The sequence below is a fragment of the Osmerus eperlanus genome, chromosome 14 (genome assembly GCF_963692335.1).
Source record: "Osmerus eperlanus chromosome 14, fOsmEpe2.1, whole genome shotgun sequence".
In the NCBI taxonomy this organism is placed as follows: Eukaryota; Metazoa; Chordata; class Actinopteri; order Osmeriformes; family Osmeridae; genus Osmerus; species Osmerus eperlanus.
In genome coordinates this window covers 780,891-1,069,248 of record NC_085031.1, presented here as the reverse complement: position 1 = coordinate 1,069,248, position 288,358 = coordinate 780,891, and the positions used below count along the sequence as shown (strand labels likewise).

The 288,358-nt window shown below is 41.5% G+C and overlaps 3 protein-coding genes and 1 pseudogene across 10 annotated transcripts; all 4 read left to right on the top strand.

Annotated features, from left to right (window-relative positions):
- The first annotated feature begins 75,833 nt into the window (after positions 1–75,833).
- hspa5 (heat shock protein 5) lies at positions 75,834–81,463 on the top strand. The gene is made up of 9 exons (XM_062478650.1): positions 75,834–75,983; positions 76,422–76,572; positions 78,479–78,710; positions 78,824–78,961; positions 79,053–79,165; positions 79,252–79,642; positions 79,762–79,999; positions 80,212–80,379; positions 80,497–81,463. Exons 2-9 carry the CDS (start codon positions 76,460–76,462, stop codon positions 81,057–81,059), a joined length of 1,956 nt encoding a protein of 651 aa, XP_062334634.1. The 5' UTR covers positions 75,834–75,983; positions 76,422–76,459; the 3' UTR covers positions 81,060–81,463.
- A 63,649-nt stretch (positions 81,464–145,112) lies between these two features.
- On the top strand, positions 145,113–145,976 carry LOC134033610 (elongation factor 1-alpha, oocyte form-like; annotated as a pseudogene).
- A 734-nt stretch (positions 145,977–146,710) lies between these two features.
- On the top strand, positions 146,711–149,656 carry haus4 (HAUS augmin-like complex, subunit 4). Of its 4 annotated transcripts, none has more exons than XM_062478493.1 (9): positions 146,711–147,055; positions 147,284–147,423; positions 147,546–147,677; positions 147,909–148,049; positions 148,155–148,248; positions 148,358–148,500; positions 148,650–148,780; positions 148,876–148,939; positions 149,051–149,656. In XM_062478493.1, exons 1-9 carry the CDS (start codon positions 146,986–146,988, stop codon positions 149,123–149,125), a joined length of 990 nt encoding a protein of 329 aa, XP_062334477.1. In that variant the 5' UTR covers positions 146,711–146,985; the 3' UTR covers positions 149,126–149,656. The 4 variants fall into 4 exon arrangements, with proteins under 4 accessions (XP_062334477.1, XP_062334476.1, XP_062334475.1 ...); XM_062478492.1 differs by having other exon boundaries at positions 148,355–148,500; XM_062478491.1 differs by having other exon boundaries at positions 146,712–147,055; positions 148,871–148,939.
- A 609-nt stretch (positions 149,657–150,265) lies between these two features.
- On the top strand, positions 150,266–284,665 carry golga2 (golgin A2). 5 transcript variants are annotated; one of them, XM_062478458.1, is made up of 27 exons: positions 150,266–150,536; positions 152,147–152,263; positions 170,252–170,410; positions 170,689–170,738; positions 171,212–171,275; positions 171,397–171,459; positions 178,394–178,474; positions 186,209–186,247; positions 186,610–186,672; positions 193,376–193,469; positions 193,607–193,713; positions 195,454–195,512; positions 195,597–195,738; positions 195,834–195,923; positions 204,532–204,639; positions 204,747–204,834; positions 206,777–206,913; positions 208,087–208,305; positions 219,138–219,251; positions 226,853–227,077; positions 232,093–232,189; positions 232,360–232,451; positions 232,926–233,118; positions 239,734–239,901; positions 267,509–267,615; positions 267,790–267,982; positions 282,785–284,665. In XM_062478458.1, the coding sequence occupies exons 1-27, from the start codon at positions 150,489–150,491 to the stop codon at positions 283,066–283,068; spliced, it is 3,201 nt and encodes a 1,066-aa protein (XP_062334442.1). In that variant the 5' UTR covers positions 150,266–150,488; the 3' UTR covers positions 283,069–284,665. The 5 variants fall into 5 exon arrangements, with proteins under 5 accessions (XP_062334442.1, XP_062334441.1, XP_062334440.1 ...); XM_062478457.1 differs by having other exon boundaries at positions 232,920–233,118; positions 282,788–284,665; XM_062478456.1 differs by having other exon boundaries at positions 232,920–233,118.
- Positions 284,666–288,358: the final 3,693 nt, after the last annotated feature.

The following is a 288,358-nucleotide window of genomic DNA, read 5'->3' as shown; positions in this document are numbered from 1 at the left end:
CTCAAAAGCTAACAACCACTTCACACCTATATGCGAATCTCAGGATGACGCCCAGGTGGGGAGTAACTGACCAATCAAGAATTCACCTTCACAAGGATACCCCCCTTTTCCCTTGGGAGTATAAAAAACCCAAACATACAATCACCCCCGCTTGTTCGTCTGAGTTAAACTGAAGTGAATGCGTCATTTCTAACCTATTCCTCACATTAAGCAACCTCACTGGACCGCCCGGAACTTTGACGAGAGATTCCGTTGTTCTATTTCATTGTACGATAACAAAACTATTTGACTCGACCTTTCTTCAAACCGCCCAAAGTAACTGCAATTTGCTACATTTCTTACTTGTGACATTGGCATGTTGTGATTTAATTGGGTGTGCTTTGCCTTCGGCAAGGGCACAACCTTTGTTCTCTCACATATATATTATTGGGTGTGCTTTGCCTTCGGCAAGGGCACAACCTTTGTTCTCTCACATATATATTATTTTTATTTTTATTATTTTTATTATTCTTTTTGCCCCCCTAAAACTCAGTCAATATTTGGCCTACATAGACAACCTAGGTGTCAAAAGTTTCGTCTTGGTAGCGATTGAGTTGCTTCTATTGGGATTTACGTTCCGTTGCATGGTTTAAGTGGAAATTAAGTTTTTGTGGCGAAAAGTGAAGCTAACGGTGGCTAACTTGCTAGCCAGATTCAATGACGCTACTTACGTCACTAACGTCACGAAAACTCGCGTGACTACCTCTAGCAGAACATTAGTTTAGCAGCTCGTTAACTTCTGGGAGATAGCTAAGCTAACTGCTTTACTGCAAGGCAGCTGCAGAAATGCCACAAGCAAAGAGGCCAGGGTGATAACTATTTACTAATTTTACTTTGTGATATGACACACAATTGTGACGTGTAATGTACAATATAAGCTGATTTTATTAAGGAAGTACATCTACTTTCGGAAACAGTAGTCTACTATGTCACTGAAGTATTAGCATCATGACATTAGCCTCTGTTGCCCGGGCAACACATACTACAGTGGTCTATGACATAGACATATATACAATGTACCGGTATACATGTCTATGGTCTATGATGCATCTGTTTGCAATCGTTAAAATAAACATTCCTCACAAATACATTTTCGTTGTAGGATTTATTATGACATTACATTACAAGTAAACGATTTGTGGGTGAAATTATCATTACCTGTGGTTTCAAACCAGTGTTGCTCACTGAAACGCTGTAGCCTACGCGAGACACAGCTGTTTAGGAAGTCAAACGGCGACAGAACATGTTCGGCACTCTCCTTACTGAAATCAAAAATCTATCTAACTACTAACCTTAACTTCATTGCCACAGCCTAAACTTTGTCAATCTGTTCATGAAAATAATTAATTTCAGCCTAAACCGTACAACGGAACGTTAAATCGAATTCAACCAACGCAATCGCTACCAAGACGAACACAGCAGTAGTCTAGTACTGTACTGTAGTAGTAGAATTTACCGGGGCAGCTTCTCCACACAGGGCTATATCGCATTTTGCGTTGTTACTGACTGGTCGCTACCAGTGAGCTTTTTATGAATGAGCGATTTTCCACTAAATAAACGTCAAGCTTATTTACGTTTTTGGGGGCATATTTTCAGTTAGCAGATGGTACTGTTTGAATCACGATTCCATCTTCTACTGCCGGTAACGTCGTAGAATAATCTTCAAAGGGGGTTCTTTATTAATGAATGCAATATGAGTAGGCTAAATGCCTGAAAATTTCACGAGAAGGGAAAACTTAAAAGGACGTTTAAGTCATAGAGATTAGGTCCATTTTTACACCGGTCTGCCAAATTTATTCGTTTTGATTCAGCTATGAGGCTGCCTCTTGCAGGGGAAATGAGAAGACATCATATTTAATTCTACACTTCACTCGTATTTTCAGTTGTAAACGAGCAGCACAAAAAAATGCTTTTAAATCTATGTAATCTTTATAAATAATAAGTATGCATTTTTATATAAAATATACAGAAATATCAGTTGTAAAAATGTCATTCAAAACGGACCCCTGTGCAACCGACGCAAGCAAGCACACCCTACAATTTCCCCAGAAATTGTACCCTCTCTAGTTATTGGGTGTGCTCAAGCCTTCGGCGAGAGCACAACCTTTGTTCTCTCACATATATATTATTATTATTTTTATTTCTTTTTGCCCCCCTAAAACTGAGTCAATATTTGGCCTACATAGACAACGTAGGTGTCAAAAGTTTCGTCTTGGTAGCGATTGAGTTGCTTGTATTGGGATTTACGTTCCGTTGCACGGTTTAAGTGGAAATTACGTTTTTGTGTCGAAAAGTGAAGCTAACGGTGGCTAACTTGCTAACCACAGTCAATGACGCTACTTACGTCACTAACGTCACGAAAACTCGCGTGACTACCTCTAGCAGAATATTAGTTTAGCAGCTCGTTAACTTCTGGGAGATAGCTAGGCTAACTATAGCTTTACTGCAAGGCAGCTGCAGAAACGCCACAAGCAAAGAGGCCAGGTGATAACTATTTACTAATTTTACTTTGTGATATGACACACAATTGTGATGTGTAATGTACAATATAAGCTGATATTATCAAGGAAGTACATCTACTTTCGGAAACAGTAGTCTACTATTTCACTGAAGTATTAGCATCATGACATTAGCCTGTGTTGCCCGGGCAACACATACTACAGTGGTCTATGATGTAGCGTTATCTGTTTTCAATCGTTAAAATAAACATTCCTCACATATACATTTTCGTTGTAGGGTTTATTCTGACATTAGTAAACGATTTGTTGGTGAAAAAACCATTACCTGTGGTTTCAAACCAGTGTAGCTCACTGCAACGCTGTAGCTTACGTGAGACACACTACAAAAACATCTAGCTTACACAACTGTAGGAAGTCAAACGGCGACAGAACATGTTCGGCACTCCCCTTACTTAAATCAAAAGTCTATCTAACTACTAACCTGAACTTCATTGCCACAGCCTAAACGTTGTCAATCTGTTCGTGAAAATAATTACTTTCAGCCTAAACCGTACAACGGAACGTTAAATCCAATTCAACCAACGCAATCGCTACCAAGACGAACACAGCAGTAGTCTAGTACTGTACCGTAGTAGTACAATTTACCGGGGCAGCTTCTCCACACAGGGCTATATTGCATTTTGCGTTGTTACTGACAATGATCGCTACCAGTGAGCTTTTTATCAATGAGCGATTTTCCACTAAATAAATGTCAAGCTTATTTACGTTTTGGGGGGCATATATTCAGTTAGCAGATGGTACTGTTTGAATCGCGATTCCATCTTCTACTGCCGGGTAACGTCGTAGAATAATCTTCAAAGGGGGTTCTTTATTAATGAATGAATGCAATGAGTAGGCTAAATGCCTGAAAATATCATGAGAAGGGAAAAACTTAAAATGACGTTTAAGTCATAGAGATTAGGTCAATTTTTACACCGGTCTGCCCAATTTATTCGTTTTGTTTCAACGATGAGGCTGCCTCTTGCAGGGGAAATGAGAAGACATCTATTTCATTCTACACTTCACTCGTATTTTCAGTTGTAAATGAGCAGCAAAAAAAAAATGCTTTTAAATCTATGTCATCTTTATAAATAATAAGTATGCATTTTTATATAAAATATACAGAAATATCAGTTGTAAAAATGTCATTCAAAAACAGACCCCTGTGCAACCGACGCAAGCAAGCACACCCTACAATTTCCCCAGAAATTGTACCCTCTCTAGTTTGTTATGTTTGATTTAATTTGCAAATGATTCAACCTAACTCTCGTTAGGATTACCATAGCATAGACTGTCCACTATTGTCTCTTGGTATTCCGCTACCATTACGGTATAGGACCTACTGTACTGTTTTACCCAAACTAACCCATAACTTATCTGGTATTTGTTCATCTTAATGAAATGTTCTTAAAATAAATCATTGTGTATAATACTCGCGTTATCTCTCACGTTATTTGATCTGCTCTACTTTCATAGAATTCACTACCTAAGATTATAGACTGATTATTACGAAGGCTAGATTAAATATGATTAAATAAGGTTTCCTCAGTCCCTTTTAAACAAATTATGAGGTGGTGCCCCCAAGAACTAGATACTTTATTATAGATTAAGTATTCCCAATCTTAAACGTGTAAACCCCGCTACATACTGGAGCCCTTTTGCGAGGCTGAAACAGATTGAATTGAGCGATCGATAACTGCTACATTTTCCATCTGAAATAGACCCACCGAGGGGCGGATCTAGAAAAATATTCATGGGGTGGCAAGAGGGTGGTAGGAGATTTTGAGAGGTGGCACCCCCTTGGCAGAAGTATATAGCTGATTTAATCACAGTCATATTAATCAATGTTTATTTGAAATCAATGTTTATTTGGAATCAATGTTTATTTGGAATCAATGTTTATTTGGAATGCCCCCAAATGAAGACATTTTAACTCAAAAACATTGGGCTACATTATTATGGCACATTATTAAAGCCTTAAATCAAAGATATTGAGGAAACACTGAACAAAAATTTCAAATGTGTTTTAATTGATTTATTGGCTATTGGTTAATCAATAATAAACTGTATCACCAAACTGAAGGTTGGACAACTTGGTCAGCTAGTAGTAGAAGAATATGCAACAAGTTTGAAGTTTGTATGGTCGATTTTGACAAAGATATTGAAAAAACATTGAAAATTGTGTGTATTCAAATGTCTGCTAGGTTTTTCGGCATTCAGGCTGTCTACTCTTTTAAAAGTGGAGTTCTGAACTCCATGTAGGTTTGAAGGAGGTCTTTCTTTTTGGCATCTGAAAGCCTACGCGAGTGGTAAATTGCGAAGGTGGGCAGGAAGGGTCAAAAAGGAGGACAAAAGGGTGAAAAGAAGGACACGCAACAGCGGTCCGGACAAAGGGCTGGAAAACCGGACTGTCCGGACGAAATCCGGATGTCTGGTCACCCTAGTCAACCCTGAAACTGATACAGTCAAGTTCACGTTAGACTGTAGCCAATATTAAAACGTTAATCAAAAACGCCCAGATTCATCCCTGAAGAATTGACAGGAAACACATCAACCAAAATTACAGGAATAGACAGGGCGAGGGAGTTTTCAAGTGATCTTTAACCTCTTGAAACCTCAATTTGCCTGAAAACGCCTAAACACCATACCCAAAGTAAATTGAAAGCTGTTCTTGAACATTTACATGCATGAGTACATGCATGTAAATGATCTCTTTTAAAAGGTGACACTCTGAAGTTATTTCCCCTGTTCCCAGGACCCCTGTCAGTCCTACTGGTGTTGAGTAATAGAAGCTTGAACACAAGGAAAGTGAAAGTTTCTACTTCCGCCTAGATTTTGTTTTGAAAACAGAGGCCTGAAGAGGCCTAGAGGTGGTAGGTATTAGCTGGAAGACAGAATTGGACCAAGGCTTGAAGCCTTACCCAATTCAAATCAAAAGTCAAACATAATACCACAATATATTCATATTTGACACGTCTTTATAAGAGTATCCAGGCGTTTTCTAAAAGGGCCTTTTGGTAGTTAGAACTATCATATATTATAGCTAAATCCCCCATTAGTATTGCTGAAACACAAAAACTGAAGCATGAACACATTGGAGTGCTTTATCTGATTCAGCAGTTTTGACGCACAAAGAACTGCTTCTGGGACGCACAGACCTAGTTGGCTTTAGAAGGTCGTCACCAGGGCATGGAAGCTCCTATAGAGCTCCGGACATCAAGTGACTTTACTGTTTACGTCGCCATTTTGGCAGGAAAGTAGTGGCTAAAATGAACGGCGCCAGCACGGATTTCAACCTGTCCGAGTTCACTGCGCACTTTAATTCAAAACACATAGGCAAAGCAAAACTTGATCGATTAAACATTAGTGATCCATATAATGCTCCCAGAGTTACTTTTACGACCTTTACGAGTGAAACGGAAGGCTTCCCTGACCTTCTGTATCCAGATATTTACAACTCTCTATCAACTTTCATTCGTCCTACTCTGGAGAGTCTTTGAAAGCCTACAAAAGCCTGGAGGGATATAAATGGACGCAATCAGCTGGATTAGTGATGAATATTCAGCTTTGAAGTCTACCGGCTACAAATTGCTATGTGTAGCTAACGTTAATGCAGTCAGTTTTATCACTTGTATAGCTAGCTAGCGTTAGCAACGTTCATCAACGGTTAGCTACTAACGTTGGCTAACGTACATTATATCAGTGCACTTTTCATCACAAAAATTCCATTACATATTTATTACAGATAAGTCATTCCAAGAGACTGAATGATCCTCAGTTGAAGCCATGGGTGGTTGTCAGGAATTATAGGGTTCTTCTCTCTGGATCTTAGGAATCCTATAAAATGCTCTCCCTTTATCTTTTCCCCGATGGTTCAGGCATCCCGGTGCACAGCAGCTATCCACCATGTTGAATCAACGTTTATTGAAATAGGCAGCAAATTAAACTATGTATAATATGTATGTAAGAATATATGTATGTACACTCTGGCGCTTCACTTGGCTCTCCACTTTCCTGCCAAAATGGCGATGACCGGTGCATGCTGGGATTGCATGACGTCAACTCCCGGAGCTCTATTGGGTCAAACAAGGTGTCAATCGAAAGGGCAGAGTGTAGCAGCCATTTTGACACTCTCCAATCGTAAATACTCGAAGCACATCTCCTATGAGCAATAGTGCGTGAGAGACTGAAACAAAATAATTGGCAAAGGCAGAATGAAGCAACAAGATTGTGGCTATCGTGTGGATATAATTCATTGTTTGGACAACTACTTGACATGGTTAGACAGTTTGGACCTTTGTCACCAGACAATTTTTGTTGGGATCTTTTGCATACCTGGACCACTGTAAACCTTTTAGGGCAGGGGTGGCTAACCAGTCCAGCATAAAGAGCCAAAAAAAAAAACTCACCATAGCAAAGAGCCACACATGCACGCCTGCACTACAACAGAGGCTTACAGATCTAATGACAGTCATAATACAAAGCATAACCGTTTTTATACGATGGGATTTTAAACTGGCCTTTTACCAATTATCCTACCCAAAAACTAAATTTCCAGCGCGTTATTCAATAACGAATCAAGCTCATAATATAGAAAATCGGTCTGTACATAATTTCCAAATCAAGAGTATGGCAACTCACAATATTTTCTTAAGTTTGACAAAGAAACAGAAACACACATCTGTTTTCCAACCAATATACTTCTCAATTCAACGTCAAATTCTCTATAAAATGAGTGATTTTTTTGTTTTTTAGTTTTTTGCACTCATGTTTGGGCCACTGCACGCAGAATGAGCTTCACTGAAAGAATCAACTTCCGCTAGGCTCAAGCGCATGCGCCTCTTTTCAAGTGGAGAATTCAGTCAAAGAATTAACATTAGCATTTTCAAAACAGAATGTCTCCGTCTTCAAAAACAAATGCCTTCTGGCGGTAATCAGACCGATGTAAAGTCTAACATCAAATATATAACGGTTAACACAGAGTTGTAAAACAATATAACAAGTCAATCGTCTCTCCTCTACCAACAGTGTCATAACCGATAAACATTGTACGCCACCATTTCGGAACTCAACTTCCGGTCACGAACCCCTCTGATTTTGCGAGTTCGCTCACAATTTCCAGAAAACTTTCAACAAAGATGACACATCTCCGGACATTCACGTACATTCTGCTCAAATTCCCACAACTAAAGCATGCATTTTGGATTGACCATACCTAGCAATTCATGTTGGCCTACATGTTTTTCAACAGCATGTCAACACGCTCTGCATCAGCTTTGACCATAGCCCACAACACCACTTATTCCAAACACAACAGGGACTCAAACCCTTTGTTCCGGAGAGGACTTTAACCTTTCCTTCTTTGAAACACAATTGCAAGTCAAGGCACAAGCTTCAATCTTTGCGGGAATCCAAAGCAAATCTATAAACAAATTCCAGGATCCTGCTTTCTTGACTTTTCCTAGATATAACCGGCTGTCAGAAGACATCGGAGTCATAGAGAAATGGCAAATGTCTGACCTCATGTTCATATTCTGTTCTCGCATTCCCGCAAAACCTCATGCGCCTGCGCATCCTGCCGCAACACCCCTGGCTGCGGATGAGGCGAAATTTGTTTGCGGAACAGCCAGAAAATCTCAATCGTGAATCTGTGGGGAAATAGATGAAAAATTCCCCACACTATTCTGTCTTAATATTTCTTTATCTCTCTACCTATCTCCATCCAATCAGAAAAAGCTCTCCAATCAGGCTAAAATCTATTCTTTTCTCCACCTAAAAGAATCGTGTATCTATTTCTCCCCACGAACCTATTTCGCAATACAATAAGGTCCTTAAAACAAAACGACCCCACAATCGAAAATCCACATTTATCAATCCATATTTGCATTTGCAATAAACTATCGTTACCATACTTTTGTTTCATGTAATCGATGTTTGGACAGGTCAATTCTGCCTCCAGACCATTCATTTTCAGAATTACAATCCATAAACGATAACCAACGACGGAAAATAAAGACACAATTACTCCTTTTCGTTTCTAAAAACAATTAAATTCCGACTTCACAACTTTCAATGAAAATAACTGCACAATCATAAATTACAAATATTCAAACCGAAAATTAATTAAAATTTTGATTTTTGTCATTTGTATATAGCTTGAATAGTAGACACCATTAGTTACTCATACTTCTTTTAACTTCAAAAAACATATAAAACAAAAATGAACACGTGTGTAAAAAACTCAAACCTTCGTTTTGAAAATCCCTCAGGATACATCCTAACTTTTCTTTTTTTGTTCTCCACCTTCAGGGACTCAAACCCTTTGTAAACACTCTCACTCACACAGCTGATTTCCTCACAAGTATACTTTTCTCTCGGGACTTAGAATCACGTTTAGGCCGTTAATAAATAAGAACTGCACCAATGCCAATACAATTTCTCAAACTATCACTAACCCAACATATTCTAATCCTTAGGGTCTCAAAAAGACACATAACACGATATAACATGTGTATTTATCTCCCTCTATGTGTTTGTTTGTCAACAACACTACCTCTATGTGTGTCCGTCGACACACTTCTGCAGACATTTTTTTTACGACTTTCACGTACAAGGTAGGTTCAACAACCTTACCTTATTAATTCGTACAACTTTACACGTACAGGACAGTTTTACCTCTGCCCAATTACTTACTTAACCGAATTATTGACAATAGCCTAAAAAAAACCCACACATTTAGACAATTCAATATCACACAGTAACCAAAAGAATATCTCACCGGTTCTTTTGAAGATCCCGCGTCAGCCACAAAACGTCCAACGGGCGCCCCCCCTGGCCCTGCTGTCTCACGCATGGCGGAAGGAAAGGCGGCTTTTTGCCGGAAGATCAATTCGCCGAGGGGAGCCGCCTGCTGAACGCCGTAGACCAACGAGGATCCCCTTACGGGCCACCAAGTGTAATGGTGGAAATTCAAGTGGCACTGTGTAGATCTGAGTAGTCAAGAGATGTGGGTTTAATACAATTTATTTAGATTATACAATTACGTAATATTAAACAAAGCTTTGCTGATCAGTCATAACGAAGGAGGTGATAGCCACAGGTCGTTCGTCAGAGTGATGAAGAACAATCATAAAACCCTGCCTTATATAAACTTTAGATCAAATGATTCCTCTGAACTCTGTTGATTGGTCAGCACTGCTCAGTGACAGTTTGACTTATCAAGTTCCTACGGTTCTTTAATGTGGCCTCTCTCCCCAAACCAGTAGATAGTAAAACCACAGGAGTTCACCAGTCAAATGGTCAACTGTCCTTTGTGTGGGCCACTTCAAACAAGTCTACAGGAAGGGTCAGAGCAGTTTGATCAGTTAACAATACAATTGAATCCACATTGTCTCCAGACCAGCTGTCTCTTCCTCCCCAGGTGTCATAAACTGCAAATGGCATCTCTACCAAATGGAGTTGACTCTTAATCAACTTTAGACTTCCGTTAAAACACATTCCTCATATATGAAACACACACATTATAACTGTATTCCAAAATTTCCACGACAGTAGGAAAAGTGTGGTAGCATCGTGTGCTCCTCTCACATCGTACTTCTCATCATCTGATTGAGCGCACGTGGCCTGTTCAGCACCATCGCTGTCAATCAGCTGTCGTTGTCTGTGGTGTTGAAACATTTTTACTTGACTGGCAAACTGTTTTCTGTGTTCGTAAATACAAATTTGTACAAAAATTTGGCTTTTCTTTGTGTTTTATTTGACATATAGGCTTACTTGGCTCAACAAGTGACACGTTATAACATGTGCATTCATCAGATATTTAACAGTTTTTTTTTACGGTTTTAATTTGAAAATGACTTGGTAGCAGAGGGTCCCGTGATAAAGCTCCGCCCCCACTGTACTGAGAGTCTACCTCCGCCCCTGGCAAGACCGATTTTGCAAACATGAGTCGGGTGCTGAGAAAAGGAATAAAACTAAAAAGAAGCAAGAATTTCACAAGTCGATTCGAGGATCACTGGATAAATTTGTCAGCATGTCTTGCAGAAATGGTGTGGCTCCACGTGCGCGCAGGATAATGGCTGTCGGAATTATGGACAGTCTCCGTGCGGGTTCAAAGTGATTCTTGCGCGTGCATCACGTGTATGTCAATAAGCAGTGCCTCGCATGTTAAGTTCGCACAGGGCCCCCCCTGCGACAGCTCTGTGTGGTTTGTTCAAGTCTTAAACAATGATGTAATACACGATACGAAATGCGAAAGGGTCCATATATACGTATACATACCCTTACAAAAAATAAGTATACTTCAAGTTTATTTTGTAAGTATACTTAGTATAAAAAGTATACTATTATCATGTTACTTAAAGTATACTAGCAGTGTACTTATTTATATATTATTTTTGTACTAAGTAAACTGAATTGGCCCACTTTTTAGGTCACATAGTACACTTTAAAGTACACTTATAGTGTATTTCAAGGTTTACTTTTGAATACTGTAAAGTAGCCTGTGTAGTGCACTTTCAGTTCATCAAGTATACTTCCTAAAGTACTTAAAAGTATACCTTGGAATACTCTAAAGTAACCTGTGTTGTGCACTTTCAGTTCATAAAGTATACTTCCCAAAGTACTTAAGAGTATACCTTGGAATACTCTAAAGTAACCTGTGTAGTGCACTTTCAGTTCATGAAGTATACTTCCTAAAGAGCCTCAAAGTATACTTTGCAATACTTTCAAGTGCACTTTCAATTAATGTAAGTACTTCAAGAAGTAAACTTAATAAATTAAATTTTACTATTGCTTACTTATTGCTTATTATTATATTAATATATAATACTTTTTAGGAGCCCCTTAAACGCCCCTTAAAGTCACTTAGCGAGAACGGGGGCCCTTCAAAGTTACACTGCAGTTTCTTAGCTGAAAGTAGCTATTAACTCCGCACGCGTTGACATTTTAAGAATCCAGCTCTTCTTATGAAATGTAACAGTAATTTAACTCATGGTTACAATGGTAAACCACCACAACAATGACCACGCAACAAAACACTAAATTCTAAGCAGACACATTTAAAAAACGAAATTCGTGAAGTTACATTTGTATTTCGAACAAACGGCAAACTTATCAGCAAATTTTAACACTATTTACCGCCTTGCATCATGGGAATTGACCAGCCAATGAGCCACGCTATCTTCATTTTTTCACGTCGTTATTTCGTTCATCAGTCTGACAGTTTGACAGTATAACCTTCAAATTCATAATGCAACCATTCTGTCTGCTTCTTTCTCAAGTAGCTTTTTCTTTTTTTCCATTAATACTCAAATTGATAATTATTAGTATAAGATTATAGGGCTTCAGAATGTTTTGGCAGTAATTAAAGATCCTGTAAAGTGGACCTGGAAACGAGTTTTAAGTTCGCCACACCACAGAATAATGTGTTATTAACTACCTATCCAAATTCGAATGAAAAAATAACACCGACAAGTATGTTAAATTAGGCTTTGAAATCGTGAAAAAATCAGCAGTCTTCTCTGCTTGGGACTGGGGGGGCGTGTTGCCTGAAGGAGCTGAAGCTCCGCCCCTCGCTGCCTAGTGCCTACCTCCGACCCAGATAATGGACGTTATGTCAAGCCGAACAAAACCATATATAATTAGAATTTATTTGTTCAATGAGTGAAACATACAGATGCATATAAATGAAATGTTACCCTGAGCTGTAACAGTAAAAATGGACACCAGAGACAGCGGACAGTGAGCTCTCCAAATAGGCTACTTCTAACACATTAGCTACCATTTCACCAAAATACAATCATTCTACACCGAGTAGCCTAATATCAATTTAGCGGTTTGTACTAACTCATAGCAGAGATACCTCTGGAAAACTGCTGGCGGTGGTGGATGGTCCAGGTGCGACCGGGGGATGAACGGCCGGAGGGGCGATGCTCGGTACGGCTCCGCGCTGCAAGAGAAGCCGTGTGTTCGTGAACCCCGTCTGTCTTTGGTCCATGTTAAAACTGTCCACCGTGAAATGGTCAGTGCAGAGGCGGCTGTTAAATTTTATCCGAAGCTTTCCATGAGCGAGGCTCTTCACAAAATCTATCCACCTATTTTTCCTTTCATTATCAATAGGGAACATCAGCCTACATCAGCTAGCTAGCTAGCTGATGTAGGCTACAATAACAGTACAGCAGGAGGAGCCATTCAGTGATCTGACATAGATAGGGCGAAATGACGTAGATAGGGCATTTTTTGGCTCCGCCCATTAAAACCTGATCTGAAAACGGAAGAGAAACTGTTCTTCGGGTTAACTCCACATTTCAGTGTGACAAAGTTTTAGCGCTTTGCACATGATTTCAGGAACTCATTTCACACGTGTATAATGTACTTAGAAGCAAAACATGGAATTTACTTTACAGGATCTTTAAGGTTACAGCTTCAGTACCAAAAAAGATTCAATGTGCAATGCATAATAGATTTTCAGAGACATGAATAATTAGAATGAGATGGATCTAAAAAATGTAACCTGTAATGTACTTTAAAATTATTTTGACTGTTTTTGCTGTAAAATAATAGAAAACGTACATCCTACTCCAGAAGAAATGTATACCATTTTCTGTTTCTAAGCATACTCCTTAAAAGTATATCAAAAGTGAACTATTTTCAAAGCATACTTATAAGTATATCAAAGTGAACTAAAAGTGTACTATCCATATTTTAGTATACTTATGGTATAGTTTAATATACTTCTTTTTTGTAAGGGTATATACAGTATACATTTTTTGTATTCCTTTTATTCCCCCAGCCTCTCAGTAAGAGCCTCACAGCAGGTTCGCCACCCCTGTTTTAGGGTGAGTAGAGTCGTTTGCTTTTGCTTTGTTTACATATTTGTGACTGGACAAAGACGTTGGTAATACTTGCTGTTGCGACTTGATCTTGAAATGGTTTCCATTAGCACAAGCGCAAGAATCGTAGCTTTCCAACGATGTATCATATCAGGGTTTTTCCTGCATAGAGAAAAAAAAATCCCGAGCGCCAATGACAAATCCCGAGCGCAAAAGGCCAAAAAAAGTCAGCGATGAAGAAAAAAAAAAAAGCTGTGTTCATCACGCGTGCAATGCATGTCATCGAATATGTTCTCAATAGTATGTTTCAAGTAGGCTACAGCCGAACCCTTGTTCAGTTTTGATCAATAGTAATCGAGTTGATAAGCGTGTCTTCTTGTCTGATCAATACACAACTGTGAGGTGCGCGAATGGACAGAGCGGCCAGTAAACTGTTGTTCCTCTGCGAGGGCCAGCCCGACGTGCACGAATGCAAATTACATTTCCACTCAAAATGCTGACAAAAGTTTGATTTACGATTTCCAACGAAGCCTCCATTGGTATTCTTAACCTGGAATGATAATATATAGTGCAGTGTTTCCCAGGGGCGATTCTAGGATCAGCCCCCAATGAGAATGTGACATGGATACAGTGCCTTGCAAAAGTGTTAAATCCCCTTGCTAATAAATCACAAATTTCACTGGATAACAATAAATGTATTTATTATGCAACATATTTAATGAATGAAAAAACTATGTCCCACAAAACTTAATAAAAATAAATACATGTTTTAAAAAAAAAAGAGCTGAAAACTACCAGCATCAAATGAAACGATAATGATGTGTCAACAATAAATTAACTTTGTTTTAACAATGGCTCAACTCACCCAAAAACCCAACCCAGCTTACCCTAAGGAACAATGTCATTCAACTCTCTACCCTTTCAGTTTAAAACATCTCTGCAGATCATTCCTTCTACTTAGGGAGAATTAAGCTATGTCGCCTCACCTTGAGGGTGTCAAATCTATCCATCACTTTTTCGCGTTTGGCTCTCTCAAGCACATCCTTCTCAATTGACATGACAGCTAGGTGCTGGTGTCTGCTTTGCCCCATGGTACTCCTGAGCCAGGTATGAAGCCGACGCAAGGCACTAAAAGACCTTTCACAGCTGCAGCTGCTAACTGGTATGGTCAAGGCAACCTGAATAATAGCTTTCAGCGAAGGGAACATATCAGAGTCCAGTAGGTTGTACACTGTGAGCATGTCTTTTAGTTGCTTACGTTTCAACTTGTTCTTGATCTGCGCCATGAGATTAACTTCTCCTTTGGTTTTACTGGCACTGGCAGACTACCAACGTTAAAGGTGCATGACGACACTGGATATTAAAGGGCGATTGACTGCAAAACCGATTTTACCTTGTCATAGTTGAAAAATGACAGTTTGGTTTGGTGTGTTGGGACGTCCCCGCTGTGACGTCCCAACGGGGCTCCTCCTTTTTTGGCTCTTTGTCACACCTCAACATTTACCTTCAGACCAGCCCACCGGTGTTCTGGTCCAGGAACATTACTCGAGCTCACGTAGATCTCAGACACAAGTTTATCAGCGCGCTGCTCTGTAGCCTACTTCCACCGGATTTGAAAGAAGAAACTTTTTCTAAGGATATTGAAAATGGACCACGGTCGTAAATGCAGTGTTCCAGGCTGTACAGGGAATGCTGACAGTCATAGTCTTCCCACGGAACCAAACTCTCGACGGGCATGGCTGATGTTTGTCTACGAGAAGATCCCTGTGAAGTTCAACCCTTGGTTCTTAATTTGCTCTAACCATTTCACCAACGACAGTTTTGAAAACCTAGGACAATTTAAAGAAGGATTTGCTAAGCCGCTGTTGCTGAAAAGAGGTGCTGTTCCAACCGTATGCTCATCACAAACGCAAGCTGTAAGTATGATTTTGTCGCTAACAGTTAGCCTGCAATGCTAACGTCTCCTGTATCTAGCATAGGTAGAATGCTAAATACGTTTCTAAACACATCAACATACCTTACTTAGCAAATGACTCTAGCTAGACTAACTGTAGTCGGCATTGGAAGGGAAGCTTCCGAAAACGAATAGCCAGAAAACTAATAGCAGTCTAGCCTATTGCTAACGCTTGTCTAGATTATCTATTCGAAAGAACTGAAGAAAGGCAGGTGCTAGATACAGGATACGTTAGTATTGCTAATAACTGTTACCCGACAAAATCATACTACAGCTTGCGGTTGTGATGAAGATAAGGTCGGAACGCATCTCTTTTCAGCAACAGCTTCATAGCAAATCCTGCTTTACATTGTCCCAGGTTTTCAAAACCGTCCTTGGTGAAATGGTTCGCGCAAATGTGTCCAGGGTCGAACTGCACAGAGATCTTCTACGCTACGGTATAGACAAACATCAGCCATGCCCGTCTAGTCAATGTTAACTATAGACTCTAGCTCATCTGCTTTTTATTAACAGTGATTTGCAAGGAATGCAAGAACAGCTAGATAGCGAAAACACCTAGACTGTAGGCATGTAAACTAGTTTAGCTTGCTAACGCAAGAGCATAGGTTGAATGTGTGATGATTTAGCCTAGTTTATTGGCAATGGGGCTAACGTTATTTCATGTTCCTGACTGTGTTTCATTCAAATAAATAATACCCGTGTTGTCATGTAAAACTACAATTCAACATGTTTGTCCAGATCTATTTTTCAGCAAGATAGCTAGAGCTAACTGAAGCTGAGTTGAATCACGAAAGTTTGTTTGCTAAGCTGTAGTGCTAACGTTACCCACCTAAGTCGATCCTGTTTGCTTCGACAACAGAAGTGGAAACAACTAACGTAATCATTTCAAATGATATCTAGTCAATCTGTTGAAAACAGTGTTGTGTAGACAAAATAGATTTATTTGTACGTTTTTATTTCAAGTCTCCACTTTCGATGTTTCAGTGAGTGTTGGCCATGTTGCGCCTTTGCTCCGCAGGCAGCTTCACTCGTTGTAGACCAACCAATCAGCGCACAGCTCATCCATATATTCATGAGCATACCATAAAAGGAGAAAACCTAGCGTTTTTTCCCGGGAAAATTTCGCTGGGTGTATAAGGGGGCATAGAACAGCACCCGGGCCATTTTTAGCCCAACCAATGTTGCATACCTTATTCGGAGACCTTAAGGAACAGTGTGAAATACCCCCAAAAAACAGTCAACCGCCCCTTTAAACCTGATTAAAACCCTTTGAACCTGTAATTGTTTGTCATCTGTCACTAACAGACACGTTTGCAAACTCTTACAGTAGAGCACTAAAACTTATTTAAGATAATAATAATTCATAATGATAAAAAAAATATATAAATATAGCTGCAAGCAACGATGCTGGTTCCTCCGCAAGATGGGAAAATATTAGTGCTGTCAAACGATTAAAATATTTAATCGCGATTAATCACATTAATGTCATAGTTAACTCGAGATTAATCGCAATTAATCGCACATGTAAATGTCCATTGATTTCTTTTTGTCCCATTATTTTCTCATTTTAAATTGAAAACAACATTGCAATCGCCTGGCTTTGACGAGGGGCCGAGAATTCGCATCAGCGGTGTGCTTGGCAATCAAGTGGTATTTCAGACTGGACGTGCTGCGATAATAGCTCAGTTCACAACGACAAAACACACAGATTACTTTGGTCTTGTCAATGGAACCATTTGCCAACTTTTTAAAAGTAAACTTTCCATTCAGAATCTTATTGGCATCCATTTCGGCGTCTCGCACTCGCCATCCACTCAAAACGTAACGTTAGCCTACTACTCATTAGCCGGCTCGCAAGTCCAAACAAGTGTGTGCGGCGTGCCTGTTGTTTTGTTTCCGGTCTAGCTAGATCCGGTGTGATGTTGTAGTTTTTCTAACGTCAGTAGTTGCTGCAGCAGCATGTGAAAAAACTACAAAGTTTGCTTGGCCAAAAAGAACGTTAATCGTGCGATTAAAAAATTGACGCCGTTAAAATGGGTTTGCGTTTACGCCGTTAATAACGCGTTAAACTGACAGCACTAGAAAATATTGTAAAAATGTACATTGTAGAAGATCGAGAGTTGGACAACAAGAGAGCAAAACTGCTTCATGTTTGGCCAACAACAATAGGCTGAATGGGGATTTGAACTCATGAGCATAAGGTCACAAGTCAGTCTCTCTATCCTCTCTGCTACACACCAACTGTTACATTTACATTTATTCATTTAGCAGACGCTTTTATCCAAAGCAACTTCCAAGAGAGAGCTTTACAAAGTGCATAGGTCACTGTTGAGATTGCATGAGTAGAATATAGAGTATTAGCTTTGGTCAGCTTTGGGACAAAGGTTAAGAAACGGTTGACATTTCAAGGTAAAATTGCATAGAATTGCGCATGGTACATCAGAATGATGTCACCTTGAAGCCAATAAGGTTTGAAAAACCATCAGTCAAAATTATATTTGATTTATTGACACAAAGATATGGAGGCAATTTGGACACTTACATAAATACACCCCTTTCAGACATTTTGTATTGCATTTCTCATTCCATTTCTCCCTATTTAAAGACACATCTGCCCGCACACTATCCCCATCCATGCTGTTTCCCTCTCTCCCAGCGCAAGTCATGCCAAAGCAGAAATGCTGCAGCAGCCGCATGACGTTTAGATATACAAAAATTACCTTCCACAATCAATACATATCAACCGCAACAGTGTTTTCAACTTTCTCAAAAATGGCTTGAAAACCACAGATATTCACTTTCTTCTTGTGTAGATCTCAAGAATAGCCTCATAGACAACTGGCTAGGGTACAGCCCATGTCCAGTGCCTTGCGAGTGTAGCCTCTGATAGTATAACGGCCGACTCTCTTTTCCTATTAAAATACACGACATGCACACTCAGGGTGACCAACAAGATTATATTAACTAACAAACAATAACATTACAAACTAACTAACTGAACGAAGACAACAACTGAAATCCCTCGCATGGCCGTTTTAACCAAACTATTTTCCACAAGTCTTTGCGTTTTTTGACAGCCGCACTGCATGCTGGGTACTCAAGAGCGCTGACAGCTGATTATCTAGCTGTGCTCCGACTGCGTGATATGACGAGATGCTAGTGACGCGCTAAGGTCTCTGAGTCTCCTGCATTAACAAGTTCTGCTCGATTAGCAAGCTATTTTTACTAATGTTTTGTTAGCTATTGAATGGTAATGCAAGCTAGCTAAAAACAATGTTAGTTAGCTTGGCTAAACTGGTTTTCATAGCAACAGAAATCAACAAATCAGATCAGTCGAACTTTATTCAGAAAGGGGGGGATCTGTATTTTTTACTCTACTCTTAACGCATGACTATGTTTAACTTAATGTCTGCACCTCTCTGTCACCAACTGTCTCTGGAGTGGAGGGTGGGGGCTTCATATTAAACAAATTACACCCCTAAACTTTTAAAACAGATCTAATGGCCTACTACAATTGTAAATATCCTATGGCTTCTTCTCCAATTGGGCCTCAATACAATGTCATCTAATATTTTCTGCCCATTCTGCACAGTTTTTGGGGACTTTCCACACCAGCACCCTTTGCCCAGTCCCTCTATTCTGCCCTACTACATGTGTTTTCCAACACCAGTTACATCAACCCTGGGCAGGGACGGCGCCAGAGAATTTTTAATACAGGTGCTGAGGAGGGGCTAGATCATTGACAGGGGGAGCTGTGCAATTATATATACATAAATACAATTAATAAAGAAGCAGTACTTCTCTTGAGTGGTTTTTATTCAGATGAATAATCATTGGATTCAGGTCAAAAGTCTATCACTTGAACTGGTTTCATCACTTAAGACACTCAAAGTCAGCAGCTTGGCATACTGGGACATGGAAAGGATTAAACATTTAGACTTTAATCAAAGTAAAAAATGCTGGTTTGTCCTTTTTCATCAGTCCTTAAAAAAGCAGTCTGCAGAGCTATTGTGTCTGTGGGGTGACTGTCTGTCTCTGGAGGGCTGGCAGGCAGGGGCAAGCAGGGCCTGCAGGCAGGCAAGCAGGGCCTGCAGGCAGGCAGGCAGGCAGGCAGGCAGGGCAGGCCAGCTGAATGAAGCTGTCCAGTTAGAGGGATAGTCCAGAAAGGGGTCTGTGATGCTCTCAGCATTCTCTGTTGTTGCTCTCAGCATCCTCTATTGAACTCGGTTGAGCAGGCCTCTGCATGACCCTCCAGACCTGTAAAAGTGAAGAAAGGATCCATGTCAGTTCAGTTGTGAAAAACGCAGCTTTTTCCATCTACACTTGACATAAACTACAGTTTTGACTGTGAAATGCAGTGGCATTACTTGAACTTGAATCCAAATGTGTTGACCTGATGGAGACCCATGCAAAGTCACTCAAAACACAGGTTCGATTCCAGGCTCTGGCAAGAGTATTTAGCTCTAAACTGGTCAATATATACACATCTGACAAAAGACCAGCTCGACCTTGGCCCGTAAACAGTGATTCTGACTGTCAGAGACCTTTAAATAGCCTGACTTACTGAAATTGGCAAAACTAGCCTGGCTAACGTAGGTCGCTTTCTCAGGGCATATGACGAATGAAACAGGCTCCCCTTGAAAAATCAGATATACTGGCTATCTTTAGCAGGCCCTTGTCTACAATAAGCAGTCCTCCTTGACGTTTTTGGAGTAGAATTGAGTGAAATACAAAATTGTTTACACACTGCCAGTGGGCGAGCCAAGTCTGACTCTGAGGCTAACGTCAAAACAATGTACCCCCGGGACGCAGTATCACTCCAATTGTAAGTCCACAAATCACAAAAATAATCGGAGCAGCTGGCTAAAAGCACAATTCCCACATCTCCTAAAGGCTGCCCTCCTCGACCTTTTTCGTGTAGACCTAACTGTAAAATGGTGAAATTATGAACATGACGCGACAAAACATTGCTGCCGCCTAAGCCTATGCGGTCTCCCTGGCGCATAGGCTTATTACAAAGACTTTCACGCCCCAAATCAAAATTCTGAGCCGACAGGTCTGTGGGGAATTGCTTTTTCTCCTAAAGGCTGCCATCCTCGACCTTTTTGATGAACAATTCGCCGAGATGCAAAATGACTCACTGATTAAAAACACAGAGGAAAAAAAACTGGAGCTACAGTAGCTATTTTTCGAGTTCGGTTTTCCGTCACTTCAGACTCACGAAGGTCTAAAAGTGCTAAAACCTTCACCATAATTCAAGAGTAATGTACTTTCACGAACCCAATCATTGATTCTAGCTTAAAATGCGTGAAAACAGGACTTACCGAACGTGGCTGCCTCCAACACTATCAGGCGATTCCAGTTGAAAACAACAATGGCCGCCGAAAAATAATTTATATTCGTAACGGCGAGCTGCGATTGGAAGCGAGATGAAACAGGAGCTAAAAACAGAGGGTGGGGGCTTGGTCAGCACACAATTTCCAGAAAGGATGTGTGTGCATCTCGCCAAGCTCGCGCGTGTGTCAAGTAGGGTGACCACCTGCCCCGCTTTGCGCTGTATCGCACAGCATTTTCAATATGGAACGTGCGGGACAAGGGGTGAAAATGCTGTGCGACACAACGCAAAGCGCGACAGGTGGTCACCCTAGTGTCAAGGGGCAGGATGAGTCTGAGAATTTGGAGCATGCGCGCTGTGGAGCAATTCAATTGAATTCAATCATATATTGACATATCAAGGTGAAATTGCGTATGGTACTTCAGAATGATGTCATCTTGAAGGCACAAAGGTTTGAAAAACCATCAGTCAAAATTATATTTGATTTATTAACACAAAGATATTGTGGCAATGTGGACATTTACATAAATACACTTCTTTCAGCCATTTTGTATGCATTCCTAAATTTCACCCTATAGAAAGACATGTATTCTACAAATCTGTAACAATTTTCAAGTCGATTGGATCTATGGTTCATGAGGAGAAGGGTTTTGAAGGTTGTACCAAATTTGGACAGTACAGCAAAATCTATCATGGCGGACCTTATGTGTTCTTGAGGCTTTTTTGTTCCCCATGAGAAATAAGGCATGTATACCAATTTTCAGGCATTTTGGAATAATGGGGCGCTGGGGAAATCACGTAGACTTTGGGCGTGGCTTATAGCGCCACCTATGGGCGTACATGGGCCATTAGCGGTCTGGGAGTAGTGAGTGACCTGGTGTATCATTGGGCCAAATTTGAAAAAATCGGGTCAAGGACTTTTTGAGCTATTGAGCCATTTAACGGAGAAATATAATAATAATGGGAATACTAACAAAAACAATAGGTTCCCTCCTACCGGAGGAACCCTAATAATAACAATTCACGGTGTTGGGCCGGTCTGCGTTTCAAAGTCCCGGGCCGTTTTTCAGTCCCTGTCCAGACCTGCAGAGACGTATCAAACTAGACTGGATGTGCAGACACACATACGATACGTTTCTCCTCCATCTTGAAACTGAGAAACCTAGAAAATGTTTACCATGACCAACGGTTGCTAAATTACAAGAAACCAATCCGATTGGCCAACGCCAGCGTCTAACGCTCCTCATTTACTATTCGCTAAGTTAAACGCTATTGACTTAAGCTAAAACCGTTCAACATAAATTATAAATATAAATGCAATACATGCTCTAACCAGCAGTGACGGTAACACCTAGGCTACACCTGAAATAGGCAAGAGGGTCCAACTGCAGCCAACTTTCAGAGAAGGAGACAATGCTGTCAGCTGATGGGCAGCTGTCTTTGAAACGGGAAGGTACCCAGGTCTCAGCATGGCAGTAAAGGCAGCATTGTCGGTGTTCCATGGGCCACTTGTGGAGTCTTCATTCAAGTCTTATGTCTGAAATCATTGACTCGAGAAGTGGCAGCATGAACATTTCCACTCTGAGTGCCATCCAAACTGTGAAACACACCTTGCTGACCCGGAAGCAGACGGCATTGCAGATGTTTAAAAGAGAAGACCTGAAGTATGGGCCAGTGGACCAAAGGAAAACTTTGTCGGCCGGAACCAAGGACAAAGCTCTGAGGAAGCAGGCAACCCTAAAGGAAATGGAACGAAGGAGGGAGAAGAGGAGGCGCTGGCCAGAAGGCGACATGCAGCCAGGTGCAAGAGAGCTTGTGAAACACTCGTCCAAGCTAAGAGACAAAAAATGTTTTTTCATGTCTGTCAGTTTTTTATTTTTTATTTGTCCTTTGGATTGCACTTAGGTCGACGCGCTTTACAAGACTCAGACTCACTCCACAGATTCCTTTTCTTTGCTGTATTTATTTACCTTCAGTCTTCACAATCAGATACGTTTCCACAATTCAGGAATTAACGACAGCAGAGCAAAGTAAAGATATAACAAAAAAAACAACTTCGACTCACGTATCTGTTCTGAGCGGGTCTTGAAACAGCGGTCAAAAAACCGTATGACTACCAAACCAAAGGCCACAAACTGGAATGACAGCCAGCTGTTTTATACCCCAGCTGATGCAATTACCGCATTGCTCAGCTGACTGACAAAATGCCATGCCTCAAAATCGACTAACGTGCGCAATTCATAACAATTTTGTAAAGGCAAAAGTTTAACATTGAAATCATAATAAACATAATTTTGGCTCCAACATTCCGGCCCCTAATAGTACATCACATGACTATTACAATAAACAACAAACGGAGCCAATACACATGAAACAATAAAGCATACAACTTATCAGGGTCCTCTTCTTCTTGTCCCTCTTTTTTGCCTTGCATGTGAGCATACAGTCCATAGTGTGTGTGTGTGTAGTGAAAAGAAAAAGGGGAAGTTATAGTCCGTTTTGGGCCTCAACCAGCAGGACCAACTTAGCGATGGGTCTGCGGAGTGTGCTACGTTTTGTCCGCACTTGCACCTGCCTATGAAACCCTTTGGCAAGACTTGAGTGATTTTCCCCATGATCCACAAGCCTCTTGGAGCAGTGTCGTCGATGATGAGGACAACGTCTCCTGTGGCGAAATTGCTCCTTTTCTTGGCCCACTTTTGTCGTTCTTGGAGTTCGGGTAAGTACTCTTTTGTCCACCGCTTCCAAAATAAGTCGGCCAAGTATTGCACCTGGCACCATCTTCTTCCGTAACAGTCACTTGGATTGAACACGCCAGGCGGTAGGTAAGGCTTGGATTTCAGCAGCAACAGATGGTTAGGTGTAAGTGGCTCCAAGTCCCCAGCATCGTTCGAAACCGTAGTGATGGGCCTGTCATTTACGATGGCCTCCACTTCACAGAAAAGCGTGGTGAGCCCCTCTTCATCCAGCACTTGTTGGTGTACCAGGGCGCTCAGAATGCGACGGACAGTCCTTATTTGTCTTTTGCAGATTCCTCCATGGTGTGATCCTGTTGGTGGGTTAAATCTGGGGCATCAGGTGGCTGAGCGGTGAGGGAAGCGGGCTAGTAATCTGAAGGTTGCCAGTTCGATTCCCGGCCATGCCAAATGACGTTGTGTCCTTGGGCAAGGCACTTCACCCTACTTGCCTCGGGGAGAATGTCCCTGTACTTACTGTAAGTCACTCTGGATAAGAGCGTCTGCTAAATGACAAAATGTAAATATCCAGCGTATTTCCTTGTTCAGAAGATCGTTGTGAATTTGAGTGTGGTTTAAACTTTGTATGGCTTCCTTTAATTCACGCACGGCTCTAACCAGGTTGGTTCCGTTGTCGGATCTCATGACCTTGACGGTGCCTCTTCTTGCAATGAACCTTCTAATAGCGTTAACGCAGGAGTCAGTGTTGAGACTGTGTGCGAGTTCCAGGTGAACTGCTCTGATGTTTAAACAGGTAAAGATCACACCATATCGCTTAACTGTGGTTCTTTTCTGTTTCATCTGGAATGGGCCAAAGAAGTCCACACCCACATTTGTGAATGGTGGATCGTCAGGGATGACCCTTTCTTCTGGCAAGTGCCATGAATTGTTCACCTTTCAGTCCACTGAGTCTCTTGCAGGTCACACACTTGGATATGACCTTTCTGATGGCTGCATTTCCTGCCGGTACCCAGTACTTTTGCCTCAAACGGGAGAGAGTGTAGTTCCTTCCACTGTGCCCTACGTTCTCGTGAACATGCCTGATAAGGAGTAAGGTCACATGATGGTTCGTGGGTAAGATGACTGGGTGTTTAGCTTCAGATGGCATAGCGGATTTCGACAACCTACCGCCGACTCTTATCAAGTTGTTCTGAATAACGGGGGAGAGCTTGTAAAGATGGCTGCTCTTTTTTACTGATAGTCCTTTTTTCAGTGCAGTCATCTCCTCCATAAACGACACAGACTGACAAGAGTGAATGATTGCTGCTTCCGCTTCCTGCAGGTTTGTAACCGAGAGAGGTCCTTTGTTATTTCTGGTCTCCTTGTTAGTCAGACCTGCATTTGTGCGAGCTTTCAGCAAGGCTTTGACACGTAGGATCCATGCAACAGCTCTTTTGAGGCGATGCCACTGTGAGTGATACGTGAATAACCTGTTGACTGTGTCAATGCAGTCTTCCTTGGTGGCAACACTTACTACAAGTACTTTCACGTCAGGGTTGCTGGCTGTGAGGCGCAAATCCGGTGTTTTGGGCCATTGAGGCTCAGGGAGACAGAGGAACTCTGGCCCTGACAACCAGACTTCATCTCTCAGGAAGCGACTTGTGGGGAGGCCTCTTGATACACAATCGGCTGGATTCATGTAACCATTTACGTACCTCCACTGGGAAGCCTCCGAAGCGGATCGAATAACTGTGACCCTGTTGGTAACAAAAGGTTGTGAATCTTGATGTTTCATTGTTTATGTATTTTAGGACTGATGTGCTGTCAGTCCAAAACACGGATGGTTCAAGTGGGAGTTCGATCTCTTCCTGCATCATCCGGTCCATCCGTACAGCTACAGTGGCAACTTTCCTCCTACGTTTTTGTTCCCTTTTTTGTCCTTTGTAAAGCGCGTCGACCTAAGCGCAATCCAAAGGACAAAAAAGGGAACAAAAACGTAGGAGGAAAATTGCTCCCACAATTCGTCAAAAAACCCGGCTGTTTGTTGATCACCGGTTGACTGTGCTGTGGGTTTCTACGTGGACAAAACGCCGAGCAGCATAACACTGCTGGAAACAAACAATCACTGGAGCATTAACACGGCTCACGCTTCTGCCTCTGTAATCTCAACGCACAATTTTCACCGGACAAAAAAACAATGGAACAACGGCAAGTCAATGAAAGTTTGACAACCATAAAGTGAAACTCAAAAAGGAAAAATGGAGAGTGATACCGATTCTGTGTTTGAGGAAAAGCTCAAGCAGCGCAAGACTGGGTGCATTAACCAGAAAGAAGAACGAAATCAGGCAATTAATGGAAAATGTTTGCAACGTGGTACTAGTGAAATGGAAATTGGAATCAGAGTTTGTTCCACAATGCAAAGAGGTGGATGATTGGAATTACACAGTTCAAGCTTTTCTTTCCACTAAAGATAAAGAGGAGATGGAAAAGGATAAAGCGGAATGGTATGTACCCAAAGCGGCTGCTTTACAGGAATTCATTGAGGAAGTGGCAAGTTGGGTGGATAAAGCCCCAGCATCCATCCCAAAAAACTCACAAGGCTCACAAAGGTCCTCACAAGTCTTGCGATCTTCTATTGCCTCTGTGAAGCTCCAGTTGGAAAGTAGAAGGGCTGAATTGTTGGCACGAGCTTCCAGGCTGACACAGAAACAAGCTCTGGAACAGGAGGAAGCTATTCTAACAGCCAAGAAGGAACAGCTCGAAATGGAAACAGAAATGGCAGCAAACGCTGCGAAACTGTTGATTGTTGAGGGATATGAGGATCCACATGCTGTTTTACCCCCGTCAGGAGATGGGATGAATAAATATCTGGAAAGTGGATTTAATGGCACATACAATGAAATGAGAGGTGTGTATACCCAAGGCAAAGCACTGCTTGCTAGCACAACCATGGCAACAGGACACAGTCATTCAAACATGGACGTTGACAAACACATGTCAAAGAACAGTGAATAAACGTGGCAAACCAGATGCCAAAAAGGCTGCTTCAAAGGGATGTAGCTGGTCTTTGGCAGCTATCCGTTCTGCTGATGGTATGACCAACGCCGCCACTGATGAGAACCAGTTTACACCACAAGGTACAGGGACTCAACGTCACCATAGTCCTTCGGGTAGCCTGTCTTTCAGCCCTGGAGAGGATAACATAAGCAACTTGATAAACATCATGGGAAAGCAGAATGTGATCACAGATACACTTGTAAAACAACAGAAACTTTCTTCATTGCCACCGCTCAGCATTCCTATTTTTAATGGGAATCCTTTGGACTACCAGTTCTTCCTAAGAGCATTTGAGCATGGTATTGAGGAAAAAACTGAAAACAGTAAGGACAGGCTTTACTTCCTGGAGCAATACACCGTTGGCCAACCAAGGGAGCTTGTGCGCAGCTGTCAATTCATGCAATCAGACAGGGGATATACAGAAGCAAAAAGATTGTTAAAGCATCACTTTGGAGACAGATACCGGATCGCCACGGCCTATATCGACAAAGCCCTCAACTGGCCGTCCATCAGAGTGGAGGACGCAGAAGCTTTAAAGGCATTTACAGTGTTCTTAAACGGCTGCCTCAACGCTATAGATAGTGTTGAATACATGGAAGAGATGGATCACCCAGCCAACATGAGAGCCATTCTCATGGTTTAAGGCTTGCGACCTACAGGAAGGAGAGAACAGAAGAGCCAGGTTTAAAGATCTTGTGCTGCTTTTGGATAAGCAGGCAAGAATCCTGTCTCACCCTGTGTTTGGAAACCTGAAGGAACAACAACTTACAACAACTAAACCAAGTCACACAGGTGTGTCTGCAACTTCTGTCATGAGGAACAAACAAAGTAGGAGCGGGTTTGTCACAAGTGTATCACCAGCACCTCAAGTAGCTTTAACAAAGCATACAGACACAGCACCATCCAAAAGATGCATGTACTGTCAAGGAGAACACAATCTTGCTGCTTGCTTTCAGATCCTCAAGAAAACCCACAAGGAGAAACTGGAATATCTGAAGACCAAAGGGTTGTGTTTTGGTTGTCTGGAAAAAGGACACATGAGTAAAGGGTGTACGCAAAGGCTTATCAGCAAAGAGTGCAACCTTAAACACCCTACCGTTTTACACATTGTAATGATCGAACTCAGGAGACGTGGTAGCGATCCAAGTGCGGGCTTTAATGAGAGTACAGAGTAGTCAGACAGGCACAGGTCGGCAACAGGCAAACAGCAAGGCAGGCAAATCCAAAGGGTGGTCGGGTCACAGGCTTGGGTCGAGCAGGGGCTGACAGGAATTGCAGAGACGAGGCACAGAGCAGGTACGATATCAAGCAGGGGTCGTTATCTCCGTTTCTAGGAATCCAAGGGGAAGAGCAGAAGAATGGTCGAGGCAAAAACAAGGGTTCGGTACACATAAATCTCTGAGAAAGTAACGCTCGGTATTGCAGGTAAGAAATAACTAACAAGACTTCGCAAAGAAGAAACAAGCTAAGCTGGTATATATAGATTGACATCTAATCAGGCAAACAAGATGCAGGTGTATGTGTCGAGGAACTTCAAAACTCTGGTGACAGTGATCTGGGAAGGGGAGCCACCACTGTCACAGTACCCCCCTCCCCAGGGGCGGCAACCGACGCCCCAGAACCACGGCGGGGAGGCCGACCACGGGGGCGGGGGGCGGGGTCGTCAGGGTGTTCCCTATGGAAGTCCGAGATAAGAGAGGGGTCAAGCACGTCCGCAGCCGGGACCCAGGACAGCTCCTCAGGCCCGTAACCCTCCCAATCCACCAGATATTGAAGGCGACCCCTACGCCGTCGGGATTGGAGCAGAGTCCGTACGGCGTACACAGGTCCGTCATCCAGCAACAGCGGAGGCGGCGGAGCAGGAGCCGAGAGAGGGGCATGGACGGGCACACCTTCACCACCAACCACCAGTTTGAACAGGGAGACATGAAACGTGGGTGAGATGCGGTACTGAGGGGGGAGTTGCAGACGGTAGGCCACAGGATTGACCTGACGGAGGATCTTGAAGGGACCGATGTACCTCGGGCTGAGCTTTCGACACGGGAGTCTGAGCCTGATGTCTCTCGTTGACAGCCACACTTCTTGCCCGGCAGCATATCGTGGCGCAGGACGCCGATGTCGGTCAGCGTGGATCTTTTGTCGACGGACAGCCCCTTGCAGCCGGACCTGGGCCGCTTGCCAGACCCCCTCGCTGCGTTGCATCCAGGAGTCAACCGAAGGCAGATTGACAGTCTCCCCGGTCCATGGGAACAACGGAGGCTGATATCCCAGGATGCAATGAAAGGGTGTAAGTCCCGTGGAGGCACTCACTAGAGAGTTTTGGGCATACTCCACCCAGACCAGATATCGACACCAGTCCTGTTGCTGCTGGCTGCAGTATGATCTTAGAAAACGTCCTATTTCCTGGTTCAGCCTTTCCGTTTGTCCGTTAGACTGGGGATGGTATCCTGAGCTGAGGCTCACCCCGATGTTCAGGAGGCGGAAGAAGGAAGACCACACTCTGGAGGTAAATTGTGATCCCCTATCTGACACGATGTCCTCGGGCAGCCCGTAATACCTGAACACATAGGTGAACAGTGCCATGGCAGTTTCCCAAGCCGTTGGCAGCCCCTTTAAGGGCACTAGTCTACAGGCCTTGGAAAACCTGTCCACTGCGACTAGGATGGTGGTGTGACCCTGGGAACTTGGCAGGTCAGTCACGAAATCCAGGGCAATGTGTGATGTGGAAGAAATTGGGATTTCCTGTGTGCTTACATTAATCACTAATCAATAGAACTAGTCATTGGATACTAGTTAGTACGTTTATCATGTAAGCTTGCTATTAATAACAGTATATTGTGTCTATGTGTCAAGTTAATAGATGTTCGGGGTCAGGAGAAAGTACTGGCTAAACGGTCCTTGTCATGACTACAAGGAGAGCTCCAACTATGAACTCTCTAGTGTGAGAGTTGTCATGTGTTGGGAGCAGTGAATCTCTTTCTCTGAGACTGTTGTAACGTCATTCCTGCCTGACTGTCACAATCTATGTTTACATTCTTGTGCCCTATTAAAGATGGTCCTTCGGCTTTCGGAGCAGAGAGAGACCTGGTTGAGACCTAAGCTTGGTGTTGTGTTGTCATTTATGGTCAGAAGACTGGTTTTCTCTCCCAATCTGCAGATTGATAAATACTTATTAAAATCCAGAACTCAACTGAAGAGACGGACAAACACTTTCTTCATCAATTGGCGTTGTCGAGCAGCAGGATTGCAGAACCAGATCCAGGAGAGACCCACGGCAGCACCAGTGTAAAGCAGAACCCGTGACGCGCAAAACCAAAAGGTAAGGGGATCCTTTTTCTAAAACCCCATTCACGGACTGCTTTATGCTTGGTGCGCCTGCTGTCCCTCTGCGATGCTGGTAACGTAAAACATTTAAGAACCTTTTTTTATTGTGACATTCAGTTGGGAGCCTGGTCTTAGCAGACCCGAGTCTGCTAGGCCTCAACAGGAGGAAGATAATATTTGAGTTTTGGTTTAGTAAATTTGGGTCATTAATTGGCTTGCTATTTTTACTTTGTCTAGGTCAGAGTTGGCGAACTCTGATAGCGTACAAGAACTCTGGTCGCGTGAATTATTTAAAGAAATATGTAAAACAATCTGTATTCTTGATCTGAGGCAAAGGATCTGTTGACAGAGAATACGGCCCATACTCTTGACCTGGGGAAAGGATCTGTTAACAGAGTGTATGGTTTTATATATACAAACCAGGGGTGAACCAAATGTATGTGTGTTACTTGTAAAAATAAAAAATAAAATAATTATAATATATTAGAATCTTGGTTTAGTAAATTTGGGTCATTATTTGACTTGCTATTTTTACTTTGTCTAGGTCAGAGTTGGCGAACTCTGATAGCGTACAAGAACTCTGGTCGCGTGAAGTATTTAAAGAAATATGTAAAACAATCTGTATTCTTGATCTGAGGCAAAGGATCTGTTGACAGAGAATACGGCCCATACTCTTGACCTGGGGAAAGGGTCTGTTAACAGAGTGTATGGTTTTATATATACAGACCAGGGGTGAACCAAATGTATATGTTACTTTTAAGATGCATGTTTAAAGTTGTTTTTTTCTCTTTTGAACAGAGATCTTGTTGGGCTTTTTATTTTTTTGTTTGAATTGTAACTGTATTAAGTGTTGTTTTGAGTTTTTTTTCTTAAAGACCAAGCACAGTAGGTGGGCGGTCATAATGTAGTAGGGTCAAAGGCTTTATGCGAGAGACCGACTTTTAAGGGTAAAGTGTTTTAAACAAGTTAGGGATACTTTGACAATGTAAAGGGACAGTTAGGATTGTTAACTGACAAACTTGGCATTAAATGATCAGCGAGGGACACAATCAAATACTGAGGGAAAGATAGACTGGCAGTTTATTGATTAGACCGTCTCTCAAGCACGAATTGTGGTTATTTTGTTACTCATGACGTAACGGAGTTGTGGAAATTATTGTAGGCGCGTTCCCAAGTTGAGGTTTTGTGTATGCGCGTCCCATGATTGAGCGCCCGGAAGACGAGGATAGTTTGGCTTGAAAAGGCCATATTTGTAGTTCACTAACGAGTTATATAGTAGTTCTTTTATTCTTCAATAGTGCTATGTGACCGTTTTACAGTGCTATGTGATTTTGTGACTGTTCTAAAAGTGCTGTGTGATTCTTGCTGCAGTAAATCAATAGAGTTGGCTTCATACCGTTAGGAGATTTGTTACAGATAGCCTACATTGTAATTCAGTATGGGTAATTCAGCTTCCACTACGAGAACGATAGAGACGTTGTTACCTGCGAACAGTCCAGCCAGATATATGTTTGAGCTACATGGAATTCAAGCAGTGTCAAGCATTGAGAAATGGCATGCGTGGACAAATCATGACCCGACACATTGTTTTCCGTTGGAGGGAACGTTTGACGTAAAAATATTGGAGAGTCTAAAAGCGGTTTTGAAAGACAAGGAAACAAGTCGGAAGTGTAAACAATTTGTCAGCTGGCCAATGTTTATGATATGGTTAACTGAAGCTACGAGACGACGTGGCATTGGCTATCTTGAGAAAATACGGTCAGATCAAGCTAAAACTGATTCTGATAGAGAAGCTAGGAGTGAGCTGGAGCGTCTTGAGAAACAGAGACAAGATGCACAGAAAAGTGAGTTAGAACGTTTCGAGCGAGACAAACAAGAGGCTGCTAGAATTGAACTAGAGCAGTTTGAGAAAGAGAAGGTCGGGGAGTCATCGTTAAAACGTGATCAGACTGAACAAAGTCATAAAGTGAGGGAACTCGAGACATTGCTTGCACATGCTAACGGTGCCAAAACAAATTGTGAGGAGTCAGTAGTTGTGAAACAGGCTGAAGGTAGCGCTCAAGGGAAACTACTACCTAAGATTTGTAGCCTATTTACCGACGATGAAGATGATGTTGTTGCTATGGCTGTGGCTATGCAGAGGAGAGCCAGAGACAGGGAAAATGCATTGTTAGGTGAAGCAGCGGGCCAGGTGCAGCCAGCGCAGAATCTACCAGAAAGGGTTGAAGGGTTACTTGCTGCTACAAGCACTACTGCAGATGTGATGGATCTGGTAGACCTAAGTACAGAGGAAGCTCTACTGCTGATGAAATTGAGACAGTTGAGCAAAGACCCACTGCGACACACAGAGAGAGCAATCTCTAGAGGTCGGGGTTTGCGATCAGCTCGGGGTTCACGTCAATCAAGCAAAGAAAGAGAGCCCCATACACATCAAACACGAAAGGTGTGTAACACAGACCAGTTGGACCCACCATTTCCCATGTACCCTATGCAAGCTTATCCAGGTCCTGATGCAGTACAGCCTATATACCTTTATTGCCCACGCGTGGTCAGTGACTGAGCTGAGGGAGCTAGGAAAGGGTTTCCCTGACATAAGAGAAGACCAAGCAAAATGTATAAGAGAGCTGCAAATAACATAGATGCTCCCCATTGAATCCAGCTTCATTGTTGCCCACCCCTGATGATGGTGAACCACATGACTGTGATATGGTTGTCGATAAAGTGCTAACACCCAGACCTGATTTGTTTGACAAACCTATGGATAATGCTGTATGAGAGGCCGTATAGGCCTTAATTCATACTTGATCTCACATACACTCCATGACCTCACATATATACCATCATACTCTCACATATATACCATTATACTCTCACGTATATACCATTATACTCTCACATATACACCATTATACTCTCACATACACGCCATGACCTCACATATATACCATTATACTCTCACATATATACCATTATACTCTCACGTATATACCATTATACTTTCACATATATACCATTATACTCTCACATATACACCATTATACTCTCACATATATACCATTATACTCTCACATATATACCATTATACTCTCACATATATACCATTATACTCTCACATATACACCATTATACTCTCACATATACACCATTATACTCTCACATATACATCATTATACTCTCACATATACACCATTATACTCTTGCACATAAACTGGCATACTCTCTTACACACACAAAAATACCGTCTTATATGCACCATCATACTAAAGTATGACAATATATGTAAGAGACAAATAGTTTGTGTGAAACAGAATGTTACTATATGCAAGAGAATAACAGGATGTGTAAGAGAGAATACTTATCTATGTGAGAGAGAATACTTGTCTATGTGAGAGAGAATACTTGTTTATGTGAGAGAGAATACTTGTCTATGTGAGAGAGAATACTTGTCTATGTGAGAGAGAATACTTGTCTATGTGAGAGAGAATACTTGTCTATGTGAGAGAGAATACTTGTCTATATGAGAGAGAATACTTGTCTATGTGAGAGAGTTTGATTGAAACGGAAGGCAGTTTGATTGAAAAGGAAGTAGTACTGAATTCTCAGTTCCTGATTGGCTTACACATGAAGAAGGATTTGGGGTAGATGTAGCTAACGCCCACCTTCCCTATCAAGACGAGACTGAGTGACATGACAAGATGGATTCATCAATAACATTTTGCATACTCCAAATCCTAAGGCGTCATTGTCAGAAATGTTGTATCAAGGACGACAGCCATACGCGGGGGCTGTTTCTAACGCTAACGTTGACAATGAAATGCGCCGGCTCTTCAGACCTGGATCAGGTGCATCAAGGAGTGGCAGCAGCACTCTGTCAGGAGCTCGTCTTAATGCCAGCCAATGGTGGCGCAATCCCAATATCAAACTCCGCAGTATTTCGGTTAAGACTCCTGACAGAGTGCTGCTGCCGCTCCGTGATGCACCTGATCCAGGTCTGAAGAGCCGGCGCATTTCATCGTTAGCGTTAGAAATAGCCACTGTGGATGGCTGTCGTCTTTGATTCCAACATTTCTGACAACGATTCAAGCAAATCCACTAAAAAACTCAAATGTAGAATTCCATAGTTGTTTAGGAAGCTATACCGACCCCCACTACTTGAGTCAAAAGTCCTAGATCAGTTTTTCAATTGATGAAACAAACTATCATTTAAATTAAAGCCAATGCCTGTGTGAATACCGTCCCGTGGCACTGGGGTTTTAACCGTTGACGTCTTTAATTAGCCGAGTGGTCTTTACACCCTTGGCTACTAACCTAAACTTCAATGCCACAAACTGAACTTGATGTCAATCTGTTCACAACATTTTCCAGTTGGGACTTTTAAGATCCTATTTGAGTGTAGGCCCCTTTGCCCGATGAGTGCCCGCACCCATTCACTGCAACGAAAGCTTCATGGATCCGACTCGGAATCTGAGTTTAGAGACGCTTGACAAAAAAAATTGTTTGGCGTGTGGTGCGTTTTGGAATTGTTAATGTGATGTGTTCCCATCGTATTTAAGTTTACAAAGAAGAGGTTTGTTAATGTGACTGTATACATATCTCACTCGTACTGGCTAATCAGCTAACATGTTAAAGTAGCCTAGTATACATCCAAAGTCGCTGTCGTGAAACTAGCCTCATTTTCACAAAAGGCTTCGAGGTCAAATTAAAAACCTTTAAAAACGTCTACATTTAGCAAATATTATTGTGCACAAGTATTTTAGTATAGTTAATATGTAATTTAATTCCATAATTTCCCCAGGAATAACTGTAAAAACGTAATTCAGGAACGGGTCTGTCCTCCCTACAATAACGCCGCAGCATTTGGAGTATAAAATGTTAATAAAATGTTAATAAAATGTTATTAATGAGTCCAATGGCTTCATTAAGCCCGCCCACTCTCTGCCATCTTATCATGTCACTCAGTCTCGTCTTGATAGGGAAGGTGGGCGTTAGCTACATCTACCCCAAATCCTTCTTCATGTGTAAGCCAATCAGGAACTGAGAATTCAGTACTACTTCCTTTTCAATCAAACTGCCTTCCGTTTCAATCAAACTCTCTCACATAGACAAGTATTCTCTCTCATATAGACAAGTATTCTCTCTCACATAGACAAGTATTCTCTCTCATATAGACAAGTATTCTCTCTCACATAGACAAGTATTCTCTCTCACATAGACAAGTATTCTCTCTCACATAGACAAGTATTCTCTCTCACATACACAAGTATTCTCTCTCACATAGACAAGTATTCTCTCTCACATAGATAAGTATTCTCTCTTACACATCCTGTTATTCTCTTACATATAATAACTTTCTGTTTCACACATACTATTTGTCTCTTACATATATTGTCATACTTTATTATGATGGTGCATATAAGACGGTATTTTTGTGTGTGTAAGAGAGTATGCCAGTTTATGTGCAAGAGTATAATGGTGTATATGTGAGAGTATAATGGTGTATATGTGAGAGTATAATGGTGTATATGTGAGAGTATAATGGTGTATATGTGAGAGTATAATGGTGTATATGTGAGTGTATAATAGTGTATATGTGAGAGTATAATGGTATGTATGTGAGAGTATAATGGTATATATGTGAGAGTATAATGGTATATATGTGAGAGTATAATGGTGTACATGTGAGAGAATAATGGTATATATGTGAAAGTATAATGGTATATATGTGAGGTCATGGCGTGTATGTGAGAGTATAATGGTGTATATGTGAGAGTATAATGGTATATACGTGAGAGTATAATGGTATATATGTGAGAGTATAATGGTATATATGTGAGGTCATGGCATGTATGTGAGACCAAGTATGAATTATGGCCTATACGGCCTCTCATAATGCTGAACTTGTGTTATACGTAGATGGATCTTCGTCCCGAGCATGGGATGGCTCCCTAAACTCCGGATATGCGGTCTGCACGGACAGTGAGACATTCAAATCTGGTAAACTATCTCCACAATGCACTGCACAGCAGGCAGAGTTGTTTGCGTTGACAAGGGCATGTTGTTTGTCAGAAGGCAAGGTTGTAAATATTTACACTGACTCGAGGTATGGATTTGGAGTTACTCATGATTTTGGTGCCATATGGCGAGAAAGAGGTTTCCTTAACTCCTCAGGTGGAGCAATCAAGAATGGAAAGATTATTGATAATTTGTTATCTGCAATACTACTACCGACAAAGCTAGCTATTGTTAAGTGTGAGGCTCATACTAACAATACAGATGATGTTTCAAGAGGAAATGCTAGAGCTGATTTAGCAGCAAAGGCTGCGGCCAAATCCTCTGATGTGTCCCAGGTCTCCATTTTTTCTGTGTCTCAGCAACCGGAAACACACACTCCCTCTCTTCATGATGTGGCGGACCTTCAAGCCGCTGCTGATAACACTGAGAGGGATGGTTGGTTATCCGTTGGCTGTGTGAAAGATCCAACTTCGGCAGTGTGGAGCCACCCCGACGGCCGCGTGGTGGCGCCACGTGCATTGTTCCCTTGGTTAGCTCGCATGGCGCACGGCTGTGCCCATACGAGCAAGGGGGGTATGGTCTCAATAGTAAATACTGATTGGTTTGCACCTGGTTTTTCCACAAAGGCTGAGCAACATTGTGCTCAGTGCCATACCTGCCAGCAGCATAATCCCGGAAAGGGACCAAAGAGAAAAGACGCAGCCCACCCGCCACCAAGTGGTCCTTTTATGCATTTACAAATTGATTTTATTCAGATGAACAAGTGTTGTAATTTTGAGTATGTGCTTGTAATTGTTGACATGATCTCGAAATGGGTAGAAGGCTATCCATGTCGGAAAGCTGATAATACCACGGTAGCCAAGATTGTCATGAGAGATGTGATCTGTAGATCCCCACAAGACTGTCCAGTGATAGAGGTTCACATTTCACAGGTCAAATTGTTCAGGAACTTTGTAAAGCGCTCCAGATCAACCAGCATTTCCACTGTCCCTACCACCCACAGTCTGCGGGGGCAGTGGAGAGGCAAAATGGAACTTTGAAAAACAAACTAGCCAAGATATGTGAAGAGACTGGCCTAAAATGGCCTGATGCACTCCCACTAGCTCTTATGGCCATGAGATCTACTCCCCAGCGGAGGAATGGACTTTCTCCACACAAGATAGTTTTAGGGAGACCAATGAAATTGCCTGTCTCTCCCCCACTATCATTGAAACAGATGGATATCCACCAGATGGATGATACAATGTTAAACTTTTGTTATGCCCTAACTAGAGCAGCAAGGGTTGTGCATTCACAGGTGAAAGCTGCCCTGCCTGAACCCGCTGGGGAGCCATGTCATCCCTATCAACCGGGAGACTATGTGTACGTGAAAGTGCACAAACGGAGGACTACCCTCTCACCGAGATGGACCGGTCCATACCTGGTTCTCTTGGTGACTCACACAGCGGTGAAAGTGGAGGGTCGTCCGACATGGATCCATGCGACACACTGCAAAACGGCCCCTCCACCGAACAACACGGTGGAGGGTCCCAACGGAGAGCCAGGGGCCAGTGGAGGAGCAAGTGCACCTCTAAATGGAACCTTCTCCAACTTGCCATTTGTCTCATCCCCACTGGGTTACTCCTTCGGGAGTACACCAAGGGGGGTGGAGACCCGTTCGCAGCGGCTGATCCGGGAGCAGGTTCCAGTCCAGCGGACCGATTTGAGCCAGAACCAGGACCCCGCCATCCAGCACTCCAATCCAGGGGCGCCGAGAAGGAGGTCCCAAAGAGCACCCACCCGGAGGTGTTGAAGACGTCGAAAGGTGAGTCACATGTGGAGAAAGCCAGAGAGGGGCTGCTGTTGCTACCATGCCTCTCTCCCCCATGTGTGATTCATGAAGCAGATGACAGCACCCAGAACGGGGACGAGAGGATACTGTGGCGGAGGCCCTCGGTTGTTTCAAGGAAACCGAGGCCGCTGCCTGAGCTACGACGAGAGATGACATCCACAGATAAACTGACGCACACACCTGACAGACATTTACTGATACCGGACGCACGAGTCCACAGATATCGCAGACATGAGCCACTACCAGAGTCATTATTACATGCTCCCAAAGAAACTGATTTGAACATTGACACCCATCACCTTGGAGTACACATGAAGACTGAATACTTCGCCAACACCTTCCTAAAAAACGCCAAAATGACTGTGTGGAAAATGAGAGGAAATGGTTCTTGTTGGGTGTGTGGTATGATTCCCCAACACGCAGGAACCTATCCTTGGATAGCGGTCCCACTCTCTAAGGCAGATATGTGTGAGATATGGAGGTGGCCTTGTATTGGGTTGAATGTGAAAAATGTTACTGTACACAAGCGACATATTCCTAAAGGAGTTACCTATTCACCCCCATTGTGGTTAGCCTATGCTCCACCTGCTTGGTTATGTCTGACTCATGGATTATCTGTTGTCAGCTCAGGGAGGTACATGTGCTGTGATAGGTCATGACTGTTGTACTTTTATCCCAGATGAATCTACTAATATCACAAATATGGCTGCGCACATTAAAGAGATCATTTCAGATTTGGGGGAACCTGAAGCTTGGAATTTTGCTGACTGGCTGACCTCCTCTGTGGGGGGTTTCTTTTCGACTATCATTCAAATGGGAATCACTGGATTGGGCATGTTAATCGTTGTTGTGCTGATTGTGGTTTGTGCTTGGAAGATGTGTACTGCCTGCTGTGTACAGAGCTGTGCAGTAGGCTCTCAGAAGGCTGCCAGTAAGATTATGGTAGCCCAAATCAAGCCACAGACAAAAGCAAGCAAGACTGATGATTACTTTATTGCCCTGGGAATGATTGATATGTCGGATATGTAATCTCAAGTACCAAGTGACTATTTTGCCAATGTAATAAAGATGGCCATTTGCCTCCTTCTATTTTCCAACTGATATACAATGCTGTGTGCAATCTGAATAGATCTGTCCTTAACCACAGATCGGTGAACAATAATTAAAGATAGTGGTTACTTTATTACTTTTATACTGTTTGAAATAATCTGAATTTATGAACAGTGTTTGATCTATACCATGCTGTGTTGAGCTCATGAGAGCATGACCCTTGGTTATGTCCAGGAGAGAAATATGCCTATGTTTCTGGTATCATTGATAAACTGTCATAATGCTGTTTGCTCATGAAGTGAATAGCTATAAGCTAGTTCTTTTGTAGAGTCCTAGGGGGTGCCTGTGTTACTAGGACGAATCGGAGGTCATAATATCACAAAAGTGTATAATACCATGCAACTTTGAACAAGGAAAATAGAAGGAGCGTTAAGGTCATTTCTGGGAGCCCTAGCTAGAGAGCTAAACATTATGCTATTCACTTCATTGACTTTGTACTTTTCACCTGATGGGGTACTACCTAATACTTCTTCAAATCCTATAATCATCTATGCTGTGCTGAGTAGTAGCAGATAAAGTATTGTTTGATTGTTAAGGTTTTGAAATGTTATGAAACTTGTTTGTTGTGTTGACGTTAAACGTCAAAAGGGGGGACTGTGGAAGAAATTGGGATTTCCTGTGTGCTTACATTAATCACTAATCAATAGAACTAGTCATTGGATACTAGTTAGTACGTTTATCATGTAAGCTTGCTATTAATAACAGTATATTGTGTCTATGTGTCAGGTTAATAGATGTTCGGGGTCAGGAGAAAGTACTGGCTAAACGGTCAAGGACTACAAGGAGAGCTCCAACTATGAACTCTCTAGTGTGAGGGTTGTCATGTGTTGGGAGCAGTGAATCTCTTTCTCTGAGACTGTTGTAACGTCATTCCTGCCTGACTGTCACAATGTATGTTTACATTCTTGTGCCCTATTAAAGATGGTCCTTCGGCTTTCGGAGCGGAGAGAGACCTGGTTGAGACCTAAGCTTGGTGTTGTGTTGTCATTTATGGTCAGAAGACTGGTTCTCTCCCAATCTGCAGATTGATAAATACTTATTAAAATCCAGAACTCAACTGAACTTACTCACTCCGTTTATGAAGAGACGGACAAACACTTTCTTCATCAGTGACCATGGGTGTTGTGGGACAGGAAGGGGTTCCAGAAGTCCCGCAGGGAGTTGATGTGACGCCTTAGCCTGAGCGCAGACTCTGCAGGCCCGGACCGAGTTGGTTACATCTGATACTAGTGTCGGCCACCAGTACCTCTCCCTGGCCAGCGTGACTGAGCGTTGAATCCCCGGATGCCCAGATGCTGGAGAGGAGTGAAGCCAGAGCATCAGTTGTTGCCTCAAAGCGGCGGGAACATAGGTGCGTCCTTCTGGACAGTCCGGTGGCGTTGGCTACTGATGGAGAGCTTGTTGGATCTTGCCATCGAGGTCCCATCGGATGGGGGAAACAATGAAGGCCGGCGGAACAATGGGTCCTGTGGTGTGGGGCTCCGATGCACCGTCGAACTGGCGAGACAGGGCGTCAGCCTTGACGTTCTTGGAACCTGGTCGGTATGACATTGTGAAGTGGAACCGCGTGAAATACAGGGCCCACCGAGCTTGACGTGGATTGAGGCGCTTAGCCGTCCTGATGTATTCGAGGTTCTTGTGGTCAGTCAGCACGAGAAACGGGTGTCTGGCCCCCTCCAACCAGTGGCGCCACTCCTCAAACGCCAACTTGACAGCCAGCAGCTCCCGGTTCCCGATGTCGTAATTCCTCTCTGCGGGGGACAGCTTCTTGGAGAAGAAGGCACAGGGAAACAACTTGGCCGGTTGACCCTGACGCTGAGAGAGGACAGCCCCAACCCCTGATTCTGAGGCATCAACCTCCACCACAAAAGGTCTGGTGGGATCAGGGTGTCTCAGGACAGGGGCAGTGGTGAAGAGCGCCTTAAGCTTGTCGAACGCCGTTGAGGCAGCGTCGGTCCAGCACAACTTTCTTGCGGCTGCCTTCAGGAGTGATGTCAGCGGTGCGGCGACTGCACTGAAGTTGCGGATAAACCTCCTGTAGAAATTGGCGAAGCCCAGGAAACGCTGCAGTTCCTTGATTGACTTCGGACAAGGCCATTCAGTCACCGTCTTGACCTTGCTTTGATCCATGCTACAGCCCTGTGCGTCTAGGATGTAGCCCAGGAAACCCACTCGTGTTTTATGGAACTCGCACTTTTCTGCCTTGACGTATAGTTGGTGTTGGAGTAAGAGCTGCAGCACCTGTCGAACATGGGAGACGTGTGCACACAAGGTTGGTGAATAGATAAGGATGTCGTCAATGTAGACAACAACAAACTGATTCAAACATGGCCGCAGGACCTCATTGACAAAGGCTTGGAATACTGAAGGGGCGTTGGCCAACCCGTATGGCATCACCTTGTATTCGTAGTGACCGTTGGTAGTGACAAAAGCGGTCTTCCACTCGTCGCCTTCTCGAATGCGGACCAAGTTGTAGGCGCTACGCAGGTCTAACTTGGTGAAGTACTGAGAACCCCTCACCTGTTCCAGAGAGGCCGGTACCAAGGGTAGGGGATAATGGAATTTAACTGTGACCTCATTCAGGCCCCGATAATCCACACAAGGCCTCAAACCCCCATCCTTCTTCCCCACAAAAAAGAAACTGGCTGCGGCGGAGGAAACGGAAGGACGAATGAAATCCATGGCTAAAGCCTCCTGTATATACTCCTCCATGGCCTCGGTCTCCTCCACTGATAAAGGATAGATCCGACCTTTTGGAGGTGTTGCTCCCTGTAAAAGGTCGATAGCACAATCCCATTGGCGATGCGGGGGCAGACCGAAAATAACATCAGTACCAGGTGAATTTATGACCAGCAGTGATATGGTTTCTCTATGAAGGACTCCAATGCGCAGAGATATGAACACTGTTCTATGTGTAATGTGTCCCTTCCCAATGGGCTTATTGTCTATGGCACGTATGTGCAACGGGGGTTCACATGGTATGAGGGGTATACCCAAACGTTCTGCTGTATGTGCATCAATGAAATTACCAGCTGAACCTGAGTCTAACAAGGCCGAAATGGCCACTGTCTGATTCTTATGCTTAATCTCTCCTGGGACTGTCATCTGTTTGCTGACTAACAAAGGGCAGTGGTTTTCACTCACCGAAAACGAGGTGGTAGATGTTTGGGGCCCTGGTCGGAGTCTGCACTGGTCGCGGTAGTGTTCCGGATTTCCACAGTACATACACAAGTTCTGCGCCCTCCTCCGATCCCTCTCCTCCATGGTAAGTTGCGCACGAGCAATCTGCATAGGTTCAGGTGGCGCCGTAGGATTGGGAGGGTTATAGGTTTGCACAGACGTCCTGGTTGGTCTTCTCGTCCGTAATAGATTATCCAGGCGGACAGCCAATTGAAGGAACTGTTCTAGATCAGCTGTCCCCTCTCGACAGGCCAATTCCGACTTCAGGTCAGCGTTCAGTCCTTGGTGGAAGACAGCAAGTAGGGCCGCATCGTTCCATCCACTGGCCGCGGCCAGGGTGCGGAAGTGAAGATCGTAGTCGGCGGCTGATTGTGACCCTTGTCGTAGTGCCAACAACTGATCCCCGGCAGATCTTCCATCGTCCTTGTGGTCGAATACCTCTCGGAAATGGCGTGTGAACTCCCGACATGATTGAGTAAGCGTCCCTCCGCGAGACCAGACTGCTGCCGCCCACTGTAGAGCTCTTCCTGTGAGTAGCGTTATCAAGAATGCTATGCGTGCGCTGTCATCTGCGAAGGCTGTGGGCTGGTGGGCAAAGTACAGCAAACACTGCACCAGGAATCCATCACAGCGGTCCGGAGCGCCGTCATACTTCTCCGATAGGGCTAGCTTTACGCTTCTCACCGGTACGGCTGGAAGGGCCGGTGGATCTCTGATAAGTTTGGCAAGTTCCTCCAAGGAGCGAGCTAGATGTCGGATCTGTGTGTCATGATCCCCAAGCAGCGTACCATGGGAAGACAGGGCGTTGGTTAGCTCCGCTGGATCCATTTTTTGAGGCGAAGTCTTCTGTAATGATCGAACTCAGGAGACGTGGTAGCGATCCAAGTGCGGGCTTTAATGAGAGTACAGAGTAGTCAGACTGAGACTCTGAGAAAGTAACGCTCGGTATTGCAGGTAAAAAATAACTTAACAAGACTTCGCAAAGAAGAAACAATCAGAATCAGAATGGGATTTATTTGCCATGAAAGTTTGCACAGACAAGGAATTTGCTTTGGCAGGAAGGTGCATACAATAAACATACCTAAAATTTAAATATGTGGACTATCTATACTAAGGGCACATAAACTAGCAGTACTAAGTGGGATTAGAATAGAATTAAATATACAATAAAATAAAATATAAGTTGCCGTAAATTACAATATAAAAATACAAAAATACAAATATTACAAAAACTACAAATGTACAAGATACCATTTTGTAATGCAGTGCAAAAAGCAGTGTGTTTTAAGCAAGAAGTCATTAGAGTCAGTGTGGTCCCTTGGCCTTGTTGAAGAGGCCAACAGCGGAAGGGAAGAAACTGTTTTTGTGGCGTGAGGTATTGGTCCTGATGGACCGCAGCCTTCTGCCGGAGGGGAGTGACTGAAACAGGGAGTGTCCAGGGTGGGAGGAGTCGGCCACAATCTTCCTTGCTCGCCTCAGGGTCCTCGAGGTGTGCAGGTCCTCGAGGGTAGGCAGATTGCAGCCAATCACCTTCTCAGCAGTGCGGATGATACGCTGCAGCCTGCTCTTGTCCTTGGCAGTGGCAGCAGCGTACCAGACGGTGATGGAGGAGGTGAGGATGGACTCCATGATGGCTGAGTAGAAGTGCACCATCATTGTCTTTGGCAGGTAGTGTCTTTGGCAGGCAACTGTTGTTGTACAGGGAGAAGAGCAGAGGAGAAAGGACGCAGCCCTGAGGTGATCCGGTGCTGATGGACCGGGAGTCAGAGACTTGTGTTCCCAGCTTAACGCACTGCTTCCTGTCAGACAGGAAGTCTGTGATCCACCTGCAGGTGGAATCAGGCACGTTCAGCTGGGAGAGCTTGTCCTGAAGCAGGGCGGGGATGATGGTATTGAAAGCAGAGCTGAAGTCCACAAACAGGATCCTGGCATAGGATGCTGGGGAGTCCAGGTGCTGTAGGGTGAAGTGGAGGGCCATGTTAACTGCATCGTCCACAGACCTGTTGGCTCTATAGGCAAACTGCAGGGGGTCCAGTAGAGGGTCAGTGATGGATTTAAGGTGTGCCAGCACCAGGCGCTCAAAAGACTTCATTACCACAGAGGTCAGGGCGACGGGTCTGTAGTCATTATGTCCTGTTGGCCTTGGCTTTTTTGGCACAGTGGAGGATGATGGTGGAGGACTTGAGACAGGCTGGCACATGGCATGTCTCAAGGGAGGTGTTAAAGATGTAGGTAAACACCGGAGACAGCTGGTCAGCGCAGTTCTTGAGGGTGGCTGGAGAGACAGAGTCCGGCCCAGCTGCTTTGCGGGGATTCTGCCTCTTGAAAAGTCTGTTAACTTCACCCTCCTGAATGGAGAGAGTCGTCACTGTAGAGGGGGGGAGGTGGGAGGCCTCCTGGGTGGGAAGGGGTAGTTCAGGACTGTCCAATTGTCTTTCAAATCTGCAGTAGAACTCATTCAGGTCGTTGGCCAGGCGGGAGTCGTTAGTGGAGTGGGGGGCTCTGGGCTTGTAGTTGGTAATCTGCCTGAGCCCTCTCCAGACAGAAGCAGAGTCGTTTGCAGAGAATTGGTGTTTTAGTCTCTCTGAGTACAGTCGTTTAGCCTCCCTCACCGCCTTGCTAAACCTGTTCTTCGACTCCTTGAAACTGTCTTTGTCCCCACTCCTAAACGCGGCCTCTTTCTCTGACCTCAACCTTCTGAGTTTAGCTGTAAACCAGGGTTTGTCGTTGTTGTAGCTTACCCTGGTGCGTGTTGGTATACAGCAGTCCTCACAGAAGCTGATGTATGATGTCACAGCCTCTGTGAGCTCATCCAGACTATTGGTAGCAGTCGTGAACATGTCCCAGTCAGTGCAGTCCATGCACGCCCGCAGATCCTCCATAGCTTCACTGGTCCACTGTTTTGATGTCCTCACAGCAGGCTTACAGCGCTTTAGCTTCTGCCTGTATGCAGGAATCAGGTGGACCATGGCGTGGTCAGAGTGACCCAGTGCTGCTCGGGGGACCGCATGGTATGCTTTGCTGATTGTAGAGTAGCAGTGATCCAAGGTGTTTCCTTCTCTGGTAGGGCATTTGATGAATTGTCTATATTTTGGGAGTTCTTGAGTGAGATTGCCTTTGTTAAAGTCGCCTAGCACAATAACCAAGGAATCCGGATTTTCATGCTCCACACTCAGTATCTGGCTGGCGAGCACACGTTGAGCCTCGTTGACGCTAGCCTGTGGAGGCATGTAGACGCCAACCAGAATGAATGATGCAAACTCTCGTGGCGAGTAAAAAGATCTACAGTTAATAAAAAATGATTCCAGATCAGGAGAACAGTGCTGCAGAATCACTGTCACATCTTCACACCAGCCACTGTTAATGTAAAAACAAATACCACCGCCTTTCGTTTTGCCAGAGAGCACAGGGTCACGATCCGCTCTCAGCAGTTTGAAACCTGCTAGCTGTAGCGCAGAGTCTGGGATCAGTTCACTCAGCCATGTCTCCGTAAAGCACAAAACGGAAGATGAATGAAAGTCTCTGTTTTTCCACACCAGTAGTTGAAGTTCATCCAGTTTGTTGCTCAGTGAACGCAAGTTGGAGAGAAATATCCCCCAAGCTAAGCTGGTATATATAGATTGACATCTAATCAGGCAAACAAGATGCAGGTGTGTGTGTCGAGGAACTTCAAAACTCTGGTGACAGTGATCTGGGAAGGGGAGCCACCACTGTCACACACATTCACAACAAAGAGCCCTACAAAGAAAAAGAAAGAGCTGTTGCAAATGCTTCCAGTGCTTTAGTGGACATGGATGACAATAACGGGTGGAAAGAAACTGGGGCCGGGGAGCCTGAAGGCACCCTGGCTGTTGTTCCTGTCAAAGTCAAATTGTAAAAGGGTACCAACACTATAACAACGTATGCCTTCCTGGACCCAGGCAGTACCGCCACCTTCTGCACAGAATCAATTCTACAGCAGCTCAGGGTGACCGGACGGAATGCGGAAATAATTCTGCGAACAATGAATAAGGAGGAGTCAACTAAAACATCTGTTGTACGTGACTTCGAGATTTGCGGCCTAGAGAGTGAAGAGTATGTGGACCTTCCACCCGTGTTCACACAAAACAATATTCCAGTGCAAAAAGAGAATATTCCCTCACAGGATGACGTGACACAATGGACATATCTGAGGGAAGTTAGGATCCCACAGATCGAAGCAGAAGTTGGCTTGCTAATTGGATGCAATGTGCCAAAAGCCTTAGAGCCATGGAAGGTCATTAACAGCCAAGGGAATGGCCCGTACGCTGTTAAAACCGTTTTGGGATGGACGATAAACGGACCGCTAAAAAGACTGGACACAGCACGTTCTGGAAAACCTGTTGTTATAGCGAATAGAATCTCCGTAACCAAAGTGGAGGACTTGTTACACAAACAACTGAAGCTTGACTTCCCAGAACATCTGCATGAGGAACGTTTGGAAATGTCGAAAGAGTCCAGTTAGTGTTTGTAGGATTTGCCTTGCAGGGAGAATGACAGGAGCCAGCATACCCAGTGAGTCGTAAATGGAGCTAACAGTAGATAAAATACCTCTCCGGGTAAGTGGCTTGTCCTGTAGATTAAGTTTAAACTGGAAGGAGTCCGTCTCAGTACACCATTGTACACCCAGAGCTCTTTCGACAGGCAGGACGTCCTGCTCAAAATCCAGATCCTTGATTTCTTTTGATCTACTTTCAACTACAGTGCGCCCAAAATATGTGTGCAAGCGTGGTAAAATATTTGGCCGCATGGGTGCGCAAGTTTTAACCATAGATACAGTCTATGGTTTTAAGTTAACCTATTGCAGCTGTCAGTTACGTGAAAAGAGAGGGGGTGGAACTCAAACCATTATTTGCAATGGGAAACGTTTATTCCTTTCAACTAGCAATAATCGTGACTTGGATAAACCTCATAGGCTGCATCCTGCGATAGCCTACTGCATCTGCACCGCTGTAACAGCCAGTCTAGTGATCTAGCTAGCTAAGCTTCACCCTCAGTGTGAACAATCGAACTAAGCAAACTAACATCCAACACTACACATATCAAAATAAACACAAGAGTTCAACAATAGAAACTTAAACAATGCTTCCGTGAACAAAATGAACCCCCCAACTAAGTCCCCTTCTGTCTGCTGCAAGGCATGCTGAAAACCAAGAGCGCCGACCGTCCCGAATACAACATAAAAACTAGCTACATTTTCCATTTACCCAGAATTCAACGTGGTGTGACGTCAACCTCGCATTCTCTATACTGTATCTGAAGTCTCTTTCCCGAAATTCAGCCTTTGTGCAGAATTACAGCCACTACGAGCAGTTGTCGCGTGTATGTCCTGATGTGGGAGGACTGGATGGAGAAGCGCTAATTTACATTTACATTTAGTCATTAAGCAGACGCTCTTATCCAGAGCGACTTACAGTAAGTACAGGGACATTCCCCCGAGGCAAGTAGGGTGAAGTGCCTTGCCCAAGGACACAACGTCAGTTGGCATGACCGGGAATCGAACTGGCAACCTTTGGATTACTAGCCCGATTCCCTCACCGCTCAGCCACCTGACTCCCTATTAATTACTTAATAGGCGCAGCTGCCGCTCCTGTCATGATTGGATCCTCAGCGGCGTGGGAATGCGGCCGCGGAGAGGAGAAAAGGGCCGACATGTCGGCAAGAGGGCTAAACGGAATACGGAGAAGAGTAGACCGGACGCGACCGGTCGACGAGGTGCAGTTAAGGACGTTTGGGATTACGTGCTGTCTACAATCGGAGAGAGCCGGGACGAAGGACGTTTGCTAACTGTTCTGTGCACGACCAGGAGGACCTATGGACACAGGAGCACAAATCATGGATAGACATTTCGGACGTTCGAAGAGTGGGTGAGCGCTGATAGCGGCTGTAGTGACATTGAGACTTTGATTTCGGTCGGGCCACTGCCAACCGAACGGACCGCCTATTACTTGTTGTTTGTCTGTCAACTAGCCTGCTTCAACTCCGTTCGTTGCCAGCACTGTGTGGGCGAGCCACTCGCACTCGGGGCCAGCCCTGCAACATCCCAGAACTCGGACCCCTGAGTACCATAAACTGTTATTTTGCTCCCGGTGTTGGAGCTGTGGCTGGTTGTTTTAAACGTGCGGTGTGCCACAAGTTGTGCCTTTATAAACTATTGCAGTGACGTGTTTTTAGTGTACAGTGGACTTCACCCCTACAGTACGGAAGGGGCAGAGGGTAGGGAGCTGCTTGGGCCTGGTTGTGCCTTTTCGGTGGGGAGTGTGCACAGCAGTAATGGACCGTGACAGTTGGGCAGTGCCTTTTAAATGAATTTAAATAAAGTTTTTGTATTATAAACTTCTTGTGTGTGCGTGTTTTGGGGATCAACATTGGTGCCGCCACAGATAGTCATACAGGGCTAATTAGTAGTGGCGACACAGTCCCACAATGAGCTTTCCTCAGGACGTGCCATTTCTGTGTCTGTAGCTTTAAATGCTATGAGGAAGAAAGAGGCGGAGCTAACTGCCATGCTTCGGTCGTTTGCAAGCCATGATATCTTGAGGAAAAACCAATGTCGCGCTCGCACGGTCATAGCTCATTTTTTCCTTGGTGGGCCAAATTCTCTGTGCAGGCAAAGCAGAGAAAGGGGAGGTAACCCCCTATTGTGACGTCACAATAGGGGAATTTTCAAAAACAAGCTTAAATTTTAAGGCCCATTTAGGGCTGCGGATATCCATTGTTTCAGACAGTTCATAGGTTCAATCAGAAAGAGTGTGATTTTGCTCTGTAGTTTTGCTTGCATTCAGTATATGATAACACAAGAGACAGAATGTCAGGGTCATAGTGAAATTTGACAACACAAATATGAACTTTTCTCAAATAAAGAGAGAAATAATTTTCTCTGATTTTAGAGATTTCAGACAATTGGGACGGTGGTGCTATGGAATCAGAGGTTAATGATTATTTAGTGGTTGGAAGCATCAAAGAATGCCTTCTGTTTTTAAGGGTGGCAAATCGGTCTATCAGTGTGTTGTGACTCAGTCCCCCTAGTATGTCACTTTCAATTGACATGGCTGCAAGACTGTGAAGCCTTTTCTGCCCATTGTTTTACGCAGCCAGGAGTGCAGCCGACGCAGTGCACTAAAGGACCTAAGAGCATAAGAGCAGCTGCTCACAGGCACTGTTAAGGCAACTTGAACGATTGCCTTTAGAGAGGGAAACATTTCTGAATCTAGGAGGTTGTGCACAGCTAGCATATCTCGGGGTGGACATCCAGCCTCTGTTTTGCGAGCAAGGAAGTTTCTGGCCACCAGAACCTCCTCTGTTTTCATATCAATGCTGTAGTGCTTGGCAAGCTCATTCAAGTGTGATTCACTCAAGAAGTTCTGAGATTTAGGGCTGCATGCCTGGATGCCTTTTAGAAGGCCTGCATCTACACTACAAAATCGTAGTTCAAGCTCACTAACCATCCTGTCCACACAGGGGGAAAGCAACTCTGTTTTCAAGGTTTGTGAGCTGATCAACTCTGTGCCTGAACCCAAGGTTGTCTCCAACACAAAACCCTAAATTTTTCTTTGTTTATGCTTTTTTTTGCATCTGGTTCTGGGATACTGTGGGTGTGGCACAGGGCCTTGGTTCTCTCATACAGCTCTGTGGCAAATACATCTGTGCGTTTGCCCCTCAGTGTGTCACATACAGCTTGTTTGCAGATAAAAGCTTCTGCCAGGTCTAAAGTCTCTTTCTGAAGGAACTTGTGTAGTCCTTCAGTTGCAGACAGAAGTGTCTGAAACATCAGTAGTGAATAGACTGTTGAGAACTTGTAGATCTTCGCTCTGAGACCAACAGCTATGGGGGATCCAATGGCAGAGAGACACTCAAAAATGTCAGGTAATGTCTCAAGAATTGCATTGATTGATCGCAGCTGGCATGCCCAGCGAGTGTTTGAAAGTTGTACGAGCTCAACTGCTGTCAAGCCAAGCTTGGACTGAGCCTCTTGGAACTTGTGATGATTGACTAGGGAGGTGCTGAAAAAAGAATACACACACTCCAACAAGTTGAAAAGCTCCACAGCCTCTGAAACAGCCCTTCAAGTATGGCACAACACTAGGTTTAGCTCATGAGCATAACATGCACATATATAGCCTCAGGATGGAGCCTTATAAAATGTACTTGCACAACTCCATTGGACCCACTCATAACAGCTGCACCATCATATGTCTGTGCTACACACTTAAGCTCTGCAAGACCATTGTTCTGGATATGCTGCTGCAGCTTGTTTGCAATGGACTGGGCATCAAATGACATTATCTCTCTAAGTGCAAGAAAACGTTCCTTCACTGCCCCCTCTGACACGTACCTAACACAAACAGCCTGCTGCTCTGACCGTGCATCCCTTGCCTCATCTGCCATAATGGCATACATTTTGGACTTTGTCATCTCAGATACAATGACACTGGTTACTTCTTGAGCACAACACTCCATCATCTCATTCTGAGATGTTAGATATAGGTAGCATTTGAGGGAGGGTTATATTTTTGAAGGAAAGGATCAAACTCCTTCAAAAGTTCCATGCAAGCAAGAAAGTTGCCTCTGTTTGTGCAATCTTGGCCTTCATCACTGCCACGAAAAGGGAGTCCCTGTTGCCCTAACATGGAGGTGACTGCAACGATTCATCTAAGATACTCCCTTCTCTCTACTATCTCACTTGCATGTGCAGATGCTATCATCTGTACAACGTTTCCCTGTCGGCTAGTTGCCTGGTAGCTTTGCCATGCAACGACACTGTCCCTGTGCCATCTCGTGCTTCCCAAAGATAAACAATGCTTTCTTCCATTTCTTGCAACCACTACTGACCAAAGCATCATGTTTGATGTTTTTGCTAAACAATCTACATGGAAAGCAGAAAGCTGCATTATGGTTGACTGAATATTCCAACCAACTGTGCTTCTCACACCAGCTGTGGTGAAATTACCTGTTCTGATCACCAAAGCTGTCCTGTGGGTAGCTCTTCAGCTTAACCTGTCTGGGCCCTGTGTCTTTTTCACCTAAATCATTAGTTGCTGCAGCTGCTTGGTCTGTCTTTTCCTCTCTCTGACTTGAACAGCTTCCCTTTTCTGCCTTGATCAGACAACGTGAATTGGAGGGTTGGAGGCGTACTATCCCTATGGTGACAAGTGCTGGTTGGTTGTCTTGTGGTGGTGAGTCGCTTTGTTGGTCCTTTGTCATGGCGTGACAAATTGCTGCTGTGCTGTGATCTTGCGTTGATTTGGAAGGCTGTTGAGTGGCTGGTAGGTTGCTGTGGCGTGATATGATTCTGAGTTGGTTTTGAAGGCTGGAGATGATGGTGGGTTCTTGTGGCGTAGTTAAGTCTGTCAGTGCCGCACAGGCCCACTTGATCGGACAAAAAAAAAAAAAAGCGTCTGCTAAATGAATAAATGTAAATGTTGTGGCGTAGAGTTAGGTCTGTCAGTGCCGCACAGGCCCACTTGATCAGACAACGTGAATTGGAGGGTTGGAGGCGTACTATCCCTATGGTGACAAGTGCTGGTTGGTTGTCGTGTGGTGGTGAGTCGCTTTGTTGGTCCTTTGTCATGGCGTGACAAATTGCTGCTGTGCTGTGATCTTGCGTTGATTTGGAAGGCTGTTGAGTAGCTGGTAGGTTGCTGTGGCGTGACATGATTCTGAGTTGGTTTTGAAGGCTGGAGATGATGGTGGGTTATTGTGGCGTAGAGTTAGGTCTGTCAGTGCCGCACAGGCCCACTTGATCAGACAAAAAAAAAAAGCGTCTGCTAAATGAATAACTGTCAATGTTGTGGCGTAGAGTTAGGTCTGTCAGTGCCGCACAGGCCCACTTGATCAGACAACGTGAATTGGAGGGTTGGAGGCGTACTATCCATATGATTTCAAATGCTGGAAGACTTCGGAGGCGCTGACTGTTTTGAGAGTCATGTTTTTTCTTTGGTCTAGATGTTAGATGTTAGAATACAATATACAGGATCATGATAGCTGTAGTAAGTTTGCAATAATCCTGATTGGAGACAGTCTTGTGCTTTGGAGATGTAAACATGATCCAACAGTGTGTTCTTCTCAGTGGTGGCTTCTCTGACCAGTTGTGTATATCCTCTTGACTGAAGAAGGTTGGATATTGGCATTTTTCCACTGGACAGTAAATCTTCGTTGAAATCTCCACAAAGTACGATAGGCTGGCAATCCATAACGTCTAAAGATTCCAAGAGGCTTTGCAGGTTTGAAAGGAAGTGGCCAATATTGTAATCCGGTGGTCTGTACACAACAGCAATCAAAGCTTTGACAGGGGACTCCAGTTTGACAACCAAAAACTCCAAGTCGGTCACATTTTGAAGATACTGCTTTTCATAGGCATGGTAATGTTTTCTGACATACACAGCGACACCACCTCCCCTTTTACTCGCAATGTGAGGATGGTTGGTGTAAGAGAGGTGTCTGTTGCGTTTGAACATGTTGTAGCCCTCCAGCTGTAGACTTTCAGCAACAAAAGATCCTGATAGATGAGTTTCGGTAAAACATAAAACATCTCCAAGTGTTAACTGATGATGAGACTTGATATCTTCAATGTGAGCTTGTAATCCTTCCGTGTTGTGGTGGATTATCGTCAATGTTTGCACCTCGTTTGTGGTCTGTTGATACTTGATAAGTGGCATAGTGCTGTCCAACGATGCTCTTGTCATTGAGTCCAGTGATGCTGTGATTGCAGGATCACAAAATATCTTCTTCTCATCAAAGTCCGTCATTTTCAGTCCTTGCAGTGAAGTTGTTCTACTCAGAGCCACGTAGGCCATTCCGGGTTGGAAGACACGTTTTAACGAAACCACTGCAGATTGTGTTGTCATTCCTTGGACTTTGTGAATTGTACATGCAAAAGCCAACCTGACGGGAAACTGCCTGCGAACCACTCCTTTTTGTTTGAGGTTTTCCTCTACCCTCTCTATGTACACCAAGTTTCCAGCTTCACCTGATGAATTGTCCCGATACCTTTGTCCTGCATTTGGATTGTCCAGCACAAGTCCCAGCGAGTTAATAGCTGTAGCACCATTCTCTGTGTGGGTGACTATTCTCGCAATCTTTCCAAATGTTCCGTTAACAAGCCCGTCTTCCACATCTATGTTTCTGGTGATCATGATTCGGGCACCTTCAGCTGCTTGTAGCATGTCAAGCAGATTGTCCTTTTGTCCTTTAAAAGGATGGTGTTGCTTCTTCATCACTCCAGTTTTAGGGTCTCTTCTATAGTCCTCTGCATCTATGTTGATGACGTTGGAATGGAGAACAGACACGGTTGCAGCATTATGTCTATCAACTTCTTTGTTGGTGGAAAAGGTGTGTAGCACGTCATTAGGGCAGCGGGTGGGGTCAGTCACAGCCTGATGAAGCAGAGCTTTGTCATCATTGCTCAAGGCGTCCGTCTTCTGCTTCACTCTGATTCTATTCAAAAGCTCAGCGAATGCAACATCATCTCTCTGACGCATAATGTCTGTGAGTGTGATCATTTGAAAGTAGTCTTTCCAGAAGTCATCTGTATCTTCTTCAAACACGCAGAGCGGTTTACTTCTTCCCAGTGGGGGGAGCTGATAAAAGTCTCCTACTGCCAGAACCGACATGCCACCAAACGGTTTCTTACTGCCTTTGATTTGCTGTAATCTCCAGTTGACGTAGGCAAACAAGGGCTTTGAAATCATTGACACCTCGTCAATAATGATGATCTCGGCGTTTGACAGCTGGGCCCTCACTTCATCTATGAGATTTCCAAGTCCTTGGTACGGTGGCTTTAAGAATCGTGGCAACTTTAGGACATAATGCAAAGTGTTGCCTGAAATGTTGAAAGCAGCGGTTCCTGTAAATGCAGTCAGTAAAACGGTTGGCATGGATATGTCTGTTTCCTCGCATAGTCTAGGCAGTTTACTGAGTATTTTTGTTGCCTCAGCATGAACACACTTTATGAGGTGAGATTTTCCTGTGCCTGCGCCACCAGTGACAAAGTAAAAGAAAGGGTCAGGATTTAGGCCACGCACACGGTTAACGCACCAATCACGAACCAAGTAGAATGTGCCAGCTTGTGTCCGGTTAAGGTTTCGATACATTTTTCGAACAAAATCTGGGCACATTTGTGGGGCCTTTACAGTAAATGCAATCCCCCCAGTTTGCTTCTCACGTGTAAACTCCGGAACATCATCTTGTTCATTCTCGTGAAGTGGTTCTGCTTGTTTTCGTTCTTCTATACATTCCAACTTATCCAACTCAGCTTCCGGGGCGAAGGTGTTCCAAGCATCTTCCACAGGGCCGTTCTGCATGTAGTCGTTTAAGACTTGTTCCACTATCTTACTGTGTTGTTCAAAATTCTGTTGGTTTATTTGAACAATTGCAGTCACTGCGCATATCTCGTGTGTTCCTGGTAATCTCACATAGGCATGTTTGTAAAACTCCTGGTGTGTGGGGAACATTTCCGTTTTCAGCGATGACTCTGACCGATGGGGGAGGTAGAGTTTGAGCAATGTTCCGTAGAAGTTCTCTGGGTCCTTCTTTTCTGAAAAGCGAGCATATCTGATGACTGCAGGCTTCCCTTTGGTGCGCTTCTGGATCATTCCCATGTTGTTTAATAGACTGACACGCTTGCCGTCTTCTGTTTTCTTTCCGTAGACAATCCTGTAATGTGATGCAAAGTCTGCTAGACACATGTTTTCAAACTCTGGCGTTTCAGGCCTGGCTCTGTATTTGTCGGGTATACCCGTCATCCACACATTCTCACTTTCTTCTGGTTTCTTCTGCAACGCGCTAAGCGGGAGACTCATTCTCAGTGCGTTGTCACTCGTTTGTAGAAATAAAACCTCGCGTGAGCAAGATTTTATTTTCAGGCTGCACGTACGGGCCACAGACTCCTGGGCGCTGACCTCTCTGTGTTTTGAATAGGCCTGAAGAACACCTTTCATTTCTTCTCGTTCCGTCTGATTTTCTGGGCTCATGTCTTTGACTATCGTAGTCACTCATCTCACGCTCTGGCTTGGATATGTAGGAGAGCATGTACATGATGCAACCATACTCATCTGGATGTCCATGTTTGTGTTCCACGCCATTAGCAAATTTGGATTGCAGTTGTTCACCCAGCAGTCCTTGACATCACGCTTCATTAAAATGACGCTTGCGGAGGTCAACGACTCAACATACGTGTCATACTCATCAAATGTCATATTACACTGCACCAATAGCTGTGACATGTCTTCAACCTGTGCTTTTGGGTCATTTAGCAAGTCCCAGACCGGTTTCAGTTTGTTCTTGGCTGCTTGTGGTGCCATTGCATGTTCTTGGGGTGGTCCTTCCTCTTCTTGTGGCATAGGGTAAGTTACGCGCGTTTTTTTTATAGGTGGTTTTGGAAATCCAAATCTGCATACTTTGTTACCTTTCCTGCATGAGTTGGAATGACTTCTGCTGTGCATTTGAACGTCCGTGACATATCTGTGAAGTAAGGGTTGTTTGTCTTCATCAGGCAGCTGGCATGAAATGTAGCGATCCACAAAGTCACATACCTCGTCATCCCGGTCTTCTCCGACGATAGGAGCTCCTGCTACCCAACAGAGACATGTATATGGGGGCTTCCTCTCGCCTGAAATTCTACCCGGTAAAAGTAATCGATAACTTCACCGATTGGCTGCGCAGGACCCAACAGCAACTGTCTCATCAGAGCATCAACCCTCTTGTGAAACATGCGCATGGTGGTTACAGGGTTACTTCTGAGAATGTCACATTTCTCAGCCCAGTCTAGCTCAGAAAAATCCACTCGTTGACCTTGTTGTGCTTTGATGGCTGTGATTACCTCTGGCCATCTGAATTCTGCAGCAGAGAAGGTCAGGAAGAAATTTGGCTTTCCTAATTGTCTGACCATGGCTAGCAAATCCTTCAGAGTTCGATCCCAGTAAGCTGGAGTCCCTCTCAGTGGTTGCATGAATCTTGTAGCATCTCTGTTTCTCACCAACCTCTCAACCTCACGTTTGTCCTGTAGCAACTTGTTGGATATTTTCCGTCCGTACTTGGTCTTGGATTTTCCTTTCCTTAACTGAATTGACATGCTGCTTTTTGCCAGGTGAGTCTCTGTGACAAACTGCGCAAAAAACAGGTAGCTTTGGTCTCTTGCAAAACGAGTGTCAACACAGAAAAGCCTTGCATTGAAATACATGCTCGGGGATAGTTTGACTTGTCTTGTCTCGTCTAATGTATTTCTTCCAGTAGGGAACTGAACAGGGAAAGCCATTGCCTCAAGCCTTGGGACTTGGGAAAAGCTAACAGGCGTGTTTCCTTGTGCTGGGGCGATGCTGAAAATCCCATCCCCGTAGGTCAGTGTTTCTTCTCCAAGGTCAGGTGGCTGTAAACAACTGTCCAAGCCAACTCCAGGTCTTAGTGCAGCTTTCTCAGTCTCTGCATTGGGAGGTTGTTGGTCATGGCCTTCCTGTTGCTCATAGGCAGGCTGTAAAGCTGCAGACTTTACCTCTGATAGATCAGCACTTTCTATGCGATTAAGCACCTCCATCATTTCAGTTTAATCACCGCTATCAAGGTCCATCTCATCATCATCATCCGTTCTCTCATCAGCTCTGATTGTAACGTTTCTGTAGTCAGGGTGTGTGTCAATGAGCTTTGATAGTCCTGCTACTACATTTCTCATGTTTACAGTGTGAAACAGCTGGTGGCCTTTGTAAACCAGACGTCTTTTCAGCTTCACTCTGTATAACTGGGATGAGCTGCATGGTCTTGGTAAAGTATTTACCGTTGTTTCCACCTCGGATGGCACACACACCACAGCGCCATGTATAGCTGCTTGTCGACCTTTAGGAAGTGTGACAATCTTGGCAAATGGCAGTATTTTAGCCAAAAGTTGTCTTTCCAGCACGTTCAAATCACAGAGCTCTGGGGGAATGGGCTCCAGCTCCAGGTTGTTAGCCACAGCAATGGATGATTTGTTTCCTGCCTTCAAATGGGAATGACAGCTGTGACAAATCCACTCTTTTTTCCTTTCTTCTGGTACAGTGCATTGTTCAGGACCTTGACATTGATCATCGCACACATGGACATATTGCCCTGTCAAACAGATAGCAACAACGTGTGGATTCTTCTTGTAATTGCTGCGATTGCAACACTTTACTTGGTTGGGGAAAAGGGTGCGATGGCACATTGTGCACACAAAAGTTGGTCCAGCTTTAATGCATTCCTTGAAAGTGGATATAGCTGTCTGCATTAGGCTGTTGTCCACTGGTTGATTGTATTCACGTGTAGAATGAGTCCATTGCCTGTCTGTAACAGGGTCATTGTGGTACTTGTGGCGCAAAGCTTCTTTTTGTTTTCTTCTGAAAGCAGGATTGTTGTGGTACTTGTGGCACAAAGCTTCTTTTTCCTTTCTTCTGAAGGCAGGATCCTCATGATACTTGTGGCGCTTTGTTTCTTTTTGCTTATTTAAGTGATGTTTTTTGAAGACAGGATCATTATGGTACTTTAGGCGCAAAGTTTCTTTTTGCTTTTCTCTGAAATCTGCATCTGTTCTGTATCTGCTGGTGTTGTGTGCACCATGCATTATTTGCGTTCTTTGTCTTCTCTTTTCTCTTTGTCGCTGTTCTACATTTAACTCGGGAAATGCATTACTGTCCTTTGACATGCCTTGTGTGGATGGTGCATTGAATGACTGCAGATGTTTGTTGGGTGGGAATCCAGTTTGTGTTACATCTTTGGTCTGTGTCACCTTCTCCACATGCTTTTCACTTTGCGGCTTTTCAGATTGCACTGATAGGTATGGCGAACCACCGGATGTCTTGGACGTTGAAAGATGTCTTGCATGTTGAAATGCGACTGGCATGAAGTCATAATGTAGTCCATCAATAGGGCCTCTGCAATCTGTCAGTAGCAATTCATACAAAGTATGAATCCTTGCAACCATCTCATTCAAATGTGTGAAAGTAAGCATAACCGCGTTTCCATTTCTGTCAGGTAGTCCATCTGCATTTCGACAATGAGAATCAAACAGTCCATATCTTCCAGACTTGTCTCTGAACACAGCAATGCAATATGGTGATATGATAAGGAGGGCATGAGTAACACCCGCAGAGAGACACTGAAGTCTTGTGGAGAGATCAAGAAACCAAGCCTGGTTGTGACCGTCTCCCCTGGCTCTCACGCATCCCATCTCCACCGGAGATTTAAGTACATTGTACTCATGTTGGTCAGTGTTGATTCTGTGTGGTAGTTCCTCCATGGTCAAGTGTTGGCTTTTATATTTTTTTCCTCGCTTTAGCTGTTTTATAGTTTTGTCATACAATCTACTGCCCGTGTCCAGTATCTTGTCAAGATCAGCCTTCCTCAGGTCATCAACCTCATTGTGATATGCCAAAAATGTCAGAGCCATGCATGTACACTGCTTGTTCCTTGACTTTACATAGCCAATACGGCCCTGATGAGTTGACGCCTGCACTGATATCTGACTTTGTAGGATGCATTGTTCTTGAATATTGTAATTTTCAGAAGTGGAAATCACACTTCCATTGGGCTCTTGAACTGGAAACTGAGCTGTGCATGAGGATGACACCACAGGTTGACTACACACTTGTCCACATTCACCATCACTTCTGTGTGGCTCTGCACTCTGCAAGCGTGGGTCTGAAAGGTCCAATTTAGACCAGCCCAGCTTTGCAGACTGAGATTTCTTTCCCTTACGTGGCATGACTGTATTGACACTGCTGAAATTCTGATTAATGTGTAATAGTTATTACAAACCTGTAAGCTTTGTCTGGGATGAAAAAGTGGAGTAGAATCGGAAGATCTTTATACAGAGTAAATAAGCTAGTTTACATACCTCAAATGCTGGCTACTGTAGCCTGTACTTGTTATTACCAACCTTTAACCAGAAGCAGTCCAAACTGTAGAGAAAAGAACCTTGGAGATGTGGGCACAGATCTGGAACGACTAGAAAATAAAAACACAATTTCAAACACAAAAGTGTTATTGGAAATACATTTATGACTGATTATGTGATACCTTGAAGTATATGGCATGTAAATATACAGCGTCTTATGAGGGTCGATTTAATGGGACTATTTAAGTTAATTAATATAACAAGATATAAGCTTATATAATTATTAATACTTATGTGATTCTACAATAATTAACATTTTGAACACAATTATAGTTTGTTTATTAAGTCAGAATTGTAAGAACATTAAAAACAGATGCAGTTGTGTGTTGGTTACACAACTTCACTTTGGCCAGGCGCTTCATTCTCAGTACAGACATGAAAGGTGAAGCATTTCGTCTTGTGTGCTTACTGGTAAAAAATAGTCTCTCCCTAACAGGTATTCAACACACACAGTGGCACATACAATAATTGGTGTTCCTAAATTAGTTGGGGTAAATATTGTGTAAAATAAGTCAGATAAAAAAACTGTAGTCTGCGATATAAAGCAATCTGCTAACATGACCATGCAGGTGTCTAGTGTATTGGAAACCGCACGTGTATGTGGGACGATTGGATGTAGTACGATGGGATTTATACTAATTTACCTTCACAAATGTCACTGGGCAACAGGGCTCAGTCTGGCCTTCTGGAGATGCAGAACACAGATCAGGAACTATTCGAAATAAATAAGAACATAATTTGCAGAGACCAAAAAATGCAATGGAAAGTCATCAGAACGTTTTATGACCAGGTATACTGAAAAAATATGAGAAGCTTACATTTAAGATGGCAAAGCACACTCAACACGACAATGACCAGAATTCTTACTGTAGCCTACTGGCTAGAATTGCCACAAGTACTGGATAACTTAAATATTACAGTCTTGACATATAATTCAGGTTATATTTGTTTTTCTATTCAACTCCTGTACTGATAAACCAATTAAATCTAATCATTTGTATTTGTAAGCAAATTACCAGAAGCACTGAGACCGCTAGCAACGTTTCTTTGACATACACAATGATAGGCCTACTGTAGTCCAACCACTCGACATATTTACAATATAAATTCTGTGCAATCAATATTAGAATGTATGGCCGGAATAGGTCACTGTGATATTTGATTTCACTTTGTCATTTATATACATTATTTCATTGAAAATACACGTATGAAAAAAGTCAGTTACCGTTAGCAGTTTATTGCACATTCCAAAACGGCCGTTCTAGTGATTACCTAGCAATTTTTCAAGCCAAACTAATGTAGCTATTGTTCTTGCATTTTAACTGTTCCTTTACTAGCTAGCTTAATATTAAAAATCCCAACTAGCCAATATGAGTGGCTACAGGTTAACTGCTGGCTCTAGATATAAGCGAACAATGCAAACTGTCTGAGGCAAATTACTGTAGCTAGAGCTAGCTCTAACTAGAAAAATCGAAAAATGCTAGCTAGCGTTACCCAGTTATATTTTCCTGTCAGATTATTTTTTGACGCTAGAATATATATATTTTAATGTCTTACCTCTGTGATTGACGATTGAACAGCAAATTGTTGGCAAAATATGTCACTATCAGTGGCACTGAAGATCAGGATCGTGAAGATGAAAGCGTTGGGGAAATCTCAATTGACAAGTCAAGGTTTGCAATGTAGGTAGCCTAGCTCGAAAGCCAAGAGATCGTGTGATACCTCAGTATATAGGCATGGTCAGGGTGAATACTCGATTCTTATTGGCTGCAGGGCTGTCCGTAATCAGGTGATAACAGCGACTAGTTACAGTAAAACTGTCTGTTCACCATTTTAAATTATTGCGCTGGCTACATAGAGCCTGTACAAAGTGTCTGAAAAAAATAACCATAACCAAATGGACGCAGTCAAAGCCTCCGTCTACAATGTTGAAATACTTTAACAAGCTAACATGTAATTACAACAATGTGACTTCAATATTTCTTTTAACCAATATTTGGAAAATGTTACTTTTCTGAATTTACTGTGTCAGTGTCACGTAACCGCTCACATCCCATTCGCTATTCACCTCGCTAATCCATGTAGCCTACTATGTATTTAATGAGAAACAATTGGGTTAATGTTGGGTCAGAGGTTGGCCTGTGGATGAGAGGAAGGTAGGATAGACAAACCACACAAACATAGGATTAAGAAAACTCTTTAATGTGACACATTATTTACATAAAGTCTTAAATTGATTAAATGGTATGGTGTAGCTACTTTTCCCAGACAATTGTCAATAAAAATCCATCCATTAAGTTTGTCTTACACTGATGTTGGCCGGGTTTCCCAGATTCGTTAAGAAGCTCTTAACGCTATGAGCTTCTTAGGAGCGTTCTAAGAGTGTTCAAGAGCGTTCTAAGAACGCTCTTAAGACATTAAGGCTTGTCCGAGACGAGTGGATTTTTTTTGTAGGGCAAGTCTAGAATAGAAATTTAGGCTACTTTAGGCACAACAAAGTGGCTTCCTCCCAAGATCTCTACAGACCGTGCAGCTAATTTAATGTCAAGCTTATTTATGTTATTGGGGGCATATTTCAGTGACAGTACCAGATGGTAGGCTACTGTTTGAATCGCGATTCCATCTGAGATAGCTACTGCCGGTAACGTCGTTGTTAGAATAATCTTCAAAGGGGGTTATTTATTAATGAATGAGTAGGCTAAATGCCTGAAGATATCACTGGTAATTTGCATTACAAATGGATACGGACAACGGCATGTCTTTAGCCTGCTGGCATATACTGAACTGCTTCCATGACAACCCACTGATAACCTACATTTATACAGCCCCAGGTACGGGGCATCCAGAGGGTCATACTACAATCACGAGAAGGGAAAAACTTGTCATAGAGATTAGGACCATTTTAGAAAAAATACAAAGTTAACATCAACATTTAGTAACGAAATCCATTGTTATGTCTACAAAATTACGTTAGATATAGTATAGGCTAAGTTTAGCTAGCTTGCAAATACTGAGGATGGCCTACCGAAGTTGAGTAAGCCAATGCTAGCTGTAGGATATACATTTCACTGGGTCTTGCAGCGCTGCTTGATTTACTGAAATTATTATGAAATGTTATGTTCTACTAGCCATTTGCCTACTTTAGCAAATCACAGTATTTCCCACCCCTGATAGTGTAACTAAGACGACACAGTAAATAATTCATCTTTCAAGTAATAAGCCCCCGTTGAAGTGTTGAGCATTTATTTAGGGGGAAATCGCTCATTCATAAAAAGCTCACTGGTAGCGATCATTGGCCGGGTTTCCCAGATTCGTTAAGAAGCTCTTAACGCTAAGAGCTTCTTAAGAGCGTTCTAAGAACACTCTAGAACGCTCTTAGAACGCTCCTAAGAAGCTCTTAGCGTTAAGAGCTTCTTAACGAATCTAGGAAACCCGGCCATTGTCAGTAACAAAGCAAAATGCGACGTAGCCCTGTGTGGAGAAGCTTCCCAGGTAAATTGTACTAGGCCCCTACTACAAGACTACTGCTGTGTTCGTCTTGGTAGCGATTGCGTTGGATTTAACGTTCCGTTGTATGGTTTAGGCTGAAATTAATTATGATCATGAACAGATTGACAAAGTTTAGGCTGTGGCAATGAAGTTCAGGTTAGTAGTCAGATAGTTTCACCTATTGAAAGACTTTTGATTTAAGTAAGGGGAGTGCCGAACATGTTCTGTCGCCGTTTGACTTCCTAAACAGCTGTGTAAGTTAGATGTTTTTGTCGTGTGTCTCGCGTAGGCTACAGCGTTGCAATGAGCAACACTGGTTTGAAACCACAGGTAATGATAATTTCACCAACAAATCGTTTACTTGTAATGTAATGTCATAATAAATCCTACAAAGAAAATGTATTTGTGAGGAATGTTTATTTTAACGATTGAAAACAGATGCATCATAGACCACTGTGGTATGTGTTGTCCGGGCAACAGAGGCTAATGTCATGCTAATGCTTCAGTGAAATAGTAGAGTACCGTTTCCGAAAGTAGATGTGGGCCTACTTCCTTAATAATATCAGCTAATATTGTACATTACATTTCATAATTGTGTTTCACATCACAAAGTAAAATGAGTAAATAGTTATCACCCTGGCCTCTTTGCTTGTGGCGTTTCTGCAGCTGCCTTGCAGTAAAGCTATAGTTAGCCTAGCTATCCCCCAAGTTAACAGATGCGAAACGAATGTTCTGCTACAGGTAGTCACGCGTGTTTTCGTGACGTTAGTGACGTTAGTAACGTCAGTGACTGTGGCTAGCAAATTAGCCACCGTTAGCTTCACTTTTCACCACAAAAACGCAATTTCTACTTAAACCATGCAACGGAACGTAAATAAAAATACAACCAACGCAATTGCTAACAAGACGAACCTTTTGACACCGCCGTTGTGTATGTAGTCCAAATATTGACTGATCCTTAGGGGGGCGAAAATAAACAATAATAAATAAATAAATATATATGTGAGAGAACAAAGGTTGTGCCCTTGCCGAAGGCAAAGCACACCCAATAATCTAGTTTAGGCTATGCCTTGGAGTAGCCTAGGCCTGACAACAAATGCCTATACATTTCTACCACAGTAGAAGAAAATTAAAAAACTCCAATCATGTCCTTCTAGACCTGTAGACCACTAACCTCCATCACACCGGCTCCTTCAGCCCTGTCAATCTCCTGCTTCTCTCTCTCATCTGACTGGGCAGAGCTGCCACCTCTCCTAAAGAATATTTGATATTCTTATATCCATCTGGTCAATGAATTGGATGATATACCAGTACAATAGCATTATGAGGGACACTATAACATTTAGGCCCCGTTTACACGGAGTAAAAATGCATATTTTCATGTGGTTTGGCCTTTCATTTACACGAAAACGGAGTTATTATGTTATTTTTGAAAACGGAGGGGCAGAAATATTTGTTTCTGTAAATACCCGGCTATGTGTAAATGTGGCCTTAGTTTTCACTAGCATTAACGGATTATAAACAACAACATTCTATAGGGACTGATAATATTGTTTCAAAATACTAAAGAGATATATTAATGCAAAGAATAGAGAGATGTCGATAGTTATTTCTTGTATTTCGAATTCGCTCGTTCACACTCTTGCTAACTGGGGACAGTTTCTAACAAAATAGCTAGCTAGCTTAGTTTTAACATAGCCCACTACAATATTCGCTTTCATTTGCCTCATATCAAGTAAACATAAATTTAAGCAGGTAACACTCGTTAACAACTACAGATAGCCACATTCTGTAACTTCCTGTACTTACAATTTCACTCCGTGCATCATTTACTTTGAACTCCTTGGCTATAATACTGGCTGTCGTTGACGAGAGACGTTGTGCCCGGGGTTTATATCGTAAAGTATGATGATAGGCTACTGGATTATAATTTGAAGGGGGAGGAAACATACAAACCAGAACGTACGCACATATGTAGCATGTTAGAGTTATAAATAACTTGTCCATGTGAGAATCATTAGTTTAATTTAAGTTTTATTTTTTTTAAAGCCAATAATGCCAAATTATTTTGGGGGGCTGAAAAACATTTTAGGGGGTCTTCAGCCCCCCTAAAATAGGCCTAACTACGCCCCTGAGAATACCCAGGGCTTGGTTTACACCTATCGAAATGTCTAGCCACTGGGGGACCAAAGGCAGGCTAGGGGAACTCATATTAATGTTAAATAACCTCCTAAAGTGAAGTTTTCATGTCATGGGACCTTTAAAGGAATATATTGTCGAGGAGATGGGAATAATTGAGTCTGGACAACTTTTCTCTTTTGGCAAACAAACTTGTGTGTCGTTTAATACCGAACAACTACAACAAACGGTCTGTCACCGTTGTTTAAAACCGACTACACAAAACGAAAAATGTCCAACCTCATCGGTCCGTGTACTTTGCGGCCAATGGATTTTCGTTTTGAAATTAGAAAACCAAAATCGGGAAAAGATCTGTTTCCCGACTACCATTTAGAAATAGGAAAACAAAAAACAGAAAACTACCCATTTTCCGTTTTTTGTTTCGATAATAGAAAACGGAAAACGAAAAAACAACCCGTTATCTGATTTTCTTTGATGTGCTTAAACATGGAAATCGGGAATTAAAATAGTGTGTGGAAATCTCCTTTCTCAATTTTGCATAGATTTTAGTATTGTGACCCGGAAGTTGCTCCCACGAGCTTGACAGTCACATATTCAAGATGTCAGCAGAGGGCGCTCTGCCATTTGTATGGAAGCAAATCAGTGACATAATGTTTTGAATTTTAAAAGGCATTGAATACTTTGAATAATTTTAACAACACCGAATTCACATATTTCAATGAAAAAAAAAAAATGTGACCCAAAAATTCAAGACTCGGAAATTCAGGTTGCTCAAATTCGAGCCCCCCCAAAAATTCGAGCTTAAAAATTTCGAGCCTATTAACTTCGAGCCTAAAAATTTCTATCTTAACAAATTTGTCAATAGGAATCAATAGGAAATCATTGTTTAAATATGATTGTTATGAAAAGGGCATTGTGTTTGTGAATGATGTTATAGATGTCTGGTAACCTTTTGTAATATATAGCTTTCTTCAACAAATATAATTAGGTTCCTCCGGTAGGAGGGAACCTATTGTTATTGTTGGTATTCTTATTATTATTTTTCTTCTCCTTGCGCCCCAATATCTCAAAAAGTCCCTGGTCATAAATTTTCTAATTTGGCACATTGATACTACATCCAAGTGGGTACCCCCACACCAAATATGGGCCACATCGGACCATAGGGGGCGCCACAGGCCACGCCCAAAAGTCCGATTTTCAAAGTGATGGCATTTCCACCCCATTGCTCCAATTCTTCTGAAACGTGGTGGGCATGCCTCATTTTTCATGAGGAACAAAAAATCCTCAAGGACCCATAAGGTCCGCCATGATGGATTTTCCTGTACTGTGATCATTTGGGAAAACCTTCAAAATTCCTCTTCTCTTGAACCAAAGGTGAAATTGACTTGAAATTTGGTACATATATGTATCATTGACGTATTTAAAAACGTTAATTAAGGCAATTGAATCAAGTACAAAATGGCTGAAATGGGTGTATTTATGTAAATGTCCACATTGCCTCAATATGTTTGTGTCACTAAATCAAATGTATTTTTGAAGGATAGTTCAAACCTAATAAGCTTTAAGGTGACATGCCTCTGAAGTACCATGCAAAGTTTCACCTTGATATGTCAACATATGACTGAATTACAGCTGTTTGAACTTGGACCAAATCTGACAATGCTCGCCATTGGAGAAACAGCTTTTTTTAATTATCCAGTTATTGAACTTTGTGTATTCCATGCCTGGGAATGGCTCAATTGGCTGAGATGTTGTGCTGGTAATCAAGGTTCAATACCAGTCAGAGGCATAGTTTTTAATTTTTTATTCTGACCAAACGGTTTCTAGTCTCCCGATAAATCCTCCGGTTGTAAAACATAGCAATGCGTGTTTATTTGAGCCCATCACAACACATCTGTTTAGCGAGACTGTGTAAACCACTGCAACACAAGCCAGGTTCACCACAGTAGCTAGCTACTTGTAGTCTACGCATGGTAGAGATAACTCTAATGGTTTTCTCTAATGAAGTCAATTGATTGTTCAGGTGGATCCCTTGCCTGTTGCACAAATTCATTTCAGTAACCTAAGCCAGGACACATTCCCACTGATGCTAGGCATGATTTAAAATTCCCTTCCATGACAAGTTATGGCACTCCAAACAACCTGTTTAAAAAAACGATGAGAAAGTTATTCTTTACAGCAGCAACCCAGTCATCCTGTTGTCCCGTTTTTATAGGAAATGTACAAGCAGTTTCAACTTAGGCTGAATCTATCAACACTTACCACAGGAGAAACAGCTTACTTTTTTATACAGTAACTGAACATGACAATATTCAACACTGAGAATGGTGACCTGTAAAGTATAAGTTTGTAGGTTGGAATCCAGCCATAGTCTTTTGGCCTGTCATAATTTTGATTATCTGTTTAGTTCAACAGGATGACATCATTCTGAAATACGATGCACAATTTCATGCAATTTCACCTTGAATTGTCAACCGTTTCTTAACCTTTGTCCAAAAGCTGACCAAAGCTAATACTCTGCCCTTTCTATTCATACAATCTCAACAGTTGGTATGTAGCAGAGAGGATAGAGAGACTGACTTGTAACCTTATGCTCATGAGTTCAAATCCCCATTCAGCCTGTTGTTGGCCAAACATGAAGTAGTTTTGCTCCCTTGTTGTCCAACTCTCGATCTTCTGCAGTGTACATGTTTATAATAATTTGCCATTTTGCGGAGGAACCCGCATCGCTGCTTGCAGCTATATTTTAAACTGTACTTATAGAGAATACAACAAGTTCTGTAAAGCAATACCGATACCATTATTACAGTTAGTTCAAAGCACATTGTTATATGTAAGAATAAGACCCTTACCAACTTTACCAAATGTTTTTATTAATGATTGTACTTTATTTGACAGTAAATGTAATAATACATATATTAGTGATGCTTTGAAATCTAAATATTTTTTTGATAACAGAGGATTGTTTGTACAGGTTCCGAATATGGTTGCATTGTCCATAAAAAAACTAACATTTAAAATTCATTAAATGGCCTATTTCCCCAAAAGTCAAAGAGACTCACTTTAAAATAATTTATAAAATATATCCGGTCGCTGACTTTGTTAGAAAAATATTCAAATTTGGTGTAGAACCTTCTTTATTTTGTGAGGTGGCTGATGAGACTCTGGAACCATGCTTCAGTCCGATGTAATCCAATTTTGCATTGAGGCTCGATTGCTCTGCGAGCAATTTTATCGTTCATCTGCTATGCGCCCTCTGCTGACATCCTGAATATGTGACTGTCAAGCTCGTGGGAGCAACTTCGGGGTCACAACACAAAAATCTACGCAAAATTGAGAAAGAAGATTTCCACACACTATTTTAATTCCCGATTTCCATGTTTAAGCACATCAAAGAAAATCAGATAACAGGTCGTTTTTTTGTTTTCCGTTTTCTATTATCAAAACAGAAAATGGAAAATGGGTCGTTTTCCGTTTTTTGTTTTCCTATTTCTAAATGGTAGTCGGGAAACAGCTCGTTTCCCGATTTTGGTTTTCTTATTATTTTAATTAATTATACTTCTCCGACTCCGTTACGGACAGACGGACGGACGGAGTCAGACGGATTGGTTGAATTTATAGTACTCCGAAGGCTGTGGGTGCTGAAAACACTTCACTGCCAGAAGAGTAGGTGGCGCTGCACTGCGATGCTAGCTAGGTTATCGAAAAGTCGGAGCAAATGTACAAATTAGCCGTTTCGTCAATAAAATAAGCACATTTTCAGCAAGTACACTGCCCATTTCTCATCACATTTTAATTCAGATGTTGATTTACATGTACTGTTTAGCTGAAATATGAATTGTAAACTTACAGCAATGGCGGTCAAAGGATTCTGTTCCGTCTTGTTGGTCACGGCAACCCCACCCCCGCCCCTGACCCAAGCGGTTCTTAATATGGACCAATCACAGCCAAGGGGTATCCGTAAAATGACGGACGGACGGATAGTCAGGAAAATCAGGAGGTGCACGTAGAGCTCTCCGAGGGGCTCGGAGAGGGCACGGAGAGGGAGTTCCTCGTCGGAGAGGGCGTTCCCTGTGTCCGTCTCCGTAAAAACGGAGAAGTATAAATCGACCTTAACAGGGCACGAGCACTAAAGTTCACATTGGCCGATAGCCGATTTACCTGGAGCTGAAAGAAATGGCTAGAGTTGCCTGCCCTGTTGTAGCAAGTTTAGCAAATGGTTGTCACACATACATGAAATGTTGTTAATATAGTTTATTCCCGTTATTGGGTGTGCTTTGCCTTCGGCAAGGGCACAACCTTTGTTCTCTCACATATATATATTTTTTATTATTATTATTTTTTTTTTCTTTTTGCCACCCTAAAACTCAGTCAATATTTGGCCTACATAGACAACCTAGGTGTCAAAAGTTTCGTCTTGGTAGCGATTGAGTTGCTTCTATTGGGATTTACGTTCCGTTGCATGGTTTAGGCTCAAGTTAAGTTTTTGTGGCGAAAAGTGAAGCTAACGGTGGCTAATTGGCTAGCCACAGTCACTGACATTACTAACGTCACTAACGTCACGAAAACACGCGTGACTACCTTTGGCAGAACATTCGTTTCGCATCTGTTAACTTGGGGGATAGCTAGGCTAACTATAGCTTTACTGCAAGGCAGCTAATTTGCTAGCCACAGTCACTGACGTTACTAACGTCACGAAAACATGCGTGACTATCTTTGGCAGAACATTCGTTTCGCATTTGTTAACTTGGGGGATAGCTAGGCTAACTATAGCTTTACTGCAAGGCAGCTGCAGAAACGCCACAAGCAAAGAGGCCAGGGTGATAACTATTTACTCATTTTACTTTGTGATATGACACACAATTGTGATGTGTAATGTACAATATAAGATGATATTATTAAGGAAGTACATCTACTTTCGGAAACAGTAGTCTACTATTTCACTGAAGTATTAGCATCATGACATTAGCCTGTGTTGCCCGGGCAACACATACTACAGTGGTCTATGATGTATCTGTTTTCAATCGTTAAAATAAACATTCCTCACATATACATTTTCGTTGTAGGATTTATTATGACATTAGATTACAAGTAAACGATTTGTGGGTTAAATTATCATTACCTGTGGTTTCAATCCAGTGTATCACTGCAACGCTGTAGCCTACGCGAGACACTACAAGCTACACAGCTGTTTAGGAAGTCAAACGGCGACAGAACATGTTCGGCACTCCCCTTACTTAAATCAAAAGTCTATCTAACTACTAACCTGAACTTCATTGCCACAGCCTAAACTTTGTCAATCTGTTCATGAAAATAATTAATTTCAGCCTAAACCGTACAACGGAACGTTAAATCCAATTCAACCAACGCAATCGCTACCAAGACGAACACAGCAGTAGTCTAGTACTGTACCGTAGTACTAGTACAATTTACCGGGGCAGCTTCTCCACACAGGACTATATCGCATTTTGCGTTGTTACTGACAATGATCGCTACCAGCGAGCTTTTTCTGAATGAGCGATTTTCCACTAAATAAATGTGAAGCTTATTTACGTTTTGGGGGGCATATTTTCAGTTAGCAGATGGTACTGTTTGAATCGCGATTCCATCTTCTACTGCCGGTAACGTTGTAGAATAATCTTCAAAGGGGGTTTTTTATTAATGAATGAATGCAATGAGTAGGCTAAATGCATGAAAATATCATGAGAATGGAAAAACTTAAAATGACGTTTAAGTCATAGAGATTAGGTCAATTTTTACACCGGTCTGCCAAATGTATTCGTTTTGATTCAACGATGAGGCTGCCTCTTGCAGGGGAAATGAGAAGACATCTATTTCATTCTACACTTCACTCGTATTTTCAGTTGTAAATGAGCAGCAAAAAAAAAATGCTTTTAAATCTATGTAATCTTTATAAATAATAAGTATGCATTTTTATATAAAATACAGAAATATCAGTTGTAAAAATGTCATTAAAAAACGGACCCCTGTGCAACCGACGCAAGCAAGCACACCCTACAATTTCCCCAGAAATTGTACCCTCTCTAGTTTTAAAATAGATTTGATTTTTCGTAAAAACGTTCATGACATGATGGCAAATATTATATTATGTTAAGCGTGAGCATAGATTGTTGACATGTCTATCTGGAGCAAAGACGAAGATTAATAGTACTTTAACTGATAACCACAATAGGAAATGATATATAGGCCTATATTTAAATAATATTAGTCTTGCCTTCAGAAGCTTTTGTTAAACACGCTCATTATTCTTTTTTTGATCGTGTCAAAGCCAGACTGATTTCACCCCCACTTATATCTGATGGAAACGTCTATATAGTTCTGTTAATATGCCCCTTTCAAAGGCACGTTCAATAAAGTAGATTATATTTTAGACACAATTTATTACATTATTACCAAGTCTTGTTAGATCACGTTATATCCATTAATAGGCGTTTGGGTTAGGGCAGTGTGAAATTCGTGGCATTTTGTTTGAATATAAAGTCGACAGTAAGCTATGGTAAGTCTGCATTATGGAAGATTTCTGTTACAAAATTAACTATTAAGCTTTCTTTGCCTGGCGAGAACAACGACGGAGCTAAGTGTTCATGTTAACAGTTTATTTAATCCGATACAATGCGTTGGAAATCATACTCATATCACAAAGAAAAAAAGCAACATATGTGATGAGTTCCATCTAGAATAGCCCTATATTTAGCCCTATAGCCTATTTCTAAAAAACAAGTGAAAGGAATACTATACAGTGACAGCATACATTTCCGTAAAGTTTGCATCATGTTTCTGATTCTTATCGGACTTGTACCCCATTCTGCCACTGCAATGCCTTAGCTCACACGCTCGCAACCATATAAATCTATGCTCGCGACTGGTTGTCGCAAAGTATGACGTGTACAGCTAGTTGCAAGCGTGCACAAGGTCTCGGAGCTAGGGAAAAAAAGAGCCACTGTTTAAAGCTAGACCGGAAGAGTCGGAAGTGGAAAGATGGCGCGGTCCAGTTTCGTACTCTCGCTTGCCTCACTGCGCCACTGAGCACTTTTCATAGAAATGAATGGGGACGCCATCTTGGAAGACAAAAGTTGCTTCCTCTAGTTATATTAACTCTATGCATCCAATGCATCCTTGATAAAAGGGGCGGATCAGGAACATTTCCGGGTATTTTTGGCGTTCTTGGTGACTTGTGTTCTTTGGATTGAAACTGTACTTGGGCAATGAAAGATGACGTCAAACGAGTTCGCAAGAACACAAGAACGGAAAAAGACGTGGATTGATAAACAGCCTTTATGTCAAAAGAAACGTTCTCATTTCCGGTGCTTTCAAACAATCAGTGAAATGTGGAGCAACAGCAGCTAGCTTGCCTCTAGCAAACTTATTTTGAATTAGCCATTTCCCCCTACATTAATGTCAAACTTATTTACGTTTTGGGGGGCATATTTTCAGTTAGCAGACGGTACTGTTTGAATCGCGATTCCACACTGCCAGTGACAACGTTGTTACAGTAGCTTGTGGTTCGCAGCTGTTTCAAAGGGTGTTCTTAATGAAATATGCAATATGAGTAGGCTAAATGCTTGAAAATATCACTAGAAGGGAAAAACTTAGAGGACGGAACCGACGCAAGCAAGCACACCCTACAATTTCCCCAGAAATTGTACCCTCTCTAGTCAATTCACTCATATAACAAGCATATTATAGCTAGTTGGTGTCAGTTAACTATCAGATCACACATCGTACCATTGCGCATGATTGCAAACTTCACTTAGCCTAAGTTTTAAACCAAGCAGTCTAATAAAAAAGGTATTGTAATAAAGCATTATATAACAATTCATTATTTTATTTATTATTTTTAAGGATCATCATATCAACTCAGACAATATAAAGTATCCACTTTATATTCAATCTCAATCTGTTAGCTTGCCAGCATTTCATCCATATGATAGGCTACCCTTTGAAAGCAGCACTGCAAACTAATTGTAGCTAACCTTCCAACTATACCTGCTTCCATACCAACTATACCATCCACTTTAACCCTCGTGCTGCCTTCGGGTCACATGACCCAAAGGTTCATAACGAACCATCGTTGTGTTTACCCAATTTTACCCAATACAAAAACAAATAAAAATAATTTTCTTTTAACCTTCGCAATGTGGGGGGTCTGAGACAGCCCAACGGTTAAAAGAAAATGCTTCACTTTGTTTTTGTATGCGGTAAAGTTGTCGCAATACGACGGTGGGTCACAATGACTGATGGGTCAGAACGACCCGAAGATAACACAAGGGTTAAATAGAGTATTTTCATAGTTAGCTAGCCAGTATTCCATCTGTAAAATAGTCTTGGATTTTCTGTATTGCACTGACTTACATAATATTGTTTCTGTTGGATGCCTGTTTTCGGCTCGCTATATATCCATATTGTTTCGATTTGCGAGAGCTAGCTTAGTGCAGCTCAGTCAACTCAACATGGCCGAGAGTTGAGAGCGAGGCAAGCAAAATAGGCTGCGATTAGTTTTTATAATGTTGAAATGCTTATCCAAACAACGCCAATCGCGGCACTGCTCTACGTTGGATTATAAAAAAGACACCTGCAAAATATGAATTTTGCAGAGTGCCTGGTTCTCCGGATACTAGTTGGAAACAAGACCCATTCTAATTCGTACACAGACAGATATACACAGATACACACACAGATTCCTTGCATTATTAGAGAGATGAACCCTGATTGATTGTAAGAGGTTGACAATGAAGCTGTATACAATTTTTTGTAGAATTTAGAACAAAATGCAGAAATGTGTTTAGGGATATCACATACTATTGCCAATACTAAATTGTTGAATAGAATTGGGTTTAGAGTGAAATTGTTCTCATGTAAATAAATACAAAGTGTTCCCCGTTCTATGGAGGACCAAACCTGCCATATTTACAAATGAATGCATTTAGACAGAAATAAACGAATATATGTATTAATTAATGCACAATTGTCAATCAATAGTTACATATATTTTACATTTATGTATGTATTTATTCATTTATTTATTCATTTATTGATTGATTTATTCATGTATTCATTCATTCATTCATTGTTCCCAATATGATAATGAGAGGAGGCCAGTAGGCGGGGAAACTGACGTTCAGACATTGCAATCAATCCAGAGCCATAGATTCAATCTAGCTAACGCCTGGGACACACTGGCTGCGAAGCGGATATCGTTTTTATGGACAACATAGCCTACATGGCCAGGCGGGCCGACCTCGTTGAAAACAAAGATTTAATTCACCATATGATATTTGGATAAACAAACATGTTATAAAGAATTGACTACGTTAGTTGTGGGCTATCACTTAACACCCAACTTTACTACGCTGACCGGCCAACCATGTGTTTACCCCGATAAAAACGATATCCGATCAATTCTCAAAATGTAAACATTCTGAAAATCCTGATTGTTGATTGTCAAACCAACTTTTTTGTCCTGTGTGTAAGAGCGAGATAGACGATCTGTCATAGCCCCCAATCAAGCAGAAGAGAAATTTGTGAAGATTGACGACACAAAGTAAATCATCGAAGATGAAATGTAGCTAGTCCTACATGGAGCTGTATGTCCCACAGCACGTATTTTACAAAGACTACGGCAACAAAAGCCAAACATTGCCACGTTATGTTGGGAATGGGATGCTGTTGCGACGGTTGTTGGAGCAACAAGTTGCCTAATTAACCTGTAGCCTATGCCATGTTTATGTACCATGTCAGCTTTACATGTATTAAAGGAAAGCTCAGGGAAGGTGAAAGGCTTGGTGACCGGCGTGGAGAAATGTGCGTCTAGTGTGAACAGCATCGCGTCATTCGTAGCAGATTGTGGTGCTTCAGGGCGCTTCGCAGCCAGTGTGTCCCAGGCGTTAGCTAGATTGCTAGACTATGGCTCTGGATTGATTGCAATGTCTGAACGTCAGTTTCCACGCCTACTGGCCTCCTCTCATTATCATATTGGGAACAATGAATGAATGAATACATAAATAAATAAATGAATAAATAAATGACTCAATCAATAAATGAATAAATAAATACATACATAAATGTAAAATATATGTAACTATTGATTGACAATTGTGCATTAATTAATACATATATTCATTTATTTATGTCTAAATGCATGGATGTGGACATTTATTTATTCATTCATTCATTTGTAAATATGGCAGATTTGGTCCTCCATACCATTCTAGCTACTTTTATAAAACAAAAAGGGTTATGCTTGCTTCATACAGTACAGACACTGGGGGTCATTTAATTCTGCCTGCATTTATACACTTTCTATAGCCCCTGACTGTATCAATCATATTTGAACTAACAGAGGTTTTCTATTTTCCTTTATCATCTGAGTTTATGACTCTCCAAGAACACAGAAACCAAGAACACAATGACACAGTGTCCATATCATCTGTTCTGGACGAGCAGTACGCCAAGGTACAAATGCAAAATATGTTAGTTACCTTGACAAACAAGAGAGTACATTGTTCTACACTTGTGGCTCAGGTGAATGAGAGCTGTGTGTCTGCGTTCTATAAGTCATCTAGTGTGCAAAATTTCATGTAGACTTCATTTTATTTTTCAATTCAAGTGTCAAGTTCAAGTTCAATTGTTTTATTATCAGATGCAAAGAAAAACACAAGGTCAGACTGGGCACTGAAATTCTTAGGACAAGACAATGCAAAGCAACCTGGCATAACATAACATATAAGTACTCAGAACATCTATGATAAGCTAAAATATAATAAACCTCCTAAATATACAAAATAATATACAATATACACTACAGTATACTAAACCTGTAATACACATAATAACCCATACTAACTCAAGTCAAGTGGGGTACAATTAGTGCATTATTGATGATAGTGCAACCAGTAACTGACAGAGACAGTGTGTAAAGTGGCTAATGAGAAAGTGTTGAGAGTGTATCAATGTCCATATCACTGTTGTTATAATTGATGAGAGATTTAAATCTATGCATCTTATTGAATATGTATTTGTTATAAACTTGACCTATGGAATGAGGTGGCCTTGCAGCAAAAGGCCACTGGGCTGGGTTTGCTGTCTTTCTCCTCTTTCTTTCTCTTTCCTTTCCTTCAGGATGTAGTTCATGTTATGCTGGTAGAGTATAAACATAAAATGCGAACGCTGCTACAAGCAAACAAACACACACGCACAAACTCACACACACACACACAATCAGATGTATATTGTCTGTTCATTTTCTTTCAATAGGTTTTGATTGAAAAACTCTCTTTCAATGGCTCTGGTCATGACGTTTACTTGGCCAAACGTGTGCAAATCAGCGCTGGCCAGCATGTCTGCTGGCACCAATTAAATCCTTCCAACAAACTGCCGCTTGACCAATAGTAAGGCTCCACGATGGGGAAGAAGTGACGGCTTATATACGGCGCACACCGTTCATTCAAGATCATTTTACAGATTTGCAAATTCAGGAAAGACGTCTCTCTTTTGACATTTTACAGTAAAACACCAACCGTGAAACGAAGTAGGAAGTGGGATACAATCTCCAATAAGATTGTCCATAAAGGTATGTGACATAACTCTAATGTAATAGTTTTCTCAGCTGGATTTTTTTTCCAGCTACAGTAGGCTACTTAGTGTAGATAAGCTAGGTAGTTGTACTCTACTATTACAGGCTATTTTGCTTGGTACAATAGTCTTCTGTAGTCAAATACGGAGTACCGGCTTGCAACATTTGCTAGCTAGTTGGCTAGCGTAATAAGTACATTTAACGTGGTCTAGGGTTACAGAGATTGCCTATGTAATGTCTGAGCTTGACTTGCACCAGTGTAATGCTAAATGAATGCACGCATGTTAGCTTGCTAGTTAGCTAGTCCCACCGTCTCCACCCATTGGGTTTCTTTGACGTTGGTCTAACCAGGACTAGTGAGGGGGCGGACTGTTTGGCTAATTGAATTAGCCACTATAGTGTAAGATTCATTAAAAACAATTCGTTGTTTCCTAAATCATAACAGATTTGCTGTGTTGAGTGAAGAGTTGAACATGAGGCTACTGTGCGTGGTACTTTTGGTTACCGGCACTGCGTTTGCCGACGACGACAAGAGGGAAAGCGTTGGGACAGTGGTAGGAATCGACCTCGGCACTACTTATTCCTGGTAAGCATCTATTACCGGCCTATTCAATTACTTTGAATAGGGCCTTACATTTTTTTTAAATAAAATAAGTATTTCTGTGTTTGAAAACACTTATGAACTAGTGTATGGGCTGTCCTATTAATACAATTTTTATTTTTAATTATTACATTTTTCATCTTGTAGTCAAACTATGTACACACCCATAACTTTGAAGAGAGAATAATAACGTATTTAAATGAGAACACAAGGATAATGCTTTTAACAGTCCATAAATTCAGTTAAATTTCTTGCCTGTCTTTGTTTGTGCAGTAATTTGCTTGTTTTAAATATGAAACAATGAAATATGAAATAAAGTCTCACTACTGCACCTAATTGGCATTTATTAAACTTAAACAACATTTCTGTCAGAAATGACACTTTTTGGATTGTACAAGAGCTGAAAAGTTTGGTTCGTAAGTGGTCGGAGCAATCGCAGACAGTGAAGGTGATCATTTGTCAAAGGATTGATTGTTCGTTTTAATGACATTGTGTGAGAAACCACGTCTACGCTGATCCTAACGGGGTAAGCAGGATAACTGCGAACCTTCTTGAATTTGGGATTTTCTCTTCAACAATGTGCTCTGTCCAGAACGCAACACTTCCAACAGACTGAAGCGCCTCCCTTAGAGCAGAGGATGCTCGCATGCCAATCGGGCTATCCCGATAGCTCATTAGCTGTGTATGGCTCTGTCAAATGGCGAGAATGGTAAGATTGATGAACGTGAACTGACGTCAGCACTCTGTTACTAGCATTAGTGACGTTGATAAACCGGAATACATCTTTCAAAAAATCTTTCATATTTATAAATGATCAAAGGGCAGGTTTGAGGTTGTTAAAGGGCCAGATTCGGCCCGCGGGCCACCAATTGAAGAGGTCTGATCTGTTGGAAATGCTCCGTTACTGTTTGTAGAGGTGTACCAATATCTTTTTGTTAAGACCAATACTTCAGACAAACTTGAGAAGCTTTGCTGAAAAGTTTGCTCTCAACTAGTGCATGGTGCTGATAGAAAGTTCCAAGCTGTGGAAGCCAAAATGCTTTATCAGATGTCTTGCTGTAGTCCTTTGTGCCTCCCCTTGAAATGGTTGTTACAGATATTACAATAAGCCGTTTTCAAGTTTAAAGAAATTCCAAATAGCTGACATGATTCCACGTTGTAATACTTGGGCTCGACTGTTGTGTTAAATTTACCGGCTACGTCAGTGTACTTGTAACTGGACATTCAATTATGATTTGGATACAGGGCTTGAAATTCAGGCATTCAAACTCCTCACCTTTAGGTGAAACTCACCTTTTTGAAACCAAAATGTGGGGAGGGGGGGGGTCGTGGCCAACACAGCATTTTACCTGTGCTTCGCAACTTTATATCTGGCTCTGGAACCCATCGTCACTCCTAATGCCTAAACCTCACAGCCAATCAGAGGCAGAATGGGGAGAGGTTTTCAAAAGTCTGCAACACTGAGCAGTCCGTCGACAAGTGAACTGAACCGAACTGAAGTTGAACACTGCCCAACTGCAGAACAAAATGCAGGTCGGAAAACAAGCTTAAGGTTTTGCTCTCAAAGTGCACCAGATTGATGCGTTTAACTTTAAAATTTAATACATTTCCTTCCGGGGAAGCATGCCCCCGGACCCCCCTAGAGGGTCGGGGGTTCGACCTATCCTTCTCACCTTTTTTACCCCTGACCTGTTTGCATGCCTGGAAATTGCAACCGTTTTGGTTGCATATGCTACCGAAATTGTCTGTGCAACCTCAAAATATATTTTGGAGCATTTGTGCGAGTGCAAATAATCGTTATGGTGCAACCTGTAAATAGCATATATAACAGTACATTTATTAGTATTTTTCTGGTGGTTATTACATTTAGTTTTGTGCCCCTTTTTTTCAGTGTTGGAGTTTTCAAGAATGGTCGTGTTGAGATCATTGCGAACGATCAGGGAAACCGTATCACCCCATCCTATGTGGCTTTCACAGCCGAGGGCGAGCGTCTGATCGGTGATGCTGCCAAGAACCAGCTGACCTCCAATCCTGAAAACACAGTCTTTGACGCTAAAAGGCTTATTGGTCGTGCATGGGCTGACTCTTCTGTTCAACAGGACCTCAAGTTCCTGCCCTTCAAGGTGCACCTTAAAAACATGTTTCACAGCAGTAGGAAATGATTGACGTCCCTCATAAGTAGTCCATGGAATGGTTTCTTATGGTGAATGGTTATTAACTCATTCAATGTTTCTAGATTATTGAGAAGAAGACAAAACCCCATATTCAGGTGGACATCGGTGGTGGTCAGATGAAGACGTTTGCTCCTGAGGAAATCTCAGCTATGGTGCTCACCAAAATGAAGGAAACTGCCGAGGCCTACCTGGGAAAGAAGGTATCACAAGTTTAAACCTTTTTAATATATAACTGAGAGACTAAACATTTGTTCCCAATGTCTTGATGTCACACCCGGTTTTGTTTTCCAGGTTACCCATGCTGTAGTGACTGTCCCTGCCTATTTCAATGATGCCCAGCGTCAAGCCACCAAGGATGCTGGCGTCATTGCAGGTCTGAACGTGATGAGAATCATCAATGAGCCGTAAGTTTAAGTTCAATAAATGGTCTGCATTCATGACAGGGTTAGAACCTACCAATGATTTGATCATTTACTCCTGTTTGCCTTAGAACCGCTGCTGCCATTGCCTATGGTCTGGACAAGAAGGATGGCGAGAAAAACATCCTTGTCTTTGATCTTGGTGGCGGCACTTTTGATGTGTCCCTCCTGACCATTGACAATGGCGTGTTTGAGGTTGTAGCCACCAATGGAGACACTCACCTGGGAGGTGAAGACTTTGACCAGCGTGTCATGGAGCACTTCATCAAGCTTTACAAGAAGAAGACTGGCAAGGATGTGCGCAAAGACAATCGTGCTGTGCAGAAACTGCGACGTGAGGTAGAAAAGGCCAAGAGAGGCCTATCTGCCCAGCATCAGGCCCGCATCGAGATTGAGTCCTTCTTCGAGGGAGAAGATTTCTCTGAGTCTCTGACTCGTGCCAAGTTTGAAGAGCTCAACATGGTATGTTAGTCTTCAAGAATCATCAAAATGCATTACGTAAAAACCGCAATTACACTTACACTTCTCAATTGATGACCTGAATCAACTGCACCTCATTGAATAGCTTTCTCATCATCCAGGACCTGTTCCGTTCCACCATGAAGCCTGTCCAGAAGGTGCTGGAAGACTCTGACCTTAAGAAGCCTGACATTGATGAGATTGTTCTAGTTGGAGGTTCTACTCGTATCCCAAAGATTCAGCAGCTGGTGAAGGAGTTCTTCAATGGCAAGGAGCCCTCCAGGGGCATCAACCCTGACGAGGCTGTGGCCTATGGAGCCGCTGTACAGGCGGGTGTCCTATCTGGAGAGGAGGATACAGGTAGCCCAAAGAAACCATGTTTGGATGGTTATCAATGGTTAAAAAACCTGTTAACTAGACAATGCTAGGTTAAAGGTTGTACATGCAGTGTAGCGAGACTTAACATTTATATGTTACTTGAACTCTGACTGCAAGACATAAGTAGTTTTAAATTAAAAGGAAACACGTTTTCCCTTTTCAGAAATATGCTAACTTGATGTGTCTTTGTGTAGGTGACCTGGTTCTTCTGGATGTGTGCCCTCTGACCTTGGGTATTGAGACTGTTGGAGGAGTCATGACCAAGTTGATCCCTAGGAACACTGTGGTGCCCACCAAGAAATCTCAGATTTTTTCCACTGCCTCTGACAACCAGCCCACTGTCACCATCAAAGTCTATGAAGGTAAGCTTTAACCACTTATAATATTATTTTAATACTATTTAACAAAATTATGCAGGGCATCAGTGGTGAGTTAGTGATGTTTTTCACAACTATGCCTTGTAATACTTTCTTGTTCAGGTGAGCGTCCTCTGACAAAGGATAACCATCTGCTTGGTACTTTTGACCTGACTGGAATTCCCCCTGCCCCACGTGGAGTGCCCCAAATCGAAGTCACCTTTGAGATAGACGTTAATGGCATCTTGCGCGTGACTGCCGAGGACAAGGGCACAGGCAACAAGAACAAGATTACTATCACCAACGATCAAAACCGCTTGACACCGGAGGACATTGAGCGCATGGTCAATGATGCTGAGCGCTTTGCTGATGAAGACAAGAAGCTGAAGGATCGCATTGATGCCCGTAATGAGCTGGAGAGCTACGCCTATTCTCTGAAGAATCAGATTGGCGACAAGGAGAAGCTGGGTGGCAAGTTGTCTGACGACGATAAAGAGACTATTGAAAAGGCTGTGGAGGAGAAGATTGAGTGGATGGAGTCCCACCAAGATGCTGAGCTAGAGGACTTCCAGGCTAAGAAGAAAGAGTTGGAGGAGGTGGTCCAGCCTATTATCAGTAAGCTGTATGGAAGTGCTGGTGGACCTCCACCCGAGGGAGAAGCGCAGGATGAGAAAGACGAGTTGTAAGGTAGTCAGGAAGGGTGAATAATTAAATGCACATCTCTGTTCCTGTTGGCCATTGCCTCTCTGGTAGCGGCACAGATGTACATATTGGACGTAAAGAGTGGAACGGGTTGGCGAGTTGACAAACGCAACCTGTTTGAGTCTTGCCAGAAGATTAACCATGAAGAGTGTGTGTGTGTATTTGACAGATTTATTTTCTCTTCGTTGTGAGGCGGAGATGTCAGCCCATATACAAGGCTCCATACTGCTGTTCTTAAGCAGTCCAAAAGGTTTTCTAGTGGGGTGGTGTTCTACATAGGCGGGGATGTTGGGGTGATGTTAAATGCTCAATTATTTATTGAATCTGATCATTGTAGAAAAGCCTTTCTACTGTAAAGACATTGAAATAAATGTTTGATAAAACACAATTTTGCTTACATATTTGCTAAACAATCATTTTTGATTCCGAATTGGTTTTATCCATTCATTAATGCAGATGACAATTCAAGATGCTTTTCTTTTGGTAGGACTTTCATTTTCAACATTTCAGGCAAATCATACCATTTGTAAAGCTCTCATGGTCAGGAGAGCAGTATTACAACAGTCACTGCATATGACACCCTGGGTGTCCATACCAGTGAACACATGGGCCATATGGACAGTGTCTGGTTCTGCCAAACTCTGAGCCTGGCCAACATCTCTACTTTGGCCTTCAGTTTCCAGGGTACCATGCACATGAAGTGGTCAAGCCTGTTGTGTGGAAGGTCGCTCTTGAATTTCATGAGAATCCATTGCCTCTGATTTCAAAAGGAGAGTTTGCAAGCATTTGTCATGTTGGGAGTGGGACTGAAGGGCATGCTTGTCATTTAATGTCAATGAACAGCATTCATTTAGAATAGATGTTTATGTACCAGTCATACCGGTGCACGGGATTGCTTGCCCCCTCTGATGTCCTTCCTCCAAAAATGTAGATGTTCCTCTCCAGGGCTACAAGAGTGGGCAGCCACTCCTGGAGGTCTCCATTTGCCAGTAGCTTTTCCCATTTTGTCCTAACTGCATGAATAAATCATGCCTTTTTAACTTTCCTTGTAATCTTCAAAAGGGATTGCACAAAATTAACCTCAAATCTTGTTTCTTGAGGACTAAACTACGTTAGAAGCCTTACATGGTCTTAGTGTTGTAAGTGTATATTAGTGGTGTCCAGTGAATACATTTCACTTTAGAACATCTTTTGCCATGCCTCAATCGATGCAGTTTGGAACCCACTGCTACCACTACATGTCCATGCCTGTGTGGGACACCTGTGTAGGGGGTTTCATATTTTCCAAACAACCAAAACTATTCCCCTATTTAACCCTTGTGTTATCTTCGGGTCATTCTGATCCATCAGTCATTGTGACCTACCGTCATATTGCGACGGCTTTACCTCATACAAAAACCGTGAAGCATTTTCTTTTAACCGTCGGGTAAACACAACGATGGTTCATTGTGAACCTTGGGGGTCGTGTGACCCGAAGGCAGCACAAGGGTTAAGGCATCCCTAGCTGTCTGCTTTATTTCACTGTTGCAGTCAACAGATAATTGATTGGCTACATATTGAAACATTCAATAAGTACTCATCAAGCCACCAAGTTCTGTGAAAGATTCATTGTAAAAAGTTATGCACAGTTGTGCATCTGTTTTGTTTTTTGAATGCATGCACTTTATGCTGAGGCTATTGTACACACATACATCTCCACTGAGCCATGCATAAGCCTGATAGTATAGAAATGTAGGCTATATGATCTTGAGCTATATGATCTCGACCAAACAATCGCAAAGTTGCCATCGTCGGAGGGGGGGGGGGGGGGGGGGGGGGGGCCTTGAGCCTTGTTGACCAGGGCACAGAAAATTGTTAATCCGGCCCTGCAGGGCTCTAGTCTAAGATCAAATGGTCGTATTTGGCATTGTTACTGACAATGATCGCTTCCAGCAAACTTCTTTTGAATTAGCCATTTCCCCCTAAATAAATGTCAAGCTTATTTACGTTTTTTGGTGGCATATTTTCAGTTACCAGATGGTACTGTACTGTTTCAATCGATATTCTATCTATCTCTGCCGGTGACAACGTTGTTATAATAGCTTGTTTCAAGGGGGTTCAGCTTGTTTCAAAGGTGGTTCTTAATGAAGGAATTCAATATCAGTGGGCTAAATGCTTGAAAATATCACTACTGTAGAAGGGAAACACTTACGGTGACGTTTAAGTCATATAGGTTAGGTTCATTCTATATAACATTTAGTCATTTAGCAGACGCCCGTATCCAGAGCGACTTACAGTAAAGTACAGGGACATGCTACACTTCACTTTTTGTATTTTGAATTGTATATGAGCAGCAACAAATGTAGGCTATGCTTTTAAATCTATGCAATCTTCATAAATAATAGGTACGCATTTTTATATAAAATATACAGAAATATCAGTTGTAAAAATCACAGTTAATAAACGGACCCATCTGTAACCGATGCAAGCAAGCACACCCTACAATTTCCCCATAAATTGTACCCTCTCTAGTTAACGCTGATTTGCAAGAACAGCTAGATAGCGAAAACACCTAGACTAAACTAGTTTAGCTAACGCAAGAGTATAGGTAGAACGTGTGTGATGATTTAGCCTAGTTTATTGGCAATGGGGCTAACGTTATTTCATGTTCCTGACTGTTTCATTCAAATAAATAACCCGTGTTGTCATGTAAATCTACAATTCAAGATGCATCTTTGTCCAGATCTATTTTTCAGCAAGATGGCTAGAGCTGAAGCCGAGTTGAATCACGATAGTTTGTTTGCTAAGCTGTAGTGCTAACGTTACTCACGTAAGGCGACCCTGTTTGCTTCGACAACAGAAGTGGAAACAACTAACGTAATCGTTTTCAACCGAGGTGAAATCAGTTTCATATTCGAGATTCAACAGACATTCATATTCGTACCTCCGTTAAGGCTCCGCGTCATATTTAGGGACCGGGGTAAAAGAGTAGACAGTCAGAATGTTTCTTCAATATATTTGTAAAAAATGAACATAGAAAATTAAAACTTGTTGCACATTCTTCTACTACTAGCTGACCAAGTTGTCCAAGCTTTGGTTTGGTGATAAAGTTGATTATTGATTAACCCATAGCCAATAATTCAATAAAAACACCAATATTTCAGTGTTTCCTCAATATCTTTGTCAAAAATGAACATAGAAACTTCAGACCTGTTTCACATTATTCTACTCCTAGCTGACCAAGTTGTCCAAGCTTTGGTTTGGTGATAAATTGATTATTGATTAACACATAGCCGATAAATCAACAAAAACACCAATATTTCAGTATTTCCTCAATAACTTTGTCAAAAATGAACATAGAAACTTCAGACCTGTTTCACAGTCTTCTACTCCTAGCTGACCAAGTTGTCCAAGCTTTGGTTTGGTGATAAAGTTGATTATTGATTAATCCATAGCCAATAAATCAACAAAAACACCAATATTTCTGTATTTCCTCAATATCTTTGTACAAAATGAACATAGAAACTTTAAACTTGTTGCACATTCTTCTAATACTAGCAGAACAAGTTGTCCAAGCTTTGGTTTGGTGACCAAGTTGATTATTGATTAATCCATAGTCAATAAAAACACAAATATTTCTGTATTTCCTCAAAGTTATTGAGGAAATACTGAAATATTGGTGTTTTTGTTGATTTATCGGCTATGTGTCAACTTTATCACCAAACCAAAGCTTGGACAACTTGTTCTGCTAGTATTAGAAGAATGTGAAACAGGTCTGAAGTTTCTATGTTCATTTTTGACAAAGTTATTGAGGAAATACTGAAATATTGGTGTTTTTGTTGATTTATCGGCTATGTGTTAATCAATAATCAACTTTATCACCAAACCAAAGCTTGGACAACTTGGTCAGCTAGTAGTAGAAGAATGTGCAACAAGTTTTAATTTTCTATGTTGATTTTTTACAAAGATATTGAAGAAACATTCTGACTGTCTACTCTTTTACCCCGGTCCCTAAATATGACGCGGAGCCTGAACGGAGGTACGAATATGAATGTCTGTTGAATCTCGAATATGAAACTGATTTCACCTCGGTATCATTTCAAATGATATCTAGTCAATCTGTTGAAAATAGTGTTGTGTAGACACAATAGATTTATTTGTACGTTTTTATTTCAAGTCTCCACCTTCATGTTTCAGTGAGTGTTTGTAGTTTTGCGTCTTTGCTCCCCAGCTTCACTTTTTTGTTTACAGACAAATTTTTTCATTTTGAGATTTGCATAGGAAAGAGGTGTCAATGGACTTTGAGGTTCACTGTATGTTCATTTTACCCACCGAACTGTCGTTATTCAACTATGACAAGGTAAAATCGGTTTTGCAATCAATCACCCCTTTAACTTAAAACCAGAGAACATTTTAAAAATGCAAAAATGTGAAATTATCAGGTCCGTGTACCTTGTAGCCATTGGTTTTTCTAATTTGCAACCCGTGTTGACAAACGCAAAATAGGGCCGTAATATCGTTTTGTCACTTTAGTAAATCGAAAACACATTTAAGTATAACGGCTTGTTTTTGGTTGTTTCGTTTTTTTTGGAATAATGAAATAACCATATAACACAAATGGTATAAAGAGCCATTAATCGTTGTTTTGATTATTCCATATCCTTTATGCTGATATCTGCAAAAGATGAAAAATAGGCTCGTAATATCGATTTGTCCATTTCGGAAGTCAGAACCAGATGACGGGGAAATGCGTGGTTTCCGTTGTTTTGTTTTATTTTGGAATAACGGAATAACCATATAACACAAATGGTATTACGAGCCATTTACTCGTTTGTTTGATTATTCCATATCCTTTATGCTGGTATCTGCAAAAAAATTAAAAATAGCCTCGTAATATCGTTTTGTCCATTTTGGATGTCAGAACCAGATTATGGGGAAAGGCTTGGTTTCCGTTGTTTTGTTTCATTTTGGAATTACGGAATATCCATATAACACAAACGGTATAACGAGCCATTTACTCATTTGTTTGATCGGCCGTATTATGCATACTGGCACAAGTGAAAAAGAGAGAGAGGCGGAGAAATGTGAAACTATTGGGGGTGTTATTACTTGCGGACACCAGAGGGCAGCAACGACTAGCTTTAAAAAAAATGTTCCTGTGATCTGCAGGCCTACAATCTTGACGACATGGCAGCAGGTTCTTTAGTAGAAGACACACACACCAAACTGAAGGCACATGTTGACCGCGTTTGCTAGTTGCTACTTAGTTAATAAATCTTTGATGAACCCAAGTTTCTTTAATATATATTAAGTTTCTTTAATATATATTAGAAACATTACAAGACGGGGCTCCAGTGTGTTCAAACAAGGCCAAAAGTGCCAGACGGTATCAATCACACCCGTGCAAGTAACACTCCACGCCCCAACCCTCCCTCCCCCCACCTAAATGACGCTTTCAGTTCTGTTGTACGTCTTAATTAAGTGCATTGAGGCAATCATAGTAAGAAAGTTGAGGTCATGTGGGCTACCTTTGCAGTTTATATAGACACACAACTGACAGAGGCACTGTTGTGGATACTTTTTTTTAAAAGGTCTGATCATATTCCAAATTCAACTTCTTCAAAGTCCAAAAACAGCACGGAGCAGCAACGAGAGGGTTCCCAGGAAAATCTGATTTCCCTTTGTCTGTGCTTCACCTTTTATATCCAACAAATTACACCCCTGAACTTTTAAAACAGATCTATTGGCCTACTACAATTGTAAATATCCTATGACTTCTGCTCAAATTGGGCCTTGATGCAATGCCATCGAATAGTTTCTGCTGTTTCTGCCACGTTTTTGGGGACTAACCAGGGACCAAACCAGTAACTTGTGCCCAGTTCCTCTATTCTGCCCTACTACATGTGTTTTCCAACACCAGTTGCAATCAACCCTGGGTTATAGCCCTTCACCATTGCATGGTGCCATTCATTCTTTACAGGTCACACCCATCAAGTCAAAGTGAAAAGTAACTGGTCCAACTCCATGTCCGAGCCCATGGTATCTGTGGAGGAATACAGTCATCACACTTGTCAAACCCTCCCCACACAAGTCCAATGACTGCATGTTTGCAGACATACAACACAGATGAGACTCAGGAGAGTGAATTAGAGATAATGGTAATGGGAGGGTGTTGCACTTTTCTGCTTCCCTTTTCTCCACTCACTTCTTTACCTTCTCACGCTTTCCAATTGTTTAAACAAGTCTCTATATTCTATTCTCTCTGTATCCTGCACAAAAGATGACTGTGTACTGTATATAAAACATTCCGGCATATAAATCCACGTATCTCCACACTCAGATCCTGTCACCCTTCCCCAGTCCGCTGATGTTTTCAACTAACCTATATACTACAACAGCATAATACAATTGCTGAAATTCAGTTATGACTTGTGATTTTGGAAAGCCACCCCAGGATTTCAGTGGCCCCATCTGGCCACTCCTATAAAACATTTCTGGGGGTGCCACTGCTTTTGCCTGTTAATGCCTGCACTGCAGTGAAGACAACTATATGACAACAATAATGTTTAATGTAACTGGCCCCTCTAACAGAACCTCTGGCCCCAATGTAACTGCTGCCCCCCCCCCCCCCCCCCCTAAAGCTAGTATACTAACTTTAAGCACAGAAGTGTAGGCTGATACTCAAATCGTCACAAGCAGAACAGAAATTTTCTTTCAAAGGACATTTTTAAATTGTGTGTCACAGGGTATGAATGCATTGATGTAGGCTAAAACGTGTTGTACATTGATGGATGTAAGGACAACAATTGTATTGTCCCTACAATGGCCTTTTGCAAAATTGAATAGATGTAAATGTCATGTTTTGGGTCAAGTTAACTCTACATTTAATCCAAACTGAATAAAAGTTGCATGAGAATAATATTATGTTTTTTTTTAAATAAAAAGGGAAGATTTGCTCAATGATTGCCTCGATGCACTTCATTAAAGTTCAGGGGTGTAATTTGTTGGATATAAAAGATGCAACACAGACAAAGGAAATCAGATTTTCCTGGGAACCCTCTCGTTGCTGCTCCGTGCTGTTTTTGGATTTTGAAAAAGTTGAATCTGGACATAGAATATGATCAGAACAGAAAAGTATCCACAACAGTGCCTCTGTCAGTTGTGTGTCTATGTAAACTGCAAAGGTATCCCACATGACCTCAACTTTCTTACTATGATTGCCTCAATGCACTTAATTAAGACGTACAACAGAACTGAAAGCGTCATTTAGGTGGGGGGAGGGAGGGTTGGGGCGTGGAGTGTTACTTGCACGGGTGTGATTGATACCGTCTGGCACTTTTGGCCTTGTTTGAACACACACTGGAGCCCCGTCTTGTAATGTTTCTAATATATATTAAAGAAACTTAATATATATTAAAGAAACTTGGGTTCATCAAAGATTTATTAACTAAGTAGCAACTAGAAAACGCGGTCAACATGTGCCTTCAGTTTGGTGTGTGTGTCTTCTACTAAAGAACCTGCTGCCATGTCGTCAAGATTGTAGGCCTGCAGATCACAGGAACATTTTTTTAAAAGCTAGTCGTTGCTGCCCTCTGGTGTTCGCAAGTAATAACACCCCCAATAGTTTCACATTTCTCCCCCTCTCTCTCTTTTTCACTTGTGCCAGTATGCATAATACGGCCGATCAAACAAATGAGTAAATGGCTCGTTATACCGTTTGTGTTATATGGATATTCCGTAATTCCAAAATGAAACAAAACAACGGAAACCAAGCCTTTCCCCATAATCTGGTTCTGACATCCAAAATGGACAAAACGATATTACGAGGCTATTTTTCATTTTTTTTGCAGATACCAGCATAAAGGATATGGAATAATCAAACAAACGAGTAAATGGCTCGTAATACCATTTGTGTTATATGGTTATTCCGTTATTCCAAAATAAAACAAAACAACGGAAACCACGCATTTCCCCGTCATCTGGTTCTGACTTCCGAAATGGACAAATCGATATTACGAGCCTATTTTTCATCTTTTGCAGATATCAGCATAAAGGATATGGAATAATCAAAACAACGATTAATGGCTCGCTATACCATTTGTGTTATATGGTTATTTCATTATTCCCAAAAAAACGAAACAACCAAAAACAAGCCGTTATACTTAAATGTGTGTTCGACTTACTAAAGTGACAAAACGATATTACGGCCCTATTTTGCGTTTGTCAACACGGATTGCAAAATAGAAAAACCAATGGCCACAAGGTACACGGACCTTATCACCAGCCATGAAGCAGCCAATTAGTGTGTATTGAGTAAAAGTAAACCATTGGCTACACTGTTGCATGTAAAGTCAAGATCATGTTTATTGTATCACAATTCACCATTTGATGTTGATCACATCACTACTATATATCCTCATTATTTTACAAACAAATGGACCTTACAACTGGCCTCCCTTAAAGACTGAACTCATGACTACACAATTATGAGGCCTAATGACCTATCTTTACTTTTAAAACATATATTAATTCCAGTAACCATTCCAACCAATAACCAATTCCAGCAGTAACAATTAACACACTAGAATTTATATACACATATAATATCAATTCATATACACATATGAATTATTTTCTCACATTAAACACTGAACTCATGAAGAAACAAACAATTCAATTATTAGGCCTAATGACCTATCATAGCTTTTAAAACTTCTCACATCAACACATACAGTTAATTATGTTCTCCATAGAAGATTACTCAGTGGCCTTCCTTCTAGACTTCAAATATGCAAACTGGTGCACAATATCTTCAAAATCCATTCCCTCAACAACTTAATTTTCTATGGACAGTAAAGAAATAGCAGAAAGTCTTGCCTGTGTCATAGTGGTTCTTAATGCATTTTTTACTTGTTTTAAAACAGAAAACTACCTATCACCCTCACAATTTGAGACGGGCAGAGTTAAAAACATTTTAAGTGCAACATATATATTTGGGAATGTTGTTTTAAGGCCATTAGTTTCAAGAATCTGCAACATTTTAACAGGGGATGTCTCACTCAACACAAAGTGTGTGAACTGCATGAGCTCGTCTGCTAGGGACGAGGCTGTCAGCCTATAGCAGCTTGTTCGCGTACATCACGCTCATCATAGTCCCTGTCAAATAAAACGCCAAAGAGCTCACACACATCTGTGTAGGCACTGATCCGTTTTGATAGGCAAGAAGTGAGTTTGTCAATAATCACATATGTTTCCACTTTGAATCTTAGACTGCCATTAGTAAAGACGACCTCCTCATCGTTGTCACTCTCGTCAGCAAAGCTCTTTCTTTTTCTCTTACGTGAAATGTCATACTGATAGTCCTGTGTTGCACTGACAGATCGTGCTGATTCTTCCAGCTCTGCAAACTGGTCTCGTAACTTGCCAACATAGGAGAGCAGTGACTGTAAAAGCCGCACAGCAGTTGCTAAATCTATGTCTCTAGTTTGTCACTGGTTGCTTTAAATCTGCCTAGTATTAGGTCCCACAATATGGTCATCATAACACTTTCAAGTGTATCAAGTTTCGCAACCAACGCAGAAGCCTCACGTTTGCATCGTTCTTTTTCGTCACTGTCCGAGGCTATTTTGGCAAATGAATCTCGAATTGCCCTGTAATTTCTGCATAGAGTTTTCGCTTAGTCTGCTTTACAGCTCCACCTCGTAGCACAGAGGGATTTTAATGTATGGCCAATGCTAAAGTCGCTGTTTTTGAAAACTGTATTCCAGCGATGAGTTGAAGCACTGCAAAATGTATAAAGAGACTAGAAGTAAAAAAAAAAGAAATTACATCTGCACAACAGTCTTCAATGGTATTAACACCAACAAGGTTTAAGGAGTGGGCGGCACATGGTGTATAGTGGATTAACCCTTGTGTTATCTTCGGGTCATTCTGACCCATCAGTCATTGTGACCCACCGTCGTATTGCGACAGATTTACCGCATACAAAGACAAAGTGAAGCATTTTCTTTTAACCGTTGGGCTGTCTCAGACCCCCCACATTGCAAAGGTTAAAAGAAAATTATTTTAATTTGTTTTTGTATTGGGTAAAATTGGGTAAACACAACGATGGTTCGTTATGAACCTTTGGGTCATGTGACCCGAAGGCAGCACGAGGGTTAAAGGGTTTACTTTTTTTAAACTGAGCTTGGAGTCCGTTATACTTGCCAGACATGTTGCTAGCATTATCATAACTTTGACCACGACAGTTCGCCATGTCCAGGCCAAGGTTTTGCACCATGCTAATGACAGATTCCGCTAAACTAAGGCCTGTGTGGCTGTGGATGGGCTCAAATCCTATGAACCTTTCAACTACTTTCCCACTTGCATTAACAAGTCGGAATACAAATGTCAGCTGATCCACATGCGAAAGATCTGTGGTGGAATCGACGATAACAGAGAAATATTTCGCCTGCTTAATTTCTTCTGCAATGACTTGTTTTGTTTTGTCACCCATTAACCCTCGTGCTGCCTTCGGGTCACATGACCCAAAGGTTCATAACGAACCATCGTTGTGTTTACCCAATTTTACCCAATACAAAAACAAATTAAAATAATTTTCTTTTAACCTTTGCAATGTGGGGGGTCTGAGACAGCCCAACGGTTAAAAGAAAATGCTTCACTTTGTCTTTGTATGCGGTAAATCTGTCGCAATACGACGGTGGGTCACAATGACTGATGGGTCAGAATGACCCGAAGATAACACAAGGGTTAATGCAATAAATTCATCACACACAGTGGAAGAGATGTATGAGGGCTTGCCTTTCCCCTTTTTGCCATGCTTTACAAGGTGTTCTTTAAAAAATTGATCGAAATGTGCAATGACCTCCAATATCCCAAGATAATTCCCATTATGCACTGAGCCCAACAGTTCGTTGTCCCCTCTGAAAGCTAACCCCCTACAGTAGCTGCCAAAAAACTTGACAGTAACCACACGCCTGAGTACCCCTGTCCAGTACCGTTGTTCTGCCTCACATTGTCGGACAAGTGCAGCATCCACTCGGCAAACAATTTGGGATCTCTGTATTAGAGACAACATATTCCGTCTATGTTCCAAACTTTTTTCATGGACCCTGATCCTCTCCGAGTGTTTCCAATCGCTAAATCCACTGATGAAGGCATGTTGTTGGGTTTGGTGTGACAGGAGTTTGCAGGCATGACAATAAACAGAGCCAGTAGATGGTGAATAAAGCAACCATTCCCTCGGGACGACTTCGTTGTTTTGAAGACAGCAATTAAATAGGTCATTTGTGAGAGAGCGGGTTCGACACCCAAGCCCAGACTCCCTCACTGATGCTGGGTACCTGCTAGCCCGGTTGTGGAAGGCAGCGGGCCCCTCTGTGGATGGCCTCCTCCCTCAGCGTCTCTGTCAGGGGTCCCCATAGTGCCGGATCTGACAGGAGTGTGAAGGTGCTGCAGGGGCTGGAGCTACCTGCTGTCTCAGCTCCTTCAGTTGGGCTTGCATCATGTTCGTTGTGATGATGTGGAGGCTGTTCATCCTTGTCGTCCTCTTGCTCTTGGCTCAGTTGGCTGTCGTCCAATGTCTTACTGCTAGCTTCCACACTGGTGGTAGCATCACTGCTAGCACCACTAACTTTAACGTTAGCTGTTTCCACAGCCACAACAGGTGAAGAAGGGATTTCACCGTTTCCATCGCCTTTTCTAAGAGGGCACTGATTTTGAGTTTTAAAAAAAATCTATTTTTGGTATATGTTTCAAATTGTTGACTAATTTCAATTAATTTTTTCTTTTCAATTTTCTTTTAGCACTCCCGCTTAACTGTTTCTCCATCTTGCTACACTGCTTCTCCCGCTTCAAGTGACATGACTCTCGCTCACAGTGTTCGCGGCGTAGAGCTGACAAGCCACAAGCGGCATTTGTGCAGGCAGCTACTAAAACTACACAAACACTGTTTTTGATCTGATTTAACATAATATTTTGATCAAACGAGTTGCAATAAAGTGCTCACATTAAGGAAAGGAAAGACTGCGTTCATAACGTGATATAGGCCTAAAATTTTGTCCAGGGCCCCTTAAATGTCATGTGCCCCTGGGCAAGTGCCCAGTTGCCCTAATGGTTAATCCGGCCTTGGAGCCCTGCACGGTGGAGAAGCAAGCCCCCACCCCTTGCCCCTCGGCTTGAAGCAACGGCCCCGGTGGATGTAGGTGGTATTGCATTTCTTGTTAGACTTCCGGCTCTTCCGGTCGTTTTTATTCTATTAACTCCAGTCAACATTTACAAAACTATCTCCCCCAATAATTTTTGTTCGATTCTCAAACCTGGCTCATACTACTAGCTTTTTCATAGAATAATTTTTCCTGATTTTTGCTAAGTTTGAAACCAATCCGAAATGGGTAAAGTAGCACCCCATTTATTTGCTTACGTCAATAAAAGTTTCCTGAAAATGTGCTTGCGGATACTAACAGGGCACGAGCACAAAAGTTCACATTGGCCGATAGCCGATTTACCTGGAGCTGAAAGAAATGGCTTGAGTTGCCTGCCCTGTTGAAGCAAGTTTAGCAAATGGTTGTCACACATACATGAAATGTTGTTAATATAGTTTATTCTTGTTATTTTAAAACAGATTTGATTTTTCGTAAAAACGTTCATGACATGATGGCAAATATTATATTATGTTAAGCGTGAGCATAGATTGTTGACATGTCTATCTGGAGCAAAGACGAAGATTAATACTTTAACTGATAACCACAATAGGAAATGATATGTATTTAAATAATATTAGTCTTGCCTTCAGAATCTTTTGTTAAACACACATTATTCTTTTTTTGATCGTGTCATCAAGCCAGACTGCTTTTGTGGGACAATGAAGGTCCTCAGTGACTCTGTTTCACCCCCACTTATATCTGATGGAAACGTCTTGTATATAGTTCTGTTAATATGCCCCTTTCGAAGGCACGTTCAATAAAGTAGACTATATTTTAGACACACTTTTCAATTTATTACATTATTACCAAGTCTTGTTAGATCACGTTATATCCCTTAATAGGCGTTTGGTTTTGTAGGTTGAACATATAAAACACAGGCCACATTTCTACACTGATGTTAAATTGAAGGCAGTGTGAAATTCGTGGCATTTTGTTTGAATATAAAGTCGACAGTAAGCTATGGTAAGTCTGCATTATGGAAGATTTCTGTTACAAAATTAACTATTAAGCTTTCTTTGAATGGCGAGAACAACGACGGAGCTAAGTGTTCATGTTAACAGTTTATTTAATCCGATACAATGCGTTGGAAATCATACTCATATCACAAAGAAAAAAAGCAACATATGTGATGAGTTCCATCTAGAATAGCCCTATATTTAGCCCTATAGCCTATTTCTAAAAAACAAGTGAAAGGAATACTATACAGTGACAGCATACATTTCCGTAAAGTTTGCATCATGTCTTTGATTCTTATCGGACTTGTACCCCATTATGCCACTGCAATGCCTTAGCTCACACGCTCGCAACCATATAAATCTATGCTCGCGACTGGTTGTCGCGAAGTATGACGTGTACAGCTAGTTGCAAGCGTGCACAAGGTCTCGGAGCTAGGGAAAAAAAGAGCCACTGTTTAAAGCTAGACCGGAAGAGTCGGAAGTGGAAAGATGGCGCGGTCCAGTTTCGTGCTCTCACTTGTCTCACTGCGCCACTGAGCACTTTTCATAGAAATGAATGGGGACGCTATGGAAGAAATTGGGATTTCCTGTGTGCTTACATTATTCACTAATCAATAGAACTAGTCATTGGAAACTAGTTAGTACGTTCTCATGTAAGCTTTCTATTAATAAGAGTATATTGTGTCACGGGTTCTGCTTTACACTGGTGCCTAAGCCTGGTCACCAAGCAAGCTTACATGAGAACGTACTAACTAGTTTCCAATGACGCGCAAAACTAAGAGGTAAGGGGGATCCTTTTCCAAAACCCCATTCACGGACTGCTTTATGCTTGGTGCTCCTGCTGTCCCTCTGTGATGCTGGTAACGTAAACAATTTAAGAACCTTTTATTGTGACGTTCAGTTGGGAGCCTGGTCTTAGCAGACCAGAGTCTGCTAGGCCTCAACAGGAGGAAGATAATATTAGAATCTTGGTTTAGTAAATTTGGGTCATTATTTGACTTGCTATCTTTACTTTGTCTAGGTCAGAGTTGGCGAACTCTGATAGCGTACAAGAACTCTGGTCGCATGAAGTATTTAAACAAATATGTAAAACAATCTGTATTCTTGATCTGAGGCAAAGGATCTGTTAACAGAGAATACGGCCCATACTCTTGACCTGGGGAAAGGATCTGTTAACAGAGTGTATGGTTTTATATATACAGACCAGGGGTGAACCAAATGTATGTGTGTTACTTGTAAAAAATAAAATAATACTAATAATAATTTAAAAAAAATATATAATATATATTAGAATCTTGGTTTAGTAAAGTTGGGTCATTATTTGACTTGCTATTTTTACTTTGTCTAGGTCAGAGTTGGCGAACTCTGATAGCGTACAAGAACTCTGGTCGCGTGAAGTATTTAAACAAATATGTAAAACAATCTGTATTCTTGATCTGAGGCAAAGGATTTGTTAACAGAGAATACGGCCCATACTCTTGACCTGGGGAAAGGATCTGTTAACAGAGTGTATGGTTTTATATATACAGACCAGGTGTGAACCAAATGTATATGTTACTTTTAAGATGCATGTTTAAAGTTGTTTTTCTCTTTTGAACAGAGATCTTATTGGGATTTTTATTTTTGTTTGAATTGTAACTGTATTAAGTTTTGTTTTGAGTTTTTCTTAAGACCAAGCACAGTAGGTGGGCGGTCATAATGTTTTAGGGTCAAAGGCTTTATGCGAGAGACCGACTTTTAAGGGTAACGTTTTTTTTAAACAAGTTAGGAATACTTTGACAATGTAAAGGGACAGTTAGGTTTTTACTGACAAACTTGGCATTAAATGATCAGCGAGGGACACAATCAAATACTGAGGGAAAGATAGACTCGCAGTTTATGGATTAACTCGTCTCTCTTAACCCTTGTGTTCTCTTCGGGTCATTCTGACCCATCAGTCATTGTGACCCACCGTTGTATTGCGACAACTTTACCGCATACAAAAACAAAGTGAAGCATTTTCTTTTAACCGGTGGGCTGTCTCAGACCCCCCACATTGCGAAGGTTAAAAGAAAATTATTTTTATTTGTTTTTGTATTGGGTAAAATTGGGTAAACACAACGATGGTTCGTTATGAACCTTTGGGTCATGTGACCCGAAGGCAGCACGAGGGTTAAACACAAATTGTGGTTATTTTGTTACTCATGACGTAACGGAGTTGTGGAAATTATTGTAGGCGCGCCAAATTGAGTTTTGTATGCGCATCCCATGATCGAGCGCCCGGAAGGCGAGGATAGTTTGGCTTGAAAAGGCCATATTTGTAGTTCACTAGCGAACTATATTGTAGGTCTTTTATTCTTCGATATTGCTATGTGACCGTTTTACAGTGCTATGTGATTTTGTGACTGTTCTAAAGTGCTGTGTGATTCTTGCTGCAGTAAATCAATAGAGTTGCCCAGCTAACACAGTTACGTTGCCCTTACGTTGCCGCAACGTCACTCGATGACCAAACATACGCTGCCGCAGCGTCTTTGGCGACGTTGCGGGACCGTGCATCTGTGGGACGCCAGAACGTAACCGCAACGTAATCTTTTGACGTTGCCAGTCCGTAACCGCGACGTCGTGGCATTATTTTCCGACGTTGCCAGTCTGTAACCGCGACCTCCTAGCAACGTCATTTTCCGACGTTGCCAGTCCGTAACCGCGACCTCCTAGCAACGTACTTTTGTGACGTTGCCAGTCCGTTACTGCAACGTTAACTAAGTAACCTGTATTTCTCAATTCTACTGCTTATATTGGGGCGGTTCATATGCAGACCTCATTTGCCCAAAATGCTACTTGTTCTTGTATAATAGGCTACATGGTAGCCAACTTTAGGAGGACTATGTTTGTGTGATGTGTAGCCTAACTCCAGCTAATCATAAACAAGGCAGCATTTCCATGTAACATTGTCATTTTATTTCAAACAAAGTGCCAAACAGTGAATTAAAATCTTCTGCCAGTCCCCGCCACAGGTCATGTCTGCTGTCTACACACTGCTTTTTGCATTGCATTACAAAATGGTATCTTGTACATTTGTATTTTTTGTAATATTTGTATTTTTATATTGTAATTTACGGCAACTTATATTTTATTTTATTGTATATTTAATTCTATTCTAATCCCACTTAGTACTGCTAGTTTATGTACCCTTAGTATAGATAGTCCACATATTTAAATTTTAGGTATATGTTTATTGTATGCACCTTCCTGCCAAAGCAAATTCCTTGTCTGTGCAAACTTTCATGGCGAATAAATCCCATTCTGATTCTGATGTCTGTTGGCCCTGACAATGAAGCACAAAATAAGTTAGTGTTCTATCAACATAATTGCACGTGTAAAAAGGTGCTATACAAGTCATAAAAAAATCACATGTAAAATAATATACATCATCAAAAAAATATGTGATTCTAGATTTTTGTCACATAGCCATGTGAAAGGTTGGATATGGAAGCTGCAATCATGATTCATTCACCTGGCTTGTTTTGAATGGGCTGCCGGGGTGTGTTTGAGTGTCTCCTCTATGAGGAGCTCCACAGCTTTCTCTCCCAGTCCCGTCTTCCACTTCATCACAGCGTCTGGAATTAGAAGTCATGAACTTATTGTCAGCACCAATGTGAACGTTGAACGCTGCGTGTAAGCCATAGTTCATGGCATCTCCAAACACTTACCACTCTCTTTCGCAACTCCAGCACCTTAAGGCGCTCCTCAAGGTCTTAGAGTTCAGCCTGTGTTTGGGCCACCTGTAGGTCCATCACTGGCACCTCTTCAGTGTGTCTGCCCTGTAGTCGCCTGAATAGGAGAGCCTCTCGCTGGTTCTCCTCCAATGTCTCCATCTTCCGGAGCATAACCTGTAATGTGTCTGTCATTAAAGACAAGTAAAACAAGTTGACAAGAGTTAGCATGATTGGCATACACTGTGGTTCTTCTATATTAGCTGTAACATTGATGTAAATAACAAATGTTACCTTGAATGGTTGTATACAAAGCATGTATTTTTTTGAGTGTCTTATATTTGCACTTGCCTGGCTGCCAGCTGTTTTCCTGGGCCCCCAATGGGTTCACCTCCACCAGACCAGAGTTGACATCCAGGGGTATGGAATCTGGTGATGCAAAAGTTTTAAGTCATGCTTTTGCTTCAAAACATAGCCTTTAGGGTTGCCATGGCTCATACAATTATTGTCACTGTTTTAAACGGTCATTCATTACTTTACCATAATTTCCCAGGGACACAGTGCTAGGCCGTGTGACGGTGGTAGGATAATCTGTACAGAAATGAAAGTGGAATGTAGTTTATGTACATAGTTTTAGCATATGGATATTAAAGGAGTAGCATTGCACATATGTGATCGTTCGAAAGCAGGGCCCCACATCGTAGCGTCGCACATGTGTGATTCTGAACATTCCAACCGACTATTTTCCGATAGACAAAAACTATGACAAACGCTATAGTATGGCTTCAAAATTTACAATTAGTAGGCTAACAAGTAACACTAGCAGGTAGTAGCATTGCTACGAGTATTATGCTAGGTAACGGAAGCTAATTAAAGCTACCTAGCTGCCGTTTTGGAAAAATAACTGGTGGAAGCGTCGGAAATATTTAGAACTCACGCATCTAAAGGTTAAAACGAATAAACTTATCCAAAAACAGATGTCATGTACAAATTGGAAAAATTAGTGACATGATACTTTTATAGACGCCATTGCTGTGCATGCCATGACCGACTGTGATTAAAACGTGATCAGCCATGCTAGCTCCACAGTCTTTGAAAATTCCGGGCTAAATAAACTATTTTGGGACAAGGTTTTTTAACAGTTCTGAACGTTTATTTTCACTGATTCTTTTGTAAATCCCAAAAATTTACGTAACCAGCCGACCAAGGTACGACGTCGCGGCAACGTTGTCCACAGGTCTAAAAATAACGTAACCAGCCGACCAAGGTACGACGTTGTGGCAACGTTGTCCATGGGACCAACTGGCAACATTCCCTTTATAACGTTGCTACGACGTTGCCAGAAGGTAACGTCGCGGGTTACCAACTGAGCACTTACTGGCAACGTTGCCGCAACGTCATGTGTTAGCCGGGTGGCTTCATACCGTTATGAGATTTGTTACAGATAGCCTACATTGTAATTCAGTATGGGTAATTTAGCTTCCACTACGAGAACGATAGAGACGTTGTTACCTGCGAACAGTCCAGCCAGATATATGTTTGAGCTACATGGAATTCAAGCAGTGTCAAGCATTGATAAATGGCATGCGTGGACTAATCATGACCCCACACATTGTTTTTCGTTGGAGGGAACGTTTGACGTAAAAATATTGGAGAGTCTAAAAGCGGTTTTGAAAGACAAGGAAACAAGTCGGACGTGTAAACAATTTGTCAGCTGGCCAATGTTTATGATATGGTTAACTGAAGCTACGAGACGGTGTGGCATTGTCTATCTTGAGAAAATACGGTCAGATCAAGCTAAAACTGATTCTGATAGAGAACAAGAGGCTGCTAGAATTGAACTAGAGCAGTTTGAGAGACAGAGCGTCCGGGAGTCATCGTTAAAACGTGATCAGATTGTTGCTATAGCTGTGGCTATGCAGAGGAGAGCCAGAGACAGGGAAAATGCAGTGTTAGTGGAAGCAGCGGGTCAGGTGCAGCCAGCACAGAACCTACAAGAGAAGGTTGAGGTTCATACCACAGAAAAGATGATTGGTGAGTTTAGTCAGGAAGGCCTAAGAACAGAAGAAGCACTACTGCTTATGAGGTTGAGGAAAGGGTTCAGGTCAATCAAGCAGAGAGAGCCCCAACCATGAAAGGCCTGTAACTATCAGTTGAACCCCCAGGTATCAATGAACCCTATGTGTGCATATCCACGTCCTGATGTATGACAGCCTATGTACCTTTATCGCCCATGGTCAGTGACTGAGCTGAGGGAGCTAGGAAAGGGATTTCCTGACATGAGAGGACTCAGCAACATTTCTAAGAGATTTGCAAATAGTTATCAATGCCATACATACTTTTATTGAATCAAGGGTTAGAGGTTGCACTCCAGCCCGGTGTGTTGAGAAATAGATTCCTGATGGTGTTTAATGGCAGTAATACCGAAGGGGTGTTGCTTGACTGGAGCAAAGTGTATGATCACAAACAGAGAAAAGATGAGGATCCTACAGATTACCTGGAAAGACTTACTAGGATTTTTGAAAAACATTCTGGTTTTACAGCAGCTGCATCCCCATGCCACTTTGTCATGTGTTCATATGTGGATTGCTTCCTGAACTCCAGGTAGAAGTTAATAAACAGGTTCTACATTGGGAGAACAAAAATGTTGATATGATTATGGATTATGTCAAACATAATTGTACATTGATGCAGGAGAATGCAGAAAAGAAAGTTGAGAATTTAATGACATTGCAAATGTATGTCTTACAGAAAGAAAATAATATGTTTAAAGGAAAAAGGAGAGCCAGGGGCAGGCAGCAAGGGGAGTAAGAGATAGACATGGATATGTGCATACTCTGTAAACAGATACGTGACAGGGCAGGTTATTGTCACAGTATACAGAAATAGTCAGTACCCTTCAGTCATATACTCCATACTACTGCACTCAACCCCTCCCGTTTTCTTCAGAACAAAGAGCTTGCTGTGGCCTGCTCAAGGACACTCAGACAGTAAACAGCCAAAATCAAAGTAATAATAATCAAGAATAGGGGACGCAGAGCTTCTCTTTTTCAAGTAAGACACAGAGCTACTAGGTTAGCCAGTTCAACAGTATACAGTACCCAAATCAATGAGATGATAGTGGTAGTTTCTGGGGTTCCTGTGGACACAACTGTCAGTTAGCTCTTATGGGTGGATAGATGGATCTTTGAACGATGAACATGTATTTCTTTCAACTATGGGGAGTCAAATAAATCTGTTGGAAAGGAATTTGTTGTGCAAAAAAAAAATGAAATGCACTACTGATTTTTTCTTATCTATTCCTTAGGATAATGAACACTTGGCCTAGCAATCCCATACACATCCCCCAGCAGTGGAATGCAGAGATTTTAGCGACCGCAGATGTGGCCTTGCTAGAAGCTGGGCCTGAGCACCTGCTAATCATATTGGGCACATTAAGAATGCTACCCCAGTTGTTATCATTGTTTGTAGTACGACTCTTGAGAACCGTACCTCAGTATGCTAGTAATAGAGAAGTAGGGAAAAGGTATTGTCCCAGTTATTGATGCTTTGTTGAAACAAGGAGTCATAGGTAGACTTAAGGTCAATTTTATCCTTTAAGGCTAATAAATACTTTGAAGTTTATTATGGGTTTTATAAGCAGGTAATGCCTGTGTTCAGGGCCGGAGTGGGGCCACTTTACAGCCCGGGAGTTTCAGGCCCAAGACCGGCCCTTTTTTTTGTATACCAAACAGGGCCGGATGCAGCCTGCTTTGACTGTGGGTGCAGTGAACCTTTCTGGGGGGTATCATGATTACAGAAAGGGATCGAATAATTTTTTATATTGATACAATTTTTGAGACTGCTTAACGATCCGAGTGTTAATTAGGCACGGAGCCAGACGCAGTAAACATTCGGAGCTTTGCCCCAACCTAGGACTTATGGGTTTGATGTGATGCAAGATAGGGACTTCTACACTTACATGTAATGCGAGCGCGCACTTTTTTGGCCATTATTTGAGCGCAAAATAGTTTTTCAACTGGTAAAACCTTTTCTAGTGATGCCATCACTCCGGCCCTGCTCCCATCCATCCTCCCTGACGCGTATCGTTACAGTAGCGCCGCCCGTCCCAGCTATCGGTAGCCGATCTGAGAAAACATTTTGGAAAAGACGGGCTATGGACCCAACCAACTCGGGGAGAACTCCCTCACATGGTACAACCCATGCAGAGGCTGAGGTGTCAGAATGCAGAACGTGTGTAGCCTACTTTAAGAGAAGATAGACTAACGTGACAAATGTCAACAACAAAAAAATCCTCGACCGGCCCAAAAGTGAAGCGGCCCACCGACCCAAAAGTGACCGAAACTCCCGGTTCCCGGTGGACCGAAACCCACCGGGAACTCTCCCGATTCTCCCGATTACCCACCCCGGCCCTGCCTGTGTTATACATCCTGTTGTGCCTAACCCTGTTACAATACTTAGCAAGTAACCCTGTTACTTTCTTCTGTGAATGACTATTGTTTGCTTTCTTCTCTGTTCCCATTGCAGAAGAGAGCCAGTATCTGTTTGCATTCACGTTTCGCCAGGTCCAGTATACGTTTTCAGTTCTACCACAGGGGTACACCGAATCACCTATGTTGTTTAGTCAAGCATTACGAGAGGACCTCCAGGATGTCACCTTAACAGCCAGCTCTACTCTGGTTCAGTATATTGATGACCTTCTTGATATGTTCTAAGAATCTTGCCTCCTGCCAACAGGACACTATTGCTGTGCTACAGGCACTGGCTGAGAAGGGCCACAAGACCTCTAAGGCAAAACTACAGTTATGGTCTGAGGAGGTCAAGTATCTGGGCCATAAAGGTACAGAGCGACTATTGACTCCGGATAGAGTGGAGGCCATCCGATTGATACCGAAGTCTAGAACACCAAAACAACTCAAGTCTTTTCTAGGTTCAGCTGGGTATTGTCATCAGTGGATCTTTGATTATGCCGTGTTGGCTAAACCTCTCTTTGATTTAATGAAGGGCCAGACTGTAACTCACTTGTTGTGGAACACTGAAGCTGATAAATCATTTGTATCTCTCAAGCAGGCCTGGGCCCAGGCACCAGCTCTCGATCTGCCAGAGTACACCAAGCCATTCACACTGTACTGCCACGAGGCCAAAGGGTTTGCCCAGGGTGTACTGACCCAGCAGCATGGTAATTTTAGGAGGCCTATCGCCTATGTGAGTTCTTCTTTAAATACAGTGGCAGCAGGTTTCCCCCCGTGCTTACGAGCAGTCTGTGCTGCGGCAACATGTGTGGAGGCAACTTCAGATATAGTGCTGGGGTCGCCCTTGGCAGTGATGGTTCCTCACGCAGTAAGTCCTCTTCTGTTATGCACCAAAACTCAACACCTGTCAGCCACTAGAGCTACAAAGTATGAACTGATTTTGTTGACTCAAAGTAACATTACAATCCATATATGCTCCCCATTGAATCCAGCTTCATTGTTGCCCACCCCTGATGATGGTGAACCACATCACTGTGAGATGGTTGTCGATAAAGTGCTAACACCCAGACCTTATTTGTTTGACAAACAGATGGATAATGCTGAACTTGTGTTGTACGTAGATGGATCTTCGTCCCGAGCATGGGATGGCTCCCTAAACTCCGGATATGCGGTCTGCACGGACAGTGAGACATTCGAATCTGGTAAACTGTCTCCACAATGCACTGCACAGCCGGCAGGGTTGTTTGCTTTGACAAGGGCATGTTGTTTGTCAGAAGGCAAGGTTGTAAATATTTACACTAACTGATGGATTTGGAGTTACTCACAATTTTGGTGCCATATGGCGAGAAAGAGGTTTCATTAACTCCTCAGGTGGAGGAATCAAGAATGGAAAGATGATTCTATTCGATCAATTCTATTTCGATTGATAATTTGTTGTCTGCAATACTACTAGCGAGAAAGCTAGCTATTGTTAAGTGTGAGGCTCATACTAACAGGGAGTCAGGTGGCTGAGCGGTGAGGGAATCGGGCTAGTAATCCGAAGGTTGCCAGTTCGATTCCCGGTCATGCCAACTGACGTTGTGTCCTTGGGCAAGGCACTTCACCCTACTTGCCTCGGGGGAATGTCCCTGTACTTACTGTAAGTCGCTCTGGATAAGAGCGTCTGCTAAATGACTAAATGTAAATGTAGAGTGTGTAGAGGATCATTACAAACTATAAAGAAAACAGTGATGATGTTCCTGCTAGTAAAGAGAGACCCAGCTTGTTAGGGCACAGTTTATTAAGAACCGAGGCACAGATCACAGGTGTACCCTTGTAGCCAAGGCCGGATTAACCATTAGGGCAACTGGGCACTTGCCCAGGGGCACATGTCATCTAAGGGGCCCTGGACAATGTCAACTAAAATGTTATATCACTTTATGAACGCAGTCCTAACTTTCCTTAATGTGAGTACTTTATTGCAACTCGTTCGATCAAAATATTATGTTAAATCACGTCAAAAACAGTGTTTGTGTAGTCTAGTGGCCAGTGCCGCCGCTCCCATAACGCGCACTACGCGCTGTGCGTAGGGCACCAACTCCTGAGGGGGCACCAAAAATTAGCCAACTGAAAAATCAGCATAGTTATAATACTTATAATGCCGATATTATTTCAGTATAGAAATATTAGGCACGTATATTACAAAACAGGCAGAACAAGAGATATAGCCTATTTAAATCCTCAAAAAAAGTTACGATGGTGCCCCCCCCAAAAAATAAAAATAAAATACACACTCAACTTCCCAAGCTCGCTGTGGGTGCCCTTCCCTATCTCAGTGGCCTGACAAACTTTGACAGCAGGCTAGGTCAACTTTTCTAAAATTGGCTTAAAAAGATAACAGGAGTCAGGGGAAGAAAAAAAGAGACTGCGAGATGGTGCCCGTGCATCACTTTCAGGTAAGCCCATGTTTAATCATTGTTAAATACGGGAAATGTGCTGCTAATTTAATGGTTAGCCTATGCATAAACCTCAAACTAGCTGACGTTATTGCTAATGTTAGCACACTCAAATATGTTTTAACTTAGGTGCAAGCTAAATTGAGATGTTACTGTTAAACATTAGATATGCATTTTACAAGTAACTGACGCCAGCTAGCTGTTACTTTACATTCTATGATGCTTTTATATGCCTATATGCCTATATGCAAACTGGAGTAGGTCTAATGCAGGTGACAGGCAGGATGTAATGTGGTCTTTGACTAACCTCTCAAAGCATTGACAACAGAAGTGAGTACAACAGGGTGGTAATCATTGAGACAGCTCACTGATGGTTTCTTAGGGACTGGGATGATGGTGGCCCCCTTGAAGCTATTGGGGACGACATACTGCGACAGGGAGAGGTTAAAGATGTCAGTGAACACTCCTGCCAGATCAGGAGCACAGGCCTTGAGAACACAGCCAGGGATGTTGTCAGGTCCTGGAGCTTTATGCACATTCACTGTAAGTGATAAGTTTAAGGTTGTTATAGAGGTTGTTAGCAATCTAAGGAAACCTCTATTCCCTTGTGTACACTACAGCATCCAGCAAACAAAGTACGTTGTTTTGTGTCTGTATTTTACTTTGGTGAACGTTATTTACATGCTGCACATGTCATTGTATGTTCATATTAAGCTAATGTGGTCTTTATTTTCTCATTACAGCGTGAGTTTAGTTTTAACGTTGGATTTGGAGAAGAAGCTTCAAATAAACCTGTAGCAAGTAAGACACTTGTGCCTGCCAGTGCTTCATGGGAATTATAGTACACTACACTTGTGAATTACTTGTGTAATAAATACTGTGTTTTAATTTAAACCAATTAAATAACCGTTTTCTGATTTTTGGGGGGAGGCGTTTAATCAAGGGTGCCATTTATTACATAATGTTCATTTTTGGTGCAGCGTTTATTCCAGGGCAACGTATAATCAAATAAAAACTGTAGTTTTCTTCCCAGCATTGCAAACACTAGCAGGCAAAAGCAGTGGTGCCCAGATATGTTTCATAGGACTGGCAAAAAAGAGAAGCACAAAGGTACAACATCCTCCCACTACCATTATCTCAAATTCACTCTCCTGAGTTTCCTCTATGTATATCCGTAACTGCTATAGTATGGGCCTATATGAAAGTTTCAAAGAAAAAGTGTAATAATGCAGAATACAGGAAAGGAACAGTGTGCTGGTGTGGAAAGTCCCCACAAACTGCAGAATGGCCAGAAAATATTAGATTTTACATTAGATAGTATCAAGGCCCAATTGCAAAAGAGGTCCAAAGGATATTTACAATTGTAGTAGGCCATTAATATGTTCAGGGGTGTAATTTGTTGGATAAGAAGCCCCACCCCCAACTCCAGAGTTGATGTTATCTTTACATATAGATAGACATTAGCTCTACCGTGGTCCAGTTGCCCGCATGACTCTTGTCAGTTATCGAAGCCCATTACATGGTTTTTTAATTTTCAAAACCCTTTGCCCGGTACAGACAATCAAAATGTGCCGTTAAGCCAGCAAACAGGAAGTTGGGTCGTATCTCAGCAAATCTTTGATGGATTCACACCAAACTTGCTGCGTGTACTCGTTGCTCTCTTCTGAGGATGTCTAAAATGTTTTCTGGGTCGTTTGACTGCTTGGCCACCTCATTGCTGCTTGCAGCTATATTTGGATTTGGTCAGATTTGGTATCCCATTGGTAAGTCTGCAGCATGGATTTTTCTATACAGTGACAATTTGTGAAGAATATACATTTTTCAATGGTTCGCAATGTTTTGGAGGAATCCGCCATTGCTGCTTGCAGCTATATTTAGGATTCCTCCGTAAGGAGGAAACCTATTGTTATTGTTAGTTTTATTAGGGGCCAAGCAGCGAAGCTGCTGGTAGTATTATTGGGTGTGCTCAAGCCTTCGGCGAGAGCACAACCTTTGTTCTCTCACATATATATTATTTTTTTTTTTTTAATTTCTTTTTGCCCCCCTAAAACTCAGTCAATATTTGGCCTACATAGACAACGTAGGTGTCAAAAGTTTCGTCTTGGTAGCGATTGACTTGCTTGTATTGGAATTTACGTTCCGTTGCATGGTTTGGGCTTAAGTTAAGTTTTTGTGGCGAAAAGTGAAGCTAACGGTGGCTAATTTGCTAGCCAGTCACTGACGTTACTAACGTCACTACGTCACTAACGTCACGAAAACACGCGTGACTACCTTTGGCAGAACATTCGTTTCGCATCTGTTAACTTGGGGGATAGCTAGGCTAACTATAGCTTTACTGCAAGGCTGCTGCAGAAACGCCACAAGCAAAGAGGCCAGGGTGATAACTATTTACTCATTTTACTTTGTGATATGACACACAATTGTGATGTGTAATGTACAGTATAAGCTGATATTATTAAGGAAGTACATCTACTTTCGTAAACAGTAGTCTACTATTTCACTGAAGTATTAGCATCATGACATTAGCCTGTGTTGCCCGGGCAACACATACTACAGTGGTCTATGATGTAGCGTTATCTGTTTTCAATCGTTAAAATAAACATTCCTCACATATACATTTTCGTTGTAGGATTTATTATGACATTAGATTACAAGTAAACGATTTGTGAGTGAAATTATCATTACCTGTGGTTTCAATCCAGTGTATCACTGCAACGCTGTAGCCTACGCGAGACACTACAAAAACATCTACACAGCTGTAGGAAGTCAAACGGCGACAGAACATGTTCGGCACTCCCCTTACTTAAATCAAAAGTCTATAACTACAAACCTGAACTTCATTGCCACAGCCTAAACTTTGTCAATCTGTTCATGAAAATAATTAATTTCAGCCTAAACCGTACAACGGAACGTTAAATCCAATTCAACCAACGCAATCGCTACCGAGACGAACACAGCAGTAGTCTAGTACTGTACCGTAGTAGTACAATTTACCGGGGCAGCTTCTCCACACAGGGCTATATCGCATTTTGCGTTGTTACTGACAATGATCGGTACCAGTGAGCTTTTTATGAATGAGCGATTTTCCACTAAATAAATGTCAAGCTTATTTACGTTTTTGGGGGCATATTTTCAGTTAGCAGATGGTACTGTTTGAATCGCGATTCCATCTTCTACTGCCGGTAACGTCGTAGAATAATCTTCAAAGGGGGTTCTTTATCAATGAATGAATGCAATATGAGTAGGCTAAATGCCTGAAAATATCACGAGAAGGGAAAAACTTAAAAGGACGTTTAAGTCATAGAGATTAGGTCAATTTTTACACCGGTCTGCCAAATTTATTCGTTTTGATTCAGCTATGAGGCTGCCTCTTGCAGGGGAAATGAGAAGACATCATATTTAATTCTACACTTAACTCGTATTTTCAGTTGTAAATGAGCATCACAAAAAAAATGCTTTTAAATCTATGTAATCTTTATAAATAATAGGTATGCATTTTAATATAAAATATACAGATATATCAGTTGTAAAAATGTCATTCAAAAACGGACCCCTGTGCAACCGAAGCAAGCAAGCACACCCTACAATTTCCCCAGAAATTGTACCCTCTCTAGTTATTAGGGGCCAAGCAGCGAAGCTGCGAGGCACCTATTGTTATTGTTAGTATTATTATTAGGGGCCAAGCAGCGAAGCTCAGTCAAAATTGCCATAGATGATATCCAGACTGAGCCTCACAAAAGTTATCGTAGGGATTTCTGATTTTCAAAACCGTTTGTCCGGTAGAGCCAATCAAAATCTGCAACAAAGCAACCAAACAGGACGTTTGGTCAAATCTCAGCAAATCTTTGAGATATCAACACCAAACTTGGTATGTCACGTGGAAGACACTACAACATGTTACCATGTGCAAAGGCAACTTCATACCTCTAAAAATGATTGATATAAAGCAAATTGAATTTATTGCTAATGCTAAAATAATGCTTTACACATCCGCCGGCCAAAAACTGATACTCTGATTCAATCACTAGTTCATATGAAGACTCTTGAGAATGTTGAGTACACAAATCTGAGAAAAAGTTGACTGTAACATGAAAACTCGATTTTTAGTGAATATTTGAAACATGCATGCTTGGCTAATTTCTAGGGCTGTTTCCCCAAATCCTCTCTCCCTTTGCTCCTGTGCGCGCGTGCTCCACATTCTCTCACACACAAGGGGCCAGAGCCCCTTGACACACGCATGCTTTCTTGAAAATGTGTGCTGACCAAGCCCCCACCCTCGTTTTTTAGCCCCTGTTTCATTTCGCTTCCAATCGCAGCTCGCTGTTACGAATACAAATTATTTTTCGGCGGCCATTGTTGTTTCCCGTGTCCCGTGAAAGTCGTCTCCCGTGAAAGCCGTGTTGGAGGCAGCCACTTTCGGTAAGTCCTGGTTTTACACATTTTAAGCTAGAATTAATGATTGGGTTTGTGAAAGTACACTACTCTTGAATTATGGTGAAGGTTTAGCACTTTTAGACCTTATAGATCGTGATTCTGAAGTGACGGAAAACCAAACTCGAAAAGTAGCTACTGTAGCTCTAGCTTTTTTCCTCTGTGTTTTTAATTAGTGAGTCATTTTGCATCTCGGCGAATTGTTCATCAAAAAGGTCGAGGAGAGCAGCCTTTAGGAGAAAAAGCAATTCCCCACAGACCTGTCGGCTCATAATGGTGATTTTTGGCGTGAAAGTCTTTGTAATAAGCCTATGCGGCAGGGAGACTTTTTCAAGGCGAGCCTGTTTCATTCGTCATATGCCCTGAGAAAGCGACCTACGTTAGCCAGGCTAGTTTTGCCAATTTCGGTAAGTCAGGCTATTTAAAGGTCTCTTACAGTCAGAATCACTGTTTACAAGAAAAGGTCGAGCTGGTCTTTTGTCAGATGTGTATATATTGACCAGTTTAGAGGTAAATACTCTTGCCAGAGCCTGGAATCGAACCTGTGTTTTGAGTGACTGCATGGGTCTCCATGACGTCAACACATTTGGATTCAAGTTCAAGTAATGACACTGCATTTCACAGTCAAAACTGAAGTCTGTATCAAGTGTAGATGGGAAAAGCTTCATTTTTCACAACTGACATGGACCCTTTCTTCACTTTGACAGGTCTGGAGGGTCATGCAGAGGCCTGCTCAACAGAGTTCAACAGAGGATGCAACAGACTCGAGGATGGTGAGATCCACACAGACCCCTTGCTGGACTACCCCTCTCTAGCTGGACAGCTTCTCTTCAGCCCTGACCCCAGAACAGCTTGATCCAGCTGGCCTGCCTGCCTGCCTGCCTGCAGGCCCTGCTTGCCCCTGCCTGCCAGCCCTCCAGAGACAGTCACCCCACAGACACAGTAGCTCTGCAGCCTGCTTTTTTGAGGACATTGATGAAAAAGGACAAGCCAGCATTACTTTGATGAAAGTCTAAATGTTTAATCCTTTCCATGTGCCAGTATGCCAAGCTGCTGACTTTGTGTCTTAAGTGATGAAACTAGTTCAAGTGATAGACTTTTGACCTGAATCCAATGATTATTCATCTGAATAAAAACCACTCAAGAGAAGTACTGCTTCTTGGAGCATTTGTGCTCCACATCAGTACATCTCACACATTTGCCTTTGTTTCCATGGGATTCATGGAATTGTTAGTTTCTGCTCCACCATTTCCACCCTAGTGTAATAATAAGTCTAATTTAGGACAGCAATTACATTTTTGTGTTATCCTTCCGCATTACACACATTTAGTCAATGTTCTTAAACTCAACCGATTATTGTCATTTTACCATACTGTTCATATTGAACAGACATCAGTGTTTACTTGGAAAGATGACTGTATATTTCCACTTTTGATTTGTATTTCCATCGTAAGTTTGGTCTTTAATTTCATTTGGAAGTGGTATTAAAAGGTCTTACATTTAACTTGTTTATACCTGTAGACACCCTGTGAAGCCCCCACTGCAGAGACAGTTGGTGACAGAGAGGTGCAGACATTAAGTTAAACATGCCTTAAGAATAGAGTAACAAATAGAGACTAAATGTGTAAATGGCTGTTGAAACTGAGTTGGTGCATGTCAGTTTAGGCAAAGGTAACCTTTTAAACCTCTAGGTTTAAAACAAATTCAGATTTGATTGGAACTCTCTTTTATACATTTATAGTTGGATTTGACATTTAATTCATTTAGCAAGTTGTTTAACTCAAACAACCATAACACGGTACATATGGTATACAATGCTGCAGTCAGATTTGGCGAAATTGTTAGCTTGGATGTTATCTTTACATATAGATGGGGTCTTGTTGATGCGCACGCAGCTTCAAGGCAGAAAGACGCGTTCCATTTCACTTTTACTGTACCTACACCTTTAATGTTCCCGCCATCCCCCCATTTCTGAATAAAGTTCGACTGATCTGATTTGTTGATTTCTGTTGCTATGAAAACCAGTTTAGCCAAGCTAACTAACATTGTTTTTAGCTAGCTTGCATTACCATTCAATTGCTAACAAAACATTAGTAAAAATAGCTTGCTAATCGGGCAGAACTTGAACTCGGGCAGGAGACTCTGAGACCTCAGCGCACCACTAGCATCTCGTCATATCACGCAGTCGGAGCACAGCTAGATAATCAGCGTCAGCGCTCTTGGGTACCCAGCATGCAGTGCGGCATGTTAAAAAAACAACAGCTACGCAAGGGATTTCAGTTGTTGTGTTCGTTCAGTTAGATGTTTGTAATGTTATTGGCCGGGTTTCCCAGATTCGTTAAGAAGCTCTTAAAGCTAAGAGCTTCTTAGGAGCGTTCTAAGTGCGTTCTAGAGCGTTCTTAGAACGCTCTTAAGAAGCTCTTAGCGTTAAGAGCTTCTTAACGAATCTGGGAAACCCGGCCATTGTTTGTTAGTTAATATAATCTTGTTGGTCACCTTGAGTGTGCATGCTGTGTAGTTTAATGGGAACAGAGAGTCGGCCATTTTACTATCACAGGCTATACTTGCAAGGAGCTGAACGTGGGCTGTGCCCTAGACCAGACCAATTGCCTATGAGGCTAATCTTGATTCTGGATTGACTGAGATTCTGGAAAGAGATCTACTCAAGAAGAGAGTCAATATCTGTGGTTTTCAAGCCATCTTTGAGAAAGTTTGAAAACAATGTTGCGGTTAATATGTTTTGATTGTGGGAGGCAACTTTTGGACTACACCTAAACCTCATGCGGCCACCGCACCACCCGCACTGGCAAAGAGGGAAACAGCATGGATGGGGGAAAGTGTGTGGGCAGAGCAAGCAGTAGTAGTACATAAACTACACACGTCCTTTACTAAAGTGTATTCTGACTTTCATAAAGTTATTGTTGTAATCAAAGCTTTTAAAGAATGGATCTCTGCATGATGGGCCTGACCAGAGCACAGGTGGCCTGACAGAACACGCTTCAAAGTTGTCACTTTCAAAAGGGTGGCATTTTAACCCTGTCAGTCCAAAATGTCTAAAAGTTGGTACGCATGCCTTATTGCCAATGGGGAACAAAGAAGTCTCAAGAACCCATAATGTCGGCAGCATGGATATTTCTCTACAGTGACAATTTGTGAAGAATTTCAAAAAATGACTTCAAATCAGCCATTGATCCAATTGTATTGAAATGTTGTGTACATGTATGAAATACATGTCTGTGTCATGTCAATTTTGTAATGGTTTGCAATGCTGAGGAGGAACCCGCCATTGCTGCCTGCAGCTATATTTAGGGTTCCTCCGGTAGGAGAACCCTATTGTTATTGGTGGTATTATTATTTTTTACCCATGGGAGTCAATGGCAGCCCCTAGACCAGTACCGTAAAAAGTTGTGAAATTTGGCATGTTGAAACTGCAGACCATTAGTAACTACCATACCAAACATGGGCCATGTGAGACAATAGGTGGCGCTACAGGCCACGCCCCAATATGTCAATTTTCAAATTGATGCCATTTGCAGGCCATAAGTCCCAAAATTCTGAAATTCATTACATATGCCTTATTTCTCATGAGGAATAAAAAAGCCTCAAGAAGCTATAACGGCCACCATATTGGATTTGTCTGTACAATAAAGATTAAGGAAACGCGTTTTTTCCCTACTCCTCCTACATTTTTGGTCGAATTTTCTTCAAAATTGCCATAGATGATATCCAGACTGAGCCTCACAAAAGTTATCGTAGGGATTTCTGATTTTCAAAACCGTTTGTCCGGTAGAGCCAATCAAAATCTGCAACAAAGCAACCAAACAGGACGTTTGGTCAAATCTCAGCAAATCTTTGAGATATCAACACCAAACTTGGTATGTCACGTGGAAGACACTACAACATGTTACCATGTGCAAAGGCAACTTCATACCTCTAAAAATGATTGATATAAAGCAAATTGAATTTATTGCTAATGCTAAAATAATGCTTTACACATCCGCCGGCCAAAAACTGATACTCTGATTCAATCACTAGTTCATATGAAGACTCTTGAGAATGTTGAGTACACAAATCTGAGAAAAAGTTGACTGTAACATGAAAACTCGATTTTTAGTGAATATTTGAAACATGCATGCTTGGCTAATTTCTAGGGCTGTTTCCCCAAATCCTCTCTCCCTTTGCTCCTGTGCGCGCGTGCTCCACATTCTCTCACACACAAGGGGCCAGAGCCCCTTGACACACGCATGCTTTCTTGAAAATGTGTGCTGACCAAGCCCCCACCCTCGTTTTTTAGCCCCTGTTTCATTTCGCTTCCAATCGCAGCTCGCTGTTACGAATACAAATTATTTTTCGGCGGCCATTGTTGTTTCCCGTGTCCCGTGAAAGTCGTCTCCCGTGAAAGCCGTGTTGGAGGCAGCCACTTTCGGTAAGTCCTGGTTTTACACATTTTAAGCTAGAATTAATGATTGGGTTTGTGAAAGTACACTACTCTTGAATTATGGTGAAGGTTTAGCACTTTTAGACCTTATAGATCGTGATTCTGAAGTGACGGAAAACCAAACTCGAAAAGTAGCTACTGTAGCTCTAGCTTTTTTCCTCTGTGTTTTTAATTAGTGAGTCATTTTGCATCTCGGCGAATTGTTCATCAAAAAGGTCGAGGAGAGCAGCCTTTAGGAGAAAAAGCAATTCCCCACAGACCTGTCGGCTCATAATGGTGATTTTTGGCGTGAAAGTCTTTGTAATAAGCCTATGCGGCAGGGAGACTTTTTCAAGGCGAGCCTGTTTCATTCGTCATATGCCCTGAGAAAGCGACCTACGTTAGCCAGGCTAGTTTTGCCAATTTCGGTAAGTCAGGCTATTTAAAGGTCTCTTACAGTCAGAATCACTGTTTACAAGAAAAGGTCGAGCTGGTCTTTTGTCAGATGTGTATATATTGACCAGTTTAGAGGTAAATACTCTTGCCAGAGCCTGGAATCGAACCTGTGTTTTGAGTGACTGCATGGGTCTCCATGACGTCAACACATTTGGATTCAAGTTCAAGTAATGACACTGCATTTCACAGTCAAAACTGAAGTCTGTATCAAGTGTAGATGGGAAAAGCTTCATTTTTCACAACTGACATGGACCCTTTCTTCACTTTGACAGGTCTGGAGGGTCATGCAGAGGCCTGCTCAACAGAGTTCAACAGAGGATGCAACAGACTCGAGGATGGTGAGATCCACACAGACCCCTTGCTGGACTACCCCTCTCTAGCTGGACAGCTTCTCTTCAGCCCTGACCCCAGAACAGCTTGATCCAGCTGGCCTGCCTGCCTGCCTGCCTGCAGGCCCTGCTTGCCCCTGCCTGCCAGCCCTCCAGAGACAGTCACCCCACAGACACAGTAGCTCTGCAGCCTGCTTTTTTGAGGACATTGATGAAAAAGGACAAGCCAGCATTACTTTGATGAAAGTCTAAATGTTTAATCCTTTCCATGTGCCAGTATGCCAAGCTGCTGACTTTGTGTCTTAAGTGATGAAACTAGTTCAAGTGATAGACTTTTGACCTGAATCCAATGATTATTCATCTGAATAAAAACCACTCAAGAGAAGTACTGCTTCTTGGAGCATTTGTGCTCCACATCAGTACATCTCACACATTTGCCTTTGTTTCCATGGGATTCATGGAATTGTTAGTTTCTGCTCCACCATTTCCACCCTAGTGTAATAATAAGTCTAATTTAGGACAGCAATTACATTTTTGTGTTATCCTTCCGCATTACACACATTTAGTCAATGTTCTTAAACTCAACCGATTATTGTCATTTTACCATACTGTTCATATTGAACAGACATCAGTGTTTACTTGGAAAGATGACTGTATATTTCCACTTTTGATTTGTATTTCCATCGTAAGTTTGGTCTTTAATTTCATTTGGAAGTGGTATTAAAAGGTCTTACATTTAACTTGTTTATACCTGTAGACACCCTGTGAAGCCCCCACTGCAGAGACAGTTGGTGACAGAGAGGTGCAGACATTAAGTTAAACATGCCTTAAGAATAGAGTAACAAATAGAGACTAAATGTGTAAATGGCTGTTGAAACTGAGTTGGTGCATGTCAGTTTAGGCAAAGGTAACCTTTTAAACCTCTAGGTTTAAAACAAATTCAGATTTGATTGGAACTCTCTTTTATACATTTATAGTTGGATTTGACATTTAATTCATTTAGCAAGTTGTTTAACTCAAACAACCATAACACGGTACATATGGTATACAATGCTGCAGTCAGATTTGGCGAAATTGTTAGCTTGGATGTTATCTTTACATATAGATGGGGTCTTGTTGATGCGCACGCAGCTTCAAGGCAGAAAGACGCGTTCCATTTCACTTTTACTGTACCTACACCTTTAATGTTCCCGCCATCCCCCCATTTCTGAATAAAGTTCGACTGATCTGATTTGTTGATTTCTGTTGCTATGAAAACCAGTTTAGCCAAGCTAACTAACATTGTTTTTAGCTAGCTTGCATTACCATTCAATTGCTAACAAAACATTAGTAAAAATAGCTTGCTAATCGGGCAGAACTTGAACTCGGGCAGGAGACTCTGAGACCTCAGCGCACCACTAGCATCTCGTCATATCACGCAGTCGGAGCACAGCTAGATAATCAGCGTCAGCGCTCTTGGGTACCCAGCATGCAGTGCGGCATGTTAAAAAAACAACAGCTACGCAAGGGATTTCAGTTGTTGTGTTCGTTCAGTTAGATGTTTGTAATGTTATTGGCCGGGTTTCCCAGATTCGTTAAGAAGCTCTTAGCGTTAAGAGCTTCTTAACGAATCTGGGAAACCCGGCCATTGTTTGTTAGTTAATATAATCTTGTTGGTCACCTTGAGTGTGCATGCTGTGTAGTTTAATGGGAACAGAGAGTCGGCCATTTTACTATCACAGGCTATACTTGCAAGGAGCTGAACGTGGGCTGTGCCCTAGACCAGACCAATTGCCTATGAGGCTAATCTTGATTCTGGATTGACTGAGATTCTGGAAAGAGATCTACTCAAGAAGAGAGTCAATATCTGTGGTTTTCAAGCCATCTTTGAGAAAGTTTGAAAACAATGTTGCGGTTAATATGTTTTGATTGTGGGAGGCAACTTTTGGACTACACCTAAACCTCATGCGGCCACCGCACCACCCGCACTGGCAAAGAGGGAAACAGCATGGATGGGGGAAAGTGTGTGGGCAGAGCAAGCAGTAGTAGTACATAAACTACACACGTCCTTTACTAAAGTGTATTCTGACTTTCATAAAGTTATTGTTGTAATCAAAGCTTTTAAAGAATGGATCTCTGCATGATGGGCCTGACCAGAGCACAGGTGGCCTGACAGAACACGCTTCAAAGTTGTCACTTTCAAAAGGGTGGCATTTTAACCCTGTCAGTCCAAAATGTCTAAAAGTTGGTACGCATGCCTTATTGCCAATGGGGAACAAAGAAGTCTCAAGAACCCATAATGTCGGCAGCATGGATATTTCTCTACAGTGACAATTTGTGAAGAATTTCAAAAAATGACTTCAAATCAGCCATTGATCCAATTGTATTGAAATGTTGTGTACATGTATGAAATACATGTCTGTGTCATGTCAATTTTGTAATGGTTTGCAATGCTGAGGAGGAACCCGCCATTGCTGCCTGCAGCTATATTTAGGGTTCCTCCGGTAGGAGAACCCTATTGTTATTGGTGGTATTATTATTTTTTACCCATGGGAGTCAATGGCAGCCCCTAGACCAGTACCGTAAAAAGTTGTGAAATTTGGCATGTTGAAACTGCAGACCATTAGTAACTACCATACCAAACATGGGCCATGTGAGACAATAGGTGGCGCTACAGGCCACGCCCCAATATGTCAATTTTCAAATTGATGCCATTTGCAGGCCATAAGTCCCAAAATTCTGAAATTCATTACATATGCCTTATTTCTCATGAGGAATAAAAAAGCCTCAAGAAGCTATAACGGCCACCATATTGGATTTGTCTGTACAATAAAGATTAAGGAAACGCGTTTTTTCCCTACTCCTCCTACATTTTTGGTCGAATTTTCTTCAAAATTGCCATAGATGATATCCAGACTGAGCCTCACAAAAGTTATCGTAGGGATTTCTGATTTTCAAAACCGTTTGTCCGGTAGAGCCAATCAAAATCTGCAACAAAGCAACCAAACAGGACGTTTGGTCAAATCTCAGCAAATCTTTGAGATATCAACACCAAACTTGGTATGTCACGTGGAAGACACTACAACATGTTACCATGTGCAAAGGCAACTTCATACCTCTAAAAATGATTGATATAAAGCAAATTGAATTTATTGCTAATGCTAAAATAATGCTTTACACATCCGCCGGCCAAAAACTGATACTCTGATTCAATCACTAGTTCATATGAAGACTCTTGAGAATGTTGAGTACACAAATCTGAGAAAAAGTTGACTGTAACATGAAAACTCGATTTTTAGTGAATATTTGAAACATGCATGCTTGGCTAATTTCTAGGGCTGTTTCCCCAAATCCTCTCTCCCTTTGCTCCTGTGCGCGCGTGCTCCACATTCTCTCACACACAAGGGGCCAGAGCCCCTTGACACACGCATGCTTTCTTGAAAATGTGTGCTGACCAAGCCCCCACCCTCGTTTTTTAGCCCCTGTTTCATTTCGCTTCCAATCGCAGCTCGCTGTTACGAATACAAATTATTTTTCGGCGGCCATTGTTGTTTCCCGTGTCCCGTGAAAGTCGTCTCCCGTGAAAGCCGTGTTGGAGGCAGCCACTTTCGGTAAGTCCTGGTTTTACACATTTTAAGCTAGAATTAATGATTGGGTTTGTGAAAGTACACTACTCTTGAATTATGGTGAAGGTTTAGCACTTTTAGACCTTATAGATCGTGATTCTGAAGTGACGGAAAACCAAACTCGAAAAGTAGCTACTGTAGCTCTAGCTTTTTTCCTCTGTGTTTTTAATTAGTGAGTCATTTTGCATCTCGGCGAATTGTTCATCAAAAAGGTCGAGGAGAGCAGCCTTTAGGAGAAAAAGCAATTCCCCACAGACCTGTCGGCTCATAATGGTGATTTTTGGCGTGAAAGTCTTTGTAATAAGCCTATGCGGCAGGGAGACTTTTTCAAGGCGAGCCTGTTTCATTCGTCATATGCCCTGAGAAAGCGACCTACGTTAGCCAGGCTAGTTTTGCCAATTTCGGTAAGTCAGGCTATTTAAAGGTCTCTTACAGTCAGAGTCACTGTTTACAAGCAAAGGTCGAGCTGGTCTTTTGTCAGATGTGTATATATTGACCAGTTTAGAGGTAAATACTCTTGCCAGAGCCTGGAATCGAACCTGTGTTTTGAGTGACTGCATGGGTCTCCATGACGTCAACACATTTGGATTCAAGTTCAAGTAATGACACTGCATTTCACAGTCAAAACTGAAGTCTGTATCAAGTGTAGATGGGAAAAGCTTCATTTTTCACAACTGACATGGACCCTTTCTTCACTTTGACAGGTCTGGAGGGTCATGCAGAGGCCTGCTCAACAGAGTTCAACAGAGGATGCAACAGACTCGAGGATGGTGAGATCCACACAGACCCCTTGCTGGACTACCCCTCTCTAGCTGGACAGCTTCTCTTCAGCCCTGACCCCAGAACAGCTTGATCCAGCTGGCCTGCCTGCCTGCCTGCCTGCAGGCCCTGCTTGCCCCTGCCTGCCAGCCCTCCAGAGACAGTCACCCCACAGACACAGTAGCTCTGCAGCCTGCTTTTTTGAGGACATTGATGAAAAAGGACAAGCCAGCATTACTTTGATGAAAGTCTAAATGTTTAATCCTTTCCATGTGCCAGTATGCCAAGCTGCTGACTTTGTGTCTTAAGTGATGAAACTAGTTCAAGTGATAGACTTTTGACCTGAATCCAATGATTATTCATCTGAATAAAAACCACTCAAGAGAAGTACTGCTTCTTGGAGCATTTGTGCTCCACATCAGTACATCTCACACATTTGCCTTTGTTTCCATGGGATTCATGGAATTGTTAGTTTCTGCTCCACCATTTCCACCCTAGTGTAATAATAAGTCTAATTTAGGACAGCAATTACATTTTTGTGTTATCCTTCCGCATTACACACATTTAGTCAATGTTCTTAAACTCAACCGATTATTGTCATTTTACCATACTGTTCATATTGAACAGACATCAGTGTTTACTTGGAAAGATGACTGTATATTTCCACTTTTGATTTGTATTTCCATCGTAAGTTTGGTCTTTAATTTCATTTGGAAGTGGTATTAAAAGGTCTTACATTTAACTTGTTTATACCTGTAGACACCCTGTGAAGCCCCCACTGCAGAGACAGTTGGTGACAGAGAGGTGCAGACATTAAGTTAAACATGCCTTAAGAATAGAGTAACAAATAGAGACTAAATGTGTAAATGGCTGTTGAAACTGAGTTGGTGCATGTCAGTTTAGGCAAAGGTAACCTTTTAAACCTCTAGGTTTAAAACAAATTCAGATTTGATTGGAACTCTCTTTTATACATTTATAGTTGGATTTGACATTTAATTCATTTAGCAAGTTGTTTAACTCAAACAACCATAACACGGTACATATGGTATACAATGCTGCAGTCAGATTTGGCGAAATTGTTAGCTTGGATGTTATCTTTACATATAGATGGGGTCTTGTTGATGCGCACGCAGCTTCAAGGCAGAAAGACGCGTTCCATTTCACTTTTACTGTACCTACACCTTTAATGTTCCCGCCATCCCCCCATTTCTGAATAAAGTTCGACTGATCTGATTTGTTGATTTCTGTTGCTATGAAAACCAGTTTAGCCAAGCTAACTAACATTGTTTTTAGCTAGCTTGCATTACCATTCAATTGCTAACAAAACATTAGTAAAAATAGCTTGCTAATCGGGCAGAACTTGAACTCGGGCAGGAGACTCTGAGACCTCAGCGCACCACTAGCATCTCGTCATATCACGCAGTCGGAGCACAGCTAGATAATCAGCGTCAGCGCTCTTGGGTACCCAGCATGCAGTGCGGCATGTTAAAAAAACAACAGCTACGCAAGGGATTTCAGTTGTTGTGTTCGTTCAGTTAGATGTTTGTAATGTTATTGGCCGGGTTTCCCAGATTCGTTAAGAAGCTCTTAACGCTAAGAGCTTCTTAGGAGCGTTCTAAGAGCGTTCTAGAGCGTTCTTAGAACGCTCTTAAGAAGCTCTTAGCGTTAAGAGCTTCTTAACGAATCTGGGAAACCCGGCCATTGTTTGTTAGTTAATATAATCTTGTTGGTCACCTTGAGTGTGCATGCTGTGTAGTTTAATGGGAACAGAGAGTCGGCCATTTTACTATCACAGGCTATACTTGCAAGGAGCTGAACGTGGGCTGTGCCCTAGACCAGACCAATTGCCTATGAGGCTAATCTTGATTCTGGATTGACTGAGATTCTGGAAAGAGATCTACTCAAGAAGAGAGTCAATATCTGTGGTTTTCAAGCCATCTTTGAGAAAGTTTGAAAACAATGTTGCGGTTAATATGTTTTGATTGTGGGAGGCAACTTTTGGACTACACCTAAACCTCATGCGGCCACCGCACCACCCGCACTGGCAAAGAGGGAAACAGCATGGATGGGGAAAGTGTGTGGGCAGAGCAAGCAGTAGTAGTACATAAACTACACACGTCCTTTACTAAAGTGTATTCTGACTTTCATAAAGTTATTGTTGTAATCAAAGCTTTTAAAGAATGGATCTCTGCATGATGGGCCTGACCAGAGCACAGGTGGCCTGACAGAACACGCTTCAAAGTTGTCACTTTCAAAAGGGTGGCATTTTAACCCTGTCAGTCCAAAATGTCTAAAAGTTGGTACGCATGCCTTATTGCCAATGGGGAACAAAGAAGTCTCAAGAACCCATAATGTCGGCAGCATGGATATTTCTCTACAGTGACAATTTGTGAAGAATTTCAAAAAATGACTTCAAATCAGCCATTGATCCAATTGTATTGAAATGTTGTGTACATGTATGAAATACATGTCTGTGTCATGTCAATTTTGTAATGGTTTGCAATGCTGAGGAGGAACCCGCCATTGCTGCCTGCAGCTATATTTAGGGTTCCTCCGGTAGGAGAACCCTATTGTTATTGGTGGTATTATTATTTTTTACCCATGGGAGTCAATGGCAGCCCCTAGACCAGTACCGTAAAAAGTTGTGAAATTTGGCATGTTGAAACTGCAGACCATTAGTAACTACCATACCAAACATGGGCCATGTGAGACAATAGGTGGCGCTACAGGCCACGCCCCAATATGTCAATTTTCAAATTGATGCCATTTGCAGGCCATAAGTCCCAAAATTCTGAAATTCATTACATATGCCTTATTTCTCATGAGGAATAAAAAAGCCTCAAGAAGCTATAACGGCCGCCATATTGGATTTTTCTGTACAATAAAGATTAAGGAAACACGTTTTTTCCCTACTCCTCCTACATTTTTGGTCGAATTTTCTTCAAAATTGCCATAGATGATATCCAGACTGAGCCTCACAAAAGTTATCGTAGGGATTTCTGATTTTCAAAACCGTTTGTCCGGTAGAGCCAATCAAAATCTGCAACAAAGCAACCAAACAGGACGTTTGGTCAAATCTCAGCAAATCTTTGAGATATCAACACCAAACTTGGTATGTCACGTGGAAGACACTACAACATGTTACCATGTGCAAAGGCAACTTCATACCTCAAAAAATGATTGATATAAAGCAAATTGAATTTATTGCTAATGCTAAAATAATGCTTTACACATCCGCCGGCCAAAAACTGATACTCTGATTCAATCACTAGTTCATATGAAGACTCTTGAGAATGTTGAGTACACAAATCTGAGAAAAAGTGGACTGTAACATGAAAACTCGATTTTTAGTGAATATTTGAAACATGCATGCTTGGCTAATTTCTAGGGCTGTTTCCCCAAATCCTCTCTCCCTTTGCTCCTGTGCGCGCGTGCTCCACATTCTCACACACACAAGGGGCTCGCGCGAGCTTGGTACGACGCACAAGAAGAAGACCATTTTATAGTTGGAGAAGACTTGAAGACAACGACTGACGAGACTCCTGCAGCCCTCAGAGATTTTCATTGTTACATTTGACAGTGAGTAATAAGAGCCTACAACGGCAGTACAAAACATGTATTTTAGCGTTTGTATTCGTATGATAACTTGAAGACTTTTATACTGTTGTAAACAGGATAGCAGCTAATCTATCTACAGTAGGCTAGCTGAGCTAAGGATTTCTCTTTGTACAGGCAGTATTACAGGCTAGCAAGCCGTACAATCTTTAACATTATACTTGCTTCTGTGAGACGCGTTTGAAATTTGTATACTGTGCGTAACTATGCGGTTGGGTTGTTCTATTTCTACGGTCTTCACATCGTAAGTTATTCTTTTCCAAACTGTAGCTAGGTAGCCTAGTTTGCTGCACAGATAGAGCTACCTAGCATTAAACAAGTAGCAATGGTACCATGGTTGTTTTGCTTGCTAGCTTTGTTTGGGTTCATGGTTTGATGGTTTAGGAGTTCCATTGAAAGCCTATAGAGCTACAATACGTTTGTAATCGGCATGTTGTACTATGCTGCACGATTTCCCATCTCTTGATAACATTTTATATTTGTATCAATTTTATACACTAAATTGCCAAAGTATTCGCTCGGTTGCCTTTACACGCTCATGAACGTGAGTGACATCTCATTCTTAAACCATAGGATATGATGTCGGACCACCCTTTGTAGCTATAATAGTTTCAACTCGTCTAGGAAGGCTTTCCACAAGGTTTAAGAGGTTTATGGAAATGTTTTACCATTCTTCCAGAAGTGCATTTGTGAGGTCCAACATTGATGTGGAACAAGAAGGTTTGGCTCGCAGTCCCTGCTCTAATTCATCCCAAAGGTGTTGTATTGGGTTGAGGTCAGGACTGTGTGCAGGCCACTCAAGTTCGTCCACACCAATCTCGCTCATCCATGTGTTTATGGGCCTTGCTTTGTGCACTGTTGCACAGTCATGTTAGAACAGGAAGGGGCCATCTCCAAACTGTTCCCACAAAGTTTGGAGCATGAAATTGTCAAAATGTTGGTGAATTATTGCATTTCAGGAAATTAACTTATGGGTAGGAAATATTTAATGGATTGGGCTCGGCGGGGTATTTTGTCATCCATCCATTCCTACTCCATGCTCTTGATTATGTAATTGACCTACAGGTACATCTTCTAGGCTATGTTTATTTGTTTTAATTTTCTAATGTGAGTCAGTGGCTTGGCAGTATTTTAACAGTAAGGTTTGGTTATTTGTGTTAAACTGTGATGATTCTTTTGGTGAAACATGAATTTAAAGTAAAAACCATTTGCAAGATAAATTGTTCTCAATTGGTCTTAATTTGTATTTATAGTCGAGTCCGTTTCTCTATGTTTACATTTTACAGACTTAAATTTGAATGTAGACAGTGTAAATTGAATAAAGGTAAATAATGGATGTCTAAATATTTTTTTTAAGTACAGAGATTGGTGTTTTGAGAATCCTAACCCTTTCAATATTTTCTTAAAGGTCTGTATACTAGAACTGTTGAGTATGAAGTTATGATAATGTAAGACTATGAAATTGTTAAGCAGTAGTGTGGTATGTTACATTTCATAGTTTTTGATGGTTTTTCTATGTGTTTTTTAGATGCCATGTTCCAGCAAGAGATCCAGGGACCAAGGATCCACTGTTGAGGTTAGACTTCCTTGTGGGAAAAAATGCTAAACCAGTGTGTTTAAGTGATAAGATTAATTGAGAAAAATGAATGTGAATGAGCATTTTTAACAACGTCTTTGTTACGGACCCATGTTTAAAATGTCCTAATTCAGTCTGTATAGTTGTGGTTGTGTGTTTTTTCTTTTCTCCCCTCTTTCTTTCTATTCGCTGCATGCAGGTATGGTCTAGTCAGCGTTTGTTGGCGGTTGGCTATCAGTCTCCCTATCTCGTGATTGGCAATCAGCCGCGCACTTCCAATCAGCGGTTTAGTTGTCAACATAAAATTACCACACTGGTCAGCTGTTTCAGAGATTGCTTTGGAAAGTTGCTTGTTTAGAGAGTTGTCAAGTCAGAGAGACTTCTTGTTGAAATCATTGTAAATGTTGTTATTATTTTGTTAGAATGGTTTGCTTCATAGTGAACCCTTTTAATAGAGCAGTTAGTGGTGCAGCGTTTATTCGAGGGTGGCGTTCATTCAAGGGCAACGTTTAATTGGTAAGAGAGATTCAGTGAATTGTAGCTGCAGTGCAGCCATAGACAAACACAGAATAGACAAGGAAGTCAAACAAAAGCCCAGTGTAAAATGTATGCCGCGCGTGTCTCTACTTTGTGTACAAATCTGACGCAGCATGCCGTAACATTCTTACACTTTAGCTTTCAAACAGAAACCTGTGCAGAAAGCACTCACCACCAGCAACAGATCTATAGCACGCAAACTTTGTGTTGATGAAAAGCACATTCAGGAATGGTTAAGTCAGCTACCTCGCCATATTGTATACAATATGTATAACTCTATAGGCCTGAATGCAATTGTCGCAATGCATTATAATAATGTATAATTTTTTTTCAAGCAATGTCTTAATTTAGAATTATATAATTGTATTCAGAATTATTATGTGACTTTATTTTGAAGGCCTTTTGGGACGCTCATGAGTGAGAGAGTCGACAACCTAACAGCAAGCGAAGCACAGACAATTTAAAGCTCTGATAAAAGTTTCAAGTTCAAGTTTATTATCATATACTCATAAACAGCATTTATAAGTAATGAAATTCTTTGTGCTCAATGTCCGTTCAACTTGCAGAATAAAAAAATTAAATACTAAAGAATGGAGAAAAAGGGTAGAAAAATAAGAAAAATTGTAGTGCAAAAAGATATTTCAAGGACAGTTCAGCATCCTGATGGCATGTGTGAGAAAACTATCCCTGTATCTGCTGGTACAGGACCTTATACTCTTGTATCGCCTTCCAGAAGGCAGGAGGGAGAAAAGACTGTGGCAGGGATGACTAGGGTCAGAAATGATCCACTTGGCCTTTCTCCTGCACCGCTGGCTGTAAAGGTCCTGAATGGATGGTAATGCAGTCCTTGTAATACGCTGTGCAGATTTGACCACTCTTTGTAGTGTCTTCCTGTCCTGGGCAGTGCTGTTGCCAAACCATGTTGTAATGCCACCAGTCAGTATGCTCTCAATGGTGCACCGGTAAAAATTGGTCAGTATAGTGCAGTCCATGCCAAATTTCCACAGTCGCCGCTGAAAAAAGAGCCTCTGTTTCGCTGTCCTTGTAACCACACCAATATGGTGGTCCAGCTCAGATCCTCACTGATGTTGATACCAAAAAATCTGAAACTTTTGACTCTCCACAGCTGTGCCCGCGATGTGAATGGGTGCATGTTCTCCCTGCAGCCGGTTGGTTTTTGCTACATTAAGCAACAGGCTGTTATGCTGACACCAGGATGTCATTGTTGCCACCTCTGCTCTGTAGGCAGACTCATCACCATTCTTGATGCAGCCGATAATGGTGGTGTCATCAGCAAACATAATGATAGTGTTGGACCTTTTTGTGGCTGCACAACCATAGGTGAACAGAGAGTACAACAGCGGGCTTAACACACAACTCTGTGGGGCACCAGTGCTGAGTGTTAGACTGGTGGGGTGATGTTACCTAGCCGTACTGCCTGTGTCCTGTCCAGCTGCACATGGAAGGACTGATGTTCCGGTCCTGTAGTTTTATGATGAGCCTGGATGGTACTATGGTGTTGAAAACGGAGCTGAAGTCGATGAAGAGCATCCGCTCGTATATGTTGTTCTGATCCAAGTGAAAGAGAGCAGTGTTCAAGGCCAAAGCTACAACATCATCTGTAGACCTGTTCGGCCTATATGCAAACTGGAGTGGGTCTAATGCAGGTGACAGGCAGGATGTAATGTGGTCTTTGACTAACGTCTCAAAGCATTTCATCACAACAGGGCAACAGGGCGGTAATCATTGAGACAGCTCACTGATGGTTTCTTAGAGACTGGGATGATGGTGGCCCCCTTGAACCTATTGGGGACGACAGACTGCGACAGGGAGGGGTTAAAGATGTCAGTGAACACCTCTGCCAGTTCAGGAGCACAGGCCTTGAGAACACAGCCAGGGATGTTGTCAGGTCCTGGAGCTTTATGCACATTCACTCTAAGTGATAAGTTTAAGGTTGTTATAGAGGTTGTTAGCAATCTAAGGAAACCTCTATTCCCTTGTGTAGGCTACAGCATGCAGCCAACAAAGTATGTTGTTTTGTGTCTGTATTTGACTTTGGTGAATGTTATTTACATGCTGCGCATGTCATTGCATGTTCATATTAAGCTAATGTGGTCTTTATTTTCTCATTACAGCGTGAGTTTAGTTTTAACGGTGGATTTGGAGAAAAAGCTTCAAATAAATCTGTAGCAAGAAAGACACTTGTGCCTGCCAGTGTTTCATGGGATAATAGTATGCTACACTTGTAAATTACTTGTGTAATAAATACTGTGTTTTAATTTAACCAATTAAATAACCGTTTTCGGATTTTTTGGGGGAGGCGTTTAATCGAAGGTGCCATTTATTACACAATGTTCATTTTTGGTGCAGCGTTTATTCAAGGTCAACGTTTAATCAAAGAAAAACTGTAGTTTTCTTCCCAGCATGGGAAGGCCAAAGGATGTTTACAATTGTAGTAGGCCATTGATATGTTTTAAAAGTTCAGGGATGTAATTTGTTGGATAAGAAGCCCCCATCCCCCACTCCAGAGACAATTGATGACAGAGAGGTGCTGACATTAAGTTAAACATAGTCATGCGTTAAAGAGTAGAGTAAAAAATAGAGACAAAATGTGTACATGGATGTTGAAACTCAGTGCTCTGAGTTTGTGCATGTCAGTTTAGACAAACGTAGCCTTTTAAACCTCTAGGTTTGATTCTCTCTTTTATACATTTAAAGTTGGATTTGACATTTAACAGACATTTAATCATTTAGCAAGTTGTTTGACTCAAAAACCATAACGAAGTACATATGGTGTAAAAAATCTGCAGTCAAATTTGGCGAAATTGCTAGCTTGGATGTTATCTTTACATATAGATGGGTTGGTGGTTACAAACAATGAGGATGCGCACGCAGCTTCAAGGCAGAACAATGCCTACCATTTCACCTCTAGTTTATATGTTCCCACCCCCCCCCCCTTCTGAATAAAGTTAGATTGATCTGATTTGTTATCTGTTGCTATGAAAACCATTTTAGCCAAGCTAACTAACATTGTTTTTAGCTAGCTGACATTACCATTCAATCACTAACAAAACACGAATAGAAATACTTTGCTAACAGTCCTCACGTGTAATCAAAAGCTTGTAGTGAGATCACATGCATGACCCCCCGAGACAAGCTTTCATGTTTGCATCGCTAGCATCTCGTCATATTACACAGCTAGATAATAAATATTGTAGCGTCAGCGCCCTTGGGTACCCAGCATGCAGTGCACACCAAAAACGCAAATAGCTGTGGAAAATAGTTTGGTTACAACAGCTGTGCAAGGGATTTCAGTTGTTGTGTTCGTTCACTTAAATGTGTGTAATGTTATTGTTTTTTACTTAAGATAATACTGTTGGTCACCCTGATTGTGCATGTTGTGTAGTTTAATGGGATCAGAGAGTCTGACCATGACAAAGTATTGTTAAGCTGCTGTACCATCACAAGGTACACTTGCTAACAGCTGGACATTAGCTATACCTTGGTCCAGTTCCCTACATGACTCTTGACAGTTGTTTGACTGAGACTCTAGAGAGAGCTCAATTCAGGTAGAGTTCTAATAGCCATGGTCTTCTAACCAGTTTCAGTTTTGAAAACAGTGTGACTGTGTATGGTATGTTTTTTGGGCTACTTCTAATACTCATACGGCTGCCGCATTTATGCCTTGGCATGACCTGCGCTGGGATAGAGGGAAACCGCATGGATGGGGAAAGTGTGTGGGCAGAGCAAGCAGTAGTAGTACATAACCTACACACTTCCTTTAGTGAAGTGTATCCTCACTTTCATAAAGTTATTGTTGTAATCAAAGCTTTTAAAGAATGGATCTCTGCATGATGGGCCTGACCAGAGCACAGGTGGCCTGACACAACACGCTTCAAAGTTGTCACTTTCAAAAGGGTGGCATTTTAACCCTGTCAGTCCAACATGTCTAAAAGTTGGTACGCATGCCTTATTGCCAATGGGGAACAAATAAGTCTCAAGAACCCATAATGTCGGCAGCATGGATATTTCTCTACAGTGACAATTTGTGAAGAATTTCAAAAAATGACTTCAAATCAGCCATTGATCCAATTGTCTTGAAATGTTGTGTACATGTATGAAATACATGTCTACATGTATGAAATACATGTCTGTGTCATGTCAATTTTGTAATGGTTTGCAATGCTGAGGAGGAACCCGCCATTGCTGCCTGCAGCTATATTTAGGGTTCCTCCGGTAGGAGAACCCTATTGTTATTGGTGGTATTATTATTTTTTACCCATGGGAGTCAATGGCAGCCCCTAGACCAGTACCGTAAAAAGTTGTGAAATTTGGCATGTTGAAACTGCAGACCATTAGTAACTACCATACCAAACATGGGCCATGTGAGACAATAGGTGGCGCTACAGGCCACGCCCCAATATGTCAATTTTCAAATTGATGCCATTTGCAGGCCATAAGTCCCAAAATTCAGAAATTCATTACATATGCCTTATTTCTCATGAGGAATAAAAAAGCCTCAAGAAGCTATAACGGCCACCATATTGGATTTGTCTGTACAATAAAGATTAAGGAAACGCGTTTTTTCCCTACTCCTCCTACATTTTTGGTCGAATTTTCTTCAAAATTGCCATAGATGATATCCAGACTGAGCCTCACAAAAGTTATCGTAGGGATTTCTGATTTTCAAAACCGTTTGTCCGGTAGAGCCAATCAAAATCTGCAACAAAGCAACCAAACAGGACGTTTGGTCAAATCTCAGCAAATCTTTGAGATATCAACACCAAACTTGGTATGTCACGTGGAAGACACTACAACATGTTACCATGTGCAAAGGCAACTTCATACCTCTAAAAATGATTGATATAAAGCAAATTGAATTTATTGCTAATGCTAAAATAATGCTTTACACATCCGCCGGCCAAAAACTGATACTCTGATTCAATCACTAGTTCATATGAAGACTCTTGAGAATGTTGAGTACACAAATCTGAGAAAAAGTGGACTGTAACATGAAAACTCGATTTTTAGTGAATATTTGAAACATGCATGCTTGGCTAATTTCTAGGGCTGTTTCCCCAAATCCTCTCTCCCTTTGCTCCTGTGCGCGCGTGCTCCACATTCTCTCACACACAAGGGGCCAGAGCCCCTTGACACACGCATGCTTTCTTGAAAATGTGTGCTGACCAAGCCCCCACCCTCGTTTTTTAGCCCCTGTTTCATTTCGCTTCCAATCGCAGCTCGCTGTTACGAATACAAATTATTTTTCGGCGGCCATTGTTGTTTCCCGTGTCCCGTGAAAGTCGTCTCCCGTGAAAGCCGTGTTGGAGGCAGCCACTTTCGGTAAGTCCTGGTTTTACACATTTTAAGCTAGAATTAATGATTGGGTTTGTGAAAGTACACTACTCTTGAATTATGGTGAAGGTTTAGCACTTTTAGACCTTATAGATCGTGATTCTGAAGTGACGGAAAACCAAACTCGAAAAGTAGCTACTGTAGCTCTAGCTTTTTTCCTCTGTGTTTTTAATTAGTGAGTCATTTTGCATCTCGGCGAATTGTTCATCAAAAAGGTCGAGGAGAGCAGCCTTTAGGAGAAAAAGCAATTCCCCACAGACCTGTCGGCTCATAATGGTGATTTTTGGCGTGAAAGTCTTTGTAATAAGCCTATGCGGCAGGGAGACTTTTTCAAGGCGAGCCTGTTTCATTCGTCATATGCCCTGAGAAAGCGACCTACGTTAGCCAGGCTAGTTTTGCCAATTTCGGTAAGTCAGGCTATTTAAAGGTCTCTTACAGTCAGAATCACTGTTTACAAGCAAAGGTCGAGCTGGTCTTTTGTCAGATGTGTATATATTGACCAGTTTAGAGGTAAATACTCTTGCCAGAGCCTGGAATCGAACCTGTGTTTTGAGTGACTGCATGGGTCTCCATGACGTCAACACATTTGGATTCAAGTTCAAGTAATGACACTGCATTTCACAGTCAAAACTGAAGTCTGTATCAAGTGTAGATGGGAAAAGCTTCATTTTTCACAACTGACATGGACCCTTTCTTCACTTTGACAGGTCTGGAGGGTCATGCAGAGGCCTGCTCAACAGAGTTCAACAGAGGATGCAACAGACTCGAGGATGGTGAGATCCACACAGACCCCTTGCTGGACTACCCCTCTCTAGCTGGACAGCTTCTCTTCAGCCCTGACCCTAGAACAGCTTGATCCAGCTGGCCTGCCTGCCTGCCTGCCTGCCTGCAGGCCCTGCTTTCCCCTGCCTGCCAGCCCTCCAGAGACAGTCACCCCACAGACACAGTAGCTCTGCAGCCTGCTTTTTTGAGGACATTGATGAAAAAGGACAAGCCAGCATTACTTTGATGAAAGTCTAAATGTTTAATCCTTTCCATGTGCCAGTATGCCAAGCTGCTGACTTTGTGTCTTAAGTGATGAAACTAGTTCAAGTGATAGACTTTTGACCTGAATCCAATGATTATTCATCTGAATAAAAACCACTCAAGAAAAGTACTGCTTCTTGGAGCATTTGTGCTCCACATCAGTACATCTTACACATTTGCCTTTGTTTCCATGGGATTCATTGAATTGTTAGTTTCTGCTCCACCATTTCCACCCTAGTGTAATAATAAGTATAATTTAGGACAGCAATTACATTTTTGTGTTATCCTTCCGCATTACACACATTTAGTCAATGTTCTTAAACTCAACCGATTATTGTCATTTTACCATACTGTTCATATTGAACAGACATCAGTGTTTACTTGGAAAGATGACTGTATATTTCCACTTTTGATTTGTATTTCCATCGTAAGTTTGGTCTTTAATTTCATTTGGAAGTGGTATTAAAAGGTCTTACATTTAACTTGTTTATACCTGTAGACACCCTGTGAAGCCCCCACTGCAGAGACAGTTGGTGACAGAGAGGTGCAGACATTAAGTTAAACATGCCTTAACCCTCGTGCTGCCTTCGGGTCACATGACCCAAAGGTTCATAACGAACCATCGTTGTGTTTACCCAATTTTACCCAATACAAAAACAAATTAAAATAATTTTCTTTTAACCTTTGCAATGTGGGGGGTCTGAGACAGCCCAACGGTTAAAAGAAAATGCTTCACTTTGTCTTTGTATGCGGTAAATCTGTCGCAATACGACGGTGGGTCACAATGACTGATGGGTCAGAATGACCCGAAGATAACACAAGGGTTAAGAATAGAGTAACAAATAGACTAAATGTGTAAATGGCTGTTGAAACTGAGTTGGTGCATGTCAGTTTAGGCAAAGGTAACCTTTTAAACCTCTAGGTTTAAAACAAATTCAGATTTGATTGGAACTCTCTTTTATACATTTATAGTTGGATTTGACATTTAATTCATTTAGCAAGTTGTTTAACTCAAACAACCATAACACGGTACATATGGTATACAATGCTGCAGTCAGATTTGGCGAAATTGTTAGCTTGGATGTTATCTTTACATATAGATGGGGTCTTGTTGATGCGCACGCAGCTTCAAGGCAGAAAGACGCGTTCCATTTCACTTTTACTGTACCTACACCTTTAATGTTCCCGCCATCCCCCCATTTCTGAATAAAGTTCGACTGATCTGATTTGTTGATTTCTGTTGCTATGAAAACCAGTTTAGCCAAGCTAACTAACATTGTTTTTAGCTAGCTTGCATTACCATTCAATTGCTAACAAAACATTAGTAAAAATAGCTTGCTAATCGGGCAGAACTTGAACTCGGGCAGGAGACTCTAAGACCTCAGCGCACCACTAGCATCTCGTCATATCACGCAGTCGGAGCACAGCTAGATAATCAGCGTCAGCGCTCTTGGGTACCCAGCATGCAGTGCGGCATGTTAAAAAAACAACAGCTACGCAAGGGATTTCAGTTGTTGTGTTCGTTCAGTTAGATGTTTGTAATGTTATTGGCCGGGTTTCCCAGATTCAGAGCTTCTTAGGAGCGTTCTAAGAGCGTTCTAGAGCGTTCTTAGAACGCTCTTAAGAAGCTCTTAGCGTTAAGAGCTTCTTAACGAATCTGGGAAACCCGGCCATTGTTTGTTAGTTAATATAATCTTGTTGGTCACCTTGAGTGTGCATGCTGTGTAGTTTAATGGGAACAGAGAGTCGGCCATTTTACTATCACAGGCTATACTTGCAAGGAGCTGAACGTGGGCTGTGCCCTAGACCAGACCAATTGCCTATGAGGCTAATCTTGATTCTGGATTGACTGAGATTCTGGAAAGAGATCTACTCAAGAAGAGAGTCAATATCTGTGGTTTTCAAGCCATCTTTGAGAAAGTTTGAAAACAATGTTGCGGTTAATATGTTTTGATTGTGGGAGGCAACTTTTGGACTACACCTAAACCTCATGCGGCCACCGCACCACCCGCACTGGCAAAGAGGGAAACAGCATGGATGGGGAAAGTGTGTGGGCAGAGCAAGCAGTAGTAGTACATAAACTACACACGTCCTTTACTAAAGTGTATTCTGACTTTCATAAAGTTATTGTTGTAATCAAAGCTTTTAAAGAATGGATCTCTGCATGATGGGCCTGACCAGAGCACAGGTGGCCTGACAGAACACGCTTCAAAGTTGTCACTTTCAAAAGGGTGGCATTTTAACCCTGTCAGTCCAAAATGTCTAAAAGTTGGTACGCATGCCTTATTGCCAATGGGGAACAAAGAAGTCTCAAGAACCCATAATGTCGGCAGCATGGATATTTCTCTACAGTGACAATTTGTGAAGAATTTCAAAAAATGACTTCAAATCAGCCATTGATCCAATTGTATTGAAATGTTGTGTACATGTATGAAATACATGTCTGTGTCATGTCAATTTTGTAATGGTTTGCAATGCTGAGGAGGAACCCGCCATTGCTGCCTGCAGCTATATTTAGGGTTCCTCCGGTAGGAGAACCCTATTGTTATTGGTGGTATTATTATTTTTTACCCATGGGAGTCAATGGCAGCCCCTAGACCAGTACCGTAAAAAGTTGTGAAATTTGGCATGTTGAAACTGCAGACCATTAGTAACTACCATACCAAACATGGGCCATGTGAGACAATAGGTGGCGCTACAGGCCACGCCCCAATATGTCAATTTTCAAATTGATGCCATTTGCAGGCCATAAGTCCCAAAATTCTGAAATTCATTACATATGCCTTATTTCTCATGAGGAATAAAAAAGCCTCAAGAAGCTATAACGGCCACCATATTGGATTTGTCTGTACAATAAAGATTAAGGAAACGCGTTTTTTCCCTACTCCTCCTACATTTTTGGTCGAATTTTCTTCAAAATTGCCATAGATGATATCCAGACTGAGCCTCACAAAAGTTATCGTAGGGATTTCTGATTTTCAAAACCGTTTGTCCGGTAGAGCCAATCAAAATCTGCAACAAAGCAACCAAACAGGACGTTTGGTCAAATCTCAGCAAATCTTTGAGATATCAACACCAAACTTGGTATGTCACGTGGAAGACACTACAACATGTTACCATGTGCAAAGGCAACTTCATACCTCTAAAAATGATTGATATAAAGCAAATTGAATTTATTGCTAATGCTAAAATAATGCTTTACACATCCGCCGGCCAAAAACTGATACTCTGATTCAATCACTAGTTCATATGAAGACTCTTGAGAATGTTGAGTACACAAATCTGAGAAAAAGTTGACTGTAACATGAAAACTCGATTTTTAGTGAATATTTGAAACATGCATGCTTGGCTAATTTCTAGGGCTGTTTCCCCAAATCCTCTCTCCCTTTGCTCCTGTGCGCGCGTGCTCCACATTCTCTCACACACAAGGGGCCAGAGCCCCTTGACACACGCATGCTTTCTTGAAAATGTGTGCTGACCAAGCCCCCACCCTCGTTTTTTAGCCCCTGTTTCATTTCGCTTCCAATCGCAGCTCGCTGTTACGAATACAAATTATTTTTCGGCGGCCATTGTTGTTTCCCGTGTCCCGTGAAAGTCGTCTCCCGTGAAAGCCGTGTTGGAGGCAGCCACTTTCGGTAAGTCCTGGTTTTACACATTTTAAGCTAGAATTAATGATTGGGTTTGTGAAAGTACACTACTCTTGAATTATGGTGAAGGTTTAGCACTTTTAGACCTTATAGATCGTGATTCTGAAGTGACGGAAAACCAAACTCGAAAAGTAGCTACTGTAGCTCTAGCTTTTTTCCTCTGTGTTTTTAATTAGTGAGTCATTTTGCATCTCGGCGAATTGTTCATCAAAAAGGTCGAGGAGAGCAGCCTTTAGGAGAAAAAGCAATTCCCCACAGACCTGTCGGCTCATAATGGTGATTTTTGGCGTGAAAGTCTTTGTAATAAGCCTATGCGGCAGGGAGACTTTTTCAAGGCGAGCCTGTTTCATTCGTCATATGCCCTGAGAAAGCGACCTACGTTAGCCAGGCTAGTTTTGCCAATTTCGGTAAGTCAGGCTATTTAAAGGTCTCTTACAGTCAGAGTCACTGTTTACAAGCAAAGGTCGAGCTGGTCTTTTGTCAGATGTGTATATATTGACCAGTTTAGAGGTAAATACTCTTGCCAGAGCCTGGAATCGAACCTGTGTTTTGAGTGACTGCATGGGTCTCCATGACGTCAACACATTTGGATTCAAGTTCAAGTAATGACACTGCATTTCACAGTCAAAACTGAAGTCTGTATCAAGTGTAGATGGGAAAAGCTTCATTTTTCACAACTGACATGGACCCTTTCTTCACTTTGACAGGTCTGGAGGGTCATGCAGAGGCCTGCTCAACAGAGTTCAACAGAGGATGCAACAGACTCGAGGATGGTGAGATCCACACAGACCCCTTGCTGGACTACCCCTCTCTAGCTGGACAGCTTCTCTTCAGCCCTGACCCCAGAACAGCTTGATCCAGCTGGCCTGCCTGCCTGCCTGCCTGCAGGCCCTGCTTGCCCCTGCCTGCCAGCCCTCCAGAGACAGTCACCCCACAGACACAGTAGCTCTGCAGCCTGCTTTTTTGAGGACATTGATGAAAAAGGACAAGCCAGCATTACTTTGATGAAAGTCTAAATGTTTAATCCTTTCCATGTGCCAGTATGCCAAGCTGCTGACTTTGTGTCTTAAGTGATGAAACTAGTTCAAGTGATAGACTTTTGACCTGAATCCAATGATTATTCATCTGAATAAAAACCACTCAAGAGAAGTACTGCTTCTTGGAGCATTTGTGCTCCACATCAGTACATCTCACACATTTGCCTTTGTTTCCATGGGATTCATGGAATTGTTAGTTTCTGCTCCACCATTTCCACCCTAGTGTAATAATAAGTATAATTTAGGACAGCAATTACATTTTTGTGTTATCCTTCCGCATTACACACATTTAGTCAATGTTCTTAAACTCAACCGATTATTGTCATTTTACCATACTGTTCATATTGAACAGACATCAGTGTTTACTTGGAAAGATGACTGTATATTTCCACTTTTGATTTGTATTTCCATCGTAAGTTTGGTCTTTAATTTCATTTGGAAGTGGTATTAAAAGGTCTTACATTTAACTTGTTTATACCTGTAGACACCCTGTGAAGCCCCCACTGCAGAGACAGTTGGTGACAGAGAGGTGCAGACATTAAGTTAAACATGCCTTAAGAATAGAGTAACAAATAGAGACTAAATGTGTAAATGGCTGTTGAAACTGAGTTGGTGCATGTCAGTTTAGGCAAAGGTAACCTTTTAAACCTCTAGGTTTAAAACAAATTCAGATTTGATTGGAACTCTCTTTTATACATTTATAGTTGGATTTGACATTTAATTCATTTAGCAAGTTGTTTAACTCAAACAACCATAACACGGTACATATGGTATACAATGCTGCAGTCAGATTTGGCGAAATTGTTAGCTTGGATGTTATCTTTACATATAGATGGGGTCTTGTTGATGCGCACGCAGCTTCAAGGCAGAAAGACGCGTTCCATTTCACTTTTACTGTACCTACACCTTTAATGTTCCCGCCATCCCCCCATTTCTGAATAAAGTTCGACTGATCTGATTTGTTGATTTCTGTTGCTATGAAAACCAGTTTAGCCAAGCTAACTAACATTGTTTTTAGCTAGCTTGCATTACCATTCAATTGCTAACAAAACATTAGTAAAAATAGCTTGCTAATCGGGCAGAACTTGAACTCGGGCAGGAGACTCTGAGACCTCAGCGCACCACTAGCATCTCGTCATATCACGCAGTCGGAGCACAGCTAGATAATCAGCGTCAGCGCTCTTGGGTACCCAGCATGCAGTGCGGCATGTTAAAAAAACAACAGCTACGCAAGGGATTTCAGTTGTTGTGTTCGTTCAGTTAGATGTTTGTAATGTTATTGGCCGGGTTTCCCAGATTCGTTAAGAAGCTCTTAACGCTAAGAGCTTCTTAAGAGCGTTCTAAGAACGCTCTAGAACGCTCTTAGAACGCTCCTAAGAAGCTCTTAGCGTTAAGAGCTTCTTAACGAATTGTTTGTTAACATTCTTAACATTGTTTGTTAGTTAATATAATCTTGTTGGTCACCTTGAGTGTGCATGCTGTGTAGTTTAATGGGAACAGAGAGTCGGCCATTTTACTATCACAGGCTATACTTGCAAGGAGCTGAACGTGGGCTGTGCCCTAGACCAGACCAATTGCCTATGAGGCTAATCTTGATTCTGGATTGACTGAGATTCTGGAAAGAGATCTACTCAAGAAGAGAGTCAATATCTGTGGTTTTCAAGCCATCTTTGAGAAAGTTTGAAAACAATGTTGCGGTTAATATGTTTTGATTGTGGGAGGCAACTTTTGGACTACACCTAAACCTCATGCGGCCACCGCACCACCCGCACTGGCAAAGAGGGAAACAGCATGGATGGGGAAAGTGTGTGGGCAGAGCAAGCAGTAGTAGTACATAAACTACACACGTCCTTTACTAAAGTGTATTCTGACTTTCATAAAGTTATTGTTGTAATCAAAGCTTTTAAAGAATGGATCTCTGCATGATGGGCCTGACCAGAGCACAGGTGGCCTGACAGAACACGCTTCAAAGTTGTCACTTTCAAAAGGGTGGCATTTTAACCCTGTCAGTCCAAAATGTCTAAAAGTTGGTACGCATGCCTTATTGCCAATGGGGAACAAAGAAGTCTCAAGAACCCATAATGTCGGCAGCATGGATATTTCTCTACAGTGACAATTTGTGAAGAATTTCAAAAAATGACTTCAAATCAGCCATTGATCCAATTGTATTGAAATGTTGTGTACATGTATGAAATACATGTCTGTGTCATGTCAATTTTGTAATGGTTTGCAATGCTGAGGAGGAACCCGCCATTGCTGCCTGCAGCTATATTTATTATTATTATTCTAGTTCCATGGGAGTCAATGGCAGCCCCTAGAACCTTTTGATAACTTTTTGTGAAATTTGGCACACTCATTAAGGACAGTTCCTTTTATACCTACACCAAGTTTCATGTATCCCATTAGACCACTCTAGCGCCACCAATGGGTCAAAGTTGGACTTGTGTTTACACACGCAACTTTTGAACCGTATGACCGATTTTCAAACATGAGGTACCATTGGATTCCCTGGATCAAGACGAGTTCAACGCACCCTTTGACGTCAAATTCCGGTTATATGGATTTTCCGCCATTTCCGGTTTTATCAAAAACCTTTGAAAGCCTACTCCTCCTACAATTTTTGTCATATTTTCTTCAAAATGACCAGAGATGATCTTCAGACCAAGCCCCACAAAACTTATCCCATGGCGTTTTGATTTTCTAAACCGTTTGTCCGGCACAGCCAATCAAAATCAGCAAAAAAGCAACCAAACAGGAAGTTGGGTCAAATCTCAGCAAATCTTTGAGATATCAACACGTAACTTGGTATATCGGTGGAAGACACTACAACATGTTACCATGTGCAAAGGCAACTTCATATCTCCAAAAATGGTTGATATAAAGCAAATCGAATTTATCGCTAACGCTAAAATAATGCTTTACACATCCGCCGGCCAAAAACTGATAGTCTGATTCAATCACAAGTTCATATGAAGACTCTTGAGAATGTTGAGTACACAATTCTGAGAAAAAGTTGACTGTAACATGAAAAGTCGATTTTTGGTGAATATTTGAAAAATGCATGCTTGGCTAATTGTTAAAGAAATTTCCAATGAAATGTCTCCCCTGCTCCTCAGCGTGCGCGCTCCACATTCTCACACACTCAGCCTTTCCCTTGACACACACGCAAGCTTGGCGAGACGCATACACAACATTTCAGGCAATTGTGGGCTGACCAAGCCCCCACTCATTGCTTGGTCTTTAGCAAAGGCCCATGTGGATCTTGATGGTATTGCATTTCCGATTTTGTATGCAATGGTAAAAAGTTCTCAAAATCCTAAAACATTGATAGTATAGGCCAGGGCTCTTCAATAGGCGGCCCGCGGGCCGAATCCGGCCCCCGAGCAGCTTTGGACTGGCCCCCGAAGTGTGGTCTGGTAACCTCATTCAGTTCGTGACTATGAAAAAATAAAAATTCACTCGTGACCAGGGCCAGACTTACCATTGGGCTTGACTGGGCTCCAGCCCATGGGCCCCGTCGTGTAGGGGGCCCCACCCGTTTACGTGCAGCGGAGGACTGAGCTATTAGCCAGAAAGCTAAGTTATGCTAGCAAGATTCATAGACAAGAACATTGTGTACGGTTGACAAACCGTAAATATAATTTGACAATATGTTTGACAAGAAGACAAGCTAGCTAACAAGCCATGTCGTTGTCCCCAAATCAATATCAAGGTTTTCACGAACAAGGTATCGGCCATATACTAGTACTAGGCTACAGTACGGCCGCAGCATGTGTAGCGGGTTGAATAGCAAATGGATGTGAGATGATCGCATCAAAGTTGACATATTCTCCAAACAGTAATTATAATTTGACAGTATGTTTAACAACAAGACTAGCCAGCAATCTAGCCATGTCATTGTCCCCAAATCAAATCAAGATTTTTATGTGTTGGCCGCAGTCTGAAGTAGAGCTAGGTTGACTAGCGAGGTGAATCGAATGGGATGTGAGATGAGCGGTTACATGACACTGACTGACACAGTAAATTCAGAAAAGTAACATTTTCCAAACAGGTTAAAAGAAATATTGAAGTCACTCATTGTTGTAATTACATGTTTGCTTGGTAAAGTATCTAAAAATTGTAAACGGAGGTTTTGACTGCGTCCCTGATGTTATTGTTACTTATTTCAGACACTTTGTACAGGCTCATACCAAGCAAAAGATGTTCTTTGCTCATACAACGTAACCCGCTCAATAATTTAGAACGGTGAACAGTTTTGCTGGAACTCCTTGGCTGATTGGCTGCAGCCAATCAGAATCGAGTATTCACCCAGACCATTGTATTTTTGATTCGACTTCATGCAGCGCCGGCGTCGTCTGCAGCCGCCTGCAGCCCGGCTGACTTGAAGCAGCCAATGGCATTCTCAGATTCAAGGCAGCCGCCTGCAGCCGGCTGCGGTGCTGCATGAAGTCAGTCCATGTCGAACGCGCCTAATAACTTAAAAAAAATGTTTTGTCATTGGGGAACATTTAGTCATTGAATCGTTAATTCAGGAGATTTGTTCAAAAATGCTGATTCATCCATGTAACAAGTGAAGTATTTGAGTAGTTGAATCATGCATTCAAACCAAGTTTTTTTTTAAATAATTCAGATTAATTAAACATTTTAAATAGACTTCAGCAATTCACATAAATAATGTTATTTTGTTTAGTTGTTTAGTATTGTGATCTCTAAATATATATAGTAGCTTGTGTATGTATCATTTTGTTCTATTTAAAGTCATGTATAGTTGGTAGGGCCCGAAAATGACCCAAGCCCAGGGCCCCCCACCGCCCTTAGTCTTCCATTTTTGTTAGTTAATTGCATTTTCTCCAATTGTCTGTTAATATGGCTTGGTTATTGCTCACCTGGTTTGATTTTTGAATCCTTGGGCCTATGCGGCCTCTTGGGCATATGTTGTTATATGCACTTACAAAATATAATATATTGACTCCTTCAGTATGTTGTTGTAATTTCTTTATTTGTTACCGTGATTACTCATATCCTCCGGCCCCTGACTTTGCCTCAGTTTCAAGAACCGGCCCCAGCTCCAAACTAATTGAAGAGCCCTGGTATAGGCCAAGAGTAACTACCACACCACAAATGGCCCAATATCACCCATAAGTGACGCTACAGGCCACGCCCTGATACACAAAGATACAAGGCTTTCTGGAATGGGTAGGCTCACCAAGCCCCCTCTCTTCACTCCTTGGCTTGAAATAAAAGCCCTTGTGGATCTTGATGGTATTGCATTTCAGATTTGGTATCCCATTGGTAAGAATATACATTTTTCAATGGTTCGCAATGTTAGGAGGAATCCGCCATTGCTGCTTGCAGCTATATTTTAAATTTGTGTTTGTTGTCACACCCTTTAGAGGGTGTGAAAGGAGGGATTCTATAAAAACTTTCAAATATCCTGTCTAATTTCTTTTGATCTTTCTATATGTTTTGAATCTTTTAAAATCTTGGCTAAAGTTGTATGTATGTGGTGAAGGGGACCTGTGAGTATGTCCAGGTCTGCCGTGGGTACATGGATGTCGAATGTCCACTCTGCGGAGTGACAGTGGGTTTTCCCCTATAACATCATTAGGGTTTTCCCATTGTGTCCAGTGTGTCCACACCACTTGGCCATAACGCTGCATAGTCTTATTATTAGTATTGTTGCATTGTGTTCAGTAATGGGATATTTTTTAATTTGTGTTTGTTGTCACACCCTTTTAGAGGGTGTGAAAGGAGGGATTTATGTGAACTTAAAATATCCCCTTTATTACCTTTCATTTTCAGTATCTGTATTTATGTAAATTCAGTGAACTGCCTGATCATAGAGATATTTTAAAATTGTATCTTTGTTGTCACACCCTTTAAAGGGTGAGAAAGGAGGGATTCCATGAAAACTTTAAAATATTCAATTTTGCACCTGTGTGGGTTTTAACATCTAGTTTGACTGTATTTTGGTTTCATTGCTTAAAGTGTTTTGATACCATGACCTTATACGTATGTTTAACCTAGTTAACAACTGATTCATTTCTGGTATCCTCAAACCTTGACTGGGATATTTTAAATTTGTGTTGGTTGTCACACCCTTTTATAGGTTGTGAAAGGAGGGATCCTTTGAAACTTTAAAATATCCTTTAAAATATCCTAATGTTGACACCACGTGGTGTCAACATTAGGAGGGACATTAGGAGGGACAACCCTAATGATGTTATAGGGGAAAACCCACTGTCACTCCGCAGAGTGGACATTCGACATCCATGTACCCACGGCAGACCTGGACATACTCACAGGTCCCCTTCACCACATACATACAACTTTAGCCAAGATTTTAAAAGATTCAAAACATATAGAAAGATCAAAAGAAATTAGACAGGATATTTGAAAGTTTTTATAGAATCCCTCCTTTCACACCCTCTAAAGGGTGTGACACCACATAGTGGTGTCAAAGGAGGGATTTGTGAAGGAATGATAACATACTGCTAATCAATGCTGCTATACCAATCACTACCTTATATACATATATACACATATATTATGTAATGCTCTATACTAAAACATGTATCCAATTGTGATCAATTGATTTAATAAAGAACATATAAAAAGATCATGCAACAGGATGCTTTCTGTGCAAGTAAGGTTGTGCTGAAATGTATCTGTGTAAAGTAAGATCATGCTAAATTGTAACTTCGGTGTGTGGGCAAGAATGCCGATGTCAGGCAGACTGTTTTGGGAGGTGAGTTTGTGATGCTCAGGGACCGCAGTGACCACAATAGGGCCTCTCAGCGCTTGGGAGTAAAAGTGTCAACTTGGGAGATAAGGTAATGTTGGGACAGTAACTCTTCTCTGCTTGAGGACGGGTCAGATCAGCCGGACTGACTACCTTTGGATATACTCTGTTCTGAGGTCACATTCCCTTGGAGACCCTGCCCCTGTCCCCCCTTTCACACTACCCCTCCCCTTGGAGACCCTGCCCCACCTGCATCCCCTTGGAGACCCTGCCCCACCTTCCCCGATACATCATTGACCCTGGCATGGTCTGGCTCACCCCTTCTCCTGGAGACACGACCCCCCCTTCCTTGGAGGCGCAGCTCCCATCTCCCTGCACGCCATCAGGACCTTGGGGCGATCTACTCCCTTCCCTGGAGCCCCCCTCCCTTGGATTACCTCAGACCTGTGGGTCTTGTCTGCCCCCCTACCTGAGTAGACCTGTGGGTCTTCTCCGCCCCCTCCCTCTCCGAACATCACCAGATCCTTGGACTGCCCACCTTGTGCCACCATGAACTTGGTGTGGGCAGAACTCTCTCTGATCTCTGTCACAACCACTTTCTCAACGAATGCCTTCGTTTGTTCTATTCTGAGACTCTGTTTCTGTGAGACTGCTGTTGCATCATCGACTGATTCATGGTACTAGATTACAAACATCTTGTGTTGTTTTCATTGTGTATCTTGTGATTGCATCATTACTTACATTAAAGATCCTGTAAAGTAAATTCCATGTTTTGCTTCTAAGTACATTATATACGTGTGAAATGAGTTCCTGAAAGCATGTGCAAAGCGCTAAAACTTTGTCACCCTGAAATGTGGAGTTAAACCGAAGAACAGTTTCTCCTCCGTTGTCAGATCAGGTTTTAATGGGCGGAGCCAAAAAATTCCCTATCTACGTCATTTCGCCCTATCTACGTCAGATCACTGAATGGCTCCTCCTGCTGTACTGTTATTGTAGCTTATATCAGCTAGCTAGCTAGCTTCAGGATGTCTCCCACCACCCGCAACTGCATCTTCCCTGGTTGCAAGAACTCCAGCTGCGCTGCAACGCCATTTAAGTTCCCTATTGATAATGAAAGGAAAAATAGGTGGATAGATGTTGTGAAGAGTCATGCTCATGGAAAGCTTCGGATAAACTCCAACAGCCGCCTCTGCACTGACCATTTCACAGCGGACAGTTTTAACATGGACCAGAGACAGACGGGGTTCACCAACACACGGCTTCTCTTGCAGCGCGGAGCCGTACCGAGCATCATCCCTCCGTTCATCCTCCGGTCGCACATGGACCATCCACCGCCGCCGGCAGTTCCTCACTCAGTTCTGTGTGCTTGTTATAATTATACTAGATAACTTTTCCAGAGGTATCTCTGCTATGAGTTAGTGCAAACCGCTAAGTTGACATTAGGCTACTCGGTGTAGAATGATGGTATTTTGGTGAAATGGTAGCTAATGTGTTAGAAGTAGCCTAGTTGGAGAGCTCACTGTCTGCTGTCTCTGGTGTCCATTTTTACTGTTACAGCTCAGGGGAACATTTCATTTATATGCATCTGTATGTTTCACTCATTGAACAAATAAATTCTAATTCTATACAGTTTTGTTCGGCTTGACATAGCATCCATTATCTGGGTCGGAGGTAGGCACTAGGCAGCGAGGGGCAGAGCTTCAGCTCCTTCAGGCGACACGCCCCCCCAGTCTCAAGCAGAGAAGACTGCTGATTTTTTCACCATTTCAAAGCCTAATTTAACATACTTGTCAGTGTTATTTTTTCATTCGAATTTGGATGGGTAGTTAATAACACATTATTCTGTGGTGTGGCGAACTTAACCCTCGTGCTGCCTTCGGGTCACATGACCCAAAGGTTCATAACGAACCATTGTTGTGTTTACCCAATTTTACCCAATACAAAAACAAATAAAAATAATTTTCTTTTAACCATTCCAATGTGGGGGGTCTGAGACAGCCCGACAGTTAAAAGAAAATGCTTCACTTTGTTTTTGTATGAGGTAAATTTGTCGCAATACGACGGTGGGTCACAATGACTGATGGGTCAGAATGACCCGAAGATAACACAAGGGTTAAAACTCGTTTCCATGTCCACTTTACAGGATCTTTAAACTACAAATGACTTGGTCCGATGTTTAACCTTGTATTATTCTCCACTACCCAGTTACACTATCCTTAACAGGCCCTTGCGCCTCCACAGACGAAGATGAATAAATCATGTCAACCACAATATTGTTATGGTCGTTATATTGTTATAATTTGATGTCAGTTAACACCACAACGATGGCATTAGCAAAAAACTGTAAGCTAGGAATAGTAAGCAACACTCATCATCATTATAATAGTAGCCTAACATAGGTATAGGCTTTATTTTTTTTTAAGTTTATAGTTTCTTTAATCCGACACAATACTTAAGCAGTCATACTAAAACACGAAGCAAAAAGAACAACCTATATTTGGTGAGTCTGAGTCATGTGGAACGTATGTTCCATCTAAAATAGTGATATTTCAAAAAACTAAGTGAAAGGAATACTACAGTACTAATAGCATTTATTTTCGTAAAGTTCACATGTATCTGCTTCTTGATCGGACTTCATACCATCGTACCACATTCTGCCAATTTTCTGCAATGCCTTAACTCCAGCTCACACGCTCGCGACTGGTTGTCGCAAAGTATGACGTTTACAGCTAGTTGCAAGCGTGCACGAGTTTCGGAGCTAGGGCTCTTTCTGTTACCTGGCTGGGGGCAGCTGCAGTGGCCGTGTGATCTAATAACACCGAAACTAAAACAATGGGAAAGGAAAAGATCCACATCAACATCGTGGTCATTGGCCATGTCGACTTCGGGAAGTCCACCACCACCGGTCATCTGATCTACTAATGCTGGCACCTTCACTGCCCAGGTCATCATCCTGATCCACCCTGGACAGATCTCCCAGGGCTATGCCCCTGTTCTGGATTGCCACACAGCTCACATCGCCTGCAAGTTCAGTGAGCTCAAGGAGAAAATCGACCGTCGTTCCGGCAAGAAGCTTGAGGACAACTCCAAGGCCCTCAAATCCGGAGACTCAGCAATTGTTGAGATGATCCCATGCAGGGAAGCCCATGTGTGTCGAGAGCTTCTCCGACTCCCCTTGGTCGCTTTGCCGTGCGTGACATGAGGCAGACCGTTGCCGTCGGCGTCATCAAGACTGTTGACAAGAAGACCGCCGCTGGTGACAAGGTCACCAAGTCTCCACAGAAGGCCGGTGGTAAAAAGTGAATTCTGCTGCCACAGGTTGCCCCTCAGGTCGCGGGCTCTGCTGCCCAACATTCTGCAGAACCTCAGCACCTGAATTCTGTACTAAAGGACTGGTTAATGCTGATTAAAACCCATTGCTAAAGTTTTCGCAGGAAAATAACCCAACATGGATAAAGCCCTTGTGGTGTTGTCGCTAGAATAACAGTGCCTCTTTCATTTGTTAAAATTTGAATTGGTAATGGTTTAGAACTGCGCCTGTTGATGCCACAAAGTAAATGGCAAGAAAGCTGCTGGTAACTAATAAAGGTATTTTGAATTTCTTGACCAAAAAAAAAAAAAGAAAAAAAGAAGAGTTTCAGAACTAGGAACAAGCTTCTGCGCAAGACCGGACGAGTCGGTCTGGAAAGATGGCGCGGTCCATTTTGCGCTCTCGTTTGCCTCACTGTGCCACTGAGCACTTTTCATAGAAATGAATGGGGACGCCATCTTGGAAGACAAAAGCTGTGTCTACTAATATATAAGCAGAGAATATAAATCTATGGCCTGAAGAGGGAGTGGCGAGGGGTGAGGGTTTGAAGCATTGAACGTCATTAATCACGTGGTTAACGTAATTTGATAGAAGCTCCAAAACATTTATTAATTTTTTATTGAAAATGTACAAACCATACATTGCAACATTGATACTCTTTAGTACATGAAAGGTACAGAACATTTGCCAAATGGCATAATAACATTGTAATCAAAAATACATATTTTATAATACAGGATTAATAATGGATTACAAAGGAATTATGTTGCAATGTTATACTGTGTATGGCACAGTTTTATATCCATAAAAATGCAGTCTTGAAATCTTCCCCCAATTTTCCGTTTTTCTTAAATTATACCAAGTCCTTAAAATTGGTAAATGGAAGAAAAGCACAAGAATTGTATGATATGCTAAATCACTTTCCCACGATGTCAACGAACCATAATCGAACTGAATTTACTTAACCTTATATGTTATATTATTTGATTGATTTGATATTTTGTTGTTTTTTTTCCTTTTCGCTCCAAAACCGTGCAGTGTGTTTGCGACACAAGCATCGACGCGTCAGTGCCACACGTCCCACCCCGAGGAAGGAGATAACGCTGCCTTTTGCTTGCAGCTAGGCGACTTGAGAAAGTTAATGGATTAACTGCATGTGGCCATACTCTGTGATTAACAAATGAAAAGCTAATTTGACCGCTAATTAATCCAGTTTTAGGGTCGTGCTTGCATGCTTACTGATAGAACAGGAACATTGCGAAGTGTGCAATCAAAGCGGATAGTCAGCTAACATTAGCTAGCCAGTTATAGTAGCGTTAGCCTACTCGGTTATGTCTGCAAATGCTGATTCTGGGAGTGTAGGCCCATCGCTTTGTAAAGTGGACAACTTGCATCAGCAAGGTAATTATACCACATAATTGAAGTTACTTATAAGTATTTGTCACCAGCTACTGTAGGTATAATAGGTTTGTTGTAGACAACGCATCACATTAGTCACTGCTTCCAAATTGAGGCATAGCCTACATGTTATATCAAAAAGGTCTACATATTGTGGTTCAGGAGTCTTTTAGTTCTTTAAAAAAACAAATTTTTGTTATTTAAATTTGGTATTTTCCTATCATTCCCTAGTCCTTGCGTCCTTTCCGTTGTGCCAGATGATACGGGAAGACTTGACCCAAAATCCACGATTCTGCAAGCTCCTGGCAATGCTGTCACAGCATGTGGAATGCCATGGTCTGACTCTCAAACTGGAGAAAGAGTTGGAAATGGTATGCACAGTTAGCTAGATGCCATTTTTAGGTGTCATGTCACTGCTGGTGTTGCTATTAACCCCTGTGTGTGTGTGTGTGTGTGGGGTGCTTGGATTTTGCTATTCATAATTTTTATTTAGGCTGAGAGAGACCTGCAAACACAGAGGCTGAGGTGGCTGTGCTCAGAAAGCCTGCACAGGCTACTGCGGGAAATGGTCTTTGAGCACTCTGTCAGAAAGCACCTCTCCAATGTCCCAGCTGAGGATGACATGGTATAGTCAGTCTTTGATTTTGTACTTTCCAGTTCAATAAACAACTCTATATAACAATTTTAAAATCTTAAATAATCAGAAGACACATAGTCATAACTTTTTTATTTGCCCAAATAATATCCATTACACCCTTAAGGACATTTTAAAGTTGACAATTATACCTAAAATAAAGCCTTATCCATGTTAACTAAAAGTATTTCCTGCTAGAAAATATATATTTTTTCTTTACAGTTCTATGAGACAATGAAGCATAACTTGCTGGTTGGTCAGTGTGTCAGGCAGCTGGACCTTAGTGATTATTTTAAGCAGGACTCACCCCCACTGCTAGGACTGGATGCCCAGCAGATTCTAGACCTAGCATCTACACAGAAGGTCTGCTGTCTTTCTTTTTGTGTCTCTTTATCTGAGTATACACACAGTTTCTGTAATGTTTTTGTTTCACGCAGTATGGTACAGTTTGGTCAATTTTTTATTTAGGATTTGTGGAAAACAAGGCAAAGACTGTCCAGAGAACTGGAGAAGCATTTGCTTAAGAAGTGTTTCAGCCTTCTGTCCTACTATCACCCTGGGGGTATGGATAGATTGATCTTACATTAATTGTGAGGCACATTTTTGAATGACTGTATTTGACCCATTGTGCTTAAATAGTGATTTAAGTTTATCCTATCTTTGTCCAGAAGATGAGAGAGAGGGAGTAAAGAACATGAAGCTGTTACATCTTTCTGGGCAGCTGGATGGCAAGATCAAGAGAGTAGTGTGTTTGAAAGGGAAAAGCTATGAGAGCGCAGCCCTACTGCAACAGCAGACGTGCTGCTACATCTCTGTGAGTTGACACCAGTGGGTGTCACCATATTTTTTGGTCACCGTCCTTTGAATTGGGATAGATAAGTAGACTAAGTGTAAAATGCATCACTTTTTTCTTGACACAATTGTTGTCCTTACATCACTCACAATTGTATTTATTCTTAAAAGGAGCTGTTTGGGTGCATCCAGATTCTGCAATCTCTGATCCTGGACCACAGGTTGAAAGCACAGAAGGAAATAGATAAGAATAAGATTGAATACTTTGAGGCCAAATGTGAGATTGTCATCCAGAAGATCCGGTATGATCCCTTATTCTCACTTTCAATGATTACAGCAGTGTTAATCTTTTGGCTGAGTCAGTTGTCTATTAACTTAACTGTATTATTCAGAGCAGAGATGATGGAGATTCAGTTGGACACATACACCGAAGACACAATATCAGCCCACAGAAAAATCACGTGAGTTGTGCTATCTGTGCACACAGGAGTAAAGGAATACCCATGTTTTCCATTCTCACTGCTTCTCAAAACAGTGTCCCTCTCATTAAGATTGTTGTGTCTTTACTCCAGAGAGAAGCTGGAAGCAGAGCTGAAGGCCTCCCAGGGAGAGAAACATGCAGTAGACTCAATGTTGTCTTCCTTTGAATTCTTCGGCAAGGAATTTGAGGTTTTGGCAGAGGAGTACTCCAGACTGCGCCAGGAGATAGACACCAAGAATTGGGCTTTAAAAGAATTCTCCTACCCCACAAACTAGGGAAACTGACAATTGACAACAACTTGCCAAACGCCTGTTTAGAGCTCAGGCCCAAGCATCAATTCATTCACAGAAAAAGAGAAGCAGTGAAAGCTGTTGTAGGCTAATTAAAGAAAAGTGTTACTTTTCCTCTTTTCCAAAAATTCTTACTCCAATTCACTCTACAAATTCATCAGCACAATTGATTCACAATTTGGCAAAATATTTCCTTGAGCAGTTAAGCTTATAGTATGTAGATTCCATACAGTATGCCAGTCATTTTGTAGTTTGCAGTAAACTTGTCACATTCAAATCAAAGATTTGAAACTGTACTGATGAAATGCATGCATTAACCCCATCAATAATTTTGTATAAATTATTTGGAATATCTAATTAAAATTGGTATCGAATATGAGTTTAAATAAATCTGAATTAAATCAAAATGTGAGGTCTGACTTTCCAAGACAAAAGAGCTACTATCCCTGCGAAAAAACTATAGACTATAAACAATTTTTTCTTTGAACACCTCAGAACTGTGGATTATCAGCAAAAAGTGCAGTTACAGATTTAAGCATCTCTGAATTAACAAATTAATCTCTCAAAATGGTTTGGTTAGCTTCCTTGGAATTTGTAACGAGCAGTTAGATTGTATAATGCATCCACTTAATGATTAGCGTGCATTACATTATGCCTACTTGTATTATATTTGTTAAGAGTGAGCTGCTGTTGTTTATCCAGATAGGGTTTTTACACAGGGTGAATTTGAGTAATCAGTTGTTGTTTTTTTGGCATGCATTTTCTCATGGGAGCTTCCTGATTGACAATTGCCCTGCCCCTTTCTGTGACACCACACCAAGTTTTGTGATTTCAGTCACATAACATCCATGCTAAACCTAGAGTAGAAATTATATGGACAATACATTGTCATAGCAGGAAAAAACACAGTGGAGTTTAGGTGTCCCACATTACCCAATGTCCCAGATTACCCGAATTCACCCTTGGTCTATTTTGCTGAAGGTTTCATTTATTTAAAAAAAATCAAATGACTGACTGGTAGGCCTCAGCATCATCGAAGGTCTCTCGAAGGTGCAGCATTTTAGCTTAGTTTGCGGTCTGAATGATTACAGTGACTTGTGTCTAAACAACAACTACAGCATTACAATTGAAAGTTTGTCACTAGGGAGTTTTAGCGCCTTTTAGCGGCGAGATGTTTATAACACCACGCACAGATCCCAAAGTGATGACGTGGGGCGGTTCGCCTGCTGGACGCGAAGGATGGCCGACCAAAGCAGACAAATCAAACTCGCAGCTGCCAAGAAAAAGGTGAAATATGTTATTCTGGAATTGGCAATGTTTGTTTTGTGTAATTTCTTGTTTTCAAGATAGGTTAAATTGTCACTCCATCACCCTCTTAACTTGTAAGCAGCCGGACCCGCCATTCTCAACTCTCATTTACTAGCCTACTCCGACAGCCTGTCTACAAGCACACTGCGCACGAAAAACGGTGGTTTTGCATGGGCCTCGTTTAGCATTAGTTCGCCTTAAATAGCATATTTAGGACAGGTAGTTAGCTAGATAGGAATTGATAAGATTATATACATTTTTTTGTTTAAATAGCCTCTTTCTCAGCTGTTTCATCATGATAGATGACTAATGTTAGCTCTAGTTGGTTAGCTAGAGCCACATTAGCTACTTGATGTGATTATAACTAGGCTAGCCTTGTCAACTAGCTAGGTACAGTCAGCGGAGTAGACGCAAGCTACCGCACTGTCAGCAGTCAGAGGAAGGTGTAACTTTGTAGGCTTGGCAGCCAAGCAAAACTAAAAGTGAGCCCGGCCTTAAACTAGCTAGTTAGGCTTTGTAGCCTACATTTTCTCAATGCGACAGCGGTGTTCGAATTCGAGCTAGTTACTGAAGATGGTCAGGGTTTAAAATGAACTGTTTTACTTAACACTGGTGCTCACAACTTTTAAAAGTTGCACCAGGAGCACCCACCGAATATTAAGGAGTATAACAACAAAATGTGTTAAAGATCTATTTTATTTAAAAACAACACCAGCTCTGGGGCTTTACACATTCTGCCGCTAGGGTTTGAAATTTGGTCTCCTGGCTCTCTGTTACTCCTCCATCCATCTCTACTGTAAGGCAGAGGTATTGAGCTAGCTAGTTATCAAGCTATCTAACTAGCTATAGTGCTAGTTAGCTCCCTGTCACGTGGCAACGGTGTCCAGTGACAGTGATTGACGCCTAATTTTAACCAATCTAAAATCTAAATTAAAGTTACGAACGTAAAGAAGTGTAACGCTTAAATGGTTATTTAACGTGGAATAGTGACCGGTCCACCATTCGATCAGCTCACAGCAGGCACATACCATGAAGTAAGCTAATTAGCGAGTGTTCTGTAAATAAAGTAAAACAGGTCGCACCATAACGATTATTTGCACTCGCACAAATGCTCACAAATATATTTTGAGGTCGCACAGATTCCGGCAATTTTTGGAGCATATATGCAATTTCGATATGTTTGCAAATTGCGACCAACATGGTCAAGCCCTGAGTGTGCGGTTTTGACATGTAAACGCCCCAATCACCCGTTACGGTCCCAGTTTTAGCTGTGACAGGCATCTAGTTACCCATCTTCCACCATTACATGCTGTTTAAGAGAAAGTTAAAAAACGAACAAATACTGGGCATACACAGTGAGCACTAGCCCAGGCTTTGTATGTGTAGTTGTGGTGATCACAACATGGTTGAGATGAGATATGGCATTCCCTGTAGCTATTTGTTGGCCCATGACTGCTATCTACACAGAGACGCTTTCTCATGTCATTCCACATTTCAAACAGCAAATGTGTGTGTATTCATCGTAGTAGTATCACAGTTAGTTAAACGTTCAGAGACACTATTGTCCCTCTTTTTGCTTTTGTGGCCAGCTTAAGGAGTTTCAGCTGAAGAGTTCCCCAGCCAATGGAGGAGGAGGGGCAAAGAAGAGGAGAAAGATGAAGGGAGGAGGCAATGAGCCCTTGGGAGACAGACACTGTCTGGACAATGTGAGTCATGACTGCCTGCTATGTAGCTTTGCCTACATATCTATTGTCTCAGTCAGGACACACTGCATCTTGTGAATTTTCACTTGTAGGTATTTTGTTGGGAAAGCAGAAGTTGCTTGTCAGGGATACCCTTAAGGGTCAGATCACAAAGGGTTTTTAAAAACTCGGTCCTTATAAACCCATTGCTTCCCATGATACAGTGCGCCAGAGCGTGCTCTCTTGCGCTTTTTAATGAAAGTTAAAACATTCCCAACTTCTCCAAAAAAGCGTGGAGAAAAGGCGCTCGTCAATGTCAAACTTGGCCAATCAAATCAAATCAAACGAGGCGGTCTTTAATACTTAACTATTTCCTTCCTCCTTCCTGTTTTGATGCCGGCCGGTAAACATGTCTTTGATTTGAGACAATGTCAAACGATGAGAAGCTGATATTAGCAGTAGTAACTCAGGACAAACTTTATCATTTAAAATCACCTCATTACTCAAACATTAATAGGGGATGACATGCATTGAATTGCGTGAGCAACCAAGTGTATCTATGGTGAGTATAATGCTGTTTACCATGCAGATAAATAGTCTGGCTGGCTGGTTAGCTAGCTACAGTACTTAGCTGGAATCACTATTTGATAATATTTGACCGCCCGGTTGACCACACAGCCCCGCTCCACAGGCACACCTGCTGTTAAATGCCCAATGCGCTTTGCCAAGGCATTTTTAAGTGGATGCTTTTCAATAAAACCCTCTGTTTAATGTCCCCTTTATCTGAAATCTCTCTAATAATGCCAGGAATCTCTGTGTGTGTCTTGAATGGGATTTTAGGGCAGTGTTTTTCCGACAATTATCTCAAGAACCGGGCACTCTGAAAAATTAATATTTCGCAGGTATCCTTTTTATAATTTAACGGAGTGCAGCTCTGCGATTGACGTTGTTTGGATAAATATAAAATGAGATCATGCCAGTTTTGCTCAACTCTCGGCCATGTTAAGTTGACTGAGCTGCACTAAGCGATCTCTTGCGAGCCAAACGATATGGCTATAGCCAGACGAAAATAGGCACAGGAACAATATTATTTGTCAGTGCAATACAGAAAATCGAAGACTATTTTATTGATGAAATACTGGCTAGCTAACAAAGAAAAATACATTATAGGCCGCAAGGTGAACCACGAAAAGTCTTTTAGAAAATGATTCCCGCTCCACAGTCTGGCATCTACACAATCTTTAGCTCATAAAAAAGAACGAGTCGTGCTAAGCTACCTAAAAAAGGTTTGTCGCTGAAATTCCAGTCGATTATCGTTGCGTCTATGTTTTATGCAGAACTAGTTTCTTCAGAGCGTAATAGGATTTTGGTGGCACGGTTCGACACGTGATCGTTCTACACCAATAAGGTAGCTGCTTTTTGTCAACGTGGATGGATATGTTTGGCAAATAGAGGATGGGACCTTGCACGTAACAGAAATTCGGCCCCTGACAGTGTTTTGCATGTAATACACTGCGGCTGCAAAAGTGCGTGTGTTTTCATTTGTGGAAGAATGAATGAATGTTACAACAACGACATAAGTCTGTCTGTCCCCCCCCTCCAGGTTAATGTAATAGCCTAGTTTAATAACTAATGTAATATTGCACATATGTTCGTACTATTTCCCCTAAAGCAATAAGGTTAGGCTACTTAGAGACCTTCCACTCATAAAGTATGTACTAAATGGCATAAATGCTGCCAATTATTAATTGACGTATTAATAATTGACGTTGGTCAGTAGCCTAGCCTATCGATTAAGGTACTCGAAAGCATGTACACTGTCTGCTTCATTTGAGCTTGATAGGCTAAGCATTCTGTAGCAAATAATAACAATAAACCCACTATTTATTAATTAAAACTACTTCTGCATAGTAATGCACCGAAAATACAAACGTAAGCAAAGGCAACAATCGCTATCAAATCAACAGACGTGCAATTTAGCTAGCAGGGGAATAACGAAGAGCACCAGTTAACTTAATTTAAATTAGCAAGAACTATAGACTTATACAATAACAGGCTTAAATTAACTGACAAGTTAGCTATACGACTTCTCAAAGACGCACAATCTCAACTGCGGTGTGAAGCGTGTATCCGTGCTATTCTCCGACATGCACTCTAACAATCACATAGACGTCCAAAAATTTTGTACAGCCCTATTTCTGATAACATGGCGGCATAACAACAGGGATGCAGTCAAAGCCTCCGGTTTACAATTTGGAAAGACTTTAACAAGCTAACATGTAATTACAACAATAAGTGACGTCAACATTTCTTTTAACCAATTTGGAAAATGTAACTTCAGAATTTACTGTGTCAGTGTCACGTAACCGCTCATCCCATTCGCTATGGGATTTTTAGGGGTGCTCCGATCAGGATTTTTGGGCCCGATCACTGATCGCTAGAAGCAGTATCAGCCGATACCGAGTACAGATCTTTTAAAATGTTTTATATCTATATATTTTTTCATGTTATTCTTACAGCTAGGGCTGGGCGATCATTTTTTTTTATCGAAGTAAAGACTTCCCTCAATAAACTTATCGTAACATTAATTCATTTTCAATAATGTCGAAAGAGAATAATTAGGAACAACAGTTCATTTAATTTCTGTGATGCAGCAGGAAGTTGCGGAGAAATGGTAGCCTTCGCTCACTAAAATATACTGAGCACCTCAAGTGGAATAGCTAATGTTAACCGCGGAAAATGAGTCTTATTGCCGAAAACAGTGGCAGCGAAGCCATGGCGAGGGAGCAACTTCCAATGAAGAAACTATTGATAATAAGGGTTCGTCTTCAGTTATTTGGAAGTGGTTCGGCTTGGTGGAACGGTACATGTATTCGTACCGTACGGTACGGGCCTCACGGTTCGGTGCATGAAATTACACGGAGAATACACGGTATAAAAATAAATAAAACTCGCGTGCAAATTAATTAATGTAATGCGGAACTACTGTTAGATACTCGTGTTCTTTAGGGACATCTAATCTGTAGCTCTGAAGCTCTGATTGGCGCCGTCGTGAGTCAGAGATGGGCTAGCTAGCAGCACTAAGGATGAGTATGGCGAGTGGTGGCGACCCACGAGAGATAGAGGACCCGCCGGCCTTTTAAAGATTGCAAGTTTGGGAAAACTTCGCTTTCCCATTCAGTTACAGTAGTACAGGCGAGAGAGTGGTGTATAAGACAAGCACTGTGTGTCGGCGTTGTTCAGCAGTTGTGGGCAGTGACGTGCAGTCTGGGTAGGCAAGGTAGGCACTGCCTACCCTGCCAAAATTCAAACGTAAACATTTTTATTAAATCATTTTATTTAATAAACTTGTATTTGTATTTTTACTGTTTATTCTTGTGATTTATATATGCAATATGTGTGTTATTGGGTGTGCTTTGCCTTCGGCAAGGGCACAACCTTTGTTCTCTCACATATATATTATTATTATTTTTATTTCTTTTTGCCCCCCTAAAACTCAGTCAATATTTGGCCTACATAGACAACCTAGGTGTCAAAAGTTTCGTCTTGGTAGCGATTGAGTTGCTTCTTTTGGGATTTATGTTCCGTTGCATGGTTTAGGCTCAAGTTAAGTTTTTGTGGCGAAAAGTGAAGCTAACGGTGGCTAATTTGCTAGCCACAGTCACTGACGTTACTAACGTCACTACGTCACTAACGTCACGAAAGCACGCGTGACTACCTTTGGCAGAACATTCGTTTTGCATCTGTTAACTTGGGGGATAGGTAGGCTAACTATAGCTTTACTGCAAGGCAGCTGCAGAAACGCCACAAGCAAAGAGGCCAGGGTGATAACTATTTACTCATTATACTTTGTGATATGACACACAATTGTGATGTGTAATGTACAATATAAGCTGATATTATTAAGGAAGTACATCTACTTTCGGAAACAGTAGTCTACTATTTCACTGAAGTATTAGCATCATGACATTAGCCTGTGTTGCCCGGGCAACACGTACTACAGTGGTCTATGATGTATCTGTTTTCAATCGTTAAAATAAACATTCCTCACATATACATTTTCGTTGTAGGATTTATTATGACATTAGATTACAAGTAAATGATTTTTGGGTGAAATTATCATTACCTGTGGTTTCAATTCAGTGTATCACTGCAACGCTGTAGCCTACGCGAGACACTACAAAAACATCTACACAGCTGTTTAGGAAGTCAAACGGCGACAGAACATGTTCGGCACTCCCCTTACTTAAATCAAAAGTCTATCTAACTACTAACCTGAACTTCATTGCCACAGCCTAAACTTTGTCAATCTGTTCATGAAAATAATTAATTTCAGCCTAAACTGTACAACGGAACGTTAAATCCAATTCAACCAACGCAATCGCAACCAAGACGAACACAGCAGTAGTCTAGTACTGTACCGTAGTAGTACAATTTACCGGGGCAGCTTCTCCACACGGCTATATCGCATTTTGCGTTGTTACTGACAATGATCGCTACCAGCGAGCTTTTTATGAATGAGCGATTTTCCACTAAATAAATGTCAAGCTTATTTACGTTTTGGGGGGCATATTTTCAGTTAGCAGATGGTACTGTTTGAATCGCGATTCCATCTTCTACTGCCGGGTAACGTCGTAGAATAATATTCAAAGGGGGTTCTTTATTAATGAATGAATGCAATGAGTAGGCTAAATGCATGAAAATATAACGAGAAGGGAAAAACTTAAAAGGACGTTTAAGTCATAGAGATTCGGTCAATTTTTACACCGGTCTGCCAAATGTATTAGTTTTGATTCAACGATGAGGCTGCCTCTTGCAGGGGAAATGAGAAGACATCTATTTCATTCTACACTTATCACGTATTTTCAGTTGTAAATGAGCAGCAAAAAAAAATGCTTTTAAATCTATGTAATCTTTAAAAATAATAAGTATGCATTTTTATATAAAATACAGAAATATCAGTTGTAAAAATGTCATTAAAAAACGGACCCCTGTGCAACCGACGCAAGCAAGCACACCCTACAATTTCCCCAGAAATTGTACCCTCTCTAGTTCCAATTGTTTAGACGTTACGATGACGAATGTAGCAGTTACGCATTTTTTTTTTTTTGAATAAGCAGTGCTTTTACTGTCCGTTCACTGCGGATGACAAGCGAAAAACTTACTTGCACACTTCGATCCTGTATTCTTCAACATGTACAGTACCAGTCAAAAGTTTGGACACATTTTCCCATTCAAGTGCCTAGCCTCTTACTGACATCACCGCACGTCTGCCTTGCTCCTCAGGTGTGCCTATATTTTTGACAGAAATCGTAAAGCATTACACCAGCATCCTCTTGATCAAATTATTTCATTTTGGTTCTCGTCTGTTAATTCAGCAGGTGATGTACACTTCAAGTCAAGACTCTGTTTATTTAAGATTATATCTGTGTTTACTGTGCCTGACATGCAGTGTATTGTACATGCATATACATGCAGTTACAGTTAATGGCCCAAACATTAGTATCATGCACTTTCATCAAAGGCCTCTTGCATTCGATTTTTGTATGAAGTTGACAAGTTTGTTTTGGGTTATATTTAATGGATATCAACATGGCTATTATGGATGATGGAGGGGATTTTTTTTATCAATGCTACTGTAAAGTTTGCATGTACCCAAAGAAAGTCAGATTCCTGTTTTCGCGTGTGCTAAATGACTTAAAATATCCGACGCCATCACCCAGGTGTGGCTGGAACGAGACCAAAAAAAACTGTCCAACTTCTCCTCCCTACAGTGCTTAACCAGCCATTAGATACACATACAAATAGGGCCCAAAAAATTACTGACGCAATCGGAATTTACATGTCTTCAATGCGCCCGTATTCACTCATAGAGGAACCTGGTTTGTTTTGCTTTTCCCTCTGTTGTACCGAACTCGTACCGAACCGTGATGTCTGAACTGCGGTATGAACCAAACCGTGACTTCAGTGTACCGTTCCACCCCTAGCCACCGATCGAGTACCCATAATAATTTTGTTCGTAAAAATCTTGATTTGATTTGGGGATAATGACATGGCTGGATAGCTGGCTAGTCGTTGTTAAACATACTGTCAAATTATAATTACTGTTTGGAGAATATGTCAACTTTGATGCGATCATCTCGCATCCATTTGCTGTTAAACTATTTTTCTATTGCAAAACGCATGAAAACATAAATTATTGTTTGTAAAAAAAAAAAAAACGTGGGCAATTGACCATGGTATAAGTGGGATAATGCCCGACAAGGTGCAAAATATCATCCAATAATGGACGATGCGGAGGTGGTTTTTTTGACAACACTAATGACATTAACGTTTATATTTAGCTAACATTAACTAGTTACATGTAAGCGGGGAGACTGAACTAACTTCTTTAGCAGTCAAATGATGTGTCCGCAAAATGACTTGGTGTCTTGAATGCAGGCAGCCAGGAACTACAGAGGGAGGTGACTGACTGGGAGTGAGAGATGCGGTATTGTGGTATTATTATATAATGCCACAATGAATTAATATTTTATTAATATATACCGTATTTCTTCGATTAAACAGCGCCCTCAAATAAACCCGCCCTCGAATAAACACTGCACCAAAAATGAACATTGTGTAATAAACGCCGCCCTCGATTAAACGCTGCACCAAAATAATCAGAAAACGGTTATTTAATTGGTTAAATTAAAACACTATTTATTACACAAGTAAATCACAAATGTACTATAATTGCCTTGAAGCACTTGCAGACACAAGTGGCTTTCTTGCTACAGGTTTATTTGAAGCTTCTCCAAATCCACCGTGAAAACTAAACCCACAGTATAATGTGAAAATAAAGACCATATAACAGCCAGCCTAATGTTGCAGTGTTACCCCAGGCTCTGGTACGACGCGCTAGGCGGCTATGGCTTTACCTGCTGCTCGTCTTGGGTCAATGAGTCCAGAAGCCGGCTAAAGATATTATCCTCTATTCCAGGGATTTGGTACAATTAAAACATCCATACAGCACGAGTAGTTGTTGCAAACTCCGCCTTAAGCGGTCAAAACCATTTGCCCTTCCGGGGTCAACACCTGGCACTACCCCTCCCCCTGGCTCATATAGCCGAGCCAAACAGCGCCACCCAGTGTACAGCCTTAACCATACCCCACAATACCATTACATATTTGGCTCTTACAGACCACATTAGCTTAATATGAACATGCATGACATGCGCAGCATGTAAATAACATGTACAATAAGCATGCTTATTGTACATGTAATTGCGACAATTACATATACAAATATAGCTGCAAGCAGCGATGCGGGTTCCTCCGCAAAATGGCAAAATATTATAAACATGTACACTGTTGAAGATGGAGAGTTGGACAACGAGAGCAAAACTACTTCATGTTTGGCCAACAACAATAGGCTGAATGGGGATTTGAATTCATGAGCATAAGGTCACAAGTCAGTCTCTCTATCCTCTCTGCTAAACACCAACTGTTGAGATTGCATGAGTAGAAAGGGCAGAGTATGAGCTTTGGTCAGCTTTGGGACAAAGGTTAAGAAATGGTTGACATCTCAAGGTAAAATTGCGCATGGTACATCAGAATGTCACCTTGAAGCCAATAAGGTTTGAAAAACCATCAGTCAAAATTATATTTGATTTATTGACACAAACATATTGAGGCAATGTGGACACTTACATAAATACACCCCTTTCAGACATTTTGTATTGCATTTCTCATAGGGTAGACGTAACGTCGCCCGTCTCGTTCCAAGGCCCGACCTGCCGCTTGGCAGACAGGTCCGACTGCGGTTTCTCTTGACGCCAGGCCAATTATCCCGCCGAGAGGGATCGCCAATCGTCGAATTGTAAAGGCCTCGGTTGGACCAAAAATAAAGTGGACGAGAAGAGGTCGGCGACACGCATCGATTTCATTTGTCTCCCGCCGTTCCGACCTTATCAATTTAATCTAGGTCAACGGCGCCCGTCTGATTCCGAGAGCCGCCGCACGGCCGCTTGGCAGACAGGTCCGACTGCGGTTTCTCTGACGCCAGACGTCACGTCGCCCGTCTCGTTCCGAGGCCCGACCTGCCACTTGGCAGACAGGTCCGACTGCGGTTCCTCTGACGCCAGGCCGATTCTCCTGCAGAGAGGGATCGCCAATCGTCGAATCGCAAAGGCCTCGGTTGGACCAAAAATAAAGTGGACGAGACGAGGTCGGCGACACGCATCAATTTCATTTGTCTGTTCCGACCTCATCAATTTAATCTAGGTCAACGGCGCCCGTCTGATTCCGAGGGCCGCCCGGCCTGCCGCTTGGCAGACAGGTCCGACTGCGGTTTCTCTGACGCCAGACGTCACGTCCGAAGGTAGCACAAGGGTTAGGGAGGGGGGTGGGGGTGCGGGGTGGGTCACGACGACCCGAGGGTGGCGTGAGTGTTCCTCCTAGTTTTAACTGGTGATATACCCTCCCCTACGTATCTACGTTTTTGTATTAGGAAGAGTAGCACCGACACGGCGATGGCAGGGTTAATACAAAAATAATACTTTTTTTTTTATTAGGTAAAGGTATCGCTACACGACGGTGGGTCACAATGACCCGAAGGTAGCACAAGGGTTAGGTAAAGTTATCGCAACACGACGGTGGGTCACAATGACCCGAAGGTAGCACAAGGGTTAAAAGGCTTTGCCTAAACTGACATGCAGCAACCCGGAGCACTGGGTTTCAACATCAATTTACACATTTAGTCTCTATTTTTTACTCTACTCTTAAGGCATGACTATGTTTAACTTAATGTCTGCATCTCTCTGTCACCAACTGTCTCTGGAGTGGGGGCTTCACAGGGTGTCTACAGGTATAAACAAGTTAAATTTACGACTTTTTAAGACCTTTTAATACCACTTCCAAATGAAATAAAAGACCAAACTTACGATGGAAATACAATTAAAAAGTGGAAATATACAGTAATCTTTCCAAGTAAACACTGATGTCTGTTCAATATGAACAGCAGTATGGTAAAATGACAATAATTGGTTGAGTTTACGAACATTGACTAAATGTGTGTAATGGGAAAGGATGACACAAATTTAATTGCTGTCCTAAATTATATTTATTATTACACTACGGTGGAAATGGTGGAGCAGAAACTAGCAATTCCATGAATCCCATGGAAACAAAGGCAAATGTGTGAGATGTACTGATGTGGAGCACAAATCATCCAAGAAGCAGTAATTCTCTTGAGTGTTTTTTATTCAGATGAATAATCATTGGATTCAAGTCAAAAGTCTATCACTTGAACTGGTTTCATCACTGACATTTAGTCATTTAGCAGACGCTCTTATCCAGAGCGACTTACAGTAAGTACAGGGACATTCCCCCGAGGCAAGTAGGGTGAAGTGTGTTGCCCAAGGACACAACGTAATTTGGCACAGCCGGGAATCGAACTGGCAACCTTCAGATTACTAGCCCGATTTCTTAACCGCTCACTTAAGACACTCAAAGTCAGCAGCTTGGCATGCTGGGACATGGAAAGGATTAAACATTTAGACTTTCATCAAGGTAGAAAATGTTGATTTGTCCTTTTTCATCAATGTCCTCAAAAAAGCAATCTGCAGAGCCAGTAGACACAGTAGTCTGTGGGGTGACTGTCTCTGGAGCGCTTGCAGGCAGGCAGGGCAGGCCAGCTGGATGAAGCGGTCCTGGGGTCAGGGCTGAAGAGAAGCTGTCCAGCTAGAGAGGGGTAGTCCAGCAAGGAGTCTGTGTTGCTCTCAGCATCCTCTGTTGCATTCTGTTGAGCAGGCCTCTGCATGACCCTCCAGACCTGTCAAAGTGAAGAAAGGGTCCATGTCAGTTGTGAAAAATGAAGCTTTTCCCATCTACACTTGATACAGACTTCAGTTTTGACTGTGAAATGCAGTGGCAGTACTTGAACTTGAATCCAAATGTGTTGACATGATGGAGACCCATGCCAAGTCACTCAAAACACAGGTTCGATTCCAGGCTCTGGCAAGAGTATTTAGCTCTAAACTGGTCAATATACACATCTGACAAAAGACCAGCTCACCCTTTGCCTGTAAACAGTGATTCTGACTGTCGGAGACCTTTAAATAGCCTGACTTACTGAAATTGGCAAAACTAGCCTGGCTAACGTAGGTCGCTGTCTCAGGGCATATGACGAATGAAACAGGCTCGCCTTGAAAAATCAGATATACTGGCTATCTTTATTTTTTTATTTATTTGTTTATTTGTCAGGGACAATGCAGCGCACATTATTACATACATAGATAATGTTGTAGATGTGTTGCATAAAAGGTTTTTAGCCAATAGGCTAATTTGCAACCCCAGTCCCTGGTCAGACCTTTCTAAAAAGTTAGGCAAATACAATTTACTGCATGGTGTGAGTTACACAATCATGCAGCAGATGCAATGTATTAGTATATCAACATTTCACAGATTCATGACCACATTACACACAACAGCACATCACGTAACAACACAATACACTACAACAGGGACGTAACAACGCAATACATTACAACAGGGACAACAGAGACACACTGTGCTCCTGCCTTTATAGACCTGAACCTGGCTACATGTTTGGTTTTCTTTCAGCCAGTGTTTCACCTTTCTATTGAATGTTTTCAGTTCGGTTTGTATTTTTATTTCAGTTGGTAAATAATTCCATAAATGGGTCCCTATCACTGAAAAACATGATTGGCCGAAAGTGGTTTTGCGCACCTCTACTATGCAGTTGCCACCCACTGCCCGCCTAGTGGCCACTCTTCTTGTATTTGTTTTTGTCACAAAAGGACAGAGTACGGCTGGAGCTAAATTATTGGAACATTTAAAAGTCAGTTTAAGAAAAGCGAACTTCATAAAACTATCAAAATTAAAAAGCTTGTATTTCTGGTGGTGCCACATTGTTGGTTTCTGATCCATTATTTTCAGTGCCTGTTTGTGTAATGATGTGATGGGTTTGACTGTTGTCTTGGAAGCTTGACCCCATACAGTAACACAGTAGTATAAATGAGAAAGTATCATCAGTATATTTAGCAGGCCCTTGTCTACAATAAGCAGTCCTCCCTGACGTTTTTGGAGTAGAATTGAGTGAAATACAAAATTGTTTACACACTGCCAGTGGGCGAGCCGAGTCTGACTGAGGCTAACAGCCGAAAAATAATTTACATTCGTAACGGCGAGCTGCAATTGGAAGCGAAATGAAACGGGAGCTAAAAACAGGGTGGGGGCTTGGTCAGCACACAATTTCCAGAAAGGATGTGTGTGCGTCTCGCCAAGCTCGCGTGTGTGTCAAGTAGGGTGACCACCTGCCCCGCTTTGCGCTGTATCGCACAGCATTTTCAATATGGGACGTGCGGGACAAGGGGTGAAAATGCTGTGCGACACAACGCAAAGCGCGACAGGTGGTCACCCTAGTGTCAAGGGGCAGGATGAGTCTGAGAATTTGGTGGTCGGGCCAAGATGGCGCCAATGTAACATGCCTTTTTAACACTGAGGGAAACTTCTGTGCAGAAGTCGTATTTACCCATTTAACACATACATCGTGCTAATGTATTACTAATGATCAAGTTGTTTAACTAATTGTGATTTTTGAACCAGGAAGGCCCAAAACATTTTTGTTTCTGAGTTTGCACCGTTCAACTGAGGCACCAGGCAACTACTTTTTTAGCTAGCTACTGGCTAATGTCTGAAATGTCGTTGTCAAGGAATGTTTCACAACTCCCTACGGAGAAAGAAGATATGGATTCGTCTTTTACTCCCGACAGCCTGAAAAGAGATCACGACTATCTCAAACACTCAAAGGAACATGACTTGCTCGTCCGATTTGACAACTCTTGAGTCCCCCTCTTGCAGCCCTTTACCTAAAAAGATGTCTCACTCTCGCCGGCGCGACTCAGATAGCACTAACGTGTCTAATGCTGATATCCTCGCAGCAATTGAAAAGGTTGGTAAAAGGCAAGATGAGTTCCTGGTAAAACTACAAGCTGTTTAAAGTTGCGACAAAGACAAATAACACAACCTCAATTCGTGAGCTCACATCTTCCCTGGAGTTTACTGGTCAGGAGGTGGACGACATGAAGGGGAAGGTGAGAGGCTTGGAGCAAGAAGTGAAAGCCGCAGGATCTCAAAACAAGGCTCTCTGTGACAAGGTAGACGAGTTGGATGCATACAAAAGGAGATGGAATCTCAAGATCTCTGGTGTTCCTGAACGGGAAGGGGAAAATGTGAAAATGACTGCGATAGACTTGTTTGCTAAAGTGTCACCTGGAATCGGGGATTTGCTTCAAAGTACGGTCGATGTTGCACATAGACTCGGCCAGAAAAACGCGAATGTAGGCTCACGTCGCATCATAGTACAATTCACCTCCCGCACACACAAAGACAGGATATGGTCTGATGCTAAACACTGAAGTTTTAAGGCAAAAGAAGATCAAGATTCTCGAAGACTTGACAGACCGAGTTAAGGAGGCAAGAAGCAAACTATGGCCCCTCGTGGAACAATCAAGGAAGGAGGGAAAACGGGCTGGCTACAGTGGTCCTTTTGCTTTCATTGATGGAAAAAGATTCTCCGCTGGTGATACGTGATCGAGATTAGTAGCCTACCTGTTACGTTATAATATCCTTATAAGGATCGATCTGTTTTATTTTTCACCGTTTTCCTGATATAAGTTTTGTTACTAAAAGTATGAATGGTTATGACGCTAGGCTATTGGCATCTATATTGATATGTAAGTATTAATACCCATATTCTAAATGCCGTTGATGATGCTGTTTGCTTTTAAGTTTAAATACGATTGGTCGATTATTACTCGATGCACAATTTCTCATTTCAGAAATGTACGATGGGTACAAATAAATCACATTTATTTCTTGTTAGAGTCAAATATGAGGGGAGCACATTCCAGTATGCAATAGCTCTGTACATTACCGTTTTCTTAAGTGCATTGGTTCTGGGTAGAGGAAGAGTAAAGTGACCACTTAGTGCCTGTCTAGTATTAAAACTGTCTCTCATTTACATGTGATAGCTGTAGAGACAAACTGATGGGTTTCTGTGAGAAATATACATTATTTAAGAACAGAATAAGGCTGCATGCCAGTCTTTCATCCATGACAGCCTGACAGCCTGGCATGCATATCCTTTTTAACTGAGTGGACCATGACAGTGTTTCGTCAATAATGACACCCAAGTTAGACTTCTTTGACCTGCTCCATAGTAGTACCCTTTCAAGAGAGGCTTAATTTCTGATCTGTCCTGAGAGAATATTTAGAACCTATTACCATGCATTTAGTTTTTAAAACAGCTTATTTTCCAAGATCCGTTCAGAAACCAGCTTTAACTCTAGTTGAAGCACCTCATTAACATGTTCAATGCTCTCTGACGATACATACATAGTCGTGTCATCCGCATAAATCCCCGTTCCTGCATTTTTTAATACATATGGCATGTCATTTACAAACATGGAATAGAGAAGGGGGCCAAGGCAGCTTCCATGAGGAATTCCACACTGAAGTGTCTCAATATTTGAAAGGGAGCCATTGAACATAACACATTGTTGCCTGTTCAGTTTCACTAAATAGCTTTTCAAAAAATCAATAGCAGAATCTTTGAATCCATATGCCGATAGTTTCATGAGTAGCAGCTCATGATCTATGATGTCAAAGGCTGCGCTGAAATCCAAGAGCACCACCCCAACAACTGACTTCATGTCATTCTGTTTGAACCACTCGTGAGTAAGACATGTCAGTGCAGTGCTTGTAGAGTAACCTGCTTTGTATGCATGCTGTAGATCAGAGTTAATGTTGTTTTCTGACAGATATTGCTGGATCTGCTTAAATATAGTTCCCTCTAGAAGTTTACTCAAGACAGGTAAGATGCTGATAGGCCTACTGTTTGGACCTGTAAATGGCTCCCTACTGTTTTTGACAGAGGAGTAACCTTTGCAATTTTCCACAAATCAGGATAAGCACATTCCTTAAAACATAAATTGAAAATATGGCCTACAGGCTTAGCAATTGATTTAGCTGATAACTGAAACAGTCTGCCCTCAATATTATCAAACCCACAAGGTTTATCACACTTAATTGTTTGAAGTATCTTAACCATCACTGATTGGCATGAAATCAAACACACAATCCTTACCACTCATAATATTATGTTTTATTATTGCTTTGGACAGCCCACCACTCATAGGCAGCATTTGGTTTCTTAGTGTGTTCACTTTACTGAGGAAGTAATTATTGAAGTTTATTCAGTTCAATAAATGAAGGCGTTCTGGCCATTTTACTTCCACCCATAGCATCATTAAGTACTCTCAAGTTTTTTACTGTCTCCATGGCACTCCTCAAATTTAGAATTCTAGTAATATTTTTTCTTTTGTCTATTTATTTTAGTTATTATATTTCTTAGTGAGCGGTAAGCTTGCCAATCTGCTACATTACCTGACATAATGGCAGATCTTTTCATTAGGTCCCTTTCTCTCATCAAGTTTCTCAATTCCTCATCCAGCCAAGGTGCTTTAAGTGATCTAACAGTGAACTTCTTAATTGGAGCATGTTTATCACACACTGCAGAAAATAAATTAATAAAGTAGTCCAGTGCAGCATTTACATGCATCTTCTCAAGCACAGTATCCCACTCAATATGTTCTACATCAGCAATAAAATAATTTACTAAAAAGGTTTTATATGTTCTTCTATAAATTACTTTAGGCCCCGCTTTAGGAACCTTTGTTTTTACAGTTAAAGCAACAATATTGTGGTTGCTAAAGCCCACAGGTACCGACACAGCTTTAGAACATTTTTCAGAACAATTTGTAAAAAAGTGATAAATGCACGTTGACGTGACCATTCCGTTCCTATTGGCATTAATTCTTGTGGGTACACCTATGACTTGAGATAAGTTTACATTTAGTCATTTAGCAGACACTCTTATCCAGAGCGACTTACAGTAAGTACAGGGACATTCCCCCTGAGGCAAGTAGGATGAAGTGCCTTGCCCAAGGACACAACGTCATTGGCACAGCCGGGAATCGAACCGGTAACCTTCAGATTACTAGCCTGACTCCCTAACCGCTCAGCCACCTGACTTCCCTTGCATAATGTGGCTGCATTGCTCAACTTCCTTTTCAATGTACAATTACTGGACAACCAGTCTATATTCATATCACCAAGAATGTAAATATCATTGTCATTCTCATTCTCCAGCATTATGCATATGTTATTCAGATATTCAGCATTAGAGCATTGTGGCCTATAACAACAGCATGTCAATATAGGTTTCAGATGTTGGATATGAACTTGGAGCCAGAAGGCTTTTACTCCAACCATACCTAGATCTTTCCTTATTTTAGCTGGAATATGATTTTGAATGTAGAAAGCAGTACCCCCCCCCCCCATACCTGTCTCTGTCCAATCTAAATATATTGTAACCTTGAACCTCTATGGCTTCTTCCAAGTGAGTCTCAGACACAGCCATAATATGAATATCATTTACGTGTAAAATGGTACATAGCTCTTGAACCTTGTTTTTTAAACTACAGACGTTTAAATGAGCAAACTTAAACCTTTTTTCTGTAGTTTAATAGACATTTAAAGAAAAAAACAAAAGGTCCTCATCTGAACCCTACATACCACTCTTCAATCAGGATGGGGCGGAGGACAAGTGCTGGGGCGACACAGCCCCTCGCTCCCTAGGTGGGTGGGTCACAAGGCGATCGTATCTTAAGTAGGCAATGTCCCCTCAATCCCATGCCTCCTTAATTTTAGGCAGAAGATCCCTTCGTTTCTGCCGTACAGCCTCGGAAAAGTCCTCGATGTAAATCCCAGGGGCGGTCTTCTTCAGTTCCTTCTCCTCAAGATTATCTCTCTGTCCTTGCAGTTTAAGAACTTGACTACAATGGGACGCTTCTTGTCAGCTCTGTGATCTGGCTTTCCACTGCGTTGAGCCCTTTCAAAATGCATGGCTCCAGCATCCAGCTTTAATTTTTCAGAGATTAAGTTGCGGACTTTACCTTCAGTATCAGCCCAGCTCTCCCGTGCTGATTCCTCAATCCCTTCAAAAATCTGATTATTTCTTCTCGATTTTCGAGATAGTCAGCCTTGTTTTCCAACGTGACAAGACTGTCACATATTGTGCGCATACCATTTTCAACGGTGTTGTGGTCACCAGAGACTTTGGCTACATTAGCTTTAATCTCATCTACTTCTCGCTGGGTGTAATGAATACTGTCCTTGATCTCCTGTACATTCCTGTTCATAGTCAAGACGCTTGTTGGTGGAGTCCATAATCAACCGGACAAACTTATTAAAGGTGTCCGTTTGTCTGTCTAGTATCTCCACATAGTGGGCTTTCTGCTGTGTGAGCATTTGGTTGATCAGCTTTCTGACTGAGACCATGGTGACCAGCTCCTCTTCAGCCGGAGAGGAGGCCTCTCCTTCGTAGTCACGGGCTTGTTCATCACCCTTGTTGTTCTTGCCTTGCCTCTTTCTTGTTCTTCCAGCCATCCTCCCCAGCTGCTTGCTGCTCCTAGGCCCGGCCTGGTGGCTAGCTGCTTCCAGCTCGCTGGTGTTACCTGGTGGTGGGTAGATGGCTGCCGGTGGTAGCTGGCTGCTCCCCGGTGGTGGCTGGCTGCTCCTAGGCCTGGCCTGGTGGCTAGCTGCTTCAGCTGCCCGATAATAGCCAGCTGTTCCTGCAAGGCCTGGTAGCTGGCTATTTGCATCTTACTGCAGCCTGGGCCTGGCCTGGTGTTTGTTGCCCGATGTTGACTAGCTGCTCCTGCAGGGCCTGGTAGCTGGTAGCTACTGCAGCCTGGGCCGCAGCCTAGGCCAGGCTGAAGAACTGGAGCTTGGGCTTAAACTGGTTTCCGTCACAAAGGAAACTTACAGTTGCTAATTTCACTCTCATATGGTGAGGAACCCACTTACAAACAAGTCAGGAAACTTGAATGTAAAAAAATATATGGGATTATCAAGATTTGTCAGATTGACCTGCTACCTGCTGCCTGTCTTGAGACCTTGGATGCTGGCAGACAGATCAAAGTGGGATGGGGAGAGCTCTGGAGATTACCCGGAAGTACACCTTTAATATGGTGAGCACTAGCCTTCACCTCTTCCAATCCCTTTATTCTTTGTCTATGGCCACACTGCAGTTACAATTCACTAAATCTCTCTTACTAATTAAACGCCACCCTGGAATAAACGCTGCCCTGGAATAAACGCTGCACCAAAAATGATCATTGTGTAATAAACGCTGCAGCGTTTAATCGAAGAAATACGGTATATATCATTTTTATTATGTATTCTAGACTTGGACTAGGTAAGGATTCATGCTGTGGCCCCACTATGTCTTCCATCTATTACCTCCCACTAATAGGCATCTGCAGGCATCTGTATGCAAAACAAATTCAGGCGGCAATAAAAACATTTGATTTCATTGTGTTCAAGATTCTATTACTCAAAACTAGTAGCACTTACAGGGATTCTGACAACATGTAAAAGAACTTCAGTGTCACCTTTCAAAAGAGACCACAACCGTACATGTACTCCAAACTGTTAAAGAAAAGCTTTCGATTTCCTTTGGGTATGCCTTGTTAAGGAGTTTTAGGTGAATTTGACAGGATTGGTTAAAAATGATTGTAACACTAGTTGTATTAGCTTGAGTCAAATTTTGACCAAATACACACTGCTCTCAGTAATCTTTTCACATCAAATTGTGTGTGTCACCTGTATTAGGTCACCTGGCCATCACACCTATATGAGTGTCTTGTACGTCTCATTCTAAAATGACAGGAATAAACCTAACCCCCCCCCCCCCCCCCATGACTAACAGCTGCCTCTAAATAAATAGTGGAGTTTTTTATTTGCAGAGTTTATTCAGTTAACACAACCTTCGGTCTAAATATGAGTTGGCAAGGTAGTTCCGCTAACCTCATCTTATTTTCTAGGTTACCCCCCCAGACATTATACTTTTAATTTCATCACATTCTGTGTGTGTTGCTTCAGACTTATGCTAATACAGAGAACAGAGGGTCCCCGGTCACCAATCTGCTAGAGGAGTCGAGCACAGGGTTGGACACTGGCTTCCCTTTCACTGGCCCTACTAGCACTAGTACCAAACCTGCTTCTAACTCAGAGTGTGTCAGCTGTGACACTGACTTACAGGTGCGTAAATACATCTTCTTCTCTCTCTCTGTCTGATGCTGCCTTGTTGTTTGCCACTGTTGTTTCCGGAATTCAGTTGCCATGTATGATCACACACACACACACACACCAAAACATTGTCATCCCTATATATTTAACTGGTTCTATATATTTCAGTGGTCCAAGCATTGTATGGCCTGTCAGATGGGCTTCAGTGTCATATTTAAATGCCCCTTCACTCTATCAGATTACCACATTAGTCTTTCTCTCTGTTCTTCTGTCTCCTCTCCCCTCGGCAGCACTGTAACTCTGGCACCAATGACAATGAGAGCTTGGTAGAGGAAAATAGGTGGGTGACCTCTTCAGCAACACAATCGTGTGCACTAGAGCTGGGCGATATTGTCAATGTTTTACACCACACCATATTTCTGGATATTTAAATACAATATATGCTTAGTGCATCTCTGCTTTAATTGGATAGACAGTGAAAAATGACAGGAAGTGTAGGGAGAGAGGACATGCAGGAAAAGACCGGTAAGACCATGCGGTAAGACCTCAGCCTATGTGGTACACAGTGTTCCATACATTGATTTATTTGTGGCGACCTGCCACTTAGAATGCCACTTAGTATTTTTGGACATGTTAAGCAAAAAATAAATAATTGGAGAGCGGAACGCAGTGCATTGATTCGCTCAGCCCCTCATATTTGCCCAGCTCTAATCTGTGCTCTAATCTGTGCTATCAGTTACCCCCAGATGCAATACAATAAGTTTTACTGCAGTGTTGAGTTATTTATATATCTTTTGTGTGTGTGTTCTCCAGACCCCTTTCATCCACAGAGAGTCTGCGCCAGCTCTCCCAGCAGCTCAATGGCCTGCTCTCAGAGGTACGCTGTGCCATGATATTGCCACAGTACTATCAAAAAATTAAGGATCCAGGCTCTTTAAAACTGTAGGAAAAATATCAGTTAACTAACAAATCAAGTTTCTGTTTTTGTGGTATTCCAGGCATCTACAATTTACGTGAATGGTGACAGTACTCCGTCGCCAGTCAATCAGAAAAAGCTGGAGGTAGGAAACATGATTCTAATGCATGTACAGTACGTGTTTGTTGTATAACTCATAAATAACTCTGGTAACACAATAAAATAATTGTGAACATAGAATTCAGCCAGATAGGAGCAACTTTGAAGACTTTTCCCTCACACTAGAAGCGCTGAGCCTGTTTTCCCTACTTAAAGCGCAGACAGGGGGGGTCATCCCCCGGAGACTTCAGACAGGGATGTTGTTACTGACACGTAATGATCGCTGGATGGCGCTTCTTGCATGTAGCTAAGGCAAGGTTGGAAAATGAACTTGCCTTCGTCAATCTGTCAATTTCCGCGTTGTTAGTCTGTGATTATTTTATTACAATGTTTATTGTATATTCCTTCAATCGTTCATTTACATGTATTCATTTAGCAGACGCTTTTAGCCAAAGTGACTTCCAAGAGAGAGCTTTACAAAGTGCATAGGTCACTGATAACAACAAGATAGCCCCAAAAACATTGCGGGTAGCCAAAACATGAAGCACATATTGTGAACAACCAAAACAAGTGCCAAAGGGAAGAACCACAAGAGCATGTAGTTAAACATTCAGAACATTTTAATTTATTGGCTGCAGGATGTCACACGCTCTTCCCCAGAAAAATATTTTTCTATGGTTCTAGTATAATGTACGCTAATGTGAAACTAGCTGATGCTAGCTAGTTAATGAGCCGTGCGTCAGTCGGTTTGCATGCCAATAGTACTGTTCAAAGTTTATTTCACCAGTGCTAAACACGCTAACTCTCTTAACTTGTTGCAACCGGAGGGTTACTTTCTCCGCTGCGTAAAACCTGAGGGGTTCCTCCACTTTCTGTCTTTGACATCATTGGCTCATATCGTAGCAATGGTATGACGGTTTAAATTAGAGAGTTACCGTATTTCTTCGATTAATCGCCGCCCTCTAATAAACGCTGCACCAAAAATTGACATTGTGTAATAAACGCCGCCCTCCATTAAATGCCGCACCAAAAAGAAAAACAGAAAACGGTTATTTAATTGGTTAAATTAAAACACAGTATTTATTACACAAGTAAATCTACACCGGTGCGCCTGCAGTATGGCTGCACTGACGAGAACTCCGCTATTATCTAGCATTTTGTTTGTCTTGTTGTTTTGTCGATTATGCAGTGCTCATTCAGTACGCTGGATATTAGGTCGTCACTTGGCAAGGACTATTTTCCGAACTTTAATTTCACTTTCCGGACCTCGAGCTCGGACTGCAGCGGGCTCTTTGTTCCCCCGCTTTGTTTACCTGCAAGATAGAGGAGGAGAAAAAGAGGTTGACTTGCTGGAGTCCTCGTCTGAACTCTGAAACGGAGCTTCAAACCTACTTTCCCATCCATCCTACTCGCTAAGGTTCAGCACATCGATAACAAAATGGATGAACTAAATGCACGCGTCAAATTCCAACGGTACATCAGGAACTGCTGTGTACTGGAGTTCGTCGAGACGTGGCTCGTCCCGGAGATCTGCGAAACGGCGGTTACCCCATCGGGATTCAACATATACCGTCAGGACAGGACAGCTGATTCAGGCAAGCGCAGGGGCGGAGGGTTCTGTGTTATGGTTAACTTTCTATGGGCCACGGATGTCCTTGAGCTATTAACTCTAAAAATCAGACCCTTCTATCTACTTCAGGAGTTTACCTCAGTCGTCATGAGTGCAGTCTACATCCCACCCAGGCAGATAAGGCCACTGCTTTGGATGAACAGTGTGAGATTATCAATGATCTGGAGAATGTGCACCCAGAGGCAGCCTTCATTGTTGTTGGCTTACGAGCACGTAAGAAATAACGATGGTTTGTTATTTTGCTCGTAGAGAACCCTCTTAACAACTAAGATCCATCGTTATTGGGAAATGCAGCCCTGATGGCTTTACGCCATGGTTGGTTTTGCTGGAGTCAGAGATCGATTGTCATCTCAAGAGTTTAATACAGTTCAGAGTTAGGAGGAAGACCTGTCTGAAGTCAGAAGTTGATTGGGGGAAGCTGGGTTCTCAACTTCCTCTCTTTCCTTCAAACCTACCAAAGGTGTGAACTGGTCTCTGGCTGGTTCCTAAGATTGTTCAAATATTGTTCTGGACATCTTGGTACAAAATATAGTTGAATGATTGTTTTATTATGTTAGCTTTGTGTAAATACCAAGGATGACTTGGTTATGTTTCAGGAAGATGGAATAGTTACAGGGGCGGATCTAGAAAAATAATGAAATTACATGGAGAATACACGGTATAAAAATAAATAAAACTTGCGTGCAAATTAATTAATGTAATGCGGAACTACTGTTAGATACTCGTGTTCTTTAGGGACATCTAATCTGAAGCTCTGATTGGTGCCGCCGTGAGTCAGAGATAGGCTAGCTAGCAGCACTAAGGACGAGTATGGCGAGTGGTGGCGACACACGAGAGATGGAGGACCCGCCGGCCTTTTTAAGATTGCAAGTTTGGGAAAACTTCCCATTCAGTTACAGTAGTACAGGCGAGAGAGTGGTGGATAAGACGCACTGTGTGTCGGCGTTGTTCAGCAGTTGTGGGCAGTGCCGTGCAATCTGGGTAGGCAAGGTATGCACTGCCTACCCTGCCAAAATTCAAACGTAAAAATGTTTATTAAATCATTTGATTTCATAAACTTGTATTTGTATTTTTACTGTTTATTCTTGTGATTTATATATGCAATGTGTGTTATTCCAATTGTTTAGACGTTTAGACTGCTACAAATGTAGCAGTTACGCATAATCAAATACAATTTTTTTTTTGAATAAGCAGTGCTTTTACTGTCCGTTCACTGCAGACGACAAGCGAAAAACTCACGTGCGCACTTCGATCCTGTATTCTTCAACATGTACGTTGAAAAGCACAACTCTGCTGTGCCTTTGCACGTAAATATGTTATGCCAGTAATCACCTACGTTACGTATCAAACATGGACCAATTAAAATCGAGATATTACTGGACATTTGCGCAGCTAACGTCATTACACCAGCTACATTGTAAGCGTAATCTCCGCAAAATTAAAGTAAAAAATATAGCTGCAAGCAGCAATGAAGGGGCCAAGCAGCATTCGATATGGAGATTCAGTAGCTAAAGAAGAACAGCAAAACTATTAATAAAAATGATTCGCTTTTTTAAAATCGCAATTTACTTTTCGGCAACGCGTTGGCGCTACCCCGACACTTTTGATTACCTTCACGGCGTTGCGCAAAAGACGTATACCGAGTTTTGTAACGATAAGCCGATGCGTTTGGTAAATATGTCATTTTGAGACCAAATGTGCTGGCTAGATGTAGCAGCGTTATATCTACAAAGCACAATAAATCTGCTTCTTCTTGACTATAAATCCCCTGACAATGAAACGTTATCGTTACCATTATGATTAAACTGGCTTCGCTAAACAGATAATCTGGTATCAAGACTTGCTTGATGCCTGTGGCTGGATTCGATCCTACGACCTTGTGTTTCAAAGGAGCCCATCTTATCCCAGTGAGCTATTCTCGCTGCTGGAAAATGCTGTGTTCAGTTACTTAATTAAAAAAAGGAAGCCGTTTCTCCCGTGGCGAGCGTTGTCAGATTTGACCCAAGTATAAACAGCTGTAATTCAGTCAGACACATCAAGGTGATTGTGGGAGGAAGATGATTGGATGACATGCTCGCGATGACATTTCCAAAGTTTCGTCTCCATACGGTAAACCGTCGCAGAGTCAAGGCCTCACGTATGCTTTGGCGTGCTCTTTGTCAAAATCGTTTGCGCGTTTGACTTATCGCTACCATTTTGATAACTTTTTGTCGGCATGGTCTGAAGATGATCTCTTACAATTTGTATGAAAATCGGAGCAACGGCCTAGGAGGAGTTTGAAAAAGTTGGCATTTCTTAAAATACAAATGACGGAAAAACCTTCGGGACGACAATGACGCCATAGGGTTCAGTCGAATCGTCTGCGTCTAAGGAATCCGATGAAACCTCACTTAATAAAAACGGTCTCATGGTTCAAAAGTAAAGGGCGTAAACACACCTCCAACTTTGACGCCTTGGTGGCGCTATAGTGCTTCATGGATCGACATGAAACTTGGTGATAAATAATCAGGAGACCGTTCCAAATCAGTGTGGCAAATTTCAAAACTTCGCACGAATCGCTATGCATAATAATAATAATAATAATAAAACTAACAAAAACAATAGGTGCCACATAGGTGCTTGGCCCCTAATGACAGCAGCGGTGTCTGCCGATATCACGGAGTTGAGGAATTTCTCCAAGCTCGATTTTATTTAAAAAATTATGTAATGAGGTAATCTGTCTTTCAAAACTCAGTGCCTAGCCTCTTACTGACATCACCGCACGTCACTGGTTGTGGGGTATGTGAGTGGAAATACATCTAACATGCTAACGCCTGGGACACACTGGCTGCGAAGCGCCTGGACGCGCCGCGCAGCGCCACGATCAGCTACGATCGGCTACGACTGAGCAAAAGCTGTTCACACCAGACGCGCATTTCTCCGCGCCGGTCACCAAGCCTTTCAGCTACTCTGAGCTTTCCTTTACGCTGACATGGTACATAAACATGGTATTGGCTATTTCCCAGCATTGATCCTTATCTACGTTGTCCTTGTAAAATTGTTGCTGACATACAACAACTCCCTGTGCTTTTAAACTTCGAGAATTCATTTGATGCTGATTTTAGAAATCTACTTGGTGGTTCTCTCTCGGTAGGCTATGTCTGCTTGTGTGTTGTGTGCAACGCGTGACAACTCGTTTCTCTCAAACAAACAAAACAACTACGGGCATGCTAGCTCAACAGATCTATCTGTTTATTTTCATTCGTTTTCATCAGGGTAACCACATGTAAAGGACGTTCGTTACCAACATTGTGTAATTATAAAGTCTACAACTTTACAAATGTTCACCGTAGTCTACAATTAATGGAGTAAAATCTTAATAACATGTTTTTTTATTCAAATATATCAACTAATATGGTGTATTTCATCATCCTGCAGCCGATTTCGCAAGTGTCTCGCGAAAAAATTCGACCAGCTGCCGAAACGATCGCAGGCAATCGCAGCGCTTCGCAGCCAGTGTGGTCGGTCCCATTTGATAACATGGGCGCCGAAAGAAAAGGAGGCGCTTCCAGGCGCGTCGCAGCCGATCGCAGGCAGTGTGTCCCAGGCGTCAGGCATATAACGCATCTGGCGTGTGCTAAATGACTAAAAATATCCGACGCCATCACCCAGGTGTGCCAATCACTGGAATGAGACAAAAACTGTCCAACTTCTCCTCCCTACAGTGCTTAACCAGCCATTAGATACACATACAAGTAGGGCCCAAAAAATTACTGACGCAATCGGAATTGTGCAGCATGAATGCATACATTTTCAACAGTTTAACATTATTTTGACGCTCTTAGGTCATGTTGTTGAAAAGCTATTGACTTTTGTAATTTGTTGATGGTCCCTAAACATACTCGTTGTTTAGGCAACCAAAAGCATTTGCTAAGCGGCCGGTCGTAGCGGTGCTAAACACCGGTTAAAATAACACAATACTGGGCGTCCGAATATCTGTTGAATATCGAACTTCAAACTAACTTTACCACGGTCATCTTTGTTGTTGCTTTCCCAAAGCATTCACAAGTTAACGTTATTAACCTCGATTCAACAGGAAAACTAAAGCTAACTCCGTTAGCCCTGCACTTTTCTAATTATTCTTAGTCATTAATAGATAATTGTTTAACACCCAATTCCTCCGGTGTGGTCTGCTGTCCGTGCCGACGATCGCTTCCTTGAATTGGACCTTTCTATGGTCATTTCGCGCCTTCCTTGTGTTCAAATAAAAGCAACTTCGGTCGGTGGTGTGGGGAGGGTGGATGGAGTCGTTTCGTGCTGCATTCACTTGCTGTCGGATATTAGAAATTAACTCTCGCAAATGTCCGATGAGCCACAACTTTTCTTTGTCTTCAAAGCTGCCAACTGGGGTGGCAAGGCTAATAGCCAAAATAAAAGCCCTGTTGAAGGAATTCTATATGTAATTCTTGTGATGAGGTGCATCATTTAATGACTGTTTAGTCTATATACCAAACATTCTGAATCTGTCTCCTCACCCCCTCTCTCCCTCACCCAATCCCATAATTTCAATGGAGTATCACCTCCTATTGGTTATCAGGCCCCTCGCATCCCTGCAGTTGCTGAGTGGGGTCAGCGAAGAGGGGGGATGGATTTATTGCATTTATTGTTCCCGCTATGTCATGACAAAAGATTTGCCCTTACCAGTGAACACACAAACGCCAATGTGAAGCTAATGCACTTCATAGATATCACTTAATTTTTTTTCATAATTTTCCACGTAATTATATACTATATATAAACTATACATATTTTGGTAGACATACCTTACTTAGGCTTCATAACCTTTGTCTGAATGACAGACTTGTGCAAGGGAACCCTTGCGACATCTGATAGATCGCGAATTGTAGCCTTGAAATGCAGGGGAAAGAATGGCAGAATTAAACCAAAATATTCGCTTTTTCCGGTGTGATTTTGAACATGGAAACATGGAACATGAAAACTGGGTGATAAAACGCATATCTAGGAAGAGTCAAGAAAGCAGGGTTCTGGAATTTGGTACAATTATTTTTTTCTTCACTGGTCAAATGACCGGCGCTTCTAGTGTTAAATCATGTTAATTCTTGAAAGTGTTTATTCCCAAAATATGCCTGTCAACTATTCAGGGTTTATTTGTTTTTATTTAGTTGGTTGAAGCATGTACAGTATCATAATTTTAAGTACAGTATGTTGTGTTTTTTGCTTTCACATTCATGATTTATAGTTTTAAACCTTCTCCTGTGTCCAACGATCTGCGTTCCATTTTGTTACGTCACTTCCACAATCCCCTTTCCTTTTTTCTTCCTCTTATCTTCAATGCATGAATGAACTTCAGAGTCGGAACGATGAGCTAGCAGCCGCCCTGGACTCCAGCAGCCTAGAAAACTCGCATCTCAATACCAAGCTAGACCAGCTGGTGAGTGAGGGAGGGAGGGTGGGAGGGTGGGAAAGAGGGGCAGAGGAAGTGAAAGAGAAATCTAAGATGAGGGCAAGAAGTAAAGCACAGGATCATCACACTGGTACAAACCACTAATCTAACCAAGTGTTCCCTCTTTCCTCAATCAGTTTGTTGCTGGAAAATAGATGGCAAGTTGAAGAAAAGATTAAGTTAATTTTACTCTACAAGCTCATCATATGGGCTCGCTAGACATTTGCTTATGCATTAACATCCTGCGCATATTCACTAACACTACATCACATGTACCATTTTGTATCCAATCATTTGTCACACAAAAATATGTTTTTGCAATCGGAACTTCATCTGAACACCTGGATTTCTTTCTTGGTGCAAACAATGATCTAAATCAGCTTTTGCCCTAATGTTGAACTTCAAGGTGTCATTGGAAACTCAAAGTACATTTTACAAGGTTGTTATAGAGGATTGAATAACTTACACCTGTCAACAACTCATTTGCACTTAGTGTGTTTGACCAACTTTTGTCCTTTTGGTCACGAGAGGGGGAGGTTGTGCAGGGCTCGACATTAACTTTTTGAGGCACTTGTCCTTTGGACAAGTACATTAACGTTTCACTTGTCCATGCACAAATGTCACTTGTTATATATATATATTTTGTGTTGACGTTAGCTAGCTAGCGTCGGCAGCTGTGTACCTAGCAAGCATTAGCAGAATTTGTATCAGTTAAATGTACGTATGTAATATCAGCTAATATTCAACTGTAAAGGGGGTCCGGTATGAGCGGTGCAGAGTGAGGTCACATTCCTTTGAGCTCCTCATCAGAATCGTTCATTTTGTATATATTGGCTATATTTTGAATTGTTAATTTTTTATAGTCTCACTTTAAATAATTCTGCGTATTTTGGAAGCACTTCGACCACATTTTTGCGCCCCTTATCTTAGTTTTTCCATCTGAACATGGCAACTCAACAAACACGCGCCACTGCTAATGCCACTGCTAATGCCACTGCTAAGGCTAAATCCAGCGCTAGTGCTAACAAGGCTCAAGACCAGGAGACCAGTGGCGAATCATCTGATACCATTCTAGATGCGATCCGATGCCTAAGGGACGACCTGATGAAAAGAATGGACGACAATGTCCTTGGAACTGAAACAGCAAATCTCCCAGCTGAGAGAGGAGCTGAAAAGTAGCATTGAGCATGTTAGCAGCAGGACTAGGACGCTCGAGGGCACGGTGGAGAGCCTGCAGTCAGCGTGCAATGGCCACTCAGACATAATCTCTGAATTGGGGGAGCAAGTTAAGCAGCTGACAAGGGACGTTAAAGCAGTGTCAGATAAAAATGAGGATCTTGAGGCCAGATCAAGGAGGTGCAATCTCCGTATCACTGGAGTGAAAGAGGGACGGGAGGCAAAGAAAACACCTGTAGCTTTTATTGCAGGGTTGCTGAAGGTCACGCTGGGGCTGGACAGCCCGCCAACACTGGACAGGTCACACCGGACCCTACGCGAACGCCCAGGAGATGAGGAACCACCCCGTGCCTTTGTGATTAAGTGCCATTACTTTCAGGAAAAGGAGGCGATCCTACGTAAAGCAGCCAAGGCTAAAGGACTGACAACACCAGACGGTGATAAAATCGGTATACACCCGGATTACACACAGGCTGTGGTAAAGCAACGTGCTACTTTCAGAGATGTCAAAAAGATCCTCAGGGACTGTGACGGTGTGGAGTACAGGCTGAGGTACCCAGCAGTGTTGCTAATCACCACCAAGTCTAACGGCCAGCGACACAGCTTCACAGATCCGATCAAGGCGAAGGGCTTTGCTCTGACTCTCCCGGGTGCTAGTGCTGCGCAGCTCAGTTAGCTGCTAAGTGTAACCTCATATCGCCAACAATTTATATTAGAGGAATATTGTTAGCCTGCCTTGGTGCTGACGTTAGCTCCCGCCTATCTAGCTTAGCGAATAAGGCTATCTAGCTACTGGCAGTAAACGTGATGTTTTTTTTTTTCAATCTTTTTTATTATTATCCCTCAGGTCAAGTTTCCTGACGTTACGCCTGGCAGTGGGCACTGTTTATCTGACGTTCTCTTGTTACTTCATCATTTTATAGTAGTGAAGTTATTTAGTAATAATTAACATTGCAATTCTGAATAATATAGCTAATATACACGTTCTATTAAGATAAAGTTTAATACGATTCTGGTGCAGCTCAGCCTCGCTAGGTAAACTGTCTTTGGGATACGAGTGTTCCGTGGAGTTAGATGCAGTCTCTCCATGGGGGAGAGACCGGCAGGATTTGGGTTATGTCAGTTTGGGTCCTGGACATACGTTTCAGAGTATCATACTGAATCCTAAATCTACACTGTTTTCTGACTTTAGTTTGTATATTGTGTGTCATGTTAGTGTTTTTGTTTTAAGTTTTGTTCCCCCCCCTCCCCCCTCCTCCTCCTCCTACTTCAGCTCCCTTGCCCCAGTAAGGCATATTGTGTACCGTCATCCACCATGACAAAGCCATACCAGTTTAGTAGTGCTGCAACAACCCTTGTGAGCTGGAATGTCAGGGGCCTTAACCACCCAGTCAAACGCAGTAAAGTGTTCGCTCACTTAAAAAAACTAAAGGCTGACATTGTATATTTGCAAGAGACACACCTCTGCCAGAAAGATCATACTAGACTTCAGCGAGATGGTTTTTCTCAAATTTTTCATTCTAAATTTCAGGCTAAATGTAGAGGGGCTGCAATATTGATCCGCAGACAGGTACAGTTTGTCCAGTCTAACACTAACTGATAAGAATGGGAGATATGTCATTGTTCAGGGTCGCTTGTACAATACACCAGTTGTGCTGGCTTGTGTTTATGCCCCCAACTGGGACAATGCTGACTTTTTTAAGCATTTCTTTTCAGTACTACCAGACTTTCAGTACTACCAGACTCATCAGTTAATCTTATCTGGGGACTGGAACTGTGTTATCCATAGCTCCCTCGACCGCTCAACTGTCAACTGAAAACCATTATCGAATTCTGGTAAAATTATTAATTCCTTCATTGATAGTTATGGGGTTGTGGATCCTTGGCGATTTAAAAATCCAACAGCAAAAACCTTTTCTTTTTTTTCCCCTGCTCACCAGTCATACTCTAGAATAGATTATTTCCTCCTAGACGAAAAACTGCTTCCTATTCTTAACTCTATTGAATATGAGAGCATAGTCATTTCAGACCACAGCCCAGTGGTAATGCAACTTTGCTTTCCTGAATTTGTCCCCCCGCACCGAGCATGGCGGCTTAACACAGGCCTTTTATCGGATGAAGATTTTATAGAATTTGTGTCTGTGAATATTGATGTTTTTCTGGAAACAAACATGGAGTCTGGGACGAGCATAGGGACTGTATGGGAGGCTTTAAAAGCATACCTCCGTGGCCTAATTATATCTTACACTGCTAGTACTAACAGGGTTAGGACAAAACGCATGGATGACCTAGTGCATTTGATTAAAGATATTGATCAAAGACATGCAGAAGCGTCATCTTCTGACCTGTATAAGGAACGCATTGCACTGCAGACAGAATATGACTCTTTGGCATCTGCCCACATTCAGGGTCTCTATCTGAGGTCACGGATGATCCACTATGAGCAAGGCGAACGAGCCAGTAAATTACTCTTCCATCAGCTGAGACAGTCCACAGTAGACGGCCTAATAACTGAAATCACCACATCTACTGGGAACTCCACTTCTGATCAGATGGCTATTAACAACCAATTTAGGAATTTTTACGAAAACCTATACTCTTCAGACACACCTACTAGCTCCGGTTCCACAGATTTTTTTCAGTCTCTCCAGCTTCCGGCACTTAGCTCAGAGGATGCCTCATCCCTCGATGGTAACATATCTGAGATTGAAATTATTCAGGCAATCACACTGATGAACAGTGGCAGGGCCCCTGGCCCGGACGGCTTTCCAATAGAATTTTATAAAAAATTCTCTGTGCAACTTTCACCTTTGCTGTGCAAAGTCTATGCAGAGGTGCTACAGTTAGGTTCATTACCCCCCACCATGTCGCAGGCAGTTATATCAGTCCTCTTAAAGAAAGGCAAAGATCCTAAACTATGTGAATCATACAGGCCGGTAAGTCTGGTTTGTTGTGACAACAAAATTCTTGCTAAAGTCCTAGCTCGACGATTAGAGACTGTCTTACACAAAATCATCCACCCTGATCAAACAGGTTTTATAAAGGGAAGGCAGTCCTTTGGAAATCTCCGCCGCCTTTATAATATAATTTACTCAAATTCAGCACCCACCCCGGAGGTTGTTGTTTCCCTTGATGCTCAGAAAACATTTGACCGTGTTGAGTTTGATTACCTATTTACAGCACTTCGTAAATTTGGTATCAGCTCTGGCTTTGTCTCCTGGATAAAAGTCTTATACTCTGCACCACTAGCTGCAGTTCGTACAAACAGAATTATTTATAAGTATTTCCCCCTACAGAGAGGTACAAGACAAGGGTGCCCTCTATCGCCCCTTTTGTTTGACGTAGCAATTGAGCCACTGGCGGTGGCTCTCCGGGGGCGGGATGACTTTATTGGCATTGAGCGAGGACGGGTTACGCACAAAAACTCTCTGTATGCCGACAATCTGCTCTTGTACTGCTCTAATCCTCTCCATTCGGTACCTGTTGCTCTGAACATCATACATTCTTTTGGCATGGTGTCAGGCTATAAAATTATTTCTACATTTATCTGGAGTAAGAAAATCCCACGTATCCGCAGGTCATTTTTGGAGAAGTCCAAGTCGGATGGAGGTCTTGCATTACCTAATTTCCTGCATTACTACTGGGCTGCTAATGTTCATAAAGTTGCATTCTGGATGTCATCTTTTAGACATGGAGTTGGGCCTGACTGGTGCCACATGGAGCGACAGGCGTGTGGGCAAGTTGATCCTGCTTCACTGCTCTGCTCTCCCTTGCCACTCAGTAGGAGATGCCACTCCAAAAACCCCATTGTTAGTGGTTCCCTTCGTATATGGTCACAATTTAGGACACATTTTGGGTTCAAACACACAGTTCCATTCATCCCTATAGTTCGCAACCCTCATTTTAAACCTGCCCTTCTTGATTCTGCATTTCATCTCTGGTCCCGGAAAGGTCTGAAAAGCATCGCTGACCTGTACCACAAAACACACATCTTTGCATCTTTTGACTCCCTGGTTGGGGAACATGACATACCACGGTCACACTTTTTTAGATATTTACAAGTCCGAGATTTTGCAAAGAAACATTTCCCATCCTTCCCATCAGCTCCACTCAGCAGCCCCGAACACGATTGCATCTCCCTTGATCCCTTTCAGCCAGGGTGTGTCTCCAAATTGTACAACACAATTCAAGGTATTTCTAGCCCCTCTCTGTCATGTTAAAAGTACATGGGAGGAAGAATTACAGTTGGTCATTTCAGATAACATGTGGCAGGAAGCCATTGAGAGGGTGCATAAATCTTCTCTCTGTGTGAGACATGGACTACTTCAATTTAAAGTCCTACATCGTCTGCATCTCTGCAGAAGCAAACTGGCCAAAATGTATCCCAACACAGACCCCACCTGTGAGAGATGTCTCAGTGCCCCTGCCACCTTATCCCATATGTTTTTCTCATGCCGATCAATAGCCCCCTTCTGGTCCTCAGTCTTTGATACAGTTTCTCAAATGTGTGGCCATGCCATTACCCCAAACCCGTTGACTGCCATCTTCAGTGTTATGCCAGAGGATATACCAATTTCAAATAGTCAATCACAGGCCATTGCCTTTGCATTTCTCTTAGCCCGTAGATGCATCTTCCTCAAGTGGAAGGACAGACTCCCACCTTCACATGGCCAGTGGGTGAAGGATGTTATGGCACACCTTAAACTAGAGGAGCTGAGGTTCCGCATTGGAGGCTCTTGTAGGAAGTACCACAGGGTTTGGCAACCATTTCTAAACTACTTCAATAACTGCTCTTCGGACAGTCTCATGGGTTAAAGTCTTACACCCCCCCCCCCCCCCGGTCCCTCCCCCTACCTGCTTGCTGTCTTATCTGGTTTTATTATTTAATGTATTTATTTATTTTATTACATTTTATTTTGTATATTTCATTAGAGTTGATTTTGTAGATTTGTATGTTAATTTCATCGGTGTGAATTATCACATGATCAGCTTTAATGTAAAATTGTCATTTATTATTGTGTCATTGTATACATTTGTGAAATCCAATAAAAAGAATTGAATATAATATTCAACTGTAAAGTATACACCTTTTAAAGGATCCCTTGGTAAATCAGCCTCTGCCGGGTAGAAAGTGAAATTGTAGAAAAAATTTCAAGTTAACACCAACATTTAGTGGCAAAATCCATTGTTATGTCTTCAAGATTATTTTAGATATAGCAGTTTATAAGTTTAGCTAGCTTGCAAATTCTGAGGATGGCCTACCGAAGTTGAGTTAGCCAACGATTGTTAGCGATGCTAGCTAACGTTAGTTTGCTAGCTGTATATAACATTTCGCTGGGTCTTGCTATTTGATTTACTGAAATTATGAAATTTTATGTTCTACTAGCCATTTGCCTACTTTAGCAAGACACAGTATTTCCAAGCCCTGACAGTGTAACTGAGAAGACGCAGTAAATAATTTATCTTTCAAGTAATAAGCCCCTGTTCAAGTGTTGAGCATTAAGGCTGCACGGTCAGCTGCACGGTCTGTAAAGATCTTGGGACGAAGCCACTTTTTTTTGTGTTTTGCTAATGCAGAATTCAATAAAATAGAATCGACGTAATGAGTGGCACATAACGTGACGTAACATGGCATTTTATGAGTTTTAACTTACTTACTTAAAGTACATTTCTCTTCCACTTGCCCTACAAAAAAATCCACTTGTCCCGGACAAGCGGACAAGCCTTAATGTCGAGCCCTGTTGTGTATGTGTAAAGGGACCACAGAGAATGTGAATGTTAAATGGTGTGGACGTGTTTCTCAAGGAATTCAAGTGAAGGCCCTGATTTTGAATTTTCCTTTGAAAGGCATATACTACATTTTGGCTGTAATATACATATAGTGGCCTACACACTAATTCTATGCAAGTGTTTACCTGTAAAACATTTTGGGGATAAATGAAATGGCATTGAGGGAAGAAATCTTCCAGCGGATTAATTCTTTGACGAGCAGTGAATATAAAAAAAAAAATACTCATAAAATGTATGTGTTTAAATTAGGTCTGTGTAAACCTTCTACACACTCTTTACTTACTGTTTTAAAAAGTAACTACTGACTGCAATAATTTGACTTAATTGTGCTGTAATTATATACATTTGTTTTATCTAGCATATAATGGGCATTAACCTCTGTGTAGGTTATCTAAAAAGGACTGACTCAATGCGTCTAGATGTAGATATTTAATTTAATTTACTGTGAAAAATGCAAATGTATTCCAATTTTGCCAAGTGTTAACATGACATTTAGTCATTTAGCAGACGCTCTTATCCAGAGCGACAGATGTGTTTTGCCCTGTGCCATAATTAAGAAGAGATTGGCACAGTCTTAATATCTGCATTGTATCTGAATTGTAATGCCAAGCTGTCAGGATAACCAGAAAATGACAGTACTTGCATCTCATTACAGTGAGATGTAAAAGGCATGAACTGCACTCCATAAAAAAATGTGTTTGGGTCACCAACATTGTCATGATGTCTTTGATTTCTTTCCTTCCTTTTACCAATCAGACAAAGCAATTTCAGGAGCTGACGGATCAACTTCAGAAGGTAACTCCTAACTGTTTCTTCATTCTCAGTCTTTACAAGGTTCCCACGCTAACCCTTCAGGAAAACCTGAAAAAGTCTTAAAAAATTCATTAAAAATTTTGATTAATAGGACTGGAGAAGTCATGGATTTTTGTTTTTTTGTTTTATTATTATAAATTATTTTTTACAAATGTATACTTGTGCGTAGAGTAGTGTCTATTTGAAGGCCTGCTGTTGGTTAGCAACATTGATAGCTGGTCATGCAAATTCAGATTTTTGGTCATGGAAATTGGGTGAAGGTAAAAGGTTTTGGAAACCATACTCTCTGCTTTCTCTAAAAGGGTACGGAGTGTCAGTCTTGATTGTATGTTATTTGTCAACAGGAACGCAAAGAATTTGATCAGAAGTTTGGAAGAGAGCAAGGAGCAATGCGGGAACAACTGCAGGTGTAGTCTCTCAAACACACACGCGCGCACACGCACACAGGCACGCACGCACGCACGCACACACACAAAGACTAATCATAAATTTAGACGCAAGCAGCAATTCCACTTTAACACTAGGGGTCATCTGACCCCAGTGAAGATAAAAAAAAAAAAAAAAAAAAGTATTTTTGCATTCAATCACATTCCAGGACCCTGCTTTCTTAACTTTCCATAGTTATTACTTTCCAGGCTATTTTGCTCATGTTTTGTTTAAAGTGCTGCCAGCTGTGCATTGTGCCATTTTTTCCTTGCCTTTCAAGGCTACGATTTGCATTTCTATCAGCAGATGTCGCAGGGGTTCCATTCTTTCAATCTTTTACCATTCTTAATGGTAAAATGCTAATATGTTTTGAAAAGCAGATAAACATAATGCCTTTTGCATATAATAATTAGAGACATGGACTACAGGGCTCCGTGACCCCTCGATGCGGCCGGCCACACTGTCTCCGCTCTCTTCGCACACGTCTACTTCCTTCACAATCAAAGTCCCCTTTTTCTATACCCTGCCTAACATTATAACAGGCCACACAATAAAATAGCTTACATTAGCATTTCTGAAATATCGAGAGGTATAAATGAGTATTTGACAACTTCTTCGATTTGGCTCCAATACAGGGCTGTATTTTGTAGAAAAAGTATATGAACAATGAGTTAAATTAATCTTTTTGTTGAGCTGTGAACAACGGTTTGTACACTGTAAAGGAAGTTTTCCGACGACACTGTGTTTCTAGATTTACACGATTTGCCGGATTGATTTATTCGAATAATACGGCACGAAACAGAGTACTCTGTGACCCGTCTATACTGGAGGATGTAGTGCTACAACCGTTTCGCAAAGAGGTGGCGTTTACAATTCACAGTCTTTTATAAACGTATAACATATGGCCATCTCTATACACCAATCAATCAATGTAGCTGTCCCTTGTCTCTTCTGTCATTGGCTCACTCCCTCAAAGAATACAATGTATCAATATAAACGTCTGTCACATTCATCGGTAACACTTTATAATAAGTCAACGCTTTTTGGCATTTACAAAGTGTTAACTAATAGTTAATTTATCCTTTTTAAAACATTTTGAAACATTAACAATACATTATTAAATAGTTAATAAGCTTATATTAAACACTGTGTTGATCATTAATAAACAGCAAATGTTTACTGCTCGACAGGTCTGCAAACGCCTTTGTAAACCGAGATTTGTTAAAACGTTTGTTAACCGAGACCGTAGGTCGATTTGTTAAACAAATCGTTTAACAAATCGAGGCGATAAAGCGTTTGCTGACCTGTCGAGGAGTAAACATTTGGTTTCTTATATACTACAACAATACGTGGGAAGATCCCAAATCAAACACGTCGAATCTGGAGCAGACGCCATGTTGTCAGAGCAATCAGCTGCACTTGCACTGGTGACGTCACTACATCTCCAACGCAACATATCAACAACATCAATTCGTCTTCTGTCTGCTTCAGATACTTCCTTAAAACGGGAAGCGATTGCGGGGCGTTTGCGGACTTGTGCAAAAACCGTATTTGGTTGTTTTAGGCTTTTTTTAAAGGCTTTTTAGGCTACTTTGTTGTTGCCGAGCAGATGCAACGTTGTTAAGGTCAATGGCTACATCTCCAAGGCAACCGCTTGTTGCTAGGTATGTAAAACGTTTATTTACCTCTGCGAACTTTCAGGAGGTATATAAACGGATTTATTAACTTTTGAGAACGTCTTCTAGACCAATAGGAACAGCGTATTGGTCCAATTATTACACTAGTATATAAGAAACACTGTTAAATATTTTGGATTGTATTCATAATACAATTCATAAGGTGTTTGAAAACTGCATTATCATACTTTATAGACAGCTTGTTAATATAGTTGCAAACCAGTAGTTTAAAAGGTGTTAGTGGTACATGAGCTGGTATAGAAAGCATTAGCAAATGGTGAACAAACCATTAACATTACCTTTACAAAGCATGAGTAAATAACTAACAACATATTTACTTATGTCTTTACTTAATGTACGCCAAGTCGAATACATTATGTACATTAATACTTAGCAGATATCTTAACAACTATTTTATAAAGACTTACTAATGATGCAACTTCTGATTAGTAATGCAAGTTATAAAGCATTTACTAACTGTTAGTTAAGGCTTTTGCGTGACCTAATCTGAAGTGTGAACTATCTATGCCTTATTAAACATTTATAAGTTATTTATTAAGGTATTCTTGTCCATTCTCGAACCTCACATTCACAAAGGCACGGCACAATGTGATACACAAAATTACTATTTTATTGAAGTAACGACAGGCATGTGTCTTACTAACTACTTAGCTCTACTACAGTAACCGAGAGTGACAGCGGTCGATACGTTAAAACCTCAGTTTGATATTTCCCGGCATGACCGAACGGTCGAGGTTAGTAAGTTGTTTATTATATGGCATTTTTAGCTCTTTTCACTTAAAACATGTCGTTTTGTTCAGCTCTACTCAAGTCTTCTCACGGTATGTTTCAGGTGTTAGCACCTAGCAACCAATCTGAAATCTGAGCAACCAAACCTAGCAAATTGCCTAGCGCTTGTCGTTTATCTCTCTGTGTTCACACTTTTCTGCTCTTTTAGAAAGTTAAGAATTTCCTCGTCGCTGTTGATGTCTTCATTGTCATCTGGATAGTAAAACTCATCGATCTTCATTTTGAAGATGACATCAGCGGAGGGCAATAAGAATACGTATCAGACCGCAGATGAGGTCAATATGCCATAGATGTATATAAAGACCATGAATACGCGGCTGGCATGACTACCCATTAGCCAATCAGAACTCTCGTACTGTTGTTGCAATTGAACTAATATGCTGTTCTTATTGGTCCAGAAGACGTTCTCAAAAGAGTTGTTGATATGTTGCCTTGGAGATGTAGTGACGTCACCAGTACAAGTGCAGCTGATTGCTCTGACAAGATGGCGTCTGCTCCAGATTCGCCGTGTTTGATTTGGAATCTTCCCACATATTGTTGTAGTATATAAGAAACCAAATGTTTACGCTTCGACAGGTCAGCAAACGCTTTGTCGCCTCAATTTGTTAAAACGATTTGTTTGTAAACCTGGACCTACGGTAAGATATCTGCAAAGCATAGCCTAGTGTACATCTTGTATTTGACTTGGCATACATTAATTAAAGACATAAGTAAATATGTTGTTAGTTATTTACTCATGCTTTATAAAGGTAATGTAAATGGTTTGTTCACCATTTGCTAATGCTTTCTATACCAGCTCATGTACCATTAACACCTTTTAAACTACTGGTTTGCAACTATATTAACAAGCTGTCTATAAAGTATGATAATAGTTATTAAGCACCTTATGAATTGTATTATGAATAAAATCCATAATTGTTAAGTGTTTATTAATGATCAACATAGTGTTTAATATTAAGCTTATTAACTATTTAATTATGTGCTGTTAATGTTTCAAAATGTTTTATAAAGGATTAACTAACTATTAGTTAACACTTTATAATAACTCAACACTTTTTGGCATTTACAAAGTGTTACTGATTCTTCTAACACAATACAGTGACAGTTGAAGCCACAGAGCCTCAGGACCTGGTGTCTCTCCTGAATTTCTCTCTAGGTCAGGAAGTCATATAACTCCAGGAGGCATCTACCCCGAATGGTCAACTGTTCCTTTTGGAAGGGTCAGCTAGCTCAAAAGTAATCTACTACAAACAAACCCCCAAGTCTTACAATCCTTTGAACTCAACTTAATTAACTCCCCTTCCTTTAAAAGCAACATCTCCATTGTATAGATGGAAGGCCATAATGATGCTCCACCCATCCTCCAGGGTAAACCGTCCCACAGAGCTTTCAGCACCTCAAAACCTTACTTAAACTAGTCACTTATTAATGAACAAAGGAGCTTTAAAGCTTTACCACTATTAAAACATATTTATCCTAAAATTTCAACCACACTGCTCCTGGGAATATTTCTCTCCAGCGTGTGTTCGCTGAGCAACAAACTGGATGAACTTCAGCTGCTTGTGGCGAAAAACAGAGACTTTCATTCATCTTCCATTTTGTGCTTCACGGAGACATGGCTGTGTGAATTGATCTCGGACTCTGCGCTACAACTGGCAGGTTTTCAACTTGTGAGCGGATTGTGACACAACCTTCCAGCAAAACGAAAGGCAGCGGTATTTTTTTTACCCCAACGCTGATTCTGCAGCGTTGCTCTCCTGATATGGAACATTTTTTTATTCCGTATCAAACTGCTAACCTTTTTACTCGCCACGCAAGTTTGCATCATTCACCCTGGTCGGTGTGTACATGCCTCCCACGGGCCATCGTCAAGGAGGCTCAACGTGTGTTCGCCGACCAGATACTGTGTGTGGAGCGAGCAAATCCGGATTACTTAGTTATTGTACTCGGCAACTTTAACAAAGGAAATCTCAGCCATTAACTCCCCAAATACAGACAATTCATTAAATGCCTTACCAGAGAAGGGAATATTCTGGATCACTGCTACACTAATCAGTATAGCCTACCACGCTGTCTGCCAAGCAGCACTGGGACACTGACCATGCCATGTGTAAAAGGTTTTACACATAGTATTGCACAGTGCCCGTGATGAAATTGGTGGGACACACTCTCTAATTCCAGATTCCTGGAATTAGAGAGTGTACTTGCATGTACCGTTCTGCCTAAGGAGCGGTTGCTATGTTGGCATTAACGTTTGTATTTTTTCCTTTGTGCTATGCAATACTGTAAAAATGTATATATTGCATTTGCATAAGTAAGACACAACAACTGACCAAGGAGACAAAATTAGTACTCACACTGTTCCTGTCGTATACCCATTTGTGTATCACTATATCCATGACTCGAGACAATGACCAAAGAGGCTAAAGTGGTAGGAATGTGATGCAGCTGGTGAATATAATGTAGTTGATTTGGTGTTCATAGTTTGTGCACATTTGTAATGTGCAAGCGGTTTTGACATCAGTAAAGACCTTTTTTAATTATTTTTTTAATTGAACCTTTATTCAACCAGGTGATCCGATTTGAAAGAATGTATGCCAAGATTACAGATGTGCGAGAAAGACAGGCTAAAATTGTAAAATGCAGTACAGGGCATTATACAGTATATTAAAAGTAGCAGTGCAGATCAAAATGCAAGTCTGCCATGGCATTACATAAATATAAGTAGGCAGGGTCAATGTGCGCATGATGGAGGAGAGCTAACACATAGAATGAACGGTCAGTTGCTCTGACAGGCGTTTTTTAAAAGCATGAAGAGGAATAAGGCTCTCCAATTGTAGTTTTTTATTTTTATTAATTCACATTAATTTCCGTAACAAAATTCACTGATCTGTTCTGAAAGTATCCACTTTATGTTGTTGTTCTGTTAGCTAGCCAGCATTTCATCCATAAAAGGGAAACATAAGATTTGTGCTTCTCTGTCTACAAACACACATCTATGTAGTGAAGCAAATGCACTTCATAGAATTCAATACATTTGTCATTTTGCTTAGGCAATATGTACACTATACTGATTTTGCTATACATATAAATGTTATTTCGGTTAAAACCATATGAATTAAATACTTGTGCAAGGGAACCCTTACGACATCGGTTGATAGAAAAGCAAATTGCAGCCTTGAAAGCCAGGGAAAAAATGGCTGAATGCGCAGCTGGCAGCAATTAAACAGAAACAGGAGGAAAAAAATTTGACTTGCTTTTCCCGGTGTGATTTTGGAAAAAGAAGACTGGGTTATAAAACACATATATCAAGTTAAGAAAGCAGGATCCTGGAATTTGATTGAATGATAAAATATATATTTTTCTCTTCACTGTGGTCAAATGCTTCTAATGATTAACACAAAAACAATCACACCCACTATTTGAAGATGCATTTTTTCAACACATCATTTGAAAGCTTACAATCTGAACTTTCATGATCTGTAAAAAACTGAGAAATGACCTTGGCTGGCAACAGCACCTTTTCACCAGATTGTGTCACATATTTTATCATGTTGCTAGTTGAGCGTTTACATGCGCACTCATCTAACCCCCCTCTCAATTATTCAGTGTGGCCCTTGAAGGATGTTATGAAGACTGAAATGTCTTCTCCAATCTCCACACAATGCATCTTGCTGATTGATAGCACACTAATACATCCGCTCAAAAACAATAAGGTTTCAGCCCATACCGGCATAAATCCCTAATAACCTAATCCTCATCTCAAACTTTGTCAAACAATTCAAAGCTTGATAATCATTTTAAGACAGAATAATATTGTGGGTTGAACAGTGGAATGCACTCTTACCAACATTAACAACGCACATTAAAATGATCTAAGCAGCATAGACTTGCACCCATGCTTTTTTTTTCCCCCAACCACAATATTTCCAGTAAGGTCTGTTTTAGTTTCACTGTATGGCTCAGGGTGATTTAGCATGTGCAATAATATGTCTTTTACTTTTTCATGAAAGACTTAAACTTCAGAGAACACAAAAGTCTGTCTCCTGAAGTCTGTCAAGATGCAGTTCATAAGATCTGTTTGTAAGAAATTCCAGTAAATATAAAATCTGTTAGTACGTCTGTTTTGCAAATCTAAAATTGCAACACAAAATAAACTGAAGTGATAGTGAGTTATTGACAGTTTTTGTCCTTCCAGGTACACATCCAGACAATAGGCATCCTGGTGTCTGAGAAATCTGAGTTGCAGACAGCATTGTCATACACTCAGCAGGCTGCTCGGCAGAAAACGGGTGTGTGATGAATGTTTTATTGCGCATGAGAGGATGTTGTTTAAACGGCTTTGGTCATTGTCATTGCATTGTGTGTGTGTGTCTACGACGCATTCAATGGTGTGAGTTGATATGTATGTGCATGTGTGCCTTTGCAGGGGATGCTGAGGAGCTGAGCAATCGTCTCCAGGCCACCAGGCAGAGAGTCTCTGAGCTTGAAAGAACACTCTCCTCCATCTCCACACAACAAAAACAGTTGGAAAAGGCAAACACACACACATACTCATGCTGTCACACACAAACTCTGTTTAAATTTTCTATGTGAGAATAGCCTACAGTGGGGCAAAAAAGTATTTAATCAGCCAGCAATTGTGCAAGTTCTCCCACTTAAAAAGACGAGAGAGGCCTGTATCATAGGTACACTTCAACTGAGAGAAAATTAGAAAAAAAATCCAGAAAATGTATTTGCTAATTATGGTGGAAAAAAAGTATTTGGTCTCCTACAAAAAAGCAAGATTTCTGGCTCTCACAGATCTGTAACTTCTTCTTTAAGACGCTCCTCTGTCCGCCACTCGTTACCTGTATTAATGGCACCTGTTTGAACTCGTTATCAGTATAAAAGACACCTGTCCACAACCTCAAACAATCAGACTCCAAACTCCACTATGGCCAAGACCAAACAGCTGTCAAAGGACACCAGAAACTACATTGTAGACCTGCACCAGGCTGGGAAGACTCAATCTGCAATAGGTAAGCAGCTTGGTGTGAAGAAATCAACTGTGGGAGCAATTATTAGAAAATGGAAGACATACAAGACCACTGATAATCTTCCTCGATCTGGGGCTCCACGCAAGATCTCACCCCGTGGGGTCAAAATGATCACAAGAACGGTGAGCAAAAATCCCAGAACCACACGGGGGGACCTAGTGAATGACCTGCAGAGAGCTGGGACCAAAGTAACAAAGGCTACCATCAGTAACACACTACGCCGCCAGGGACTCAAATCCTGCAGTGCCAGACGTGTCCCCCTGCTTAAGCCAGTACATGTCTGGGCCCGTCTGAAGTTTGCTAGAGAGCATTTGGATGATCCAGAAGAGGATTGGTAGAATGTCATATGGTCAGATGAAACCAAAATAGAACTTTTTGGTAACAACTCAACTTGTTTGGAGGAGAAAGAATGCTGTCTTGCATCCAAAGAACACCATACCTACTGTGAAGCATGGGGGTGGAAACATCATGCTTTGGGGCTGTTTTTCTGCAAAGGGACCAGGACAACTGATCCGTGTAAAGGAAAGAATGAATGGGGCCATGTATCGTGAGATTTTGAGTGAAAACCTCCTTCCATCAGCAAGGGCATTGAAGATGAAACGTGGCTGGGTCTTTCAGCATGACAATGATCCCAAACACACCGCCCGGGCAACGAAGGAGTGGCTTCGTAAAAGCATTTCAAGGTCTTGGAGTGGCTTAGCCAGTCTCCAGATCTCAACCCCATAGAAAATCTTTGAAGAGAGTTGAAAATACCTGTTGTAACATCACTGCTCTAGAGAAGATCTGCATGGAGGAATGGGCCAAACTACCAGCAAGTGTGTAAAAACCTTGTGGAGACTTACAGAAAATGTTTGACCGCTGTCATTGCCAACAAAGGGTATATAACAAAGTATTGAGATGAACTTTTGTTATTGACCAAATACTTATTTTCCACCATAATTTGCTAATAATTTCTTTAAAAATCACTGATTTTCTGGATTTTTTTTTCTCATTTTGTCCCATAGTTGAAGTGTACCTATGAAGAACATTACAGGCCTCTCATCTTTTTAAGTGGGAGAACTTGCACAATTGGTGGCTGACTAAATACTTTTTTTGCCCCACTGTATATAAAATCAAGGTTAATTTTTTTCTTATTTAACAAACAGCTACCTATGTGTACACAAGATTACATAAAAAAAATGTTTGCATTTGAATTCCAAAAATATTTATTGTGGTGTTTATCATTCTATCTTTGCAGCATCACAAAGAACTTGAAAAGGAGAAGGAGGACCTGAGGCTGGAGGTGTATAGACTCAAGTAAGCTTATGCATGCATGCATACGTTTATATGTGTGTTTGAAGGCATGTGTGTAATTTGACTGACTGATGTTTCAATGTGCAGTAATGTGAGTGATGAGGCCAAGCAACAGAACTCTGAGCTGATAGAGCAGCTAAAGCTGGGGGTGAGCCAGAACAATACACTGAGACTGGAACTAGATGAACTGCGCAAGAGGCTTGAAATGGCAGACACCATGCTGCAGCAGGTAAACACACATACCACTCATATACACACATTTTATGTATTTGTTTTAAAATTCCAAAAACAACTCCTCACCTCTTGTGAATTTTGGGTTTCCAGTTCTCTAGTCAGTCGGATCATTCCAATGCTAACCAACAAATACAGTTACTACTGGAGGAGAAACATCAGCTGGTGGCACACACCGCCCAGGTCTGTGTGAATGTGGCTATTTCTGTTTTACCTGGTTTGTGCGAACAGGCATGTTCCAGTTGTTTTGACATATACACTATATAGACAAAAGTATTGGGAGACCTACACCTCCATAAAGCAAGGTCAATACAGCAACGTTTTAGTGAGTTTGATGTGAAACATGACTGGCCTGCAAAGACCCATCAAACACATTTTGGACGCCATCTGCAAGCCAGGTCTAATCACCCAACAGCAGTGCCCAAACTGAATGGGCACACACTCCACTTGTTGGAAAGTGAAGTCTCTTTGCACCAAATTGCTGTGAAAGTACCAAGTTAATTGAGTCAATTTTCCAATACAAGTTCAAGACCAAATCTAAAGTATTTCTTTCAGATCTGTAAGGTGCAGGTGTCTGACACTCAAACTGAGCATCTCAGAGGACTGGTCAAATAATACAGGAATGAAGGGCAGTTAAATAGTATCTCAATACGCTCACAAAAAATGTGACAATCAACAGCCTGTGCAAGCACAGAAAGAAGATGCCGCATTCATGGTGCTAGATAGCTTTTGTTTCGTCTTTAGATAGGGCTCCTGGAAATGGCCTTGACATTACTCTTATTTTACTTGTTCAAAGTTGCATGGCATTATACACTTTGGTAACAATGTGAACTTTGACCGACACTTTAGTGTCACAAACATTTCCTAGCCGCATCTTACAAATAACTTACTTATGGCTTTGCAGGCATAAGTAAGCTTTAGCAATCAGCATAATGACAGTTTATCTCCTAAAGGTACTGTAGCAGGGTTTGCTCGTTTAAAGATAGAAATACTTAATTTATCATAAAGTCTCGGGGCACCACCCTAATATTGGTTTAGGACATTAGGGAATCCTATGTTTAATATGTAATAATCAGTCTCATCTTCAGGAATGAATTCGTTTTCTAAGTGTAGATCCAATCGTAACATCAGTGAACACGCACGTCAAAATATCTTTACAATGAATTTATTCAAGTAAGGTAAACGGATCTTATTAACAAGTTAGATTATGGGTTTGATATGAGAGGTTGGTTTCAATGAACAGAATGAAATGGTCTAACTTAAAGAAAGACAGAAATTGTACAGTCAATGATTACATCCTTACAAATCATAAACAGAGCTCACGCCAATGCCATGTCGAGGAGGAAAGAGCTTTAGACATAGTTACGTTTGATCAGGGGTTGATCAATGAGGTTGAGGGCGGTTTGCGCCAAAGGTCCATTTGAAGAATCTGAAGTCAAAGCGCGGCTGCGCTGCAAGGTCATGTGACTGAGTCTGCGGGATCTCAGTCAAGTCGCAATTAGAATTGCGTTTTTGGTTCTTCTGTTGAAACGTCCAGATAGTAACGCGTTCACTATAAAGTTGAATCTCAGGAGAAGCTTGGCGACGTACTTTGGAACACCAATCCTGATGGTGTTCATGCCATGGTTGGTTTTCGCTGGAGTCAGTGATTGATGGTCATCTTAGGGCTTTATACAGTTCAGAGTTCGAGGGAGGACCTGTCTGGGGTCAGACGTTGATTGGGGGAAGCTGGGTTCTCAACTCCCCCCTCCTTCCTTCACACCTACCAAGTTGTGATCTGATCTCTGGCTGGTTCATAAGATTGTTCAAATATTGTTCTGGACATCTTGGTACAGTTACAAAATATAGTTGAATGATTGTTTTATTATGATAGCTTTGTGTAGATACCAAGAATGACGTGGTTATTATGATAGCTTTGTGTAGATACCAAGAATGACGTGGTTATCTTTCAGTAAGAAGGACTAGTTACTAGAATCAAGATTTCAGTGAACACAACATTAAAAACAAAGTAACAAACATGACACAAATATCCCTCTCATAATTCTCCACCTTGTACTCTTGTGGTAAAGGTGAAGTCTGAAGAACTTTCATCAAAAGTTCTGATTAAGGTAAGTTCTTTGTTCAACTGCCGCCAAAACGGATAGCAAATGGTTGCTGGAGACGTGTTGTCTCAAGCAGGCCCTTTGAAGCTTGCAAGCCAGCAGGAGGGCTGATTAAGTAGATTGGGGAGGTCCCCCCCAATTCTATGGTTCCTTTGCATCAGCGTTTGGTGGGTAATCAGGATACTGAGGGTGTCACAAGGGCTGATTAGGTTTGCCTGATGTGATTGAATCACTCTTCAGGTGTGGCAAGATGTTGGCTCCGTGTGGTCTTGCTGACCTCACTACAGTAAATAAGTTTAAATATTCCTAAGAACTAAACAATCTAAGAATAAAACTTTTAAATATAAAATAAAATATATATAAAAATAAGAATGAGCAGCATGAGTGGTCGACAGTGCAATCAGATACTGGGTTAAATAATGAATGAATGTAAATGGGAGTCCTTGGCCTTGTTGAAGAGGCCAGTAGCAGATGGAAAGAAACTGTTCTTATGGCGTGAGGTTTTGGTCCTGATGGACCGCAGCCTTCTGCTGGAGGGGGGTAGCTGGAACAGGGAGTGGCCAGGGTGGGAGGGGTCGGCCACAATCTTCCTCGCTCGCCTCAGGGTCCTCGAGGTGTGCAGGTCCTCGAGGGTAGGCAGATTGCAGCCGATCACCTTCTCAGCAGTGCGGATGATACGCTGCAGTCTGCTCTTGTCCTTGGCAGTGGCAGCAGCGTACCAGATGGTGATGGAAGAGGTGAGGATGGACTCAATGATGGCTGTGTAGAAGTGCACCATCATTGTCTTTGGCAGGTTGAATTTCTTCAGCTGCCATAGGAAGTACATCCTCTGTTGTGCTTTCTTGGTGAGGGAGCTGATGTTCAGTTCCCACTTGAGGTCCTGGGAGAGGATGGTGCCCAGGAAGCGGAAGGACTCCACAGTGTTGACTGGGGAGTCGCACAGGGTGATGGGGGCTGTATTCTTCCTGAAGTCCACAACCATCTCCACTGTCTTAAGAGCATTGAGATCTAAGTTGTTCTGGCTGCACCAGGTCACCAGGTTGTCAGCTTCCCACCTATAATCAGACTCGTCCCCGTCAGAGATGAGCCCAATGAGGGTGGTGTCGTCCGCAAACTTCAGAAGCTTGACAGACGGATGACTGGAGGTGCAACTGTTGGTGTACAGGGAGAAGAGCAGAGGGGAAAGGACGCAGCCCTGAGGAGATCCGGTGCTGATGGACCGGGAGTCAGAGACTTGTGTTCCCAGCTTAACGCACTGCTTCCTGTCAGACAGGAAGTCTGTGATCCACCTGCAGGTGGAGTCAGGCACGTTCAGCTGGGAGTGCTTGTCCTGAAGCAGGGCGGGGATGATGGTGTTGAAGGCAGAGCTGAAATCCACAAACAGGATCCTGGCGAAGGATGCTGGGGAGTCCAGGTGCTGTAGGGTGAAGTGGAGGGCCATGTTAACGGTGTCATCCACCGACCTGGTGGCTCTGTAGGCAAACTGCAGTGGGTCCAGGAAAGGGTCGGGGATGGATTTGAGGTGTGCCAGCACAAAGCGCTCAAAAGACTTGGTCTGTCGTCATTGAGTCCTGTTGGCCTTGGCTTTTTTGGCACAGGGATGATCGTGGAGGACTTGAGACAGGCTGGCACGTCTCTAGGGAGGTGTTAAAGGTGTTGGTAAACACCGGAGACAGCTGGTCAGCGCAGTGCTTGAGGGTGGCAGGAGAGACAGAGTCCGGCCCAGCTGCTTTGCGGGGGTTCTGCCTCTTGAAAAGTCTGTTAACTTCACCCTCCTGAATGTAGAGTCGTCACTGTAGAGGGGGGGAGGCCACATGGGTGGGAAGGGGTAGTTCAGGACTGTCCAATTGTCTTTCAAATCTACAGTAGAAATCGTTCAGGTCGTTGGCCAGGGGGGCATCCAGTGAGAAGGGGGGGGCAGGGTCTCCAGGGGAATGGGGCCCTTAGAACAGAGGTTGTTATCCAAAGGTAGTCTGACCGGCCGGTCTGACTCGTCCTGAAACAGAAAAGAGTTACAGTCCCGGCATCACCTTATCTCCCAAGTTGACACTTCCCATGAACTGAGTTGCCCCATGTGCTCACACCGGTCCCTGAGCGTCACAAACTTGCCTCCCAAGACAGTTTGCCTGACCTTGGCATTCTTGCCCACACAACAAAGTTAAATTTCAGCACGATCTTACTACACAGAAGCATCCTGTTGCATGATCCCATCTGTTCTTTATTAAATCAATTGATCACAATTGGATATATGTTTTTGTATAAAGCATTACACATTTTATATACTTGAGGTAGTGATTGGTATAGCAGCATTGATTATAGTTATCATTCCTCCTTCCTTCGCTCTACCCCCAAAGCCAATATGGGCCAACCAATATCAAATAAGTTTCTCAAAGGGGAAAAAGATGCGACTTTAGCTAGCTCTAAATATAAATGAGACATAAAGCTGCACATGTGATTATGCAACTGTCTGCTGCCACGTCTTATTATTCTACTGTCCATATAGAAAACTAAAGCCATGTACCACCCTGGAAACCCCACTTTACTGCTTTTAGTTTTGCAGACTACTACAGTTAATATTCAGGGCTGGCAGTTGATCAGCACCCAACCCCCACCCCACCTTTTCCCAGTTTGGAGAAGTAGAAGAATGTCCAATTCTGAAAAAGAAAATGGAGGGTCTGAGGTTTACCTCCCCATAGTTTCACCAAATCCTGTGGGAAACATTGCAACCTCACGGTAAACATACTCTCACCTTTATGTTCATGTCATGTTCAAATGTAGCAATAATCTAACTAGCAACCTAATGCAAACTTGCTGTACAACTAAGGTAATGTAATTCACCCAAAGTTTATGACCATCTTAAAGAAGGAACAACACAAAGGATGAAAAGGGGGCCATGTGAACAAGAGGGAAATCTCTGTGGGTTGGAAATAAATCTGTGCGTAAAATGTCACTAGAAGCCTGTCAGTTCAACGAGGATTGACACCTCTCCCATTACCTTACTGTGGGTATTTTACGCTGGCCTGTGATTTAAAAAGACAGAAAATCTGGAATTATTGAAAACAAATGAAATTAGTTTAATGAGTTCTTCAGCCTATGACAAGGTTCAACTCACTTTACATGTTGGGTTACAACGGGTTATTCATACAATATCAATAGTCATTTCTTACTAGATGGCAAACTAGCTTGCTCACATGCGTAAGCAGCAGGCTGTAGACAGGCTAGCTAATGCTGGAAAGCCTGTTTTTTAAATTAAAATATTATTTTTGTCTCGTTGATTGGTTAGTGAGGATGTTCTCCTTTGGAGCATCATGTTATGTGTTACTTTTCAGAAATATTACGAGATTTTTTCTTCACACTGCTCTCGTCTCTCACTTTGAGAGCAACTCCAAGACGGCTTGTGTTCTTGTGAGTCCCTTGAGGCGGTTGTCTCTGTGCTGATCCCTTTGGAGATTTCAGCTGCGGACGACGCCCCTGAGGACCCTATGGAGGCCTCCATCTGACCTGTCGTCGGATGATGGAGAGGACGGCTGACTCCTGCCTAAGGAGCGCCCTGCCTAAGGAGGAAGGCGACCCATGGAAACGCACGTCAAGCGTGAAAAGGTGCCCAAGCTCTTGTGCCCTTCACTCGTGGGGTGCAGTTTTCTCCACCCATGCGCTAATGCGGATGTTACTCCTGTTCACTTGATCTGCGGGATATGCTGCATCTAGTTCCTACCTAGTTCATGGCATTTCCCCAGTGGAGCCAGCCCTAGGCCAGGTGTGTTGGAACAGGGAAACATCTAAAACATGCAGGACAGGGGTTCCCTGAGGAACAGGGTTGAGAACCACTGCTGTATGGCAACGCCGCAGACTGCTGGTGTTGACACGTTCCAACCAACCTGAGCCGAGTCAAAGTCTCACGAGTCAAAGTTCAAAACGGCAAAATGTGGCTCCAAATAACGGGTAGTTGAACATGGCATGTTTTCATCTACACAGTTCACAACCAGAGGCAAAACATTTTAGCCTTCTGTTTTTCATCTAATAGAACCTCTTCATGCACTTCTTGTAGTCAAAGTCCTCATAGTCTGGTCCTTCAATGGCCACCTTACAACACACATCCAAGTGCCTCTCCTTCAGTTTGTCGTGCATGGGTGTCTTTACCTTTAAAAATGATACATTCATGCCTCAAGAAATTCTGGATTATTCTTTATAGTCATGAATAGTGATGGTGTTCTCAATCATTACAATCTTGATTGCAGAAAATAGCCTCAACGTCTGTGTTCTGAACAAGAACTGTGAGGCAATTGCAGCTGCAAGGCACAGGGTGGGCGACAGCTCCTCCAGGGATTTGGTCTGAAGCAGAGCAAATCGAAAACAAAGATGCAATTAATATGGGAGAATTAATAGGGAGTCAGTTGGCTGAGCGTTTAGGTAATCAGGCTAGTAATCTGAAGGTTGCCAGTTCGATTCCCGGCCGTGCAAAATTACGTTGTGTCCTTGGGAAAGGCACTTCACCCTACTTGCCTCAGGAGAATATCCTTGTACTTACTGGAAGTCGCTCTGGATAAGAGCGTCACCTAAATGACAATGTAATGTAATATAGCTGCAAGCAGCAATGAAGGGGCCAAGCAGCCCAGAGCAGGACATAGTCTACATGGCACTTGTGCAACAAGCAGATAAAAAGCTATTGCACTCATAAAACACACAAAGTTTGGTTGAATGAGCTGTTTGCGTTTTAAAGTGTTTTTTCTGATATAGCGGCCCCAAATATGTGAGGCTTGGTCTGAAGATCATCTCTACCAATGTTGGTAAAGATCAGACCAAAGTTGTGTGCTGTGAAAAGTGTTTACACCTTTCAATAAAATCCAATATGGCACAAACAAGATTGGTGACAAAGCGCAGCCCTGGCGGAGGCCAACCCCCACATGGAACAAACTCGACTTTGTGCAGAGGACCGGACACAGCTCTTGCTTTGGGTGTACAGGGATTGGATCGCCCTAAGAAGGGAACCCCCTCCCCCTGTACTCCAGCAACACCTCCCACTATCTCCCGGAGGAGGTCATACGCCTTCTCCAGATCCACAAAACACATGTAGACCAGATGGGCATACTCCCAGGCCCCCTCCAGGAACCTTGCAAGAGTGAAGATCTGGTCCTTCGTTCCACGGCCAGAATGGAACTTGCATTGTTCCTCTTCAATCCGAGGTTTGACAATCGGCCTAACCCTCCTCTCCAGCACCTTAGAGTAAACTTTACGAGGAAGGCTGAGAAGTAGGGGTGGGGGGAAAAATTGATTCACATTTGAATCGCGATTCAGTCTTCTAGCGATTCACAAATGTGATACCTCCGGTTCAGGGTGGTCCTCATCCTCAACACGTGCATTTTTCAGTCGCGGAAAATACTTTTCAATACTAATCTGGATTGAAGCAGCAAACTTTCAGTGTAAGAGTAAAAAAAATGACATAACATTATTTATAATAAGTTTATTTGATTCACAGCTGCTACATAGTGTTTTGACCTCGACAACCCAATGCATTTTACCGCAAACTTGCGACTAATTAACTTTCTAAAGAAGGCGCAATCGCTTGTTTGCTAAGGGTCGGGACTCCAACAGTAACACAGTGACAACATTGTCTTCAGAATATTTTTTATAGCACTTTTTAATGTGTGATTGTGTAAAGCTGTTCACGAGATACCAACATTTCATGAACTTGTGAATTTCGCCAGCCATCTTCTCTGCACCGAATAGGCCAAGCTTCCACGCTTCCAGGGATGATCTCGTTTTCATGGAGACAGACGCGGTGTGCACGGAGGGGAGGGGCTGTGTGTGTATCTGAGAGAGATGCGTGAGTGACAGAGACGGAGGGAAAGCAGGGAAAGGAAATGCAGCTGAACAAATACGCTGCGTGTTTTAAATAGCGAAAAAGAATAACGAAAACGAAATGTGGCGGCCGGTGTTGATTCTGGGGCGCACCGCCACAAATTAGTCTGTGTGGGAAACACTGGTGTCGTGTGTGAATGTTGGGTAAAGCCATAACACAACTCTGTCTTGACCCAAGCAACTCCAACGCATCGCTCAAATTGAATAACATACAATCAGAATGGGTTTTTAATCGCCATGAAAGTTTGCACAGACAAGGAATTTGCTTTGGCAGGAAGGTGCATACATTAAACATATAGGAATCTTAAAAAATGTAAATGAGGTCTAACTATACTAAGGGGTATGTAAACCAGCAATAGTAAGTGGTTTTATAATTTAAATAAAATATACAATAAAATAGAAAGTTACTGTAATTTACAATACAAAAATACAAATAGTTTTATAGACTATGTATACATCTTCTAAACACCAATGATTCAACATGTTACCAGCTTGAAACCTGTTCAACCCTACTTAGGATCCTATTTACTCTATTTGTGGTTTTTCATTAAGACTTGGATTAGACTATTATGGTAAATATTCAAAGTGTGCCTTAAAACCGAGTAGGCAGACGTATGCGGTGAAATATTGAATGCAAATCTTTCCAAATTTTTTATCAGTATGCTCTTGTTGTTCCATCTACTGTATGACAGTGGTCTGTCAATCCTGTTCAATAACATAGTCCTAGTGAATGTGTAGTTCTGTTACATGCTTCTCTGTGCCAACTGGCAGTTGTGTATTCAAGTTGAAGCTGGCAGGGGAAAATTTAGAATAAATCTGTGTTTGTGTAGCTGATGGAGTCAGTGGTACAGCTGCAGACAGAGAGAGACCGCTACAACGAGAAGATCCAAGAGGAGGGCCAAGTTTGGAAGGACAAGACTGAACAATTGCTGTCTCAGGTCATCTAATGCAACTTTCTGAGAAAAGACCTCTCGGCCATATCACATACTGACAGTATGTGTTAAACAATTCGATTGATGTTTGTCTGTATGTGCGTCCTTTTCAGGTGGCCCTAGTTGCAGAGGAAAGAGACAGGAGAATCAACCAGGTCCAGGAACATGAGGCTACCATTGAGGAGCTAAAGAATTCTGCATGTATGACCTTTAATCCCCCAAACTACATTTGGTAGTCAACAATGTCTTAGTGTTTAATATATTTTTTGTTGTCTTTTTTAGTTTCGTTTTTTTTACTAGTGGTGGGCCGTTATCGGCGTTAATGCGCGTTCACGCGCTGCGACTATCGGCGATAAAAAAAATATCGTCGTTAATCTATTCTCAAAGTTGGGTTGGGAGCTGGGTCTATACTACGCAAGCTATGATGACTTTCACCTTGATATTTTAGCGCGGATGTATACCTAGCCGAATTGCACTGTAGGGGGCGATAACGAGTCTTCGAACCTGTGTGTATGCCTTGTGTATGAAATTATCACATCAAACGTGACGTGCTAACATGGATGCAGCTATGAAGCCGCCTGGTTTGCTTCAGGGAAAATGTATTTTTAAGAAGCTTCCCAATGGAAACCTCGACAAGACTAAGGTTGTTTGCACCTTGTGCTATGCGGAATAAGTTTACTGTAGGAGTTCTTCCAGACTCAAATACCACCTAAACGCAAAGCATCCCTTAGCTAATGCGGAAGATGCCAGGCCAAGCACTGATGTAGCGCAGGGGAAGAGTCGTTGTCAAACTACGATGTTTGAGTGCAACCGAGGCAAGCCCGTCAGCTCAGCTCTATCAGCCAAGATAACTAATCTAATAAACGTTAATAAACACAAGTACATCTTATTGAACATAATTTATTTTCCTCACCAATTATCATACTAGAACAGCTTTCTCAAGCAGTTTGTGATGCATTTTGGAAACAGGAGATGAGCTCCTGGAGCCGAGTGCACCTGCTGGGCGTAAAAAAGTTGGTCTTAACTCCTACGTCGGTCTTAGCTACGTTCGACTTTGTGATTTGAATTTACACCGAGTGCACCAAGCTTGACAGGCCACGGTCGTAGCTGCGCCTGGTTTTAAGATGCGCGTCCTTGTGAAAATCGTTGCCAAGCAACACATTTAAGAGCCACTTAGCTAGCCACTTAGCTAGCCTATCTCCCTTCAAAACAAGCCATGATTTAAAAAAGAAAAGGAAAATACATTTTACTGATAGAGAAATTAGAAAACCTCTAGAGTTGTTTACTCAGAATAGAAGCGTGCTCACGGGGAAATTTAATAATATCAACACAAACAAACAAACAGAAACAATCAGCTTGGAAATGGATCACCAATAAAATTACGTGGATTTGTGCGATCACAGACGACTTTTTCTCGCCTTAATGCCCTTTCCATATGTTGCCTATAAACAAGACGCGCTGCATGTGCGATCAAACTGTTGTAAATTATAATTACCATGGATATTAGTCCGATTTTCCAACGTACGCCTGCTCCCCACTAGACACTAGTAAAATGTACACCCAGGTGCAGCACATAAAGGGCTTAAGTCTAACTGGTGCACTAGTCGTAACTTTCAGTTCTACGTCGGACGTAGCGTTACACCCAGGCGTACGCCCAGCTGGTGCACTCGGCTCCTGGTCTAATGCGCCACCTGGCTTGAGAAACCCGTTCTCAAAGACTTACTTTTAGTCATTATTTGGGTAGCATACATATTCTGAATGCCTTCAGCGGAATTCAAATGAGCCATTTTAATCTAGATTAACGCCAAGATTACAGTGAGATTAATTTAGATAAAAAAAATTAATCTATGCCCACCACTATTTTTTACACAACTGTGCACACCTTTTTTGAAGTCTTATAGAGACCCTATTTTTGGGAATAGGAATGCAATCATCCTTTTTGTTTGTCACAGTAATATTAAATAAACCAGATGCCATTTCTGCCTTGTCTACTCTTCAAAAGAGATTCTTAAACCTATCCAGGTAGAATGAAAGGGATTCAAATAAAATATGGCCATTAACAATGGGCTGTTTGTAAAGCTTGTTATGGAGTGTATAACCTTTACGAAATGTTTAAAACAGAAACTGTTTGCCTTATTCTCAGTGGAGCAGTCCCTGAAGAGCAAGGCCCAGGCAGACCCACTGCCCCCGGGGCCCTCAGAGAGAGAACTGTTGCTACAGGAGGCTCTGAGCAGCCTACATCAGGAAAAGGAAGTCCTTGACATACAGTACCAGGCTCAAGTGAGGAATACACCCACCCACTCACTATCTTTCTCTCACAGATGGTTCAATGTTAACTTTTTTTCTCACTGACAGTATGTGTTGGTCTAAAATCTACTACCCCGGACTGAATCAAAACAATATCATTATGTGCTGCTTTAGCCTATATAAAAGCATGATTTATGGTTGTGTGTGTTAGGCCCGGCACCACGAGAGGGTGGATAGTAGTATTTGTAGAATTTGAGTAACTTATCTGATCCAGTCTCTTCCCACTGCACAAACAGCATTAAAACATAGTTGTATCGGACCACCATCGACAACAACGTTTATTTTGCGTTATCAAGAGATTGAATGTAAACACGTTAACCTAATTCATTAACATGTAGATCAAACTCACAGCATCTCCACTGAAAAAAGTACCCACTTTATATCAATCGAGAATAAAGAAAACCCTTTGAAACAAACTGATTCAACTACTGTGTCAGCTGCTGTTATCAACAATACGCATTTGGCCTTATCTGCGCTGGAATAGGAGATTAGTTTATGCTAGGCTAAATAAAAGTATACCCAAAAAATGTAAATCATCTGAAATGTATTTTATAAAGGCTGGTTAACCTAAGTTTGCTGGAAATTTGTTTAAAGTAACTGCCAACTGAAATGTTGTCCAGCAAGTAGCCCAAGTAAGACAAGTTCGTTCATGGCTAGCTAGGTACAACGCAAAAATTAAACTTTTCAGTCGAGATGCCATGTTTGGGTCCCGTTCTAAAATGCTAAATGATTGGTCAAAAAGACGACACTGGTAGTGTCACACACAAAGAGAGGAAAAGGACGGGACAGAAGCATTTTTATATGAGAATAAGCACAAATTGAAGCAGCAAAAGTGACAAGCCAACATTTTAAACCGATACTATACATTTAAATGGGGAATTTGAGCACTGGCCCGTACGGGCCACTGACTACTTTTGTTTACTGGCCCGATGTTAAATCTTACTGGCCAACGGGCCAGCTTTAATGTTGAACCCTGCACACACACTATTGCAGTCTACTCGCCTTTTCTTACAAAGACAAAACAACTAAAATGCACTTCAGTTTTATAGTGAGTGCTAACATACCATCATTACAAGCATCTCTCAGATATTGTTCCCTCAATTTCATACAATTCTCTTTTTCCCCTCTGCCTCCCCATCTCGGTAGCTGCGAGACAATGAGCAGCTCAGTCATATGTGCTTGGAGCAGGAGGAACGTCTGGCAGAGCTGGAGAGGCATGCAGAACAGGAGGCAGGGGAGGCTGAAGACCGTCGGCGAATGCTGGACGACGTGCAGAGCGACAAGGCCACCATCAGCCGTGCACTAGCACAGAACCGCACACTCAAGGACCAACTGGCTGAGCTGCAAAATGGCTTTGTCAAACTGGTGAGACCTACCAAGCGTTCTAGCTGTGTTGTGCTAGCTCCCTTTTTAAACAAAACTGCTCTTCAGTCATTGGTTCATACAACTGTCACATGGCTCTCCTTTCATTGGCTCCCTTGCATAGACCTTGCGCGCATGTGTGAGTGCGTGTTTGTGTGTGTGCGTCCCTTGCAGTGGACATTTACAACATCAACCCTACCCCCACTAGGTGACTAGCTAACAGTCAACAGACCTGAGTCTCCCTTCTAGCTCTGTCAAACAGTATCTCCTTTAAATAAAAAAAAACCCAACTCTTCTTAGTCCTCAGCCCCAAGATAAGGGTCTTGTATGTTACCTAAGCCTGGACCTTGCCTACAGTTTCATTTGGGGGTGGGTTCTCTACACACAAGGCTAAACACAGTAACATTTTATACAGAACTAGAGAGGGTACAATTTCTGGGGAAATTGTAGGGTGTGCGTGCTTGCGTCTGTTGCACAGGGGTCCGTTTTTTAATGACATTTTTACAACTGATATTTCTGTATATTTTATCTAAAAATGCATAGGGCCTACTTATTATTTATAAAGATTACATAGATTTAAAAGCATCTTTTTTTGCTGCTCATTTACAACTCAAAATACGAGTTAAGTGTAGAATGAAATATGATGTCTTCTCATTTCCCCTGCAAGAGGCAGCCTCATAGCTGAATCAACGAATACATTTGGCAGACCGGTGAAATTGACCTAATCTCTATGACTTAAACGTCCTTTTAAGTTTTCCCTTCTCATGATATTTTCAGGCATTTAGCCTACTCATATTGCATTCATTCATGAATAAAGAACCCCCTTTGAAGATTATTCTACGACGTTACCGGCAGTAGAAGATGGAATCGCGAGTCAAACATTACCATCTGCTAACTGAAAAAATGCCCTCAAAAACGTAAATAAGCTTGACATTTATTTAGTGGAAAATCGCTCATTCATAAAATGCTCACTGGTAGCGATCATTGTCAGTAACAACGCAAAATGCGATATAGCCCTGTGTGGAGAAGCTGCCCCGGTAAATTCTACTACGGTACAGTACTAGACTACTGTGTTCGTCTTGGTAGCGATTGCGTTGGTTGAATTCGATTTAACGTTCCGTTGTAAGGTTTAGGCTGAAATTAATTATTTTCATGAACAGATTGACAAAGTTTAGGCTGTGGCAATGAAGTTCAGGTTAGTGGTCAGAGACTTTTGATTTAAGTAAGGGGAGTGCCGAACATGTTCTGTCGCCGTTTGATTTCCTAAACAGCTGTGTACTGTAGATGTTTTTGTAGTGTGTCTCGCGTAGGCTACAGCGTTGCAGTGAGCAACACTGGTTTGAAACCACAGGTAATGGTAATTTCACTAACAAATCGTTTACTAATGTCAGAATAAATACTACAACGAAAATATATATGTGAGGAATGTTTATTTTAACGATTGAAAACAGATAACGCTACATCATAGACTACTGTAGTATGTGTTGCCCGGGCAACACAGGCTAATGTCATGATGCTAATACGTCAGTGAAATAGTAGACTACTGTTTCCGAAAGTAGATGTACTTCCTTAATAATATCAGCTTATACTGTACATTACACATCACAATTGTGTGTCATATCACAAAGTAATAAATAGTTATCACCCTGGCCTCTTTGCTTGTGGCGTTTCTGCAGCTGCCTTGCAGTAAAGCTATAGTTAGCCTAGCTATCTCCCAAGTTAACAGATGCGAAACGAATGTTCTTCCAAAGGTAGTCACGCGTGTTTTCGTGACGTTAGTGACGTAGTGACGTTAGTAACGTCAGTGACTGTGGCTAGCAAATTAGCCACCGTTAGCTTCACTTTTCGCCACAAAAACTTAATTTCCACTTAAACCATACAACGGAACGTAAATTCCAATAGAAGCAACTCAATCGCTACCAAGACGAAACTTTTGACACCTACGTTGTCTAGGTAGGCCAAATATTGACTGAGTTTTAGGGGGGCAAAAAGAAAAGAAAAAAAAAAATAATAATAATATATATGTGAGACAACAAAGGTTGTGCTCTCGCCGAAGGCTTGAGCACACCCAATAAAAGGTTACATCTTCAACTTTTCTGACAGTATTGCAGATGCATTCACGGTTTACCAGCTCAAAAAAGAAGAAATCCTGTGTACAATGCAATGCCCGAATGCATTTCCCTATTCATCATATTTAGTCCGTATATGTAAAGGGAACAAAACTGATTCTAAATGATCTGTCAGGCTAGTTGTTTTAGAGAGGCCACCTACTTGATTTAACAAATGCAACTTTTGTTTTATACAGTGCGCTACTGCTCTTGTATAACCCGCCATCCACACTTGGAACTGGAGTCTCAATGTTAGTCGGCTAATAGCCTACATAAAACCACAATAAACATTTTTAACCATATGATATTATCCACTGTATATTATACAATGCCTGTTTTGTCATTCTGAAAATTGTTAAATTGAGTAGGCTAAGCATGTAACATCAAGTAATCCTATATAATTTCCAAACTAAATACTCTTGGCTCATTTTGGCAATAGCCTTCTTGCAATGTGTCCTGCCAATTAATGAAGAACATTACATGTTTTGCCAGTATAACTGGATCAAATTAGATTCCATTGAATGTTCATGACGTCCCTGTGTTTAAACTTTTGACTGGGGACAATAACACGATCAGTCAGCCGACAATAAAATGTTGATCCTTTCGTGCTATTATGGACCAACTGCAGTCTAACCCGCAAAGTGCGTGACATGACATCCTTTAGCCAATCAATTATATTTTGCTGAATGATTGAAGGAATAGACAACAAATGTAATAATAAATAATCACTAACAACACGGAAATAAATGACAGATTGACGAAGGCAAGTTAATTTTCCGACCTTGCCTTTTAGCTCCGTGCAAGAAACAATCATTACGTGTCTGTAACAATGTCTAAAGACTGTTTGAAGACTCAACAGTCATTAGAACCCTAACGGCGCTGTAAGTAGGGGAAAAACCTACCCCTTGCTCCTCGGCTTGAGGCAAAGGCCCGAGTGGATGTTGGTGGTATTGCATTTCTGATTAGGTACCCGGCTCGTCCGGTCGGTTTTATTTTATTAACTCAAGTCAACATGTACAAAACTATCTCCACCCAATATTTTTTTCTTCTATTCTCGAACCTGGCTCATACTACTATCTTTTTCATAGAAGATTTTTGCCAAGTTTGAAACCAATCCGTTATGGGTAAACTAGTACCCTATTTATTTGTTTATTTCAAGAAAAGTTGCCTTCAACTCAAATTTAAGAACAAGAGATTATCAAAAGATTACACTTTGACACTGTCACTGTGGTCATTGCCGTGGTTACTTGAAAGCAGGATCTGAGGAGCTTACAATTGTGAGGGCATGACCAAGAAGGCACACGAGAACTGAGTAGGGTGCAAAATATTCAGGGGTTTATTACTTACATTTGAACAGATGGAACACATGGACAAAGTAAATAAAACCGAGTAGTGAAGATAAAAACAATACACGAGAACCAACCAATGCCTCATACGCACAGAGGTCTTCCTTCTAGGTTGGTTCTTACTTTCTCCCCTCTGCTTGCTCCTCTTACAGTTATATAAGCCTGGGCTGCCACAATAAATATAGGGAGGGGACGCCATACATCCTCCCACTTAATAATCGGAGCAAAATTGGAGCAAACACCCCTACAGCCCAGACAGGGATGGGAGCTTCCCATCCACTCTGGAACCCCATTTAAGCATCATGTTTTCCAGTCGGACACCCTTTACTGGGACACGGCAGCCATGCTGCCCTCATGATGATCAAATAAAAGAGGTAACAAAAAGGCTGAAACTAAACAAACAAAGATATGGTAAACCAAAGGCAATAAAGTTGATATGAGAACTAAGGAACAAAAGCTATGTGACGTGTGTTATTTATGTGAAGACAGTTGTATGGTGTTGCTGAATGTTAACATGTACATAAAGAAAATAAGGATGTTTAAGTCCCTGTGTGGGCCGCTGTTAGGCGTCCATCACAACAATTTAGAGGTATTTCTAAAAGTTTCTCAACAAAACGCTTTTATCTTGTTTAGTTATATAGGAACCACTCTAGTCACATTCACTAATAATTAGGGAAGCAGCGATGCACTCAGCTCACAAGACGAGACGATACACAATATTTGGTTCACAAGAATCAGAATGGGTTTTATTTGCCATGAAAGTTTGCACAGACAAGGAATTTGCTTTGGCAGGAAGGTGCAAACATTAAACATATAGGAATCTAAAATTTTAATATGAGGACTAACTATACTAAGGGTACATAACTAGCAATACTAAGTGGAACTAGAGAGGGTACAATTTCTGGGGAAATTGTAGGGTGTGCTTGCTTGCGTCGGTTGCAGAGCGGTCTATTTTTTTATGACATTTTTACAACTGATATTTCTGTATTTGATATTAAATGCATACGTATTATTTATAAAGATTACATAGATTAAAAAGCATTTTTTATGTATTTTTTGCTGCTCATTTACAACTCAATACTATCCTAGTTGTCTTCTCATTTCCCCTGCAAGAGGGAATGGTGATCAGCAGCCTCATAGTTGAATCAAAACGAATACATTTGGCAGCCCGGTGTAAAAATTGACCTAATCTCTGACTTAAACATCATTTTAAGTTTTTCCCTTTTCGTGATATTTTCAGGCATTTAGCCTACTCATACTGCATTAATTCATTAATAAAGAACCCCCTTTGAAACTTATTCTAGCAATGACGTTACCGGCAGTAGCTAGCTATCTCAGATAGATTGAAAATATGCCCACAAAAACGTAAATAAACGTAAGACATTTATTTAGGGGGAAATCGCTAATTCATAAAAAGCTCACTGGTAGCGATCGTTGTCAGTAACAACGCAAAAGCAACGCGATCCCTGTGTGGAGAAGATGCCCCGGTAAATTGTACTACTACAGTAGTACAGTTAGCTGTGTTCGTCTTGTTAGCGATTGCGTTGGTTGAATTCGATTTAACGTTCCATTGTACGGTTTATGCTGAAATTAATTATTTTCATGAACAGATTGACAAAGTTTAGGCTGTGGCAATGAAGTTCAGGTTAGTATTCAGATAGTTTCACCTATTGAAAGACTTTTGATTTAAGTAGAGCTAAAGGGAGTGCCGAACATGTTCCGTCGCCGTTTGACTTCCTAAACAGCTGTGTGGAGATGTTTTTGTTAGCTACTATAGGCCTACTAGTGTATCTCGCGTAGGCTACAGTACAGAATTGCAGTGAGCTACACTGGTTTGAAACCACAGGTAATGATAATTTATCCAACAAAAAGTTTACTTGTAATCTATTGTCATAATAAATCCTACAACGAAAATGTATTAGTGAGGAATGTTTATTGAAAACAGATGCATCATAGACCGCTGTAGTATGTGTTGCCCAGGCAACAGAGGCTAATGTCATGATGCTAATGCTTCAGTGAAATAGTAGACTACTGTTTCCAAAAGTAGATGTACTTCCTTAATAATATCAGCTTATATTGTACATTACACATCACAATTGTGTGTCATATCACAAAGTAAAATGAGCAAATAGTTATCACTCAGGTCTCTTTGCTTGTGGCGTTTCTGCAGCTGCCTTGCAGTAAAGCAGTTAGCCTAGCTGTCTCCCAGAAGTTAACGAGCTGCTAAACTAATGTTCTTCTATAGATAGTCACGCGAGTTTTCGTGACGTTAGTAGTGTCAGTGACTGTGGCTAGCAAGTTAGCCACCGTTAGCTTCACTTTTCGCCACAAAAACATTATTTCTACTTAAACCGTGCAACGGAACGTAAATACAAATACAAGCAACTCAATCACTACCAAGACGCAACTTTTGACACCTAGGTTGTCTATGTAGTCCACATATTGACTGAGGCTTAGGGGGGAAAAAATAAATAATAACTAGAAAGTGCATTTCCTCCAGAAAATGCGTTGGAATGCTGAAAAATGAATTATTTGTTTTTAAATTACTGAAAATAGGCTACAGAAATTAGAAAATACCCGCAAGCTGAAGGCTGAAATTAATTAAAAAAATGTGAGTCACACAAAAGAGGCAGTGTGGAAGCTGAACTGCATCATCTAACAAAGCTAAGAGCTTAAATAGCCTACAATGCAGGAGAAGCTGAAAGCTGAACTGTTAAACTGTAGAAGTAGTATATTCGTTTTAGTAGCTGAAATTATAGTGCTCTTAGTCTTTTAATGAGATGAGTTGACTGAATAGCTCTGTCTTGTGACTCCACTAATCAGCTAATACAAATCACCTGTATGAGAGACTGAGTGGTGCGTGTCTGTCGTTGCCACGGTGATGGTGCAGCTATGATTGCTAACGCGCTGAGGGCAGAGAATAACAGAAATGTAGCTAAAATCCACACCTCAAACAAGTTAACCTAGACGCAAAACTATACGTCCAATCCAAAAAATAAGGATATTTTCCGAGACCCAAGACTCTGCCGAAACCAGAGATGTCCTTTTATATTTCTGTGCGGTCAGAAATACGACTCTACCGACAGTTTCAAAATCTTGTTCTTTTTGCTTTCTCTGACGATTTTGTCACCAGATTTGCATTAGTCTCTATGGGGCTTGAGACAGACTTTGTCTCACTCTCGGACTCCTCACGCAAAAAGTAAATAACTGTGGGTTTCCATACCCATATGAGTCCGACCAGCACAAGCACAGCATCGTTTTGATCCAAAATGAAGCTTGAAAAGTTAATATTGTGGCCGTGAGGGCAAAAGTGCCATTTAAAAAAAAAAAAAAAACGGTTTCGGACTCTGCTGTCACTCTGAATTTGCGCAACATTCCAATGCCTCACTCTAGCTCTCTACATAGAAACCCATGTAAATCTCAGAAACGGTTTGAAAAAGTCGTGAAACATAATCAGTGATATTGAAAAAAGTTGAATAGATATCAAAAAGCAGATTTTTTTTTTTTTATAGTTGTGTTTTGTCAACATTTTAAAGTTTAAATGGTGGCTCTAGCTGAAAGATTGAGGAAGAAGAAGGATTTGGAAGTTGAAGAAGTTTTAAGAAGTTTGAGAGGATTGATTACCCATGTGTACAGGTAAAACTGGAGGCTCCTGCTGAAGGCTAAATCCCTTCCAGTATCAAGCTGGCTCTCATCCTCTGACTGCTGGCTGCTCTGAACCTGCTTGGCTGTTTTTAATTTCTTTCTTTTGAAGAATTCCTGAATTTTCTGATTTCTACTACATTTAGTTATGTATGCATGAATGAAAGCGACATGCAAAACTAACACCAGTCACTATTGAGATTTTTTTCCCGTGTGTGGGTTAGACTGGTTGGGCGTGTAGTCAGGCTAGTTGTAGGAGCAAAATCACCATAATTTCCATTATAGTCACCATTTTCTTCAGTTGTTGAGATTCACATTATAAGTTATACTTTATGCTCAGACTTCATAAATAACTGCATTACAGTAAATCCTATTTGTCGGTAATATTTTGTCTACTGTCAAATCCAAGCAATGTCACAGAGAGCTTCACAATGCCCATAGAACTGCCCCTCAACCAACCTAAACCCTCAAGTAAGACAAGGAAAAACTCCCAGAAAACTAAATTGAGAAAGAATGGAAGAAACCTCGGGAGGAGCAATTCAGTGAGGGTCCCCTCCTCCAGAGACGGTTGGTTAAAGAGAGGTGCAGAACACAGGCTAAACATACTCATAGGGATGTGTATTGATAAGATTTTAACAATTCCGATTCCTTATCGATTCTCTTATCGATTCTTATTGGGCAAGGGGGGGGGAGGGCACAAACGGGTTTATTTACATTAATTTTCTTTTATATAATTTTCTATAATGCTGCACACCATATACAGTATGTATACAGTATGTATACACATTTACATTTTTCCGTTGCTCTACACTTCTACACTTCTACATTCTATTAGCTACGCTAGCTTAGCTATAGAATCTTCCATTTTCAGCCAAGGTCAAATCATATAATATGACAGTGTCAAACATTGGCCATTCTGTTAAACAATTAAAATGCAAAGTTTAATAATGGATTAAAAATCGATATGCTCAGTTTAATAATGGGTTAACACGACAACGCGAACGTTTTGCTGATAACACACGCCCTCCGATAATTAACGTGAAGTGATCAATAATGGGAGACGAATGCCGGAGCTAAAATGTATGCTTCAAACGACGGGACAGAAGATAACTTGATTGACTATACACAATAAAGGCAAATTGCTTCACACAGTGACAAGTGGTTGTGATAACTTTTGAGGAGTTTAGCTCTACCGTGGATAGTTAGAGATGAAGAGCGAATGTTAGCTGCGCTGCTGCATGCATCGAACACGACATTCCAGTAACTTCATTCCATGCTGTGTTCCAATGCATCTTCATATTTGTTGTATTTCCTCCCTTCGACGAAACAGACTTTTTTACACGCGTTACAAGTGGCTTTGTCGTGTGAAGTACAACCAAACTTTAGAACGCTTCTGCCTAGTTGCCATAGTCTGAATAAACTATAAAAGTTTGCGCATGCGCAACGGCACAGAGAACCGTTAGCAGAATCGTTAAAGAATTTGGCTGACGATTCCAAGGAATCGGTTCACTGGGAACCGGTTCTAAACAAGAACTGGTTCTCGATACCCATCCCTACATACTCATACATCAAGAAAAGTGCCAATGGGTTTTGATTAGGGGTGCAACATATCAACAAGCCCACGGTTCTGTTCGGTTTTATGGGTCTCTGTTTCGGTTCGGTTTGTTTAGCACATTAGGGGTAAGAAAAAAAACATTACCATTTCAGTGTTCTCTCTGTATTTTCTGTATATCCGGCGTAAATGCCCCATCATATTAGATGTATTACCGTTAGCACAGGGCTGCCAACTTTAAAGATCCTGTAAAGTGGAATTAAAAACGAGTTTCAAGTTCTAGGGGGGCGTGTCGCCTGAAGGAGCTGAAGCTCGGCCCCCTCGCTAGAAGGGTCCGCCTCTCGTAAGTAAGCTACTTACGACCCAGATAATGGACGCTACGTCAAGCCGAACAAAACAGTATAGAATTTATTTGTTCAATGAGTGAAACATACAGATGCATATAAATGAAATGTTCCCCTGAGCTGTAACACAGGAGTAAAAATTGACACCAGAGACAGCAGACAGTGAGCTCTCCAACTACTTCTAGCACATTAGCTACCATTTCACCAAAATACCGTCATTCTACACCGAGTAGCCTAATATCAAGTTAGCGGTTTGCACTAACTCATAGCAGAGATACCTCTGGAAATTCATCTAGTATAATTATAACAAGCACACAGAACTGAGTGATGAACTGCTGGCGGCAGTGGATGGTCCAGGTGCGACCGGAGGATGAACGGAGCGATGCGTTCATTGTTCCGCTCGGTACGGCTCCGCGTTGCAAGAGAAGCCCTGTGTTGGTGAACCCCGTCTGTCTCTGGTCCATGTTAAAGCTGTCCGCCGTGAAATGGTCAGTGCAGAGGCGGCTGTTGGAGTTTATCCGAAGCTTTCCATGAGCGTGGCTCTTCACAATATATCCACCTATTTTTCCTTTCATTATCAATAGGGAACTTAAATGGCGTTGCAGCGCAGCTGGAGTTCTTGCATCAGGGAAGATGCAGTTGCGGGTGGTGGGAGACATCCTGAAGCTAGCTAGCTAGCTGATATAAGCTACAATAACAGTACAGCAGGAGGAGCCATTCAGTGATCTGACGTAAATAGGTCTAAATGACTTAGATAGGTAGTTTTTTGGCTCCCGCCCATTAAAACCTGATCTGAAAACGGAAGAAAAACTGTTCTTCGGTCTAACGCCACATTTCAGTGCAACAAAGTTTTAGCGCTTTGCACATGCTTTCAGGAACTCATTTCACACGTATATAATGTACTTAGAAGCAAAACATGGAATTTACTTTACAGGATCTTTAAAAAAAAACCTTGGAGTGAGATTTGGTGGGGCCAACCCAAATCGTGATCGGTGCAGCATCACAGGACAGCCAGGTGGATGGACAGGAAGGGAAGGGACCAGGAACTTTCTTGCGGTCCATCAAAGGAAAGGAGAGGTGTGGAGGGGGGACAGAGAGAAGTGAGCAGGAATTGGATAATGCAGAGGAGCATCTAACAGTTAAAATAACAGTAAGGGTGAGGTCTTCACCAGTCAAGTATGAACTAGTGCATCAGTTTAGCAGACAAAAAGGGGTATTTGATGTAGCCCTAGACACCAAGACAGCGCCAGCCCTCCAAAATTGGAACATTAAATCTGTTCCACGGAAGAGAAACGAAATAAGTGCCCTGTCCCCCGTCGTTTCAAGTTCAGGTTTAAGTAATTTGTACATTCAAGTTATACGATACCTATGCAGACATAACAATGCTTTATTTGAATTTAAAGTTATATGATACATATACATAAACACACACTTCAGGTTTGCATTATTTGTAAGTGTTAAACTAAACACACAAGCACACACACAAACAGGCTGACTGCTCTTTCACACGCTTTGGAGTGAGAATTTTAATGTGGCACTTTGTAACACAGCTCTTCTTCCATAATTGTAGCAGCGCTACTTAGGGAATACTTTTTGTAAAGGAAGATTACCCAAACCTGTGGAACTTGGAATAAACTTTTGTACATCTCTTTTTACACCTAGTCCTGGGAAAGTATTTTCTTTGCTAGCTGTTTCAAGTACCACCTGAACAACAATCACCAATCACACCAGTTATAGGGTGTGGTTGCTGTCAGCGTGTTGGGTTTCTATCTCTACCCCCCACCACTTTATGTATTTCCTGACATACTTATTATAGTATTATTTTCTGTGATCCAATTCTTAGACCAATGAGAACATGGAGCTGACTAGTGCCATCCAATCGGAGCAGCATGTAAAAAAGGAGCTGGCGAGAAAAATGGGACAGCTGCAAGTGGACCTGCATAACTTCAAGGAGCAGGTGGGTGGGTGCACACACACTTTCTCACTCATGCACACATCTAATTGGTTAAGGGGTTACTGGGCATGACTAATAAATGTATGGTCAGCATTGTCATCCATCTTTTGCCTAAGCGAAGCCAGATAGGATACCTATTTGATCCAAGATGGTGCTGCGAATGGCAGCCTTGATGCGTGCCGTTTTGTCTAGTTTTGTCTTCAAAACTAGTGTTCTTCCAAGATTCCCTGAGTTCTCTGACCAGGGACGAACTCTTCAACATCATGGAAACTACGGATTTAATTCCCGCTTTTCTGCTTCCTATAGCAGAATTAGCGGACATTATAGTCAAAGCCACTCTCGGCTTTGTCCTCGGAGCGAAGCGTCGTAGGAGAGGTAAACGGGCTGGTGCAACTTCGCCAGTGTGGGGTTTGTACAGCGTTACTGTGGATATTTCTTTCCAACGTGCGTTCGCTGAACAACAAATTGGACAAACTTAAACTGCTTGTGTGGAAAAACTTTAATTCATCTTCCATTTTGTGCTTCACGAAGACATGGCTGAGTGAACTGATCCCGGACTCTGCGTTACAACTAGCAGGGTTTAAACTTGTGAGAGTGGATCGTGACTCAGTGCTTTCCAGGAAATCGAAAGGGGGTGGCATTTGTTTTTACAGCAACAGTGGCTGGTGTGAAGATCTGACAGTGATTCTGCAGCACTGTTCTCCTGATCTGGAATAATTTGTTATAAATTGCAAACCTTTATACTCGCAACGCGAGTTCGTCATTCATCCTGGTCGGCTGTTACATGCCTCCGAGTCCGCAGGCCAGCGTCAAGGAGGCACCAACGTGTGCTCGCCGACCAGATACCGAGTGTGGAGCAAGCATATCCGGATTCCTTTGTTATTGTACTAGGCGACTTTAACAAAGGAAATCTCACCCAAATACAGACAATGTATTAATTAAATGCCCAACCAGAGAAGGGAACACTTTTGATCACTGCCACACTACAGTCAGTAGAGCCTACCATGCCGTCCCCCAAGCAGCACTGGGGGACACTGACCACGCCTGGTCCACCTGATTCCTGCATATAGGCAAAAACTAAAGCTCTGTAAACCTGCTGTGAGGACCTCAAAACAGTGAGGCTATGGAAGATCTGCTTGGACTGTACTGATATGTTCACAACTGTTACCAATAGTCTAGATGAGTTCACAGAGGCTGTAAGGTCATACATCAGCTTCTGTGAGGACTGCAGTATACCAACACGCACCAGGTTGAGTTACAACAACGACAAACCCTGGTTCACAGCAAAACTCAGAAGGCTGAGGTTGGACAAGGAGGAAGTGTTTAGGAGTGGGGATAGAGGCAGATTCAAGGAGTCGAAGAACAGGTTTAGCAAGGCGGTGAGAGGCTAAACGACTGTACTCAGAGAGACTAAAACACCAGTTCTCGGTTAACGACTCTGCTTCTCTTTGGAGAGGGCTCAGGCAGATCACCAACTACAAGCCCAGAGCCCCCCACACCATTAACGACTCTCGCCTGGCCAACAACCTAAACGAGTTCCACTGTCGATTTGAAAGACAATTGAACTGTCCTGAACAACACCTACCCACCCTAGATGCCTCCACCCCCCCCCCCCCCACCCCCATCACCATAGAGATGACTCTCCCTTCAGGAAAGAGAAGTTAACACACTTCAAGAGGCAGAATCCTCGCAAAGCAGCTGGGCAGGACTCTGTCTCTACAGCCACTCTCACCAGCTGTCTCTGGTGTTCACCAACATCTTCAACACTTCCCTGGAGACATGCCATGTGCCAGCCTGTCTCAAGTTCTCCACCATCATCCCTGTGCCCAAAAAGCCAAGGCCAACAGGACTTGATGACTACAGACCCGTCACCCTGACCTCTATGGTAATGAAGTCTTTTGAGCGCCTGGTGCTGGCACACCTCAAAGCTATCACAGACCCACTCCTGAACCCCCGGCAGTTTGCCTACAGAGCCAACAATTCTGTAAATGAGGCAGTTAACATGGCCCTCCACTTCACTCTCCAGCACCTGGACTCCCCATCTTATGCCAGGATCCTGTTTGTGGATTTCAGCTCTGCCTTCAACACCATCAGCCCCGCTCTGCTTCAGGACAAGTTCTCCCAGCTGTATGTGCCTGACTCCACCTGGAAGTGAATCATTGACAAGCAGTGCGTTAAGGTATGTTAAGACAGCTGCAACTCCAGTCATCAGTCCGTCAAACTCCTGAAGTTTGAACTCAACGCTCTTAAGACAGTGGAGATGGTTGTGGACTTCAGGAAGAACACAGCTCCACTCACCCCCATCACCCTTCCTTCTGTCCTTCCGCTTCCTGGGCACTATCTTCTCCCAGGACCTCAAGTGGGAACTGAACATCAGCTCCTTCACCAAGAAAGCACAACAGAGGATGTACTTCCTACGGCAGCTGAAGAAATTCAACCTGCCAAAGACAGTGATGGTGCACTTCTACACAGCCATCGTTGATTCCATCCTCACCTCCTCAATCACCATTTGGTACGCTGCTGCCACTGCCAAGGACAAGAGCAGACTGCAGCGTATCATCCGCACTGCTGAGAAGGTGATCGGCTGCAATCTGCCTACCCTCAAGAACCTGCACACCTCGAGGACCCTGAGGCGAGCGAGGAAGATTGTGGCCGACTCCTCCCACCCTGGACACACTCCGTTCCTGCCAATCCCCTCCGGCAAAAGGCTGCGGTCCATCAGGACCAAAACCTCATGCCACAAGAACAGTTTCTTTCCATCCACTGCTGGCGTCTTCAACAAAGCCAAGGACTCAAACTGACTTTAACACTTTATCTGCACAAGCCACCATGCCATATTGTTGCCCTATTTTTATATTTATAGCTATTTTATACTTTATTGGGTGTGCTTTGCCTTCGGCAAGGGCACAACCTTTGTTCTCTCACATATATATTATTATTATTTTTATTTCTTTTTGCCCCCCTAAAACTCAGTCAATATTTGGCCTACATAGACAACCTAGGTGTCAAAAGTTTCGTCTTGGTAGCGATTGAGTTGCTTCTATTGGGATTTACGTTCCGTTGCATGGTTTAAGTGGAAATTAAGTTTTTGTGGCGAAAAGTGAAGCTAACGGTGGCTAACTTGCTAGCCACAGTCAATGACGCTACTTACGTCACTAACGTCACGAAAACTCGCGTGACTACCTCTAGCAGAACATTAGTTTAGCAGCTCGTTAACTTCTGGGAGATAGCTAAGCTAACTGTTTTACTGCAAGGCAGCTGCAGAAACGCCACAAGCAAAGAGGCCAGGGTGATAACTATTTACTAATTTTACTTTGTGATATGACACACAATTGTGACGTGTAATGTACAATATAAGCTGATTTTATTAAGGAAGTACATCTACTTTCGGAAACAGTAGTCTACTATGTCACTGAAGTATTAGCATCATGACATTAGCCTCTGTTGCCCGGGCAACACATACTACAGTGGTCTATGATGCATCTGTTTTCAATCGTTAAAATAAACATTCCTCACAAATACATTTTCGTTGTAGGATTTATTATGACACTACATTACAAGTAAACGATTTGTGGGTGAAATTATCATTACCTGTGGTTTCAAACCAGTGTTGCTCACTGCAAGGCTGTAGCCTACGCGAGACACTACAAAAACATCTACACAGCTGTAGGAAGTCAAACGGCGACAGAACATGTTCGGCACTCCCCTTACTTAAATCAAAAGTCTATCTAACTACTAACCTTAACTTCATTGCCACAGCCTAAACTTTGTCAATCTGTTCATGAAAATAATTAATTTCAAGCTAAACCGTACAACGGAACGTTAAATCAAATTCAACCAACGCAATTGCTACCAAGACGAACACAGCAGTACAGTAGTCTACTGTACTGTACAATTTACCGGGGCAGCTTCTCCACACAGGGCTATATAGCACTTGGCGTTGTTACTGACAATGATCGCTACCAGTGAGCTTTTTATTAAAGCGATTTTCCACTAAATAAATGTCAAGCTTATTTACGTTTTTGGGGGCATATTTTCAGTTAGCAGATGGTACTGTTTGAATCGCGATTCCATCTTCTACTGCCGGTAACGTCGTAGAATAATCTTCAAAGGGGGTTCTTTATTCATGAATGAATGCAATATGAGTAGGCTAAATGCCTTAAAATATCACGAGAAGGGAAAAACTTAAAAGGACGTTTAAGTCATAGAGATTAGGTCAATTTTTACACCGGTCTGCCATATTTATTCGTTTTGATTCAACGATGAGGCTGCCTCTTGCAGGGGAAATGAGAAGACATCTATTTCATTCTACACTTCACTCGTATTTTCAGTTGTAAATGAGCAGCAAAAAAATTCTTTTAAATCTATGTAATCTTTATAAATAATAAGTAGGCCCTATGCATTTTTATATAAAATATACAGAAATATCAGTTGTAAAAATGTCATCCAAAAACGGACCCCTGTGCAACCGACGCAAGCAAGCACACCCTACAATTTCCCCAGAAATTGTACCCTCTCTAGTTCTACATATTTAACATATTTTATCCCTTTAGTATTAGTTATACCGTGTACACTACTTTATTTAAAATCCGGTAATGTTTAATGTATGTACCTTCCTGCCACAGTAAATTCCTTGTTTGTGTGAACTTTCATGGCGAATAAAACAAATTCTGATTCTAATGGGAGATTTCCTACTGTGTTAGATTTACTACTTCAAATTGAAAACAGAGGCAATATTTCAAGTAAAGACAAGTTTCTTAACATTTGTCAATGCTGTCAATTAAAAGTCCAAACTTTTTAGTCACAATGCATTTGTTTTGTAGGAGTAACGAGTTATTTAAGGAAAAAATTACATGACCCGGCTTTTGCGTTTATGACGGGCAGCTACTGACCGTAGTAGTACTGGATAGCCGTGATTTCTGTGAAGCTTGCTAAATAAACATAAGCTAGCTACACTATGTACACTTAAGATAGGGATGCACCGAATCCAGATTTTGGGGGTTCGGCCGAATACCGAATCCTACCCCCATCCTCGGTCCATTAACACAGTAAATACATTAAAGAAGTAAACAACGTCCACAGCAGTGTATTTATTAATTTTATTTTGATATTTTAAAAATATATTAAGAAAATAGGCAACATTATGCCAGGAAGACAGGTAGGAAAAACTAATTTGACAATTACCATATGCCTATCACAAGATCAAATCAATATCCCAAATATTAGCCTTTTAGATTTCTTGAATTTCTTTCGGATGTTTCATACACAAATGTTTTAACAGCGGAGATGTTGTGTATTGTTTAGGGTCATTGCCACCACGAGACAAATTGTCATTGCAAATTGACATGTAGCTCGACTTAAAAGTACTGACAAACAACACTTTTTCTGCTCAAGAGTTCCATGTTCACTTTCTCTCAGCCTACTGCATTGAACGGTCCACCTACGTAAACACTTTCCCATAATCAATGGCGATGTTGACCAGCGTAGTGCAAGCGTAGGGTTCGGTGGGAAAAAATTCTAAGGTTCGGGCAAAACCGAACCCCGTAAAAAAGCCCAATATTCGTCCGAATCCGAAACCGAATCCTGGATTCGGTGCATCCCTACTTATAGATAAATATCTCTAACTTGTTTGGCCAATGGTCGAATGTGTAAGAAATTAAAACCGTTTTAGTTGTGGAGAGGAGTAAGCTAGCTTTTTTTTTTGGGGGGGGGGGGGAGATTCCGGTTTTCCACTAATCACAAGAATGGTCATAACTTCTAAACAAAAGATAGAATTTCTAATCTGTGCTGTTCTACATTGCCCACATAGAGCATATGAAATATACATATTTGTTTTCCTCTATAATGTAATAAAAGTGGTTGAAAATGAAGTTGTCTGATGAATGGCGGACGGAGAACATTTGTGTAAAAAATTGTTGCGTGAAAGTTTCTTGATAAAAGATAATTCGCCTTAAATAACCATACATATATTTATATAATTAGAATGCCCAATTTCATCTATTTGATATGGTATAAACCGTTCAGGTGTATGATTACATATGAAGATTCATGTAAATATGAATATGATATTAATATCATATTCTAGCACCAAATGACATTTTCAGGTTTTTTTCAGGCAGGCCTCCCCTCAAGTTTTCCTTCTAGTGATATTTTAGCAGACACTCTTATCCAGAGCGACTTACAGTAAGTACAGGGACATTCACCCCGAGGCAAGTGGGGTGAAGTGCCTTGCCCAAGGACACAACGTAATTTTTCATGGCCGGGAATCGAACCAGGATTATTCGGATTACTCCCTTAGAACTTCGAACAAAGGGTATTCTAGATGTTCAATCGATCAATATTGCGGTCTCTCTGATTGGCCAGCACTACTCAGTGACAGTTTGACTCCACACCAAGTGTCCCACAGTTCCTTGATGTCACAGCTCCTTCTCTAAATGAGGATAGTAAAGATGTCTTTAATGAAACACAAACAGAACACAGGACACAATCTTCACAATTTCCAGTCTATAAGTCCCCAAATTCTTAAATGTTGTACATATGCCTTATTTATCATGAGGAACAAAAAAGGCTCAAGAACCCATATAATGTCTGCCATCTAGAATTTGTCTGTACAAGGCTTTCTGGGGAGGGTGGGCTGACTTAACAGTAGAAGGGTGTTAAGGTCTTTGCACACTTTCGTGTCCCAAATGTTCACACGTTAAAAAATAAAAACAACCTCACGTTATGTCAATGACGCTAACACACTGTCTTAAACTTTCGTCTGTCAAAAAAAAGTTCGGCTCAGATTCGATTTTCTGCGTTTTTCGCATCCATTGCCAGCATTTTTAGTTTTTTCTACAAATCAGCCACCAATTTTTTTCCCATGACGATTACTAAAAAACGCATACATTTTTTTCACACTCAGTGTGCAAAGACCTTTAGAAGGGTACTTCGACCCCAATGAAGATTTTCTTTCTTCGCACTTGATCATATTCCAGGACCCTGCTCTCTTGACATTTCCTATGTATGCGTTTTATCACCCAGTATTTAAACATTCTAAATCACACCGAAGAAAGCTAATTTAAGGCTATTTTGCTCATGTTTTGGTGTAATTGTGCATTCTGCCATTTCCAATCTGCCAATATGTTTTGTAAAACAGATAAACATCACTAATAAATGCATTTTGCATATTCACACGAGTGAAACAAATCATATTATATGACTTTGATAGTTTGCAACTATTTTGCAAATGGTAGGCTAAACCATTTATGAATATAAGGTAGGCCTGATAAAAGGAGATGGCGGCATGGGCCTGTTATGATCATTGGATTCAAAAAGTGTAACCGGCTTATTATTTATAATAATTAGAGGGACGGACAGACTACAGGGCTCTGACTCCTGTGTGTTTATACTTTTGAGTGGGGACAACAACGCGTTCAGTCAGCCGACTTTAACATTTTGATAACGTCCGGCTGCACATTTGTAGACCAACTGCAGTCTAACCCGCAATGTGTTTGACATCCTTTAGCCAATACATTTACCTGCATGAGTCCTAATTAAATAATCAGACTAACAACACGATGGCTCTGCGCTTCTGGTGTTAAACCTCTTCTCCCTTCCCCAAGTTGGATCACAAGTCCAAGGAGTCGCAGGCACTGCAGGAACAGAGGGATCAGCTGTTGGCCTATCTTCAACAGTACTCTGCAGGCTACCAGAACCTGGCCTCTGAGAGGGAGGAGCTGCACAAACACTACTTGCAGCACAGCCAGCTAATGGACCGGCTGCAGCACAATGAGGCCAAGGGACGTGTCCAGCTGGAGATTAACCAGAAGCGGCTGGAACAGACCCTGGTGAGAAAGATGTACTGTAATCGAATAATATGATGTGTATTATTTAATCTTAATCTTAAACAAACTAGTTGATCAATGCAGGGGAATTATTTAGCCAACAGATGTCACCTCCAGTGATGGGAAGTAACGCGAAACGTTCCCGCAAGCAGGCTGCGTTACTGCGTTGCTAAACCGTGATTTTGTTTGCGTGAATGTCTCATGACAGTGCGTGTGTAGATCAACAAGAGATAACATGGCAGGGACGTGCACAGACATTTGGAGGGGCTATTGCTCTAACATAAGTTTTTTTTTTTTACTATTCACAGGGCATTTGTCATTATATCCATTACTTCAAAAAGTCACGTTAAAGTGGAAGGGTTTTCCCTCTCGAGCTTCACTCGCAGTGCACCAGCGTGAGAAGACAAACAATGTCATGTGACTGGGGGCAGAGGGCACCGCTGATGTTATGGTGGCAAAATAAATTTACACAGAACTGGATGATATCGCAATTTGATTTAACTTTACTAATGATGGGCTTATCGTATTGATGCAGCCACAAAAAAAAAAAAAAAAAAAAGTATTTAGGCTCTTTCTCCTGAGGGGCAGATCAGCCAATCAGGGCAAACGGCCTGTTGCCCGGGCAACAATAGCCCTTACCTGTGCATGTCCCTGTATAGAGTGCGGGAGAGAGCAGGACCATGCAGCGTTTAATGCTTGGAAAAAAGAGCACAAACGGGTTTATTTACATTAATTTTCTTTTATATAATTTTCTATAATGCTGCACACCATATACAGTATGTATACATGCACATTAAAATGTTTCCGTTGCTCTTCTTCTACACTTCTATTAGCTACACTAGCTTAGCTATAGAATCTTCAATTTTCAGCCAAGGTCAAATCATATATGACAGTGTCAAACATCGGCCATTCTGTTAAACAATTAAAATGCAAAGTTTAATAATGGATTAAAAATCGATATGCTCAGTTTAATAATGGGTTAACACGACAACGTGTCGCATATGTGATTCCAACATTCCAATTGAATATTTTCCGATGGACAAAAACTATGCGACAAAAGCTTTAGTGTGTCTTCAAAATGAACTAATGAGAAGGCTAACAAGTAACACTAGCATGATAGTAGCATTGCTACGAGTATTCTGCTAGGTAACTTAGCCCGGAAGCTAACTAAAGCTATCTAGCTACTGTTTCGGAAAAATAACTTGCGCTGTGGGGGCCGTCGGAAATATTTAGAACTCACGCATCTAAAGGTTAAACTGATGCTGTTGTTTCAGTCAGGCAGATACAAATCTACAGTGTCATATGTTTTCACATGTTCCTTGCGCAAAACTGTCAATGTAATAATGGCCCTGTCATTGTCAACCAGTGCAAATACCACACATGAAAGTGTTAACCCAATAATATTAATTTGGGGAGGCAGTGACCATTTACAGGAAAACATGGACGTTACTCAGGTGGGACAAGACGATTGCTCGCATGCGCAAAATTTCCACTAAGTTGTGATCTATTAATGAAAACCGGAGCAGAAAGTGCGTTTTATGAATCTGAATATTTTTGTGTATGCACTTGTCTTGTTTGTACTTTGGGGGGGTTTGCTTTAAAGAGTGTGTCCAGCGAGGAGGACCTTATAAAACTGCGAACAGACTGTTTGTAAGCACACTGTCAAATTTGCCAATTGAATTATTTGAACACTACCGTATTTTTTGGAAAATAAGCCGCATTTTCATTAAAAAGCACCCCACCAGAATGGAAGCTTTGTGTTTGTAAATCTGAGTATAAACCGCACTGGATACGGGAACAATGATACCAAGCAATGCACAAGTATAGGCGATCTTACAGCATGCCGTTGTGTAACACACTTCAAAAACGAAATTAAGTGCGTAATGTATGTTTTCTATTGCCCTAGAATTAACTAATATTTACCTTTTTAGATGCGTGAGTTCTAAATATTTCCAACGGACCCCAAAGCACAAGTTATTTTTCCGAAACGCTAGCTAGATAGCCTTAGTTAGCTTCCGGGCTAAGTTAGCTCGCATAATACTCGTAGCAATGCTACTACCATGCTAGTGTTACTTGTTAGCCTTCTCATTAGTAAATGTTTAAGCCATACTAAAGCATTTGTGGCATAGTTTTTGTCCATTGGAAAATATCCAGTTTGAATGTTCGAAATCGCATATATGCAACGTTACGCTGTGAGACCCGCATTCAAATGATCACATAAGTGCAACGCTACTCCTTAATGGGTTAAATAGCATTCTCGAAAAGTGTTTCTTCTGTTGTTTTGTTATAAAAACGAGCTATAAGTCGCTTCGAAATATAAACCACACCACAAGAAAAATGTTAAATCGGGGTATGAACCGTGGTTTTATTTCCGAAAAATACGGTATTTAACTAGAGGGTAGACTTTCTTGGGAAATTGTGTGCTTGCGTCCGTTGCAGATGGGTCAGTTTTTCTAACTTAAATTTTACAACTAATATTTAGGTATAATTTAAATAGGTATGCATACTTATTGTTTAAGAGGATTGCATAGATTACAAGGATTACATTTGTTGCTGCTTATTTTCACTCCAAAATAATAAGGGTGAAGGGTATAATTCTCTTCTCATTTCCCTGAGATTCTTCTAGTGATATTTTTAATCATTTACTCATATTGCATTCATTCATTAACAAAGACCCCAAGCTCATTCTCAAGCTGATTTACCGGCAGTATCTCAGCTGCAAACTGAAAATATGCCTCCAAAAACATAAATAAGCTTGAAATCTAGTTTTGGAAAACTGGCTAATATAACAAATTTACTGGAAGCAATACTTGACAGTAACAACATCCCTGGTCTGAAGACTTGGCGCTCATGTGACCGGCTACCCACGTTGTATGTAGGAAAAAGCACATTCAACTTTGTCAGCTTCTCTTATACTCCCTCTATATCAGAACCTATACTCATTGATCCTGGTCCTTGGGCCTACTGTAGCCCTGTATGTTTTTAGATGTTTATCTGCTCCAAATGACTGGGTTGTCAAAACAAAAGTTGGAAGCAAGATACCACTAATAAGTGTGTCCTTTGTGCACCTCCCCTCACCTGTCACTGGAGGTCAGTTACTGCTTTTGTTGGTAGCCAACTTCCACTGAGGGGATTGTTTGAATGCGCCGGAATTGACAAATATTTCTACATTACCTTTACATTTATGCATTTAGCAGACGCTTTTATCCAAAGCGAGTTTTACAAAAGTGCATAGGTCACTGATCATAACAACGAGATAGCCCCAAACATTGCGGGTAGCCAAACATGAAGCATACATTGTGAACAACCAAATAAGTGCCAAAGGGAAGAACCATAAGAGCATGTAGTTAGACAAGTTACAATTAGACAGCTAGAACCTCAAAAAGTGTGTGTGTGTACCTGTGGAGAAAAAAAAAAAAGCAAGCAACAATGTATTTCACAGCGAGTACAATAATTTTAAGACAGTTACAACAAACCAACAATAGCAACAAGTCTCTCAATAAGAGTCATTGTGATCCTGGAGGAAACTAACATCAGGTCCAGCCAATCATTCCTAAGTGCTGTTGTACTCCCGTAACAAGTGCGTCTTGAGCCTTTTCTTGAAGGTGGGGAGACATTCAGTGTCCCTGATGGAGGTGGGGAGTTGATTCCACCATTGGGGGGCCAGACAGGAGAAGAGTGTGTTGTGACCGGGCGCTCTTGAGCCTTGAGCTCTATGTACAGTGGATATAAAAAGTCTACACACCCCTGTTAAAATGCCAGGTTTTTGTGATGTAAAAAAATTCACATTAACAATTCACAAAAGGTTCAATTCAATTAAAGGTGGAAAAAGTTCTGACATGATTTATCTTTGTCTCATTTTTTTACATCACAAAAACCTGGCATTTTAACAGGGTAGACTTTTTATATCCACTGTATATTTGAGACTACACATTCATAGATGTAGGCCTATGTTTCAACTATATGGAAACAGATTATGAGGTCAATCGGATTAAATGAGCAAAAACTAGGCACAATTTTCCCTCTATCCATATGTTTTTAGTGCAGACGGGAGAGAAATGTCCGTGGAAGGCTAACTAGCTAGATAGAGCGAAGGGCAGTTTGTAACACTCAAAATGGACAGTGGCGTACAACGTTACAGTGAGCTACACGTACAGGTATCTAATGATGTTTTTATTATTGTTGCTTGTTTTTTCTACAGGTACACTTGCACTTATAGCGGTTCATGTTGTTTAATTGTAACTTGTTTAACTACATGCTCTTATGGTTCTTCCATTTGGCACTGTAATCTAGAGTTATGTCATAATAATCTAGAGTAATGTCATCATAAATCCTAACACGAACATTTATTTGTGAGGCATTTTTATTATTTTAACGATTGAAAACAAACTGCTGTCGTATGTGTTGTCCAACAGAGGCTAATGTCATGATGCTAACGCCTCACTGAAATTGCAGACAATAATATCTACTAATAATAACTAATAATATCAGCGTATATATGTATTGTAAATTACATTTCAAGCAAATAGTTATCACCCTGGCTTTTGCCTGTGGCGTTTCTGCAGCTGTCTTGCAGTTTTAGGTTGTTAGCTATCTCCCAGAAGTTAATGAGCGCACAGGTTTGTTACAAGCTAGTTAGCCACTGTTAGCTTCACTTTTCGCCACAAAAACGTAAAACAAACCTAAACCGTGCAACGGAATGTAAAATCCAAGCAAGCAATCGTGACCAAGACGAACATTTTGACAGCGACTTTATCTATGTAGTGCAAAAATGAGGGACGAGTTATGGTGGGAAAGAAATAATAATAAATAAACATGTGAGATCACACCCAATAAAAGCATTTATACTTAAATGAGCGATTCAGCATTTTTCCAGAACAGTACACATGTAGCAAACAACTCTGAGGATTTCAGTGTATTTTAGCCAACCATCTTAGAATGCCTGACATGGAGGGTGTGTGTGTGTGCGTGTGTGAGAGAGTCAGTTTGTGTTCTTAGATGTTGGTTTTTCCTGTCAGGAGTCTCTGGAACAGCTGACCAGAGACAACCAGCAGCTTAAGACAGAAGTGCAGGAGCTCAACAGCTCGACTTTGGCCACACCCCTCAGAGACCAAGGTTAGAGACCAGTTACTGTCTCTGTGTCATTATGATAATACAATGTTGTCTTTAAAACATTGTCATTGAGATGTTGTATGAGACAACATTCAGAGGGTGTCTACTGTGTGTAAAAGAGACTTTTCTGTATAAACAAGTAAAATAATGTTACTTGTGGGTCTGCCACACAGGAGACGGAGTGGAGAGCCAATTGCCACAGGAAGTCTCTCAGAAGTCCTCCACCATCATCCTACCAAAGGACTTTGAAAACCGGGAAGTGATGGTTAGGAGGACAGGCTACCCATTGCTTTGCATATACTCATTGCCAACATTTAGTATAACCCTAGCTGAGAAAGTTCCAAATATTTCCAACAGTCCTCACAGCGCAAGTTCTTTTTCCTAAACCGTAGCTAGCTAGCTGCCGGGATAAATTACCTAGCATTATACCCTTAGCAATGCTACTACCATGTTAGTGTTACTTGTTAGCCTTCTAATTAGTACATTCTGAAGCGTTTGTCGCATAGTTATCGGAAAATATTCAATTGGAATATTCGAATCACATATTTGGGATGTTACACTGTGGCGCCCTCTTTCAAATTCTCACACAGGGACGCTACTCCTTAAAGGGTTAAGTACCTATTGTTATAGATCCTGTTTTTCTTTCTCTTTTCTATTTAATCACGTATCATGTATTTTATTTATTTTTTTACACTTCCTGTCTGCTGAGTTTGTGTGGTGTGCACTGGCCCAGGTGGAGGTGGAGATGGAGAGGGATGAGATGAGGAGCAGACTGGAAAAGGAAACAAGCCTAGACACTCACCACCAGGCAGCAGAACTGAGCATAGAGCACCAACAACACAGTAACAGCCATGACTGCCACCTAGACTACAACCACTGTTTACATGACTATGGGCATGACATCAAAAAAAGAAATGATCACAAACATACAGGTGAGCAACAGATAGGGTTCCACAGGCTTTGGAAGATATTGAAAGTTGATAAGTTGTTAATAAAAATAAGTCCTTGAATGTTTTTGAGAATGAATAATTGAATGTGTGTTAAGTCAGTGTGTCATGGTTGCATAAGAATTCCATACATATGTTTTAAATTCAGCGGACCATTTGTGACACGATCTCATGAAGAGGGTCCGTATTTTCTGCTAGGAACGGATTTATTTTTATTATTTTACAGTTTTCCTTTTCTTGTATATTACAAAAGTTAGTGTTAAAGAAGTCACTCAATATGATAAACAACATGTTTAGGATCACTAAATACTCATAATTTGTGCTTGTTTACCTAAGCTTCCAGTTGAGCTGTGGGCACGTCATGCGTGATATACAGTGGAGCAAAAAAGTATTTAAGCCACCAATTTTCCCACTTAAAAAGATGAGAGAGGACTGTAATGTTCATCATAGGTACACTTCAACTATGAGACAAAATTAGCGGAAAAAAATCCAGAAAATCACATTGGAATTTATTTGCAAATTATGGTGGAAAATAAGTATTTGGTCAATAACAAAAGTTCATCTCAATACTTTGTTATATACCCTTTGTTGGCAATGACAGCGGTCAAACGTTTTCTCCACAAGGTTTTTACACACTGTTGCTGGTAGTTTGGCCCATTCCTCCATGCAGATCTTCTCTAGAGCAGTGATGTTTTGGGGCTGTCGCTGGGCAACACGGATTTTCAACTCCCTTCAAAGATTTTCTATGGGGTTGAGATCTGGAGACTGGCTAAGCCACTCCAGGACCTTGAAATGCTTTTACGAAGCCACTCCTTCGTTGCCCGGGCGGTGTGTTTGGGATCATTGTCATGCTGAAAGACCCAGCCACGTTTCATCTTCAATGCCCTTGCTGATGGAAGGAGGTTTTCACTCAAAATCTCACGATACATGGCCCCATTCATTCTTTCCTTTACACGGATCAGTTGTCCTGGTCCCTTTGCAGAAAAACAGCCCCAAAGCATGATGTTTCCACCCCCATGCTTCACCCCCATGCTTCCCAGCTCTCTGCAGGTCATTCACTAGGTCCCCCCGTGTGGTTCTGGGATTTTTGCTCACCGTTCTTGTGATCATTTTGACCCCACGGGGTGAGATCTTGCGTGGAGCCCCAGATCGAGGAAGATTATCAGTGGTCTTGTATGTCTTCCATTTTCTAATAATTGCTCCCACAGTTGATTTCTTCACACCAAGCTGCTTACCTATTGCAGATTGAGTCTTCCCAGCCTGGTGCAGGTCTACAATGTAGTTTCTGGTGTCCTTTGACAGCTGTTTGGTCTTGGCCATAGTGGAGTTTGGAGTCTGACTGTTTGAGGTTGTGGACAGGTGTCTTTTATACTGATAACGAGTTCAAACAGGTGCCATTAATACAGGTAATGAGTGGAGGACAGAGGAGCCTCTTAAAGAAGAAGTTACAGGTGTGTGAGAGCCAGAAATCTTGCTTTTTTGTAGGTGACCAAATACTTATTTTCCACTCATCTGCAAATAAATTCTTAAAAAATCAGACAGTGATTTTCTGGATTTTTTTTAATTCTCATTTTGTCTCATGTTGAAGTGTACCTATGATGAAAATTACAGGCCTCTCTTGTCTTTTTAAGTGGGAGAACTTGCACAATTGGTGGCTGACAAAATCCTTTTTTGCCCCACTGTAATTTGATTTGGATCACGGTACAGCCGGTTTTCCCTAGGCTATCTATAGCACGAATAGGGGGTCAATGGTCCCCTAATGATCGCTAGATGGCTCTTCTTGCAAGCAGCCAAGGCAAGGTCGAAAACTGAAGTGGCCTTAGCAGTGTTTCACCTACCATTATATTAGGGGGGCACCCGGCCCACCCCAATGGCACCCCCCGCCCCCCCCTGGAAGGTCAAGTAATTTTTTTTTTTTTTTTTTATAGTGCCAGATCACAAAATAAGTCATTTAAGGTTACCTTTCCTATAAAACAGGTCTATAGCTTGCTCTTTTATTAAACGAACTAAATGGCCTTATGTTATTTATCTTATTTACACGACGCCATGTCATTTCTGTCTCTACATGGTCGGGCCACCATGTCTTTACATGGTCGCACCCCCGTCCCCCACCCCGCCAAAGCTGTAAACCTAGGGGAAACACCGCTAGTCAATCTGTCATTCATTTCTGCGTTGATAGTCGGTGACTGTTTCATTAGAACGATTGTTGTCTAGCCCTTCAATCATTCAACAAAATGTAATTTATTAGAACTTTCGACAAAGTGATGCTCGTCATAAAACAGTCTTTTGGAGGCTATCAACATCTGGTCTTCCTTAAGCAACAATCAATTAATAAAATGTAAGTCACATCCTTCTCCACAATGAACTCCTGATCAAAGAACAGACATGCAGCTATCATGATCCTTCCTATCATCAGCTCACTCCTAAAACAATACAATCTGAATACAATGAGTTGAAACAGTCCCCTGAGACCTACTGTCTCAAAACGGTCTTTATTATCCTTCCATTTCACAGGATTAGCAGCTAAGACCACTGCATAATACTCCAGGGGGCATCCATCCCAAATGGTGAACTGTCTTTTGCAATGATTGCCCATATTCTGTTCAAAGAGTGCGTGAACTTAACAATAAGTTAAATTACATGTTGTCTTGAGCTGTAAGTATCAGAAGGGAATGCTCGGAACTGGATTTGAGTTGACAACTATGAAAGGACCTGAGACCAAATGCATTGATGCACGATGCAATCAATACTTGGAATGGGGGATGGATATCGCACCTTTTCAAACAGCCTGAAAATGCATTTACGGTTTACCAACTCAAAAAATAAGAAATCCTGTGCACAACGCAATGCCCGAGATTACCCCATTTATTATATTTAGTCCGTAGATGTAAAGGGAACAAAACATATTCTAAATTATCTGTCAGGCTAGTTGTAGTAGAGAAGCTACCTACTTGATTTATCAAATGCAACTTTTGTTTTACACAATGCGCTACTGCTCTTGCATTACCCGCCATCCACAATTGGAACTGGAGTCCCAATGTTACAGTAGGCTAATGGCCTACATAAAACCACAATAGACATTCGCAACCATATGATATTATCCACTGTATATTATACAATGCCTGTCTTGTCAGTTGTTAGCTAAATTAAATAGGCTAAGCATGTAATATCAAGTAAGCCTATATAATTTCTAGTGGTGGGCATAGATAATTTTTTTAAATCTAGATTAATCTCACTGTAATATTGGCATTAATCTAGATTAAAATGGCTCATTTTAATCTAGATTAATGCCTCCGCCGAAGGCATTCAGAATATGTGTGCTACCCCAATAATGACTAAAAGTAAGTCTTTGAGAACAGGTTTCTCAAGCCAGGTGGCGCATTAGACCAGGGTCACATCTCCTGTTTCCAAAATCCATCACAAACTGCTTGAGAAAGATGTTCTACTATTATAATTGGTGATGAAAATAAATTATGTTCAATAAGATGTACTTGTGTTTTATTAACTGTTTATTAGATTAGTTAGTTTGGCTGATAGAGCTGTGCTGACGGGCTTGCCTCGGTTGCACTCAAACATCGTAGTTTGACGACGACTCTTCCCCTGCGCTACATCAGTGCTTGGCCCGGCATTTTCCGCATTAGCTAAGGGATGCTTTGCGTTTAGGTGGTATTTGAGACTGGAAGAACTCCTACAGTACAATAATTCAGCATAGCACAAGGTGCAAACAACCCTAGTCTTGTCGAGGTTTCCATTGGGAAGCTTCTTAAAAATACATTTTCCCTGAAGCAAGCCAGGCGGCTTCATAGCTGCATCCATGTTAGCACGTCAGGTTTGATGTGATAATTTCATACACAAGGCATACACACAGGTTCTAAGACTCGTTCTCGCCCCCTACAGTGCAATTCGGCTAGGTATACATCCGCGCTAAAATATCAAGGTGAAAGTCAAGCTTGCGGCCCACCACTAATAATTTCCTAACTAATTACACTTGGCTCTCATTTTGGCAATAACCTTCTTGGACCTTGCCCTGAAAATAAATGAAGTACATTGCATGTTTTGCCAGTATAATTGGATCTAATTAGACCATTGACAGTTTATGATGTCCCTGTGTGTTTCTACTTTTGAGTGGGGACAACAACGCGATCAGTCAATTTGGATAATTTTGGGCTACTATATACCAACTGCAGTCTAACCCAATATAAAAGTTTGTGACATCTTTCAGCCAATAAACTATATTTTGCTGAATGATTGAAGGAATAGACAACATTGTAATTAAATAATCACCAACTAACAACACGGACATGAATGACAGATTGACATGGCAAGTTAATTTTCCGACCTTGCCTTAAGCTTCGTGCAAGAAGTGCCATCGAGCGATCATTACGTGTCAGTAGAAACATCCCTGTCTGAAGGTTCATTTGACCCCTAACTGCGCTATAAGTAGGGGGAAATGGCTCAGCGCTTCTAGTGTTAAACAAAGTTTAGGCAACTAGCCCTAGCATAGAGGCCCAGTTTCAAAATAAAAGCTCCAGAAGAACAAGACCCAGTTTTATAATAAACGCAAAAAAACAACTATACTGTAAGCCATATGGAAATTGATTTTTGGCACCCCCTTTTAGACAATTTTCAGATATTTTTACAAACTTAGTTCAACATTAATATCCACAAAGTTGGTGATGTTTGCATGAGCGATTTATGTCACCGATTTATGGCCAAATTTGCATCAGACCCATGCATATAATTGGAACTGGTGGCACCACCTATTGAGAGATTTTGAAGTAGTTGTTCAACATTGTTATGAAACATCCTGTAAATTTTGTAAAGATTGGAAAAAAATGCCTGATTCATAGTCTGACTTGTGTTAATCAACGCACATTTCTTGCATTAGTAGTGCACCCTATTGGTTAAATTGAATGAAACTGTGAGCGTATGTTTCTGGTACTGATGTGGATACAGTTTTTTTGTTAATTATCCCATTATTGCTCAACACTCCCCTTTTAAAGTTAATTGGTCTATCTTGAAAACAAAATAAAATATTAACAAGATTCAGTTTTTGAATCCTTGGTCCTTTGTTACATTTACATTTATTCATTTAGCAGACGCTTTTATCCAAAGCGACTTCCAAGAGAGAGCTTTACAAAGTGCATAGGTCACTGATAATAACAACAAGATAGCCCCAAAAACATTGCGAGTAGCCAAAACATGAAGCACATATTGTGAACAACCAAAATAAGTGCCAAAGGGAAGAACCATAAGAGCATGTAGTTAAACAAGCTACATTTAAACAACATGAACTGCTATAAGTGCAGGTGTACCTGTAGAAAAACAAGCAACAATAATAAAAACAATATATCACAGCGAGTACAAAAATTTAAATCAGTTACCACTAACCACAAGAGCAACAAGTCTCTAAGCTAGAGTCATTGTGATCCTTGAGGAAACTAACATCAGGTCAAGCAAACCATTCCTAAGTACCGTTGTACTCCCGGAACAAGTGCGTCTTGAGCCTTTTCTTGAAGGTGGAGAGACAGTCAGTGTCTCTGATGGAGGTGGGGAGTTGATTCCACCACTGGGGGGCCAGACAGGAGAAGAGCTTGTGTTGGGACCGGGCGGTCTTGAGCGGTGGGACCACCAGGCGGTTGTCTGAAGAAGACTGTAGGTGGCGGGTGGGGGTGTAAGGCTGCAGGAGAGACTTGCTGTAGTCGGGTGCAGTCCCGTTCACTGCTCGGAAGGTCAGTACCAGGGTCTTGAATCTGATACGGGCCGTGATAGGTAGCCAGTGGAGAGAGATGAGGAGCGGGGTAACATGGGAGCGTCTGGGTAGATTGTAGACCAGGCGGGCCGCTGTGTTCTGAATCCTCTGAAGAGGATTACCTCGACAGGTAGGATGAGATCCACTGGAGTGCCAGTGATGCCCATCTCAAAGTCTGGAGAGCAGGATCTGGTGGTTAACCGTATCAAACGCTGCACAAAGGTCCAGCAGAATGATGACGGATGACCTGGAAGCCACTCTGGCAGACTGGAGGGCAGTGGTGACTGAAAGGAGGGCAGTCTCTGTGGAGTGGCCAGTCTTGAAGCCTGATTGGTTGGGGTCAAGCAGGTTGTTCTGAGAGAGAAGGTTTGACAGTTGGTTAGATACAGCACGTCGTTTTTTCTAATTGATGGAAAATCCATCATGGTATATTTTTATGGTACAAAAGGCATTTTTGGAGTTTGACTTGTGTGTTCAATTTGAAGTCAAACCAACTTATGGTGTGGGGAGCATGGCATTTTAATTGTTTTTCACATTAATTATCTGGCCGATTGGGCTCAATTTTGTACATTGTATATTTTTTCTTGTGATTACTATTTTGAAGGATTGGTGGCAATGAAAAACATTATTGGCAAGTTATGTCAGTGTTTCTTTTTGTTATGTCTCAAACTCAAGCTTTTCACCCATTGTGGCTCTTAATGCACCTTATTGTGGTTGAAAAAGGAAATGAAAAAATACTCTTGTCATCTGATTCTGAAGGTTGCCAACCCCTTAAAAAAGAAAAAATATGCAGGATTTGGTGTTTGATGATTATGTAAACCTAACCCAGCACCACCTCTTCTCCCTAGACTTGGAAGGTGGAGTCCCAGTAGAAGTCTATGAGGCATTGAGGGTTTCTACAGAGAAACTTCAGATGCGCTTCACCTCCCTAATGCAGGAGAAGGCGGACCTGAAGGACAGAATGGAAGAACTAGAGCACCGCTGTATCCAGCTGTCTGGAGAGACTGACACTATAGGTGAGACACCATTAGGACTGGGCGATATATAAAAAAATATATCTCGATATTGTCAATGTTTACAATATTCGATGTATATTGCGATGTTTTCATTTGCATTTAAACAATAAAACATGATTAAACAATTTAGATAGAACAGCTATTGTTACAAAGTGCAAAATGTGTAAGCAGTTGCCATAACATGGTACTTGCAACTTGACAAAATGGACCTCACATGGAACAATTCATGCAGTGGTTCTTATGTGACAGGACAAAAAGAGAGTGCCTGTGCAAGTGCAATTTTCACTTTGTGAGCGTGTGTGTGAGCGTGTGTGTGTGTGTACAAATAAATACATGTGTTGAGCGGTATGAAATCTGTTGTCCTGAAATACTACAGTGATCAGGCGATTTACGTATGTGCGCTTACGCAGCCTCACCGACAGGAGACACTGAGTTAGCTGTTGTTTAGCCCTCGAAAATGTCTGCTCACGGTAAAAAATGAAAAACGTTGATACAGAATGTAGAGTTTTTAACAAGACATGCACTTCTAAGTATCTGATAACTGAAGTCAAAGGCAGAATTGTGTGCTTAGTTTGTGGAGAACAGGTCGCTGTGTTGAAGGATTACACATTGAATCGACACTACGGGACTAAACACGCGGACAAATACAAGAATTTGACTGATGCAGAGTGGGTGCGAGCCGCTGATGGTTTGCTAGTTAAGCTGCAGACCCTGATGATCACCTGTCAGTTATCCTTCGCATATCTGCCTCAGACATTTAACCAGACATCAATGCACTTGTTCAAGCCCAAGACAGACTGGATTTTTCTCACTGAGTAAAAAAAACTGAATTTCATACATATGTTTTAAATTCAGCGGACCATTTGTGACACGATCTCATGAAGAGGGTCCGTATTTTCTGCTAGGAACGGATTAAATTTTTTTCAGTAGAGCAAAATCTATCATGGCGGACCTTATGGGTCCTTGAGGCTTTTTTGTTCCTAGTGAGAAATAAGGCATGTACGCCTAGTTTCTGAAGAATTGACTTGTGGGCGTGGCCTGTGGCGCCTCCTAAAGTCAAATGTTGCCCATATTTGATGTGGGGGTACCCACTGGCCTGTAGTGTCAATGTGCCAAATTAGAACAATTTTGACTAGGGATTTCTTTAAATATATCGGGCGGGTTCCTCCTCAACATTGCAAACTTTTGCCAAATTTACATGATACAGACAGGTATTTCATACATGTACACAACATTTCAAGACAATTGGAGCAACGGCTGATTTTAAGTCATTTTTTGAAATTCTTCACAAATTCTGTAGAGAGAACTCCATGCTGCCCACATTATGGGTTCTTGAGACTTTTTTGTTCCCCATGAGCAACAAAGAATGCATACCAACTTTCAGACATCTTGGCCTGATGGGGTCAAAACGCCACCCTTTTGAAAGTGACAACTTTGAAGCGTGTTCTGTCAGGCCACCTGTGCTCTGGTCAGGCCCATCATGCAGAGATCCATTCTTTAAAAGCTTTGATTACAACAATAACTTTATGAAAGTCAGAATACACTTTAGTAAAGGACGTGTGTAGTTTATGTACTACTACTGCTTGCTCTGCCCACACACTTTCCCCATCCATGCTGTTTCCCTCTTTGCCAGTGCGGGTGGTGCGGTGGCCGCATGAGGTTTAGGTGTAGTCCAAAAGTTGCCTCCCACAATCAAAACATATTAACCGCAACATTGTTTTCAAACTTTCTCAAAGATGGCTTGAAAACCACAGATATTGACTCTCTTCTTGAGTAGATCTCTTTCCAGAATCTCAGTCAATCCAGAATCAAGATTAGCCTCATAGGCAATTGGTCTGGTCTAGGGCACAGCCCACGTTCAGCTCCTTGCAAGTATAGCCTGTGATAGTAAAATGGCCGACTCTCTGTTCCCATTAAACTACACAGCATGCACACTTAAGGTGACCAACAAGATTATATTAACTAACAAACAATGGCCGGGTTTCCCAGATTCGTTAAGAAGCTCTTAACGCTAAGAGCTTCTTAAGAGCGTTCTAAGAACGCTCTAGAACGCTCTTAGAACGCTCTTAAGAAGCTCTTAGCGTTAAGAGCTTCTTAACGAATCTGGGAAACCCGGCCAATAACATTACAAACATCTAACTGAACGAACACAACAACTGAAATCCCTTGCGTAGCTGTTGTTTTTTTAACATGCCGCACTGCATGCTGGGTACCCAAGAGCGCTGACGCTGATTATCTAGCTGTGCTCCGACTGCGTGATATGACGAGATGCTAGTGGTGCGCTGAGGTCTTAGAGTCTCCTGCCCGAGTTCAAGTTCTGCCCGATTAGCAAGCTATTTTTACTAATGTTTTGTTAGCAATTGAATGGTAATGCAAGCTAGCTAAAAACAATGTTAGTTAGCTTGGCTAAACTGGTTTTCATAGCAACAGAAATCAACAAATCAGATCAGTCGAACTTTATTCAGAAATGGGGGGATGGCGGGAACATTAAAGGTGTAGGTACAGTAAAAGTGAAATGGAACGCGTCTTTCTGCCTTGAAGCTGCGTGCGCATCAACAAGACCCCATCTATATGTAAAGATAACATCCAAGCTAACAATTTCGCCAAATCTGACTGCAGCATTGTATACCATATGTACCGTGTTATGGTTGTTTGAGTTAAACAACTTGCTAAATGAATTAAATGTCAAATCCAACTATAAATGTATAAAAGAGAGTTCCAATCAAATCTGAATTTGTTTTAAACCTAGAGGTTTAAAAGGTTACCTTTGCCTAAACTGACATGCACCAACTCAGTTTCAACAGCCATTTACACATTTAGTCTCTATTTGTTACTCTATTCTTAAGGCATGTTTAACTTAATGTCTGCACCTCTCTGTCACCAACTGTCTCTGCAGTGGGGGCTTCACAGGGTGTCTACAGGTATAAACAAGTTAAATGTAAGACCTTTTAATACCACTTCCAAATGAAATTAAAGACCAAACTTACGATGGAAATACAAATCAAAAGTGGAAATATACAGTCATCTTTCCAAGTAAACACTGATGTCTGTTCAATATGAACAGTATGGTAAAATGACAATAATCGGTTGAGTTTAAGAACATTGACTAAATGTGTGTAATGCGGAAGGATAACACAAAAATGTAATTGCTGTCCTAAATTATACTTATTATTACACTAGGGTGGAAATGGTGGAGCAGAAACTAACAATTCCATGAATCCCATGGAAACAAAGGCAAATGTGTGAGATGTACTGATGTGGAGCACAAATGCTCCAAGAAGCAGTACTTCTCTTGAGTGGTTTTTATTCAGATGAATAATCATTGGATTCAGGTCAAAAGTCTATCACTTGAACTAGTTTCATCACTTAAAACACAAAGTCAGCAGCTTGGCATACTGGCACATGGAAAGGATTAAACATTTAGACTTTCATCAAAGTAATGCTGGCTTGTCCTTTTTCATCAATGTCCTCAAAAAAGCAGGCTGCAGAGCTACTGTGTCTGTGGGGTGACTGTCTCTGGAGGGCTGGCAGGCAGGGGCAAGCAGGGCCTGCAGGCAGGCAGGCAGGCAGGCCAGCTGGATCAAGCTGTTCTGGGGTCAGGGCTGAAGAGAAGCTGTCCAGCTAGAGAGGGGTAGTCCAGCAAGGGGTCTGTGTGGATCTCACCATCCTCGAGTCTGTTGCATCCTCTGTTGAACTCTGTTGAGCAGGCCTCTGCATGACCCTCCAGACCTGTCAAAGTGAAGAAAGGGTCCATGTCAGTTGTGAAAAATGAAGCTTTTCCCATCTACACTTGATACAGACTTCAGTTTTGACTGTGAAATGCAGTGTCATTACTTGAACTTGAATCCAAATGTGTTGACGTCATGGAGACCCATGCAGTCACTCAAAACACAGGTTCGATTCCAGGCTCTGGCAAGAGTATTTACCTCTAAACTGGTCAATATATACACATCTGACAAAAGACCAGCTCGACCTTTGCTTGTAAACAGTGATTCTGACTGTAAGAGACCTTTAAATAGCCTGACTTACCGAAATTGGCAAAACTAGCCTGGCTAACGTAGGTCGCTTTCTCAGGGCATATGACGAATGAAACAGGCTCGCCTTGAAAAAGTCTCCCTGCCGCATAGGCTTATTACAAAGACTTTCACGCCAAAAATCACCATTATGAGCCGACAGGTCTGTGGGGAATTGCTTTTTCTCCTAAAGGCTGCTCTCCTCAACCTTTTTGATGAACAATTCGCCGAGATGCAAAATGACTCACTAATTAAAAACACAGAGGAAAAAAGCTAGAGCTACAGTAGCTACTTTTCGAGTTTGGTTTTCCGTCACTTCAGAATCACGATCTATAAGGTCTAAAAGTGCTAAACCTTCACCATAATTCAAGAGTAGTGTACTTTCACAAACCCAATCATTAATTCTAGCTTAAAATGTGTAAAACCAGGACTTACCGAAAGTGGCTGCCTCCAACACGGCTTTCACGGGAGACGACTTTCACGGGACACGGGAAACAACAATGGCCGCCGAAAAATAATTTGTATTCGTAACAGCGAGCTGCGATTGGAAGCGAAATGAAACAGGGGCTAAAAAACGAGGGTGGGGGCTTGGTCAGCACACATTTTCAAGAAAGCATGCGTGTGTCAAGGGGCTCTGGCCCCTTGTGTGTGAGAGAATGTGGAGCACGCGCGCACAGGAGCAAAGGGAGAGAGGATTTGGGGAAACAGCCCTAGAAATTAGCCAAGCATGCATGTTTCAAATATTCACTAAAAATCGAGTTTTCATGTTACAGTCAACTTTTTCTCAGATTTGTGTACTCAACATTCTCAAGAGTCTTCATATGAACTAGTGATTGAATCAGAGTATCAGTTTTTGGCCGGCGGATGTGTAAAGCATTATTTTAGCATTAGCAATAAATTCAATTTGCTTTATATCAATCATTTTTAGAGGTATGAAGTTGCCTTTGCACATGGTAACATGTTGTAGTGTCTTCCACGTGACATACCAAGTTTGGTGTTGATATCTCAAAGATTTGCTGAGATTTGACCAAACGTCCTGTTTGGTTGCTTTGTTGCAGATTTTGATTGGCTCTACCGGACAAACGGTTTTGAAAATCAGAAATCCCTACGATAACTTTTGTGAGGCTCAGTCTGGATATCATCTATGGCAATTTTGAAGAAAATTCGACCAAAAATGTAGGAGGAGTAGGGAAAAAACGCGTTTCCTTAATCTTTATTGTACAGACAAATCCAATATGGTGGCCGTTATAGCTTCTTGAGGCTTTTTTATTCCTCATGAGAAATAAGGCATATGTAATGAATTTCTGAATTTTGGGACTTATGGCCTGCAAATGGCATCAATTTGAAAATTGACATATTGGGGCGTGGCCTGTAGCGCCACCTATTGTCTCACATGGCCCATGTTTGGTATGGTAGTTACTAATGGTCTGCAGTTTCAACATGCCAAATTTCACAACTTTTTACGGTACTGGTCTAGGGGCTGCCATTGACTCCCATGGGTAAAAAATAATAATACCACCAATAACAATAGGGTTCTCCTACCGGAGGAACCCTAAATATAGCTGCAGGCAGCAATGGCGGGTTCCTCCTCAGCATTGCAAACCATTACAAAATTGACATGACACAGACATGTATTTCATACATGTACACAACATTTCAAGACAATTGGATGAATGGCTGATTTGAAGTCATTTTTTGAAATTCTTCACAAATTGTCACTGTAGAGAAATATCCATGCTGCCGACATTATGGGTTCTTGAGACTTATTTGTTCCCCATTGGCAATAAGGCATGCGTACCAACTTTTAGACATGTTGGACTGACAGGGTTAAAATGCCACCCTTTTGAAAGTGACAACTTTGAAGCGTGTTGTGTCAGGCCACCTGTGCTCTGGTCAGGCCCATCATGCAGAGATCCATTCTTTAAAAGCTTTGATTACAACAATAACTTCATGAAAGTGAGGATACACTTCACTAAAGGAAGTGTGTAGGTTATGTACTACTACTGCTTGCTCTGCCCACACACTTTCCCCATCCATGCGGTTTCCCTCTATCCCAGCGCAGGTCATGCCAAGGCATAAATGCGGCAGCCGTATGAGTATTAGAAGTAGCCCAAAAAACATACCATACACAGTCACACTGTTTTCAAAACTGAAACTGGTTAGAAGACCATGGCTATTAGAACTCTACCTGAATTGAGCTCTCTCTAGAGTCTCAGTCAAACAACTGTCAAGAGTCATGTAGGGAACTGGACCAAGGTATAGCTAATGTCCAGCTGTTAGCAAGTGTACCTTGTGATGGTACAGCAGCTTAACAATACTTTGTCATGGTCAGACTCTCTGATCCCATTAAACTACACAACATGCACAATCAGGGTGACCAACAGTATTATCTTAAGTAAAAAACAATAACATTACACACATTTAAGTGAACGAACACAACAACTGAAATCCCTTGCACAGCTGTTGTAACCAAACTATTTTCCACAGCTATTTGCGTTTTGGTGTGCACTGCATGCTGGGTACCCAAGGGCGCTGACGCTACAATATTTATTATCTAGCTGTCTTCCGGCTGTGTAATATGACGAGATGCTAGCGATGCAAACATGAAAGCTTGTCTCGGGGGGTCATGCATGTGATCTCACTACAAGCTTTTGATTACACGTGAGGACTGTTAGCAAAGTATTTCTATTCGTGTTTTGTTAGTGATTGAATGGTAATGTCAGCTAGCTAAAAACAATGTTAGTTAGCTTGGCTAAAATGGTTTTCATAGCAACAGATATCAACAAATCAGATCAATCTAACTTTATTCAGAAGGGGGGGGGGGTGGGAACATATAAACTAGAGGTGAAATGGTAGGCATTGTTCTGCCTTGAAGCTGCGTGCGCATCCTCATTGTTTGTAACCACCAACCCATCTATATGTAAAGATAACATCCAAGCTAGCAATTTCGCCAAATTTGACTGCAGATTTTTTACACCATATGTACTTCGTTATGGTTTTTGAGTCAAACAACTTGCTAAATGATTAAATGTCTGTTAAATGTCAAATCCAACTTTAAATGTATAAAAGAGAGAATTAAACCTAGAGGTTGAAAAGGCTACGTTTGTCTAAACTGACATGCACAAACTCAGAGCACTGAGTTTCAACATCCATGTACACATTTTGTCTCTATTTTTTACTCTACTCTTTAACGCATGACTATGTTTAACTTAATGTCAGCACCTCTCTGTCATCAATTGTCTCTGGAGTGGGGGATGGGGGCTTCTTATCCAACAAATTACATCCCTGAACTTTTAAAACATATCAATGGCCTACTACAATTGTAAACATCCTTTGGCCTTCCCATGCTGGGAAGAAAACTACAGTTTTTCTTTGATTAAACGTTGACCTTGAATAAACGCTGCACCAAAAATGAACATTGTGTAATAAATGGCACCTTCGATTAAACGCCTCCCCCAAAAAATCAGAAAACGGTTATTTAATTGGTTAAATTAAAACACAGTATTTATTACACAAGTAATTTACAAGTGTAGCATACTATTATCCCATGAAACACTGGCAGGCGCAAGTGTCTTTCTTGCTACAGATTTATTTGAAGCTTTTTCTCCAAATCCACCGTTAAAACTAAACTCACGCTGTAATGAGAAAATAAAGACCACATTAGCTTAATATGAACATGCAATGACATGCGCAGCATGTAAATAACATTCACCAAAGTCAAATACAGACACAAAACAACATACTTTGTTGGCTGCATGCTGTAGCCTACACAAGGGAATAGAGGTTTCCTTAGATTGCTAACAACCTCTATAACAACCTTAAACTTATCACTTAGAGTGAATGTGCATAAAGCTCCAGGACCTGACAACATCCCTGGCTGTGTTCTCAAGGCCTGTGCTCCTGAACTGGCAGAGGTGTTCACTGACATCTTTAACCTCTCCCTGTCGCAGTCTGTCGTCCCCAATAGGTTCAAGGGGGCCACCATCATCCCAGTCTCTAAGAAACCATCAGTGAACTGTCTCAATGATTACCGCCCTGTTGCCCTGTTGTGATGAAATGCTTTGAGACGTTAGTCAAAGACCACATTACATCCTGCCTGTCACCTGCATTAGACCCACTCCAGTTTGCAAATAGGCCGAACAGGTCTACAGATGATGTTGTAGCTTTGGCCTTGAACACTGCTCTCTTTCACTTGGATCAGAACAACATATACGTGCGGATGCTCTTCATCGACTTCAGCTCCGTTTTCAACACCATAGTACCATCAAGGCTCATCATAAAACTACAGGACCGGAACATCAGTCCTTCCATGTGCAGCTGGACAGGACACAGGCAGTACGGCTAGGTAACATCACCCCACCAGTCTAACACTCAGCACTTGTGCCCCACAGAGTTGTGTGTTAAGCCCACTGTTGTACTCTCTGTTCACCTATGGTGTGCAGCCACAAACAGCTCCAACACTATCATTATGTTTGCTGATGACACCACCATTATCGGCTGCATCAAGAATGGTGATGAGTCTGCCTACAGAGCAGAGGTGGCAACAATGACATCCTGGTGTCAGCATAACAGCCTGTTGCTTAATGTAGCAAAAACCAAGGAGTTGATAGTGGACTACAGGCGGCTGCAGGGAGAACATGCACCCATTCACATCGAGGGCACAGCTGTGGAGAGTCAAAAGTTTCAGATTTTTTGGTATCAACATCAGTGAGGATCTGAGCTGGACCACCATATTGGTGTGGTTACAAGGACAGCGAAACAGAGGCTCTTTTTTCAGCGGCGACTGTGGAAATTTGGCATGGACTGCACTATACTGACCAATTTTTACCGGTGCACCATTGAGAGCATACTGACTGGTGGCATTACAACATGGTTTGGCAACAGCACTGCCCAGGACAGGAAGACACTACAAAGAGTGGTCAAATCTGCACAGCGTATTACAAGGACTGCATTACCATCCATTCAGGACCTTTACAGCCAGCGGTGCAGGAGAAAGGCCAAGTGGATCATTTCTGACCCTAGTCATCCCTGCCACAGTCTTTTCTCCCTCCTGCCTTCTGGAAGGCGATACAAGAGTATAAGGTCCTGTACCAGCAGATACAGGGATAGTTTTCTCACACATGCCATCAGGATGCTGAACTGTCCTTGAAATATCTTTTTGCACTACAATTTTTCTTATTTTTTCTACCCTTTTTCCCCATTCTTTAGTATTGAATTTTTTTATTCTGCAAGTTGAACGGACATTGAGCACAAAGAATTTCATTACTTATAAATGCTGTTTATGAGTATATGATAATAAACTTGAACTTGAAACTTCAGAGCTTTAAATTGTCTGTGCTTCGCTTGCTGTTAGGTTGTCGACTCTCTCACTCATGAGCGTCCCAAAAGGCCTTCAAAATAAAGTCACGTAATAATTCTGAATACAATTATATAATTCTAAATTAAGACATTGCTTGAAAAAAAATTATACATTATTATAATGCAATTGCGACAATTGCATTCAGGCCTATAGATAGTTACACATATTGTATACAATATGGCGAGGTAGCTGACTTAACCATTCCGGAATGTGCTTTTCATCAACACCAAGTTTGCGTGCTATAGATCTGTTGCTGGTGGTGAGTGCTTTCTGCACAGGTTTCTGTTTGAAAGCTAAAGTGTAAGAATGTTACAGCATGCTGCGTCAGATTTGTACACAAAGTAGAGACACGCGCGGCATACATTTTACACTGGGCTTTTGTTTGACTTCCTTGTCTATTCTGTGTTTGTCTATGGCTGCACTGCAGCTACAATTCACTGAATCTCTCTTACCAATTAAACGTTGCCCTTGAATGAACGCCACCCTCGAATAAACGCTGCACCACTAACTGCTCTATTAAAAGGGTTCACTATGAAGCAAACCATTCTAACAAAATAATAACAACATTTACAATGATTTCAACAAGAAGTCTCTCTGACTTGACAACTCTCTAAACAAGCAACTTTCCAAAGCAATCTCTGAAACAGCTGACCAGTGTGGTAATTTTATGTTGACAACTAAACCGCTGATTGGAAGTGCGCGGCTGATTGCCAATCACGAGATAGGGAGACTGATAGCCAACCGCCAACAAACGCTGACTAGACCATACCTGCATGCAGCGAATAGAAAGAAAGAGGGGAGAAAAGAAAAAACACACAACCACAACTATACAGACTGAATTAGGACATTTTAAACATGGGTCCGTAACAAAGACGTTGTTAAAAATGCTCATTCACATTCATTTTTCTCAATTAATCTTATCACTTAAACACACTGGTTTAGCATTTTTTCCCACAAGGAAGTCTAACCTCAACAGTGGATCCTTGGTCCCTGGATCTCTTGCTGGAACATGGCATCTAAAAAACACATAGAAAAACCATCAAAAACTATGAAATGTAACATACCACACTACTGCTTAACAATTTCATAGTCTTACATTATCATAACTTCATACTCAACAGTTCTAGTATACAGACCTTTAAGAAAATATTGAAAGGGTTAGGATTCTCAAAACACCAATCTCTGTACTTAAAAAAAATATTTAGACATCCATTATTTACCTTTATTCAATTTACACTGTCTACATTCAAATTTAAGTCTGTAAAATGTAAACATAGAGAAACGGACTCGACTATAAATACAAATTAAGACCAATTGAGAACAATTTATCTTGCAAATGGTTTTTACTTTAAATTCATGTTTCACCAAAAGAATCATCACAGTTTAACACAAATAACCAAACCTTACTGTTAAAATACTGCCAAGCCACTGACTCACATTAGAAAATTAAAACAAATAAACATAGCCTAGAAGATGTACCTGTAGGTCAATTACATAATCAAGAGCATGGAGTAGGAATGGATGGATGACAAAATACCCCGCCGAGCCCAATCCATTAAATATTTCCTACCCATAAGTTAATTTCCTGAAATGCAATAATTCACCAACATTTTGACAATTTCATGCTCCAAACTTTGTGGGAACAGTTTGGAGATGGCCCCTTCCTGTTCTAACATGACTGTGCAACAGTGCACAAAGCAAGGCCCATAAACACATGGATGAGCGAGATTGGTGTGGACGAACTTGAGTGGCCTGCACACAGTCCTGACCTCAACCCAATACAACACCTTTGGGATGAATTAGAGCAGGGACTGCGAGCCAAACCTTCTTGTTCCACATCAATGTTGGACCTCACAAATGCACTTCTGGAAGAATGGTAAAACATTTCCATAAACCTCTTAAACCTTGTGGAAAGCCTTCCTAGACGAGTTGAAACTATTATAGCTACAAAGGGTGGTCCGACATCATATCCTATGGTTTAAGAATGAGATGTCACTCACGTTCATGAGCGTGTAAAGGCAACCGAGCGAATACTTTGGCAATTTAGTGTATAAAATTGATACAAATATAAAATGTTATCAAGAGATGGGAAATCGTGCAGCATAGTACAACATGCCGATTACAAACGTATTGTAGCTCTATAGGCTTTCAATGGAACTCCTAAACCATCAAACCATGAACCCAAACAAAGCTAGCAAGCAAAACAACCATGGTACCATTGCTACTTGTTTAATGCTAGGTAGCTCTATCTGTGCAGCAAACTAGGCTACCTAGCTACAGTTTGGAAAAGAATAACTTACGATGTGAAGACCGTAGAAATAGAACAACCCAACCGCATAGTTACGCACAGTATACAAATTTCAAACGCGTCTCACAGAAGCAAGTATAATGTTAAAGATTGTACGGCTTGCTAGCCTGTAATACTGCCTGTACAAAGAGAAATCCTTAGCTCAGCTAGCCTAGATAGATTAGCTGCTATCCTGTTTACAACAGTATAAAAGTCTTCAAGTTATCATACGAATACAAACGCTAAAATACATGTTTTGTACTGCCGTTGTAGGCTCTTATTACTCACTGTCAAATGTAACAATGAAAATCTCTGAGGGCTGCAGGAGTCTCGTCAGTCGTTGTCTTCAAGTCTTCTCCAACTATAAAATGGCCTTCTTCTTGTGCGTCGTACCAAGCTCGCGCGTGTGTCAAGGGGCTCTGGCCCCTTGTGTGTGTGTGAGAATGTGGAGCACGCGCGCACAGGAGCAAAGGGAGAGAGGATTTGGGGAAACAGCCCTAGAAATTAGCCAAGCATGCATGTTTCAAATATTCACTAAAAATCGAGTTTTCATGTTACAGTCAACTTTTTCTCAGATTTGTGTACTCAACATTCTCAAGAGTCTTCATATGAACTAGTGATTGAATCAGAGTATCAGTTTTTGGCCGGCGGATGTGTAAAGCATTATTTTAGCATTAGCAATAAATTCAATTTGCTTTATATCAATCATTTTTAGAGGTATGAAGTTGCCTTTGCACATGGTAACATGTTGTAGTGTCTTCCACGTGACATACCAAGTTTGGTGTTGATATCTCAAAGATTTGCTGAGATTTGACCAAACGTCCTGTTTGGTTGCTTTGTTGCAGATTTTGATTGGCTCTACCGGACAAACGGTTTTGAAAATCAGAAATCCCTACGATAACTTTTGTGAGGCTCAGTCTGGATATCATCTATGGCAATTTTGAAGAAAATTCGACCAAAAATGTAGGAGGAGTAGGGAAAAAACGCGTGAATGGCATCAATTTGAAAATTGACATATTGGGGCGTGGCCTGTAGCGCCACCTATTGTCTCACATGGCCCATGTTTGGTATGGTAGTTACTAATGGTCTGCAGTTTCAACATGCCAAATTTCACAACTTTTTACGGTACTGGTCTAGGGGCTGCCATTGACTCCCATGGGTAAAAAATAATAATACCACCAATAACAATAGGGTTCTCCTACCGGAGGAACCCTAAATATAGCTGCAGGCAGCAATGGCGGGTTCCTCCTCAGCATTGCAAACCATTACAAAATTGACATGACACAGACATGTATTTCATACATGTACACAACATTTCAATACAATTGGATCAATGGCTGATTTGAAGTCATTTTTTGAAATTCTTCACAAATTGTCACTGTAGAGAAATATCCATGCTGCCGACATTATGGGTTCTTGAGACTTCTTTGTTCCCCATTGGCAATAAGGCATGCGTACCAACTTTTAGACATTTTGGACTGACAGGGTTAAAATGCCACCCTTTTGAAAGTGACAACTTTGAAGCGTGTTCTGTCAGGCCACCTGTGCTCTGGTCAGGCCCATCATGCAGAGATCCATTCTTTAAAAGCTTTGATTACAACAATAACTTTATGAAAGTCAGAATACACTTTAGTAAAGGACGTGTGTAGTTTATGTACTACTACTGCTTGCTCTGCCCACACACTTTCCCCATCCATGCCGTTTCCCTCTTTGCCAGTGCGGGTGGTGCGGTGGCCGCATGAGGTTTAGGTGTAGTCCAAAAGTTGCCTCCCACAATCAAAACATATTAACCGCAACATTGTTTTCAAACTTTCTCAAAGATGGCTTGAAAACCACAAATATTGACTCTCTTCTTGAGTAGATCTCTTTCCAGAATCTCAGTCAATCCAGAATCAAGATTAGCCTCATAGGCAATTGGTCTGGTCTAGGGCACAGCCCACGTTCAGCTCCTTGCAAGTATAGCCTGTGATAGTAAAATGGCCGACTCTCTGTTCCCATTAAACTACACAGCATGCACACTCAAGGTGACCAACAAGATTATATTAACTAACAAACAATGGCTGGTACCCAAGAGCGCTGACGCTGATTATCTAGCTGTGCTCCGACTGCGTGATATGACGAGATGCTAGTGGTGCGCTGAGGTCTCAGAGTCTCCTGCCCGAGTTCAAGTTCTGCCCGATTAGCAAGCTATTTTTACTAATGTTTTGTTAGCAATTGAATGGTAATGCAAGCTAGCTAAAAACAATGTTAGTTAGCTTGGCTAAACTGGTTTTCATAGCAACAGAAATCAACAAATCAGATCAGTCGAACTTTATTCAGAAATGGGGGGATGGCGGGAACATTAAAGGTGTAGGTACAGTAAAAGTGAAATGGAACGCGTCTTTCTGCCTTGAAGCTGCGTGCGCATCAACAAGACCCCATCTATATGTAAAGATAACATCCAAGCTAACAATTTCGCCAAATCTGACTGCAGCATTGTATACCATATGTACCGTGTTATGGTTGTTTGAGTTAAACAACTTGCTAAATGAATTAAATGTCAAATCCAACTATAAATGTATAAAAGAGAGTTCCAATCAAATCTGAATTTGTTTTAAACCTAGAGGTTTAAAAGGTTACCTTTGCCTAAACTGACATGCACCAACTCAGTTTCAACAGCCATTTACACATTTAGTCTCTATTTGTTACTCTATTCTTAAGGCATGTTTAACTTAATGTCTGCACCTCTCTGTCACCAACTGTCTCTGCAGTGGGGGCTTCACAGGGTGTCTACAGGTATAAACAAGTTAAATGTAAGACCTTTTAATACCACTTCCAAATGAAATTAAAGACCAAACTTACGATGGAAATACAAATCAAAAGTGGAAATATACAGTCATCTTTCCAAGTAAACACTGATGTCTGTTCAATATGAACAGTATGGTAAAATGACAATAATCGGTTGAGTTTAAGAACATTGACTAAATGTGTGTAATGCGGAAGGATAACACAAAAATGTAATTGCTGTCCTAAATTAGACTTATTATTACACTAGGGTGGAAATGGTGGAGCAGAAACTAACAATTCCATGAATCCCATGGAAACAAAGGCAAATGTGTGAGATGTACTGATGTGGAGCACAAATGCTCCAAGAAGCAGTACTTCTCTTGAGTGGTTTTTATTCAGATGAATAATCATTGGATTCAGGTCAAAAGTCTATCACTTGAACTAGTTTCATCACTTAAGACACAAAGTCAGCAGCTTGGCATACTGGCACATGGAAAGGATTAAACATTTAGACTTTCATCAAAGTAATGCTGGCTTGTCCTTTTTCATCAATGTCCTCAAAAAAGCAGGCTGCAGAGCTACTGTGTCTGTGGGGTGACTGTCTCTGGAGGGCTGGCAGGCAGGGGCAAGCAGGGCCTGCAGGCAGGCAGGCAGGCAGGCCAGCTGGATCAAGCTGTTCTGGGGTCAGGGCTGAAGAGAAGCTGTCCAGCTAGAGAGGGGTAGTCCAGCAAGGGGTCTGTGTGGATCTCACCATCCTCGAGTCTGTTGCATCCTCTGTTGAACTCTGTTGAGCAGGCCTCTGCATGACCCTCCAGACCTGTCAAAGTGAAGAAAGGGTCCATGTCAGTTGTGAAAAATGAAGCTTTTCCCATCTACACTTGATACAGACTTCAGTTTTGACTGTGAAATGCAGTGTCATTACTTGAACTTGAATCCAAATGTGTTGACGTCATGGAGACCCATGCAGTCACTCAAAACACAGGTTCGATTCCAGGCTCTGGCAAGAGTATTTACCTCTAAACTGGTCAATATATACACATCTGACAAAAGACCAGCTCGACCTTTGCTTGTAAACAGTGACTCTGACTGTAAGAGACCTTTAAATAGCCTGACTTACCGAAATTGTCAAAACTAGCCTGGCTAACGTAGGTCGCTTTCTCAGGGCATATGACGAATGAAACAGGCTCGCCTTGAAAAAGTCTCCCTGCCGCATAGGCTTATTACAAAGACTTTCACGCCAAAAATCACCATTATGAGCCGACAGGTCTGTGGGGAATTGCTTTTTCTCCTAAAGGCTGCTCTCCTCGACCTTTTTGATGAACAATTCGCCGAGATGCAAAATGACTCACTAATTAAAAACACAGAGGAAAAAAGCTAGAGCTACAGTAGCTACTTTTCGAGTTTGGTTTTCCGTCACTTCAGAATCACGATCTATAAGGTCTAAAAGTGCTAAACCTTCACCATAATTCAAGAGTAGTGTACTTTCACAAACCCAATCATTAATTCTAGCTTAAAATGTGTAAAACCAGGACTTACCGAAAGTGGCTGCCTCCAACACGGCTTTCACGGGAGACGACTTTCACGGGACACGGGAAACAACAATGGCCGCCGAAAAATAATTTGTATTCGTAACAGCGAGCTGCGATTGGAAGCGAAATGAAACAGGGGCTAAAAAACGAGGGTGGGGGCTTGGTCAGCACACATTTTCAAGAAAGCATGCGTGTGTCAAGGGGCTCTGGCCCCTTGTGTGTGAGAGAATGTGGAGCACGCGCGCACAGGAGCAAAGGGAGAGAGGATTTGGGGAAACAGCCCTAGAAATTAGCCAAGCATGCATGTTTCAAATATTCACTAAAAATCGAGTTTTCATGTTACAGTCAACTTTTTCTCAGATTTGTGTACTCAACATTCTCAAGAGTCTTCATATGAACTAGTGATTGAATCAGAGTATCAGTTTTTGGCCGGCGGATGTGTAAAGCATTATTTTAGCATTAGCAATAAATTCAATTTGCTTTATATCAATCATTTTTAGAGGTATGAAGTTGCCTTTGCACATGGTAACATGTTGTAGTGTCTTCCACGTGACATACCAAGTTTGGTGTTGATATCTCAAAGATTTGCTGAGATTTGACCAAACGTCCTGTTTGGTTGCTTTGTTGCAGATTTTGATTGGCTCTACCGGACAAACGGTTTTGAAAATCAGAAATCCCTACGATAACTTTTGTGAGGCTCAGTCTGGATATCATCTATGGCAATTTTGAAGAAAATTCGACCAAAAATGTAGGAGGAGTAGGGAAAAAACGCGTTTCCTTAATCTTTATTGTACAGACAAATCCAATATGGTGGCCGTTATAGCTTCTTGAGGCTTTTTTATTCCTCATGAGAAATAAGGCATATGTAATGAATTTCAGAATTTTGGGACTTATGGCCTGCAAATGGCATCAATTTGAAAATTGACATATTGGGGCGTGGCCTGTAGCGCCACCTATTGTCTCACATGGCCCATGTTTGGTATGGTAGTTACTAATGGTCTGCAGTTTCAACATGCCAAATTTCACAACTTTTTACGGTACTGGTCTAGGGGCTGCCATTGACTCCCATGGGTAAAACATAATAATACCACCAATAACAATAGGGTTCTCCTACCGGAGGAACCCTAATAATAAATATAGCTGCAAGCAGCAATGGAGGGGCCAAGCAGTCCAGAGCAGGACATGGCCTCCATAGCACTTGTGCAACAATTAAGTCACAACAACCTGTTGCACTCATGCAACACACCAAGTTTGGTTGAAATATATGTTTTCGTTCAAGAGTACTGATAGTTCAAAGTTATTTTTCTGGTATAACACTGCAGGCCTCCTCTGCTCCTCATGGGAACGATGGAACCCAAGTTTGGTGACAATCGCGCAAATGGTTGCTGAGATATGCTCTTGCGCCTCGTTTGGCGGCTTCGCCACCGCTTTTGATCGTCTCTACCGAACAAACGTTTTTGAAAATTGAAAATTCTTCTGATTGCTTTTGTGAAACTGGGTCTAAAGATCATCTTTGCCAAATTTGGTAAACATTGGACAAAAATTGGGGCGTGCAAAAGGTTTTTATACTTTTCCATGAAATCCAAAATGGCGGCCACGTCCGTTCGAATTTTATGAAAAGTTATTAATAGTCAGGCTTGATATCTCACAAGACATCAACAGACAAAGAAATTACTTTAAGGTAAACACTTCAACAGTTATTAGCCAAAACACGTTTATGCTTCCGGCCACGCCCCCTTTTAGTCACATGACACAATCTTTGGAGGACATCCTCAGAATAAGTTTCCGAGGCGGCCTACCAAATTTAGTTTCACTGCCTCAAACAACTGCTGAGATATGACTTCACTTCCTGTTTGGTGGCTTTTCTGCTGATTTTGATTGGCTGTCACGGACAAACGGTTGTGGGTATCAAAATGCTCTACCATAACTTTTGTGCGGCTTGGTCTGAAGAGCATATCTGGTAATTTTGAAGAAGATTTGACAAAGATTGTAGGAGGAGTAGGCTTTCAAAGGTTTTTGATAAAACCGGAAATAGCGGAAAATCTATAAACCGGAAATTGACGCCATGGTGTGCATTGAATTCGGCTTGATCCAGGGAATCCAATGGTACCTCATTTTTGAAAATGGGTCATACGGTTTAAAAGTTGCGTGTGTAAACACAACTCCAACTTTGACCCATTGGTGGCGCTAGAGTGCCCGAGTATGGGACATGAAACTTTGTGAATTGGACCAGGGGACTGTCCCCAATGAGTGTGCCAAATTTCACAACTTTCGACTAAGCGCTTCTAGGGCCTGCCATAGACACCCAGTCTTAAGAAGTATAATAATAATAATAATAATAATGCTAACAATAACAATAGGTGCCTCGCAGCTTCGCTGCTTGGCCCCTAATAATAATAAAACTAACAATAACAATAGGTTTCCTCCTTACGGAGGAATCCTAATAATAATAAAACTAACAATAACAATAGGTTTCCTCCTTACGGAGGAATCCTAATAAAACTAACATTAACAATAGGTTTCCTCCTTACGGAGGAATCCTAAATATAGCTGCAAGCAGCAATGGGGTGGCCAAGCAGGTCAGATGACCCAGAAGAAACTTTCGACATCCTCAGAAGAGTGTTCCGAGTACACGCAGCAAGTTTGGCGTGAATCCATCAAAGATTTGCTGAGATACGACACAACTTTCTGTTTGGCGGCTCTGCTGACGATTTCGATTGGCTGTACCGGACAAACGGTTTCGAAAATCTAAAATCATTCTGAAGATAATCTGTCCCAAATTTGGTGATACATTTTGTAGGAGGAGTAGGACAAAAACGTTTTATTAATTCATTCAAAATGGCGGCATCAATTCGGCTGGTATCACAAGTTAACATGTGTCAGACACGGGATCGCCCCCCTAGAGGTTAGAGGACACATATCTACAAAGCACAATAAATCTGACTCTTCTTAAGTATAGATCCCCTGAGAATGAAACATTATCATTACCATTGTACTGTTAGACAGCTACTGTGGCATACCTGGCTTCACTAAACAGATAAACCAGTATCATGACATGCTTGATGACTGTGGCTGGGTTCGAACCTATGACCTTGCACTTCAGAGGAACCCGTCTTATCCCAGTGAGCTATTCTCACTGCAGGGAAATGCTGTGTTCAGTTACTGTATAAAAAAAAGTAAGCAGTTTCTCCTGTGGGAAGCATTGTCAGATTTGACCCAAGTATAAAAAGCTGTAATTCAGTCCTATTTTGACATGTCAAGGTGATTGTGGTCTGAAAATGATTTGATTACATGTCCATGAAAATAGGAGCAACGGCGAACGAGGAGTTTGTTTTTATGAAAATTCCAAATGGCAGACACGGGACAGTGTGATATATTTCGACTTAGTATGCCACTTAGAATCAGAAGAGACCAATCTTGTGATTTATGACAAATCTGTTCAGAAGTTATGATGCAAGAAATCCGATGCACTGGCTAGATGTAGCATCACTATATCGACAAAGCACAATATATCTGACTCTGAGTATAAATCCTCTGAGAATGAAACATTATCGTGACCATTATGATTATACTGCTCGACAGCTACTGTGGCATACCTGGCATCACTAAACAGATAAACCAGTATCATGACATGCTTGAGACTTTGGCTGGATTCGAACCTACGACCTTGCACTTCAAAGGAGCCCGTCTTATCCCAGTGAGCCATTTTCAGCGCTGGGAATTGCTGTGTACAGTTACTGTATACAAAAAGTAAGCTGCTTCTCCTGTGGAACGCGTGGTCAGATTTGGCCGAAATTGTTGCCCCAACAGCTGTAATTCAGTCCTATTTTGACATGTCAAGGTGATTGTGGTCTGAAGATAATCTGTGCCAAATCTGGTGAATATTGGATACATTGTGTAGGAGTAGGGAAAAAAGTTTCATTCTTTCAAAATGGCGGCCTCATCAATTCGTCTGGTATCATGCGTTAACATGCGTCAGACACGGGATCTCCTAAGATATCACGAGACATAGGAATCACTTAAATACGACAAACAAATCAACAGTTATTGGTCAAAACACAGTTTTGCCTATTGTAGCGCCCCCTAGAGCTCAAATGACCCTACCTTTTTCGGACCTCTTAATAACAGGGTCATGAATCCATACACCAAGTTTGGAGTCAATGCATCAAAGATTCACTAAGATATGACCTCACTTCCCTTTTTCCGGATCAGTTGCTGAATTTGATTGGCTGTAACTAACAAACGGTTGCGAAAATGAAAGCTCCAGGGGATAACTTTTGTGAGGCTTGGTCTGAAGATCATCTGTGGCAATTTTGAAGAAGATTCGTCAAGAATTGTAGGAGGAGTAGCGAAAAAACGCTTTTCGTTAACATTCAAAATGGCGGAGAATCTATATGACTGGGTATGACGTCATAGAGTGCGTTGAACTTGTCTTGATCCAGGGAATCCAATGATACCTCATTTTGGAAAATGCGGCATATGGTTCAAAGGTAACGTGTGTAAACACACCTTCAACTTTGACCCATTGGTGGCGCTAGAGGGTTGAAAGGGGAGACTTGAAACTTGGTGAAAGTGATGAGGGGACAGGTCCCAAAGAGTGTGCCAAATTTCACAACTTCTGAGCATGTGGTTCTAGGGGCTGCCATAGACTCCCATGGCAGATGTATAATAATAATAATTATAAGAAAAGGTAGAAACCCTTATGGTGGCTTCGCCGCTTCGCGGCTTGGCCACCAATAAGAAAAGGTAGAAACACTTAAGTGGCTTCGCCGCTTCGCGGCTTGGCCACCAATTAACCCTGGGTCATAGCCTTTCACCATTGCATGGTGCCATTCATTCTTCACAGATCACACCCATCAAGTAAAAGTGAATAGTAACTGGTCCAACTCCATGTCCAAGCCCATGATATCTGTGGAGAAATAGTCATCATCCTTGTCAAACCCTCCCCACACAAGTCCCATGACTTTCTAACTTTCGTGTAGGCCCATACTATAGCAGTTTGCAGACATACAACACATGAGACGCAGGAGAGTGAATTAGAGATAATGGTAGTGGGAGGGACCTCCCCTTTCAGACATTTTAGACTCATGGGGTGGAAATGTGGATTTATTATTCACAAATCTACTTTTCATCTTAAATCCAACTTTTTCTCAGATTTGTGTACTAAATAGGGGTGTCACGATACCGAAAATTCAGAAGTCGGTGCCGATACAAGTAAAATAACACAATTCTCGATGCCGATTTCGATACCACGGTAAAAAAAAGTTTTCTAAGATTCCATGTACTTGAAACATGATCTTCTTTATTAATATACTTGAAAATATCAAAATGTCATAACAAGACATAAAAACATGTGCAATATAGCATAGAACAACATAACAAAGTGCAATTAATGCTCCTAGTGCAACAACTAGTCAGACACATTCCAGACATCTTTTTAAAAGGTACTGTGCAAAAACAACATCAATGCAAAACAAAATAGTGGATATAGCAGTGCAGCCATTCACAGCATTGCACACCTTTTTTTGGCTAGTTCAAGGTTTTTACAGAGGAAAAATAACATGTCAACATGGTCTTGGGTAAATCGATCTCATATTCGAAATTTGATTCTAGATTAATCACAATTAGGCTAATTGCGGCAAATTTTCAGCTCTGTCACTCGCAAATCGTCTTTTACATCTAGTTGTATTGGCATCGTGTTTTGACAAACCAATTGCATATTCATTTGTAACTATATTAAACTAGGATATTCAGTGAATTTTGCTAGTTCTGACAGGATACTTGCAAGATGCTCTCTTTCTCTCTCTCTCCCCTTCTAACCGAGGTATATAGGCTAGCGTTAAAACTACAGCATAAGGTACGTACATAACATAAGCCATTGTAACAAATGTGCCCACCATCCCAAACATCATGTAACGAGTATTTCAGTATGACAGATAAAAAAAAAACTTAAAACGTTCTTTCATTGGATGTTGTTCATATGAATCAGAACTCACATCATTTCCGGAAGAGGTCAGGTGGCTGAGCGGTTAGGGAGTCAGACTCGTAATCTGAAGGTTACCGGTTCGATTCCCGGCTGTGCTAAATGACGTTGTGTCCTTGGGCAAGCCACTTCACCCTACTTGCCTCGGGGGGAATGTCCCTGTACTTACTTTAAGTCGCTCTGGATAAGAGCGTCTGCTAAATGACTAAATGTAAATGTAAGAGGTGCAGCACCGATGCTGCTAACACTGGCATTGTTGCCTACGGTGCCTCAAAAAAATGGGCATCGTCTGTGTTTTGTCATTTTAGAACCGGAAGGTTTCGGTAGTATCGGTTCTCGTGACATCTCTAGTACTAAATATTGTCAAGGGTCTTCCATTGAACTTGTGCTTGAATCAGAGTATCGATTAATCTATAGTGGATGTATAAAGCCATATTTTAGAGTTAGCAAAAACGTATATTTCCCTTTAATTCAATAATTTTGGAGATGCCTTGGCACATGGTAAAATTTTGTAGTGTCTACCTTGTGTGTGGAACAGATCAAGTCCGTAGGTCAATGTGGCACTTATTTATAGACACATGAAATATGTGCCACGGATGAAAATGTACCAATATATTAATAATTTGGCCATTTTGTAATATATTCTTTATTGCGTCGCATCCTATAGGAAGACATATATCCTACAAATCAGTTTCTTATTTCAAGTCAATCGGAGCTATGGTTCATGAGAAGATTTGTGTAGTTTTGGACAAATCTTTATTGTACAGAAAAATCCAATATGGTGGCCGTAATAGGTTATTGAGGCTTTTTTGGTCCTCACAAGCAGTAAGGCATATGTACTCAATTTCAGAATTTTGGGACTTATGGCCTGCAAAGGGCATCCCTTTGAAAATTGACATATTGGGCGTGGCCTGTAGTTCCACCTATTGTCTCACGTGGGCCATGTTTGGTATGGTAGTTACTAATGCTCTGGTAGTTTCAACATGCCAAATTTCAAAACTTTTTACATTACTGGTCTAGGGGCTGCCATTGACTCCCATGGAACCAGCATTATATTAATAATATCACCAATAACAATAGGGTCCTCCTACCAGAGTAACCCTAATAATAATAGGAATACTAACAATAACAATAGGGTTCTCCTACCGGAGGAACCCTAATGAAGACTTTGGACAATGTTTAGTACCCAAATCAGAGAAATACTTGAATGTAAGATGGAAAGTATCTTTATTGTGAATATTTGAACTATGCATGCTTGGCTAAATGCTTAGTGCACTCTCCTAGTTGATGTACATGGACAACTTCAGTGTCAAAAGGTTCATCTTGGTAGCGATTCAGTTGCTTGTATTCGATTTTACGTTCCGTTGCACGGTTTAGGCTTGAATTAAGCCAAAAGTGAAGCTAACGGTGGTTAACTACTAGCCACAGTCACTAACGTCATTTACGTCACGAACACACGCGTTACTACCTGTAGTAGAACATTAGTTTAGCAGCTCGTTAATTTCTGGGAGATAGCTAGGCTAACTAGCTATACCTAAAACGGCAAGACAGCTGCAGACACGCCACAGGCAAAGAGGCCAGGGTGATAACTATTTACTCATTTTACTTTGTGATATGAAACAAAATTGTGAAATGTAATGTACAATATGATATAAGCTGATATTATTAAGCTAGTACATCTACTGATGTATTAGCATCATGACATTAGCCTCTGTTGCCCGGGCGACACATACAACAGCGGTCTGTTTTCAGTCGTTAAAATAAACATTCCCCACAAATATATATTCGTTTTAGCATTTATTATGACATTAGATTACAAGTAAAAGATTTGTTGGTGAAATGATCATTACCTGTGGTTTTAAACCAGTGTAGCTCACTGCAACGCTGTATGCGAGACACACTAGTAAGAAAAACAACTCCACCTCTGTTTAGGAAGCCAAATGGCGACAGAACATGTTCGGCACTCCCCTTACTTAAATCAAAAGTCTTTCAATAGGTGAAACTATCTGACTACTAAACTGAACTTCAATGCCACAGCCTGAACTTTGTCAATCTGTTCACAAAGGTCTCTTACAGGAAAACGGCTAACGAGTGCCCATTTTAAAGTACAGTAGCTAGTACATTTTGAGCGTTACGAACTGCCCTTCGATCTAGCTACTTAGCTTGCACGGGCATTTCTTTCCCGAAACGTAGGCCTATATCTACAAATGTGTGGAAGTATACATTTTTTTTTAAGTATTTCCGGCGCATTCAAACAATCCCCTCAGTGAAGTTTGGTTAGCAACAGCAGCAATGACTGACCTTAGTGACGGGGGGGGGGGGGTTGTAGGGCTTATTAGTTGTAGGCTATCTATCCTGCTCCCAATTTTGGTTTTCAAAACCCAGTCATTTGGAGCAGATAAACATCTAAAAACCTGCAGGGCTACAGTAGACCCAGGGACCAGGATCAATGACCAGGACTGAGAGAGGCTGATATTAGGGAGGATAAGAGAAGCTGACAAAGTTGAATGTGCTTTTCCATACTTACAATGTGGATAGCCGGTCATATGAGCACCGAGCCTTCAGACCAGGGATGTTACTGTCAAGTATCGCTTCCAGTAGACCAGTAAACTAAAAACAGTTTTCCAAAAATAAATGTCAAGCTTATTTACGTTTTTGGAGGCATATTTTCAGTTTGCAGGTACTGTTTGAATCGCGATTCTATCTGAAATACTGCCGGTGACGTTGTTAGAATAAGCGTGTTTCAAAGGGGGTTCTTTATTAATAAATGAATGCAATATGAACAGGCTAAATGCTTGAAAATATCACTAGAAGGGAAAAACTTAAGGGACGTTTAACTCATAGAGGTTAGGACCATTTTTACCACGGATTTCCCAATTTCTTTGTTTTGATGCAACTTTTCAACTATGCTGTAGCCTATCACCATTCCCTCTTGCAGGGGAAATGAGATGACAACCGTTTCATTCTAACCTTCACTCTTAGTATTTTGAGTTGTAAATGAGCAGCAACAAATGTATCCTTTTAAATCTATGCAATATTCATAAATAATAAGTATGCCTTTTTATATAAAATACAGAAATATCAGTTGTAAAGATTTCTGTGAAACCCATCTTCAACAGACGCAAGCACACCCGACAATTTCCCCAGAATTTGTACCCTCTCTAGTTTATTTAGCTTTGGAACACTGAAACTCAAGAATAGCCATGCATACCAAAATGTCGTTGGTATGCATGGCTCATGGGGAACAAAAACCCATAATGTCTGCAGCATGGATTTTTCTCGTGACAATTTGTGAAAAATAAAATTGCTCCAATTTGTCTTGAAATGTTGTGTACATGTATGAAATACATGTCTGTATCATGTAAATTAAAAAATGGTTTACAATGTTGAGGAGTAATCTGATTGCAGCTATATTTATTATTTTCCCACCTTAACTAGTCCCTCCATTTTTGCACTTCATAGACTCTTTTTCAAAATGTGCGCCTTGATCCCGAAAGCATTTCTTGTATCGGCTGGAAGATTCCATGGCACGGTTTAGGCATAATTTTAGTTTTGGTGGCGAAAACTAACTAGCCACAGTCCTAAACTTCACAAACTTGCACGCGGTGACCTACAGTAGATCAGTTCAGTAGCATGTTAGCTTCTAGCTAGCTAGCTAGCTGAAACTGCAAAAGACCGCTGCAGAAACGCCACAGGCAAAGGCCAAAGCACAGGATGGACTGCTGTTTTGGCTAGCTACAATACTAGCTACCAACCAGTTAGATAATACTTAATCATCTTTGTTTTCGCTTTCTTTACGCTGTTGAGCTAGTATTGTGTTGGGACTGTTAGATTATTAAAGCAATTAACCACGAGAGGGGTATCAAATTATGATCTTAAGTCCTGTAGAGCAATCAATGCCATTCAACATCCAAACGATTTGAAGTGGATAAGCACAAGATGCTTTTACCTACTTCCCTACGCGGACACATGACCCCCCTAGTCTTTAGACAGGGACGTTGTTACTGCAAGACCAGCAACCTTCTGATAACTAGCCCAATTCCCCAACTGCTCAGCCACCTGACTTGGAAGCCATGCATGCCCATGCCATGACACTGCCTTCATCGTGTTTTACGAGCCTTTCCAAACCTTTTGATTCTTCCGATAATTCTGGTACAGGGAGATCTTATTTACACTGGTTCAAAGAATGCTGTTCCAGAACTGGGCTGGCATTTTTAGATGTTTTTTGGAAAAGTCTTATCTGGCCTTTCTATTCTGAGATTTATGAATGGTTTGCACCTTATGGTGAACCCTCTGTATTTGCTTTTGTAAGTCTTCTATTTATGGCAGACTTTGACAATGATATGCCTACCTCCTGGAGTATTCTTCACTTTGCTGAATGTTGTGAAGGGGTTTTTCTTCATAATGGATCAGATCCTGTGATTCATCAAAGTCGATTAAGGAAAAGCCAGGCTTATTTATCGCTAATTTCATTGAGAGTTCCGTTCCAATTGCTGTGTCTTATTGGTGTCCTAAAGCACCGTTATGTGACATGGTCTGGTGAAAAGGGACGGTTGTTGGCCAACGTAATTTCTCAGTTTTTTACAGATTGTGAAAATTCAGATTGTAAGCTTTCAAATGATGATGCATTGAAATCTGAAATTAGTTGAAGAATATATGCGTATCTGAATGTTGATAAACCTGGATAGCTCTAGGCCATTTTTCATGGCCTAGAGATTTTCATGCCTTAACAGAGGTGTGATTGTTTTGTGTTTATCATTAGAACATCGAGCGCCGGTTATTTCACCGCAGTGAAGAAAAGAAAAAGAACCATTTGGCACTTGATCAAATTTCAGGATCCTGCTTTCTTGACCTATTCTAGATGTGTTTAAACACCCAGTATTTTTGTATTGACTACATTGCACTGTACGTTGCTACAAAACCAGCAGAACGCTGCCCTCAGAACGTTGGTTCGGTGTGTTGTAGTTCTTTCTGGGGGATCTTGGTGTTGGTATGTACACGTTGATAAAACTTCAAATCCTGTGATAAATGCAATACCTGCCAGCGAAATACGTCAGCGTCTCCTCAGAGTTTGTTAAAGTTCGGTTACGTGTGGAAAATGGGAAAGTGTACTTTCAACGAGACATGGCTAGATCACAGAGATTTCCGCTGTTGGTTACAAGCGGTACCCTGGGGCCCGTTCTCCGTATCTCGCTAACTCAGTTAGCTGGATTTGATTGTTGCCGATTTGAGCTCATCCTGGACTTGCTGTCATAGCAACTAGAGCCCGACCGATAAAGGATTTTTAAGGCCGATACCGATAAGATATGAAACTTAAAGTCCTTTGAACAAAAACACTATTAAAAAAACAAACATTAATATTCATTTATCGGCCATTATAAATACCGATAGTTTGGAAAATGCCTAATATCAGCCGATAATATCGGCCCGCCGATATATCGGCTACATCCTATCTACTACAACTAGCCTGACAGATCATTTAGAATAGCTTACTTTTGTTCCCTCTACATCTACGGACTAAATAAGAGGGACCTGTTTGTTCCTGTAATCACAACTGGTTAAAATACAGTATTCATGTTGAAAAATGTACAAAATTCTTAGTACTCCTAATCTCACACTCACCTTTCTAAACGAATGTGCGTGTGTGTGTGTGTGTGTGTGTGTGAATAGGGGAGTACATAGCCTTGTACCAGAACCAAAGAGCCATCATGAAGCAGAGACACATCGAAAAGGAGCAGTGCATCAGCATCCTTGCCCAAGACAAAGAGGAGATGAAAGTATGGTTCCAATACACACAAGCACCTCTTTTAAAGAAAAGGGAGCTGAATGGTATCCATTGCTAACCTGCTCAACCACAGAAATAACATTTGCGCAACTCATAAAAATGCAATAATGTAAAAATGTACTTGAATGAGCATTACAGTTCACTATGAAATTTTGCACATCTGCAGGCCAAGTTGTTGGAGCTGCAGGACCTGGTGATGTGTCTGGTGGGGGAGAGGAACGAGTGGTACAGTCGCTACTTAGCCACCATAACCGACTTCAGTGCCATAGCCAACCCCAACCCGCTGCCTGGTGGAGAAGAAGCAAGAGAGGATCCCTCTGCTCAGAGCCGCATAGAGCTGAACTCTGTGAACAGGCCAGGTACATACATTAGCACATACTATCTTGTAACTTCCACTTGCAACGGCATTAACATCGTCATGGATTTAATTAATGGAATTTCCCCCTGGTCTGAAAGAATTGCAAATTGACCACACTTGTATTTTGTTCTGCATGATGGTCATTTTTCATGAAAGTGCAGATTATAAATTATAATCATCCATCGCAATAAAATATTTTAAAAATATTTTAAAGATCCTGTAAAGTGGAATTGAAAATGAGTTTTAAGTTCATCACACCACAGAAGAATGTGTTGTTAACTACCCCTCCAAATTCAAATGAAAAAAAAACACAGACAAGTATGTTAAATTAGGCTTTGAAATCGTGAGAAAATCAGCAGTCTTTTCTGCTTGAGACTGGGGGGGGGGGCCTGTCGCTTGAAGGAGTTGAATCTCCGCCCCCTCGAATTTATTGAATCTAGCAACACCAGCTAAATCAATTGCAGATATCAGAACAGACCTACCTACATGTATTAATTACTTTGTCTTTGCATCGTATGAGCTGAGTAACAGAATTCAACCATCTGTGATCTGACGTAGATAGATTGCTGTGATGTAGATCGGTCGTGTTTTGGTTCCGCCTATACAAAACCTGAGCTGAAAACGGAAGCTAAACTTTTCAATGGTCTAACTCCACATTTCAGTGGAACAAAGTTTGCGCTTTGCACATGCTTTCAGGAACTCATTTCACACGTAAGTAATGTACTGAAGCAAATCATGGAATTTGCTTTACAGGATCTTTAAGTAGAAATTCTTACTTGAATGTTGGACCCCTGAAATCAACTAGTGGAGAAAATCCCCTTGAAAGATATTCAGTAATAATTAGCATCCACCATTGTAGCAACCTTACGATAAACAAACACCATGCATCTTAGTTTATGGGTAGTGGCTTGACTGAAACTAAGTAACAATAGCCAATAAAAGCATATATGCTAATCAATCAGAACCCCCAAACCCAACTAGAAAACAAGCCTTAAACAAACCTAAAATAACGTAGTATTCAGTTACCTTTTCAATGTTGTATACTATCATTTGTGACTTCTTCAAAGCTCTAACTTTCATATTATGAAAAATAGGAAAGTGGTTAAAAATAAGGGGGTGGGGAAAGTACTAACAGTGTTTCCCACACATAGACTAATTTGTGGCGGTGCGCCACAGAATCAACACCGGCCGTCACATATTGCGTTTCGTTACTCTTTTTTTTTTTAACGCTATACGCAGCGTATTCATTCAGCTGCATTTCCTTTCCCTGCTCTCCCTCCGTCTGTCACTCACGCGTCTCTCTCACATACACACACACACACAGCCCCTCCCCTCCGTGCACAACGCGTTTGTCTCCATGAAAATGAGATCATCCCTGGAAGCATGGAAGCTTGGCCTATTTGGTGCAGAGAAGACGTCTGGCGAAATTCACAAGTTCACAAAATGTTGTTGTCTCGTGAACACCTTTACACAATCACACATTAAAAAGTGCTATAAAAAATATTTTATATCCTGAATACAATGTTTTCAGTGTGTTAATGTTGGAGTCCCGACCCAGCGCCTTCTTTAGAAATTAACTAATCGCAAGTTTACGGTAAAATGCAGTTGGGTTTGTCGAGGTCAAAACACTATGTAGCAGCTGTGAATCAAATAAACTTATTATAAATAATGTTATGTCATTACACTGAATGTTTGCTCCTTCAATCCAGATGAGTATTGAAAAGTATTTTTCGCGACTGAAAAAGGCACGTGTTGAGGATGAGGACCAGCTTGAACCGGAGGTATCAGTCTGAAACAGAGCTGAATAGTCCGACCAGTGTCGTTCTGTGTAACGAATTATTAACGAAGGAATTATTTTGCACCCCCCCCCCCTCCCGCTGGTCTGACATGGAACAACCCGCCGCTGCCGCCACCAATTTCTTTCTAATCTGGGGGAAACGCTGAATAAATTAGACACCATGTGCCTCAGACGGAAATGCAATACAATCAAGATTTGTAGTTTTATTTGTAAAATGTGATACATTTTTATTGAATTTTCAAAAGGGGAATAGTCATACAACAAAATACAAATTTACATTATATTAACGGGGAACAGGGCCTGTGCGGGCCAACATTCACCTGTAAAATTATAAAGGGAGATGTTGAATTTATAGAAAACGGTCAACATTAGGCAGTCAAATGGTATGACAAGAGGCGTGTCATTACCAGGCTCAGACGTAATACGCGGGCGCAGAATTACGACGGAAACCCGCAGATTTTCAAATGGAACGCATTGGTCTGAGGCAAAATGTAAATAAACTTCTCAACTCATATTACGTCTCTATTATTCAGGGAGTCAGGTGGCTGAGCGGTTAGGGAATCGGGCTAGTAATCAGAAGGTTGCTGGTTCGATTCCCCGGCCGTGCAAAATGATGTTGTGTCCTTGGGCAAGGCACTTCACCTTACTTGCCTCGGGGGAATGTCCCTGGATAAGAGTGTCTGCTAAATGTAAATGTATTATTAAAACATTAGCCAAAATTCTAAGAATTGAAAAGGAAACACTTATCGACCACAATTACACAAGAGACAGGGCCAGGGAGTTTTCAGAGGATCTTTATGAGGATGGATCAATACTTTTTTGCAAAGTCTTAACATTCAGTTGACCATATTCGGCGTCAAACTGTTGTGGAACATCTTCGGTCGCTCCGACATAAGAACAGGAAGGCTAGCGGAATTCCGCAGATTTTCAGTCTGAATAACCGAAGAAAATTTGAAAAAAATCTGCGTATTACGTTTGGGCCTAGTCATTACACAATTAAACATTACAGCTATTATTGGCTAATCAGAATCAGAAGAATCAGAATTGGTTTTTATTCGCCATGAAAGTTTGCACAGACAAGGAATTTACTTTGGCAGGAGAGCCTACCTAGGCAGCCATTTTCGGCGCCAACTAGAAAGTTACAGCATAACATGAGGAGAGAGGAGGAGAGAAAAAGGCAACACCCAGACAATGCTCCTAGAGGAGTACAGTGTGGGAACAGACAAAAACCTCAGCACATAAGCACAACAACATTTACAAAAACACGTGACTTGCAACGGGGAGTGGGGGGGGGTAGGTAGACAAGCAGCATCTGGACCTGCAGCCATGGTAGGCGCTGGACACAGACCCGCCAGCCACCCTGGGGAAACAAGCAGGCGAAGGCGTTGGATGGGGGTGGGGGGGTGGTGATATCTGTAGTAGGTGAAAGTTAATGTGTGAGTAGGTCTGGGTTGGCGCCTTCGACCTAGGCCACAATCAGTCCGATTCTCCCTATGAAGATTGTGTTGGCCAGGAAACATCCTTGGTCATGACCCGGGCAGAGACCAAACCACAGATGTCGGTGGGGGGGGGGGCAAGATAGTCTCGCTTCAGCGCTCTCCAGGGGAGTTGTTTTCCAGCGACGGCCTTGGCCAAGGCCTGTGCTGGTTACGGGGCCGAAAGTGGATAAGATTGGGGTAGTTGTTTTGACGAGTAGCCGCAACTCAATTTTCACGTCCACCCTTCAGGAATGTCCTCCATCTTCCTTTGCAGAGCCGCAAACTTATCCCTGTTGTAATCAATGCTGCGTTGTAAGTTCACAGTCTGAGCTCCAACAACTCTGCCCACCGCATCAATCATATCGGGCAGCCTAACGGGGCTTTTGATGGCTGCAGCCGTTTCCTTGATTTTCCGATATACAAAGCCAGCGCCTATTCCAAACAGCAGAAAGCCTGTAATCATGGTTCCGAATATGAAGATGTCTTCAACGTCCTCCACGGAAAGCGCCGCTAGACACACGACACGCCAATTCTCCCACGCGTCCATCGTGTAGCCAGCTGCGAACGTCCCGTCCGGACAGTTGGGTTCCCCCGAACCCGAGCTTCTCTTCGAGAAGATGGTGTCAATAGCATTGAGAGACCAGCTAATTAATTCCATGCTTCTAGTTTCGGAGAGTGATGATGAGAGAGTATCTTGAGACAAGACACAAGACACAGCCAAGCAGGGAAGGTCAGGGAGGGGAGGAGAGAAAAATGCGACTGCCTTCGTCGAGAGCCAAAGGAGAGTAATCGACTTCTCTTTGGGAACGGCACAAGAAAGGTAGCCTGTTCTTCCCTGGAAATAGGGGTAGTGTTTTCTTCTCTTCTGAGATGGGTAGATAGGCCTACTTGATTTATCAATGGCAACAAAAACAAATCCACACGTGCACAGTATAACTACTGCTGGAGTAATGAGTCCTAATGTTACAGTGATACATAACACCACAATATACATTCTCAACCAGTATACCCTTAATACCTGTCTTGTCATTTCAATCAAGGAGACCTAGCCTAGATTTTCCAAACAAATTACATTTGCCTCTCATTTTTGTCTGACAATAAGTGAAGAACAGTAAATGTTCTATCAACATGGAAATGAATGGCAGATTGATGAATTCATTTTACAACCTTGCCTTTGGCTCTGTGTCAGATGGATACTTGCTACGAAGTTGAGGTGCGCTGACTGCGCTCACCATGCATTCCTTGGGTGGAGGAGGAGGATTGTCCTGCAACGGCAGCTGGAGTTGGCACCGTTGCTTCTCGAAGACAGTCGAATGTACTGCATTTTACCTTTAGCTGATGCACAACGTTGGTGCTTATTCATTGCAACAGTGTTCCTTATAAGAAATTATCTTCGAACATATATTACACGTCGCTTCGTCCTTATCTTTGGCTTTATTAAAATGTAGCCGAACCTTTGACCGCTTTGTACGTTCAGCCATCGTAGCTAGCAACAAAATTAGAAATGTAGAGAAGTAGGGCGTGAGCCAATTAAATTCTTCTTCTTTTAGTTTAAAGGCGGTTGGCAGGCCATTCAATCGAATTTAGTAATTTTATTAGACAATCGATGTGTGTTTGTGCACCAGTGATTTGATTTAAATGACCTGACTTATCTCTCGAGACATAAGTTACATTATATTACCTAGTCTCGATAGCGGTATCGATAAGCTCGGACCTTATTGATCTTCGGGTTTTGAGAAATTTGGAACCGGGTCCTTACAGAACCGGGTATCGATCCCCATCCCTACTTGTGAGTTGATAACGCAGACCATGGTGTTCATAAAAATCACCTACCAGGGTTCCCGCGGGGTCTTAAAAAGTCTAAAATTCGGAACTTTACATTTAAGGCCTTTAAACGTCTTAAAAACGGCCAGATTTTCATCCGAGTTCTTAAATTTAATTTAGTCAGGTCTAAAAAAGCAGAACGCTGCCAGCAGAACGCTGCCAGCAGAACGCTGCCAGCAGAACGCTGCCTGCAGAACGCTGCCTGCAGAACGCTGCCAGCAGAACGCTGGTTCGGTGTGTAGTTCTTTCTGGGAGATATTGGTGTTGGTACGTACGCGGTGATAAAACTACAAATCCCGTGATAAATGCAATACCTGCCCGCGAAATATGTCTGCGCTTCCTCAGTTTGTTAAAGTTCGGCTACGTGTGGAAAATGAGAAAGTGTACTTTCAACGAGACATGGCTAGATCACAGCAATTTCCGCTGTGATCTAGCCATACGCAAGATACGCAAGATAGCAAGTTAGCAACCGCTAGCTACTTTAATTATACCCTTTACAACGAGCTAGCTAGAAAAAACATCAGCTAGTGGAATACAACAACAGTTAATGCTTTCATCTCAAGATCATCAATTGACATATCATCAATATCATCATCAATGGTATGTGTTTAAAGCTGGTTAGGCAAGTTTTGCGAAGCTAGCTATTTTAGCTTCTGTTTGACACGATTCAAACCAAAATATCAAAGCAGTAACGAGCATTGAGTGGAGGGACAGAGTGCACGCAGGTAGGTAGACAGACAGGTAGCCCGTCCAATCACTAGTCAGGGTACCCCTTAACGATTGATTGTGTTTATTACAGTATTGCAATTCCCACAGATGCCGGAATTATTTCATATTACCGTCAAACCTTTAGATATATTGGGTGCTATAAAGACGTGAAGTTACTTTCGGCAAATATTACACAAAGTGCTTCTCAACCACATTGCCTACCCTTCCTTAAACTTGTGGGTATATATACTTTACTCAACAGAGAGGTTTCCCTGAGGAGTTAAAGCAAACCAAACTGGTTTGAAGGTATAGAAAGTTTTGTCAGTCCCGGAAGCAATACATCACGAAGCGGTGGGATATTTAACAAATAACCAATGGGTTTTGCCGTGTCACTGATACGAGGTGCGACATAGATTAAACACAGAGAAATGCTAATTATGCTAAATGCTATATTTTAGGATTATTCTATTCTAATATGTCTCAGACAAATTCAGGGACTTTGGCCGCACATTCGAATTAAACCAGTCAGTTGACCTGTAGTTGTAATTCAACTACAGGTCAACTGACTGGTTTAGTAACTATGTAACAAAAATTTAACCTTGGTTAACTTGGTATATCCTAAAAATTGTTTAGTTTTTAAATAATGTTTGTTTCAGATGGCACTCGAGTGGGGAGAAACATTTTGTCAATAGGCTAATTTTCATGCATCCAAAGCCTGTTTATGGAAGTTGGATACTTGAATAGGGAGTTTATTACATTTGAAATCACAAGAAAGTAGAAAATGTAAACCACCACATTTATATTTTTATTAGTGCTGTCAGTTAAACGCGTTATTAACGGCGTTAACGCAAACCCATTTAAACAGCGTAAAAATTGTTATTGCGAGATTAACGTTCTTTTTGTCCTAGCAAACTTTGTAGTTTTTTTCACATGCTGTTGCAACAACTACTGACGTTAGAAAAACTACAACACCACACCGGATCTAGCTAGAACGGAAACAAAACAATAGGCACGACGCACACACTTGTTTGGGCTTGCGAGCCGGTTAAAGAGTAGTAGGCTAACGTTACGTTTTGAGTGGATGGCGAGCGCGAGACGCCGAAATGGATGCCACTAAGATTCTGAATGGAAAGCTTACTTTTGAAAAGTTGCCAAATGGTTCCATTGACAAGACCAAAGTGATCTGTGTGTTTTGTCGTTGTGAACTGAGCTAGCACGTCCAGTCTGAAATACCACTTGATGGCCAAGCACACAACTGATGCGAATTCTCCGCCCCTCGTCAAAGCCAGGCGATTCATAGTTTTCAGTCACGTGACATCCGCGGTGACCTGGAGGGCAGAAAGCTGCCGGCAAATTTACCTTCCCACATTTTTTGGGATCACCTCTTGGCTAAAGAAAAGGCAAGATATGAACACAAACTGCAAGTGTTGGGCACTTGCGATCCATATACAGCACCCGCTGCCATATTTCTGCCCCTAAAAACCGCAAAGTGTTTATATACGTGATGACTATGTGATATCATTACTGTAAACTATTACATAACTGCTAACTATTCAAACGGAAATTCAACTTTTCCTTTAATCTTTAACTATTACAACCCCAATTTCAAAAAAGTTGGGATGCTGTGAAAAATGTAAATAAAAAACGAAGGATCAAATGAGTATGAAAAACAAATCAGTCTTAACACAAGCCTCACATATTGTCTTTGTTTTACATTCAGTTGAATATCGGTGTACAGGGATTTCCAAATCATTTAATTCCAAATGCATTTTGAGTTTAGTTGTGTAACACAACAACCCAAATATTTAGCTAACTACCTAACTTTAACTCACTACGACCACTGCAGTTGGTCGCCTCGATACACAACAAACAATGTCAAACCAATTACATAAAGATGTGTTTTATGGCAAAAAAAATATCATAATTAATATACCTGTATATTCTTGTTTAACTTTACTTGAGCTTGATGAAATGTTAGCTGCAAATACGTGTATATTTGGACGGCTGGCATTGTTTGCCCTCCCCGGAGACAGAGGTAACACAGATTTAATGGCACAAATCCACAATCTCCTATCCGGCATTTTGGCAATACAAAATCAACAGACTCAAAGCAAATGTATGACTTTATAATGGTGTGGCGGGCAGTGGAAAGTATTTTTTGCCCTCCAAGGGGGCGTGCCCCTTGGAACGTAACGTCATGTGAAAACTATGAATTGCAATGTTGTTTTCAATTTTAAAAAAAACATTTGAACTAAGCAATCCGATCCACTTTTCCATGTTGATAAGAGCATTAAAATGAGAAAAAATAATGGGACAAAAGGAAATCAAGGGACATTTAGAATGGATAAAAATGTGCGATTAATCGCGATTAAATATTTTAATCGTTTGACAGCACTAATTTTTATTTATTGGGGATAAGGAACCAAATAGAATTATTCCTTCCGAAACACTACTTGATCCAATACATTTAGAAAATGCTGTTAATCATATACCAAAGCATTTAACCTCCTCCAAATATATACTCCAAATATATAACTAAATTAATATACTCCGCCTTACCTCTCTATATGCAATTAAATAAAATATTTTCAATTAAATCCGTGTTGTTAGTCTGTGATTATTTAATTAGAGCATTTGTTGTCTAGCCCATAAATCATTCAGCAAATTAATGTATTGGCTAAATGATATTAAACACGTGGGTTAGATTGCAGTTGGTCTATAGTAGCCCAACATTATCAACATGTTATAATCAGCGGACAAAATTGCGTTGTTGTCCCCGGTCAAAAGTATAAACACACAGGTACATCATATACATTCTATGGTCTAATAGATCTAGTTATCCTGGCAAAACATGTAATGTTCTTAATGTTTTGTCAGGACATGGTCCAAGTGTTGTAAAAATGAGATCCATGTGTCATTTGTTTGGAAATTCTAGGCTTACTTGATGTTAAGCCTACATGTTGATGCTTAGCCTATTTTAACAACTTCCGGAAGACAGGCAGTGTAGCCTTTAATAGAATCCGAATCCGAATTTGCTTTATTCGCCATGTAAGTTCAAACAAACAATACATTTACTGGGGCAGGAAGATGCATACAATAAACATATCCGAATCTTAAATATAAAAAGTGGAAAAAGTACAAAAGTCTAAATAATTCTAAACGATACTATACAATGTAAAATATAAAATAAGATATAAAATATGATGACTGTTATAAGGGCAGTAGCGCATATAAAACTTAAGTTGCATTTGTCTCTAAATGCAAGTAGGCGGCCAATCTACTACAACTTGCCTGAGAGTTAATTTAGAATAGTTTACGTTTTGTTGCCCTTTATATCTACAGATTAAAGGTGACATGACATGAAAACTTCACTTTAGGAGGTTATTTAACATTAATATGAGTTCCCCTAGCCTGCCTTTGGTCCCCCAGTGGCTAGAATTTTCGATAGGTGTAAACCAAGCCCTGGGTGTTCTTCTCCGCCTTTGAGAAAATGAAGGCTCAATTGCTCTGTTTGAAAATCTCCTCTTTGTGACGTCACAAGGAGGAAGGTTACCTCCCCTCTCTCTGCTTTGCCCGCCCAGAGAATCTGGCCCGCCCATAAGAAACTGAGCTACGACCGTGCAAGTGTTTTTATCCTCGAGAGACATCATGGCTTGCAAACGAACGAAGCATTACATTTGCTCAGTTTGGATGTACAAAGGAAAACAAAAATATTTTACAGTTCCTTCATCCGAGCCTCTGAAGACCCAGTGTCTTAATTTTATTTTCTCTGGAAACGCGTTTACACAACTTCTGTTGTAGGCGCATTTGTTTTGTATGTCTGCGCCAGACACTTCAGCCACGACTGTTTCCTCAACTTGAGCTAATACAAAACTGGCCTTGCTGAAATTAAATTCTGGATCAGTACTAACTCTCCTTCGTCCAGCTACTAACCTCGGACAAGTAAGTTAACTAACGCTATATCATTTTGTAGCTTTACTGTATATGGTTACCTAGCTTTCTACCCTTAGAATGTGGCTGTAACATTAGCTCTGCAGCTAACAGCTGAGTTACTGTCGCTAATGTAAAGGTACATAGCATCAATTAGCCTACCATTTGCAAAAGAGTTACAAACTATCAGTCATATCATATGATTTGTTTTGCTCATGTGTGAATATGCTAAATGCATTTATTAATTGTTTTTCTGCTTTACAAATCATATTTGCATTTTACGATTACAATTATTGTTCCTGCTGTGTCATGACATAATAATTCCAATTACCAGTCAACACACATGCCCATGTGAAGCTAATGCACTTCAGAGAATTCACTGAATTTTTGTCATCATGTTGCACATAATTATAGACTATATATAAACTGTACATATTAAGCTAGACATATCTTATTTAGGCTATATACAGTAACCTTTGTCTGAATGACAGACTTGTGCAAGGGAACAAGACAAGTACATTTACATTTAGTCATTTAGCAGACGCTCTTATCCAGAGCGACTTACAGTAAGTACAGGGACATTCCCCCGAGGCAAGTAGGGTGAAGTGCCTTGCCCAAGGACACAACGGCAGTTGGCATGACCGGGAATCGAACTGGCAACCTTCGGATTACTAGCCCGACTCCCTCACCGCTCAGCCACCTGACTCCCTCATTTCCCCGGTGTGATTTTGAAAAAAGAATTATACTGGGTGATAAAACAAACATCTAGGAAAAGTCAAGAAAGCAGGGTCCTGGAATTTGATCGACTGCAAAGATTGTTTCTCTTCACTGGGGTCAAATGACCGCTTCTAGTGTTAATGAATATAATATATTCTATCTACTTCATTTGGAGAGGTTACACATGTAATACAATTGATTTATTTTACTAATGTTGCGTATTGTAATCCCTTTGAAAAGTCTTTGCTGAAATGTATAACAAAAACATACTACACTCATATTTAAAGGGGTGATTGACTGTTTCTTGGGGGTATTTCACACTGTTCCTTAAGGTATCCGAATAGGGTATGTAACATTGGTTGGGCTGAAAATGACCCGGGTGCTGTTCTACGCCCCCTGATACATCCAGTGCAATTTTCCCGTGAAATCGCTAGGTTTTCTCCTTTTATGGTATGCTCATGAATATATAGATGCGCTGCACGCTGATTGGTTGGTTTACAACGAGTGAAGCTGCGGAGCAAAGACGCAACACGGCCAACAGCACTCACTGAAACAACGAAGGTGGAGACTTGAAATAAAAACGATCAAATAAATCTATTGTGTCTACACAACACTGTTTTCAACAGATTGACTAGATATCATTTGAAATGATTACGTTAGTTTCCACTTCTGTTGTCGAAGCAAACAGGATCGCCTTAGGTGGGTAATGTTAGCACTACAGCTTAGCAAACAAACTATCGTGATTCAACTCAGCTTAGGTTACCTCTAGCTATCTTGCTGAAAAATAGATCTGGACAAACATGCATCTTGAATTGTAGATTTACATGACAACACAGGTTATTTATTTGAATGAAACACAGTCAGGAACATGAAATAATGTTAGCCCCATTGCCAATAAACTAGGCTAAATTATCACACATTCTACCTATGCTCTTGCGTTAGAAAGCTAAACTAGTTTACATGCTTACAGCCTAGGTGTTTTTTGCTATCTAGCTGTTCTTGCATTTCTTCCAAATCAGCGTTAATAAACGGTACAGCCTGGAACACTGCATTTACGGCGCTCCATTTTCAATATCTTGAAAACTTATTAACTTTCTTATTTGTAATTCCTGTGGAAGTACAGAGCAGCCCGCAGCTAGCTAAAAAAGTGTCGGAGATCTACGACGTCCGTTTATGTTCCTGGACCAGAAAAACCAGAGGGCGGGTAAATGTAAATTTTGAGGCGTGACAAAGTTGATGCTGCAACTTGCAAAAGCTAGCGTTTGCAAGTTGCAGTTTCAAAATAGTAGTGAGAAGTTAAATTTTGATAGGAAAGAGGTTTCAATGGACTTTGAGGTTCACTGTATGTCTATTTTACACACCAAACTGTCATTTTTCAACTATGACAAGGTAAAATCGGTTTTGCAATCAATCGCCCCTTTAAACAATTCCCAATTTAAAGTCTGAGATATTTGTATTTGTCTTATGAGTTTCTATTAGGCCTTTAATGCCTAAACAGTCATTAGGGTCTTGCAACAGATGGGTATTTCATTTCCAATATCCTGACTTCTTAAAGGTAAAAATATATTGTTGAATACTCACTCATTTATTGTAACTCACTTGACTCTATACCTATACACTATACGTCTTGATATTTCAGAAATTCATTCATTTGTTGTGTATTCGCTTTAGAAAACATTCATATTACATTCATTTTACCATTTTAATTATTGTTGCCGCTATTGTCATAACATGAATTGCCCTTACTTGTCGACACACAAATGGCTATGTAGTGAAGGAAATGCACTTCATAGAATTCAGTTAAATTGTCATAGTTTTGCATAGGCTATACATAGTTTGCTATATATATATATATATATACTAATTTAGGTTATAATCATCTGAATTACATACTTGTGCGAGGGAGCCGTTGCGACATCTGTGAATCGCAGCCTTGAAAGGAAGGGAAAAAATTGCCAAATGCGCAACCAGAGGAAAATTGCTTTAAACTAGCTTTTTTGATTTAAAAAAATCATTAAATTACTGGGTGATAAAACACATATCTAGGATAAGTCAAAGCAGGATCCTGGACTTTGAGTGCAAAGATATATATTGTTTTAATCTTCACTGCAGTGAAATGACCGGCGCTCAGCACTTCTAATGATTAACACAAAAACAACTAGAGAGGGTACAATTTCTGGGGAAATTGTAGGGTGTGCTTGCTTGCGTCGGTTGCACAGGGGTCCGTTTTTGAATGACATTTTTACAACTGATTTCTGTATATTTTATATGAAAATGCATAGTTATTATTTATAAAGATTAAATAGATTTTTTTTTAAAGACAAAAATGCTGCTCATTTACAACTGAAAATACGAGTGTAGAATGAAATAGATGTCTTCTCATTTCCCCTGCAAGAGGCAGCCTCATCGTTGAATCAAAACGAATACATTTGGCAGACCGGTGTAAAAATTGACCTAATCTCTATGACTTAAACGTCATTTTAAGTTTTTCCCTTCTCGTGATATTTTCAGGCATGTAGCCTACTCATTGCATTCATTCATTAATGAAGAACCCCCTTTGAAGATTATTCTACGACGTTACCCGGCAGTAGAAGATGGAATCGCGATTCAAACAGTACCATCTGCTAACTGAAAATATGCCCCCCAAAACGTAAATAAGCTTGACATTTATTTAGTGGAAAATCGCTCATTCATAAAAAGCTCACTGGTAGCGATCATTGTCAGTAACAACGCAAAATGCGATATAGCCCTGTGTGGAGAAGCTGCCCCGGTAAATTGTACTACTACGGTACAGTAGTAGTACAGACTAGACTACTGCTGTGTTCGTCTTGGTAGCGATTGCGTTGGTTGAATTGGATTTAACGTTCCGTTGTACGGTTTAGGCTGAAATTAATTATTTTCGTGAACAGATTGACAAAGTTTAGGCTGTGGCAATGAAGTTCAGGTTAGTAGTTAGATAGACTTTTGATTTAAGTAAGGGGAGTGCCGAACATGTTCTGTCGCCGTTTGACTTCCTACAGCTGTGTATATGTTTTTGTAGTGTCTCGCGTAGGCTACAGCGTTGCAGTGATACACTGGATTGAAACCACAGGTAATGATAATTTCACCCACAAATCGTTTACTTGTAATCTAATGTCATAATAAATCCTACAACGAAAATGTATATGTGAGGAATGTTTATTTTAACGATTGAAAACAGATACATCATAGACCACTGTAGTATGTGTTGGCCGGGCAACACAGGCTAATGTCATGATGCTAATATTTCAGTGAAATAGTAGACTACTGTTTCCGAAAGTAGATGTACTTCCTTAATAATATCAGCTTATATTGTACATTACACATCACAATTGTGTGTCATATCACAAAGTAAAATGAGTAAATAGTTATCACCCTGGCCTCTTTGCTTGTGGCGTTCCTGCAGCTGCCTTGCAGTAAAGCTATAGTTAGCCTAGCTATCCCCCAAGTTAACAGATGCGAAACGAATGTTCTGCTACAGGTAGTCACGCGTGTTTTCGTGACGTTAGTGACGTAGTGACGTTAGTAACGTCAGTGAGTGTGGCTAGCAAATTAGCCACCGTTAGCTTCACTTTTCGCCACAAAAACTTAACTTAAGCCCAAACCATGCAACGGAACGTAAATTCCAATAGAAGCAACGCAATCGCTACCAAGACGAACCTTTTGACACCGCCGTTGTGTATGTAGGCCAAATATTGACTGAGTTTTAGGGGGGCGAAAATAAACAATAAATAATAATATATATGTGAGAGAACAAAGGTTGTGCTCTCGCCGAAGGCTTGAGCACACCCAATAACACCCTGTCTGAATGCGTGAAAAGTCTAGAATCTTTCAAGGGGTATTTCTCTGCTAGAGCATTCCAAGTTTACCAACATTCAGATATGCATATCTCATTTAACTATTTTCAGATTTCAATATATGATACATTTTTGAAAGCTTAAAATCTCTGAATTTTTACAATCTGTGAAAATTTAGAAATTACGGCCCCTTTGGTGTCATAATTATGTCTCTTGCACTATGAAAAAATCCCTAATTTTGTTTTCTTTGGGTCAGCGCACATTTCATTCTGCTAGTCACATATAGCTGTGAAATCTGAGGTTGTTCTGACCGTCTCGTTGATATGTTAACTTGGCTAAGTGTTTGTTTTGACATCCATGTAAAATGACATATTGCAGTTGGATGAAAGTCTACAGAAAATGAAAATGTGCTATTTTGCTAAGCAATGTTTTTCAGACATGAAAAGCTCGCATATACACAGCCTATCTCAGAACCCATACAAAATAAATTAACATTTTCCCATTTCTCTCATTACCTGGACCACCTTCCTCAGAAGCAATGGAGCACTGCACTGTCATTGATCCCGCCTCGTATCCTGCTCCAGGGTTCAGCATCAGCCTCACCCAGACCCAAGTCCCCTCAGTGGAGTTGATTGCCCCCAAGCCCCCTCACCTGCTGGGGGAGGATGTTACAGCCTGCCAGATCTTGAAGCTCCTGCAGGAGATCCAAAACCCCCAGGGACCCACTCGCTCAACCCCTTTCTTAGGGGATAACCCCTGCATCCCCTTCTTTTACAGGCCCGACGAGCAGGATGAGGTCAAGATCCTTGTCATCTAAGTCCCTGCTGATGGCACTGATAGGAAAGAGGTGATGTTGAAGAGGTGGTATGTGCCCTATGAATCCTCACAGGTACAGAGTTTGTGAAGACAGTTTTTGTGTTTTTGACTTGATACTCGATTCTGTCAGCATCTTTCCTCTTCCCCAGTCAGTTAAGAGACACACGTTTGTTTTTTACTCTGTATTTTGGAGAGATTATATGTAAATGATATTTCCACCTTTTCCTAATTCATGTCCTCTTCCATTCTATGTCCTCTAGAACCCTAGTACATTTACAACCTCCATGATAAATCTTAGATGCAATAAAATGTCTCTGTAGACTTTTGTAGACAAATCAGCAGCAAATGCGGTTTGTTCTTATTTGTACTCTTAGTTTGTACTCACTGTGGCAGTTTTTCTTTATTTATCAGACCCACATGCTTTTCCTGCCAAGAGCAAAAGGTTTGAATGCAGCAGATTTTTCAAACTTTGTGCATTCTTGTGAGATAGAATGGTGGATGGGAGTGTATAAGCCTGCAGAGACTATTAGGATGCCCGGGATTGCTGTGTGGGAGGGCGGCATGTACAGCAGTTGGACTATAGGTGGGTTGGAGTCCCAGGGTAGAAGGATCTTTATCCTCAGTAGGCGTATAATAGAAGTCTTGGAAAAGTCAGAAAGGTGTTATGAAAACATTTTAAACTCTAGTATTTGGAGCAAGATTAGTTTTTTGGTTTAAGCACAGTTTAATAATGTCATGAAAGAAAATTATTTAAATGGTTATGGCCCTAACCTACAACTATCTTTTCTATCCATCCTCTTTCAAAGGAGTAAACACTGAAGATCTTGATCTGTACTGTAGAACCTAGCTTTTATTTATGTATCTGAGTGAGCTAGGTAGGCCTATATCCAAATAGTCATGATATGCATCTAATCATACTTTCCATATTTTGTGTCAAAGCACTCAGGGATGAGTGACATCAAGGCAGGGTCATCATCTCAATCCTTCTTTTCAGCTTTTTTGGTTGTTTCCCTTTCTTCATATCATGGATCCTTTGAAATGCTTACAAGGACTAGAGGAAGTTGAGATGTACTGTAGAAAGCTTTTAAAGATCACGGCTGTATCTTTTGGCTGGACAGTAAAGCCATCTACTGGTTCTATGGTCAAAGCGAACCCATGTGATTTTATAGGCTTTATACTGCTGCCCATTCAGGCTTAGGATTCTGTTTGTATCAAGACTAAAGAGATTAAACTAAACTGTGTGTGGACAGAGTGCACAAATTACAAGTATGCATGCATGTAAATATTAACTGAGAGAGTTGTATTAATTCTAGTAACACAAGACGGAGCCAGTTGATAGACTGCATCAGGGAGTTTTCAGACAGAGTGGGCAAATGTTCAATAGTTAATAAATGGCAACTGCTCAACATATCTGCTCTGCATTTATGGTGAAAACTATAACACCCTACAGTTCTGGGAAGATTCTTTGCTACAAGGCAAAGTATTCATAAATGTTTATTTTGATGCATCCATTTAGCATTATAGTTGAACCCATGTATGGAAGATCTCAATTAAGATGTGATCACCACTAAATAAAAAATAAAAAACTACTTCACTGAGAGAGTCGTCATGATCATGGTTATTTGTATGACATCTTAGTTGAAGGGTACAGAAGATATGCAGTTGTGTAGAAATGTGTGTGTTTACCTGGTCTACAGTGATGCAGCAACAATTATACCCTCAGCCCCAACAGTTACTGGATTTGTGGTTTTTATTGGAATTGAATGTTCAACATTCCTGGACCCCAGGAAGAATAGTCTCCACTACGGTATAGACTAATGGGGATCCTTAATAAACATAAACACTGTAATTAAATTCCTGGTTTTCTTGTATACATATTTGTTTTTCCTTTGAAAATATTAATATGAAATTAAACCTTTTTTTGAGAGAGATGAGATCAAAATTAAATGAAAATGTTGTTCAACTTAATTATTTTTTCAGCCCAAATGCATCAGCTTCCATTCATCTTCAGTGTGTGTGACAGGCTTTGAGGCACGCACCCTTGATATGCTGATAGTTGGGCTAAATGTATCAGGCCACTGACTTTTGACCAATGACAGCTGGGGATGCTACAATACAAGAGTGAGGACTTGTGAGTGACAGGTGTCTGGCACGCCCTCTTGATTTGTCACCCGTTTGGACAAAATGTATTCAGCCCACAAAGGCCGTAGACTTTTTGACCAATGTCAGCAGACGTATAGACAGTATAGTCAGGTGCTATTGGCTACTGTGTGTGAGAGTGGGCCACATGATTGTTGACATGGCTGGCGTTAGTGAAATTTTGATTGAGGTGGATTATTGTCATTCTCAGTAAAGCGATTTGGGACACACCGTCCAAACGTTCAAATTACACAATTATGTTTTTTATAAGTTGGTTTGAAAGAAAGGACTGGCTAATGGCAAGTGTAGCTACGAAATTGCTTTTCTGATGTTGTAACTTGGTATCTCGGATGTCATTCTGCATTTGCTGCAGCGTGAATTATTGATGAATGTAGCCTATAATAGCCTACTCTTTTGTAGCCCACCCAAAATCACCATCAAAAATTATATTTTCCACACTCAAATGTTTTTTTTTTAGCAAACTGGTTGGTGAAAAAGTCAACCAAAAGGAGTGTCTATGTAAAGTATTTGTACATAGTGTAACTGTAACACATTATGTAAATTCACTCTGCCAGATATTTGGGGGAAAGGAATGTGTGCAGTTTACCATATTGCTAGCAGCCTAAACTGCATTTGTGTGTCTATGGATGGGGAATGCTCTTTGTGATTTAATACAAAGGTTGACATAAATGAAAGTATGTATTTAGAAGTATCAAAACAAATCAGTTTAATGCAATGTCAGATTGCTGTAACGGGGCATTCACATATGGAGCTGTGTGGCACAGCGAGTTGCAACACATTGTCAAATTACATTTTACATTTAGTCATTTAGCAGACGCTCTTATCCAGAGCGACTTACAGTAAGTACAGGGACATTCCCCCGAGGCAAGTAGGGTGAAGTGCCTTGCCCAAGGACACAACGTCATTTTGCACGGCCGGGAATCGAACTTGCAACCTTCAGATTACTAGCCCGACTCCCTCACCGCTCAACCACCTGACCCCTGTCAAATATAGCTGCAAGCAGCAATGAGGGGGCCAAGCAGCTTAAATGACGAAAAAAACATTTTAGACATCCACGGAACAGGGTTCCGAATACAGGTAGCAAGTTTGGTGTGAATCCATCAAAGATTTGCTGAGATACGACCCAACTTCCTGTTTGGCGGCACTGCTGCCAATTTTGATTGTCTGTAGCGGACAAACAGTTTCGAAAATCTAAAAACGTGTGGACTGGTGCAGCAATTTAACAGAGCAAAAAAGGGGAATTTGATGCAACCCCACACACCAAGACAGCGACAGCCCCCCTCATTTGGAACATGAAATCTGTTCCAGGGGAAGAACTCTAAAATAAGTTATACTTAAAGAATAAGGATGGAAACAACCCGTCCCCCGTTGCCTCCAACTAGTAACATACTTACCTTTAACAGTCGTAGAATTGACTAAACAATAACGTTTTTAACCTAATTTTAAACGTCGAAACAGTATCAGACTCCCTAATTGAGACGGGTAGTTTATTCCAGAGAAGAGGCGCTCTATATGAGAACGCCCTACCTCCAGCTGTTTTTTTCTTAATTTTGGGAACCACCAGATAGCCAGCATCTTGAGATCTAAGTGTCCTTGCGGGGCAATAGGGTGCAAGGAGACCGGAGAGGTACAGTGGTGCCAATCCATGCAGAGATTTGTAGGTTAGTAGTAGAACTTTGAAGTCAGCTCTGGCTTGGATAGGGAGCCAGTGTAGAGAGACAAGAGTAAATGTTATGTGATCAAACTTTCTTGTTCTGGTCAATAGTCTAGCAGCAGCATTTTGCACCCGCTGTAAATTTTTTAGGTGGGTAATTGGGAGGCCAGAGAACAACACATTGCAATAGTCCAATCGGGACGTAACAAATGCATGTATTAGTTTTTCGGCATCATCCTTTGAGAGAAATGTTCGTATTTTGGCAATATTACGTAGATGGAAAAATGCAGTTCTAGTAATTTGCTTAATATGGTACTCAAACGAAAGGTCTGGGTCCATTGTGACTCCTAAATTTTTTACTAGCTGGCTTTGTATTTAGTATTGCCACTGATATGTAAAATATATTAAGCCCAAAGTGCAAATCTGGATATTTAGGGGCTGAGGGCGAGAGAAGACTGTCGGTATATGCTTCTTCCATAGAAAATTACAAGGCCCAGATATCATGGACTACAAGGCCCAGATATCATGGGACAGATTTATGACCCTACGCTCAGCAGCCCAGTGCAGCTGGATTTTCAAGGCTAAACGTAGGCCTGGAAAGTGGGAGACTTAGAAAAACGTGTGTAATTCAATGACAATTGACCAACCGGGTGCGAATGCATAAATGCATCTGTGACAAACTATAATGTACCAATGGCAAAATATCACAAAATAATAGAGTAGGGTGATTTCAGGTACTGTGGGACACTTTTTGGTAGAGACTCCAGTAGACTTACAAAATAACTGTTAACTCACCCCAGTGGTGTTTCTGTAAATCGTTTTAGGGCTTCGGAACATTTTCATGTTGGAATGAAATGGGAATACACAATATTTTAGAAGCTACACACTTTCAAACATAACATGACCCCCTCACTCAGGCAGAATTTTCAGGTAATGTGGGACAGCTTGTCAGGTAAAGTGGGAAAGTCATTTTGAGATAATAAACAGGCTTCTTTACTTATTTACAATGAATACAAAACCTTTTATGAAACAATAAACCATGTCATTCAATAAATAAATAATATAGTCATGTTCATTTGGACATTTTTACAATTTCATGTAAGTAATATAGCGTACCCCAGCCTACAATATTTTATTGAAAGATAAAAATGTAATTTAATGTGTACACATAGGAGCTATTCATTTAAAATGCTATCTTTAGTCATTGGCACAATATGCTATTTAACTTTAAACAATTTAATACCATAACACTATAATAATGTTAATTATTTAACATTGCATTGCATGTTAACATGTTAACCATATGATCAGTTTTTCTTTTGTTAAATCAACGATATTAAGTCAAATCAAACTAATTTCATGTAGTAATGTCAATCACTCTTGTTTGGACAAACCAGGTAAAAGAAAATGTATTTAATTATATACGCTTTTTAAGTTTTTAATGTTCTGGCAGTGGCTATTTTTTATTTACATCGTG

What these genes read in the sequence shown, in the direction of transcription:
- haus4 (XM_062478490.1), top strand. Translation starts at nt 146,986, where the DNA reads ATGTCTGCAAATGCTGATTCTGGGAGTGTAGGCCCATCGCTTTGTAAA. An exon ending in ACCTAGCATCTACACAGAAG is followed by an intron (nt 148,050 to 148,154) that starts GTCTGCTGTCTT and finishes TTTTTTATTTAG; the next exon opens with GATTTGTGGAAAACAAGGCA. An exon ending in GTCCTACTATCACCCTGGGG is followed by an intron (nt 148,249 to 148,354) that starts GTATGGATAGAT and finishes ATCTTTGTCCAG; the next exon opens with AAGATGAGAGAGAGGGAGTA.
- golga2 (XM_062478456.1), top strand. Translation starts at nt 150,489, where the DNA reads ATGGCCGACCAAAGCAGACAAATCAAACTCGCAGCTGCCAAGAAAAAG. An exon ending in CTGGAGGTGTATAGACTCAA is followed by an intron (nt 195,513 to 195,596) that starts GTAAGCTTATGC and finishes TTCAATGTGCAG; the next exon opens with TAATGTGAGTGATGAGGCCA. An exon ending in CAGACACCATGCTGCAGCAG is followed by an intron (nt 195,739 to 195,833) that starts GTAAACACACAT and finishes TTGGGTTTCCAG; the next exon opens with TTCTCTAGTCAGTCGGATCA.
- hspa5 (XM_062478650.1), top strand. Translation starts at nt 76,460, where the DNA reads ATGAGGCTACTGTGCGTGGTACTTTTGGTTACCGGCACTGCGTTTGCC. An exon ending in AGGCCTACCTGGGAAAGAAG is followed by an intron (nt 78,962 to 79,052) that starts GTATCACAAGTT and finishes TTTGTTTTCCAG; the next exon opens with GTTACCCATGCTGTAGTGAC. An exon ending in ATGAGAATCATCAATGAGCC is followed by an intron (nt 79,166 to 79,251) that starts GTAAGTTTAAGT and finishes TGTTTGCCTTAG; the next exon opens with AACCGCTGCTGCCATTGCCT.